We start from the raw sequence: 288,358 nt of genomic DNA, 5'->3' as shown, positions 1-288,358 counted from the left end.
CTGTGACAAAAACAAGCACACACACAATTTATGTACGACCTGTAATTCAAGCAGATGTTCTTATATAAGGCTTGCAGGGATTAAAGCCTTTCTGCACATAATTCCATTTGCTAACTACCTTCCGTCTGCACGGACCTTCCAGCCTATGACAGAATTTTGCTAAGCCACATTTCTTTAAAAGAAAAAAGGAACAGAGAAATAATCTTAAAAAATTATGCTGTTGAACACTAGGGTTTGGCAGCCTGACTGTCTTTAAACTCTAACCTGCTGTGTGATTCCACTGAAAGTTGCACTGGAATTATTATAACTGCACCAAACATAAATGACTTTGGCAGAGTTTTCTTTGGAAATCCATTCAAACCAACACTTGACCATTGTTGGCACAATGGTACTACAGAAAGAAATTGTACTCATGCTAAATTTAAAAATTCATATTAAAATAACATCCAGAGCCTCCCTCCTTGCTGCCCATACTAAAAGATTTGTCCAGATAAATAGAGATCCCAACAAAAAAGAGGTAAAACCCATTAAGTGGTCATCATTACAATACTATAATATGCCAATACCTCAATATATTGGCAATATTGCAAGTTGGGGGAAGAACATTCCAAAATTACTGGTTTTAACACTTGCCTGACAGACACACTGCCTCCAGAAAAAAAGAACTGGTCATAACATCTAAAACTTTCACTGAAAATTCTATTCATGTATCTAAAGAAAATAGTTGGCCAAATCCATTTTCTCAGACACATCAGTGTGATTGTGTCCTGACACCACTATAGTACCTCAACATTCCCACCAACTGACATCCAAGTATCTCTTCAGGTAAAACCTTTTTCTGTGACCACTTGTAGTGAGATACTGGAATTTCTATGAAGGAAATATAATATATGAAGATGATTTTTGTAGCAAGAAGTAACCGTTAAACACTTCAGATCTCTATCAGTCTTCCTCTTCCTTCTCAAAAACCAGAAAAAAACCACCAAGGTAATCTTTCTAGAAAAATGTCACAACTTTTCTACCTCATTTCCTTCTTACAAGTATGGAAGGAGAACCAGCCATGAACTAATTCTTCTCAGACCCTGTCATGCCTCTACAAATGTAATGCTTGAAGCAGTAGCACAAGTTATTAAATACTGTACTATCTCTTAAATAATGCTCTTAAATAAAGCTGTCTCTATATGGAGAGAGGCAGAAAGGAAAGGGAACAGGATTCAGTTCAAGAAGAGGAGCTGGAACTGAATTTTCACTGTTCTATATGTCATACTGTTAACTAGCTTAATACATTTAAAAAAATAAAAAGTAGGAAAGATTGGTCAAAATTTCTCTCTGGTATAGCAGGTGTAAATTGCGTTTTTGATGGATTTCACTAAAAGCTAAATGCTGCCCCACCACCATCTGCAGATAACTTTAAAAGTTTTAAAGACACAACTTCAAGGACATCTTTACCCACATGTACAGATAACAAACTGCCACAAACGAGTTCAGGAATATTTTGTATAATCATCTTTTACAGCCTCTCTGCTTCATGGAAGGATTTCAGAATGTGTTGCACAAACACTGTGGATCCTTGGCAGCACCCACCTCAGCACACTTCAATATTTCTCAGATTATCTTTGAAATAAAGAACATAAGTTGAGACCATGATCCTATAAATGTGACTGCTAAACATAGGCTCATTAAGGTTGTAAAAGACCTCTAAGATAATCGAGTCCAACTACTAATCCAGCACCACCATGTTCAACCCTAAACTATATCCCAAGTGCCACATCTACACGTCTTTTGAGCACTGTAAAGTGGTAGGATAAATTTCTGATCTCCGAAAAAAAAGATAAACATTAAATCTTTATCTAGAGATTTGCTTTCAATTATTCTCATATTAGAGCACTTCCAAAGAAATCTGGATAGCATCCAAATAGTTTGGGATCACTTATTTTCTTTGAAAAGGCTTTTAATATGATGTTGATCATAGACACTCCCATCTTCTTGTGCTTCAAATATGTGACAGCAATGAAACCTCTTTTTTTTTGTGCCAGCAGCTGCAGCACCTGCTCTTGTGTTCACTTTTCATATTTCGCTAGAGATTTGAGGCTTTGTATAACAGCTCATGGGCACATTAATTAATTGTAGTCTTCTTATTTATGCTTTCATCTTCAAGACACTGAGTATAAAATGGAGAATGCTATTGAATCCTATGCTTCAGGAGTATCAAGATGAGTACAGTCTGTATGGGAGGGCTTTTGTCACATATCACTCTGGAATGCCTTAGAAATTTTGCATATAAAGCATGAAAAAAAAAACCCAATTATTCTTCAGACAAAAAAGACAAAGCATACTTATAGTCTCTGGGTTATATCATGAATAATATACTAAACCACTAATTTTTTTTTCAGCATTTCTGAAACAAAAGATCCTTAAAAGTTGTGTTTAGCCAAAAAAACCCCAAAAAAACCATAGCACAATCAGGGCACAACAGTGGAAACTTCTGAGAATAAGACAGACATTCAGAGATCACCACTCAACTGTGAGACCTCCTTCAGTGACACAATGATCAGCTGTATGTGGTGTCAAAGGAAAACCCTGGTTAGGAACTTTCTTCATAACCTCAAAGGAAAAAACAATACTTAAGAGTAATTTAAAGATGAAAAAATGTAGTCTGAATACTTTTTATCTTATTCATATTTCTATTTTTTGTTTCTAATCTTTGCATGCTTTTGCAGAATTTTTTTCAGTGTGAAAGCTACAGCAAAAATGAGATAAAGGTGAAACTACGAGCCCATTTATTTTTGGTAACATAAGGCAGAAATTGCTTCCTTATTCACTTGCAGTCCGAAATCTACACTGACTCCAGTGTGCCTAGACAGAGTATCAGAAAATCTCATATGACATTTTTTGCATTATTTACAAAATTCTTTCATAATTATTTTGAAGTACTTGCTTAAAAAATCCTTACACTTTCACTGAAAGAAAATGAGTGGGGGAAAACAGATTTCTTCCTTTTTATATCATAGACTAATACCTTCTTCATACTACTTTTAAACACTTCATTGATGAAGAGTACATCACAAGAGATTAAAGCACAGGATAAAGACACAAACTGACATCTTGGAGGAGAGAACAGATGGTGACATGCCAACATTACTGGTAGGAACAAAAAATTCAGAAGTGTAAGAGGAAGCAACAATACAAGGCACAGCAACAGCACCAAATGAAACTTCTCTTCTGTACAGCTTTAAAGACTATTACTTGCCTGGATCAAGGACTTGTGCCACCAGTGGTCTTGATAAGAAACATATGGATGCATTTTACAACGGTGTGAGGATGCGATTCTGGTATTATTAGATCAGTCGACAGCATTGCCCCCAGGCAGTGGGCATATTGTGAGCATAATGGTATTAATTCTACTTCATTTGCTACAGCTTAGTTGTTTCCTTCACATCAAAATCCATATAATGAAAAGACAGAGGTCAGAAAGTTTTCCCGTGTACTGAAGTTCCACTGTAAGCCATTTGGATGCGTATCCTTAAATCATTCTGTCACAGAGGAAAAGTTATTAAAAAACAACACAGAATTGTACTGCACTGGTTGCAAAGTCTCAGTTGCTCCTCTCAGTGCTGATACCACTCTGGTTTGTGGATATTTGTGCAACTGTGCACATGAATGGAATGATGAGTAGGAAGAATCCAGTCACATATAGGGAGTATGAAAGATTGGTTTGGTGACAAAATCAAGTTTCATTCTAACAATCATATACATGAAAAACAGCTATTTTATCCATCTGTAGTTCTTATACAAAGGGATTCTGAGCTGTCTTCAAACTTTACCATTCTCAGCTACAGCTTTTTTTAACCTAAGGGATTTTTGGACTCAAAAATCTATAATGCCTCCTGTGTACAGAGTTTGCAAAGATTTCTAATGAGTGCAAACTCTTAAAACCCCTCTTCTTTTTTTAGATAAACATATTTGATCTTTCCAGTCATTATCATTTTAACTTGCAAAGTGACATTATGCCAAAAAGAAGGAATTCATAAATTAGTTCCAATTTAGAAAGTTTTCTTGTCATTGTATAAATGACAGATCTTTAAAAAGACGACTTAAAATGAAATGCAATAAAAAAAAATCACTTTTGTGGCAGGTTTTTCTTTTCTCTCTCTCTTTTTTTTTTTTTTTAAAAGACTGAAAGAATAAAACAATGTGCTATCAAAAAAGAAATGAGTGGTACAAAAACCTACAAATGTGCATGGACAGGAAACTCATTTAAATTCTCAGATTGTTTTAGGAAAGCTAAATTTAGTTGGGACAGTAAGAAAATAAAATGTAAGCAGGAAACACTTTGGAAAGTTAAATTCACTTTTCAACAGAAATGGATAAAGCACACCCAGCTTCTTATTTCAAACCTTCCTGGTGGCTGGAGCTATTGATGTTTGGGACGGAAATCTGCTCTGCTGAACTCAGAAGGTTGCTAATTATTCTACTGAGCCAACAAGTTACCCATGCATTTTGGTTTTATTCTCTTTAAGAACTGCAAAGTTTAGATGCAGATTTGGTTTTACTTCCAAATATCTTCAATCTTTGGGAGCACTTGACTTGAATTCTTTCATCAGAGTGCATTTCTGTAATAAAAAAGATGATATGTACAAAAAAGATCACGAGCGTAAGTGATACCAAGGTGAAAATAGAGTGGAAGATAAAGGAAGACTTTCATCAGTGAAGGGGAGAAAACAAATTTAGAGTGTTCTAGTGAGGTACCACTCCAGGCAGCGACCACAGACAACTCCTGGGGCTTCTGTGACCAAAATGATTCTGCAGTGGATTCATTCCTTCAGCTTGATCTCAGCTCAGGGTGGGGTTTACCAGGGGTCCCACATGCCTGCTCTGGGCTCATGGATGGCAAACTCATCAGAACACTTATCAATGCACTCAAATGGAGCCACTCAATCACACGGCCATTAACCTCTAGGAAATAACTTCCTGACATCTTGTCTCCTGCCAACTATCCAGAGTTACACACAACCCTTTAACTCCAAGATCTACCTGGCATGATAACATTTACTTCTATGTTTAGTAAGTATATGTTTGGTTCTGTAATGCTGATATTTTACTGCCCTGCTTTTTTCATTTCTAGGTGCCTTTTCTGAAAGTTTAGTAACTTCCAAACCTACACTTAAAATTAAAGTAATGGAGGTTCTGTTCAACATCTCAGATTTGACTATTTATTTCCATATTTCCATTACTATTTTTATCCTAATTTTTAAGCAAAAGAATTTTAGATGGGAGCAAGCTACTTTTTCTCACTCAGGAATTCATGGTACTGTCTTATGATTCCTACACCACCACACGCTGTGAAAGGCAAACAAACTAATTTTTGAGGCATTTTCACCTTTGGCAGCTCTGTAGCAGCTTCAGTTGAAAAGCAAGTCTTTAGACAACTTAATGAGAGCAACACGCAGGTTAAAAAGTACATTTGTCACAAGCCAATAGGTAGGAAAATACAATAAAATACTCTGTTCTTTGTATCACAAATAAATACATAATTTATAGAAAACAAGTTTCTTTAAGGAGTCAGTGCTACCATCATGTGCTACTACTTGATGTTCAGATCTACTGCCATAGTGTGGGTCTTTTTAACAGAATCTAAATTTAAAAAAAGAATGGGGAGACTGTCAAGCACCAGCCACTGTGAAAAGTCAGGAAAGACAGGAAACATTTACCAGCTTTTAAAAGAATCTTAATAAAACCTTCAAAACCTGTCTTATTAATACTGTGCATGAGATGGGACACCTCTAAGGAAATGCTAAGTGGACAAGTATCTCATGTTAAGGAAGTAACATACAACCACATATTACCTGTGGAGATATTCTAGAGTAAGCTCAACAAATAACCTAGAGCTAACCTGGTTTTAGAAGAGAGCAGTTTACATTCTGAATGTAAATGAGTCACAAGAAGAAAAAACATTCTCTTACTCCTTTACATCTCCTATATTAACTAGAAAAGCAAGGTCAGTTGAAAAAATTACAAAGAATTCCTTCCTTTACATAAGGAAATTCCTTTGACTATGCACACGTTTCCCTTTCAGTATTGGATGTACAGGGGAAGATCATCAGAACTGGACAGGAATACCATGACATTATGGGATCAGCTTCCAAAAATAATCAATTCAATTGTTTGTACTCTAACAGCTGCCTAAATATAAAGATTTCATAACCTTTCACAGGTTATAACTTCATTATTCCAAAGGAATACACTCAGAATGTGTCTGGCTCCTCCAGCAACCAACTTTATTTCATGGGGGAAATTTGGATCTGAGTCTATTCAGTAGAATTTCCAGATAGTGAAAGTGCAACTCATAGAAACTTCAACATGATTAGAACGATCTGTTATCCCCACATACAAGCTTTTCTGTTTTTCATTTTTACTTGTGTAGTATACCTCCTTTTACTACTTTAATGGCTACATTTAAGGCGGAAAGTGAAATGATTCTTAGGATAATGTTTTAGTGTCTGTTTCACAATGGTTTTTATTGAAGCTGTAAAGCACTTGCATGCACAGAGAAAAGAAGGTGCATTTTAGAAATAAAACTATTAAGTAACATTATCTTGCCATGGATCATTCCCACTGGGATAGAGGAACCATTTGAAAAGCATAACTGAATTAAATTAAAATATGATAAATTTTTATCTCCATCTTACCCACATTTTCAGCATTGCATGTTGATCAAGAAACTAAAAAAATCATGACTGTTTATGTTTAGAAGCTTTTGCCTGATCATATCTTGTAGAATAACTTCATATTTTCTCCCTACTACGTATAGGAAGGAACAGCTTGAATTTACATTCAAGAGCCTCCTCCTAGAAATGAGGATGGACATGCATTGTTTCCATATCTAATTACCAATATATGGCCCATCATAGCAACCAATATTACGTGTTGGAGACAGATGAAGATATGAAGATAGATGAAGACATGCCTTTGCATATCATGGCAAAGAGAAATGGTCTCCACGTAACAGAAAGGAACAGCTTCTGACACAAAGTTGCAGAAATATGTGTCCAAAGCAAAATTCACAGAAACAACATCATGATAGCTTTTCTGGGGGCCAAGCTCTAAGCACTGTATTTATATTCTTTTTTTAAAGCAGACACTGACAGGGACCATGGAGATATGCCTATTAATTATCTTGTAAAGCTTGTTTACTGATTCTTTCCAAAGAAGATAGAAGCTGTCTTCTTTAATTAATAAATATATTAAGTACAATATAAATACAAAGACGACATTACTAATAACAAATTAATAGTTAATTGAGAGTTAAATTAGTATGTATTTCCGAAATACAGGCCCCATATCCATTTTGCAGGTCACTGGATCCTATGAGTGATCTGCACACAGGAGATTAACAATGCCTTTTGAAGTATATTGGTTCTCCTATCACCCTTATGAGCACTGCCTCATATAGAAAAGTAATATTATAAACCAAGTACACAGTAGGGAAGCACCATTTCTGCTTTGCAGATGGCCAGCTGAGACATGAAGAAATTAAGTGATTTTTCCAATGTCAAACAAGAAACCTGCATCAGAATGGAGAAAATCTAGGCCTCTGAGTCTTGGCTGATTTCCTGAACAATCAAACTATTCTTCTGTTCTGGCATGAATAAACCTCTGGTTGCAGATTGGATTGGTGAAAGCATCAGTTCATCACGGGATGAAAGACAAAAAAGAGAAGAACTATCTGACACAGTACAATATAATCTGTACAGCAGTTTTCTTCTTCAAAATTATACCCCAAAATCTCATCTGAAGTTAAATAACACAGTAATTAAAAAAAAAAAAAAAAGCAGAAGAAAAATTAAGTATCTTAGACAAAGAGAAAAAGATGTTTCAACTGAGGCATGAAAATAAATGGAGATAATAATTATCACTTATGCAATGCTTTTCATCTTCAAAATGCTGTATAAATATTACTTAAAAAATCCTCACAACACCTCATGAGGTGGGAAAATATTAAGCATAATGTAATAAGTTACACTCTCATATGATCTAAACCAATTTCCATTCCAGAAAACCAAGTGAAAAAAAAAAAAAAAAGGTTGGAAGGCTAAAAGGTGTTTAAAGCACCTGAGCTGGCCACACTCTACAGAAAAAGCTACACTGCCATCTAAGAGGACTGTAGTTCTCACAGGCATCCATGAGCCAGCTTTAATTAATCCAGTACAGACTCAGCACAAGCACAGCAACCAGGGTTCAACAAAGCCTATCCCGGACTCCAGGCAGATACTGTAGGACAGTTAGCCTGGATCCCACTCAGTACCACGGGGTCACTCCCAGGATACGAGTTCCCTCATTAAAAGCTGACCTGAGTACCTTGTACAAGGGGCCGTCGTGGGGCCAGAACGGAGCACAGGCAGATCCAAAGCTGGACTGGGACTGTAGGGCTGGCTCCAAAGTTTTCTCCTTTAGCTCAAAGGCATCCAAGCAGGCACGCACAGAGAGGCTATTTCACACATGATGGAGCTGCAGTGGAGATGGAGCTTTTCCACCTGCAGAGCCTGCCAAAATAATGTAAAAGGGCAAAAGGGAAGGTGGTAAGTCTAATCAAAGACAATGTTTTGAGCTGAATAAAACACTTAACTGTATGGAAAATTCCATTAGGTTGATTAGATACTTGCCTTAGGGCCCTCTTAAAACACCTGTTAAAAAAAAAAAAAAAGATAGCTATTGCAACGTGGCTTAAAAATATTGGAAAAGCAGGAAATGGAGCTTATTAGAACTCAAATTAGATCCAAGATTTATGTGAAGAACATTTGGCCTCTTTAAAAGGCCTGGTTAATCCCTAGATGGCTTTTATTGTTTCTATTATTATTATTTATTTATACAGTGCCATAGGTATACATGGCACTTTACAGACAAATAAAAAAAAAACATGGGTCCTCCCCCAGAGAGTTTACAATACCTGATCCGGCAAAGAGTTAAGTACATGAGTAACTTCATTTGCAGGACTAACCTCTCTTGGAACCAATGAGATTTTTCAAAATATCAATTTATTGACATGATTATCTTTTCCAGGTCAGACTCTCTGGTCTCAGACATTCAGTTTTAAGCCACAGGTGTAGAACCCAGTTCACAGGAATAACTGCCTGACTCATGCTAACTTCTACTCAGCAAATCTTACAGTAGGATTTTGTTGCAGCTTATGTATGATAAAGATAAGCCAAGGCAATCAAGTGGGGAAGTTAAACAGTTTTTGTACTGCTAAGTTTGCTTCAGTGAAAGTCTTTTACTAGTGTTTGTAATATTTTCTCAATTGAGGCAGCAAAATTAGTGATTGAGAAACAGGTCCATGACATGGCTTAGCGCAAACCAGGGAAACTGCAAGTTGTTTGTGTCCCTTCTTACTGCACAGTGTGACAGGGCTGATTCGTCAGGGACAATGGCCAGAGCTATCCATCTGCACTCTGAATTACTGAATTTGAACATTACAGCACATGTACTGTGCTTCAGGTATAAACCTGAAGTAATATTTTATGGAAGTGCTCTTTATTATTTTACGTTGCAAAAGAAGCACTTCTGGTTCCCATTAAAGATCCCACAATACTGTTGTGTTTTCTTTGGAAGATGAGGGGATCCTATTCTCCCCCTTACTGTCCTGATGCCCCTATTTCTGTGAATGGAAAATTGGAGCTACCTCAAGCCACTTCTCTTTTGGAGGCTAGTAATGACTACTCCAAATGTGCAACCCTATTTGCCTGCATATAAACTTTTAATAATGTTCATTAAACTTTATTACAATTGTTCGTGCAGCCAGATCAGGCTTACAAATTAAAAACTGCAAAGACTTGTGGAGCTTTATTCACATAACCTGAAGGAAAAATTTCTCTTTCTGTACTCCACACACTTAAACTGAATCTGAAAAGTAAATATACTGCCATTTATTTTCTTATCCTCTCATACTAAGGTTAAAAACATACAGTCAGGGAAGAAATTATATGGCATAAAAAAGTAAACAATTCCCCAACCTTTTTGAAATTGCATCTTTTTAAAAATCATCATCATGTGGGAAAAACTTTCTCTTGCAACAGATTTGGAAAAGCCAATGAAAAAATGAGCTACTACTGCAGGCATATAATGATACACAAAAGTCCTGGCCAGAAAAGACGCTGAAGTCTGTAGAAGTTTTGCAATAAACTTTACGGGCAAAAGGATCAAATCAAATCTACGGAGCCCAATACAAGAGCCCAGTGAAGCCAGTAAGAATTTTCCCATTGATATGCTTTGAATCAGATGCAGTGACCATCAGAACTGCAGGATTACAGGTGAAGAAGCAGCCATAAAAGAGGTTTTAAAGAAAACAGAAATGAGTGTCATAAAGCCAAGGTCAAACTCCATCATCAAGTAAATGTGAAAAAATTATACCTCTTTTAGGTCTATGTACAGTATTTATGATTATTTATCTGTCTTGAAACAAAAGGTAAATTAATCCATTTATTTTAAAAAGTATGTTTTTATTACATTGAATAATTTCCTTTGAGAAAGAAAAATGTTTCCTAAGCCCATTAGCAGTTAAACCTGGGTTTTTTTGTTTATATCTGAGATGAGGCTGCATATCATTATTCATGAATAATCTAAATCCAAATGACTGCTTGTTTACTATTTGTTTTGTGTATTTTCTTATGTAAGCCAGAATGGCATGGAAGAAATATGCTGTATTGTTTTTTATTACATATCTTTGGAATGTGCCATACATCATCTTTAACTCTGCGTGACATTCAAAATAGCCTGAGGAAAACAAATAAATACACATATAAACAAGGATAAATATACTAATAGGAAAAGCCCATAGGTACGGACTTGCACATAGGTACACTAAGCATGTGTAATATAAACAATGCAAATTAAATCTGACCCCAAATTTTTGAGTAAGTATTAAAAAAAATTACTTAAAGTTTATCTGGCTTGGGTGATCAGCAAAGTCAGGGTAGTGACAGTCACAGCTTATTCTCTGACAGCAACTAGATGACAGAACCTCAGATCTTCCATTTCGATCTGTGCCTGCAGGAAGACCCCATCACAATTAGTTTACTCTTCTCTAAATACTAGCACCCTCCAGTGTGCACACCCAGTAACATACACCCCATCCTTGCTCAGAGAGATCCTACTGCAAGGGCTGGAACCCTCTGAGCCCGGACACCGATCAGGTGTGGAGGAGCAGAGGTTTTCACAGACACCCAGGACTGCACCCTGCCAGACTGCAGGGTTCAAGGAATGGTGGAACTCTGTATAAAGATCTGGCACTTCTGATAGTCAGAATAATTCAGATGAGAAATACTGTGGAAAATTTTGAGACTTGCCTGCAGATCCACCCTTTCCAACTCCTCCAGGTTTCCCATCCTTGCCTTAATTTCCTCCACCTGTAATTTCTCTTACACATTTTCAACTAGTTTTATCAGATCACCTTGAATCAATGTAACCTACTTGATTCTTTTCCTTTTGTCATACTTTTTTATCCTGGTGAGTCACAGATCCTGCAGCCTTTCATCACATGTGGGCAGGCAGCTCCCCTGAATTCCTTACTGTTAGCTGTGAGGAAAAAAGGACAAAAGCATTTCTGCCACCCCAGGTATAAAACATTGTAGGTGAATTTGGAGCATAGTAAGACTCAAAAGGTTATGTTCAATGTAACCAATTAACACGTATTCCTGAGTTTCTTATTACAACATAGTTTTGCTATTTGTTTTTATTTTGGATTTTCACTATGGAATGAGAGGAAAAAAAATTAATTTTCAGAATGCTAGACTATTTCTCCTCCAGTAGTTAATAATATTTTTTTCTTTTATCTTTAGTCAAAATTGCTTTCCTCTCTCAACAGTTGGATTGGTTTTTATTTATTTTTACTGTGTTTTTGCTTTTTAATATTTGTAGTTGTCACTGTTTTCTGCCAACATGTAATAATATATTTTTGTGGCATTTTAAGAAGTCAAATTTCACATGGTCTATTTTTCCAAACTCTAATTCTGCAAAAGTAGTTCTCATATTCATGTACAGGAAAGATGAAATAAATATAATAACTCTAGAGGGAGGGACTGGGTTGTAAAGTTTGACCTTATGAAAGAAGTAATTTGATGACCATTGGAAAATAGACTGTTGGAGGTCCATGGTATTTTAGAGCCTGTTACAGTGTCCCTCTGAATGCTGCTCAGAGATATAAAAGCTGTCTAACTTTCAACTAAAATTAAAGCTTATTCCTACTAAACTATTCAGAGCATCAGATTCTAAGGGAAGCTGAGACTTAACAAAATCCAGGTCACAGTCATTTTTGTGGAAGAGATCTACATACCTCTTTTCCATTTCAGAATTTCTCTTTCAATCTAAAGTTTAGTAAGAAATAAAAGATTTTATAGAAAATTTGTTTATAATGAAGAGAACATACTTGTCATCTAAATGTGCCATTTACATCACTACAGGGTTTGCCATGTGCTAAAACTAGTCACATCTTCCAGTGAGTACTGCAGAATTTCACAGGCATATGTGTGCCCAAATTCTACAAAGTAGCCACCTACTTTCACGATGCTGACTGAAATCTCATATGATTTTTTTTTTCCTAATTGATAGATTAGCTTGGATAAACAGTCTTGAGTAAAGGAGCTGCTTTGAAATCTGTATCTTTGGTATGTCATGTACTTCATCAGGACCAATGATGCAAGGTGTTTACCGCACTTTATAGCCAAACCTGGCCCTAGAGGTGAATCCAAGTGTTACACAGGTGTCTCTGAAGGCAAAACAGCTATATATAAATCAGTAAAATTACACCAAAAAATATAAGAAGAAAACATTCCCAAGGAACTTACTAATAGGTCTTTGCAAGTTGTCTTTTGTTTTCAGTTCCAAACTGCAGGAATGTTCAACTGAAAAATGTACCTATTTTCAATGAAGGCACTTTTCTGTGCTCCTGGGTGCTCTTCTCCAGTGGTTTAACTTCACTGCAGCAGAGAGGTTGGATGAGAGCAGTGACAGGTGACACCACATCTGTCTGAATTCACAAGGTTACAAACCAGCACATTAAGTACAGCTGAAGAGATCAACAAACAAAAACTATGCTTTCCCAACATAAATCACAAGAATTCCAGCCTTTGGAAAATTCTCCTTGAAAGCAAGACTGATTAATTTCACATTCTTGTTTTTTGTACAAGTTAATACCTTTTATAGGTCCTTAGCATGAACAATCTTTTAACATTTTAAGTTTTAATGTATTATATGTCTTTAATGAATAACTTCTAGGGTTTTTCCTTCCACCTTATTTTTCTCCCATTCACACCATACATACTTCTACATATTTACATTTATTATAAATGCTGTACCTAATGTGTCTACAAATTATAAAGGATTGTCTATATTAAAGATGCTCTATTATGTTTTATTTTATTTCACTGATAAATACTTTCATTCATTGACCATGCATCAATACTTTGAACCAACTTTTTTATAATTTTATTTTTTATATGTACAACAAAAACATGGGTTTTGTTTGTATGCATCGTGTTTAGAGCTGAGAAACAAGAGTCTGGAAAAATATCTCTCATCCTTGATTTGGTCACCAATTTCCTTTCTGATCTTGACTGTATAAAAAAATCTCAGGCTAAAACTTTGTCCTTGGGGTTTCTCAGTATGTGATTCTGATATGACATATGAAGGACTGAAGCTGACCTTCAGGGACCCTTAGTGTAGTGTTGTTACAATGGCAGAGTAGCTTGTCTCCTGCCACTCCAGAGAAACTGGAGAAGAAATTTATCCACAGTACATTAAAGAGCCACTGAGGATGGTTAAGAAGTATATTTCCTAGTGTTTGGGTTAAGGAGTGAGTTGGACAAGAGCCAGGGTTAAAAGAATTGCAATAACTCTGAATTGTAGGTCTCAACTGATTGTCCACAGCTTTGGCTTAGTCTAAAGCCACCCTGAATTTTGGCAAAACCTAGGTTCTGTCTCTTCAGTTAAATCTCATTAACAATTTCAGTGACCTGATTCTCTCAGAAACATCACCAAAGCAACATGCACAGGGAAGGAAATGTGATGTGAGGAAAGGCAAAGGACTTTTGACAGATGAGCTTCACAATCAAGCATATGCAAGTAATAAAGGGCACTCTTAAGACTTGTGTGACCCAGACTGATGAAAGTTGGTGAGTAAACCTCACTGGTATCTCTGAGAGAGGAAGCTGTAAGAAACCCCATGTTTGAGAATATTTATGTCACTGAGCTGAACATTTTGAAAGTAAACTGAAAAACTTGTCAATGTCTCAATTTCCAGCACTAAGAAAGAACTAAAGAACTGGACCTGCTCCTTAAAACTGTGTTCCTACTCCATTTATTTTCCCTCTGAAAGCTTGGGCTTCAGTTCCACTGTCTAGATAAACCAGATCAAGAACAGATGGGGTAACATGTAATTGCAACATCAGAGTGTGCAAACCTGTAGATTTCTCTGAAGAGAACCAAGTAAGCAACCACACTCAGTGTTAAAACTCAAAGCATCTTCTGATTGGGCACTCTGGCTCTTTGCAAGCCCCGCTGAGGCTGCAACATCAGAGGGGACAGATTTAAGTTTAACATTTATTGATTGATACTAAGTAATTTTTCTATTGCAAAAATAGGTGCAAGACTGCCAAGTCCTCCAGTCCATATTTTTCATTACACTTGTTGTTAAAAAGAGAAAACGGTACCAGGCCTTTGGCTGATACAAACAGGAATAGCATTTACATCTCCAGGAGAGAACTATTGGTTCACAGTATTGTGATGGTTCATAAAGTATTCTTACCAATTAAATGACCTGCAAGTGATCTTACTTTTTAATTTTTTTCTTTTTTTTTTTTACAATTTTAACGAATTTCATTTTCTTTCATTGCTTCTAGGCTCCTTTCCTGGTTCTTAGAATTCCAGTGGATTGTAACATAAGGGGAAAACTCCAGTACCTTTCCAGTGATACAGTAATATGTCTTGGGATACTTAAGAGTGATATGAAGAAAGGGTGAAACAGAAGTATTAGTCAATCTAGGTCTCAAGTTGTAGTTTCTATAGCTACTTTTCACAGTTCCACATCCAAGAATATAGAGAATAGGATTCTTACAACAGCATTCTAACACCTATTTGTGTAAAATTACTGACACAGTATTTCTGTGACAGACCTCTAGGAAAATATGAACAGATTTTTCATTATTTTTCATTTCTGAGAGGCAAACTGAGTAAGACAGAATAAAATACTTTTTTCCAAGAGTCACAGATTAAACTGGATCAAGAATAGGGGTTCTTCAGTCTGTTATCTCCTTTAGCTCAGATTGCTAAACCTTTTTTTCTGAAGCCACTCAGAGCTGTTCAGGTGTTGGGATCTGCTTATTCTGCTCAACTGCAGCGCTGCTATTTGTATGCAAAGTGGTAGAATTTAAATGTATGACTTTCACCACTGCTGTCCATATATTGATCTTTCAAGTAATTTTTGTTTTATATTAGATAACTGACGATAACAGTCATAAAAGTCAGTAACACCACATAAAGTTATCCTTCCTTGAGAAAAGACCTGCTCCACTAAGAGACACTGACAGACTCAACGGCACAATTTTGTTAAGGAGCCCTCTCAGTGTTAGCGTGCAAATGACACCAAGAAATAAGAATTCTTTAATACAGACCTTCTTCTGCTTTATTGGTCCCATTAATGCCCACTCAGCATTCTCAGAAGCAATTGCTCAGGGAGCTGATTGAGCACGATGGGAGGGGGAGAGGGGGCACATCATGGTCCTGGGGCACTCAGGGGACACCCCTTGTGCTGGATCCACATCCAGCACTTTCAGGGCCAAAACCAAATGTTTCAGAGGTTCGTTACTTCTACAAAGTAAAGATACACTAGATGGATCTGGGGCTACACTGAAAACACATTTTTTTATGAGAGTGGTGGTTGCTGCTGCCCAGACTGCTTCTGTGTAATTGGGAGGATAATCTTAGCCAAATGAGGAAGATATTTGCATTTTGCAAATGACTGGCAATAGTCTAAACAAGAGATTAAGATGACTATAATTTCTCTGCTCCTTCACTAGAAACAACTGTGTTTATATTTACCAGAAACCTTCTATGTTAGCATGTATTTCCAAGTGAAGCTGTTCTACAATACAGATCAAATATTTCAGTTTCCCCCCCAAAAAAAAATAATTTATGATGGAATATTTCTTTTACCATTTCTACATAATAACGGGGAGACTGATAGCTGTGAGGTTTTTTCTGTACAACGAAAAGATGTCAATATTTGTTTGCTGCAAAAGATCTGAAATTGGAGCTGACCTCAGTCTGGTGGCACGTGTACTCTGAAGGTTCATAAGGTATAAATCTCCTCAATCTGCAAAACTATGAGGTTTTCACCTGAACTACTGTTGTCCTGCTGTTCACAAGCTATAAATTAATAGACATTTACAAGGACTGTTTTTAAACTAAACACATCATTACTTAGGATAACTGCCATTAACATAATGAGAAAAAAATCCTAATTCAAATATAGAACTAACAGACACCAAGGAACAGAGATATGACAGGGAAAAATGGAACTTGTGGCTATTTGTAACACACAAACACTCCACCATCTTCCTATCAATAGGGTGATTAAACTTAATCAGTCATACAATTGTTGTCCTTATTTATTTTTTTGTGTTGTCAAAAGTTTTCAAAAATGTGAAAGCCACAATAATACTGAAAGTTCATATCTGTGAAATTAAAATAAAAAAATTAAGAAAAAGGAAAAAGAAAGGGAGGGAGGAAGGAAGGGAGGAAGGAAACGAGGAAGGAAGGAAGGAAGTTTAAAACCTAGATGTTTAGACAGCCCAGCAAGCCCCCTTGTGACCTTACTCTGATATTTAACAAAACATTAATCTTCTTGCCAGCAATTATAAAGAATACAGTGATGTAGCTGGGGCTCAGTGAGTGAGTAATAGTAATTCCATTGTTCTCTTTTATTTATGCCTTGGCTGTACCAGGCAGATGAGGTAAGTTGGGGCTTTTTATATGTTATTATTCTGAACTGGCAATACATAAAGGCTGATTACACAAATATCTGTCTGTTTCTGAAGCACTGTTTCACACCTCCTTCCAGCTCATGATCAAAGCGTTTCAACATTTTACTATGAAATCATGAATTCCTCCTTAGTTTGCATATGAATTATAGCCTTTTTTAAAAAAAAGCCCACACTGGTGTACAACAGTGACAGTGCCTTTTGAACCAAGGAACAAAACAAGGTGTTACACATTACTTCTGGAAGGCAATGACTTGCTGATTAATTCTGTTTGCTGGAGCACAGTCCAACCTCCCTAGTGAATACATAAGTCTTGAGACTAAAGAAAATTTTTTTTTCTCTGAACAGGCCAGTGATTTTTTTAACTTGTAAGGAGGAAAAAAAAAAAAAAAAAGCAGAGCCCTATTAAGAAGTTGAGAAAATGTTATCATGTAGCTCTAATTAAAACAAAACTAAAGGAGCTTCTGTCTACTTTTCGGAAATGCAGTAGTTATAATAAAAATTGAAAATAATTGTTCAGTTAATGACATCCCACTGTACAAACCTTGCATTCTGAAATTTCTAAGTGTATTCCACATATGTATATAAAGCACACTGAAAGGATGGCCAAGAAGGTGGTGAAGCAGAGCTCCCTAAGGCTATAAACAGGTGTCCTGCACCTACTTCCTAGGAGAACTGTTATGATATCTTTATGACTCACACTTACTGCATTTTAAGCATCAAAAACCTCATGATGTTCAGTCTTTCTACTTCAGAAAGAGAAGACGTCAATGTACCCACACCATTTTTTGCTTTCTAAGAAACTTACATTTCAAAGTCTCAGAATTGCAAATCAGGGATTAAGGTTTCCACTGACTTTTATAAGCACAGCATTCAGTTGTTGATGCTTGCACTGAGATGTATGACATATATACACAACTGAATGCTAACAGTTGTTCTTTTACAGACACCATGAACATACCATGTTTTTCTCACAGTAGTCTGAAAGAGTGTAATTTCTATTAAATTTATTTATATTCTAAGGATTTTTCAAGTTTGCTTTATAAAATGCAAATATGAACTGTGAACAAACTTATGAATAGAAATAACATTTTATTAGGGCTTGCTGTCAAGGATTTGGAACTATTAATTTTGTTGGAAGTCATGCCATTTGTGTCATTTTGGTAAAATCAAGATTTGGTCCACAATTATTGACCTCTTTTATTTGTAAGGACAACTTCTCCCTCTGTTCACTTCTCTGTATTGGCAGAGACAGATTCAGCTCATCTTTATAAATCTGATAATGTCACCAAATCAAAATTTAAGGTGGAAGGGTAAAGAGAAATTGCTTCTATGTTTCATTACCTGCCAAAAGAATGATCTAAACCCTGATTGCTGCAGTTCCACACATCTGTAGAGCAAAAGATCACGCAGCCAAGGCAACAGCCTATCTGAGAACACTCGGTTTGTTAAAAGATTTTTTAGATCATTAGTAGGTGGCTGAAGTAATTAAACTTAATATAGCATTTGTTTTCTGAACAGCTAAAGGCTTAGCTTGTTACCCTGAGTAGTATTTTCCTCTTGGAGTAAACCTATGGAGGTTATCCAAAAGCAGATTCAGCTCCATGGCACCTAATGTGACCTGGCTCTCTATCACTGCTGGGACTGCAGGGGTTGTGAACACTCATACATTGTCATTATATCTGCCATTTATTTCTCTTGCCAGCCAATTAAATAAATTTGAAATATTTTGTAAAACTAGCTAGCACTTCAGATGTTCTCTGTGAAATAACTCTGAATATGCATCTTTGACCTTACAGTCTAAAACTGGGTGGGTTTAGACTCTGCACATTAACATAACTGCATTTTTTATCCTAGCATATTTAAAAGCAGAACAGAACAGCATTGCAGTGTGTGAGATTAACACTTATGCTTTTATTGGTACAAATACATTATTAAAGAAATGAATGAATTAATACATAAAACCTGCTTGTGTAGACTTTATAGAAGTGCCAGACCAAAGAAGGAGAGATCCCTGTCTGAATGTCAAACTTCAGAAAATAATCCATCTGGTTCTATTCACAGACAGACAGGCCACATCTCAGAGTACCTTGCAAAATCAATGCTCTCCACGCATGAGACACAAACTCACAAAGGCAAGAATTCAGAGTTGAGCCTTAAGCCCTGTTCATAATTTGCTTCATTGTTCCAGCACATATGAGATATGTAAGACCCCCAGCAGCTTTGAGGCTCCTGTTCTGTTCCTGCACAATAGGGGTGAGTTAAGGATTGCATTGTGTCCATATCCCCTCAGTTCTGGTGTCTGTGTAAGCTTTAAAGAAGATATTTAATGTTATATGAATGAGGTTTTATGATAATGCTGAAAAAACAAAATAATATTTGGGAAAAGTAATAAAATCCTCTCTCAAAGTAAGATACATTAAAACTGGCTCAGTATATCATGCAACTCATTATGTGGGATTACACCATTCCTCTGAGCTATGAATTTACATAGTACTGGAAACCATAAGAGATAAGAAAAGGCACTTGTAGCCAATTCTGTAAGAAAGATATTTTTAATTTGACAAAATATACTTTTGCAGGGCAGATACATATATGCTCAGCCTACTCAATGACTACTTTAAAAACTAATTTTATGGAACAAAATTTATCAAAGCTAATGTTATATAATTTGGTTTTGCTCATTTTTTACACTATTATCTTAATAATTATTTTGTAGTCTCATGAATCCCAGACTTTATGAGATATATATTGCATGAGCCAGACTTTAATGGATTACATTTACAATTACTTTTAGAAACACTACTGTATCACCTGCACAGAACCCATTACCATGGAGTATTTAAGTAATATTAAATCCACACAGAAAAAATATCATAACTAGGTGCAATTTCAGAACAAGTTAAATTCAAAAGGCTTAGAAATCCTCATTCTTTACCTATTTTGTACTTAATAGCCTGCGAGTGTATAGAACACAAGAACCATCCTGTAAAATTTGTAAAAGCAATACTTCCAATTTTATCAATACAGAATTAGGCTGTAGGCTGCATAAAAATTTGGAGTGCATGTTGAGGTGCACAGAATGAAAAAGGCTACCCAGAAACACAATGGTATTGTATGATGCTGATTTAATTAACATATTTTACCTTTGTCATGTTGCTGGCCCATGTAGCCTCGTATTCTCTGCCCAGAAATATCTGATGGTTTTGCAGGTTAAGTAGTGATAAGATTGTTCACAGTTCTAGAGCTCTAGGTCAAGATGACTTCCATGTCACCTGAAACTGGAACACGTAGAGTATTTTAGTTAAGAAAGAGAAAAGAGCCACAGTCTCTGCACAATTGGTGGAATTTATGGAGCTCAAGTTATTTTCATTTCATGTTTCTGAATTATCAAGGCAAAAGCACTGTAATGAGCTGTTATTATCCAAAAGCAAAGTTGCAAGTAGTAACGGATTAAGAAAAATACTGAAGAAACATAAGGTGTTCTTCTGGGAGTAAAACAACCTTCAGCTTCCTTAGGATAGGTAGATGCCACTTTGTGAGGGCTCTAGCTGCACTAAAGTTGGCTGAACTTTTAAGGAGAGCAGCTGTACTGTTCTTTTGAATACTCCTTCTACCAGAACCCTGAGGGTACCCTTCTAATTCGGGAAAGTGGACAGGGAAAAACAAAGGAGGAGGATATAAACACCGGCCGATTAGCACGCACGCATCTTATCTTTAAATTTTCTGAGAAATGTTGCTGTTTCATTTCCTCCTGTCTCTCCAGCTGCACAATTACTAAACTTCTGCTAAAGTGAATGAGGAAAAAAATGTTATTTTTGGGGTCTAACTTGGCATTCAACACTTGAGCTTAGCTTGCCTCACACTTGTTGCTGCCATATGGAATTTAGAGGAACCTTTGAGTCTGGTTTCTTCTCTCTTTCATATTCTGATCCTACTATTTCCACTATCAACTGCATTTAATGCACATTTCCAAACTGTGCTTGCTGTTGCAGCAGTATGTTTAGGTCAACTTCAAATCAATTACTGCAACAGTCTCCTTGACAAACTTGCAACACCTCTGCTTTCTAAAATGAAAGCTTACGAGAAACAAGTAGCTCATGTGATTTTCTGTTTTTTCGCCAAATTTTCTCATTACTCTGATGTTTGCTACATTTCTTGAATTCACTCATGTATTTTACACAGATGCTCAGTTTACACAGCCAGTTTTCAATACAACTGAAAGATATGACCTATACTATGATTACAGACGCATTTGATGACTTTATAACTTCAGAACAAGTTGTTATGGTAAGACCAGTTCATAATCTCAGGCAGGGATGTACAAAACCAAAAGGTCAAAAGCTCTCTTTTGGCAATCACCTCAGAGGCATGTAGAAAATCAAACACACACACGTGCTTAACAAACATTTTTCACTATGAATTTGAGGTTCTGCTCTTGGGCACACTTGGACCATCATTCACAGAACCCACAACTAAAGCATTTTTCCCCCCACATCCCCACAGTTTGAAAAACTTACATTCTCCAAGCACAGCTGGTCATTCCTCCTTTTCCCAGCGGGTTTCATCTCCTTTGCCCAGCATATGAGGGATCTGGAACCCGTTTCTAAAGCAATTTTAAACTACTTTTCATACCTTCTGGATAATTTTGAAGGGAAAAATGAGAAGTAACTGAGTTACTCTACCTTAGCCTAACCAGCTTTGGGATTATGTCTCACAGAACTTTTAACAAATTAACAAGCAAGCTCCGTCCAGATAAATAAGCACTTAAAATTGGGTACCATATTGATGGTGGCAGAAGGCATTGTTTAAGCAATAGCTGATGTAGGCCCTGCTCATGAAACTCTAGGCTAGATCAAGATCTACAAAGGTACCGAGGTGCCCAATTCCTGTCCAGTTCAGTGAGACTCTCAAGCCCTGCAGTCTGTACCTTAGAAGTATTTGCACAAAGGAAATGAGATGAAACTTGGGGTCCCATGAAACTTCATGTCATCTCTAGTACAGAAATGGTTTGGCAAACACACAGAAAGAGATAAAGTGGCTGACATAGGCAGGGAGGTGAGCACTGACTTTGCAGCTCTGAAGTCAGACACATGTTGCACTGCTGAGAGGAACAACTGTTAAATACTTTAAAAAGCTAGACTCTAAATGCACACAGCAAATGACCGTGGGATTAAGCCATATACGATTTTTAAAGATATCTTTTGTCTCTGTAGCATCTGTTCTCATTATGAACTCATTTTCTTATCTATGCTTGGGTCCATTTCTTAAATCTGAATACAGGACAAATATTTCCACTGGTTTAATGGGAGTGAGTCTGAAAATAATAATTTCAATATGGTTAATTCATCAGGAATATAAAAAATACATTTGCACAATTTTAGCACTTCTCTTTCAATGTAAATTTAGATTACTTTGTAAATTATGCTTATATTTATCTATATAATCTCAGCATCTTTAACAAATTAACAATAAGGACTGTCAGTGAAAAGCAAGTTATAACCACTTGAAATAAATTAGGATGCTATTTATATCTGATACACATTCTTCCCAGTCATGATGGGACTGATGTAAGACCATCACTTCAGTCAGATATTCCTGTCTCTCAGACATTTCCTTGCTCTCTCTTGCCAAAATCTATTGTTAACCGTTCATGAAAGGTCTTCGTAGAGACTGATATGTTGCATGGGGTCCTTAGCACGTCTCTTTATTCATACTGAGATCATATCTCCTCATTTTCTAGCTCTTCTCCTCCAGGTTCTGTGCTGCAGTCCCTTCCTTTTTGAAGTTTCTATTTTCATAGATGACCATTACTTTCTTATATTTAATTCCTCCTAAGTGCTGTAATTTCCCAAATGTTTTTAATTCCATAAGCTGTTTCCTGTGATCTTCTCCAGACTACTTCTCAGCATGGTTTTCAGCTTTCTCTGGGGCTATATTTTTTTTTATCCACCTCTTCCTCTCCTCTCTCTTCCCTCAGCATACAACAGCACTGGCCTCCTTCAGCCATAGCTCATTTGTCTGTTTAGCATCTGTTTGTCATTCATACCCCTTGATGTTAGAACACTCATCTTTTTCATATTCTCATCTATAGCCCACAGTGAATACTTGCACAATGCTTTAGAGCCACCATAGAGCATTTAGTTCTATTTCTTCTAATAGGATATTTGCCTCCTTATCTTCAATGGTCTCATTTTTCCTCGGGAATTTTATAATATTGTCACCAGTACTTTAAATTTACTGTTTCCTGCAACTGATCTTTAATTAGAAAGCTGGAATAGGACAGTGTATTTGCAGAATCCTCACTTGTCCAGCCTCCAGATATAAGAATCTGCACCCAAATGCAGAGTTTTTCGAAATGCAGGTCTTCTATTACTTTTATTACAGGTGAGGGAGCCCACTGAAAATGTCCTGATTCATCCCAATACTCAAAATTCACAAAACCTACAATTAGTATGGTATAACTTAATGAAAAAAGTGCCCTTTGTAGAATTTACTTTGGGTACAACCATTGCTATTGGTATGTAGTGGTCATGCTCTTCTAAGCTTTCTCTCTTCTGTTTCTCTATGCAGCTGTGAACCAATACAAGCTAAACAGGGTAATATTTTTACACAGTGTTCTATCCTGAGGCTAAATGAGTTTTTTCCATTGCCCTGAAATTATTATAATCAGTATACATTCTTGAAAAAAACTCGAAGGCCATAATCATATATCAAGGCCCAGCTGTGACGTGTAGATATACCCATTTTTTATATAACATAAGAAAGCTTGCAAGCTATGCATCTGGGCAATACAGTGAATACAAAACAGATGAGGAAAGCCCAAGGTAACAGTGAGATGATAATGGCTGGTGTAATAAGCAGTGCTACTGCACCTCAACTGCTTGGCTATGATTAAACTAATTTAATAACTGCTACCATGCTAAGAAAAGGCATAAATAGCAGAATGGTGGTTTATTGTCTGCTCTATTCTGTAATTTACTCAGCACCAAAGTATTTATTAGAAACATATTTATTGTGTACTCACTTTTTTGGATGTGCCATATGTTCCTCTACATATGATGTAATAATTTGTTTGGGTTTTTTGTTTTGTTTTGGTTTTGTTTTTAAGTACTGTATAAAAGTACTAAAGTTGAAACTGGAAAAAGTCACTAGATATCAGTGTTGAAAGTGAGATCAATTTCATAGGAAGACATTCATGCCTCTAACGAAAAGTTTGCTCTAATGAAATGAAGGAGATCAAAGATGATAGAAAGCAAAGCTATGTAATGAAACAGTGATTTAAGAAGCCTGGGACATTCATTTTATTTTCATTGTAAGATAGGTTACTTGCCTTACTGTTCGGTATTGTTTATTCTGGTGTCTGTACATGGTTTTGATTATATTAATTAGATTATTGGCCAAATTCTACTGTTGTAAATCAAAATTGCTCTTCTGACTCCAGTGAATGACAGTGACTTATACCAGCTGATGATCTACCCTTCAATGCCTTACAATTACCGGATAAAGACTTTGCAAACCTTATACAAAGTTTGTTTGTTTGTGAAAATGTTACAATTTATTGCAGTTTTGCAAATGGGTAGAATTTCTTGCTGTAAATACTTTAATTGCTATTATAAAACAAAATGAAATTTAATTAAAGATGAAAAAAAGCACAGTGGAAATTTTTAAAAGGATAAAACCAGCGAGTAACACTCCCAGATTTGAATGTCATTTTAACAGTAATGTGAACCAACATCTGAAATGTGTTATATAATTTTAAACATATACTAAAAATTATTTTCTTCCAGCTTAGAGCAAGTGCAGACTCAATAGCTGTTCCAAAGCTTTTAGTTATTTCCCCCCTCAATCTCTAGACGTAAACAAACAAGAATGCTAATTAAAAATGTTACTTCAGGCAATAATCTTGTCAAAGTAGTTAAAGAGGGTTAGATTCAATCATCAGAAGGTAGAGTAACCTCTAGAGAAAGCATTCATCATGGAAACACGATGCATTTATTCAAGCGATTCTCCAACAGTTTGGATCCAGTGCCATGGATATAACTGAAAAATAAAACTTTTGCTCTTGATGAGGCAATCAAACGTGTGTTTGCCTCTTTTAATATATATAATGAGCTGTTCCAAAATGCATTTATGATATTAAATAACTGGGCAGGTTTTATCAGAGATTGTTGTACTCTTAATTCCTTAAATTTTCCTTGTTTCTCAGAGGCTGTTACCACTGGCACCATGTGCTGTTTCTCCACCATGGCTGCAGTTTTACTGGGGCTTATGAAGTGTTCAGTACAAAAGGGAAAAGGCAAACCTGATTTCTAAAAGGTTGTCAGACTAGTTTGTGCAGGCACAGACGACATGTGGGTTTTTTGAAACAAGGAATGTAAACTCAATAGTTTTACCTGGAAAGTGTTTTCAAATGTGGTCCGAAATGGCAAGAAGTTGAGTGCCTCCTGAGCGAAAGAAAGCTCCAGTGGAGATGGAGCACCCTCTCGTGCCAACACACTGACTCTATGGAGCTCTCCATGAAAATCAGTAAAATCCCTTGGGAAGCTGGCCACTCTATTCCAGTGGCACTCACTGGCCCTCCCTGTATGTATATAAGGTTCACCTCCAAAGCAGAGCCCACGTGTCACAGTCAGGAACACGCTGAGGATTTCTAGAGACAGTGCAGCTCAACATGCAAGTTCAAATGAATTTATGTTCTGTAATTTATGCCTCTCTTTTTAAGACATCATGTCCTCGTGCTTTTCCAAGAATAGATGTAAAACTTAGTCTTTTGGGCACTGATCCATTTTACACATTTCCTGATCTGCCCTTTTGTTACTGGAAAACTTATTCCAGGACGAAAACTCAGTTTGTGTAAGAAACAAAATCAATACAATTGAACATAGATGACAGTTGCATACTGTCTTATGCTCAAATGTTGACGTGTATCAATATTATTTAGAAGCAACCAAATACACTCCTTCTAGAGGACCAGATTTCTAATAGGTATATTTATGTAACACTTGCATTGAACTTAGAACAGCCTGCACTCTGTATAATGTTTCAAATAGGAGTGCTAAAATGGTGCATTTCTTTCCCATTGAACAAAGATTTTATGTTTCTGGCAATGGTTTTGTAAGATAATGTACTTGTTAGCCAAAAAAACCACTCAGAAAATAACCTTAATCCTACTTCGATGTACAAATGTAACAACAGAGCTCTTTAGGAATTGATACAACCCATCTTATTTTTATACATTATATTCTTTTTTTCCTAATGTCAAAGATGTTTATCTAAGTGAAGGGTTTCTCCATGGATTACATTTCCTTACTTTTTTCTAGGCTACCCTCAAGATGAATGAACTTTATCTTTTTCAGGAAGTTAAATTTTTTATTTAAAATGTGAGATCTTGTTGAGTCCCAGGGTTAAGTGCATGGTTTCAAAGCTGATATGCTTTCAACATATGGCTCTCTTATTTCTAGCTATATTTAACATTCTTTTATCTTGAAACATTTTACTCAATTTCTCAAACATTCTTTTATCTTGAAACATTTTACTCAATTTCTCAGAAATGCCATTTGTTTAAAAAAATTTTTTTTTTTTGAGAATCAGGTCTCCAGCAGGACTATCTCTTTCCTCTATTTATATGCAGGACACAATCCTGGCAACAATTTAACTCCAGCAAGTTGGACAAATTCCACCTGGACTAAGTGTCCCACAATCAAACTGGCTGTGTGTTCCAGAAGATGGTTCCCTATCAGATGACAGCTGAGAGTATGTTGCATTTCTCTTTGCATGAAGGGAAATATAATCAGTTATGCAGGAATTTTACCTAGGCAAGTGAGCCTAAATTATTCTGCTTTGTGCTTGGCCTTGCCCTCAGAGTGCTTTACACTGCCAGCCTTTACAGGTCAGACTGGGACTCCTACTGAATTTGGCAACAGTGCACTCCATTCTAGACTATACACATTTCATTAATAAACCACTCCCAGACATTGCCCTGTTCAATATTTCAGTTGAGGGACCAGGACCTATGAGATACAAAATCTAAATCAATAGAAAGTACTTCAGTGTTTCATAGTTACTCAGAAGAGAAATGCTAAAACATGTTTTTGGGAACCATGCTACTTCCAATATCATCAGGAAAGAACCAGTCCTGGATAAAGAGGAAGCATTTTGAGAGCTACAATAATGCAAACATGAACAAAGTTGACTTTGTGATGAGCAGCACCATTTCATTAATGAAATTGTTCTGTTAAGCAATTAGGATAAGGTTCCCCTCTAAGAAAAAGCAATACTTCTTGCAACACCTTGCACTAGGTGCATATTAATGGTATTATGTAGCAAGATAGGGCTGTTAAAATTATAAGAAAGAAACAATTCTTAAAGGTACTTACAATTAAGATGCTCTTTAAAAGACAGAATTGAGAGCCACATCTTTCTTATTCCTTGAGTCTCACATCTCACCCTTATACCTGCACAAGGAAAAAAGGGAATGGTTTAAGGTTGTAATGAAAAAGCAGGTATCCAATCTGGCCTGATCAGTTACATGGATTTGGCAGTATCCTCCCTGCTTGCAGATTCTGAGTGAATAGTCTAACCACCTTCTAGATACCTTCTGCATCAATTTCCTCAATTTCTCCTACTAATTTTTTAATATAGAATTTCTACAATTATGCAGAGATAATATAGAATTATTGCAGAAATATTTCTGCAATATTGTAGAAATACTTACTGCAGCCAAATGTGCTTTCACATAAGAGGGGATAATCCCAATATTTTGTATTCTAGTACAGAGGCCAATCACTGCAATCTGGATGCAATTATTTTTTTTCCAGAAAAGATCTATTTTTAAGGAACCTAAAAGCATTGTATGAACCTTTCTGTCTTTAACAAGATGATATTTTCTGACAGAAGACATATTTTTCTCAAATGTTTCTTAATACTGCACTACAAAACATAGATTTGTTGCAAAAAAAGGCAGCTAAAACAAATTATCTGTTAAAGTGCACTGTACAGCCCCTTCCTTCCTGTAATATTCCACTGAATTTAACAGAAATAATCTACTGGAGAACCACTACTCAGCGTGAATAATTGTGAGACTCTGTCTGCCATATATCTATCATGATCATCTAAGATATCTATATTCCACTATAGCCTTCTTACACAATAGTCAAGCTGTGGAAAACAGCACAGAACCTTACAACAGCTACAGATGAACAGCTAGGATTGATTTTCTAGTACCATTAGGCCTACTACATTCAAGTACCTTAAAAGTAAATAATAACAATAATAATTTTAAAAATTACAAATACAAGTCTAACAAAGGCTACAAGGGCATAAAAGACAATAATGACAAACTACTGTGATGACAGTTCAAAAGCTATCTAATTTATCTGTGAGATTTAAGCATGTGCTACTAATACTTTTATTAAATAATAAACCTATACACTGGAGATTTCTGATCATGACATATATTGGAATTTACATTAAGGAGAGATAGCTACTCAAAGACATTGCTATTTATGAATTATATCTCTTTTTATCTAATATATACTCCACCAGAATTATTTAAAGGAGTGCTGGTATTGAGAAATGAGTATTGATTAAAAGACAAAAACAATCCCCAAGAAAATTAAGCACCGAAATCAGACAAAAACATTAAATAAAAGAATGAGCAGTACCCGTAACTTGGAGTACCACTTCCTAAGAAGCACATACAGTAGCAAAATCTATTTTAATTGCATATGGGGACTTTGCCTGGATTATGCCCAGGCACATGACAAACCACTACCAAGTCCCCTGTTGGGAGTAAAGGACAAAAAGGGCTTTTACTTGGCTTGTTGCCACTTTTCTCAGGAACAATAAGTCAGTCACTAGTCACAAAACAAGAGTCCTCTGCATCAAGCCAGCCACCCCCCAGGGAGGCTTTGGCTGGCAGCAGTTCCAGGCAGCTCCATCTTCCCAGTGCCCAGCCCCTCTCCTCGGCACCAACTAAACTGGACTCCCCAGTCATCCCCTCTTTAACAGCTCTTCCTCACTGCTCTGGCTCTTTTTAAAAGTTATTGCATAGCAAAGAGAGGCCTTTTAAGACTTCAAGTAATGAAATATTCTCCTGATTATGGAGTAGTCATATTTTATATTTCCAAATGGTACAAGCTTTCGTTGCCCCTGGCAAGAGCAATATGTACAAGCCTATTGCATCGTGAATAGGCACAGAGTAATCAATGGTTAACTGACTAAATAAAGGACCAAAATTATCACTGGGGCCCCAGCAAGGATCACGATAAAGGATCTGGAAGACTTCTAATTCCTCAAAATCCTGGAAGGCTTACAGGTCCTATGAAAAGCATGTTTCATAGTTTTTATGAACACTCAACTAGTGCTTTTTTAACTAATACTTTCTCTAATAGTGCGTTTTTAGGCATCTTTACAGTCAAGGGAAGGATTTAAACAATTCAGTGTCTCTTGTCATCATAATACCATACATACTTAGCCTCCCTCCACCTTCTGAATTCTTAATTTGATGACACTATTGCTAAAAAAGACATTTTATTTCCCCAAGAATCACATAAAGGTTGAACTAATGCCTAATAAGGAGGGTTCATTAGGACATTATTCAATATTTTGTATGCTTGTGCTGGAACATGTTCTTCCATTTTCCAGGGCAAATCTAACTATTTTTTTACATTGGAATAGAGAATCTTATCTGTGGTTTGGTATTCTATATGAATGCTCTTCCATTAATTTTTTTGTAAGTTTTTCAACTAATCTCAGCACAACCATATTTGCTTTTCTTAGAGCACAGTGTCAGTTTTAGATCTTTCAAGATTTGTAAGAGTTCTCCAACAAATTTAGTAGCATCATCTTGGCAGAATATAAAAAAAAAAAAAAAGGAAAAATTATTACCCGACTTCTAGATACATAGGAAATAACATATCAAGACCATAAAACTTCTAATGCTTATAATTTACATATTTTTATAATAATATAGCACATTCTACATTTTTTTTATTCCCACTGCACAATGAGAAAAGAGCTGAATTGTACTACCTATACTTTCCCTTAGGATTATGACTGAAATGTTTATAATCAATTCACATTTTTAAAAGTGCCTTGAAGATGCGATGCACAATGCAGTAGCTAGCAGAATAAACACTGGTTTATATTTGTAATCCTACCTAGAACATCTTTCTTTTCATTGGTTTCAGGTCAGAAAAGATGCTACTTGCAGTATTTTCATAGCTACAAGAAAAAGATAATAAAAAAGGTGGAATTTCTCTGCTGTATTTAATAACATACACAACAATATAAGTAATGTTAGCTCCTTTAAACAACTTTAATCCTAACATTGTGTTTCTTGTTTCAAAGCATCAAGAACAATTTCAACATCAATAATAAAAAAATGTAAAAATAAAAGTTAAGGATAAAACCAGACATCCCCCCAATTACACAAACACTGACACCTCTGCCTGGTAAATTGTTTTTCACATAAATTCAGAGTAAATATTCTTTGGAAATGAATCAGTTCCAGGTCTTATGAAGAAATGTTAATCCAATGTATCTCAAATACGTGCATTTCATTGGTTTTGTAATAACATGTCCTGGCTCTGAAAACAACACTGTGCTCAAATAAATACCTGCAATTTTTTAGAGTTACTTTTTGAGAACTTTCTTAAAGTTTTGTCAGTTTCTCTGATTTTTTTATTTTCTTTAAATGGTGTCCAACCCCCAAGGCAACCTTAATAAAGTCAATGAAATTATACAGGTGGAAAGGACAAAAATGTGGTCTCTGGATTTCAAATAGTGACGACATTGGTCTCACCATTAAGCCTGACACAAGAACCTTTTAATTTAAATGTAATCTCCAAAAGACCAAATTACCAGCAACATGTTCTCATTAATTCCTGTAAGGGATGCTCAAGCTTTGACCCCTTATTGTTCTCCTTATCGAGAAGAGGCTGAGTCATAGTATTAATAAGCCATCACTCATTTAAGTGGTCATTCACTGCTGGGCGGGGAAAAGATAGGCTCATCCTTTTGAAGTGGGAATGGGCAAGCAAGGCTGCTGTAATAGGTTGTGATTATTTTCACTATGAATGCTCTCCCAGCTTTCAAAAATTAAAAGGAGCACTCATTTTCCTGCTTGAGTATTTCTCACACTGGCAAAAAAATGAACACTTTGAAATGTAAATGATTTAATCTTTGCAAACCCCTGCTTCAGAGGGAGGTACAGCTTCATTTACAAAATGAAGACATTTTAGGAAATGATTATCATTGTAAAACTGAGGTCAGCAGGGAGTCTGAGTTCAAACTCTTAGAATATCAGCAGTGTAACAAGTTTGATCTTCCTTACTGCATTGCTTGCATTTGCTTCTCTGGGTTCCAGCAGAGAGCCATTGTCAGTCGGAACTTGTTCCCACTCGTTTCCCTTGGTTAAATAAAATAGTTATGCTTATTATTTAGAGTTAGTCAGTCCAATAAAACTCAGGACAAGTCTAAAAATAAAGAAGGGAAGTTGAAACTTATTTTGATTGATGTATACACACTATGTGCATGTTCAGCTTAGAACATTTAAAGTTTGACAGTGTTGACGACAATTTTTTTTTTTTTTTTTAACGCTTAGTTCAGGCAACAGCACTGAGTAGAGTTACTATACTGTCCTATCAAGGTTTGGGAAGGAGACCACCCATAATGGTGAGAGAATATTTCATTTAAAATTTAAACATTAAGTCCTTAATCTCTCTTCTGTGACTTCCAAATAGAATGACAATTATTGTTGGTGGCAGTATAGGGTTTTATGGTATCAGTCAGGCTTATTATGAATGGGTGGAGATGATAAATTTGTATAACAAAGTCGAAATGATAACAGCTGCCATATGACAACAGCCATTATGGAGATCTTCCCTGCACTGATGGGCATTTCAGATGAAAATGATGGAAATCTATCAGAAACAAGGATGAATCTGTGTGAAACAGAACTCCAAAGTGAGATTGAGATATAAGCTCATCATCATTTAATCAGCGTTGTATACTTATTATCTGTCTGCTATCTTGTTAAAGGATAGGCAAGAATGAAGGGTTGCTTGTATTCAAGTTAGTATGATACAGTTTGAAGTAAGGTTAAAAGCTGGGTAGTCAAACCTGCAGGATGCTTGCCCAAACCAACCTTATGGAGGTTTATCTTTACTAATGGTGAAAAGCAAAATATTGGTACTGGTTTTTAATATTCCTCAATAAGAGGAGAAAAAATGTTTCTACAAACAAAATCGCACAATTTTTCAAAATGTCCAAAATGCTGAAAAACATGTTATAACATTTGAAAAAAGATAAAAGAGAAAGTCTAAACAACATCCATCACATAGCCAGTCTCATTGCTTACTGCTTTTTCTGGTTTGAGCAGGTGTTTTGTTTGTGTGCACTGGAGTGTGAGGCAGCTGTTCTCTCCGAGGTATGAAGGGCTCCATTATAAGTCCCACTCCGCTCCCCTTCCAAGGCAAGTCTGCAAGCTGGGCAATTGCCACAGTGGAGGAAAGTTCCACACCCTTGCCTTTGGGCAGGACTTCTTTTTCTTACTGGCACTATATACCTGACAAGTCCTGCAGGTGCAAAATGAAGGAGTGGGACCAGCAACAAATGTGAGAAAAAGTCATGCAGAGTAAATTGAGGTTTCAATGCACATGGTCAAGTGTGTCTTGCTGACTCCTGGAAACTTTACATGAGTTTTGGATGGCACTGGCCTGAAAGACAACTGTTTAGCAGAAAACTGACTTTTGGTCAATATTACTCCTTTAACTATTTAAAGGTGGATGGATATAAAGTTTTAGACTTGATGCTTGTAACAGAGGCCAGACTGCAAGAGGGTCTAGAGCTGGATGAACCTAAAGTTTAGAATATATATGCTTTGATGACCTGATATTGTAACAGGTAACTAAAACCTATTCCAAACTGTGAACACATTCAATTGTACAAAAGCATCAATATGCTGCATGTTGAGTAGTAAGATATTCCTCATCCCTCTTCCATCTCATACCCTTCAGGAGAGAGGCCAGAACAGGAGGGAGCAGGATTCAATGGAATCAACCTTCACTGAGCTAAAAGCCAAATCCAGAAAATTCACAATGACTCTGAGACCTGAATTTTTAAGCAAACTATAGCTTTAACCACAAGATAACTTATTTTATAACTATTATTTTTAACTCTGTTCTGTTGCTAACAATGCTTAATATTGTGTCTCCCAGTTATTTTTCTCAGTTGAGAAAGTTCAGATCAAAGGTAGGAGCATGAACTTTGCAATCACCTTTAAACTTGGGGCAATAGGTACCAGTGGTACTGTTTGGATTATGCTTCTTTAGCTCCACATTCTGGGCAAATAATGCAAATATTTTTACACAACATTTTGAGAAGTTGAAATTAGCTCTCTATGAAAACTTCTGAAATTATGAAATAGGCAGCTTAGCTACTTGCCTAGAACTCTTCAGGAATGATCTGCTTTGAACTTCTTAATAAATACTGCGCTTTGTCATTAATTCATTACCTCTGAAGTTCCCACAAACTGTTCCCAAGTAATTTTCTTAATATTCTCTTCAGTGACAGATATTTTAGACATTAAATCTATTTTTCATGTTAGCCTAATGATCAAGAAGGCTGATGTAATCCACTGAGGGAACATATATTCTGATTTTCATTCATGCTTTAGAGTATTGTCACAGTTCAGCACAAAGGAATAATCTGATTGTTTCTCATAAAGCAAGAACAAATCATGATTGAAGGATTTCTTCTATTTAAAGCTATGCTTTGCAAAGCCTATTGAACTTGTTAGAAGAGTCATCTCCGATGCGTACACTAACTACACAAAGCTGCTGCACAGTTGCCATTCAAGGGCTAATTTAGTACCAAAAGACCAATATTGCTGACTTGCAGATTACAAATATCACGAGATATTAATTTATTTATATTTAAATCAGGATAAAAGATGAAGAGAACTTTCAGTAGATCCATTTACAGTTAAAATGAGCGCAAGTTTGAATTACTTTTTTATGATCTGGTGCAGCTGGGATTTGAAAGAGTTGCCGCCAGAATGATGCAAGGCATTTGCCTTTGACAAAGTAATGCAAAATTTGAGTAAGTGGGTGAAAGAGCATTAGATTATATCACCTTGTAGGTCAGCTGGAAAATACAATATGTATTCTGATTATGAGAAAACAGAGTGAAAGGCAGAAAACAGGTGCTGAGTGATTGAGTTTGCGGGTGCCGTGGGGCCGATGGCAGCGCCGAGCCCGGGCTGCCCCCGCCACCTCCCTGGGCCCGGCTCTGAGACCAGCAGGGACTGCTCTCATGGGTTTGACCTCTGGGCAAAGATAACTCTTTCATACCCCCTGTTCCACTTTTCCACTTTGTATCCAAGTCCTCTGCTGTAAAATGTAAAACCAGCACATAGTGCATACTGCTTTGGAGGTCTGCCACTTGCATTCAGGCAACCATTTGTACTTTTGCAGGCGTAATCAATCTCCTGTTGCTATCAGCAGGGAGTGGGGCTTTGCTGCTTTATGGCTTAAAAGTAGTTTTGTGCAAATTCTACTTCCCTCCCCCCTCCCTTTAGCTCCACTACTCACAGGATTTCCAGGGACATGGGCTAGAGCTGAGAAAAGAAGCTTGTTTGATTTAAGCACAGAGGGGTTTTTTGTGTGTGTGTTTATATTTTCTCTGCATCTATTAAGGGGTGAGGGGGAGAGACTTCATTTATATGTTAATATTAGCCGGCACCCTGACTAAACTGACAGAACTATTTCATGGGAAGCTGACAAATTTTGTCAGCTAGGCTATCTTTCCACATCTCAATAGTGGCAATAATCTTGATTAGCAAAACAATTGGGGGCCAAAGAAGTCCTGCTGCTCCAAAGACCCTCTTCTCAGGTTACAGTTTGCTAATGTGATGAATCCAGAGAGTCCTTCAAGCTTGAAAAAATTCCCCAAAGCAGCTGAATTTAGGCAAATGAAGGGAACCATTTTGGAGGCTGGACAAAAGGGGTTAATTTGATCGACCATGTCTCCATAGTCTTATAACAATCATTTACTTAACAAGCATATAGAGAGTCATTCCATGGAAACTGGTGGAGTTAACAGAGGAAGTTCGAATAGAATATCTGTTTACCCCAGATGTGTGGGAATTTTAGCCAAAAAACAACACCACATAATTGCTGCCTGTGGTATTGATTCCTACACAGAAACAAGAGCAGAACTAAAGGGCTCTGAGCACGTTATGAAGGCCTCAGCTACGAAGCAGTACAAGCTTCCATTTTTATTAGCTTGTTGCATTGCTAATAAAACAATTAGAAATTAACCCTTTCAGGGAAACTAAATGAACTAAAAAGGCTTGTGCAGTCCCATTTTCAGCACAATTTAAGGCACCTATTCCTGTTTGCAAAAATATATTTTTTAACATTTTTGACACGCTGATATATCAACATGCCGGTTATTGCATTATCACATTATGAGCCATGTTCTGAATTATATTTATGCAGCTCAAATCTGCTGTGTTTATTCTAGTGCAATTAGGCTGCATTTGATTTAAAAATAGAACCAAATAGTTACTAGAATTGCAAGTATACAGAAATTTGCTTGGTCCAGGTCAGCATAAATATATAATCACAATATAACATAGCCATCTTGCTTTTGTGCCCTACCTCCCACTTATTTATGAATGTAATTAATTTATAAATCTGTCAAAAGTTTATCTTAAATAGCTATTAATCAGAGATAGTTTCTGTTTAACTCCCTGTTTGATGGTTGATGCAATTTGCAGACTTGTATTGAAAAGTTTACAATAAAAAGGATTAAATAAAACTTCATCTAAAGTATCACATAAAACTTTGTCTCTTTTCACACAGTTGTTCCCCCATCCCCGACATTTTTGGAGTAATTTCTTATTGTGTTACTGAAATAAAAATTATCATTTACATCATGTTCTGTAAGACAATGGGATTTGACCTGTACATACTGGTGAATATTAGTCTAAATATACATTTTGCCAGACATCAAATATAGGGTTCTTAAAAAATGCTGAACTGATCTGTCTTTAATGAGTTTCAGAACCAAAGTTATACATTATGCAATAATGAAAGACCGACTACTTTTCATGAAAAAATGAAAAAATTCTGGCATTTTCACTTCTCATTCTTTTGCACATCAGTGGTGCTATATAGACCATTTAGCAGGAATCCACTCTTTAAAAGATGCCAGTGATATTAGGAAGATTTTGATAAAGTCATCAAACTCTTTTTACAGTTCAAACTATTTTCTGGATAATTTAGAATCTATGATGAAAGCCTCCAACTGCATTAACTTTAACATGAGTGAGTTATTTTTTTTTTTCAATTTCCCTCAATTTGTGATAGGACACAAATGGGAACATGTTTTTAAAACTGATTACTTCAAGATAAATACACTGACAGGAAGATTTATCCAAACAGATTTGTCCACACTCTTTCACAGTGACAAGAGTCAGGAAAAAGAGTACACAGAATCTCCACCCATAAGAACCTCCAACACTTACACTTTCACAGATTAATGCTTCTTTATATCTAATGTCTAAGATAGATATCTGAACCATAGCATCAGAAGTTCCTCACTGCCCTTCAAGTCAGTGGAGTGCCTTTAAAGATCAGTAATACAGGCTACTGAGAAAAACTCTGATGGTAGGAGAAATTTTGCCTGAGCTAAAAGGTTTACCAGTAATGTGACACACTTGTAGCCAATGAAGCAGGCTTAAAGGAATGTGTGCCACCCTCTATTTGTTTGAAAACTCTGCACACAGCCTCAATTTTTTTCAGCATTCTGTGCTTCCAGATGTTCAAAACTGGATTAATTTTTTTAGGAAGCTGAGGCGCTCTGTTTTATACCATCTGTCCCACACTATCACAAGTGAAAAAGAAAAGGAAAGCACACTATGTGACTAACATCAAACTGTTGCATGGTCAATAAGGATCTCATATTTTTTATCATATAGATCTCTACCTCTACATAAATATCCATCTTACAACTCTTTCATTTAAGGCTGCTTTTAACAATGGCACAGGTTGCAGTGACAGTACCAGCAGAGAAGCTATGCAGCCCTCATGCCATGAGGCTGATAAGGAACTCAAATCTACCAATGATAAGTAAGATTTTTTTTTCTAAAACTTTCATTTTTTCAACCTTTCAGAACAGCAGACAGCATCTAAAACTGAAGTCTTAATCCAAACAAAAGTTTTCTTATGGCATCACGCTCAGTTTGTTTGCTTTTAGGTTAATGTGGTACAAACTTTCAAACAACTCCTAAGCCTGGAATCTCTTGTACAACTTGAGTGGATCAAATCTGTGATCCTGCCTGTGCACAGGTTAAGACTCTAGCAATGACTCTGAGGGAGGCTTGGAAGCTCTCACTGGAAGAAGAACTTCCTCCCACTATAGCCAGTGGCACAGACAGTCCAAGGAAAGGCAGAATGCTCTGGACTTTGTGACCAGGCTTGAGTGTCCTCTCTGAGGAACTTTGGAGGAGGCAAAGGTGGAGACAACCTGGAGATGGCACAGTGCCTTTGGGTTCATTTCCTCACCATTCCTTGTGATACAGGACATTTCCTTACAAATGTTGGATGATATTTACACAGCGATTTCAGATAATAACTGGTCATAGCTCATTTCAAACCATGATTGTTTAAGTGACAGTACAGATTCTCTGCTTGAATCACTGCTGTTGAGAGGACAGATAGCATTCCCATTAAGGCTTTGTTGGCTGTAAAAAGCTAGAACTAGCATAGGTACTAATACTGCTCTCTGCTAATATTTCCCCTTCTGACATGATTCCAAAAAGATCATAAGTGAAGAAGAAACTGACAATAAACCTGCTTTGCACAATTTTAAAGAAAATAGCTTTGGTCTCTTTCCAGTTATCGTCAGCAGGATGAACACAGAGGGTAACATTTAGTTATAGATTAATAATCCAAGTACAAATAGTTCTGAACAAATAAGAAAAACATAAACCCACAATATTAAGCAAACCACAGGACAAAGATCACTCTAAATTCTCAGAGCTATATTATTTTTAAGTGGGGAAACAAACCATACAGAAGTCATTGAACTCTGTGATGTCAATACCAAGGTGAACCAACGTGAATGATACATTCAACAAAGAGTTATGAAATGTAAAATCCAAGTAAAGTAGCTGGAGTTTACATGAACACCAGTGAACTTACGGAACCAGAAAATGGGTATTTTTTCAAATGTTCTTGAACTCCTTTAAGAGAGAATATAATACCGAGTTACACATCAAATAATCAAGAAGATTTCAGACGAAAGCAAATTAAGTATAAAATTCTGTCATTCTTGTGTTATTGTAATATGTTAGTGCCACTGAAATCAACTTCAGTGATGTAATCCTCAGTTTGCAACACTTTAGCTAAAAGAAATAACTGATTGTTCAGTTATCTATGAGTAAATGAAGAAGACGAGACAGAAGGATTTCTTTCACCAGGAAAACCGTAACATGTTTCTCTGGAGACATAAATGTTGAACTCTTGCACAAACTGCAACTCACCTTACACAGTCTGGTTTTGCACTGTGTTTTTCAACTGGTCATCCTGTAGCTCATGCATCATTACCACTGAAGAATTAATCTAAGTAAGTTAAATGTTGTACAGGCCAGAACTACCACGTAAAACCTGCTCCCCTGTTCTTCAGTGTTAGATAGGTATTCAGAGTCACATTTTTCCATGAATTTTGCATTAATACTTGGACAATAATTCTGCTATATCACTGGACTAGGGCATAAACAATTTTGTGTCACCCATTGACAACAGCAGAACAGTCATCGGTCTATCACTGTACTAAAACCATGTTGTCGGAAAAGGTTGTTAGATATCACACAATGAATGCTATCAAATTAGCTATTATCTATCCACCCCAGACAATCTTCAGACTGCGTTTCTCCTCTGAAAATTAAAAGATACAATATTGTGAATCTCAGGTCACTGGCACATGAAAGCATTCCCATTATATCAGGGTTTATTTATAAATTTGCTTCCTGCAAATTTACCTGCTCCTACTCCAACATGGATCTTTCCAAAATAATCCTTACTGCAGATCAGAAAAAACCCCAATACGTTAAGATGGATACAATCATATCATAGAACCAAATAATTTTGTTGCTCTGAATTTATACACAGATATTTTCATTACTGTTACAGTTTACTCCAGATCTTCCCTCAGATGTTACCTAATATTATTTTATGTAGGTGAAGTGTCACAGAAATGGCTATATCCCTAGTGAAATATAAACTCTGGACTTGCACAATTGTGCATCCTCTTTAACAAAAGCAACTTGGTCACATTTCCAGCTGGTTCTCTTTATGAATGTATTCATTTTTGCCTTATAAATACACTGAAAATTAAAAATATTCCACATAATTAAATTTTTAGTTCTGCTGCATAAGGCAACATTCATGATCATACATTACAGAGAATGAGAAAAAAAGATAAGTTTTCATGCTTTGAATTAACATAATTTATACCTGAAGATTTCCTCTACAGTCTGAGGTTTGGTAACACTTGTGTCATAACTGAAGCTTTCCCATGTCCTGTCAGCTTCAATTCCCTCTCTTATTGCTCAGTGTGTATTTTGCCAAATTTCTAATACTGGGTAACACATAAAGCAGTTTTATTTTCTAAACAGATGATTTCTTAAAATTTTTCATGAGATATGAATCAAACTTTGATCTTCAAGGTGAATCATTCATTAATCATAAACAAAACTGATTAAATCAGGGACACATCAGCACATATTGTAAAAATAAAAGCTTGCACAAGCCTTTTATTTAATATTAACTTCATTATGTTTTTATGTGAATTCTGGGAAGTTGGTTATCCCAGCTTAAAGTTAATATTTCCTTAGGAAAAAAAAATGTATCATGTGATTATTCTGCAAGTAGTTAGATGGCTTTATAGATGTTAATGGTTAAACTACTTCACAAATGACATTAAAATAGAGAGAAATGCAGAGAGCTTTTATTGATTCAGTTGTGTCTTTGAATTACTCTGGCATATAATACAGACCAAAAAAAGTTTATAATAGGAAGAATGAAGCAAATACATTCAGGGGAGCACAAGCTGCTTTATGGAGCTGCACATGACAAAGAAGAAAAAGAGATAACATATTTGCTCTCCTCTCAGGACAATCTGTGGGAAAGTCTAGTTCCTGCTTGTGATTAAAGCAATTCTATAAAGAACTTATCTTTCTTTTCTATTGTTTATTTTATTTTAATAAATTGATCAACCCATTGAAACAACACATAGATGCAACTGTTCAAGAGAGAGGAAAAGGAGTCATACCTTTGATAGTTATCACATTTTTCATTAATTACTGACTGGTTTTTGTTGGGTTTTGGTTTTGGTTTTTTTTGGGGGAGGAGGAAGGAGAAAAAAAAAAGAATTCATCAGTATGACGAATGGTAAAGTAAGAGTTTTTATTCTGAGAATGGCACCTATAGATAGTACCTATCTCCCTCATACCTATTTTAGATTCACTTTAAATTTAATAAGCCTCAAGTTCTTGCATTTGGAGCATTTCTCCGCCACCAGAACAAACATAAGGTCTAGCAAAGGCTATTGCAGCTTTGGGAGGAGTTACCTCATCTATCTGAAAAAGCAACAGCTGAAATCTGAATACATGAGCAGGAAAACTTCAACTGACAAAAGCCAGAATCCACCTCCAGGAACGTACAAAGTAGCAAAGTTGTCATTTGGATAGGAATGTTTTTCCTTTTCTTTTTTCTATGAAGGTGATGCAGTTTAAAAGTTTGGAAGGTGCCTACAGAAAACTGAACACCTGTATCTCTGTGAGCACCTACCCCATCCTGAAACATTGACAGAGATGGTTACTAAGGAAATATAGGTCACTGATTTTTTCTTCCCCCTCCCCCCTTCCCAAGGATATATATGTTATGCACACAATGCATACAACATTAGGTCCTTACCTGCCATGCATGCAATAAAAAGCCATGGGGAGGGTCTAACTCTGACAGAGACACTGCACCTGTAAGATCCACAGAGCCTGAAGGAAATGCTGTAAGGCTCAGGAGAAATAAAATAATCTTAGGAAGCACCCTGAGACACTCAGCATCACAGACTCCTGATCCAGGAAACCATACTCCAGGTTTAGAGTGAAACGGAAAAATATGGAATAAAGGGGAAAAACTTCCAGAGAATAAAGAAGAAAAGCCAGTGTAACCAGAAAATTGTTCACTGCTTTATGATCCAGGTATTAATATGCCAAGTTTCATGCAATTGTTAGTTACACTGTAAGGCTACATCCAGCAGTCACAAAATCTTCACCAGTAAGACAGTTCCTAAATTCAACAAAACCAGGGAGACTATTCAGTTTTACAAACCAGAATGGATGTTTGAAGGAAACATCACAGCTAAGTGTACAGGAAACAGTACAGCTGAAAATCCAAGCCAAGAAAGAAATCTGCAGCCACGGAAAAGTTTGGTTGCAGGAAAACACAAATCAGGTAAAACAAATATGCCCTTAATTTCAAGGGTCTTTAAGTATGAAATGGAGTGGAAAATGAATGAAGAATGAAATAGAATAGAAAAAACCAAATCAAAACCCCTCAATAGAGAGTGTTACTTTGTGTCAGGAAATTAATGCCCAAGTTTTCTACAACTTATCCAAACAACTGACATAAGTCCTGCAGGGCTGCTCCAGTGTCTTCCCCCTCTTATCCCCTCAACCTCCATCCATTAATAATGATCTACGTAATCCACGTGTCATGTGATATAGTCATCAAGAAGTGATGTACCTGCACATAACACATACAAAACAATATGAGAAGTTATTTTTAAAAAGGAGAGAGAACCTTAAACATTAATAAGTAGCAAATCTGTGAAATCAAAGCATTTTCCTCCTTTTTTTATAATAGCCTTTCATTCTTTTTATGATTTGTCTTTGAGAGCTCTTAAGCTCTTCCTGTGGATGACAGTTGATATTGTTCTTCCATCCTGCTGCAGACAGCATAAGGGAGGGAGGGAAAAGAAAAAAAACCCTATTGTACAGCTTTTCGTCTCTGAAACATGATTTTTATAATTAATATATACAACTGAGAAGAGAAAGGTACGTTATAATGAAGTGCAATTAAGAGGTGTTTGTTCCTGTCCCACACATAAGATGACTATAATTTCCATGGCTGTTTAGAAGTCAACCATTATCATTACATTTCACACATCTTTTCTACTTTTTTTTACACTCTGATTTTGTTTATTTTCAATTAAAAACTCCAAATAAACATGCATACAGAAAATCTGATATTCAAGTAACATCATCTTTTAATTATATTATGCAGTGATCATTAAACCTAATGCTTATGCTAACCTTTTTGGATTTAATTTCATGGGCATGAATGGATCTGTCAATTTTGCATTAGATTTAAATTCAGGCAAGGGAGAATAGAATGTGCATTTACCCAGTCTATATTGCATGTAACCACTGATGTATTATTAGAGGAGTAATTTAAGTGTTTTGGGAATTGTTTTTAGATTCCCCAAATCCATATCACAGCATAGATTTCTACTTTAATTTTGTGTTAATATTATCTCTAGTGACTACCCCTCTAATCTCACATACACCCACACAAAGAGGCGATCACTGCCTGGGAGACCTTAGAAAGTGAAGATACTAAAGGGACAAACCATGAAGAAGAAGATGTATTCTGACTGATGTGATGCTGACAGTTTTGTTAGCCTTAAAGGCAGATCTCCTGAGAGGGTTCCTTCACATTTGTGTCCTAGTTGAAGTTGGGATTAGTTTACTTAAAGCAACAGTAGATAGAAGCTAGGAGTTCTTGCTCCTCTAACCCAGCAAACACACCCACAGTGATTGGGGAAGATCAGAATTAAAGGTGAATCTGTGTTTTTGGCTGAACTGCCATTAATGACGTGGGGGATCTAAACAAATGCCATCATTCCAGTTTAAATTTGTAAAACCTTTATAAACTAAGCCCAGAAGGAGCTACCAAGGACCAGTTTCTGACAAAGGGATGCAGACAGACAAACTGAAAATTATGGCCTAATTAAAGCCCATTGAAACATATGGAAAGATTAACATTGAGTACAGTTGGCTTCCTACTTCCTCAATAGGAAGTAGATGTTACCTTATATTCAGATGACAAAGCATATTTCTGTTTAGGTACTTCTACTGCTGAGAATACCCTTTGACACTAAATTACTTGATATTTTTTCCCAGCTTTGCTCATGTGCTATTATTTTTGCAGAAAATTTAGAAAGACATACTTTGAACTCTCTATGTGTAGTTGTGCCATTTAAGGTAAATAACTTGATTGTTCATACAAAGAGTATGAACTCATTTACCAGAGAAAATGTTTTCTTTCAATTGTTTTCATATGTTTTTGTTTCTACAGAATACTTCCTGAGAAAAATAGTTCAGTTTTTAATTATAACAGACTACTTCCAATCTATGTAAGACATCACTGCAGTTATCACAGCAAATCACTACTGTTATTTGCTTTTTTCACAGCTAAAATTATAAAAATATCTAAAGATAAAAATTTAATTAAATTTTCCATTATGGAAAATTAGATATTGTCCTTTTACCACATCAGTTTACCAGCTTATCTTAATGTTTGTTCTATGTCCCACTCAAAATACACTGTTCCAACACACGATCAACCTTATTTGATTGACACAGAATTGATATAAACTATGAGATGGACTCCTATACCTTAAATTCTTCAGAAAACTTTATACACATTATTGTTCTTTTGCTGTCTATATAAAGTGCACTGATTCATAGCTGATATTTTTCTGACTTTAATACTGCTTTCTCCAAATTTAATATATATGGATGGAAAGGCTTTTTGACTAGTCTGAAATATTTTTTGAAGCTATGCAATAGAATATACTATCAGGTTGATATATTATTTTGCATTGTTTCCCCTTTATCTGCTGTTTTATATTAGAAGAAGTCATAAAAATCTGTATTGCAAAAAGCCAACAATTCAACCAGTTCTATTCCAGCAGTTAAAAAAACTTCAGTTTGCCAAAGCATGGATCATATCCCAGCTGCTCTCTGGTAAGATGTGTTAGAGTGACCATACAGATTTCTCACTTACATGATGAAAGACAGACTTGGTGGTATTTGTATTTTATGCATTGATTAGAAGCAAGGAGCCAGCCAGAGCCACATCTTTCAGCAGCTAGAGAAGATTAAAAGTTATATTTTAAATGTGAGAATACAGCACCAGTTGAAAAAGTTTCCAGTCTTGCTGATTTTATCCTTTGTGCTGCACAAAAGTAGTAAAAATAAGAAAAACCTTCCTATCTCAGTCTCCTTCCTAGACTTCCCAACCCCCTTGTTAACCCTTCCTTTCTTCTCCTTTCCCATTTTATTGGGAATCATCTATAAGGCATCCAGAGCTGCTGAAAGGAAAAAACTGAAACTGCATGAGATAACCAGCAGCTGCCCAGTGAAGCTGCATGCAGCCTGTACACAAAACTTCAATTACCAGCTGTACTGAGTTCAAAGGGATTATTTCTGGGAATAAATGTTCTGGTGTTCCAGTGTGGACACAATCCTTATCTAAATGAAGCAGCGAAAGGGGCTGTGCTCTTCCTCTCTCTTGCCCTTTTTGCTAAAGATCTCTTTGAACATTTGCATGCTGCTTACGGGATCATTTCCCTACTTCTCACCAATTCCTACTCACTTCTATAACAGTACGGTTCAGAGCTCTATTATACTACTAATCAGCCTTACAACATCTTACCACTTGTGCTATAATGACAGAAAATACTGAGAATTCCACATGCCAGAGCGATAAGGAGTGTAAATCATATACTTCCCATGAAATTCCAATGAAAATGAAGTGTTCCACTATTATAAGTCATATTGTTCTTTAGAAGAGATTTCACAAAGCATCTTCAATCCTCCTCCTTCCAAGGTATTCTTTAAATTCAGGCACAACCCACAGCTCAAGTTTGCTTTGCTCAGAAAGGCTCTAAATGCTCCCTGTAGCACAGCAGGAGGCTCCTTCAAGGCAGTTGAGATTGGTGGGTGGATTGAGAAGGCATGAGACCACAATTATACCTCATTTCAATGATATGTCTGGAGCTGTAGTGACTCCAGACAAAGAAGTTGAAGTGCATGGAAGCCGATATCTCTTCAAGACAGACCTAAAAATACCTGTCGGGGCTGCAGATTTCAAGCTATTACCAAGAGCAATTCAGAGTTTTCCTGCTGGGAGCCAAAGATGCTACTGAATCTTTTACAACAGGCTGTTTGGAGTGTCTGGTTGTGAGAGAGTGAAGCACAGATGTTTCTGAAGTGCACTGGCGGAAATTCATCAGTGCCAAGAGAAGATCTGAAAGTCTGGAACAGAATTCAGAAGCAGACAGGATCTGACCCATTCAGGATCCCCATCATGTACACTCAAAGTAGGAAACTCTGCCACTTCCACGAACCTAGGAAAGGTTTCTTACACTCACACAACAGCCTCCTGGGAGGAGAAAGCACATTCATGTCCTACTCACCATGAAAGGAATTTACTTTTATGTCCTAGGAGTCATTTGGCCTCTTCTGAAACTAAGCATCTTTGAGACAAGCTGAACAAATCAAGACAAAGAGAAACTTTATTAGATGTACATCACTTTTTTCTGATTTTGGTTAAAGCACTACAACAAAGCACTACAAAAGTAATGTTGTACAAAAAAATTGAGTTGAAACAGCAATCTAAACAACTACTGAGTGTCTGACACTGCTTCCTACTCCCATTTTTCCTAGTGGAAATGTCAAACACAAGACCTCGCAAAAACATGTGAGAAAGATTTCTTGAGAAATCACCTTTGGCTAAGCCCAAATGAACTCAGTTCCTCCTAACTGAGAGGAACCCTAGTTTCTTCTAGGAAAAGGAGTAAACCAGTGTTTGCTGATCCACCACGGCAAAAGACTGAGGGCTCAGTCCCAAAAATAGAAACAAAATCCTATCTGACTTCCCAATATTTATTTCTTGATCAAAATTTGAAACATGCTAAAACTCAGAAGTAACATCTCAGAACACAAGATATTAGGATGTAACCATGATAGGCAGACTTCACCATATAGATATGTCATGTAACAGACATGAGTTTATCGACTTGGCCCTGAAAGACTTGAATGGAGCACTGATTTGAGCTTCATAATTTACTAAAAACATGGAACAAGCAGAGGGATCTCTGTCACTGGATTATAGGAAGGTGATCAACACCCATCCAGGACTAGCTGACAGTGTCTCTGAGCAGCACTGGTGACATCAGTGGTTCCTTTCAGATACATGATTCTTCTCTCCCAGAGATGTGGAGATAATGTGGATATCTGAATTGATCAGTATAGATCTATTGTAATAGTTTTAAGGCAAAAAAATTTCTCTGTTAAGCTCTATCTTACCTGCAAAAGATTTTGACTAAATGACTAATTTAATCCATACATCCACATTTGAATTTACCTTGAATAAATATTAACATGTTAGGCTGGGATTTGATTTCCACAAACTCACTAAAGGTAAAAAGAATTTCTCTGAACTACCCTGACATTTAGAGAATTCTGTACGATTCCTAAATCATAATAAAAATATTTTCAATTTTCTCTTTGCATTGAGGATCGATATAGATCTAATTTTAAAACAAACTGTATCTCACAGATGTTGCCTTTATTTTCTGAAATGTATGTGATTTTTCTATAAGCCATCTTTGGCATGAAACCATGCAGCAACTCAGGGATTAACACATACACTGAGATGCATTTCACACAAATATCTGTCTCCCAACACACTTCTACAGCAACTGCAGAAACTTTCATGGCCAATAAGACAATCCTCGAGTGCAGAGACCACATGGACACAACTTGCTTTTGGAGTTATTCAATTTGAAGTTGCTTTACTCTGACAAAACCTCACACCAAACTTCCTCTCTTCCTTCGTTACTAATACCTGCACCCTTCAGGTTTCAAATTGTGAGATATTCCATAATCTTCACAACTTTCCTGTGAGGTAAATACCAATTTATTATCTCCCTCTGAAGAGGAAAAAAGCATTTACACCTTGGAAAAGCTGGATGCGAAGTTTTCCTTTGAAATCTGTAGCACAGACCTGTAACTTAGGTATTTGTGGTTTGAAAAATTTGTAACTTAAGTATTTTTACCATCTGTTTATTTACACTGGAAGCTTTTCAGTACTCATTAGGAGCACATCACTCATCGTACACTCTCATTTGCTCTGAAAATTAGGTGCTTTTTATTTATTTATAAAAGCTTTATTGCTGAGCTGCTTCCACTATTTTTTCCTAATCTGTACATGGAGAATTATAAGTTTGAAATGTTTCATTTTTTATTCAGTGATCTGTAAAGCAGACAAATACTGCACCCATTCAAGCAAATGAGGAAGTTTTTCATTTCAATGAATTATGGAGAATATGAAATTATGGGATAACTGGTTATGCTGAAATAAACATTTTTTACTAACCTAAGTGAAACAAGGATTTCTTGATGGCAAGGAAAAAACTGCTGAAAGCTTATAACCTTCCAGAATTTGACCCTGATAATGGGAACAGAGTAACTCTGCTGAAGTCAGGTTTCCAAAGTGAAAACCCATTTTCCACTGGCCCCTTAAGATGGTGATGGTAGAAACTTAACTCTGCAAATCCTTTTATGAGCAGCAAGACAAACATTAAGAAATACTCAGAAATAAGACAGATACAGACACCAGAAAAATACAAGTACAGATGTTGATGTCAGCTTTGACAGCTACACTGCTGACTGGCATATGTATGTTGACAGCTGAAGATGAAGGGCTAAAGTAGGAGGAGAAAAATATTCCAATTCAATTTAATTGATGCAAATGACTAAGACATAAGTAAACTATAACATGAGCTATGAAACAGGAATACCAGATGCATGCAAATTTAAGTACTTTGTGAATTTTTATACTGAATATATACCAGTAAGTGATCAAAGTCATCCTCCCTACCTGTAGGTATATTTTTAAAATCATTCTAAGGAAAAATACTGCATTTACAATGACAACAACGAAAGAACTAAGATCATACACTGAAGTAGTTAACTACATACTGGATCATTTCATTAAATGCTGATAGTCCAAAAACTTTGTAGCCTAGAAATTAACTGGGAAATATGCTCAAAGATAGCTATTTTGCTATTCTTCAGGGAGCAACACACAATTCCTAGATTTATCCCTCTGCTCCCCATTATTCCTTGTTCATAAAATGTTTCCCAATTCAACATTTTACAAATAGTAATGCAAGAGACAGATTTATTTTTCCTCTATGCACATTAGTTTCTCTTATTTAGATTTGCCCTGTGCTGTTTGATGACCCTTCTTGCTAAGTCAAGCGCTTGGAGATCTTGCAGAACTTTGGCAAAAATATTACAAGTTTTTGGAAGATTTTTCTGAAATCACTGCCAAACTTGTTCAGCAGTTATAATATGATGATAAATGACTCTATCATTTCAAGATGGATCTACACTGAAGCCTATTCAAAATAACTTACTTATACATTGTGATAACCAAAGTAAATAAAGATCAACCTGTTCAAAACAGTAGTTCTATTCCACCTTCAATTCAAAATACAGTTTGAAGCAAATAAAATTTAGATTCCTTTTACTGCAGCTGTCCTGCTTGACACTTAAAAAAAAAAAAAATCCAGAAAAAGGTTTAGTACTTGTGTGAATTTTTTTGATTACCAGGGTTAAAAAAAAGTTCCAGCAAACTAAAGAAACACCTGAAATGTCTCTTTGGCACATTAAATATCTCCTTTAGGGCATTTTAATTACTTGTAAAAAATAAAGGCTTCTGCAGGTTGAAAATAAAGGGCTAGATACATGAAAAGAGGGAGGGAGGCAAACTCATGAAGTTCAAGAACCCTGGACGGTCTGGAGAGGTGTGAGATGAAAGCTCAGAGCCTTTACTCTAGATGCCTTTATTCCAGCCTTTATTCTGGGCACAGAAGGAGTGCCCAGAAATGAGTAGAGACAAGGCCACCAATGCTGACCACTCTTAGCTCCCTTTTCCTGGGAATGCTGCAGCTGAGGCTGGCAGGGTGCTCCCTGACAGTCTCTTCCCAGAGTTCCCTCCCATGGCAAACCTGGACCATTCACATTGTCCATATAAATAACTGTGGGCAGGAAGACTCTGAGTTAAGCCAGGAGTTGACTCAAGCCACTGAGATAGTTTGCCTAGACCACAGTCCACACTCCTGAGAACTTAATGACAAAGTAACCTGCAACCAGACTGAACAGTCCTAGCTGGCCACGAGTTCCCTATTTCAAGGTGGTCTAAGGGATCCCTAAGCCTTGCAATTCACTTGGTAACAACAGTCCCACAGTCTGTTCTGTATTTCTCTGTTAAGAATCAGAAGACTCTGAGCTGAAAGTTGTTTATGCAAAGAGCTGGACCCCACTTACATTTGAATCCACGTGAACAGGAAGACTAAGGAATATTATTATTTAATTTTTTAAAATACTGGAGACACACACAGACACAAGATCAATCAGGCATGTAAATACCACTAGTCAGAGGGAATCCTGTTTCATGGGTGCTATTTTGAGGGTCGAGTATTCATGAATGAAACATATTTCATTCCTCAAATCTGTGTACAATTTACTATGAAATGTTGATTCATAATTCTTCTCAAGCTTTTAATGCAGGAATTATATGTATATTTTAAGATAACGATACAGGCCACTTCATAAACACTGTCTTTGATGCAAAAGATCAGACAACTGTTACTGGCTTTTATTAGCGGAGGAGGAAAGTGAGGCTTGGCGTCAGCAGACAGACTATTGTATGTACAATATCTGTGACTTAAGTTTACTCTGAGTTGGCTCCTTTGTAAATTCCCCAGGCTCTATGAAATCTAGAGTTGGAGCTGATAAAAACACTGAAAAAAATAAAAAGGCATCCAAAAAAGCATTTTATAAATGCAGCATATTTTATAAAAAGCAATTTCAAATCTCCTCCAGGTAGACACATAAAATCTTATGAATAAGTTCAAAGCATGGTTAGAAAACTTTTATGCACTTCCTTAAAATAAAAAAGAATGCATATGCATGCTTTGGAGAATCTTTGATAGAGGTATGTGCATGCACATAACAGACTCTGAGTCAAATAGTTTTTAGGTATGAATATGTAAACGTCAGTTTTTGCTGTTAATTAACTTTTATTTCTGCTCTGACAAACAGATGGTCCAGTAACAGAATAGACACCCTTACTAAACACTCTCTACTTGACTCATGGTGTGTTCATTTTCTGGGAAGTTCCATACCTAACAAGACAATACAGGGCACTGCCCTAGTAGCAAACTTGATGGAGCTACTCCTCTGTACCAAGGGACCAAACTGCCTGCATTTGTGGGTGGTGGCAGCCAAAGCAAAGGTCATGCCTGTGTGAGTTCTGACTCACCAGGCCTCCTAGAAAACAACTGTGCAGGAGATTTTTATATCTTAAATGTAAAGGTGAGTCCCTGTAGTGGAATCTCCAAGAAGCAGCAGTGACACTGTTGCTGTTCTCTCTCCTCCTCAGCTCAACCTGACCAGTGAAACACACATACCTCTGGAGGCACACAAGGAATAATCACCAGCTGTTGGTAACATCCAATATATTTTTGACATAATATATACACTTTAATTATTCCAATACTACTTATGACATTTAAATAGATTAATATTAGCTGATGAAAAAAATATTTCCTTTCATCCTACTCACCAGATATCAAGGACAGCTCTTTCATAAGCCTGATAAATTCACTGATTAATGGGAGGAAGGGGAAGCAGGCATTAACATGCTAATTTGCTCTTTCAGAACTAGATATTGTGTATTCCAATAAATTTATTTGGATTTTTTTAAATCAGTTATTGCAAACCTGTACATTACTGGCTTCATCCACCTAGTATCTACCGACCAGTATTTTCAACATCCATTTAATATATGTTGCTAAAGTTTCCAAGCTACTTTATAAATTACAAACTTTTGAATTTTATTTTGCTGGCTGTAGCCATTAAAATGTGTAACTAACATCAGGATATTGTGATTCAGCCACATGGCAGTGAAGGTGCTACTTGAGGCAGACTCCTCTCCTAACCACAAACTTGAACACTTAATAATAGCAGGAGTGGAATTTTAGCTACACCACCTGACTGAAAAGGAGGAAAACTGCATTATCTTCTATGCTTTATCCTAGAGCTCATGAATAATGTTCTACAAATCTGTAATTCCAGCCATAAATTCATAAGTTATTCTAGTCAGAAGCAGTGGTTTAACCATTTCTTACTACCCAATCCAATGCTTCTGTTACTGCTGTTTCTGACATTCACCTGGCAAATCGGATTTGGGTTATAAAGAATGTGGCAAAGATGAACATGTTAAAGACACCTTTGGTTCAAGAACCTTATTTAATAAAATATCCACTTTTGAGTATGGTATTAACCCAAATCTTTTTCTTACTCTAGGTTTATCATCTACCTACATAAAGCCTGGAACAGGATGAGGAACCAAGAGTGACTTAAGCTACCAGAACTGTCTCAAGAAAGGGTCAGATTATCCATTAAATCCACTTTTTATTAGAAAATGAAAATACTTTCAAAAAAAAAAAAAAATAGAAGCAAATGCAATCACCCAAAATCAATAACACGCTTTTATGAAAGTAAAAGTAATCATGTTGTTGGCTAGGACTGAATTGTTGACCTGCTGAAATCGGATTTCACTAGTCCAGAATTTAGTCAAAAGCCACAACTTCATTCTTTAATTATTCCATTTGCTGTGACTGGTCACCACATACCACACTCAAAAAAACACATTCAGAAAGGCATAAAGTAATATCCTGAGTAAAATAATCCATGACAGTAACATACAGAGCATTTAAAGAGACAGATGAGCAGATAAAGTGAGGTATGATGGGCCACTGTAATTTCATCAATCACAATTGCACCCTTTGGAACAGTGTTGGCCCATGGGAGCCTCTTGTAAAGACAGCAAAAGGGAAAGATGAGGAATCATTCATCAGTGCTTCTGACCCCTGGAGAAAAGCAAAAATATCAGAGGCTGGGAAGTAGCTGTTTAGCATCCCTTTATTTACCCACTTCATTTAGTAAATGTATTAAATTAAACTGCAGATGTTCTGCTGTCAGCACAGCAGGGTAGTGGCAGAGTATTAGCAGGCTGTTTTCTGATAGCAACATTTTATGTACTGTAAATAAACAAACACCATTTTGTTAATTAGTTAATGAATTATTTTTCAAAAATGCTCCACTAGGCTCTTTATAGCCCAAGCTACTGTAATTCCTATTTTTAGCAGAGATCTTGCAATCAAAGAGGGAAAGTGTTCAAGCTCTTGGAAGTTCTTGAACAAGTTCTTGAACAACTAATTATCACTATCCCAGCCACGTTTTAAGCTATATATTTCAGCAGCACTTCTAGAATCAAAATTGTAGTAACTCGACTGAAAAGGAAACCAGACTGAAAGGAAAAAACTCAACCATTCTTAAGAAAACTGTCAGCAATATCAAGTTTACATAATTAATTTAATTTTTGAAAATACTTTCAGTATTAATGATCTGAGAGAGATTTTCAGAGTATCAAGTGAGAATAACATACAGAAAGAAAAATTAATACCTAACAAATTTAAACACAAAGACTCACATCAACCATAAGAAATCACAGTGCAAGACTTATGGAAAGAGAGTCCATTCATAGTTGAGAGAAAAGAAAACACACAGAAAATCAAACCAAAAGTAAACCTAATATTTGATAGTTACATTTCATTGCATCATTATGCTCATTTGTTCCAACTTGCTGGCTCAGTAAAGTTTTTAATAGACAGATGGCTAATTTTATCATTTCAACCCAATTTCTTACTGGACCAACTCCAAGGATCCAGTGTTAGTGTAATGCCATGGATAAAGGTCAACAGAATAAGAGGAGAACATATGCTAATGTCAGCATTTCACGTAGTCTTCTTTAACAGAATATACAGTGCTAAGCTGAGGGATTTGCACTGGCTCAACACTAGCACCATATGGGTGGCCTGTTGAAAAGTAATGATGGCCTAAGCATAGAATCTTAATCAGGTACTGATGGCCAATGAATCAAATAGCACCACATAAGTAATCACTAAGTGATTAAAAAAATTACAGAAGATGTATTGCTGAAATTACTCGGCTAACTAGAGAAGTGATTTTGTCTTAGCTAAAGCCTGTCACATCATTACCTCTTAATCTTAACCCCAATCTTTTTTATCCTCATACAAATCTCTCTCAAATAAAAGGAACTCAACTTTTGGTTGTTATGAACATTCATGTGTGTAAGGAAAATGCACTCGCAATTTGATTACTCTATATTATTGATTGCTAAGAATTTATGAAAGATGCACATCAAGGGCTTTATTCCTCTCAGTAATGCTTTAGGGAAACTTCTTGCAAATTTCATAGGAAAGCCTTTACTTATTTTCAAAAACTTTGCATGAATTGAAGGAATTACTTGGTTTTATTAAGTAAGCAAGGTTTGACTCTGGAGTATATCCTAATAATTGTATCACACATTACTGCTGCACACACTAAAACTATCCTCGGTGCACGTGGCAGGTTGTACCACTTTACAGAGATCTGGGTGTGTGGATGTAGTGGGATACCTGTACACCCTTCACTTTCTTTAGGTAAAAAACACTGCCTGCTTCAGAGAGCCTTAACTCTAACTGGAACTTATCAGAGGCAAGGCCATAGGATGGAGACTTAAACAGACCGCATTTCTCCAACAAATAAATAAATAAATAAATAAATAAATAAATAAATAAATAAATAAATAATCTTTTAGTTGAAGAGTTTCAGGCAGTTTCTTCAATAGAGGGACTACAGAAATGCCTGAGAAATTGCAGCGTTATACCTGTAAGCCCAGTTTCAAAGATGAATTGACTTTCTCAACCCGTCTTCAATTCCACAATGTATCTCACAGGGAGCAGTTTCATGTCACAGCTAAAGCAATCTAAGCAATCTATTCTCAAAAGTAGCAGTCTCTCCCCTTCCCATCTTGTCAGCTAGGTATTTTCATTTTTTCCTTCTCCATTTGGTTCAGCAGAATATAGATAATTTTCTATTGCCTATGGGAAAAGTAGAATGGCTTTAAATTGGATCAGCAAGAAGACATGTTTATCTCTAAATTAAATGGAGGGTAGGAGGGAAGAGGTATGTAGAAATGCCTCCTTCACTCTCTGATTAGCATAGATGTTATGTGAAGCAAGACACTGCAACTTATCTGCTTAAATCTGCAGAAAGATGAGATGATTTCAAAGTTTTGAGCACACAGGTGTTTGGTGCATGTACAGCTGATTTAAATGCATTTAACTGGGGGCTTGGGGGGGTTGGGGTAGGATTTTCAAAAAGGAATTCAAACCAGAATGCTTTTTCTTCAAAAACTGCTGTAATCTTTTAAAAATAAGCCGTTACAGTTAAAAGAAGTAGTTTCAAATATTTGACCTTGATATCCTTAGTTCTGAAGAAGTAGGTACAATGCTAATATGAACACAAGACATGTTTTATAAATTCAGGTTTTGCATTAGAGTTGTATACTTCTATTCATGGGACACTCTTTACACTAAGAAACACTTCACCATGCAGATGGGCTACCCTCACAAAAGGAGAAAAGACATTTTAGAATGTCTTTCAAATCCTCTTTTATGAAAACTTGATCAATTCTAAACCCAAGTAGTCACTGCAAGGAACTTTGTTCCCTAAATTTCACTTCCTGAAAATGACTACCAACCCTTTCAGGCATGTCCACAGGAATTTCTTCAAAACAAAACGAGTAAGTGGAACAAAGCCCAAGATTCTATCTATAGAAACCAGCCTTCAATAATGCCAGGAAAATAACCTCAGAACTCAACTTTTGTAAATAAATGTTTCTATCATACCACTTTGATCCATAAAGTATCGCATTTATTTTTACCCAGTAGGTAATGAAAGCAGATTCTCTTACAGTAAATAGCTCTCTGATTTATATTTACAATTAATCTAGGAGTAGGAAAATGAGAGACTCATACTCCAAAGTAAAACTTGTGCATAAAGCTCAGGATCAATACAAATGAAAACCGGTTTTCAAGAGACAAAAGTGACTTACAACAGAAAAGTCTCAAGGTAACTCAAAGATTATTTGAAACTAGTCAAAGAATGAAATCCTTACAGGCTTTTTAATATTCAAACCTAAATAACTATAGTCTTTATTTTTGCTGGTATATGAAATGTTCTCACTAAATTTAAATATTGTCAAAAAACATTCAGACTAAAAACAAAACACAGCTTAAAGAAATGTCAGACATGTACAAAATTACTGTGAAAGAGAAAAAAGAAGAATGAAAACCCCCCAGAAATTAGGCCAGTTTTTAGGCTACAAGCCAACTGTTTGCTCTACTTTGCTTTATTTATTAGTTCTTAAGGTATTTAAAACTTCAGCATTAAAACTGGAGAATGATTTGCAAATGAATGCAGTTGCAGTTGTGAAAATATAACTCACAGCTGAATGTGGGTTATTCAGACAAATGGCTGCTTTGTTAGAGGAGGGGAAGTGAAGTTCTGTGTTAATTTATTACAAACTGCAGCATTTCAACCCTGATGTCCAGGCAACAATGTTTTTTATTTCAAGTAATTTATAAGTACTTCCCATAGCACTTAACAGTGATGTCTTTGGCTGTTTCACCATGGTACTAGAGTGTATATGTATTTACTGTGGGAATTTGTTTTTAATAAAACTGTTGTAAGGCATTTTTATTCCTTCTCTTTGTTACATTAGAAACATTCTCTGCATAAGTAATGTATTTTTTCCTCCTTTAAAGGCAGCAGATTATGGTCGGCACTGTATTTGGTTGTGTGAAATAATGACAGGCTAAGTGATTTCTTAACCAATACAAGTTATTTCATTTGTCATGTCTTTTTTAAAACTTTTTTCCCCACACTTTAATACTGGTGATGGTGCATGATGACTTCTTTAAGGTCCCTGTGTTGGTGTAATCATGTCAGTGCCCAGATTAGATCTGGTCAATGTGAAAAAACCCCGAATGTCTGAACTTACCAAAAGTAACTGTGGCGTCTTTGAAGAAGTGATGACAAACCTTCCATGTCAACAGCTAAAATTGCTTCAGCAGTTAATCTTTATGGTAAAAAAAGTAGAAGAATATTATTCTTTTACTTCTGAATTATTCTAATGTGTTATTTTGGGACCAGATCATAAACCCTGAGAGCAGCTTTTCATATTAAAGGGGCAAAACAGAACTTCTCTGTTTCCAATCTTACTACCCATCCCTATGAACAGCACATAGAAGGAGAATGGGGAAGAAAACTCTGCAGAGCTACCCATGGATATTCCCATGGATGCAACTGAGTGTCATGGAGTGCCATGGGAGAAGCACAAAATCCATGAGGCAAAGATCAAAACAGAGACTGCAAATGTGTGCACATTTGTGAGGCTGGTTCCCAGTGTAATACCAGAAGCTACAAGGATTGGGAAATCTGGTTTATAGATAATTAATTTATTATCTATAGAGAAGAAGGAAAATGGAAAGTAAAATACCAGATTGTGATTATTCCTGTAGGTTCTCAACTCTCTAGCTGAAGCTGAAGAGAACGGAGATCCCTTACAATCCAATGTTTCCTATGAAAGCTTCTCCGTGTTGAAGTGGATTACAAAGGAAATACCCCAACAACCTCTAAAAGATGTTAAAATTACATGATTTGCAGTGGCACCTAAGGGAGTTTATGAATTCCATGCATATCCACTGGATTTCTTCAAAACACAAAACCATTAGGGTATGTCAGGAATGACTGCAGATCCAAAAAGAGGCATTTGGATACTAATGGAACTCCTAGAAGAAGCACACCTTCTCAGCACACTCAGTGCTCAGTGACAGGACTCAGTGGGGAACAAAGCATCTGTTTCATGAAAAATTAAGACCTTAAATTATGCTGCTTTCCAACGAGAAAGAAAACTAATAACTTCTGTCATTTACCATGAAAAATCTGGCAGAAACTACAACATCTATTTGACTCAACAGCTGGGTGATCAGAGGTATTCATCAAAATTTTAGAAACTTCAGAAGTTCACATCCTAAATTAAAAACCAAACCAAACAACACTCCACCAGCCCTCCTTCTCCCCACCTCCCCCATCTTCCTTAGATTTCCCATGTCACCAGTGTGCCCTACCCAGTTTTCTAGGTGGTTTCTAAAATACGTAAAGATCTCCGCTGGAAAACCTTGAGCTATCTGAAATGATACCTGGCATTTATGCACCTCCATGCTTCTTTTCTCTCTCACTCTCAGATTTTTGTTTGCTTGCTATTAGTTTAACTTATTTTTTTTTTTTTTTGCACATGAGAGGTTTCTATGGATAATTCTTCCTGACAACCTCTAAGTAATTAAATTCAATAAATATTTTAGTAGTACAGATGCTGAATAAGTTTAAAAGTGGTAAAGAATAGTGTTTAAATAATTGTCCTTCAGCTATTGTCATACCTCCAGCCCCTTTGTGGAACCATTCTCTGATTTTCAAGCCTGTAGCATATGCTTAGAATGTTTTTTAGGAGTTGGTAAAGGAGACAGATAAAACCAGTAAAGAGAAAATAATCTACTTGTAGAGTGTGCTTTTGGCAGATAAATAAGCTTATGTTAAGTTACATCTTATACTCTACTTAGATTGCTTCAAGACAGTCCAGACATGCACACAAGAAATTATCCAAAAAAACTCTGAAGCATGCTAAGTAGGGCACACACAGTGTGGGATACGGCAGCATTAAAGCTGTCTCTGCATACTTCAGCTGCCTTGCATGCATGCATGCAGATACAATTTTAAATACTACCAGAGTTTTTGTCCTCCTTGTTGTTCAATGCAGCTTTTATTGCCACAACCTCTCTAACATCGTGGGGAAGGTTCCGGAACTATGAAATAGGTTATAACATCAGAAAGTCCTAATCTGTCTTTTGGGATCGCCAGTGCTCAGGTATGTGATTGTCCAGATTATTTCCAGACGTTTTGTCATACCATGTTGATCAGAAGCCCTTTTTTTTTTTTTTTAATCTGCATAATTAGATTGTCAGTTTTTCTCTCTGCAGGGTACCACAGATACGTGATACCTTATGTTACTCTCAAGGCACAACTCGTAACTGCTGGGAGCAGTGCACCAGCTATTACAGAGCTGAGACAGCTCAAAGACATTTTGTCATCCATACTTAAGTGAAGAAGGAAATCTGTAAAGCTTCTTAGAAGGTCAGGTTGCCTGAAGTATTAATAGTACATTTTACAGTCAGAGACACGAGGTGTTTTGGTATGCATGTACTCTATGGGGTACTGAACAATTAACCATGTCCACTATTATTCCTCTGATTTAGGCCATGATTTCAGAATGCAGAAAAATAGGGTTTACTTTCCAGAACATATAGGAAAGACCAAAATGGAGTTACTCAGGCTGCCACCTTGTCCAATGCAAGATTCTTACTGGCATTATTAGGAACACTTACACTGATACACTGAAGATAAATCAGTCACACAGCAGATACCACCATCACCATCAAACAAACTGCTGAAACACACCACTAAAGCACTTGGATGCATCTACTGAAACAAAAATAAAAAATTGAAAGTAGAAATAGTCCATTTCATGAAATTGATGCATAAGTAAAACGTGAATTTGCAAGGCAGTGCTTCTCTTCCTTCCTGTCATAGTTGACAGGTCTTAAAGTTGAGAAGTGCAGGACTAGAACTATGAGAAGCTAAATTTGTAACTCCCCCCTCATATAAATTGGACATTTGAGGTACACCATTTTTAAGGAATTTGGAGTTCCCAGTTTTGAATGTGCATTTAAATCACTGAGATTAAAGGAGACCCCTCAGAGACTCCATGAACAAACCAGCAGGATTCCTATTCGAAGACAAATAGAGCTCATTCTTGTTCTAATAGGCATGCTCACAATAACAGAGCACTGCATTAAAATTGTTACAGATAAATGACACTGGACTTACTATGAATGAATCAAGACGAACAACTAAATTTCTAAACCCTAAGTCTCCAAGATCCAGTGGTCCAAATCCAGGCTTATATCAGAACATTCACCTATAGAGCCAAAAAGTTCTAGAAGAGCAAGAAAAAGCAGAATCATGTACGCTTCAGTCTATATTTGCTGTGTAGATGACAGTCAAACAGTACTAGACAGAAAGGGTGAGAATGTGGAGGGAATGGTAAGTTTCCTCTCTCAAGACATCTGATGACTTCTCCTTGACATAGCTGCTGATATTTTTTAAAGCCTGGAAATATAAGAACTATGCATTTTTAACTGTGTCTCCAAGACAATTGGAACTGTACCTCTAAGACAGACTGTAAATAGGTTCATTCTTCCCTATTTTACAGGTAGACTATATTCTGGTCAGCCAAAAGAATTACAAGCCTTCTGCTTGTAATGTTGAGAGGGACTGACACCAAAGTTTTGCTCATTCTTTCATGTATGTTTTGTAGTCTCATACTGACTTAAAAAAAAAAAAAAAGAAAAGAAAAGTAATTCTGGTTTCCACAACAACTTATTTTCTACCTACTTATCCTGAAAATACAGTAATGGTAGAGTGACATTTCAGAGACTTGACAAATGCAACCATACAGACAAACGAAGGTAAACGACAGAAATAAAGCTCTTCTCTGACTCGCTGCTAGGGAAGCCATTTTGACATTATCTTTAAGCTACAACTTAAAAGCAGGATCTTTTAGACATTTAAATATTCCCCATTAGCTTAATCAGCAACACACAAAGCTTTGTTTTGACTCCTGCATCTTCACCTGTTTGGTTTCCAACACCTACCACTCTGGGAGCTGCGACAGAAAGACGTTCCCTACACGTTCTCCTAAGAACCAATTACATGCACTGCAAACTTTCTGCTCTGCTCTGTGTTGTACATCAGTTGCTTTAAGACCATTTAAAAGCCAACAAATGTACATACACAGATTTCTGTGGTCAGGACATCTGGACTTTCTCAACTGTTTCTAAAGCAGAAAAAAATGCCTATTAGTATAAAATTTGAAGAAAAATTGCCCACAGGAGGAATGGGCATTAGCCATGCTTCACTTCCCTCCTTTTTGTTGACATATGAAGCACTTTTTTTCTCTTCCTTTCTTTCCATTTCACAGTGGGTCTAAAGAGGTGAATCAGTGCACAGAGAAAAAGAGAGAAAGAGAGGGGAAAAAAGAAAAAAAACCCACAACCCTCTTTTTCCAGGGTGGGTATGAAATATGAAGGCCCAACAATTGTCTGAGCTCAGTGCATTGGAATAACATTGGTTAAATTATGGATAGTTTTGAATAGTGTCACTTTTTTTTTCTCTGCAGATGGTTGTTCACACAAGGAGTCTGGCCTGCATAATTGTATCACTAATAAGCAGTAAGGCAATTAGTTGTGTAAGTGTGCTATAATCATTCTAACAGAAGAGATGACGAAGAGACAAAAAAAGGAGGGGGGACAAAAAATGTCTTTTCTCAATTCATCAACTGACAGCCATAATTAGATATATATAATTGAAAATTCCACAGTAGGGGGGCCAGCTTATACAAATGAATTTTCTTTGCTTCTCTTATGCATTTTTTCCTTTTGCCTGAACATTCCCCCCAAGAAAAAGGCAGAAAATTTGTCATTCCAGGGGAGCGTATACTGTATGAACCGCAGGCTGCTCATTCAGAGCAATGATGTCAGAATAACATCTTTCCCCCCCACTAAGAAATAGACAGCTTTGAACTGAGCCTTTATTAGCTGTTTTCAGTCAGTAGCGAATTAAAAAAAAAAAAAAAAAAAAAAAGACCACAAAACCCACAAAACAACAAAACCAAAAAACCCACAACACAACAAAAAGAACCCCCAAACCAACCCAGCCTTGGATGATCTATATCAGTTTGCAGAACATGCAATGTAAAACTCCAAGAGGAGAGGTCACCTTTTTTTTTTTTTTCTATTGACATGAAGACGGCTTGTTTTTGGTGCTGGGGGAAGAGTTCTGAGTTATAATAGAGCATTACATCATCAAGTATTATGGGAAGAAGGGGATTTCTTTTGAGCGAAGCCTGATTATCAAAGGCTATAATTAAATTTGGGCTAAAAATGCCCAAGTGCTTATGAGTTTGTGGAAACTATGCACAGAGCAGCTTTCCACTGAATTAATCAGCTTGCAAGTTTTCATTATTCTGGAGCTTCTCTTTTTAAACTGTAAGCTCACAATCACAGCTTTTTTTTTTTTTTTATCAACAAACTCTTCTAAAATTTAATTGGACAAACCTTAACTGATTTTTTTTCCCCCTAAAAGAGGGAGAATGTTAAGGCTGGAGCTTGTTAATTAAGTTCTTTAAGTGCCCCCAGCTGTGCAATAAATTTTCAAAGCTCCACCACTGCATTTTTTTAAATGTTTGCTCCCATGTATTTTAGTTAAAATATTTTTTAAGGAAGAAAAAGAGCAAGCAACAATAACAGAAGACTTCAGAAAATTCCTACACATACTGATGATCCTGCATGATGAAAATTGAAATATTAGCAAACTGCAGCTGATTAGAATGTAGCTGCACATTACAGGAATGTTTTAAAGGACTACGATTAATTAATCTCTTCTAAAATAATTTAACACCTCTTTAAAAAAAAAAAAAAAAAAAGGAAAAAGGGGAAAATAGGAAGGCTCTGTGTTAGATGTGAATAAGATAAAGTATCCCATGTAGTTGTTCCACAACAAAATCCTGTTATCTAACATCAGGGAAATGTTTTCTGAAACATTATGCAGAAACTTCTACTAATTCAAGGACCATATGCTTGGCAGGATAAGTCAACATAGTTCTATTATCTTTAAAAATATCAGTGGCCAGGGTTCAAATCTGAAGGCCTCACAATGAGAGGATGAAGATGACATGAAAACCTGTTTCTTAACATCAGCTCACCTAAATACATATTTTCATAATTTATTAGCTAGCTACACATGCTTAATTTCTTAATGTTAGATGTTCCAAAATATTCAACACCAGATTCTTCTCTGGAAAAAAAAAAAAAAAAGTGATTGAAGAGATACTTGGAAGGGAAAATTTATTTAACATACTGATCACTATAGTCTGAATAGCTATAAGTAACAAACTTCTGGCACCTTGGGGCAGCTCAGAGAGTTTGTTTCTGAAGAACAGAAATAGTAAATGATCCAATGTGTAAAGAATCAGAATCTTCTTACCTATCACATACCAAATCACTAACGGTCTGATGGAAGACCATTGTGTTCTCCCAGATGAAAAGAGCTGACCCTGGAGAACTCCAGTACTGACTTTTATTCATTTCCATACCCAAATTCACTCTAAGTTGCACAAATGTTCATTGTTCTAGAAGTCTGACCCATCCTAGCTTTAGCCTTCAAAAGGCTGAAGTGTGCAAATGAACACAGAAACCTTTTGTACCAGAGACAAAACATGAGACAAGACTTTGCCAGCTCTATAAAAGCTAAATATGTCACCTAAAATACTTTCGCAATCGTCTTGTTCCTGCGTCCCTGACTGCTGATTTTAACAGAACCTGACATTTCCAGACTATCCGAGTAAAGTTTGAGACCTAGTGAGACGAGGTCACCTCAAGGAATGGAGGATGTTCCTTTCTGCTTCTCTATTCACGCAGTGGAATCAAAACTCTGCCAGGGGTTATCTGTCCTGGGGAGCACTCAAGGAGTGAACAGATTTGAGCTCATACATCCTCCCAACACCAAGATCCTGGCAGGGCGAGTTGTGCAGGTGGGGGGGTTTGCCTTCCCCTTTTAGGTTTGTAGTGTAAGGCCCAGACTAGGCCTAGCAGCTAGCCAAGGTAACAGCTTTTGTTTTGGTGTGCTTTTACAAAAAATTTCACATTACCACTATAGAGCCAAGGGCTGTGCCAAAAACTTGAAATGAAATCACTGAGCACTTGAAACCTCAATCAGTATTCTGGAGATCTGCTGGTGTTTACTGTTAGAAGCATCTTCGAATGCTTTAGGCTATTAGGAATTTTCTGACTGATCCCAACACACTCATGGATCCTACTGACTGTGTGAAAAGACTGACCACTGCAAGACTACATATCTCAACCTACAGAATCTACCACATTCCAGAAGAGAAAACGAATATTCAGTTAAAATCTTTACTTGTTTGTTCATTATTTCAAGCTCTTTCTTCAACTCGTAAGACAACACTTCTCATTAGCAAAAATACAATCGGACACACACAAAGGAACAAGAATTATTTTGGAAATGCCTTTTTGAAAACCAAAAAAATAACAACTACATTTTTCCTTTTGTTATAGCAGCTGCCTCAGGTGTTCTCTTTCTTGCAAACAATATAATTTATCAGATATTCTGAAAATCTATACTTAAGAAGTTAAATGAATGCGCATTCTACTGTATTATTTTTCTTAAAGAATTAACGGTTTTATTTTATCTTAAAAGATTCTTGGCTGCATTTCCATGGTGCACAATGACACATTTGGTTCTTTGTGTTTCTAACTAAGTAATGACATAGTTCCTCTAAACCATGAAAAAGGTTGCGTTTGACCAAACAAGAAAAGATGAACTTCTTGGAAATTCTATTGACTGGATCTTGAATCAGACCCAGAACACTGGGACGAATCCTTTCTCCCCTGCAGACCCCTGCTAAACCTGGCTATAGCTGCAGTGGCACTGCATTGTTTCCTCCTTATTCACTAGGTACAGTAGTATCAACACAAACTGTACTCAACTGCTGAAAGCTTGATTCTCAAACATATGGATATGTTGAAAATTAAATTGCAGGGTTTATTTGAATTTATAGACAGCTCGGTGAATGTATTTTTGAGATACAGTCTCCGTCAAGGAGATAGATGTCACCTGCCATGAGGAACATGATTGTATAATGTTAAAATGCCACATTCTCTTTGTAGGTAATTCTATTCAATTGCTTCCTGCAAAGACTTGGGTAATGAACACTTGAGCATCTGTGGTGTGGCTTCTTTTTTATTTTTCCCCCCTACTCCCCTCCTCCTCCTTCTCAGAATCTTTCTCTGGATTTTTATTTCTTTATTGAATATAAAACTGCCAAGATTCTTTTACCAAGTCCCCTTTTGCATTGTATTACTGTGGTGTTTCTACTCTTTTATTAAGATCCCTACCACTTCTATACAGGCAAAATGCTGCAGGACAGAGTAAAGAAGATCCATGTGAAATTACTGAACCTGTGAGGCAAATTATTCTCTAGAGTCAGTCAATACTGTGGGAATAGTTCAACACCCTTTCAGTTAAAGAGCTGCATTTTCTTGTTTGTTTAGATTCAAAGATTTCTTTTTTCTTTTAATCATTAGTCAATTGTAATTGTCACCCCACTGTATAACTTAAATCCAAATAATCTTTCTCATATCTATCTCATTTTCTGAAGAATGGCACCTGGTCTGAAATATTGGATTCTATCATACCAAACATAATAAAATGGTTTGCAGAAACACGCAGCCCTTCCCTCCACCCGTAAATTTTTGTGTTGCTTTTACACATTGTCTGATTATTTAGACTTTTAAAACACTTTGACAAATTTATTCCATTTGCATACAGTCTGTAATCCTCAACTAACTGTTATTTATTATTTGGAATTTTATTTCCTCAGATTAACAACTCACAAACAGAAGGCTAAGCTAAATTCTACTTGTCTTTGCTGTAAATTGAAAAGGTATTGTACTGAAAATACAACCAATACATACTTACTCATACCACAATCAAAAGTAAAGAATTACAGCAAACATTCAACCAAAAAAACCCCAAATAAATGCTAAAACAAAACAAGTCATCTGATATCCTTCACTTCTCCAACAGGCTCTCAGGCTGGATTAGAAAATGTTGATGAGAATAATTAAAAAGTACTGACAAACTAGAGTCTAAGATTACTTGATGTAGAGCTCAAAATAGAAAGAGGAAACTATTTGCAATGCATTCACAGGAGACCATTTTCTTTGCATGATTCTTTTACTTGCAGCAAGGTCTAAGAAAAGAAACCAAGGTCTTTTAAGAAGATCAAATACCACAAAACTTTGCTAAAAGACTGGAGTAAAGACAACTTCAAGAAGTTAGAGATTTGATTTTCTCATGGAAAAAACCATATATATAGGTTAATTCTTTTTAAGAGTGAGGTGTCTGCTTTCTGTGGCATTGCCTCAAAAGACAGATGATATTTTGCTTGATAAATTACGAAGGCTCATCTGGTTTCCAAATTACCTTTCTAAATTTCTGACAGTAAATACAGTACAGTATCACTGAAACACACTTCACTGTTAAAAACTGAATGTCTTTGCACCAATGCATGACTTAAAAAGCTAAACTAAACAAAACAAACATCTACAGGTAACAATTACACAATATAGTGCAGCAGTAAGTACATAATTACTACAGTGACACTAATTTTTTCTGTCAGTAACTTTAGAGAAAGGAGTATCAGATATTCTCTTTTTCTGTCAATGCAAACTGCTGCACTGACTGCTCTAAAGGAAACCTTTGGTTTTATCTTCATCTAGATGAATAACTTGTATTACTTCCATCTACTTACTTTTGCTACACAAAGGGAGTTTTTTGCTATGGAAAGAAGATTTGAATCTTGCTCATGACAAGGACAGAGGAAGAAATGAGGATGTAGGTATATTTCTGAGATACAATTAAAAAGCAACTTCTATTTTAAAACAGCACTAAAACAGATTTTCAAAATGCCAAGTATTTGATTTTTAGCAGTAAACAGCTGATCAATACTAAACTGCCCTTGTAACCTTAGGTTGACTCTCCTTTTATATATGAATTTCATGGGTGCATACTGTTTTTCCCCAAGCAATTAAGTGGAGGCAGCACAGTAAAGAGTAACTCTTCCTTCCCAGTTTTTGAAAGATTGTTTTGGTAATGCTGCATATCTTTTACACAGGTGTACAGGTTGAAAATCTTAAAAGTAGATTAAATATTTCCCTTCTTTTCATGATTTGCAGATTCTGAAATTACTGTCAATCTCTAACAATGCTCTCAGTTTTTGGATGGCAACAGAGCTGTGAAGTAACAGTGAAAGCTGAAGGGATCAAATCTCTTAGAGAACTGGTATAATAAATACAAAATCAAACCTCTTTCTCAACTCTACCCTCAACCCCCCCATTCCTCAAACATCTTACTAAAAGAAACAAACCCCAAAACAGTAGCAGGACTACACTGGCCAAATATCAGAGCTGAAAAGGGGAATCAACTAAATTGAGGAGAACAAACTTCTTAGAAAGGCATTTTAAGATGGGAAATACATTAAAAAGAAATAAAAATAGTTCACATGACATAAAATGCTTTCCAAGATTATGGCAAGATGAATCTGGACCCAAACATAACAATATTTCACAGTTTAGCATGTTTTTCATGATAACACATTAGCTGTGCCAGCATCCACCAAAAATGAGAAACTGTAATGAAGCAGAAGGTCAGTCAATGCCACCTTTGGAATAGGGAAAAAACAGGCTGAGGAAATGTGATACAGGTAAGTACATCAGGAAACCTTCTTCCACCCCACTGGTTAATTTTTACTAGCAAATCTCTTGAAAAGCAATGCACTGTATCAAGAGCCTTGATGTTTTTAAAACAAAGAATTTATGGGCACTAGAAGTGTAACCTACCTTCCTTTGTTCACTGAAATACATCATCATTTTGTGTCTTGTGGTAGCAAAAGTAATTTAGAGGATCCTGACAGACATAATATATATATCATTAAATCTGTCCATTAATACACTCGTGGTATTATAAACATAGCGGTTTGTGGATGACAGAAACTAAAACCAACTCATTTGTTTGTGTCAGTATTAAAATGTAATACATTTTCTTTCCTGATTCAGGCCAAGTGAAGAGAGCTTTCTGAGCAGAAAGTCATCTCTAAATAAGGCACAAGGAACTTGGAGGTTAAAATGTAAGCTTTGAACATTATTTCCAATTTGCCTCAGCTCTTACATGTATTGAGAACAAGAGTCTCAGCTCAGGTCCAAGATCAAGTTGCTCACAAACAAACAATACTCATTATCATAAATAACATTACTATTTGCAAGGGAGTTATAAATTCTAAACCCAAGGCTTTTAGGGGCCTAGACTGACATAATCAGACACTGGAATTATTAACATCTATTTCTTAAAGAGAAATCTAAGCTGATTTATCAGCACAGCAAGACTGAAATGAATACTGAGCTATGCAGAATTCATATAAACAATTCTTGAGACTGTCTACCTGGACAACTGAACACTGCACAAAGCCCACATTAGTACCCTTCTATTCACACATCAAACATCAGTGTCTGTTTATGTACAGATCAAGGACAAACGTAAAGTTACAGGAAAAAAGCACCCCTGCAGGACTTTACCCTAAGACAGACCAGCCCCACACAAATGGTTGGTTATAAGTAGGACAGGGTAAATGAAGCTACCACTGGTCTGAGATGCAATATTCAAAGTCTGTTATTCTTAATTCAATATTTTTAGAAAGTCATGACAGAATCTACAATACATAGCAACCATAGAAGAAAAAACTTGTCAGGAAAGGAGTCAAGCATACTACATTATTCTGAAGTTAATATAAACATATCTGGAAAAAGACTTCCATCACATCCTTGGGGAAAACACTGGTTAAATCTGTGTACTTCTTAAAACTTTCTGACTATAAAAAGAAAAAAATTACAAGAGTCACAAATGTGGTCAACCCAGCACAAACATTCACTTAGACCTCTACAGAGAACAATAATATATCGTACCTGGAAGGATCATCTAATTTCACAATTAATTAATGGGCATACATATATTGCCTTCAAAGAGGGAGCAGACTTTCCCATTTTTCCATCTCTATTTTAGGTCTCAATGTGTATGTCCAGGGAAGGGCAATGGAGCTGGGGAAGGGTCTGGGGCGCAGATCTCATGAGGAGCAGCTGAAGGAGCTGGGGATGTTTAGCTTGGAGAAAAGGAGGCTCAGGGGGCATCTTAGTGCTCTCTACAACTTCCAGGAAAGGAGGTTGTAGCCAGGTGGGGATCAGTCACTCCTACTGGGTAACAAGTGACAAGACAAGAGGAAACGTCCTCAAGTTGTGCCAGGGGAGGTTGAGATTGGATATTAGGAAAAATTTCTTCACTAAAAGGATGGTCAGGCATTGGAACAGGCTGCCCAAGGAAGTGGTGGAATCACCATTCCTGGAAGTGTTCAAAAGGCATGTGGATGTGGCACTTGAGGACATGGTGCAGTGGTGAACATGGTGATGTTGGGTTAATGGTTGGACTTGACAACCTTGGAGATCTTTTCCAACCTCAATTATTCTATGATTCAATTAATGTAATAGTCATAAATACTCTACAGGAAACTCACAGTGTGTAAAAACTTGGTCAAATATTTGCTTCCTATAGAATTCCTATTTGTGAGCATTTGTCATCTAACAGCAGAACAGGATAGAGAACAACAAGAAAAGCACTAGTTGTTAACAAATGTGTGAAGTTGGTAACTTCAGCATCTGAGACCTCTTATTTATTTAATGAAAGATCAATAAACAAGCTTAGAGATTGCCACAGCTCTCTCTATAGCAGGGAAAAGATATAGCCAAATTAACTAGTATCTTTTTAAAAAATAGAATGCTTCTAGGTTTGATTTCGTATAATTTAGAAAATGATGATTTATATTCTACTAAAGCAAAAAGTGGTCTTTTGAAAGATTCTAATGGTTGCACTGAATGTCACAATTATCAGTTATGATAATGAAAAACCTCTTTATAGCTTTCCACACAATGTTAGGACATACAATGTACCTCTAAGCCATCATTTTGAACATCAGTCCATGTTTAGGTACTTTATTTCATTAACATGACTTCAGTTATCAGCTTGTTTTCACTGAACACTCTTTACTTTTCTAGTGTCAAAAAATGAACATTAGGACTTCTGTCTAATTTTTAATATAAGAACAAAATCATGATATCAGAAACACTACATCAGAGCAGAAGTGCCTATGCCAGCAGATCTCTGAGAGCAAGTATAATTCTAACCATAATAAGTTCAATACAAGGAGTATCATTAAAAAAGAACAGAGGCACAGCATTGACCAATGCAGGTGTTATGCCTCTACCAAGGTTACTGGCAGAGCACAGTGATAAACCAGCCAAACCAGTCAATGTGACAGGATTTGTGCTAAGATCTCCTGCAGAGATCTGGAAGAACAGCTGATACCTAACACGAAGACAACTGCTGTGCTTTTCTTGCTTCTGCACATGCTCCAGCACTGGAATTTGCATGGCTGAGGAGATTAATTCAGACAGCAAGGAATTCCCCAGAAAACTGAGTAATAAATGCCCAACAGGCATTTTACTATTCAAATATTTTGTGCCACTGCAAAGGATGCTAATGAAGTTAGCAAGTTGGCAGTGTTCTCATTTAAGCTAGTAAAGTGAAATATCCACAGTATCTGGTGAGGTACCATGTACCATTTACTAGTGATAAAGGGACTTGAAAAATACGTGCTGATCATCAGCAACAGTTTGATGGACAAACAACAAAGTGACACAGGGTAGCTGGAAACTGCCCAGTTTTTTTGTTTCCCTGGATTAGTGTCACTAGCAGATCAGACTAGAGTACAACCAACACTGCCTATGACTGCTGTCTGAGTATCACACAAGCTGCTTTGAACAGCTCTGCAGAAAAACAATTGTTTCCTGGTTCCCATTTTTATTTTATGTGCACAAACACGTGTACTAAATGGCAGGGATGCTTCCTGGACTGCAAGAGCCAGGTCATGTTCTTTTTCTGCCTGGTTCAAAGCAGAGATTTTCATCTCAGATCCCCCTACCTCAAGTAGAGTGGGGAAATGAACATACCTTCTATATCCTAAGGAAATCCCTAAATTATTTCACACAAAAAAGCATCAGGCATTCTCTCTATTCATCTCTGCTTCATGAAACTAATTAGAACTAAATTATTTTACTGTAGTATGTTAAGCTGCAGTTTAAGTTTCCTTCCCTGTGGAGTTCTGAAATCTGTCTGCAAATCTCTTCTTATACTAATTTGATTCCTTTTTTTTTGTTTTGTTTAGTTTTACATTTAGAAAATTAAAATCAACTGTCAAAACTTCATCTGGATTAGCTGAGTTTCCAGAATTTTATTCAGGAGCTCCTGAAAGATATACTTGAATAATAGTATCTGTCTCCCCAAAGTATATGAAAAAACTCCCAAACAAATTTTAAGTACTCCTAATTAATATATTGCAACAGATATGCTCAATAAATAAAGACTTGATTCAGCTGTTGAGCATTAACAAGGTTTCTATTCATAATTGCCATCTCATACATATCTGGTTTTTAGAAAAGAAGATAAAAAAGGCATTTACTTCATATTTCCAAGACATTCACCATTGAACAACAGAGCTAGAAATCTGGGCTAGCAAGGAGAAGCATATTTAACCTTATTTCTATTCCCCTATTTCTATATCCCCTAGACCTCTGTTTCTAGAGACCAGTTCTCAGAAGTTGCAACTCAGCAAATATTTAATCAGGCAAAATGGACAGAGTGGACATGCACTGATCTGAGCTGGAAGTTTAGGACCAGCCAGCTTTGCTCCCAAGAAACATCCCAGTGCACATATCCTCTGACTGGTTAATAACAACAGAGCTGTAAAAGGCAAACCTCATATCCAGAATTATTGCACTTGTATGGTGCAATTATTGCACTGCATGACTCCCAGAGAATGAGGCTTGCCAAAACCAGAGTGGTTTATCTGGAAACAGGATTCACATTTCTATCAGCCTATAAACAAAGCATCAATGTGACTTAGGAACAAATGGATAGTGTGCAGTTTCTCTTTTTGAACTCAGATTCGGTTTCAAACTTTATTCTTTACTATGCTTATATATGTGTATGTATAAACACACACATATATAACACATATAAATACACAAATGTAGTCCATAATATTTATAGTCACACCAAGAAAAAGTAGACTCTTACACAGATTTCTGGAGTTATTTTGCCATTTTATCAGAAGAACGTGAGTGCAATTCTAAACTCACTGCAATGTTACACACTCCATCAGTCCTAATATTAGACATCTTAATCATTTTATTGCATCTAATTTACAAAGTAAAAAATCCTTTTTGCCACACTCTGCCCCCCCCCTCCTTCAAAAGGGGACTTTTTACCCTTTGTGATCAATTTCATGCCATTTACTTTAAACAGAGATATCAAATTGTTAAACATTTTAACCACAGTATGTCCTGGTAATTCAATCCTTTGGATTTGCTTGGGTGTCCCAAAGTGTTTAGAGTTCAAACAGCAGAGGGAAACTGCAGTGCTGGTCAGTCCCCTCTTAAATCTTCTTATGGATTTCATTTGCTGTGTGGCCTGAGAGAGGTCAAAAGGTTTTCTCACAGAAGTAGAATTTGAGAAATAATCACCTTATAGACCCACTAAATCAATCATAATTAATGCACTTGCCTAGTTCTGTCAGAGAATTGCTGCTAGAGGGCAAAATAAAGAGGCCCCTTCTAATACAATTTGAAAAGAGATCAGATCTGTCATTTCATCTAATAATTGAGCCAAATGAGAAAAGAGAAGGGTCAGAGTTCATCTGGTGACCTTATGTAAACCCAATAATACATAATTCATTTTCATTTTATGGAATTTATAAGATGCTGTAAACTGTCAGGATACAGACTCATCTGCTTCAGCTTCCAACAAAACCTTCCTGCTCATCACGCAACACACACTGAGCTGCCAAAACTTTTAAGTGGTATATTCTGGCAGAATAATCCAAAAGCCTTCAACAAGGACCGGTATTTAATTCATTCTTCCAAGCGTGTGAAGTTAATAACTGAATAAATCACTCGCTGCTCTTTCTGAATGATATAAAACCTGTAATTTATTTACTGAGTGTTACAAATACAGTTAAAACATGTTTTCATGCAAAATGGTTTCTTTTCTTTTTTATTATTGTTGTAAAAGATTTATCTTATTTTTGGTGAACATAGAACATAAATACATATGCCCTCAGAATAGAATACTTCATTCCATCTCAAGTCTCAACTGACCATATTCAGGAGAACTCTCTTCAGTTATTAACTATAAACCAAAAGTAATCTGAAGACCTATCAAGGAAATATTTCTCTAGTAGGCAGGTTGCTCTCAAAGCTGAATATTAGTTGAAAATATCAGTTAGACTTAGCCTTTTTAGTTCCTATGCTGAGCTACATTCTTTACTCAATCACACTGCCACAACCAAGTTAGAGCTCTATCTAAGTAATAAAGGTGAATTGATGGTTTATGAGTTATTCCTCAGTGCTTTGTCTCCTTTAATGTCAATGCAACCAACGTGTAGCAGAGCATCTGGGCATTCATGACAGAATTTCCTAAGGCAAGTCTGGGCTTCTGGGGAGAAGAAATTTTTTTTATTGAACCAGCCAACACATAAAGGGTAGGGGGAATCAGCAATGATGCTTTTGGCTAATTCTTAAGTTTGAAATAGAAGCAAAAAACTTGGAAAGAATATGACAGTTGAAAATAAGTATCTTTGTTAATCATACCAAAAAGTACTAAGATCCAGCACAATACTTAGCTTACTGATGTCCTTGATGAACCATCACAGCCAGGACAACAGTATCGTTATGAAAATTTATAGACTATTTCCCATACTTGATTTATTTAGAAATTAAGGGGGTTTATACTGGTTTTTATGCCCTTTGTGAAATACTCAGGATTGATGATAAGAAAAAGTGCTAAATAATTGGACCAAGATATAGGTACTCTGGACTAAATTGTTCACCACAAATCCTGCTGAACAGAAGCTTTGTGGAAGATACAGCACTGTCTGCTTGACGTTTCACTGGCTCAACACACTTAAGCATCAAACTTCTGCCCTACATTGAACTGCTTTGCATAGCTGAGATATAAAGTTACCAAAGGATAACAGATGATTCTCCTTGACATACTGCATTTCTGTGCTAATTGTTTCCTAGACCCAGTTAAAGGTTGGGTTAGAAAGTACTGAGCAGAATTCATGTCATGATCAGAAAAATCATGCAGTGCTCTGACAGGTTCTCAGCTTATTCAACCAGTGCAACTTAGAGCTGTCTTAAATTTTGACAAAGTCTGTTGTATTACCTGGCCAGTCCTTCCTCTCAGTTGTTTGTAAAAAAGATCTTTTTCTAAAAAAGATTTCTCCAGAGAGATCATTTCAACAATTAAGAGAGAAAAATAAAATTCCATATGAAATTACCATACTAAATGGGTAGTATATGAAACAGCTACTCAGCAGCACTGACAGCCAACACTGCACTGTCCTTCTATACTGTCATGAATGCATGAGTTTGAACAGCTTTACCAAGGATCATATTCTGTAATATTTATAGAGAAGAAAATGAAGGCACAGAAACAACAGGTTGTTTTACACCAACACTAAAACTGAAACCAAATCTTGGGTTCTTTGTGTCATGTACCTTACCAGTAATCTTTCCCTTGTAACTTTGACCTCATATAGCAAACCATCGAAGATACATTACTTGCTATTTAATGGCAAAAGTCAATTTGTATACATAAAACCTGAAAGACATAAGTATGTCACTCTCAAGTTACCCTTTATCTATTTACCCTTTTTTAGTTTGAAATGACAACATCCTTGTATTTGTCATATTGTTTAAATCTGACCTTTGATCCTAAGGGTCATCGCTCTCCCTGAGGTCATCTGCCCATCTGATTAACACATTCCATAATTTTGGAGGTGGCCAGTTTAGTGGTCTATCCCATTAATCATGGCACTAGAAGCAGCATGAAAAAACCACTAAGGTTATCAAATCCCCACAGGAGATTAGGAAGTTAGATAAGCACATGAAGTTTAACAAACAAAAAGTACATGGACAAACCAAAAGGCATTCAAGGCCTGAAACCTGACACAAGCAAAGCAGCATGAGAAAAACAAACATCAGAAACTTTTCCTACCTCTCATTTTTCTCTTACTAGATTTCATAAAGCTCTGATATTTCCTCTTGTAGGTGACAGGCGTTTTAGGTCAGAAGAGTGTGAAATTATCACAAATTTTAACACTATCCAAACTCAAACTATGGTACAGAACTATCAGCTCAGATGAGAGAAGTCACTAACATGTCACTGACAGAACAGCATCAAACAACCACCAATATAGCACAGTTATCAAGGAAATGATTATGAGTGTTGAAGCTCAGTCAACTTGTGAATTCATTTGTAAGAGGAAAAAATTGCATTTCTCATGATGAGCCTTTTTATATTATCTATTACAGAATAAATAAAAATAATATAAACAAAAATAAATTAGAAACAGCCTCATATAGTAGAATATTACCCTGAGAACAAATTTTTGGATCTGGCCACTTCGCTGTCTAGGAAAGTTGCTTCAACATTTTCAGCTCTTCCCCAGTCTTTCCTTCATGCATTTTAGACAACAAGAACTTGCTCACTTTATGTTCAGTTGCTATCAAAGTGGGATTCTGCTTGACATCTTGAACAAATACAGTAGCTGAGTTTGAAGTAGACTGTGGCAACTGTTTCACATGGTTTGCACTCTTTCTTTGCATTTCTAAATCTAACAAAAAAATTGAAATTTATTACTATGATGGAAACAAGGATTGAATAGTACATATTCCAAACAAAATAACTGTATTTCCATAGGAAAACTACTTTTTTTGAACTTCACAATATGGGCTAATCTTTGTATTTTACAAAGTGTAAAATGCTATAAAAGGAATCTTAATTTCTACTACAAATGTTTTTTGAAATTGACATTCTTCTAAAAACAGAATTGGAGGATTTATTTCTCATTAATAGTTTAATAAGTGCCTTCACAATTAATAGAAAGTAAAAGTAACCATGAATAAGTCACTTGTACAAAATTTCTATCTCAACATGCAATACATAAGAGCAGATCTGCTGTTCGTGACATTATGCTACATCCAGAATTTTCAACAAATAAAAGCCAGTCGATACATGCAGGAAAGGGAAACTCCTGCTTGCCCACAGCTGTATAAGAATCAATACAACTGGTTTTGGTAATAACTTAGTAGAGCTGAAGAAGCTGCAGCAGAGCCAACCATCCCCTGGCAGTTCAAACACAACCCTTTCCCTGCGCTATGAACAACATCAGGCAGGACAGCAAGGCCCAGAGTAATGACCCTGCAACCCAAAGGTAGCTAACAGACTAGGGGAGAAAAAACCCCCACCCAAATCTAAACAACAACAACAAAAAAATCTACCCCAATCCCCAAAACCTCAAAACCCAAAGCTGGAACTGTATTTACGCCTCTGCTGCTATTTAGCACAACTGTATTTCCCACCTCTTAATCCCTTGTGATTGAATGCTAATGAGCATAAGGTTTGCCTTAATAAAAAGGAGACTTACATGTGTGCCCTCAGTTTTGAACATAAAAACATTTACCGTCAGAAAAATACAACTGGTGTGTGAAAACAGGAATTTATCAGATCAGATGGAAGTTTGACAGGAATAATTTCCATCTACTTTCTTTATTATCTCAATTTACTGTTTTCAAAATGTGTTAGCACACTGGCCAGAGCTTGTATGAAACACATGCCCCATCTGTGGCTAAACATTTAATTGAAGTTTACAAAGAGGTTTAAGATCTGGGTCACCTGACAGACAAGAGATAGAAACCACTGTAGATATAAGCAACAGCAAATAGTTCCATTTCTCTTATAAGATTAGGAGGAGATTTAAGCTGCTTGAAAGCATGCTTGCAAACTTTATCTGACATGGGAGGAGGGGGCAGTTACAAGCAGGATTCTTTAGAGGATCCCAGTATTCTTCAGCCTGGTCTGAAATACCTTCTTTGCTCTGCCCCACATCTAACAAAGTCAGCTACGACTGCGTTCCAAAAGACACTTTCTTTTTGCAACTTGCAACTGAGTGTAAGAGCGAAACTAAAACCAGGCTACTCATAACTTCTCTGTCCACCTAATTGCAGATCACAGCAATAAATCACAGAATCACAGACTAGAAGGAAATAAGCAGAATCTGCTCTGTGCCTTAGGTGCAAGGCAACAAACACTATGAAGAGCCTTTATTTTCCTTCTCCCTGAGCAGGTAAGACAAAACCCAGTCCAGTCCTACTTGAACATCTGTGTGCACCGAAAATCTTTCACTGGACAGACATTTGTGGGATCAGACAAATGATCAGTGCAGACTTGACTGCCAGGATTTCAAGTAGCTCATTTTATTCCTGTTACACTTTCTGTCTCGTTTTCCAATAACTCATACAGAATTTCCAAGTTTTGTCCTCCAAATCCCAGTGAAAAGGCACAAATCACTTCTCACAGTCAGAGACACACAGATTTCTTTGAGTTGTTTTCTACATGAAATATAGAATCATTATAGTACCTTTAAGCACTTTGGTCATGTTTCAAAGTACAAAATCTACTGTACTAACAAATTTATAGTTTTCTGTGCTTTGGAGAAGTCCATTGTTATGACTGTTATAAATAAAATGCATGGATAAAAAAAATAAATCATGATTTGGACACTTCAGTAAATTAGTGCCCTCATTTCCTTGACTTTGGTGTAAAGACGTAGTTGGGATGAATAGGACACACCAGCTGAGAAAAGCAAACCAACCCTTGTTGAGTTAGTACTGAAGCAATTATGGAACTAGCCCTCAAGATACTAAATAGCACTTCCAATATGTGAGCCACAACTAAGGACAGGCAGCACAAAGTACTTCAATGGGCATGTGGGGTTTCAGGGGAGGAAGGCTGATGTGGGATGGGAAGGGCACTTAAACACTATGTGGAGAAAGAAGAAACACACAAACCCTTGGAGTGCAAATTTTAGGTGGTGGGGTATTTGCACTCACCTTCCCAAATTCCAGATTTCATACAAGAGGCAAAAGTTTCACATTAGGTGACAGAAGCTAATCAATAATTTAGGCAAATATTTGTCTTTTAAGACAGTGAGATTCAGACACTTAAGGCTTTATCTCTATCTCAATTTTTTCCTGATTTTTCAAGAAAAAGAGAAAATCAATTCTCCGTCTTCAAAAATATACTTTTAACAAAGTTTTCTTACTTCTTACTTCACCCTGAAGCTAAGAAGAACTTGAACTGGACTTTCCTAGTTTCGCATGTATGGAACACCCCTGTTTCCAACCTGTCAGAGCATGTCGTTACAAACAGTGAGAAGGCTGTGATATTCCTCAAAATTTATTTTTCCTGTTATTCTGCTCAACACTGTCAAAGAAGCTTCTGAGAAATGAGGCTGCTACACAGAGAGATGCAGTTCCTGAGTCCCACAGACAGTAAGGAATTTCAAAGCTCCATGTAAATGCTATAAAATACTTTCTTCGTATTTTGATTGATTTTGCATTAGCTGTAAAATACTGTCCTGCTACTCTTAAGCCTCTTTTATCAGTTCCCTTTTTACTGCTACTTAAATATTTTTACTGATTCTTTGTAAACCTAGAACATGACAGACTCCTTACTATTATCTGCTTAGATTTTAGTGAGACATTACTTTGTCTGGTTTAACTGATTTGGACTTCAAATCCTTTTAGAACAGTATCATCCTAAAGTCCACCCACAATCCCAACTCTAGATAAAATGCACAAGTTAACAATTAATACAAAATATGTGGTCATAAGTTGATTTGTCCTAACATTTTTCTTGATATGGAGGGAATAAAGTGAACTAAGTATGGCTTTTCCACAGGTGAAGTGAAGCTCTGCAGTGGAGGTGGTATGAATAAATGGATAAGTTAAGATTTGCACTTAGAATAATTGGAGAATATTGGTTCAGATTATTTTTGTTTTCCTGTGTTTTAAATATATATTTTTTAAAATACTATCCTCCATATAATATCCAAACACACCACCACCATTGCTCTCTACTTCCATGGTAGCCACGTCTACCTCATCCCTGAGTACCTGGCAGTTTTTAGGGTGTTTATATCTTTACAACTGTGAGACAATGAAGTGACACAGTCATTTTGTTGGTGCGGAAAAGGGAGAATAAACGCTGAAATCATTCAGAGAATCCAGCTAATAAAATTTAGGGTCTCCAGTTCCTAGGTCCACGCTGCCTGCCTAGGAAGGGAATCCAGAACCATGGAGATATTATGGCACTGTACAAGGAGAAGATCTGTTTTTAAAACTCACACTGTAGAAGTCTCAGCCCAACTTTTTTGGATGCATTTCTGTTCAACAAGCACTACATCCTTACATTCACTCCTGAAATCTATTGATTTTCTTCCAAGATCTGAGCACATATTCCTCCCCTTGACCCCGATTTGTATTTGCTCTGAAAGCATAGTTATAGCAGCAGAGTTTGTGGAAAAAAAGAAACAGAATTGAAGCTTCAAATACCTACATCCTGAGCCAAACTATCACTTGTATTAATTCTCATCTCTGTATTCTCAGACCTATAGCTAAATTAAAGAGATTACCCCACTAATTTCCACATTACTCTTAAATTTGTCTTCGTAAAAATACAGTTGACAAATTTATTTTTCTCTTTCATACATTGGGTAGGCTGACTGAACTTTCTGTTCTTGTTCAAAGGAGGGGATAAGGCAATTTAAACAAAAACATCATGTCAGAAGTTTAGAATGATACTTCTGTGATCTCTTAAAACAACTGGCACTTGTTCTATCTTTCCCATGCTGAAGAGATGCTCATATTTAACAAAGCAAATGGAGAATTATGATTGTTATCTAAAGTAGGGGCACAATTAAGGAAAATGAGATTCGTTTATGGAACAACACTGGCTTGTTTTTTTTTTCTTAGTTACTAATCATGAGTTTAATTTTTAATGGAAAAGCATTGCTAGTACAATTAGCACTCAATTTACATGAGCATCCATAGACCCAATTAATTAAATTTTATTGATGCCTAGCTGCTCTTTAAAATGCTTTCCAAATGCCTTCAAATTGATTTTAAATGGTTGACAGTGAAAGTCAGTATGTTCCTGGTAGTAACCCTACTGATTTTTACATATGGACCTTCCATACTGTAAGTACTCACTGCTTTCAACTTGCTTTCAACTTTGTATCTGAGAATGTGTTCAGTGCTGTGTAACATAGTATTTGGAAAAAACGTTATGCAACAAAATGCAAAATACCAAAATTAGAGTGTGTTTTTAAAAATAATTGTCTTCTGGTATTCATGAACAGAACATGCCAGTAATGTCTGAAAATTGCTCGAGAAGAACATAAAACAGCATTTGACAGTCTGATTAGTGACGGGGGGTTTGCCTCAGACACAATATTGCTAAATAATCCAGGAAAAAAGTTATTGAATCAGCTACAGCTAGTCAAAGTTTTCATTTGGGAACACTTTCAGCATGTGATGCTGACTTTTTCATCTCCCTTTCTTAAACAATGTGGTATGTATGGTTGTTTTAATCACACTACAACAAATGTGCTCGTGTCATTGCCATGTTATACCAGTTAAGGATTTAACAAATTTATCCTCATGACAAGCCTTCCAGAAAGAAAATAGCTATTGTTTCTGTTTTACACTTGGGGAACTGAACCACAGAAATCAAGAAAGTGATTTCGGATCTTTTGAGCACAGTAGGAACTTGCAGCTGATTTCAGCACTTTCCTCAAGTCACAGAGTAGGTCCCAACAGTCATTGCTTAAATCTAAGACCTTACTTCTACTCTTTTTAAAATGAACTGTATCAACTTTCTGTGTATACTTTAGCTCATTTTTGATATTTTATGATTATTTCAGTTAATGTGCCCTTCATTCTCTGGGTGGTGGAAAGTTTCTGCTTTATTTTCTAGCTAGGAGGGCTGTGTATTTCTGTCATGGATCATTATGACATGACCCAATAGCTGTAAAACCTTCTCTTCTAGCTCCGTGGGAGGTTGATTTTCATGACATCCTTTATCCTCTGAGTAAGCACCTGCTTAGCCTGATTGTTACCTTGATGTTTCTTATCGAGATCATATCTAATGTGAAGTGCTCCCTCAGCTACAATATGAAAAAATAACTGTCTACTCATCTCATAAATATGTTTTTAGCAATTACACTTGTTAGAAATGTTTTTAACACATACTGAGTTTCATTGGATTATGAATTAGTCTGAAAGTATAGCTTTTAGTCATACCTCATAATTAGCCTTAATTTATATGGTTTATGTATTTTTAAAAAGATGGAAAATTATATGAATGTGCATTCATATATATTATAAATTTAATATTGCCAAGAGACAATTCAAATGTTATAAAATTAAATTCATAGTTTAATGAATTTTTTTTTCTAAATTGAGTATAACATTAAGGTTTTTAACAAATAGTATCTAGAGGATTATACACTATGATTTTTCATTCACTTAACATTGTGATTTAAACAATATTAACCATCATATCATTTCATGTTAACAGAAAGACAATCAAGATGAAATCTTAATTACTAAAGAACTGTCAAGAGACATTAACAATTTAATACTGAATTTTATAAAAGTAATGATTGTCCTATTACATATGCTGTAATTTCCCTTTCCTGACTGCTCTAATAGTTTCCTCACTCATTAAACACTTATTTTCTCACTACCTGCCAGCAGTTTCATAGGTGGCCTCATTTAGAAAAACTGAAAGAATATGAAAGAAGATAATATGAAGGAAAAATTACAGTTGAAAAGAATTACAAATGTAAAATATAAATCCAGGTTACTTTGTGAAATAGAGTACACATACATAGTACAGCTGCATTTGAGAAATGTTTAAAGGAAGGTAATGAATAAAGAAAAAAGTGATTTTTGCATACATATAAAAGGCAAATCATAATTAGAAACTTTCAGATTGAGCCAACATTATACAGCTATTAATCTAGGTAATGCTTTTGTTCCAAGAAATAGGTTAACATTTGTGTGTCCACTTGATCTGTTCCTTGAGACAAAAAAAATCCAACACTGACTCCCCACAACAATGGGCATATAAAATCTAGAAAAGATGCAATGAAGTACATCTTTTCATATCAAAAACTGGTATCGAGATAATATCCATCAGTTAGACAATTAACTGGTTTCCAGGTTTGTTTCACAAGCTACTGAAAGGCTGAAATAACTCCCCCAGTGTCACGCACCTAAGTTGTTCCACAATGTAACATATGAAGTCTGAATCCTTTCATTAGCAGCTATTTAGTACTAGAAAGTGTTAATTGTTTAAAAGAAGATATTAATTTCAGCTTTAATTTCTCAATAGTTTCCTTAAGAACACGTTTTTATTTTTCCCCCAAGTGAAAATCTGAACATTCTTGCCTTCTCAGACCAAACAAAATTTTAATCAAAGAAGATTTCTCAGCATGCCCTGAAGTCTGGTCAGATGCAAAGTGCTTCCAAACCAGTGAGGACTACCCAGGATAATCACCAACATTTGGAGGCACACCTTTGAATAATTACCCTACTCGACTCAGAACGGAGACATGAATGTATTTACCCTGCAAATCCAGCGAGTGATGGAGCAGAGAATGCACATCCATGAGACTGAAAGGTTTCAGTTCATCCCAACAAAATTAGTAGCATTTTTTTAAGCTTCTGTTTCATGAAACAGTCAAACCCCCCATGGTAATGTAAGTTTTAATTTTAATATTTTTTAAAAAGAAAACTGATCGAAAAATATTCATTGATTCCTAATTAGGAAAAAAAAAAAAGGAAGTTTATTCATTGTTTGGGGTTTCTTTTAGCAGTAAATATAAAAAAGGGAAAAATGTTCAGAATTTATATTCCTAAAAGTGTCACATTTACAGATAAAGAAGGTAGGAAATTTCTACAATTTTTTCCCAGACTTTAACAAAATAAAAGGACTGATAGCATTATGACATCCTAGAAATCCATGTACAGGTTTGATTAAAATTCTGTGAGTCTACTCAAGGAAAAATTATCTGTAAAATTAAATTTTGGGTTGTCTTTATTTGCCATCAGTTTTACTTCACCTTAGTCTAATATTTCTTAAGGTCACTGGATTAAAAATCTCTAAACATTAGCAATGTTCTGCTCAGAATCAATCACCTTAAATATCTTTTTTTGTGTGCTACTGGTCAGGTAACTTCTCTTAGAAATGCATTTGCTAAGGTTGAGTTTATTTCTTAACCACTCTTACAGTGCAGGAGGTAAACTGTAAATCAGTGTGCTCACAGCTGACACTGGCCAAATAAACCATGGATGTGTGAATTGTACAGGCATGTCACACACAGGACCAAATTCTGGATACCTGGGAAAGCTGAATTTGAAGATTTCATTTCCACAAGAGATTACAGTAGAGACTGGGTAACAGAAAATGTATCAGAGATGCTGAAGAAGCCCCAGACACAACGCTGTAAGTCTGCCCAAGAGTAACCTAAAGCTGAAAGACCTGCTTGGAATTCATATGGTGTAAGCTGAGAATGTAAGATCTGGGTCATCAGATAATCATCAAGGTAGAATCTAACTGGCTTTTAGGGTTTAGGAAAGATTTTCCCTTTTTCCATATGGAGATTATGCCACTGTCATGATGTAAGAGGGCTTGTGCATTTCATTCACCTACTTCTGAAGCCTCTGGTCAGACAGAAGATAATGGATCAGAAATACACCGAGTTTAATTTAGCACACTGGATAAGCGCTCTAAAAGTTCTGCAGACTTGTCAACAAACACCCTCCACAGATGCTATATTCTGTTATCTTTAATCTGCACAGACCTTTTATATTGACATTTTAAGTAAGTACCAATGTCAGCAGAAACGAGAACAGATTCAAGGGCTTTAATCAAGCTGGAGCCACTCATCGGTTGCAGACCACGTCAGTTGGTTTCTGCTTTAAGCAGAGCTGCCAGTACACAGTTAATCTCCATTTCTCAGCTACTTCCAGGGCTCGTGGTGCCCACCTCGCCTCCTCCTAACTGCTGATCGAATCTGAATTAAGTATTTAGCTGTAGTCCAACAAGTGTATCTGAAAAGGTGGCATACTTTTTTTAAGCAAGCCACAGGCTCCTTACACAAACAGTTGCAGAACACAGTTAAAGCTCTTCAAACAACTACTGAGTGCTCAAGTCTTATACAGCAGTCTGGTGAAAATCCCAGCCTGAGATGGTCTGATGGTTTAAGCAGACAGGATCAGTTTTGATAGCATTATGATTACATGATGTTGGCCAGCACATAGGGTAATGTGGAACTGCCTAGGTGTTGTCAATCACTCTCAATTCCCTAATTCTTTTTAAACATGAATTTCTGACACTTAACTTCAATCCCAAAACCATAAGAGTCCATACAATGAATTTGTGAAGTGTTTCAGCATTTAGCACTACACTGTAAACAACCTGCTACACAGCATGTTCGATATGAATTAAAACATTTTTGTCATGGATTTTGTTGTTTAGAAAAAATTACCTTTAAATTGGAATTTATGGGTATTTCAGTTCCAAGTCAACAGAGCAATATTAACATTCTCACAGGGGTGTGTGAGTAAAAGTAATCACTAATAACACTGAGAGAATATCAGTAACTGTCATTCAGGAAAGTTCTTGCCCTTCCCCCTTGCATCCAGATTTAAATACATCATCCTCTTTAGAGCAGGATTTAAAACCCATCAATACATCTTTCACCTTAAGACAGGCCTGTGCTGCATGGTAGAATTGTATCTTCCACTCCTTAATATTGCAGCAGTTTCACAACTCTTGGTGATTGGCAACAAGAAAGTTTAAGGATGTTCTCTCATTTCACTGTGCAAGAATTGAATTAACACAGCATAATAACCTCTCTGTGCAAACTTGTCTTTCTCAAATAATCACAAGAAATATACTCAAAGTGTTCACAAGATCCTTGTCTGATTTTATACCCTTCCCTTCATTTTGAAACATCTTGCTTTATTCAAGATGTATGATCCTTTTCACCTTCAAATTGGGGAAATATGGTAGGAAAACTAGAACAATGTAGTTTTGCAAACAGCAGCATTTCATCTGATAATGAGCTGAAATAGAAACAACCCACTGCATAGTAAATTCAGTCTTTACTGAGAAAATCTGGGTTTAGGTTTTTAGACTCCATTATTATCCGTCTGTTGCACTCAGTTATCATTAACTTAGTGTTTGTCAGGATCCATTAAGGCCAATTAGCATGTCAACAAGTGCAGATAATACAGTTAAATATCCATCTAAAGCCCTTTCATACATGGTATTATTGAGCACGTGCTGAAGCCAGCAGCAGAGACAGGCATGTGTACCGTGTGTACCTCCACAGAGGTACATGCTTTATTAATACTGACCTGGAAGTGACATTTATACACGACAGCATTTGAAATTTGGATTATCAATCACTGGAGTAATTCTGAGCTTATGTGGAGACTTATGAAGACAAACGACACAATATAAAACCTTGGATGACAAGAAATGAGTGCTTCAGTATACTTTAGACCATAATATTGAAGGATGTAAGCCAGCTGAAGCACAGTGAATTAATTAATAACTTTTTTTTAGAGAGGCCAATATGGATGGGAAGAAGCGAGGGAGTACCTCTAGAAACTGAGGTTATAAAAAAGACCTCAAACCAACAACAACCAACCAAAAGACCTCCCCAACCACCAAAACACTCCCCCAAGCCCCCCACTTTACAAGACTGGGAAATTTCAAGTCACAGAGAAATGCATAAAACACTAATTTCAACAATATCTTTGCAATCCAGTTGGGTGAACCACTAAACTCATCCACAAACATGCAACAATACATTTACAGTACCAGTACAAACTTAACCAAGATGACAGCTGTTTCTTTTGGATGACTTCCAGGTAAATGAATTAAATCTTTGCTTAGTAGGAATGCATTCTATTTAAATTTTCTTTAAACACCTCATATCAATCACGTACCTCCAGTTTTCTTATTTAGGAGCAATTCAGGATATCAACTAAATCTTGAGTATTTGAATGGATCACTACAATTCTAGTTGTGCTTTTTATCTTTTTTTCATTTATAAAGAAACTTGTTTCAGCAGTTTCAAAAATTATAATCCTAAATTTCCTTGGATCCCTTTGAAAAGTATCACCTCTTCCTTTCCAAAATAAAGACTGAAACTTGTTATATCAAATATTCTCCAGTAACAGCTTTCTAATTAAACAATAAAATATTGTTTTCCAATTAAACAATAAAATATTCTATTAAAGAAATACAGATATCGTTTTAAAGAAATACACTAATTCAGTCACAACTTCCAATGTTTTTTGTGAAGTAAAAGCAAATACTCACAAATATCCCTGGTCTCACAGAATCCTACTTGGTCTAATATTCTTAAATTGCTGATAAGTACAAGACCAACCAAGAATCCAGAAATAAAAGAAGAAAAGGAAGTAAAAAGAAAAAAAGGAAAATAAACCCAACTAAAACTTTGTAATATATATTTAACCTTTATCTTCATATTTTTAAGTGCTATTGCAGCAAATCAAGATTATAAGAGAAATTATACAGGCTAATCAAAATGATAAGAAACATCTCTCCAACTTCTCAATGAAATGAAAATTTCACTTTTGTATAAGTACACAACTGTCTCATGGTCAGCGTAATGTATTGAAGACCATCACTACAACACAAATCCCTTGCATGGTTCAGTCTAACCTAACACCCATCACATTTTCCTGAGGACAGTTTCTCTCTGGCTGCCTCCAAAACACAGTATGACAGCTTGGAGCTGGTTCCCTGCAACAGTCTCTGTCCCTGTTTGCACGAGCTAAACTGTCCCAGGCTGGATATTTCAGCTCCTGAGGCAGTGAGCCCTCACAGGAGGTTATGGGTCTTCAGATAAACTTAAATATGCATAGCTGGTAAGAGGGAAGGCCTTGAAGATTAAAGAAATCTCTGAAGGGATTGAATTTTGTTTCAGTCCTGTTTTTCTCTTCATCTTATTCATACAATTCCCAGCTTGGACTACAATTACAAGCGGAAGAAAGAGAAAAGGTAAAAAAATCCCCTTGGTTGCTTTCCCTGAATGTGCTGGACCTCCAATGGTTAATACTTCATAGACCAAGTTTCTACAGACCATGTGGAGGATGACATACATCAGTTGCACATCTCAAAACTATTCCAAAGTTCTGAACAATTTTCATATTTGCTTTTATTTTTTTCAAGGGCAATTTCTAACTGACTCAAATAAACCACCCATACAGATTTTATTTCTATGTAGAAATAAAATATGCCAAGACCAGGAAGAAAACATTCAAGTATGCATGCAAATATTTAGAATTTTTAGTATATGGGCTGAAAACTTGTCAGAATGATAAAATCTGGTATTTATACCCAAACATGGATCCAATTTTATCTATGATACAGAAAACACACAGACTACAAATCTGTCATTTTCCAGATCAAGACTTGAGAACAAGTGCTACAGAAAGTTATAAGACTATGCCTAAAGTAGGAAACTAAGTTTTAATTCAGCCTAAATTTATCTCACAAAAAAGAAAGTCACTTATGACATAAAAGAAACTGCAAGACTTACAAGGGGAAAAATTATTTAGAGCCTCCCAAGAAGTATCACTACAAAAGCAATAACCCCGGGTCACACCTGTGGTACAGCACTCACTTTTTTTTTTCCTTAAAAGCATTTGTCTCCCTTTTTATTTATTTCTTTTTTTTTAATGGGGACTTCAGAAGCAGTTGTTAAACTAAAAACATCCCTTTAGGTTTGAGATGAAACTAAAAATCAAAATCTTCCTCACTGTAGGGCAATATTACATTTCCCCCCTTGTAGACTTATTTCATAAAAATGTCAGCTATTAAGTTAACATTATTTAAAGGGCTTTAGTTTGTAGTTACTGAATGCAACCTAAGCTATATCCATAAAGGTCTGACATTGATCCCTGGCTGTATAAAACATGATACAGAGAGGCACTAAATAAATAATCTGTATACTGCTTCCAAAGCATCTCTATTTATCACTGCATTAATGATAAGGATCTGATTTAAAGTGAACCCCAGCAAGGGTCAAATCGGAGCACAAGCTGTAATATGATCTGCAAGAGTGCTGATAACCTGAAACAATATGAAGAAATCCTGTCAGATAAATAAAACAAACCAGTTGTCCATTAAACAGCTCAGAAAGAGGCCAACAAGCCAAATATGGACTGAAGCATACTTTTTTGTTGTTGTTGTTTTAATTTATTTTATTTTAAAGTAGCACAGAAAAGCTTCACCTGAAGATCAAGTCAGTCTAAGGCTAAGGAAACAACACTGAGGGGAATAGCAAAGACTGGTCTTCAAAAAAAAATGTACAGCCAGTCATGAGAAAGTTTAGATGTGCCCTTCCAACTCTCAGAGACCTCAAGAAATACCACCAAACAATCAGAGGCAATTGTTTTCAACGCATCACCAAATGTCTGACATGAACATTGCAGATTATAAAAGAAAACTATTTTTTAGTTTTTAAAATATATGAATGTTAAATATATTAATTCTTTAAAATTGTATAATGTAAAAAAATCTATCTCATAACTTACTGAAGAAAAATCTCATTAATTCTTTTTCAAAAAACCAAAAGCATTCACAGCCTCATGGAAAAAACAGAGAAAATTTGTATTTGATCAATGTCTGTCATAAATACATGAAAAGAATAGACAATGCAAGTTTGAAGCTGCACACCGACATGGAATGTCTGCCCAGGGTTCTCATATCATGAGGGTTTGTGCAGTTTGCTTTCTATTGTCATTTGGGTTATCAGCCAAAGCAATGACAAGCTCAGGACTGAAACTCAGGAAACTCCCATTCCACGTCCATTCTGCTATCCCAAAACTTTGTTAGACTTAAGAATGTGAAACTAAACAGAGCTATTTTGATCTTTTTGCTCGTTTATGTTTTTTGTTGTTTGCATTTCAGTAAATAAGCAACATTCACCACTTCAGGCATGGTTTGAACAAACAAGTACTCTTTGGCCTGAGGACCACACAGAAGATATGTCAGGAAAGGAAACCAAAGCACTGCTAATTTATCCAGACCTCGTGCCCACCTTAAAATTTAGAAAGGTTCCCGACTGGTGTTTAACAGCCTTCCCTGACATTAGAACTACTTTTTATAGCTTATTTAAATGATGATTAGTTTAAGTAAGTAATCTATTTTTGATATATATATGCAAGGCAAAGTGTTAAAAATTACCAAGAGACAACTCTTACTTGCACTGCATGGTCTCAGAAAAGTTGAGACTGCAACTTAAAAGAAGAAAGAACAGTAGCTACGGTAGAAGAAACAGAAGAAAAAAAATTGCATTATGGGCTCTGCATAAGGCTTTATTCTACTGGACACAAGATACTGTGTTTAGGTAGGTGCAGAAAACATTTTCAAACTTTCTGTCTCATCCATTTTGCTTTGAGTGAGGTTTGTTTTCCCTTCAATTCTATACAACTCTACACCAATAAACGAAATAAATATATTCTAACTTTTCTGAAAGATCATGGAGAGAGGCCACAAATACAGATATGTATTTGCTAAGCAAAAGTGAACACCCCTGTGAACTTTTGCCCCTCTACCTACCTCCACCAGTAAGAATGAAAACAATAATTAGTAGAATCAGGAAAGAAACAAGGTACCTACATAAAATAAAATATATAAATATTAGAAGTTATAAAAGGTAAGTAGTGGAGAAAGAATTAGGAAAACAGGAAGGTTGTGAGCACTGAAAACCATTTAGAAATGAAAGTACAACAGAGTGATAGAGAATTCAGAAGAGGTCAGAGTACAATGAAGACAAGATGTATGTAATAAGTGCTTGGAAAACAGAAATGTGTTTACATCTGTGCTTTCCTCTAACTGCTGAGTATGTTTTTTTGGTTGGTTTTTTGTTTTGTTTTGTTTTTGGTGTTTTTTTGGTTTGTTGGTTTGGTGGTTTTTTTGTGGGTTTTTTTTTTTGAGTATTTTTTACATGCTTGTCCAGATATTTGAGCACAGTGTGATGGTCAGCTATGAAGAAATGTTCATAATTCAGTTATGAATTTCAGTTATGAAAAGCAGTTTCTGAAAAGCTGAATGAAGAAATCCCACTCTGGCTCCCAAGATTTATGTTGCTCAGCTTCAGCTCTCATACACAGAAAATTACATTTCATCAGGACAGCAGGGGTAGAAACAGCATCTTTAGGCTGTATTACCATGACCCAGACAATCACCACTGAGAAAAACATGTAGATGCATTATTTAATCATGTGGTTTGGCACTTAAGCTTCAAGTAGTTTCAGAATATTTATAATAACTAAATAAATTAATTTAGGACATACATATGGGAGAACACAGTTACTAAGCAATCAGAATGTACTAATAAATGCATAGCCAACTACAACTCTAATTAGATCCTCTACCCAGAAGCACAGGTGTGAGCACCAGAGTTCTGCTATACTACCCAGACTTCTTGGTAAATACAAAAAAGTCAGTCACAGAAAGGTGAAAAAAATATTCAAATGAATATAAGAAGGACACATGCAAGCTAGCCTCACAATTCTGATCTCTGCCACAATTATTAAAATACAGTTTCAATTCACCTTGAATTCTAATTAATTTTCCAAAAAGTCCCTCTAGGTTTTTCAACCAGGAGGTGTGGGCCAGGTATACTGCCCAATTAAAATCCATAACAATGGAATCCAATTACTATGGAACTGGTGGGAACTGGGTTTTCTCAAGTCTGTGTGTCTAACAGAATCTCCTCCTTTTATAACAATGTACATTATAAATGTAAAAGAGTAGTTCCCAAAACAATTCATCTGACAGTCAAATGCTATCTGACAGCTTCTTAGCAACAAGTTTTCTGGTGAGAGAGGAGTTAAGTTTGGCCCTGCTGTTTCATTATTCAGGTGCCAAACAATTCACTCCATTCAAAAGAGATAAAAAAAATGGGGGATTGTATTATTGGAGCAGACAATTCTGTGTTTGCACCATAAAACATACCAGGAAATTTTACATTCGGGTTCTGCCCAGATTTACGCCCTCAGAAATGTGATTTCGGAAAAACACAGTGTGTGAATGTTTCAGGCACATATAACTTTTATGAAACCTGTATTCTGCCGCCTGGACCTGTGCAAGACAGCTCCCGTGTGTGACTGGGGCAAAGACAAACTGAAGCTTTTTCTCCAAGGTCACTATTAATTACCCTTCTGTTCTGCCCACTCCCCATTTATCTTAAGTAAAACCATGTTAACAAGATGATTATATACCTATTTAAAGGAATAAAATTATTTATTGTCTGAAACTCCATTAGAACTGCCTGCTCAGGACTCTGACAAGCTCTGCAGGTCCACACATTAAGTTGTGAGCAACAGCTTCGCAAACATCTGGCTTTCCAAGCTTTGTCCAATTACATCTCTTACAGGACTGTGTGCAGTTCATTTTATTTCTATGAAACAGACATTATTTCATTAAAATATCCACTTTAAAGTAAACTTAATGAGAAAACAGTTTTCATTTTAAAAACCTTAGAGAGTATTAGAAATAGAGCATTGTTAAATACAATGACAAAAATAATTATTTGTACATTATTCACGATCTTTGGGGCATGAGGGTTTTTTGCTTTTTAAAAGACTCTGCTCTAGTCAATTGTATAGTTGTAATTTTGCAAATTGCTTTTAATACGTATTTAGGTAGAACACACCGAAAATTCTTGATGGCTTAGGAAGCCAAAATATTGCACATTAAAGGCCAATTATGGGATCACTCCTGAACTACTAAATATTATTACAAAATCTGAAACAACCAAGGGTACGATATGTTAGTGCTTAGCATATGAGGAATATCTTCACTAAATTAAAAGATTTATCTATGATTTGAAAATTGGGAGCCTGCTGGAGGGTAATATACAATTATAGAGGCAATTATACTAATATAATACACTTGAGATCCTCTCTGTCTCCATGCCTTGGTACTGCCCTGTGTGCACATGCTGGGAGCTGCAGCCCCAGGAACATGAGGTGTCTGACACACCCCAGCAAAGCACTGCCAGGAGAGGGCCAGGCAGAGCCTTCTCCCTGCTCTGACACTGTCTTTTATTCAATATCTGCTCTCCCTGGCAAGCATGTCTGGGAGAATCTAAGGAGGGCAACCTCCAAAACTTCACTCATTTCTTGGAGTTCTTGTAGATAAAGATAGGCTCCTTTTTCTCCACCAGCCGACCTTCCATCCACACAAGGGATCCTAAAGAATACCACGTCATGTGTTCTTTATTGCACTAATATAGCCCTGGTTTTCCCTACCGATTATCACACTCCTTCAAAAACACACCTATGATCTATGTCTATGATCTTTATGTAACCAGATCTACAGCATGCAGCAAAACCTCTGTCTGCAGATGGATTTTAGGAGTATGCCACACTTCAGAGCACTTCACCAATCTCCTAGCCCACTGAGAGAGGTGCTATGCATTGCCTAATATTTCTATAAACATTCATTTATTACTTTACAATTACTATTAGATGTCAGGCTATAAAAAAACTTAGAAGATATATTGAAGGCACACAAAAACATTGGACCAAACAAAATTTTCTCAATAACAGAAGAAAAAATATTTGATATTAGATTCTGTATTTTAAGTCAAGCAAAACATTTAACTTTGAGATACTTATAGAGAAAACAAGGGACATGACAAGCTGCATCCACAACAACGAAGAAAGTTATCATCTTTCCTCATTTCTCTTTCCCTTCTCCTTTGGACAACACATGCCTAAATCCCTCACTTCCTGGGAATGCCCTAATTATCTGCTTGCAGTGTGTAGCTCCACCTCTTGCAGACTTTGGTGCCTGCTCCAGTAAATGTTTATTTTGATTAAGTAGAAGAGGGTCCCAGATCTCCAGCCTAAGGCAACCCCTTGGAGGCAAAAGGTGCAGGTTCAACAAAAGCAATGAGAATTTTCAATTCTTTTAGGAAACTGCAACACACACACACTAATAGGAAATAAGAATTATGGAAGATTAATTTTGGACACTCAAATCTATGTTTTTTCAGTTTCTGTAACATTCAAACAAGTTCCAACAGCTCTGTCACTAAGCCAGTTGAACTCTGCATCTCTCAAAAAGGCTGCATACCATTCTTGTTTTACTGTTGCAATACTTGTGGTAAAAAGGAATTTAAATCATTAACCACGTAAAATAAATGTTGAAAAATTTTATCAAAGAGAACAGAGACTTGTTTTCTACACAGCCACAAATATGACCTGCTGACATTTACCAAAAAGCTACTTTGTATTTTCCGTACTGACAAGAAATCCCATGTGTTCATACCATGTCACACTACAAAAGTAAGTCAGCCACGGATTAACTTCCATATGTTCTTTTAATTGATTTAACAAATATAGATAAGATAAAGATACTTATAGGGTATTGTAAAGAGCACAGACTAAGACCTGGTCACCTTCTGCGCCTTCCCAAGACAGACCTTTGTGGGCATTTCTTGTGAAAGGAGCCAACTTTACAGCACATATGCAGGAATTTAAGAAAGATGATACACAGGAGAGAGGATTTTCAGTCTTAGTTCTTTAATAAAATTAGTACCACAAACTTAAAACTTTCAAAATACTTGCATAATTGCTTTCTTTACAATTTAAAATAATACTAACGGTATGTTTCCAAGACTAATTGCTATGATTTCACTTCTATGGGGATTCATAATCCATTTTAATCTCTCACAGAACACAACCTTTAAAGCAGAAATCAGCTTTCTAGACACCCTAGAGAACTAGAAACCTTTAAAAGAATATTTTACTGTCCTTTTGCAGACACGATCGCTCCCAGCCTGACTAGTTTTCGGATTCAGTCTCAGAATGGATGCAGGGGCTTGTTTCTCCTTGGTCACACCACATTACATGCTGAGACAGTGACGATCTGTGGGAATTTAGTAACCCGTTCAGAATTCTACATTTTATAAGAGAGAAAATGTCAGATGTGGTCAGCCTCCTACCCTTTTATGGCTGACTTTTATTATTCATTCCTGCCTCTTACTGCCTACACCTCCTGAGCAAATGTTCAAAATTCTATTCAAATTGCAGAAGCCTACTTCCTCTGCAGAGAATAATAGATTCAAAGGAGGACAAGTGTTGTTTATTAGCAATTATCATGAAAGTCCTTCCTGTAATTAACCTCAGCTTCATGGACACTACTATTTGCACTTCAGCTATCTCATAAACAGTGGCTACATTTCCATTATTGTTAGGGAAGATGAGTCATTGCAGAAGAATGCTTATCTCAAGTCAGTTTTAACTAGCTTTTGTCTGCATGAGATATTAGTCACTGGTACCTACGAGATCACAAGAAAGTCTGGATTTGGGCTTCTTTTTAAAAAGCCTCTTTCCTCTTCCCCTTCATATATTCAGAATTTGTCAGTAACAGCATTAGGGCTGGGAAGTACATAAAATGCTCTTTTGAATTAAATGTACACTTTGCCTGTATGATCACTGAATCATAACCAAGAAGAATTCCAGATTCAGCCCAGCTAATGGGAGGTCTAAGACACTGAAAAACTCAACATTTGCTCTGTAGGCCATAAAGAGACAATGGTGAAGGATTTGTTTTAACATTTTTCAAGCTCTCAAAGAGGGCTGACCTACAAATCAGTGATGTATGCCTTCGGCCTGAGGAACAAAACTCTCAAACAACCCCCCACTTTATTCACAACACACAATCAAATATGAGAATACCACAGCAATGCACGTTCCTAGATTTTTGTTTTGTGCCACCCTTTTCATTTATAATTGAACTGTCTCGACAGTAGGAGATGTTAATAAAAACCCTTATCACACACAGAACCTAAATGTATATCTCAGATCCTTGAAACTAAAAAGGCTAAAATTCCAATCCCTTCTCATGACCTAAAGATACATGCAGGCAGAAGTTCTGTAACTCAGAACTACTTGCAGGTATTCACCACATGACCTGGGCCCTTCTGAAGGGTATTCAAGAACATCTTTAAATGTTTTACATAAATAGAAGGAGTACACAGTAAAGTTAAAGCTTTACTAGTAATACAGTATTAAACAGCATAGTTGTAATTCTTGCAATCCGACTGTATCCAAAATTAAAATCTGATTCAAAGGGCATAGCATTTACCTTCACTGCTTATTTAGCTACCAGGCTACCAAGCAGAACTCCTCGAAAAATAAAAACATTAATTAAGACTACCTGGCACTCGAAATTCTTCCCATACTCACTGCTTTGTATAATTTCATTTCACATTCTCAAGTGCTAATTCCAGAGAGCTACATCAAAGCCTGCCGAAATTTATGTAAACTCTGAGGTCAGAGATGAGAATATTCCTTTACTTTAGATGCAAGTTTACTGGGCATTTGACATTTTACTGTTATTTTCCTCTTGTGGGAGATGCTGGGTAACAGCAAGTCAGAAGAGTAGACCTGGAGCACTGCATGCAAAAGCATCTACATTTGTACATCCATTTCACTGCAATGGTAAGTTTTAGAAAAATAACCCAACATTTTTTTCTTCTTCTTTAAGCATTTTTTAATGCTGTTGATACAGATGATGTTTGACTCAAATAAGATTGAATGCCATTCTCTTGACGAGATATTTTTCAGTGTATACAGTGAACCAACTGCAGACATAAATTGTGTACAAGCTTGTTTTTTTCTTTCCCAGTGGGAGTGGCAACTGAAATCTGGACCTTTGCCACGTTGGTTGTGCAATTCAGATCACAGTACTTACAGAGACGGGATGGTCAGTGCACCAGCATACTAATGCATCTCACTGCTAGACTGGCCATTGTTAGTGTTTTATAAATTAAAGTAAAACCACAGTTTAATGTCAGACCATTCCACGTAATTCTAGAACTGAAACATAACTTCTGGTCCCACCACCTATTTCTAAGTGATAGTTTTGTAAACTCACTGTTGAAGTTTTCAGCTGCCCTAGCAGTGGCACTGAAGTTTTCAAATATATTAGAAAGAAAACAAACATTTCCTATCCTTTTTTTCTTTTCTTTCTTTTTTTTTCCTGAAGGCCATGGATATACAACTCTAGGGTTTTTAGTTGGGCATAAGAATTATCTAACAGTTTGTACAATCAGTTTTTGGTTCAGACAAATGAGAACTTTGCTAATAACATAACAACAAGCCTAAATAAATCACCATTGAACTTACATGATTTGCCACATCGAATGTGATTTTTAAAATGTGTTCTACTCTTTCAGCAGTAACGCACTGACATATTAAACAATGTTAACAATAAAAAATAAATCACAAACAATTGGACTATAGAACATTACTTTTCGGTCTTACATAAAAGTTAAAAAACCCTACTTATTAAATTTGTATTTGAAGTTTAAAAAGCATTTCATATTCATGAATCTTTAAGCATATGAATATTTTTCATGAAGAAAAGGGAAAAATCACATGACAAGGTATCGACATTTGGAAAAGCTGCTATGATAAGCTCTACATTTTCAGAGAAAAGGGAAACACTTAAAAGCTGTTACTAGTTTTGAAATAATGTCTCTTTTTGCATGGGAACTGGGAGTAGGAATAATTTTTTCAGCTTTAAGGTACTGACAGGGATTATATTGAATAAGCTCTGTTAGCTTTCCCTTCTGTGCAGCCTTTAAAGCATACTTAATTATAACGAAATGGTACTTTGCTCTGTCAACAAGTTGTGAAGTCACTTGCTCAACCTTTTTCCTTTCATTCCCTCTGCTATTCCTCTTCTCTGGACCTGTTTAATTTTTGCGTTTCCTGATTTTTATCTCAGGAAAACAAAAGGCAGCTGCACTAAGTTACATGAAACAGCAAAGTGACACTGCTAGTTAGTGATTTGCAGGTTCTAAACAGTGAGTTGTGTGAAATGAAAAGGGGAGTGTCATGTTGCAAAAACTCTTTTCTCTCCCCTTTCTACAGCTGTATTTCTAATCAGCAGAAGATACATCTTGCTTGGAGTCAACCCCCTTTCTCTCTGCACATTCTTAACCTTCTATCTTATGCATGGATCACTGGTTAGCTTAGAAATGCACAGACACAAAAGGGAGAGCTGACATGTGAGGTTTGATGGCAATAATGGCTGTTTATAAGCCTAATCCATCACATTTAGTGGACACCTCCATTTTTGTTCCTCTGAAAAGGTATAAATAATAAAATGGTATAGCTTCGGCTCAGAGGTGCCTTGGTAAATATTTTAACTATTTACAAGATCACATCAATAACAAAAGAAGCATCTGTACCATCCATACAGAGGCCTCTGAATCATTAGAATAGTACCCAGATGGTTCTTACAATTCATCAACAATAAAATGTCTTCATGACAGAGCTTTTGTGACATCACTGATATTTTTATATGCCACTGTTCAATACTCCAAACTCTCATTCTTTTCCCCAATAACATCTTAGTAAATATTCTGTCTTTCTCAGGGAAAAGGAAAAAAAACACCAAAAACTTAAAATAAGGTCCCCCCCCCCCCATAAGGTATATCCAGCTGCAACCTTCTCTCCTAATAATCAAGGATCCAGATTACTAATATCTGGAATACATCAAGGTTAGCACTGAGTCAAATCCCGTGATAAACTGAGGCTGCTCCTGGCTACTTGGGCAGTAGCAGTTGACAGTTTTTCTTTGATTTTACTTTGCTTGTATCAATATCACATCCAAACAGCATGTTAGGGACAGTAACAAAAGATAGGAAAGGAAATTCAGCAGCTACAAAATTAATTTGATGAGTTTCCTAGGTGAGATCTAACAAATCAGCTCTGGGGACAAAGTGATGTTTATTCTATTTCTATTTCTTCATAAAATAAAATACTTGGAAATGGTAACACATAGGTATACAGAGAGATCTTGTTTTTATCTAGGTAGAGGCTTTGGGTACCTAGGGTTTAGGTGCCTGAATGCCCACTTGTTAAATAAACAATATGCTTAAAATGTTTCATGCTGAGTCATTAGTCTCACTGAGTGATTGTAGCAATTGGTAACAATTTTTAATAAAGTCAGTCTCCAATATTTGGTTGGTTGTCATCTTATTCATATTATAAATCAGTCTTAAATAGTCTTGCATAAAGAATCTCCTCAATTCCATAATATTCCTTAAAACATTGAAGCATAATATTGCTTAAAACATTGAAGTTTCAGTCACTAAAGTTCAAAATGTCTCCTAAACGTTACTTCAAATGGCTTAAACTGTTATTTTACAGTGTCAATACACCAGTACTAAGTCTTTTGTCACTAATTGATCAGAACCTTGATAAAATAATTGAATTTCACCAACATAAAATGTACATAAAAACAAACCTTAAAAAATGAGGACTTGTTCTAAAGAATATGATTATATCTATTTTTTTATATCCCTGCACACACACACACACTTTCTCAGAAAGATGGGAAAATATGTAACAGAAGAATGCTAACAAAAAGTAAGAAAAATACATATTTTTCATATTAGAAATGCCCTTAGATAAAGTTTGAACCACTTCTCCTTCCCAAAGATAAGAAAAATGGTATAGAAGTAAAGCAATTCAGAAGCATTCCTGAATATCAATGCTACCCCAATTCCAAAATTTGGTCAATAAAATTAACAGCCATCCTTTGAATGGAATATCACACCTCTAAATGAGTTCAAGCTGGTGCTGTTATTGTCCAGTGGAATGTGAGATTTACATTTCACAGCTCCTCACCAAAGTAATGAATGAATCTGATCTCATAAACAAACAATTCCAGTTTCATGTTATTTCAATGGCCCTCCAACAATGTGTGCCCCCACAAAGAAAAATATTTATCATGTTTGTGCTCAGCTCCAATTGTAAATGGGACCGTAATAAAACAACACCATAAAAACCATTTTCACAGCTGAGTTTGCAATTTAATAAACAGATGCAAACAACAGTCTTTGGAGATCAACAGTTAAAAATAAATTAAGTAAAAGACTCCCCACATCACAATGGGAACAACTGGAATGGCCTCCAGCAATATGTAGTAGAGTCACAAGGTATGTGTCCTTGGACTTTCCACAGACATCAACCTTTGAAGTATGTTATCAAGACACCAATGCAAATCAGTCAGATGATTTTAAGGAAAGGTCAAAAGCAACTTTCTTTCTTTGCATGGTCCTAAATACTAAATAATTTCTCTGCAAGCACCAAATATTTTCATACTTGCTCTGTGCTGGCCTATATAACATTTACCCATCTATTCTGTTCCTTACTCTCCATTCCTTTAGAAAAAAACCATCAACTTTTTTTTTTTTGCAGTGGAAATGTTATTGTTCATTTTAAAAACTCTTAAACAATAACATTTGAATGCTATGTTGGATTTCACGCAGAGTTTTCAAAAGTTCACACAGCTAGCACAGTTCTTGGGGTTTTCACTGAAGTCAGTGGGAGCTTTAACCTCAACATATGTGAGAAGAGTTAAACTGAGTTCTTGAGAGTCAAAATTTCAAATAATACACTGTCCAAGGATATTTGTGCACAGTACTTCATTGCAAATGTATTTTATCGAGTCGTTAAAGACATGTATTAGATTATCGTGACTGGCCAGAGATTTCAAAAGAGCTCAGTAATTCACCAACTAAACCTTCTCAGTAAATATGAATCCTGGTATTCCCTAGAGCACAGTGATACCACATTAGATCAAGAGCAGTACAGTGGAAGGGATGTAGACAGACAAGAGCCTAGATCTGCAGTGAAATCTTGACAACATGCTCTTTCTGGATTGCAATCAGACTGCACCATTGCCAATTTTCCCCTTGTATCTGAATATAAGTAATTAATTCCATGAAATTATAGAAATAAAAAGTGGTGGGATTCAGTTATGTGTTCAGAAGGACTACTGCTTAAGGTTACTAAAGGTAATAGATTACCAGAACTAGTCTTTAAACTAATATATATAATATATATTTCATATATATATATAAAATCCATCTTCACTTCCTTCTATGACTGGCACAGTCTTCATTGCTAGTAGCCCAAAATTAGGTTTCGATTTTAATATTGCTTAGGCAAGTAAAGTATTTAAACTTAAAAGTCTTCTCACTTTATAGGATCCAGTGTGTGACACATCCAGCTTAGTATTTATTCCAGTATTCGGAATCCAATGCACTAATAAGAAAACAAAGTGATAAAAAAAATATGCTTCCCACCCTCTAAAAGAAGCCTCCCAATAAAAGCAAGTTTTAATGAGAAACTGTATTTCAAAACTCTGACCTGGCCAATGGCCCACACAAGGACTCTGCCTGACAACAGACTCTAAATATAGTACCAGGAAAGAAGAAACTAGCCCATGCTAAAACACACTGTTTGTCCTTGGCAGATTCCTCTGAATTAATTAAGAATTAATTTGGCCTTTTGAACCGTCATGAGAATCTCCTGATATACGTACAATTATATTTTGGTGAAAGTAGTGTAATAGCTAAAATGAGGACTGATCAGAGGTTCAAGGGAAACGTCTTCATCTGCAAAAGTTCTAAAGGTTTGAGGGGGCTCCTGCTCTTTGGGATAGAACACACTGAGGATCCCAGCAAATTTGTCACAGTAACCTTTGCTGGAAGACTACAAGGGCAGAAAACACAGGGACACATGAAGCATTTTCAAACTGCCTCAGGTCACAACTTTTGTCTACACCACTGCTGATCGGGAAAGATGGATTTTCAAAGTCAAATGGTGAATCCGTCTCCCACTGACCTAGATGAAACTGCTCTGATTATCAAACCAATGACACGATAATAAAACTAATTCTTAGTTTGAGGATTCTGCACATGTATTTTAGGTCTACATGTAAATTATATTCTTAGAGAGCTCTTAAAACTATAGCTGGCTTGGAATATAGTAAAATTTTGCACACAGCCTTGCTAAGTGAACATGCACATTCATTTTAGAGGAAGTATCTATGAAATATGTGCTACTCAAGGAGAGTATGATTTAAAAGTTACGAAAAGGTGTCACAGAAAATGAGCTAACTGATGCTCCTCTGAAGTGCCAGTTAGCACAACTTTATCAAGAGACTAACAATTTATAAAGTGCAATTTTACAAAATGATCTACAAATGTGAACTCCAATGCCTTTGTAATCAAGAATCACTCCAGAAATTAATGATCACTGTTATGGTAGTGTAATTTATAGAGCTCTAAGTCCATCAGATGGTATTCTGAACACTGAAAGAAGTGTCTGCTCCTCCCAAAACAAAGTTAGTTCATATTCCTTTATAATTAAAAAAACAACTGAACACAAAACTGCAATGCTTGTAAGCATCCCTTCTATGCAGTCAGGTAGTCAGCTGAGCACACTCCATTTTTAGCAGTTTTTTCAGTATACAGAGAAAAAGCCAGGTAGCAAATTGCTTCTCAGGTGATTGTGCAGGCTCTGATCCAAAGTCCACTTACATAAACAGGAACATTTCCACTCACTTTAACAGGCTTTGGCTCATGCTCCAAGAAATGCACGTTTCGCTTTCATTCCAGGTTAGCACAGCTCCACTTAATTATTAAACATTGGAGAACTAGCTGGACATTTCTGCATAATAAAATTTCCAGTAACTGATAAGAAAACACCAATACATTTTTTCTCAAGTGAAATTATTGCTCATGGCAGATATGACATCAACATCTTGAAATTCTACATTTTGAGGCTGGAAACCTTTACTCAGGCTTGCTGCAGTTGATGACTGAATTTCTCTTTAAAACAATGACAGCATGAGAAGGGGACTTCACCACAACTGAGCTCTTCAGAGTTTGCATTTGTTTGAACTTGCACTGTGCCAGTGTATTATTGTCAAAATCGGAGATTTTATCAGACAAATCCAATGTAAGTTGATGGGTGTTGTATCTCAAATCCACAACGGATGTGAATCTGATACAAGTTGAGTCTTTACTGAGAGATATGAACATTTACAGATCTGGAAGCTCTCACTTCAGTCACCACCACAGTAATCAATATCTAGATCAGACAGACTGCAAATGGAAAACACTGCACAAATGTTTCTAGTTTAATATGATTTTTTAGCTTCCATCCACTTTTACAGTCATAATTTTAATGTTTTATATCTAATATTTCCAACGGTTGTTTGTAAAATGTCCCACTCTTATTCTAAATTTAATTTGTCCCTCACAAGCTCTTGCAGGCATATTAAAACTTAAGTGGAAAGCAAGACATAACAAAGATGTCATCAACTACCCACCAGTTCCTTAGTTTTGAGGTCATTCTATGCAGGACCAATATGTAGCAGAAAAGAAAATTAAGCAGACTGCAGAATACTACCTGATAATGGTTCTGGAAGATTGACACCCTGCCCTCTTCCTTCCTCTACCCTGTTTGTTTAATGTGCTTTGATGACATATTGAAGACACCTTTTTACTTCCACTGAATTCTCTTCACATTGTGGTGTTTCTGTTTGTTATATCAGCTTGCTACTAAGGGTTTGCCAGAAAGCTAACACAAAACACAGGTATCACGTTAAAAGAATTTGTCCTAAATATTTAACAGTTTCTAGGTATTGTTACACCAGCTAAAGCCTTTTTCTTGCAAGAGATTGCTGTTGGAGACAGAATCACAGCCTAGGGCAATATCAGCACATCCCTTCCAGGATCAAGCAAAAAGACTCATCAAACTGCAAAATGGACAGATGTGTTGTGTTCCAAGACAACAGCAATTCCCAAAACACTTCCAAAACCAGAATGAACAGATGAGTGATTTACAGCTTTTAACATATGCACAAGACCTGATTCTCATCTCAGTTGGTATGAAATGTCTAAAGCTTTTAATGACACAGAGTTTGATCACAGGAGAGCTTCAGTCTTCATTCATGCAGTGCAAACCCAGTGCTAATTTTGGAAATGGTAGGGTTGATCCAATAAAAATTCACTGTATTGACATCACTATAAAACTGAGGTCGTAATTTGACCCCTTCACTGCAATAAGGGTGGTAAATCCCTTACCAAAAAGCCCTATTAAAATAAACCTTAGAATAGAGAAATATTCATAGCAATAGAATGAAATAACGCAACTGTCTCAATAAGGATTTTACCACTATGTCTTCAATTAGCAATATAATAGCCTCACTTGCTATAATTCACATTAGACACTAAACATAAGGCTAAAGCAAAAGTAAAAGATCAGATTTCTTAGGGTTCATAGTCTTTTTCAACTTCATCCCTTCATCAAGTGACTATCAGGCATATTTCATGTTCCAGTTTATGCCTCAGTTTCCCTACTAGTAATCTGAGAGGAATAACAAATTCTTTCTTAGAAATAGTTCTAAGCCTCTTTATCATCTACATAAATTAAATCTGTATTGTTATTAGTTATCCACAACAAATTATTACTTTGCCTATTGCCAACAGTTTTCAAAATTATACAGCACATAATCCACATGTTTCATAAGTTTAGTTTACCAATTTTAGTAAAAAACCTCTCTTAAGTTAAACGCTGCTATCCATTTTATTGCTTAGCTTGTACTTTGCTTATTGCTGTGTGTCTGCCAAATTCATCTAATCAACACAACAATCTAACTACAATCAAAGACAGTGGGAGTATTTATAAATCCAGTCTGCTGCAGCAAATATGAAAGAATACAGACATTACAATATTCAGTAATAACAACCCAGAGGGAATCAGAGTATCTGTTGTTTTCAATTTTTTTTTTCTATTCCTTCCATAATTCCATTTGTAGTTTTCTTATAGGTAAACAGCCATGTTACCTCTAAAGGCATACTGCATATAAAAATTTAAGCTAAACTATCGAAGTAAAAAACCTAGAAGGTCTGTATTTTCAACACATTATGCCAACAGAGCTAACCCTTATACAAGAGAAGGCATGTACTTTCTGCCCATGGTAAGGAAAGACCACATATTGTGGCTTTTTTCCTATCCAGATACGCTGCACACATCATTTGCACTTGACAGTGGATCAGCTGGATGCTGGAAGCAGATTTATTGCAGGGATGCAGCTCGTGGGCAGGAGATGGGGCAGCAGCCTGACTCCTGCCCAGCTGTAGGCAACACTCTGGCAGTGGAAGGCAGGGGAATGCCAGCTGTTACACCACTTGTCACAGCTTTTCTTTTTATCATGGCCTTTCACACAAAGGGGCACGGATTAACTGTGGACACAGCTACTCATCTCTCGAGCCTGGGAGGCCTCCAAGCAAATTTATCTTTGATCTTAAAGAACACGGGAATGTGGAGAAGATGCTGCCACCAGAAATGATTATGGGACATTGATGCCCACGACAGATGAACTGCCCATATCCACAGTCTTGACTGCTTTCATCACGACAGCTGAAGATGACCAACAAAACATGAAACATTAGTGTATTCTCCTTTTTACCCCCTCCATAAACATATGAGTTGATCCTATATTTAAGAGATATTTAAGAGATACTCTGCAATTCCTGCTTGACAAGTGAGCTGCTAATTTCTCAACAGTTTCTCTGTCACCATCCCCACTGTACTTCAAGCCCTTCCTAAGCATTCATGCATTTATTTTTAGGGTTGTTTCAAAAGCATAGGTATTACTATACCTCTTTTAAAGATAGGAAGTAAGGTCAAAAGTTTTCAGTAATCCCATGTACCCACTTTGGAAACCCTAAGACTTAACTCCTTCAAATGGCTAAGCAGCACAAAGCACCTCGTGACCCACAGCCTCAAAGCAACAATGGCACTGAGCATTCCATCGCACTAACACTACAGGTAAGATACTTACACTAAAAAATAAATGACCATAAATTGATTCTTCTATCATCATAGTATAATTCTATGTCACTGATGGCTATGTCTACAGCATGAATACTAGCTATGCCATAAAAGAACTTGAGAGCACCACCTCATCTAGTTGAAAATAACTAACTTCAGACTGGATGTACAACCAGATGTTTAAACTTAAGTCAGTCCCCAAATCCACATCTAATTTACTTCAACTGGCAAGCCACTGGGCTCTCATGAGAGAAAAAAGTAAATATATAAAAGCTCAGGGAACAATCCACTAATTTTGTTTTGAATATGGTCTTGGACATGATCTGACAGGATTAAATGGCCATGGTCATGTAGCCTCTATGGTTGATGCAGAAATATATCCTAATTCTCCAGGGCAACTTAAACCCATTTGCTTCCTACAGATGATGCATCTACTTTCCAGCCTTCTTAACCACTCTACTCTAGCCTGCTGCTTTTTATTCCCACTTTGCTGTCAACTATTTTGTGGTCTGGTTGCAGTCTCTGTCTCATCTGCATTAAGCAGAAGTGACTCTTGTGACTACACAGGTGTGAGATAAAAAACCATCTCAATGCTCAAGAAAAGCAAGGGATCAGATCCAGGATAGTTACAAATATATTTTCACTGTATTCAGGAACAAATATATTTTCAGTTGTGTTCAGGAACATTTTACATTTCTAAGGTGCTGCAGTTTTAATATGTTGGGCCAGCTTCAGCCAGTGTAAATTAAGCAGATTTTGCCTTCAAGGGATGATACTGGATAATTCTGGCTCATAACACAAAGCAATGGTGACTTACCCGATTTCTGTTCTCTCAGTAACACTTCACAAATATTACGTTTTGGTCCTTTCCTAACAAATTATTGGACTGCCACTACAGTTTTGAAAAAGATCTTCTGGTACCATCTCATTTAAATGTTGTGGGGCTTCCTGTTAATTTACACAGAAGAATTCACATTTCTCAGCCAGCTTGAGTTACTTTCAAGTGGATCTGTCAGAGGACATCATTTTGCCAGAGCAACTAAAGTTTTAAGGGAAAAAGCGACTTGCTTATTTGTTTTTTTTCAGACCAGTTGAATGCTTTAGATTGAAAAACACCTCTAGGTTTCATGGATTCATAGAAAGAACTAACCTAACCATACTTTAGAGTCAATTGTCAAGTATTACCATGGTGTAAAAAGAATAACTGTCTTGATTTGTATGACCAGCAGAGCACACCCTAAAAGTTGTGTTAACCAGTACCTACTTGAACCACTATTTTTCTGTCAATTTTCTGTCATTTTAAGGTTTGTGTTGGTAAGACTTGCAGTACCTGAATTTTGCAAGAAATTAATGAAACAATGAAAAAATGCAAGGAGAAAGTACGATTCCTTGAAATAGAAACGGTTACAAGAGGGGAAGAAATTCAATTCAGAAAATGAACTTTCTAGAAACAACTGAATCCACAGTCAAGGCAAAGATCTGATAAATATTGAGTAAATAAGTTCAAGTTCATAATACCTGAAGAACAGTTCAACTTCAACCATATCATTGTCAGGAAAAACAAATACAAACTTGCCCCAAAGCAAAAACAACATTAGAGAAATCAGGAAGAGGACAGATAGACAGACAGTAAGTTAAGGACATAAAACTCTTTGTACCAAAACCAATTAACCCTAACCTAAGGCAAACCTTTTTCTTCTAGCCCTTCATTTAAAGGTTTTACAATTTATAGCCTGTGTTTCTCAGGGGAGGTCTTGCTTTGCTCTGATTTCACATTTCACAGTAGCACATGTGTAATCCTGCTGCAGCACAGAGCACATGATCCAGCTGATATGAGGAAATCCATTTTCCACAAGTTGGAAACACACTGGAAGTGAGATGTAACCAGAATTCAGTTCAACTACAACAGGCCATATGAGAATGTTTGCAGAAATGACAGATTGAGAGTGATAACCATCAGAAGTCTGTCAGGATGGGACTCCATCCTGCATCTGATAGCCTTGGAGGGGAAAAAACCAAACAAAACCAACTCACTACGTTTGAAAGACAGCGGAATTTTTTAAGTGGATGTATAATTGTCATTAATACCAAGACTGGAAAATGCAATATGATAACCATTTCATTTACTAACTGCCTCCAAGTACCCAGAGAAATATATGCTTTAAAGTCCCCACAGAGTAAGTTACCCATTTCATAAAGAAACCCCCCAGCTTGCATAAACACGACTGTTTAATGACCTTTTAAATTTGGTATGATCTCAAATCAAAAGCAAAATACAAGAACATCTAATCTGACCTCAGGATAGAGCTGCTCCAACAAAAGAGTTCAGAAGAGGATGTACTTCACTATGCATCTGCAGATGCAGGCAGAGAGGAAAATAAATCTGGTCTACAATAATTGTTTTTAAAAACACAAAACCTAATTCATGCCATGGAATTCATTAAGTCACATTAATAATTCCTCAGAAATGCTTACTAAATTCTACAGTACTTGGAGAAAAAAAGAAATTTCCTTTTTTTCTTTTTTTTTTTACCATACAAAAGTTCATGTAATATTTAGTATTACGTGTTTCTATAGGTTCATAACAAATAAATGCTGATGTAGATGATACACATCTTTAAAGGTACACTTACTTTACGTTTGTATTCTTAAAAACAATTAGATGCAGTTTCCATATGAAAATTTATATAAGAATTAAATTTACAACTTGCACAATTTTAAAATATGTCTATGTCATCCATACTCATCTTATGGATCATGTCTTTGATGAGCTTTATCTTGGGAGGAAGCTTTTCTAAAGTTTCCACCAGCTTTCTATTAATTCTATAGTTATTTTTACAGCAAAGGGTTTTGATAGGGAAAGAATTTATCTTGTCATGAATCCAGAAACATACATAAATTTATGTGTGTGTGTATATATATATTCATATATATACACATACACACACGAACAAGGAGCAGCAATATCAGGAAAAAAAAATAAACTGCCTTTTAGAACAGCTTGATCCAGGTAACTTTACTTGTATCCCAAAGCTACACCTGTAAGCAGGTGGAAGTACAATTTTCAAGGCTATATATTCTTCTCTTACATCAAAACCATAGAAACCCCTGTGCTAAACAACTTTTGATTTGCCATTGTGAAAACAGCTTCTAAAATTATCCTATTTCTTGGAAAGGAATACTAGTCCCATGATGGACTGGAGTCAAACAAACAGGGATACTGGTTCAAAGACAAAGATTTTTTTTTTTTATTATTTTATTACGCCTATGAAGTGCAGCTGTGCTTCTTATACATTGATACATGCTTACTTTTGAGTATAAACTGTACATCTTAAAAGGGGCTAAAAACTCAGAAAAGAAACAATATATTTTTCCAGTGATCATCTAATTGTCTCTTGAGTTTGAAATCCAGCTCATTTAAGGCAATAAAATGAAAAGCTAGTTTATAAACTGTTTCATGGTATAAATGACCAGCCCACCAGCAAGCCTAAGCTGTGATAAAAAAAAAAAAAAAAAGAAAAAAGCTTGTTCTAGCATCAGATAATTCACGATTATGTATTCTGTTTTAAGATTTTAACAAGAACTTGAGCAAGAAGATGGCTTTTCTTCTCCCTCATTCTCCAGTGGAAGACATGGGTCATAAAAATCCCTTATTACATCTCAGTTTTAAGCATTAGTGGTTTTTCTGTATATCTAAATGAAGAAAAAAAAAAAAGGCACCAAAACTCTTTAAATCTTTTGACATGGTTCATTATGTATGATTCACAAATGTTTTTGCTGGCACTTCACTGAGAAGTGTGTCAGGTTAATAATTAGATCACAATCGATTTCAGGAACATTTGTGAACAATAAACATGGATCTAGCAAGCTTCTCAGGATCCCAAAGATCCCTGTTATGGGATGCTTGTGTGTCAACTTTTACTTGAAATCTCAACCTATGAGCAGTACAATGTAAATTATTCCCTTCTGGAAGCAGCGATCTGTGCAAACTGATGCTGCTGAACAGAAAATAGGCTCAAAGCACTTGTGTTTATTTGATCTTGTGCCTTAGAGAGCATTAAAAAAATTATTTTCATAAATTTATGTTTGTAAATAATCTAGCATTTTCTAGTGATCTGTTTCCCAACATAAGCAATTTTAATTACTGGAACATCACACAGGTTAAAGAACTGCTTATCATGTAAAGAATCCATACCAATAATAAATTTTTGTTGAAAGAGTAGACAGTATTAAGATTACATTTAATATGTACGAGGACACTGTTTGTCATCTAGAGCCTATAAAGACATCCCTCTTTTTATGGTAATATCCCCATCATACACTTTTTAATATAGAACAGAAACCATCACCCTCTCACTTTCCATGCTTAAATAACTTCATTTTCTGTCTCCCTCCCTTGTTCGTGAGGGATTATGTATGATTACATCATGTTCATGTGTCTATGTTCCCACAACGTACTCTGGGCCCAGATAACTCTTCTATGCACTTTTGCAGAAAACAAACTTGGAAGGTCTCTACAAGTTTATGCAATCTGTCCTCCTGCCTAAATAAGGGTCAGTTATGCTCTGAGCCGCTGACTTCAAAAAACCTCCAATGATGATGTAACAGCATTTTGGGAGCATGTTCATGCTAATATTTGGGCCTCAATAAGCCTAGTTTAGAAGTTGTTTTTAAACTTAAGATAAATATCTTGTCTTAATTTCAGAGATGAATGTCTGGAAGTGTTCCCATTTAATGGACTCATCTTCAGTTTGTTCAGTGAGTTACCTGATTTTAAGTATTTTTGGAAAATAAAGGGAGCAACATCTACTGGACATGAATTCTGAAAAATGAGGTTACTCTTCTTCCTCTCACCAGCCTCTTAGAAGGAACTGGGTAAGACAGGTGTTACCTAAAGCAAACAACTGATCAAATCTTAATGGATTTCAGGTAGGATCCCCAATATTTGTGCTCTGTAAAAGGGAAGACAGACCATGACAGATGGTTTGCTTGCCTGTCTACAAACACCACTAGAACTGTCTAAACAACCTACGAAGATCTAGATTCTAGTCCCAAACTAAAATTATACGTGACAATGTTATATCCCAGGGATTCTGGGACTTCCCAAACTATTACTACATCAGAGGAGACAGAAAATTAATCTCTGCCAAAACCTCATAAGAGAGTGAGCTCAAAAGGGCTTTTTGAGGTCAATTGTTTCAAAACAGAGGAAGAACCTATTTTACACAGGCCTGCAGAGCTGGATACTCCACAGTATCCAACCTCTCTGGGTAATTCATTCCAGTACTTGACTGCATTTGTTCCATACCTGGCTGCTACACAGATTATTTGCTGCTGTTGTGCTGTGCTGAAACCCAGCACAGATCAGGACTGAGCTCAGCTCTGCCATTTCGTATTTCTGATTTAAAACTTGTGTTTATGTACTTCACCCATTAACTGGAAGCTATGCTGTAGCTGGAACTATAAATAACCAGTATACTAGAAATGGGAAGAAATCAAGTTGTAAAAAGGGCACAGAAGCAGTGCCGAAATAAAGTAAGTTGGCAGAAAATAATATAGCAAATCTCATTAACACATTGTGGAACAACCTTGTAAGTTAACAAAGACAGATATTTAAAGCATGTTTAATTGACATGCAGTTTTTCAGTATATACCAAGGAAAAATTTATAGTATAAAAGTACTGACAACTGGAAGTTATCTACAGAATTTTATAAGAAAGTACTTGCAGATGGAAATGTAAATTACATTTCAGACAAAACAGTCAGTGCAATAAAAGTGGTTTTTAATAAAACATGAGTGCAGTTGGGTTTTGCCAGTTAGTTTCAGAAAAAAATAATTATTCTTTTTCTAGCTAATATGTATCACTGAACAACTGCACTTTACTACTGTACATTCTAATTATTTTGTTTAGTTATATTTTGTTTTAAAAATGTTTTATTAATTAGATTCTTTTGAAATCAAGACATATGTTTCTTTCAGCTACACATTATGACCTAAAAGTATAAAGACTTTGCAGAATTGCTCTTACATATCATTGGAGGGAAGCTTAAAACAAATTAGAGAGCTCACTTCTTAAAACATCCAAAATATCACTAATGACTAAACAACAGCAAAAGCATCAGTTGTCAAATAATATTTAATTAAATTTATTTTAGAAAACAAAACTAACTTGAATCTTGACAGGAAGAGGTGTCAGGGGGAGGACTCATTCAGATAAACCAAACAATTCCAACTTCTACAGACAAACCCTGAACAGATGTCATGTATACATCCTATCTCTGTGGCTGGAAATGTGAACAAGGTACAAGAAAATACTATGGAGAGCCTACAGTATACTCTTACTAATATATCACAGAAAAAAATCATGCATTCACATACTTCAAGTCTGTAAATAGCACGAAGGCACTGGAATTATTTGAGCATTTAATGTAGATGCATTCTTAGTAAAAAGATTAAAAAGGTCACTCATTCTCTGTCATGATTAGCAATGTAATACCAATTCTCAGAGGAAACAGTTTCTCAGCCTACAAGAAGTCAGCTTGAAGAAATAAATGTGATTCTGAATTTGAGAAAGACTAAAAACCTGGCAAATAAATTGCTAATGGATATGTCCAATATTTGACTACTTCAGTTCAAAGGTAGTTTAGGAAAGTTGAGGAATTCTGAATACTGGGGTTTTTTTGATACACTGACATCAAAGAGTGAATTAAAAGTAAAGCACAGTTCTCCCAGAAAGAGGAGCACTAGATACAGCAGTCAAGCAGATCAAATGTCATCCTTAAGTATTTTTAAGGGTACAAGCTGATAACAAAAAATCTTCTCTATGTCTGACTGGCTGTGTTCAAGCAAAAATTGGACTGCACCAAAACTTGCTTTGGATTGATTAAAAGTGATGCTGGAAATAACAAGTAAAGGTAAGGTAGGATCAAGTTGAAAAGGATGGCTCACCTATGAAAAATCCCATTGCAGATTTGTCTACTAGCACAAGAAATTAAGATCATGCACTGAATTCTTCTTGAGTGATGACAATAATAAGATAAATATCAGTACACCTCTAAGAAGTGACTGTCACCAAACTTTGAAGGCAATAATACATATTTTTATTCAATATAAAAAATGCAAGCTGTCTGTTCTTAATCATCATGACTGATCCACCAAAGCTGAGTGTAGATCTTGTAGATCTTCCTAGATAGGAAATGTATAATATTATACATCAAATACAAAGGATATGATGATGCCCGTAGGAACAGTGTTAAAGAGAAAAGAATTCTGAACTTGAAACTTTGGAAATTTTAATGAGTCTCATTTTTGTCTGTTCCTTTGAAAGTCTTTCTTGCCTGGTGTGTTCACCCCATTTTGAGGCAGAATGCCCTTATCTTTGAGAATCAGCTTGCAGCCAATGAGTAAAGTTGAAATTTGCTGAAAAACTTTGATGGCTGAATACAAATCTGTTACTGCATCTGCTGCTTCACACTTTGGTTTACTTTGTTTTATATCAAAACACTTAAGTGATACCTGTTTATCTGAGAAAACATTCCAAACTTCCATTATTAACAGCCATACTGCAACGAACGAAACTTCCACAAGTCCAGACTTGCAGGATCTGAATCTTTAGGTTAATGAAGTTTCACTGCAGGGAATTAAACAATGAAAGCCACAAAACAAACAGGAAGGTTACAAGCAGAACACTACATTATGAAATAATATTCTGATGCAATACTGTAGATTTTGTTTTACAATCGGAAATAAACAAAAGAAAAAAATGGTCATGGGACCAACTTATTCATGGTCTTTAATCACACAGTTTGCTGAATTAAAATTGTTCAGGATTGTCAGAAGACAATCTAAAGACACACTAAAGTCTCTCCAGCTCTCAAAGAAGATGGGGAGTTTAGCTTTGATTTTATTATGATAGCGAAAAAGATTATTCTATTTAAAATTAAAGATTTTGTTTTGTTTAAATCTGTCCAGCACTTTCCAGGCACACTCACTACACAAGGAAAAGTTAAACATGGTTCAACAAGAATGGGAAAAAAAACGCAGAAAGATGGCCCTCTTGCTCACTATCTTGCCCACAAATTTGGGATGGTTCCCAGTGTGTACTGGCAAAGCCATCAATCACAGCCCCATTACAGCTACTATGATTGAGATGCAGGGAGGGCTCATCACACCCTTCCCTCAGTCATTGCACTGCCTGTGCCATCACCGTGGGCATGACAGGACTGCTCTTCACTGGGTATAGTGGGAGGTAAATTGTTTTCATCATTAAGTTACAGCAACATAGGAAGTAAAGCTCTGCAAAGCAGCTTTGACTTAGAGGAGAATTAAGACATTAGTGTAAATCTGTTCCTATGACTTATATTTACGTAAATGTATGTTTTTGTTTAAGCTATGTAAAGAAGATTTATTCATACACACAACAAAATCCTGTAGCTTGTTCTGTGAAAGTTCCTGTCTATTTTTTTTTATGCCAAGACTACTTTTATATTTGCACACACAGGGAACAAGTGTGCACACATTATATGCTAGAAGCAAGTAAAGAGTGTTCTGAAAAACAGAAATCTTGCCAGCTAACTAATAATAAAGTTATAATCTCTTTTAACATGCTATTTTTAAATAAAAGTAGATGTCCAAGTATAGCTCTTCATTAAAAACCCAGTTTCCACCTACAATATAGTGATGTCCTCGGTTATATAGCCACAACCAGGTCCTTAGCTGTGAAATACAAATGGAAACACTAATACAGATGTTATAAACTAATCCAGGTAGGTTTTGGATTAAGGCTCAAATAGACTTCGACATACAAAATACATGAAAAATTATTTTACAATGCTATAATGTTGTAATTACAAACAAAAACCAAGACAAACCAACCCTAAGCATCTGCTAAAACAGGGTCTGGTCTCTTATATAGGAATGTTTGATTAGCCTTTTCTCCTGACTGAATTTATAATCCTAATACTTTTGGAGGTTTAAGGCATTAATAGAACAATTTGTTATTGTTATTTCTGTTTTGCTCCTTGAGCAGAGCATAATATCTGTATTGATACAAATTCGAGCAATATGAGACGCATGGGGTGTTTTTACCAATGAAGTAATTTTCATCAATAGGCCATGCTGGCATAATACTATATGACTGAAAAAGAGGTGGAAGTTTGTGTATAAGCCCTTTATTAGTAAATAACTTTAAACTATACTTAATTAAGAAAGAAATATTTACCTAATAGCATTTTAAGAAGTTTTTCTTTTTCTGTCAATAGACCAAATTTCTTGATTTTTAAAGTATATTTATTTTAAAAAATAGCCATATGCCTATCACTGGTATTCCTGATCTATGCCATATTTTCAAGAAGCTATTGTTTTCCAATGAAGGAAAAACAACAATTTATTAACACTGTTTCATGAAAATACAGGCAGGCTGCCTTTTTAAGGGAACAAAATTATTAACATGAAATCATAATAAATGACTATTTGAACTCATTGTGAATAAACCCACATTTAATTACTTGAGTATCTTGACACAAGACACAAGCTATTTAAAAAGTTGTGCTTATTTCCAACTGACTGTGACTCTGAAAATCGCTCCTACAACAAGTAAGGTTGAAGTGAAAGCATTCTACAATCAAGAGTTCTAAAATACATTGTTTGCTGTGTTTTATTTGCTCTACAAAAGGATGTAATCTTAAGAACACAGTTTGCTTAAAAGTGAAAATCTTATAGTAAAATCTCATTTCCCTGTGTGACTTGCAATTTTATTTTTTCTTTTTTGATCTAAAATGTAAACTGGTTTCAGGTTAGAAAACATCACATAACTCCTGACTTCTCTTTCTTTCTATTCAACAGATTAATCTCACTTTGACATATATCTTATCCAGTGAGCCTAAGTAGCTTCTAAAAATAATGGAAAATTAACTATATCAAAAGTAAACAAATTTCAGAATTTGAAATCCATTCAAATTACATTTCCAGAACATACATGCATTAAAAGAGAGATAATTAAAGGAAGTATTAGAAGTGAAACTGTTTATGCAGGTTTCTGTTTGCCACCAAGACTCCAGACTTTTTAGTTTTCCTAACTTTCTCATCAACAGTTCATGTTGTGAACCTGCCCCCTGGAAAAAAGAGGGGAATTTCTGTGAAGCCCATTATACTCTCCCATTTCCTCTCCTCTGGCAGGCTATCATGTGGCACTGTTCAAGTTTAGCACCACTTCCGTATGTTTTTGTACAGTGCACAAAGCAGTGTCTCCACGACTGTTTATTCTCATGAAAGAAGAAGGGTAAAAGTACCAGCTGAGAGTTTCACCTTAGCAGTTTTCACCACTTGTCAAACATTTCAGCCTTCTACCTCCTCAGCACGGGCATTTCCCAGCCTCACTGCAAACCACAACACTGGGACGGTTTTTCTGCATTGCTTTCTGCTTAAGGCAGTTCAGACATCAGGTTGGGCACTTGCAAAATTGAAGAACAGCTGTGTTTGCACTCACACCTCAAGAAGATATCAAAGACTCAATGACATTTGCCAGAGGCAGTTTTTGGGGTTAGTTTTCAGAATCACCCGTCTATCACAAACTACATGCTAATAATGAGCTTTGACGACCAACCTGCTCTAAGTTCTTAAAATGGTTTCCCACAGCGAAGAATCAGAAAGGCAGGTGCAGTGTAAAAATTTGCCATAAATCCATTTGAGTGAACATTAGGTTTTATATTGGCCAATATGCCCTCCAAATCTGTGCCTGGGAAATTCTACCATCCTACCCGTCAGGTCAAGAGAGAGTTTTCCCAACATCTCAATCTGTCCTGAGCTTACATCTGCCTGAAGGCAGAAAGCAACATCTTCTCTGTCTCTGAGGTTTGGTCCCTGGCACTTAGTTCTCACATGATTCAGAACCCCTCCCCTGAAATGGAAAGTTTTAGGTCAATTGATCAGTTTTCAGGTGATTTAGAATACTGTACTAAAAACCAGGTTAGTCCAGGTATGGTTTTCTAATTTGAGAGGTGAATGCACTGATAAATTTTCATCAGGAAAGGGGATGTTCTTCAATTGCTCAAACAAAATCATTAATTTTTCAAGAGAAAATAAAATCAAACTTAGAAGTAAAAAGCAGAGGTGTGTGGGAAGTAGGAAAGCACCTGGTTTTCTGCCTTGTTAGATGTTTGCTGTGGAAACAATCTGCTCAACTTTAACGAGAGTTGACATCACCAAGAAAATTCCCCACCATCATTTCACAACTAGCTTTTCTTTGCTGATTTTTTTTGTTTGTTTGTTTTAAATACTGAGTTAAAATTTTTATGCTTCTAAGCAATTATAAAGGAAGTAGGAATATCCTCAAAGTGGGAATACTGAGAAACTGTAATTGGGCTATGGAGACACCCTATTATCTATGCTGCCTTTTTTTTTTTTTTTTTTAATTTCTGAATGGCAAGTTTCAGCACTGTTGAATGCCAGCCAAAAATTCAAGGTGGTATAAAACATTTAAAAAACATTACTTTTTAACAATGCTGAGAAACTGAATGGCACCATTTTAATAGCCCTATGTCATAAAGACTATTTTTATTTAGGAAAATCTATTTTAATTTAAATATCATACGCCCATGAGCTATAACAAACAATATTTTTTTTCCATATGCTTGGAATTATTGCAAAGAAAACTTTCTTCTCCTCCCCCTCCTTTAGAAGTCTGAATATACATGTGTGTTTACGAGTGTGTGTCTGTTTACAGTGATGGAAGGAAACCACTAAACTCCATTAGTTAATGTAATGGCAAAATACCAAAGAGGAGGTCTTCCCTTGGGGTTGGTTTTTTATCCCATATCTTTCACTAGTCCATTTTCCACATAATCCCCTTCTTGCAGCAGTCCTCCACAGCAAGCTGCTAGTGGTAACTGCCCTCTACCCAGATGATGTGGAAAGTTGCTATAATTCCTTTCATGTGCTCTTTTCCTGAATAATGCACTGTATAGTTTGAAGGAAAGTTCCCTTTACCAGGTGCTAAGAAATGGAAATGTGTGTGTGCATTTGTGAGCACTTACCTACTGGGTACTGGAAGGAGAATTACAGGCTCCCTTCTAAGTCTTAGAGCAGCATCACTAAGAATGAGTTTTGAAGACTAGATTTCTTCTGCATCTTTTCCAGTGCAGAACACCAATGAAACAAATGTATCTGTAGGGTTCCTCTTAGGTTTCTGAAAATTTCATTGTATTATTTATGGAAGGCTGCAAACAGCTATCAATAATGAATTTGGCATTTAACTTATTTTCTTTTAATATAGCATTTAGAAGTTTGAGGGCTGATTTAATAGTTACTTCAGGTACTCAATAATCACAACTCTACAGATCTGATATTTATGCAATGGCAAACATTGCTCACATTGGACTGTCCTGTGAGATGTGAAGGATCACAGTGGAAGAACTAGGATTTTAAAAAAATTAAGGCTCTTTCATAACCACTAAACAAAAAGCAAATCTGTTATATGCTCACCAACACTTTACTTGAAGAAAAGAGAAAGTCGTCCTATACACCTAAGATGGAATTTCTTCTTTGAAGGGGTTTTACAAATAAATTAGTCTGGTCCTTGAACCAGTAAGAATAATATATGCAACTAAACTCATCACACAATTTAGAGAAGTCTGAGAGAACACTGCGTAATTTACATTAAAGCAAACTAAATGTTTAATAAACCAGTAACAAACCCCAATATAGTTAGTCATCTGTTGTTTCAGAGAATTCCACTAAAAATCACTTCTATTTCTGTGTTCAGAGTCAGGATATAGTCTAAACCAAGATCTTTATACTAGCAAAATTACCTTTTCAGTACAAAACACTAGAACTATGCACCTGCAGTGCAAAGATTTCCTCTCCAACACATTCCTGGTACAACTGTCATGGGCAGGGGACAAGCCCTTGGTGTGCCACAGTGCTGGGGTGTACCAGCTGTATGGCTGTGGCAGCAGAGGAACCCCAAATTCCCAGCAGTAGCTGAGGCTCACAGCCCAAGCAGACCATTATCATCTAACACACCAAACTCAGCACAACTTGGTACAATCCTTGTCTGGTAAAAGGATATCTTCCTAATCTCTCTGTATCCGGTCTGGTACTGTTTACATGAAACTCTTCAGAATTATTATTAAACATAAACTAAAGCTGCTCTTCTAAACCAAACATCTTTGGACTTCAGTCAGTCCCCCTCAAACAAATAAGCTGTTTTGAAAATTATTTCCAGGGCGATGCCTGTTGCCATAGAGATGACATTAAGTGAAAAGGACAAAAAATATAGAGGGTGATAAACTGCATGGTTGGATGACACACTTGACTTCCAAGTCTGTGTTCAAATGAGGCATACACGCCAAGATTTTTTATGAAAGACAAAATTAAAATGTATCACTATCAAGCTGTAACTGACAAGGTATTGTGTGGTGGCTGTTAACATAATGCTCCATATATTTATTGTTTGTCATTTTTCTGGCCCTGATAAAGGTCTTTTAGAGTTGTAAATCATACCATTAAATCTGCCACTAGAAACAGAGGCTGTTTCAAGAATGAAAAGAAAAGACGGAACTGAATCACTACTTACAGGTTTCTGCTTCATGACAGACCTTAACTATCACATCAGAGATGACATTTATTCTTTGAATTTGGCACATTTTCAAATGCCACACTGTTGGCTTATGACCTAACTTTAGAAAAAATTCTCTTGAAGAGTGGCTGTTTACCATGGTGATGTATTGTACAGACATAATATACAGTGAAGTAAATACAGCTTAGGACAATAGGAAGTTATTCACAGGTCTAAACATATTGATTCACTCACAACAAACATTTATATTTACAAAATTAGCCTTCACTCCACATTCTGTTTATGAAGGGCCTACAATATTACTGTGATGATCTTCATTGGTATTAGCTGCAATAAAATGCAGTGGGTTCCTGCACGTATACTTTGATCAACACCTTCCAAGCACAGGCTTAGAGACACCTAAAACTGACAACTGACAGAAATAATACAAAATTAGACAAGTCTTGATAAAGACCTGATGGGAAAATGTTATGTATGGTACACAGTGGAGAACACCTTCTTAATGCTCTCAATTTGGAAACTGTTTTACTAATCTAGATCACAACAAAAATCATAATCCATATCCCCTAGGCACAACATCCTGTCTCCATACTGGCCTGTACCAAATGACAGAAGTAAAACAAAGAAAAAATACCACCACCAATAGCAAACTGCCTAAAACAAGAAGAGTACAACATTATCTTGAAGATGAAAGATAAACACTGTACAGAGTCTTAGAACCTGTCAGGGTAACTTTTAAACCACACATCAGAAATTGGGACTAAGCAAAGAGACTGTCTACAGCATCAGCCCATTAAATGGCAGTTTTAGTCTATACAGGACTTCAGTTAAATTAACAACTGAAATGTTATTGGACTTGACACAACTGTATTTGGTAGAAGGTACACCAGAAGAAGGTAGGCCTGCAGAATACCCAGAGAAGGTTAAAGTCCCTGCTATAAGCAATGGCATTGAAAAGATGGCTACATTTAGAGCCAGCCAACCAAAGGAGACAATTCGACAGACAGGAGACAGTTAAGAGTCCTCTTGCACATCAGACAAATGTTATTCATCTTATACCCACACAAAACAGTGCCTCTTACAAATGCACATATTTGCAAAATTCTTACTGAGATTCCAGTTTTTTCACTCTGTCCCATTAAAGTCTTTGCATCCATTTCCGAGAGAAAAGTACACGATATAAATACAGTGCTCAGAACAAGACCACAGAGGAGCGGAAGTCAAAGACGAAGCGTAGTGTGAAACAAAATATATAATCAATTCACGCAATTCTGTAGTTTATTCTGAGAGCTCCACAGAAAGTTACTACTAAGATCCCAGTTTTAATCTTGCTGAAAACAAAATTGGTAATTAACACAATGTCAGTTAGGCACAACTCAAGGGATTCCTTTGATATTGTACATTCTGCCAAAATGCTGTAGGGGCGATAACAAGAATAGCTGCAGGCATAATGGGACGGGCAGCTGTGTGCTTAGAAATCAGGAACTTTTTGAACATCTGACTATAACTAGGTACCCTTTATGGCCTACTTTTATTAATGAAACTTTATAAATTTTTTATTGGATTTGTCAGTTCAAATTAAACAAATAAACAGTCTATTGCAGCATGAACCCACCTGATTTTATCTCACTTGTGAATCAATGACCTTCCATGAATAAGCAGAAGGTTAAGAAGGTGCAGATTACATAACTTAGAGTAGCTCAGGTTCATTTGTTCGCACACAAAATTGACTGTTCATATTTCATTCAAAATTCTCTATAGAGAAAACAATTTTCTTCCCAGTACAATATTCAATAGTTTTCAATGGATTGCTGAAACACAATCACTCGATCACCTGCATCTCTTTTACTTTCCCAGGCTATTAGAAAAGATCTTTTTTCTGCTAGTCCTTCAAATTCTTCTGGAATATAATCCTAGAGTCAGCTTAAGTGTAATTAATACTAATGTTTTATTTTAAACACAAGCAACAAGGTGAAAACATGGCTATTAAACCATTTCTTCTGCTGTCTGTATGTATGAGATATTTTTCCGAGAATTTTTTTCCTAGTTTAGGAAAGAAAAGGCATTACCTTTTACTTCAAAACTAAAATATATCTGAAAGCTGTGCATAGCAAAGCATGGAGGGAAATGTTACTAAAAATACACCTAAAATCTCTGAGAAAATCTAATTTACATGGAAGATTATACAATTTGTGCCTAAAGAAAGGTACACTGTAACAACTCTATCTCAGCAGTGATACATTAAGTACCATGATGGTTTTGAAATGCCCTTATCTAACCATTTATTCGAATGCTTACTCTAGAAAACAGCAAGTGCTTCACAGTATTTTATCACTAAAACTGAAGAAAGGGACTGACTAGTCAAAAGTAAAATCTCTTATAAACACAAAGCCTAAAGAGAAAAATCTGCAGCTTTTAGCAAATGGGGTTTCCCTCACTCACTTCTCAGGGTTGACATTGGTGCTACACTCTGCCACCTTCGTACATTTGAAGATATGACATTGCTTAAAGATACACTGAGTCATTTTATTGTGAGTCACATGCACACTTACTTCAATAAGATGATAATCAGTAATCAATGTTAAAAAGGAAAAACCTAAAATTCTCACTGAAATCAAATAGTCCTGACCTAGATGTGTCATCTAACTGACTATTTCATCAACAAAATATCTTCCTAGATAGAAGACATTAGCAAGACAGAGAATCTACGTATTTATTTAGTGCTTTAAGAAAAATGTTAGTGTGAATGAAATTCAGTTTTCAAAAAATCTTGGCCAGACATCTTACATACATTCCGACTTCCACTTAAACTCTCATCTTGAAATAAATTACTGCAAATGAAATTTATTTTAACTAAACTTTTAAACAACATATAAAAGTAATCATAATTAAAATTGTAAATAAGCTTCCTTTGCTGTAGATCTCAAAGGGGCCAGTAATTCTCAAACAGCTTCTGAAATCTCACCTCTTTTGTAGTCTAATTGGTTACATCAGTAAACTGCTGGGGGAGTGCTTTAAAAGGATGCAGAACAGGAATAGAAATACAGCTTTATGGGAAGTGAGGTGTGAGGCCATTAAATGCATTCACTACATCAGAATGTTTTTAATCCTACTGACCAATTAAGTAAAAGGCATCTTGGAGCAAGTAAATATAATGTTAGAGCAAGTAAATATAACAGCCCTGTTGCTGGTTGCAATAACAGACATGGTCAGTGTGATAAAGTGTATACATTAATTGTTAATTAACTTGATGAAAATATTTCTGTAGTGACAAATTCTTGAATGTTTCTCCAAGTCACATTAAAATAAAGAAGAATGAGCAGACCAGTCTAAAACTGAGTAATTTGAATAATAATTTTAAAATCCCAGTCAAGCCAAATTAGTAGATTTATTTCAAGGAAAACTACATTGTTGACTTTACTACCTATTTATGACCAACATGATTCTCTACTTCAGATACCACATGACCCTCTTTCTACTAAAACCATAAACTACACTAACTTAGACTCTATATTTAAAACTCAGAAATTCCAGACCTCGCCTACAACTGATGCCATGCACCCTGTCTATCAAAAGCATTGTAACCACATTTAACTTGGTTGAAATACCTACCTTGTTTATGCCTACTTTAAAGAGTGTTTCTTGCCACTAATTACACTTCCTATAGTATTTCTAAGTTCCTAATTTAACTATGTGAATTAATTAGATCTCAGCTCTACTCCCAAATTCCTTTAATACCACTTCCTCTCCCTTCAGTTGCTCCACATGGATGGAGAAAGAATATATACTTTCCTTTGTAAAGCAGTCTGAGATCCATTAAAAGAAAATACTACATAAGAGCTGCTTATATTGAGAAATAAAATTCAGCTTTAGTGATTAAATAAAATACTTCATAAGTAAGGTTAAGACATTTGTGGTAGCTCTAGAAATCAGAAACAGCGCAACAGCACATTTGGGATATGTAAACATCAAATTCAGAGTATAAATGAAGCATAACAAGCTTCCAAAGATGCTCATGGAATAGAGACTAGGCCTAGTTTACATAATATCAACTGCCTAGCTAGTTTGTTTTTAAGATGAGACTTAACTCAGGATTTTTATTAAACAAACAGCAAGGGATTCCCTTCAGAGATTAACTATGAAATGATTTGGTTTCCATTGTTCAATTATCTAAACATGGTTACTGTGCTATTGATTGTCATGAGACATATTTAGATAAACCTGAGATGGATCAATGTCAAACACCAAGTGTGACAACTCCAGATTTCGTGATGCTAATCTGACACAATCAAAAAAATTTAAACTTTTAACCTCACAACCCCAGTAGTCATAGCGTTCTAGCTCTGCTATTCTAGTTATTTGTATAACAGAATAAATATTTATTGTCCCATGTATATGTGGAACATATACTGGTGACTTACAGCCTTAAACTAGAAATGGATCACAGATGCTCTTCCAGTTTGCAGTTATTAATACAGGTCATCTTAATAATGAAAAACATTCATTTGAATTCATACGTGAGCTGCAAGTATATGGCTTCTAGGGTTTGGGCACATAAACAAAACATTTCTCCAAAACTGAATGACTTGTCCCTGATTAATTCATGTTGAACATTAATGTTGCCGGGGTATAAGGAATATATTAAACTCTTTATCTGCAAGACATGGAGTAATGGAGAAATGTAGGAAAACATGAGAGAAAAACAGAACGAAAAGAAAGCTAATTAATTGCTTTCCATTATCATATTTGTTTGTGTTTTCACTGCTTACATTATAGTTTATTAAAGGTTTGTTACTTTTGAGCTACTTCTAGCTTGTGCTTTGAGGGACAATATAACAATTAGCCCAAACTAGCCCAAAAGAATAGCCTAAAGCAGCAGAACAACAGACTGCTATAGCAGCCTTCCTCTTTTTAGTATTTTTATAAACACTGATGGTTGTAGAATATTGAGCAGATGCCACCTCTGGTTTTAGTCAGTATAAACCCAGCTTGAAATAGGATATGCACTAGGCCAAAATAAGTAACTTTTTTTACAGTTTAAATGACACACAGCTGTCTTAATTCTCATATAAGTGAATTCTAACAACAAAATCATGATTTGAACTGATGATCAGGAATGACAAGTATAATGAAGTACAATGTCTTCATTTAATAATGGCTTCACGTAAGATCTAGTATACATTTAAAAATATGAAAAATTTTAAGTTATGAAAATATTCCCATGAACATCTAATAGAACTATTTCCTTCATAAAAACCATTCAGAATTTGTAGTATAGATGGAACCATAAACAAACTACCTGACTTAATTAACTTTTTCACTTGTAAAAAATCAAATTACTGCAAATTTAAAATTTACAACAATTAAAGGAGTGTTTATTATTTTCCTGTCCAGTTTCCTTTCCAAAAAGACCGGTTTGGTCTGAAAATTTTAAATTATCTGTAGTACAGAAATTTACATTGTCTCAGACCATTAATAATGGTCCTGTAGGTGATCTACAATAAGTTCCCAAATAACTCTCAGGAACCTGAAAGCCAAGGAACATGCTTCTCAATTTTATAAAAATTGAAAATGTTAGGGTATTTTGAAAAAATATACCTGTAGCCAAATGTGAGCCAAAGGGCAGGCAAACTCCTATAAATACCTCTCTCCTTGTAATTCAAGAACTAGATAACATGACAAAAGGGATGTCAACAGACAGAGAATATTTTTTCTATGTTTGCATCACAGCATTACATCAACTCTTCAGACATTCATGATAGCAGTGAAAAATCATAAACATATACTGGTCTAAGCCAGGCAGGTATTTAAAAGAAAATACTCACAAAGCACATATTGTGAGGTACAAGTTAAAAAAAAAAAAAAAAAAAAAAAAAAGGAGGATACCTAGAAACCAAAATTGAGAATATTCTGTGTATGAGAACTTTGAAAGCAACATTCTCTTGGTTTATGATACCTTTGACTCCTTAAAACTAGCGGAATGGAAGCAATTTGCCATGACTTACAGAATTATAGGTAGAAACCTACATGTATTACTCATCTGTAAAAACTGGTTTCTTTGCTGTTGGCATTACATGCATACAAAAAGAACACATGTATATAAGTATGTACATACATCTGAGGATGGATGCATTTACTTGAACTAGAAGACTATATATTATATATGTATATTTTAATTTGTCTTAGTTCACACTGCTTGATGTAGAATGAAATGCTATGGTCAGAACACTGTTATTTTAATTTTTAAATTTTATTTATTATTTGGATAGATCTCACCATATTTGAATCCTACAAGAGAAAGTATTATGGTCATGCCTGAAGACAGTACAAATTTAGGAGCCTTTAAAGCTAATGATTGAAGAATTGTAATTCTGTTTTTCAGAACATGTTGCAATACTTTGTGAAGTTTTGTGGGATTAAACAGCAAAATGTAATAAAAACTGCAGAAATGTTTTTAAAGTGAAATCACAAACTGTACTCGCTGCCTGCTTAGTTATGCTTAGATTCAGCTACATATCTCTTGCCATGAATAGGAACAGTTTTCTTCAGAAGAGAGGAAAAATTATATATTTGACAGAAATGTACTGGACCACCACTAGCTTTTGAACTGGAAAGGTCTTTGAGTACCAGGACCATTAAAGAGTAATGTTAAAGCCTGCTGGAGACTGGAACTTGCAGGTCCACGCTCTGTCTCATATCAAACACAGATAAGTGGTCCCCTGTAATTTTTATGACTACGGTGTCAAAAGTCTTCCATTCAAATCGCAATAAATATTGTAATGAAGTCTGGAAGCAAAGCCATTTGTACTTGCTTGGGGCTGAGAATTAAGATGGCCTGTTTCCAGTTAGACAGTCATTAGAAAGATCTAACGTCCATGCTAAATGGTTTCCTGTTCTGAGTACTTAAAACTAGTTTTAGTAAAATTGACTTCCTGAGCATTTTATTATATCTTCACCAATGTATGAATTTGAATTTTACACCTTTTTTTTTTCCCCTCTTTTTATCATGGGTTCTCCACAGACTGTTCCCACAGTAAGCATGCTTACTTCAAATGAATTAAGAATCACATCCTACAGGTCTCTATACTCATATTTGCTGTCTGTCTACAAACAAAAGCTATCACAAATGATAGAATGTAAAAGGTTTTAGCAACACAGATGAGCTTGTCTGGAAGTCTAGAGGAAAACAAAGGTTGAATGAGTCTGGTCATGAAAGTAGAATTTTAACTATGCTTGGATCAAATATAAGTAAATGGGCACTAATACACAAAAGTATTTGCCTGCTTGGAAATGCTACATTTCTTTTTTTAAAGTCTGTCCTGGAAGTTTCTTTAAGCATCCTGTATAAAACTGAAACACCTAATACATTCTGTACTGAAACAAGATTTTCTTCATCTAAAAGGAACTTCCAGCTGAAGGAAATATCTGCTTAAAAATATCAATAGCTTTTATAATATTGCTTCATGAATACAAATTCTTAAATAAAATAATCAAGTAGAAAGTTGATATTGGGTTTATACGTCAGCAACAGGCATCTTTGCTTGCTGTTATAAATCAAGGGCAATCAATGCTATAGTATTGTCATTAATAAAATATGAGTCAATAGGTACAAACTTTTAATATAAGCCTAATTATGAGTGTCTCTTTGCATGAAACTAAAAATATTGAAAATGTTGACACTGGAGATGTGCCCTTGAACCAAAAGCCAAGTATAAGTCAATAATCTATTATGATTTTCATTTTGCAGAAGTAGTGCCATTATTTCAAAAGGTCTCAAAAATCAATTTAGCATTTAGTATATCTGTGTAATAATGACATCCTAATTAAAAATCCCAATCTGAATAGCACAAAGGATAATGTTTAATCTCTAATCAATGAGCACTGAGAGAAGAAGCTATAGGTGCAATAACCTTTCTTAATGAGGTTTACTGTTTTTTCACAGATTACATATTCCTTAATATTTCTGATAACCGCTCTTACACTCTGGGAAGGTGTACAGGCATTCTCCAGCTAAAATCCGTAAATATGACTACAAATTATTTAGAGAAAAATAACAAAGTAGAAAAAGATATTTTTTGCTCTTTATGGATTAAGTTGCTCTAGTACACAGGGAACTTGACTGGTATTTTTCTAACACACAGGAACTCCACATTGACAATCCATCTCAAACTCAACGGGATTGCTTATACAGCCCTACAAACTATTTCTAGGATGAAATAGTTTCGGACAAAAACAGAGATTTTTTTTCCTTTTATCGGTAAGGGTGGCATTACATTTGAGATTATTTTGCAATTTGAAGAAATAATAATTTAATTTCCCAATTACCCTTATTAATTTGAGACTGCAGAGTCTGAATAGCCATCAAAAAGAAGTCTGCAAAACACATCTCACATAGCAATGAATACATTTCTTTACAAGTGCTCATCAGTGCACTGGATAGCTGCTCAATTACCTGTGTGTCAAATGATTATCTGAGAGCTCAATTTCGTCCCCATTACCCTTCCCCCAGCCCATATTTCATTTATATATGCTACTGAAGTGTTAACACATCTTTGAACCTGCTATTTCCTCAGTTAATTTCCCACTAAGAGGTTCTGGAGTAACAGATGTCATAATTATTCAATTATTATCCTCATTTTACATTCATTCTTCCAAGGTATTGTATAAGAAGGGCTCACTGGACATTAATTTCAGTGCAATCTTATACCACTGCAGCCTGCTACAGCCTTCCTCATGGGTGAGTAAACCCAGTCTAACATATCTAAGTATTGCAGAGGTCTGTCCATTTTTTCTCTTATGAATTACCAGATTGGTTTAAACACGGCAAGTTAAAATATATGGCAACATTTTCTACTTTGTGGCTTTCTGTTACTTTCTGCCCCTAATCAAGCATTATAATTTAAAAACACACAATAATTAAAAAAGCCAAGAACAAAACTCTCCAAAATTGCATTGCACTCTGGTTTGATTGTTTTTAACAAACTTTGTTCCTGGCTTTCTCTGGAGCCCGTAGCACTACCATACAAGCTGTAAGATCATTCACAATAACCTCTCCACGCAACTAAAATGGAAAAAAAATTGTTCCCAACAGTTTAAAATTACTTTAAAAACAGATCTGTGCTACTGAACACCTCAGTAAAATGGCAACACAGCAATAGGGCTCACAGAGCCCTACAGCTGAGAATAAAGGCTCTCAAATCATATCCCCATTAAGTACTACAGCACAACTCTACACTCAGATTGCATGGAGATACATATGGAGATAGAAGAAGAAAAAAAAATGAGGTAACCACTTGGCATAAGACCATTTCTTTATCAAACACTAAGATGTAATGTTTATAAGACCTCTGAGAACTTCGGGAGAAAAATGAAAACATGCCAAATGCAACATGCAAAATGTACCTCCATAGTAGTCCCTTTAATCAAAACAAACAAACAACTCACTTTGTAACAATGCACGTTTTAAATTCATGTAGCACTGATCTGCATATTTAATTTTCTGCTTTAAATGTATACTAGATTTCTGACCCTATCCTCAAGGCCATTGAAAATCTTAGACATTTTAGGATTTTCTTTAACACAAAAGCCATGTGTAGTACGCAACAGGAACAAGGGATTTTCCACAGAGAAGGAAAGCAATGTTAGCACCCAGACTACATATGCAAATGGATGCCAAAAAGACCAAAAGCTACTAGTTGAGGTTTGAAATAGATCTTCTTCCTCCTTTCTTCTCTCTACCAGTCTGGGACACTAAAACTGCTCAATATGTGCATACAAATGCATTGTGTCTTGTACTTGTTTTCTAAAATAGCATTTAACTTCTATATGCAAGAAGCTTTTATACATGAGAAATTACTATTTTTATATGCTATACCCTCAGGGTTTAGTACAGTATAATCTATACTTACGTGCTTTCTCATGTAATGTGCTTGTAGCCAAAATGTGAGAGCTGCTATGAGAAAATTAAATAGAATAAGAGCTGCCATGTGCTCCACAATTAAAGGAAACACTAAGTAGCAGCAATGGGAATTAAACAGGACACTGTGTTATGCCAAATACCAAATGTGAAACCAAAATATCTGCCAAGTCTCCCCTATTTGTTACAATTTTTCCATATTTAGGTAAATTTATGTAATTATGTACCCTGCAGTGGTAATGGGACTGTGCTTTAGTCCTTTTGCAGCATATGCTCTTGGCACAAGCATCCTTTTTGAGGGGGAAAAAACCTAACTTGGCCAAGATTACATATGTTGATTTTATATTGGCATCCTGACTGTGCCTAACAGCTGGTCTTTAACGTAATGAAACTGTGTTGGATTATTTCAGTTAAACAACTCTGCAGACTCTTTAAGCATATGTATTTCTTATAGCTCCCTATGTCTTGGAATCTGCTTTGATCAGAGCACCAACAGTTGCACTGTTTTTCTTAACATTTAAAATGTATCTGTCAGCCAAATAATAAGTATACTTAAGACTTAGTTTCTTCTTGTACCCTGTGACCCCAGTTTTAAACGACAGCAACTACATCCACAAATCTCTCATGGCTTTTCCATATATCTGATTAAAATAAGGTGTGAAATGAGCCTGTTCATGCCTGGTATTTTTTCCACAATCTCTAAGGTGTTCAACAGTTGTACAGTCAGAAAGATGTTCAATTTTTTTTCCTTTTTTTTTTTGTGAGTGTGGGAAAGACACCGTGGAAAAAGTACCACTTGTTTTGTGGGGGTTTTTTACAGCTGCACATAGGATCGATTTTGTACTGTACCATGTATTTGAAATATTTTCCATGCAGAGGGAATACAGATGCAGTAATCCAGCCAAATTACAAAGATAAGTCAGGCCACCTGCAGCCACAGAAAACTACTTTTGCAACGAGTCTCCCAGTCCAGGACAATTGCTGATATGCCCAATTGCTGAAATAAGCTCAACACTTCTGAGCATTTTCAGAAGTCCCTTGAAGGCAGTAGCTGCTATTGAAACCGAAAACAGATTCTAAGCTACTGTCTCATAATCACAACAGCTACATCCTGCAGACACATGTACAAATGGAGAAACAAGTAGAACAGTCATGAGAGAGTTTGAATATACTAAGGTCACACAAACTGTAGCATCCTCATGAAGAATTTTTAATAGAGCAATTCAAAGGTTTAGTATACAGTTTGCCATCTATAAACAGAAAAATTCTATTAAGTTCTAAGTGCATAAAAATGATGCTCAAGAACACAGTGATATCTGTATCTCAGTCTAAAACAGGAGTTATTGGACTACCAATAGAAGTTAGTGCTAGATCCCTTTTAAAGAGAAATCTCCCTTTTCAAAAGGTTCTGATGTTCCAGTTACTGATCAATATTGATCAATCCACTTATCTGTAAACTCAGTATAAAATTTCAAGTCCTTTAAAAGAATGGGATAGACTGAGATTTATCAGTGCTCCAGTAAAACAGATTGAGAAGTTCACTCACATTTCTCAAGGGAGTTGCCCATTACTGTAGAGGTGTCCCTCTATTACATACATACAGAAGTCTAAAACTTCTAAGAAAGAAAACCTTTTCATAAGGTTTGATCTCCTGCGTAATTCAGACCAACTAATCTCATCATATAGGATTTTTAGTAGGAGTCCCTTTTATTACTTGAAAGACTAATTTTCCTGATAGACCCTGACAAAAGTTTGTTTTACCTCTAATACAGTCAGACAACATTATAATAAATCTCACATTCTAGACTTCTGAATAAATCATGGAAAAAGAGCAGTTTAACAATACCATACAAATATTTATTCTCCTCAAAACAGTAAGATTAAAGTGCATTAACCATCACTACTCCTTAAAAGGAAAACTGAGCTGGTCTAAAGGCTGGGCTTGTCTAGATGCACCTCCCCACCACACAGAGCTTTACATGATTTGGAGTGTTAAGTCAGAAGTCAGCCTTTAAATTATGTGAGGCAATCCCCACTTGCAAATGCCTAGTGTTCTTCACTTGTGTTCTTCAAAGGACAATGACATTCGTAGGAATTCTCTCAGGTTTCTCTTTATAAACACTCCAGCTGTTTTATAACTCACTGGGCAGTTTTAGAGCATTCTACAATAGTTACAATAGCAGTGGGTGATCACTGGGAGGGAACAGACAGCACTTACCAGCAGTTTGCTACTAAACTTCCAGATTTAATAGATGAATCAAATCTTCAATTCCTCCATCAAATTCAAAAAATCTCCAGATCAGAGATTACAAAATATATGAAATGACAGTCTCAGTGACTTGAGATATTGACCTAAGCACCATCAGCTCATTTACATTATTTACATTCTCCTTAAACATCTGAAATAGCAAAAGTTAAAGAAAAATAAAGAAACAAATCTATGAATCACTCAAGATGTAACCTTAACAAATACAGCTTCTTTCATTTGATGAGTAAGGAAGAGAATAAGTACAGGAGTACTTTGGTTTGTTTCAAAGCAGAATAAACTTTTTTAGAAGTCTTTTGTCAATGCTTTTACAGACAAATTTGGTGTGCACTTAAGAGTACTGGAATAATAAAATAAGACTGATGAAATAAGGCAACACAAGTTTTGAAAAAATTATCAGAACTACAGGAGGCTTTTAACTACCTCTGGCATTAGCAAATGACACACAGTATTTTTTTTTTTTTTTAAATAGGAAACAGGGTATATGTTCTTATATTTATCTATTTTGAAAAATATGTATTTGTGACTGTGCATGTATATTTATGTGCAGAACACATTGTAAATGAGCAAAGTCTGTACCTTCCTAAACAGAAATTATTATAGCTGTGTCTGCTAATATGCAACATGGTTTGAAATTAATTTGTCTGTATCTAAAGGTATATATTACCTCATATTAAAGATAAGCATTGTATATCTTTTCACAAAGATTGATAATTTCATCTTACTCTGTAGATTCCTTTGCTTTCAAATTCCCCATAGGACACTTTTATGAAAGCTTCTTCTATTATTAACTTTCAGTGGAAATATTTTTAATCTGGGTTCCATTAGCAGCAACTATTCATTTAAAGTAATTTAGCACATCTACCTATACACTGTATTCAAAGAATTTATCTAACAGGTTTTTAATTGTGCCAGAAATTTAGGAGGATGAGTGAGGGGAGTTTGTGAAGGAAAAATTCTCACAGAACATTTTAGTAAAACTAGGAATCATTTAGGAAAAGGGATGACTTTGTAGTTTGTAACATAATCCTAGAGTACTTGAGTAATTTGTAACATAATCCCGAAGCACTAATCTTTTTCATGTAAGAAATTAAAATCAGGACTATTTCAGTTACTTTATCTTTTCTGCAGAAACAAAAATATTGGATTGCTGTTCTTAATTTAGTTCAAGAGTCTTCTATGCACAGCCAGAAAAAAAAAAAATCCAGATATTACCACTGGCCTTAAAATTTGATCCAACTTTTTAGTAGCAATTACTATTCCCATGACACCTAACCAAGTTTAACAATTCATAGTAGCAAGCAAGTTACAGATGCTTCTCGTCATGACAATATTAAAAACAGAAGAAAAGATCATGGAATTTATTCATTAAGAAAATAGGTTGGCAATGAATTGAAGTGATTCAAAACTGGTTTTGGAGCTTTGATTTGAACACGAAGAACACATGGCAATTACACACCTATTCAAACAACTTTCTCTTCTGTATCCATTCAGAATACCAAGGCTGGAGACAGAGAACTAAAACACTTAACTTGTGTCCTTAAGCTGGGTAACAAAACCACCACATATTTTCATTGGTGAACAGTTGGTTGTCTGAAAAAGGACTACTCAAGGTGAAAAGTAACAGCATATCACAACCCAGTCATATCCAGCAAACTAGGTAAATCCAGTAAAATAGCCACATTTAGATGAATTTAAAAAATATGTGAATATCCCCTCATATTTTGTAAAATAATTGGAAACTAATGCAGAAAAATAAGACTTTGAATGACTGTGCTGCTTAAGCCATCACTACAAAGTCTTCTGCTGTTCCTAATTCACTACAAAAAACATTTAAATCTGCAGAAGTTTAGATTAACCATGTATCTTCTCTCCCCTGGAATTCAGAAATTCCAAGTTATTGTAGAATTTCTGTTAAATGTAATCAGTATATCTGAAGATTTCCCCTCCCCCAGCCAACAGTCTTGTAAAGACCAATATCCTAATTGTTCACATTACAGAGGAAAAGCACTAATTTTGGTATGTGTCCTGATCTTTCATACATGCAAAAGAAATAAATTTAACCAAACAAAAACAAACAAAAACCAAAACAAAAAAAAACAAAACAAAAAAACAACCAAAAAAAACCCCCCCACACACACAAAAAAACAAACCACCCCAAAACCAAAACAACCGACCTCAGCCTTCATTTAAGTCCTTTAACTTCACAAAGCTCAGTGACTTTCTTCATAGGCTTTAACTGCATGCTACTCCTTTTTCCAAAATTTAGGTTAATGTAACTCTATTTGCAAATACAAACACAACCAAAGTGACTGGTAAGTTTTGAAAATCTGAACTGTGTCATTTCATCAGCTCACAGTTCTTTTTCAACTGCATCTATATTTAAACCCAATAACTCTTTGACAGTTTGTCCTAATACATTCTAGAGCACACCTAAAACTTAGGCAAGAATGTTCAAACAAACAATTTACAGTTTCTGTGTTTTAAGAGTTTTATAGGAGTCAGAAAACATGCAGGTACATTTTAAAGTGTCCATAAGATCCCTAACATCATATTTTCTTCTTTATTGTAAGTAGTGACAAATCAGCTTAATACAGGCCTGCTGTACCTACTGCAGTGCTTAGAGGGGCTGCACCAGAAGCACAACACAGTCAGATCTCGTGAGTCTGTTAAATACCCAAATGCTTGAATAACAAGGTAGAGCCCTATTCCACCACTCTTACTAATGAGGTAAATTCTTTTGTTATTGATTTTAATTAGTTCACTTGTGGAAAAAAGTCCTACATAGCATGATTAAGGGCAGCAATATAGCCCTGGGTAAGGACCAGAACTACTTTAAATTGTCAGTATCATAAAATCTAATTTTACATACATATACAAATGCATCTTTTACTAGGGGATTTTTTTGTTTTAATTTCAATGGTCTGGTTGAAAGTTTAAAAGCCTGCACTGAATACATTATATTGAATCCTAGTGTAAATAAAATGATGCTTAATATGAACAAAGGACAGACAACTGAAATACTAATTGGAGACTGGAACATGGTGACAAAGAAATTCATAAAAGTATTTACAACTGAGAGGTTTATATGATTGCCTGTAGCTGGGAGGATTTCAGTGATACATACAACAGGAATTACCCACACTCATATAAAATTAGACCATTTCACTGATGCACTTAAATGAATGCCTAATATTGCAATTCTTCTGATTGATACCCATTACATATATAAATATATGTATTATCCAAGCTGCATTTAATAGAGTATGATAGCACTAGCTGCATAAATTACTGAAAGGACATGTCACCAGACATGTCTATACCAAGCACTGGTATAGTTCATACCACCTAATGTAGATTTACACTTATCCAGTAACTGTTATTTTGTTTGATAAATAAGTACTTTTTTATGACTAAAACAATTCTGAGTTTTTAGTTCTCAAATGAGTTATTTCTACAAGGATCTCATCATTTAACCTTGTAGGTGCACTTCAAAAGCTTTAAGAATCTTACATTTGATTTCTGGGAAGTATTTTCTCGTTAACATCTAACATATGTACCCTGTAGGCATGATTCACACAAGACTCTGGAATTCTAAGGAAATGATGATCAGTCACAGAAACGTGTAAAGATTCAAGAACTCTGGCAATTTTCACTTCAAATGTTGTCAGCGAGTTACTATTATAAAAGTACTTTTCTCACCGTATCACTGAAAAAATGCTGTGTACTGTGTAGGTATGAGAAAAGCGACACATTTAATGAACTCCACCACCTGAAGGTAAATTTCCTCGAAGCTGACAACTGAATCTGTTACATTCAGAGAAATGCTAATTATAGCTAAGAGATGCTCGGTATGTCCTCAATAAAGTTTATACCTTGCTGGAGAAAGCAGGGTGGGAAGGGAACAACCAGTGAACCAGCAGACAAAACGTGCTTAAAATGTTCTTGGCCCTAATTAATCACAGAAACCATGCCCCAACCAATAGTCTAAGTGTCAACAATATCTTTTTGCTTAATACCATCCTTGGAAAGGCCAATTCACACTTCCAATAATAATGCATATATTTAAGTAATTGATTGGTTGCTTTTCAAAAAATAGAAAACTATCCCTTGAATCACTAAAGAGCCGGTAAAAATTAAAACTAATGAGCTCATTTCAATAAAAATTTATGAGACTGGTTTCATGCTGACAAAGTGGGTCCTGCAGGCAGTACCCCTCCACCTGCTTGCCAGAGAAAGAAAAATCCTTTATTTCAAAATATTTTTAAATCTTTTAATGAGGTATTAAAGTATAGCTACAACTCTATAGGTAATTTGAAAGGATTATGTGTGTCTTTGAGATCACCAATAAATCTTTTGTATTACAAAAGAATTTTCTGAAGAAAACAAAAGTAATATTTGTCAGCAGTAATTACGACAGATGGAAAATTCTCTTGAGGATATATTAACCACATGCAAAATGAGTGGTGTCACAATATCAATGGAGCTCTCTCAAATGCAAAAAAGAAACAAAGAATCCAACTCACAGGGACCAAAGTAAGAATATTTGCTAATTTTGCCCATGACTGGACAAAGGCAGTCTTAGGAGAGAGAACTGCAGCAGCCTGAGCTCTGATAAAGGAGTGTCATATTCACAAACATTATGCACTGTTACATGCAAAATATTTGATTTTTAATCAAATACTATAATCAGCATTTATCTTAGAATATAAGAAACTAAATAAGGCAATAAACCAGCCATAAACAAAGGGGTAACTTTAAATGTCTGCTCCTGGAAGCATCCACCAGCATCCAATTATTAATTCTAACTTACCAAAAGTAAAAATGCCTGTTTACATATTGCAAAGGTTTGTATTATGTATAAAAATCTCAAAGATGCACATTCCTATTTAGATGTTTGTAACAGAATTTAATTACTTTGAAATTGTCCATGCAAGACACTGAAAATTTAAAAAAATACTACGTAGACTTGGATTCAGGTTTACATTGTGCAAATTATTGTACAAAAAGTGACCTTGACCCAGCAAACCTATTTCTGCATGAAAGCTCCAGCAAAAGAAAAATATAAATCTATGTTTTGACAATATAGTATGATGAACAGCCAGCATATAATAGGAATCAGATATACTTAAAAACTAAACTGTGTACATCAAGATACCATTAAACTGTTATTAATCAGTTTAAGTAGGTAGAAAAAGAGGTCAGGTGTGGACTTCCCCATAATGATGACCCACAGGGGGACAAGACAACGTCTATTCTCCTGGATAAACTCCAGACAATGAGAGGTGGGCAGAGAGGAAGAGGTGTCTGCAAGGCTGAAAGATGGTACAAGCCCTAGAGGAGGAACTTGGGGGTAGCTTTCAGTAGCCAGTTGTACTGAAAAAGTAGTTTTTAGTGTGGCTCTGATCCATACTGCTATTTTTTGTATGTCAGCACTAAGGAATTTCCTCCAGTAATCAAAAACAAAAATATAGCAACTAAACATTTTTGGAAGGCATCAAAAGAACCCTTCAGTACCTCAACACAAATACTTTATTACAGTGGTGTTTCTCAAGATGGTTTTATACTTCCACCACCACTGGTGCAGATACCAATGCTAAACTGGCCAAGAGATGTCTCACTAAGGTAGGTTTTGTGTGAGAAGGCTAAATTATTTATACAGCTTTTGAAAAAAACAAAACAAAAACTGAAAGCATTTCAGCCAGTCTCTAAAACTATTCCCTGTCACACACACTCTTTACATATGAAAATATTTATGTACAATACAGTCAAAAATTTTTACAGTAACAAAAGATTAGTCAAATAATTTTCAGAAGTTGTTAACTTGAAATAGGAGCAATATGAGAATAACTGTGACTGTGAAGGAACCATTCAGAGAGTTATGGTGTTCCTGACTACACTATTATGAAGAAATTTATTTTAAAAAAAAAAAGGGGGGGGGGGTGGTTAAGGTGCCTGATAAATAAGACATCTCCATTTCCAAGAACTGCTTTAGATACGAATATAAAATATGAATATAAAAGGAAAATATGCTAATGTTTAGGAAGCTGAAGAATATCAAATGTCTTTTAAAACTTGCACTGTAAATCTCAGAAGGGCATGGAAAAATAACTGCTATTTTAAAAGGTATTAAAATAAAAATCAGAAGCATAATGTAAAACTGCAGTAGGGTGGATATCATTTATAGTCAAGTCCTTTTAGAAGTAATATATGTATTAAAAATGTGTCTGATGTGAAACTTTGGAGTTTTAGAGATCTTCACACTACAACCATGCAACCAATAAAACCAGAAGCTACTCTCAAACTAACTTAAGGATGTTACATTTTTCATTACTTTCCCTGTAATCTTTTTTTCTAGTTTTGACTTCTTTTAAACACAGAAACAGGCTTTCAAAGTTCAGAATGTTGCAAACTGATAAATGGTACTCCTGTTTGCTTATATGCTCACAGAAGGAACTGCAGTAAAAAGGTGGATGAAACCAACTGAGAGGTAATATGGAATTGAGATTTTTTTTTAATCTCTGAAAACCTGACTAGAGATTAAACTTCTTATTCTTCTGTGAAATAAAATATGTATTTGAACAGATTTAAACACAATATATACTGAAATGTGTATTCACGTACATATGAGATATTCAGAAAAAGCAGAGAAACGTCATTTCAAGTAAAATAAAATTTGATCTACCCCACTACCAAATCCATTTTTTAGTCAAGTGGGACTTCGAGTATTACATTGTTTTTCTTCTTTGTACTGTTGTTGACACTCTCAGAACCATCTTCAAAGCACCGTACTCTTTTGTGTGGTGTAAAACCAGTATGCTTCCAATTTTGCCATCAATCATCTTTAATAGCATATGCTATTAATGTAATTCTGTTATTGAAGATTCCTAAATCTATTCAGTGGTTTGCACAAGACAATTACTTTTTTTTGTTATATGCATGCAGGCAATCAGATAGTGTCTTTTTAAATTAGAGCAATTAAACTTGGTCATTATAAATGGTAGATTATTAAAAAAATCATGAAGTGTCAATATGACATTCTTTGATTTAAAATAAAATGATAATAGAATGGAGAGATGCATTTTAATTATTTCATTTCAAAAGTGTTCTTGAAAAATCTGCTCTAAGAAAGCTTGATGATATTGGCAAATGTTTTTCTTAGCTTTTAGAGTGCTATGGACAGTTTTAAAGACATTTCCTAGCAACCTGAAAAACATTTCTCAACACAAAAAAGTCCTCTATACATTATCTAGAAAAATAATTAGGATGTATGGTCACTTTCCCATTTTCACCAAATTGAAAAATGATTAGCACTAGTACAGTAACATCTGCGTAGTCAACATTAGAAAAATTACTGCATCTTTGTATACCAACTATAATTCAACAAATTTTGCATATTTTTGCCATAAGAAGTTCAACAGATACATTATTTTGACAGAGCACTTCTTTCATCTAACTTTGCAATATCAAACTCACTCGTTCACGGAGGCACTTAAGCATATGTGTAGTGCATACCCAGTCCTACTGGTACCAAAATTAATTTAAAATCGAAGTTAATAAGTTCCTATGCATTAATCGATGGCATACTGTACTTTCAGCCTTACTGTAACTGTAATTGATGAGGGTTAAAAAAACTTCTTGAGTGTTCCTGCTTCACGACTTACTTGGCAGAACTACGAGGAATCTGAATAGGCATAGCTGGATCACCTCATGTTTGGTAAGTTTGAAGTATGAGCACAAAGTATGAACTATGAAATTTGATAGCTTTTTACACCCAGATATTTAAAAATTACAGTGAAACGTCTACCAATTTTCACACTGCACAAATATCCTCCACAGTACCAAAAACCTATCAAAATTGGTTAAATAGGGTCCAGAATGCTAAGTATAGCACTTAACTCCCACTTTAGGCACTAAGTTAGAGTTTAGGGGAAGTTATTAGTGCAGTGCTTTCTTTTTCACCATTGCTTCTTAGAGCCTTCTAGAGTGCAGTAAGCTAAGCAAAAAAGAACTGGTTTTAACCTACACCTAAATTCAACATGCAGACATTAAGCCTGGTAAAACTGGAGTGCAAGATCCTTTTATTTGCATATTTAGCTTCAGTAAGGAATATTGTCTGTAAGAAGTCTACCTTATATACTTCAATAAAACAGCATCAACAGATTTAGTGTAGAGCCATTGGACAAACCTCCACAAGTTCCCTACCAAATAAAGATTTATACTTAGAAATACAGTAAGAAAACCCATAAAACCCTCAAAGAAGATAAATAGTCAGGTATGATGTTTACCATGCACTGAATATGAATAAGACAGCTCTGAGCTCTAAAAGAAGTGTTATATCTGATTTCTAAGAACTTTAGTTGAGCGACAAAGACTGCCTTACATGTCCCCTTTTGGACTTCACTATGGCTGATAAGCACAACCTGCTGGGTGTTCAGATAAGCATTTTCCTTCTCTCATCCTTTTTTCAATCCTTTCCATCCCAGCCCACAGTCAGTCATCAAGATTAGAAGAATCCCCCTTGCAGTATCTATGTTCTACTGATGATGCTTAAACCATAACACTGCAATCAAGGCAAGAGATAAAGGTATCATTATGAAAACACTCTTAGTGGTAAATATTGCCTTTACTTCATTTGCATTGTACCCTTTTTATTTTTTCAGATATCAACAGAGACCTTGGTCTAGAGCTACTACAGAATTTTTCTTTTATCTCAGGTCGGCATAATTATTTTGAATTGGTTTTTTGAATAAAGCAGGTTCAGTGAAAGGACTGACAAAGAAATCTACTCTGAGAAAATGGCAAATTTCAAAACCGCTTTCAATGTTAAAAGGAGAGTATTTGAAGATTCTCAACCATGTGGAGTACACAGTGTAGTTTTACCTGGCACAAATTATATAGATAACCCACAGTATAAGAAATAAATCTATGTGGGATATCAAAAAAGGTGTGGAATATTCCCTTCCATCCAAGCACCTCTGTACACTTTGAGGTCATTAATTCTCTAGATGTAGTTGTGAATACATTCTGGTACATTTTGGTAAGTAATGTTTAATCCATTTTATAGATGGATGATGTCAACTATACCTGACCTTATTAGCAGCAAGCCTGATACATACTTGCATCTACCTGTCATCATAGATCTCCAGCCCTATTTCCAGAACAAAATTTGTCAGAGAGAAATATTCAGTACAATTAGCTTTTTTCTGCATTGTTTAATTTGAGATATTAAGGAAGTGAAACAAAACAAAAAAGGAATCTATCATCTATATTAATGGATGTTTCAGATCAATTTAACCTGAACTAATATATTTTCTTAATGACAAATCAATGTCAAAAATAATGAAAGAACTTAAGATTCTGTGTGCTTTCCTAAAGTCTTTGCTGTTAAACAGGGTTGTACAGCCTGCCAGTCTTGCATTATTAATTGGCTGTGAATATTATTAGACCCTGTTGTGGTTTACAGTACTGAATAGATAGAAGCCAATTATTTCTTCTGCATTCTTTCAAGAGCTATGCATTTGAAAAGCAAAAAAAAAAAGTCTCTGTATCAACTAAATAAAATGAAGAACTTCAAACAAATCCAGAAATGAACTGCAAATGAATATACTACCAGTTTAATTTTCTGTTATTGGTTCAATTTTACAGGTATGTCTACATTTTCTCCAGATGGTTTTTCCCCTGAGCCCAGGACCAGATGCTAAGGTCAAGAATCTATCTAAATTCACATTTATTACAGCTTATTTTACAGCCATTTTATAACAAAGAAAACTTAAAACTAAATAAAAACTTTGCAAGAAGGATTACAGCAGAATCTATAGGCAAGAACTCACATGCCCTTAGCACTGTGCAAACAAGCAAGGAGAAGTTCCCCTTCCTAAGATGACTTTTTAAACCTCAGGATGACAGGTAGATACTGTGGATAAGAGTACAAAAGTTAACAGGATGATCCTTAATATTTATCTCAAAATATGATTTTCAGAGTTGGTTCCATTGCCTTATTTAGTGGGCCAAGAACATCAATATTTACTTACTCCCCAGTGTAGCCAGATGATGTGAGTCTTCCCTAGTGTCTGTATCTACCACTTAGTTTCCAGCTGAGGAATGCACTTTTGACTGTTCCTCATTATCATAATAGAAGAAAAAGCTCCTCGTCTCCATTTTTTTTTTCCTACTGGTAGGGAGAAAGTCAGACAACTTATCAGCTAATACCTGGATATTTTTGTGAGAAAAACGAAGTATGAACACAGCAAGAACAAAAGAGATGAAGTCAGGGATGGACGACAACTCTGAGAAACCACTGGCAGAACTGAAAAACTTAGAGGGTCCTCCAAAGGAAAATCAAGTAATTTCTGTTAAACACAGCAGTTATTGGTATGTGAGTACAGTTAAATGGAAGTGCAGGCAAACACACTATTAAGGTTATGAGCTAGAAAAATGATACTTAGAGAAGTGTTTTAATGACTTGAAAAAGGGAAAGTTGTGATTTACCACGCGCAGAGAGGAGAAGGTTGGGCAGTCAACGTTTATTGTTATTAGAATCCAAAGGAAGAATTTACATGCATGTGCACTTGTATACACCTGTATTTATAAAAAGGTATTTGGGGGAATAAACCTTAAAACAAAAGCAAAAAAGAGTATATATTGATGTAATCTGGCAAGTTCCTATTCAATACGGAAAAATTATCAGATGGAAAAATGGAAAAATTGATGAGAGGGTATAAACAGCAGTAGGGTTGAAAGCATGAAGACTGAAAGATTAAGAAAAATAAAAAGAATACATTACACTGATAATATAGATAGAAACCCACTGAAGTTTTCAAAAACACGTGAATTGCTAAAGTTCATTTTCCAGATAGGTGAGGTTTGACCATTTAAAAATGATGTAGTTTTCTGCATATTAAGCACTTTATTTTAATTCAGATTTAAATAATTTAAGATAAACCACCCAGAAGTATAGGAAACTTAAAAAATTAAAAACTAATAGAGGTTGACCACAGTGATGTTCCTATCCTATTCTATCATCAGACTGAATAGATTTATGGTCTGTTATAAAGACTGAGAATTCTATCTGGATAAATAAGGCTACGAGTAGAACATGGATGACTGTTTACAGGAATTTCCAAAACTTTCAAGTGTGTTTATGTTTACAGAACAGCCTGTATAAAAAATGGATCCTTAAGACAGAACATAAAACTGTAGAATTATGTTGAATGCCAAAACATGACTGTAACTTGCAAACCCAGTATCTTTTTGCATTCTGGGTAAAGATGAAAACACTACTTTTTTACTGGGGGTCAGGGCAGGACAGCAGAGATCAGTTTGTCCACCCACAAGGGGCTGTGCTGGGGTTAGTGAGCTAATTTACCTTGTGACCTCAGCGAGATCTTTGAACTCAGTTCTTCGAAGGTGAAGAACTAGGGTATTAAGCTTGATTCATTTACAAGTTCCCTACCAATATAACAAATGATTTTAATAAGATCTACAACTCTACTGGGAAAACTGTGTAAGGAAGGCCCAAGTGCTTCTTTAATGTTTAAAACTTGATTAAATATTTACAGTAGTATAAGACTGAAAAAAAAATCAGAAAGCTCCTCCTTGTCTTGACTGCATCAAATCATGTTTATGGTAGCTCATGGAAAGTAATGATTTTTACCATTATAGAAACAAATATAAAAGCTAAATTCAGACATACAAAATTTTGTAATCTTTATCATGTTTGTTCATGATTCCACCTATTTATCAAGGCAAAAATAGCACTAGATGCATTTATGCTTACTAAACCCACTATTTTAATTTTAAAGACTGAGACATTTGAGAAATAATACATATTTTTTTCCCCATTCCCTTACATATCTTCTGGATTATGAAAGCTTATTTTGGGCATCTACCTATCAATTAAGAATTTTCAATTTTCTTTTACATTTTCTAATTTCTTTTACTGTCCAGAGTAATGAATGTGAGCCCCTTAGACACTAAGTTTGTTTTTCTCAGCTGCCTCCTTATAAATAGTTCATACAGCACATCCATAGTTTTCAAATTACTTCAGGTTCTAAATGAACATTCAGGTGCTCACTCCTTAATAACAAGAGCTTTTGGAAGAATATTTTTCCATACGAGTCTACAGACCTGAGAACAGAATTTTGACACTAGAAGAGTTCCTATAATGCAAAATGTAGACTGAACAATTCCAATTACCAGTTAAGAAGTGACTTTGAATGAGGTCAATATGTTTGAATGAGTCTGGAAGCTCAATATAGAAGACAAGTGAGAGGAGAGAGACTGACAGGAAGTTACTTGACCAAAGTCATACCATAATCCAGTGTAATTCTCTGCAAATGAGGCATCTATTCAAACACCTTAACAAGTGTTAGATATGCAGCAAAACAGCTGAAGCTACAAAAACTCAAAAAAACCCATTTCTCACAGGAATGGATTAGTGTGCTAAAATAAATACCATGGCCAGCTCTTTGCAAATGAAGTCACAGGACATGTAACAAAAGAATTTCGGGTGAAATCACTGTCCTTAGAGGAAAACAATTTGATTCTGTTTCTGACAACAATGTCTTGTATCCCTGGGCAGTTAGGTCTGAAAAATGGCTGTCTGTAGGTTTTTTTAAGAAGCAAATTGTTACCTTGAAGTAATTTGGAAATCTGCACATTCACAAGTAGCAAATACAGCTGCATATGCCCAAAAGCCTACCTCACTATTGACTCACTAAGCAAGGACCCTAAAAATCCTAAGAAAACAGATATCCCACATCATCCAAGTCAGTCCTTGAGAATAAGGCAGAGAAACTGCTGTTTCTTTCACCCTCCAAATCAAGGTTTTCCTGTCGCCAACCAAAAGTACATGGAAGTCAGTGTGCTTCCATAAAATACATATCAGCCAGTCAAACTAGTTCTTCCAGCCAGTGTTCATTAATAAGGATACAAGAGAGGAAAATACAATTTATTTCTCAATTGTATGCTTTACAAAGGCAGAAGCAACCAATGGGATGGACTAACAGAAGTAAACCACCAAGACTATGAAATCAAGGCTCCTAATTTAAGGCAAGTTGTCATTTTGTGTTTCAAGTTGCTAACTTCCTTGTGACTCAAGCTTCCCAGATATACAGTTTGGCAAAAAAACCCTTTTCAATGAAAAAAAGATGCTCTTTCAAAAACATGAGCTCTCAAGGAGAAATACACCCTTTCTATTTTACTATGCAAATAATCCTATGTGTCCTTTTAAAGAAATAATTACACTGTTTTGGTTTAGCTTTAGAATTTGGGTTCAGGTAGGAATTCCTGTAGAGAGTCATATCATTGCTAGCCACCTTTTATTCATTCATTCTTATAAATACCAAGAACACATACATAGGTAGTGCAAAGCAGGCAAACTGCTTTTCATGGATTACACTCCTTCGCTGTAGTTTCCAGCTTTATGTACTTGGATACAAACTACCATCTGTACCATGTATGTTAATAGCTGGGTGACAGCATTCACACACAGAGGCAACCACCCTCCATCTGCTGTGCAGTCAGGCCACACATAACTCAGTCCCACCTTTAGACAAAACAACTGCTGTTTACCCACACTGACAATGGAATTAAATGATTGATGTCACTGGCAGCTCCCATCTAACATTCAACCAAATGTGCACTTAGCATTTAGGTATCACCTGTTTCAGGCATAAAACAAAATGGGCTTTTTTCACAATAATTCTTTGCAGGAAAAAAAGCCTGACACTTCACCAAGAGCTTAGCACAGAAGCGACTTCAAGTAAACACCAGAGAAAAGTTCCCCTCTAACCCTCACCCCCTTATTTGACACACTACTCTTGGCTGTGTGTTTAGTAGGTATATTACCTTTTCAGAGAAATCTACCTTGTGCAATAACAAAATTAAAGTATTCAGAGAATTACCTAAAAAAGACTTAAATTTTTCAGGGTATGAGAAACACCACCTGTAAATAATGCAGATTCCAATATTAAAATAAAACTATTTTTCAATAGTTATAAGAGATCTGATATTGATATACACGTACTAGCACTCAACTTCTGGAATCAAATAAAATCCCTCTAAGGTTTCAATGCATTCTTGGAAAGCAATCAAAGGCCTCTTTTTCCATAAGTTTGTTATTTATAGAAAAGCATTTGATTGTTGCATTGAAGCGTGCACTCTATGTGTAAAAAGGTGTTTATGGGTTTTAGTACAGTATAGTTAATACCCAAGCAATACCTAGCCCTTTTATAATAAAGAACCCTTACTGAGAGGATATATATTGTACTTTTCATCAAGTGTACAGCATACAATTACATTTGCTGGTGGTCTATAATGTAAACCCCAGTTGACTCAGTTTATAACTTATGGATTTGTTGTTCCACACACAACAATTAAGAACAGTTATATTTTTGTACTTTTGAGTAAGATTTGAGAAAAATATTCACATTCATATTTTCTTTCAAAGCAAATGATGAAAGCTTTCAGAATACTTTAAAATCAAAACTGCACTGCTTGGGATTTAATATATTCTTTCTGCTAGTTATGGTTTAATAATTACACGTTTCCCCCACAGACAAAGAAAATAAAAGGTGCAAAGAACACACAAAACAGACCTTCTTACACACACAAGGTACAGTTACATTCAGCATAAACATGGTAAACACAGACCTAGCAAAACTTCTACCCACAGAATAATTTTAAGCACTCATTGAGCTGCACGGTTGACAATACTTCAAAACACAGGAGAAAGAAAAGCCACATAAGAAGATTCAAACCTTTCCCATCACAGTGAAATTCTAAGAATGCATTATGTGCTCCCAAACATCCCAAATCTGAAATTTAATATAAATTCACAGTGTTCCATACATGAATACAAACAGCTATCCAATTAGGTCACATTTAAAGGTTAATATTACATTTAAGGTTAGAAGGCAAAGTAAAACTCAGGCTTACAGCCTGACATATTTCAGCACCAATGGATTGTCTAAATGTAGGTATATTTGTTGGGTTTGGCTGTTTTTATTAATTTGTTTTGTTCTGTCTGTTGTGTTTTTCTTTTCAGATTATAGTAGAAGAGAGAAGAGAATGTTACTTAAGATCACAAAACTTGCAGTCCTGACAAGCTCTCTTTTGATATCATCTGGAATTTTGTAAGGGTACAGGCTGAGGGACAAGTTCTTAGAAGTGGCAAGCCTTCTTAAAGCACACATAAGCATAACTAGATACCTGAGCTGGGCACCAATGTCACAAGAAGGATTAAATTCCAATATGAACTATATATTGAATAAATTGTTATGGCAAAGTTTACTTTTAAAAATTAGGTACCTTTCACTTCACAGATTTCCATTGTGTCCATCATACTGTAGCCACAATTGAGTGAGATATGTAAGCACAGTAAATGTGTCAGATGGAAGGTCCTTGTCCAACCTCCCAGAGTAGGCAACTCAATGGCAGAGATCACGTCAGTGCTATCCCAATGCTGAAATGCTTCTGACTGACACAGTAAACTACAAGAGATGCCTACTGTGTGCCTGAACAATCAATGAAATTTTGGTCAAAAAGAGTGCCATCTACATACCCATAAAATGCAGTTCCTGTGTCATTGCTTTATAGTTAAGATTTAGTAACAGTTACATAAATACTTTCCTTAAATCAAGATTTGCAGAGAACCTTTCAGTAACAGTAAAATAGCTCAGAAAAGGAACTTACAAGGAACTTTTCCCTCACTATCCTCCTTCTGAAAGGAATTTTGGTGCATTCAAAAGTTAATTCACTGAACCAGTCTGAGATCAGGAAAAACAGAAGTTCCGTGAACTCGGATTCTTTAGACTGTATGGACAAAATTCTTATTTACCACTCTTTGATCATCATCTAAGTAACAAAATAGTATCTGTACATACATATTTTTCAGAATACTGGAAGAAGGGTGATAATTATATGTAGAGATAAACTTTCCTTGATGTAAATGAAACCAAACTTCACACGTGTAACGTACACTAAGTGCACATCTAGGTGGACAGAGAGCTAGATTAAATGGAAATGCAAGTATAAACAACCTCACACAATCCAATAGTTAAGTGAAAGAGAAATGCAGATTTAACTTCCAATTACAAGAGAGAACTGTGAAGTACATTATAAAGTCAAGTGTTTGCACAGAAATATATTTTGCTAGAAAGTAAAGTGGTAGCTCATTTGCATATTTCTTTTTGTTTTCACACAAAAGAGTCAAACTGCTAAAATTAAGATAGTAAATTGTTTGAAAACCTCATTTTTAGGCAAAATAAATCAGGCTCTAACAGTCATTTATATGTTCCAAATTTTTGCATAGCCACATCTTTCTGAAAGATCAGACTAGCTTGTTATTGTAGACTACACAAATCTGATGATGATCTCAAATAGATTCTGACTGGTCTGGTCACAAACTTGTTCAGTACTTCATTAGCATTAAACACACAAACGGTTTAGTACATTTAAGTGTCTTACTAGGTCAGAGCCAGTATTTTCTGGCCCCCTTATCCCCAAGAAGGAAAATTTCTCTCATATTCACAGAACTTAACAGATGACCTTCTGGAAAGTAGCAGTCATTTAAAATGTTCTACCACGGTAAAACTAAAAAATGGGGAAATTCAAGATTCAGTGATTTAAATTTTTTCCCTAAGCAAAAATAGAGTAAACTATGGTGTGACTTTGCACACTGGTATTTTCAAATCAGGAGAGCATCTACTCCATGTGTTAACATGAATTGCAGTAGAGTGGCATAGACACCTTATGTGTCACTGCTGATGTCAAAGTTGGCTTAGAACCATTAAATACCTTAATAGCTCTCCAACACTGTGAGTAACAGCATTACACAGGTGGAACTTTCCATAAATATATAGGTGAATGTTACATTTCTGACTGGATAGATTATTTGTTTGAATCTGATTTCATAATGTCTACTCCTTTCCCTTTATCTCTGACAGCAGCCTCAGATTAGTAAACTCCAACATTTTATGGGCTGTTAAGAACACTGTGCATTCAATGAGTCAAGGCTGAAAAGAATAGTAAGGTGAACAGGTACACTTGGAGTCTGCACCAAATTAGTTTTGTCAGCTGGCCACCTCCCTTCACATGTTCCTGCTCACCAGTGAGGGATATGGCCTTTCAAAATGATACACTACTGATAATTTCAAGACAAATTTCAGCTAAGAATCCAATCAGATCAAGCATAGTTGGGTTTAAGGAGAAGCTCCTACAATCCAGGTAATACAAAATACACTCAAATACATATTTGCAACTTGACCAAAGTTATCTTCTAGCATTAATTCAATCATAAACCAATCTGTTTACACAGACGATTAGTGATTGTGCTGTATTATATGCAAATTCAACTTTGTTTATGGTGGTTAACAGATTATCAAAAAACGCTTGCTAGTAGTTAAATATTGTTCTTGTAGAATGAAGTGAAATCTGATAGAGTATGCACAATCCAACATGCTGATATTGTACACAACTTCAGCCATGTGTTTGTACAGGAGAATATATTAAACCCCATCTGTTTTAACAGTTTTTAATGTTATAAATTAGGAAAACATCAAAAATGTCAGGAGACGGCAAACACTTATTTGTTGTCTTTCAGCTCTATATTTATTAGACAAGTTTGTTATCAAACTATTCCTCCAAACATGAAAAGAACAGCAGGCCTTCTGGAAAACCAGATGGCTGCTGTGGTTTTGAAACATGTTCTGGAAGGGTTATATAGTTTACATTTTTTTATTTTTCATAAAGGATTGTGTGGGATGTGGCATGGTTCTCAGACACAGAACTCCCGCAAAAAAACCCAAGGGGTATGTGGGTGGGAGAGTGAGGGACTACTTGAGGACACAAAAAGAAAGTAAAATTATCCATGTCACTGAATCTAGGAGACCTTCTTGTAAGAAAAAGAGAAACATTTTGACTACAAAGGAAAGAAGTTACCACTGTAAAGAGAAAAAATGCTTTCAGACTGCACAGTCTTAGGCATTTCACTGCCTTTCTCTGAAACAGAAGGGGGCCCTAGACACTGAAATTAAATGGGGGAACAGAAAGAAAAGCAAAACATCACAAGAAATATGTTTGATGGGATGAATTACATGCATGTCAAGAGGAAAAAAGAAAAAGGTCAGTCTATCAAACTGAGAACATAATCATATTCCAAAAGGAAAAATGTTTAATAACATTTGGCTAGTTGTTAAATCAATACACAGTAGGAGGAAAACCCAAATATAAAAAGGACTCAAAGTCCCATTACAGGAAGGATTAGAAAATGCAAGAAAAAGAATCCATGGCTACCTCTGGTATTTTGTATTTTTGTTGTTAGGAATGACATTTTCTATCATGGTCTTTTGTTTGGGAGCAGGAAAAAAAAAATTACGGTATTTCATTCCAAGGACACTGTTTTCACAGAATAAAAAAGAGGCAATTGAGAACTTGGACAGCCTCTCGGATTAGGATGGCAAATCTTCCTGACCCAGCCAGGGGGCCATGCAAGCCCAGTGCCAGAATTCTTTAATAACCACAGCCAAGCACATCTCCCTGGTTTTCCCTCACCTGGGGATTCTGGTTATACATGAATGTCCCTTTCCTAAAAAATATCCCCCACCTTTTGCCAGTCCTGTGCTGTACCCCTGCTCACACAGTCTGCTTCTAAGCTGCCAAACCCACTTGACACTGATGTGGCACTGGAAGTTGCTGAGATTCCAAACCAGGCCTTTGGGCAGCAGAGAGGGTGGGAGAAGAAAAGATAGTGAACATGTACAGAAACAGCCATGGTTCTGATGGAATAGAAGGAAAACATTGTTCCCACATGGACACTGCCTAGAGGGGTTGTGTAGTCTCTATCCTTGAAAGTTTAAGGTTCACAGGACAAAGCCTGGAGTAAACTGGTCTGATCCTGTAGCTGATTCCTTTAAGCAGAAAGTTACAACAGAGAGCCTGGAGATCACTTCCAACCTCATTAATCCTGTGATTGCTCAGAAACCGTGAGAGTTCCCCACAACACTCACTTCCTAACCCAGTCTATTTTTGTGACTGATCAAGTCAGCGGATGGCCTACTGGACAGTTAACAGACATGTAGATCAAACTATTTAATTAAAATAAGCTGAAACCTGGTAATTTTTTTTTTTTAATCACAGCATAACTATTTGGTAGATATTTTGATAATATATTTATCCAAAGAGGTTCAAGTCAGTCAGGCTGATGCAACAAGGAGTTGATCTGAGGTGAGCAATGTTTAGTATCTTTTAAATCCAATTCTGTAACAGAGACTTTTACTCTAGAAAAGCAAACTTTGAGCTTGGCTTCCAGCATCTCTAAAGCACAAATCCTTTACTTCCTCAAAAGGTTCGTTCTAATTTTATTGTATATAAAGCCAATGAAAAAAATACTTTTACCTTTTTCTCTCCATCACAGAACGTGGATATATCTCAATATTCCAAATCTGCCAGAGTTTTCCGTACAACACTAGTTCCAAAATTTCTTTTAAAATAAGAATTAAGATTTTATATTAATTTTATCACAAGAAATAAACTCCCATCAGAGTTTTTTAGCAAGTCTCAGTGAATTCCTTCAATGTTTATATGACTTTGTTTCATTATAGTGTCAAATAAAAAACTTAAAAAGCTATTTTAAATCCTTAAAAAATTTATAACGTTCTCACATTTTTCTTAGCAGAATCTACCTCTCCCCCTTCTCTCATTAAACCATTTCAATATGCTGTATAAACATTTTGTCTCACCGAAAAACAGGGCTGCTATTCCATTGTACTAGAAAGAAATACATCATTCCAGTAAGGCTGTTGCACATCACACACCTTAATTATAACTCATTATGACAGAGATGTGCAGCACACAGGTAAACCACACCCCCATGGCCAGTCTGGGCCACCTGAGAACACGCCCAGCAACAGCAAAGTGCTCCATGCCTGGATTTGCCAGCCATTTGAACACAGAAAACCACAATAAGCTGTTCTCACACTCCTGGAGTTCTGATGTTAAACTGCATGAACAATGATTTTACTGTGCTGACTAAATTCACTTGTTTGATGCTCAGTGTAGAACACAGAAATACGAGTCACATGTAAACTTAATTCACATTACTCACAAATAAGAATCAAAGTAACCAAACTAATCTGGTATCTGCCATATACATGTGGGAGGTGTGAAATTTAAATGGTTTCCTGTCTTTCAGGTGAATTCCAGTTTTTTTAAGAAAATGTGACAGCCACAGGAATAATATTTTAGGTAAACATGTTTCTTTGCAGAAACTGCTAAAGAAACTAATCAAATAACAAACCACAATTAATACTACATATATTAAATTAATTATATATTATTTGAGAATCCCACTTTAAGACTTAGCAAAAAGCATATTTGTTATTCTTTGCCACAAATCTTTTTTCAAGGCACATCATATAAAATCTTACATTTTGAATGAACACTGTACAAATTTCAGTCTATACATCTCCATATTTTAATTAAACAAAAATTAACGTGCATGGAGAATAGTCACAGCTACCATACACGTATAAGACAGATTGAAACACTTGTATCGTAAATTGTATATTTTCACTAACAATTTTTAATACAAGAAACTAATTTAAACCTAAAACATTATTTTAAAATTTGCTTTTCTCTTATCTCTTCTCCTTATTTTGTAAAGATTTTTTTTAAAAAAAATATTTTTCTCCAAGCTATAATTAAGTAACTCTTGAATTACAATGTTATATTTTAGTTTTCATCACTCATCACACTCAACCACAAACACTGGTTCATTTTCTTCACTCAAAACATATCTTTTATTGATACTGTGTCTTGCGATAATGATGCAGGTGAATTTTATCATTCCCTTCACCCTACTAGTAATGAACAAATTCACTGCTTATTACTTTGGACTTGATCTCTAGCAAAACACTACTGGAACAAACAATTTGATTTGTCAACACCTTTACAAGGACTCCTCAATCAATGTCACAAATCCAAATTTAAGCAGCAAAATACATTTGACTGCAAGACCCCAGACTGATTAGAGCTTCGAGTTCAGTGAATTGCACCAGACAGGACAGCAATCAGATTATTAACTCCACTTGAAAATACTCTGTGCTGCCTGGGATTAGCATGCATATTTTGATATAGATCGATAAGCAATCTCCTTTCTATAAGAAATGCCTGCAACATTCATTTGGCTGATCAAAGGTACATATCAGCTTGTTGTGACAGCTAGCTATTGTTTCTCTCTTTCTTTACAGGAGAGTCTCTATTAAAAAAAAATCCCTGGTTCCCTTTCACCTAATAGTGGAAGTCAACAGAGAGTCACAAAATTCCATCTCCTCAATACCAAAACACAATTAGTACAGAAAGGACTTCTGCCTTTTTTTGAGGTAACTTCACTTTCACTTTTTCATTCTTTCTGTTCTCCCTTCCTCCCCCATTCTGAAATGATGAACATTCTCTTCAAGCTTTTCAAACATTTTCATGGTATTATTCTCTACTTCATCCACAATTTAATTAGAACTTTTTTTTAATGTGGACAATGTTTTACACATCAACGACATATTCACGGCTTTGGATTAAAAATAAAGCAACTCTTTGATTGCTAAAGTGTTCACACAACAGAATCTATTTCCAGTTAACTCATCAGAGAAAGAAGGCAAGATATTTTCTGCCTAATGTAATATGAACTCTTAACTGAGCTCTGGATTTTATTGCATCTGCAGAAGAACTGAAAAAAACCAAAATTTATCTGCCAAATTTTTTCAAGATAAAAGCACCGGCATTTCATTCCTCCTCTAATTACATATGAAATAACCACTATCTCATCTGAGCTTTTTATCTTTTTAATAAAAAAGACATACTTAAAAAAAGACAAGCGCAGCTTGTGAAGCAGACAGTCAAAAGTGAGACACACAAAAGTGACAGACACCATGCCTCGAGAATGAGGCCATCAGAGAGTCAGTGTGCATTTTGATGTTCTGAGAGATACTCTGAGATCAACATGAGAAGAGAAATCTAAAATTAAAGCCTTCTTTTTTTTTTCTCAGCTGCACTGTTTCTTGCAGGAAAAAAATCCAACCCAGGGTTAAGTTGTAGTCCTGAAGTCCAGAAGCTTTGGAGACAAGATTCTCCATTCATACCCACGGTTCAAAGACAGATTGAAGAACAAAGCAGCTTTCACTGCTGGATTTTTAAATTTGGTCAAGTACATATAATTTCTCTGCATTTATCAGCATAAATTTTAGTCACCTACAAAGTTCCCAGTACTCTCTCTCAGAATAGTGCTTTTTTTCTACTATAGGCCTTTTCCCATCAGAAGCTGGACATTCTTTTCTAATGTTCTATAAATAGTTCCTTCATCACTGAATACTTACAGAAAGTGCTCAGAAAATCACGTTAACTCAAATAAGCCCAGGTTTCCCAATACCACAGAGACATGAATTCATACAGAGCAATTTAAGCCATGTATGTGTACCTAATGCATATTATATTAACTAAGACAAGAGAATTTATCATATTTTAATCCTTGTTAGATTTTTCCCCAGCAATTTTCAAACATTTATAATTTCTGCTATCATAGAACTGCAACAGAAACTGCTAAGAATAATATGTCATCTCCTATTATTATTTCTAATTAATGAATGTATTCAAACTGGACAATCTGGAGGCTAGAAAATACAGTTGTCACATTCCAGGCAATCTTTCAGCTAAAGACAAACAAAAAAAGTGTATTTTAGATGGAAGAAATTTCATCAATTAAAATTCAATATAAAAAAAATCCCAGTTGAACCTTTAAAAGAAATCATATAATAAAATGCAGTAGTTAGGAAAAGATAACTAGTTCTTCATTTCAGCTCCAAAACAAAAACTGCATATGGTAATGTATAGCAAAGCATTGGTTTTGTTGTTGTTGACTGTTTTGTTTGTATTTTAAGTTGGAAAGCCTCTTTTGAATGTTATGAAGGGGGGGTAAGTGAAAAGAGAAAAGGAAATGAATGCTATAAATACCCACCTATAAGTCCTACTTATTTCCCAAGGTGAATTTTCTTTTTTAAAAAAACTTTTTCCAAATAATCCTTTTGGTTGTACAAGATCAACATCCATCTCCCTTTTCATCTTGTATCACTTTATCAAAGAAAAACTTGTATACTGATATTACTTGAAAAATCTAGATACCTCTTTATGACATGAAAGATTAAATTTAAAATGATTATCCAGATTATTGAAACACTAAGAGGATCAATGGATTTAATAATAATCTTAATGCAGAATATTAAAATATATAAGGATACACATAAGAACAATTGCTTATTCTGGCTGAAACTGGTGGGAAGAACAGGTAGTGCTTTATTACTTTTGCAAACCCAGGAAGTTAAAGTTGATACCCAAGTTGTTTTCCTTTACTGGCTCTTCAGCATCCAGCAATCTACATCTATTTAATGGCAGATAGCAACTTCATATTTGATTAAGAGATCTTACACGGAAAACAAAGGATTTCAAGATACAGGTTCTAAATCTTTAAGCCTCTTAACATGTTCATGACTTCTTTCACGTAGTATATCAAACTCAGTATGTCATACACTGACCTTCATAGCACAATGCAACCAACATATCCATTTTCTATAACTTATATTACATACAGCATAAATCAGTCTTCTCACTCCTTTCTCAACATCTCAGCCTGACTGTTAATACACTTTGAAATCATTCCATACAGGTAGAACAGCTCTTTTTGCTAAAGAAACTCACTGTTGGCTGCCTTCCCAAAAGCAAGCAGAATTTTCTGACAAGGAACATACATTTGTGTTCACAAACAGGAAGAGATGAAGCCAACATCCCTCCCAGTTCATCAGTCATTTTCATCAGTCAGTTCCCTCAATCACAACGACATAATTTGAGTAGTAGTTTAATTCCAGTTGGCATACCTAGAACCACAGCAGGGTATGCAAAAGGGCATTTAAAGCTACCCTCTAACTCAAGAAGCAAAAATACAAACAACAAATGGTAATTTGCACCTTCAAGTTCTTTACTCAAACTGTATATTACTCTACTAAATCCAAAATCAAATCATTGATATTTTTCAACTTTGACAAAAGAGGAGGTTGTTCCATAGCACATTCATTCTGAAGGAAATTAATCTTCATTAATCACCATGGCTGTATCATTGACACAGTGCCTACATTAATTCAATCAGACACTTTATTTCTCTATTCCACACACTAGTAATGCACTTGCTTCAAATCGAGAAATTATTTGTGCTAGCTATTATTTTGGATCAAGTCTGTTTGACTACATCATGGGAAATATGAGGAGACCCAAGACCTTAGCTAGGGGAAGAAAGAAAAAAAAAAAAAAAGATGCATTTGAAAATAGCATTAAAGTATCATAGCTGTTGTGGTCTTGTTCTTAAGATATGTTTAGAAGCAGGACATGAGACAGGACCTAACAGTATGTTACTTCTAGTTTGGATTGAGTTCTTTTAGGATTATCTAGGTTCCATGCTATTACACCTGAAGAAAACCAGTTTCATGCATCCAGTGGAGCATCTTCAACTGGGGCTATTTTTGATCTTTCACCTGTAACAGCTCTAATCATGCCATTCCATCTTCAAAAATCAATGTCTTCATCTGTGATATTTTCTCCTACTTCTCAGTAGGAGAAACTCCTAGTAGTATCAAAACATTCAATTGTATTGAGGATGGTCTGCAGAACTGCCACCCCCTGTGCCCAGAAATAATAGATCTCTACTGTAAACAGCTGTGTATCTCTATCCAACAGTTACAGTTGTATACTCTGGCTCCATCTAACTAACTTTGAGGGTAAATGACAGAATCACAAAATGGTTGAGTTGGGAAAGGACCTCTGAAGGACACATGGTCCAATTCCCCTGGCTCAAGCAGGACCAGACAGAGTTGGTTGCCCAGGGTCATGTCTGATCTGCTCTTGAATATCTCCAGCAGTTGTGCCATTCTGGAAAGCTATAGAAACAACATGCTAAAATTACAATTGTGACACAAAATCCCCCAATACAAGTGTAAGTGGAATTTAATTTGTTGTATTAGGTATGGCCATTACCAACATATTATACAGCATCATACATGCAAGGTCTGAAACTGCATAAATTAAAGCTTTTTTCTCTCTTAGTTTTGTCTAAATCTAATGTGGTCAAACAGTTGGAAATAATGACAGGTTTAATGTTACTTATATCACATAACTGCTTTAACATTTATTCATCTGCAGAAAAAAATAAAGGAGCTTGAAAACTTTATGAACCAGGTTATGCACCTTCATAAAAAGCCTATTACACACATTTTGTAAGACTACACCCTCCTTCTGCTCCCTCCCAGTTTAGACTATACTCCACTTCACCTGGTATCCACCTTGAAAAGAAGTAATTTAAGCAGATGCAACTGGTAGGATGTGTTACACCACTGAAAAGGGAAAACAGTCCTCCATTTACAGCTCTTCATTAAACTTACATTTCAGCTTGCAGGTTAAGTGGAGGCTTGTGCTAAAACACTGTCATATCCCATTTATTTGTAAAGACAGAGAAAAAACCACATTTAAGAATATTTAAACACCAGTGCTTCCAGCAATCATTTTACAATCTTTAAAATAGGAACATCATCTTAACTGTTGACTTTTTCACCATACAGATGTCAATGTTTTTAACTACGTTTTTAACTATGTTAAAAATCAGATTTCTTTTACCAATACAGAATTGCTGCCTTTCAGTATTCCTTCACCTATCTAATGCATGATGCAGAAAGCAAGCAACACTAAATTGAACACAAATGTGTGATCAGACAGAGTTTTGCCCTTAAGCACCTCTTAAAAATAGAAGCAACTACTTTTTCAGGCAGAAGATAAGCCATTACGTAGAAGTAGAGCAAAAAAAAAAAAAAATTCCCACAACCCCACAGCTAACTCTCCTTCTCACACAGTCAGTGCAATAAGAATTCTCCAGAGGCTTCTCGGCTCAGCTCAAAGTCTGTCCTGTAATAAATGCATGAACACAGATACACACAACACATCAGAGCTGCTCTGACACTGATCTGGGCTCGATCTTTTGACTTATTCAAGAGTAAACCAAAATGAGTTAGAAGGAATGAAATACAAGTTCCTGAGTGGTAAACTGGTCTCCATAATCTTTTAAATACAAATATTGATAGCATTATTCCCCTGATGAGACAGAGGCATTCAACAATTTCATTGATAATTTCTTCAAGCTAAAGATTTTGGATATAAAGGACAGGACAATATTGTTTTAAATAAAGGTATATTTAGACTTAATCCAAAGAAGCTGGATATACTAAAAGGAAAACAAGATAACAAGATTAAATAATAGTGATAATGGGGCATACAAATAATGGGAGATGGTACATTTGCATTTAAGAGACCAGAGAACGTAGTGTCTATTTTTTATACTCAGGCCAATATAAATGTTCAAGCAATTCCCACTGGTCATAAAAGAAAAACAAACAAACAAACAAAAAAACCAGCAGAAGAGGGAAAGAGAGACTGACTTCCAGATGATCACTGCTGAAGTGCAGTATGTGAGAGAAAAAAGAAATTTAATCTGCTCAGGATGCTTACTCCGTATCATAGCGTGTCTTCAAAAAAAGATTTAATTACTTAAGCTTGGATATATTTGTCAGTATATGGCAAGTTACTATATTGGGATTAATGCTCTGAAGCATCTTCCTTTGTCACCTGAGATTTTCCCTGAATGTGTCTCATGTATAACTAAATACCATGTTTAGTAATGGGGCTTATGTAAGAGTCCTTCTGCTTCTGTTTCCACAGAGCTTATGCTAAAAACAAGTGACTGATTTAAGTGACATTGGTAGGCCCTGTGAGTGTAATTCGCCTTATTATCTTATCAGTGGTCAAGTCACGGAAGTGAGAATCTTCTCTAAGGATTACATCTGAAAAGGATCATGATTAAAAAGACAGTATCTCATAATCTATCTCAAATTGTTTACTGTATTCACACTATTTATATCTAACATATATTTAAAAGCCACACCCTTGGCATGCAGGTATGTACTTTTGACTGCATGCTTATATATACAGTATTACAGAATTCAGATCAAGTTGCCCTCAAGAATATAACAAAAAGTAAAACAGTGAACTCAAAAGGCTAAAGACAAAAAAAAAATACTTTTTTGAGCATCAAAGAAAAGAAAAAAAAAATCAAAATAATCCAGAATGGAATGAAGCACAGTATCTAGGGACAGGAAGAAGTAGGAATGCATTCTTCCTCATATCAAAGAATTTCATCAAGGAAGAAAAGTTAAGGGTTGGTCATACACAGCCCTCCTGTTGCTCTGAAAAACTCTTAGTTCAGAGCAGCGTTGAAGAACTGTCTCAGGAATGCACACATAAATGTCTGTATTTCACTAACACTTGAAAATCTGTATTATCTACGACCTATTTTAACTATAGGAGCTATCGGTTTAGTTCAGTCTTTTTGGAATCTACTTTTTAATCTAGATCCCTACAAGTAGCACACCACAGTCCTGCAGAGCCCTAGCAATTTCTTTAGGGACTCTGCCTGGGCCCAGGGCACCAACAATTCAAATCACATGCACAGAAACTACCTGAGGAATTACATTAATATATAAACTAAATTTCTTATTTATAGTATATTCTGAATTGCACACCAACACAAGTTACCTGCAAACTACAGTGCGGTAAATTCCATTTCTTAAACTCTCGACAAAATTACAACCAGCCTTGGTGCCATACATGCCCACAACAAAAACAGATGTTTATAAAAAAAAAAAAATCGAGTTATAAGCCAAGCAAGAGCTAAAGTCTTTATGAAATGCTCTACATCTTTGTTGTATTTAATCACATAATCAACCCTGGTACTAATCGGAACCAACCTTGAGATTATGTGATCCTTCTATCTCTGTTATCCAGACAAGGATAACAGTTGCACCAACTCCTGCACCAAAATATACTGCATTATTCAGCTACTGACTCCTTTTTTGGACAGTTCTTTTCCTCTTCATTTCAGAGGCAAAGTTAGTGTTGTCCTATCACAGGACCATCTATGTACAGGGACACCATTGCACACACTTCACACACTTCTCAAAACTGTGGTTGACACTTTACTCAGACGTAAGTAAAAACAAACAAATAAACAAAACCCCAACAAAACAAGACACAATGACAGTGGAGACATGACTATGCAGCTTATGCTCCAGACTATGCAGGGACAAGGAATCATTCTGAGGGAATTCACATCTGATAACATCAAAGTCATCTTCCCATTCGATGCTGAACTCCCAGGTAAAGAGCTTATTTCTTAGCTTTGGACAGGCAAGCAGATTTGGATTTTGCTGACAGCAAGAGCAAATGGCACATTGGTTCTGAAGTGTCCTTTGGTCACCTAACTGCCACTTCATCTAGCTATGTGGTACTAAAACTTATCCTGGTATGCAAACCTTCATCGGAGAAATAAAATATTCATAAACTAAAACCAAAATACCTTCCAACACCATCCAGTTTGTAAAATAACTCACTGTAAAGAACAAATCTAACATAGTAAACTGGTCAGTGGCTTTCCAACTTTAAAGGGCTAACAGACAGCCAGTTGTTTGCCATGCTGTTAAAGTACTCTGATAAACTCCTTATGGCAGGTAAGAATTCGAATGTTATTTAATAACTGCCAAATTAATCATTTGTGAGCAAATCTTATTTTAACTGGAACGTTTTATTCCATAATGTAAGTATTCCAACTGCACTGCAGATTAGAGTTACAAATTATAACTAGATATTTTAGAATAAATTAAGAAATATATTGTGCTCTTCAAACAATGGTGGACATTTTTATTGAAGAAGATGAGCACTATTTCCTGGTGACAACAAGTTTCTACCTCAAACAGCTCACAGCTCATCTCAAGATGGTGTAGTACAACTCACAATTTACAGAAACCAGTCTTCAAATACAGAAGAACACAAACTGTACTAGGTAGGCTGAGGAAGTGTTTTAAAAGCAAAACAACAACCCCCATCCCCGTGTGCAGTCTCCAGAATCCTTTGTCTCCAGAAAGCTTTAATCAGGATTACATTTTTGCATTCAATATATACCTATGTCTTATCTCCTATAAGGTTGTTAGCGTCCAAGACCCTGACGCTGTTTTACTACTAAAATATCTCACCAATGAGCACCCACCAGCTTCCTATAATCAGTTCACTTTAACCTAAGCATATTAAAGAATCAATATTAAGAGGGGTAAAGAAGTGTCATCCTGCAACATTGTCTCTGGCTGCAAGTCAGGTGAATTCAGTGTTTAACTCTGCTAGCTTATAATGGAAAAAACCAGATTACTAGCAGAGAGAAAGGGCAAAGAACTGTTAAAAGGTAAAAACATTTATCTGTATGTTAAGGTCTTAGAGGTGGGAGTGCTCAATTACAGTACTACTCCAGTAAATGTGCATACTTTTAAATATAAACCTGATTCACAGGCACAACCCACTTAATTGCTTCTTTCATAAATTCTAAACAAACCATACATCATAAGAAAACATCAAAAAAGGTTTTGCATAACAGCACTAAAATGGAATGTTATGTTGTAGTGACTCACTTGCGAAAGGCAAAGCCTCCCACTGCTTGTAACTACAGCCAGAGTCATCATCTATTTTGCAGGCAGATTAAATTTGTGAGAGCACAAGCAAAACATGAATTTGTGAAAAGTTATTCAGTGCTTCTTTCTACTCCTGTTGTTTGACAAAAATCTTGGTGAACATTAGGAATGGGCCACACAGTTTCTTAAGATTTGAACCTAAAGGCTTATTTTCCCTCATCTAATTTCTGTAGCAAACTGAAAATCACAGAAGGTAGCTAACATATGAAGATTATCTCTTTCTTACACTTGCAGTGTGAAAATTAGGTGTAAGTTACACTGAATCCAAGCACAGGAGAAAAGAAATAAAATTTTGAGAATCAGAAGTGTCATAAAGAGCAATGACAAGGTATGCTGAAGGACAGATACTTAAGAAACGCTAGAGTTGCTTCTGTGACATAGTAGACTAGAGAGATCACTGTGACAAAATTTACTAAAGCTACAGTTCATATTAAACTACAGTTTGAGGCCAGGCCTCAGAACTGAAGAATATTTACCCATCTGCGGTTCATACAAAGGGGGAACGCTTAAGCTAAGAAACACTTTTCTAGTTTTCTGTACAAGACAAGTACTTTTACTTTCTGTAAAAGCCCTGAGTCTATATAAGCTAAAAGTCACAGGTTTTTCTGTGTTTCCTTGCAAACAAATCAGCTATTTCATAGAAACTGTCGCCCACAAAATGACTCTTCACTTCTTCAACAGTTACCAACAGAAAACAAAGAGGACTGTCCCTTGGAAAGCACAAAATGATACATTTCTTTAGCTCCAGCAGTCTTCAAAATCAACTTTATTCCATCACCTCCCCTTGATGGAGTGTTTTTTCCCTTTGCCAATATATCTATCAGCCTTTTGAGTTTTTGTAAATGTAAGCATCCACAGCCACACCACAGTAATGAAGTCCACAGTTGCATTTTGCATTATCTAAAAGTTTGAGGCTCTCACTAATTTTTAATTGTGCAGAGAAACAGCAAAGCTTCATTTAGCTGAGACATCAAGTAGTTTATGATTGGTAAGACCCTGAACATTTCTGGGGCATTAAGACCCATCTTGCTATTTGACAATAAAACTTAACATAATCTACAACAATTAGAGCAGTAACAAATCCCATTTTAAAATAATATTAATAAAATGGAATGAAAATGAAAATATTCTAGACAGTTTAGAACATTAACAAAGCTTACTATTGCTTGTCTGCCGATTCCAGGAGCAAACTTGATACCTACTTCTGATTAGAGTACGGAGCATGACAACATCATATGTTTTGATATGAATGACATGGCTCTCAGTAAGTAAGGTAAGTGGGATGTCTGTGTATCCTAAATAAATGGAATACTGCTTTGAAATGCTGTAAAGTTTTCTAGTACAGCAGTGATGTAACAGACTTCTGCAAGGATAACACAGTCTTGAAACAAGAGGCAAAAGTAGAGCAAAGCTAAAAGTATGATTTTTCATAATGAAGGAAAATAAATTTCCATGCTAGTTCACATGTGCATTTAAAAAAAACCAAAAGTAGTTATAATAGTTTCCTAAAACTATTATACAATCTAATGAGTTTTAACTATGTGAACCAATCATGCTGATATTATTTAAGCAAATGAGTTTAAAGTTGACATTTAGACAGCTCCATTTCACATGTATAATTCATATATGTAGGTTAAAAAAAAGCATTGCTGTTCAGCAAAAGAGGGATTTCATTCACCATAAAGTGCTCCATTTAAACCCAGTGTTTATATGTGACAGACCTGAAAAGCATATCTTTGAAGAAAAACAGCAATTGAATTTGCAGACATGGCACTATCTAATCCTGGTTTTGCAGAGCTGCTGACCTAATACTCCACCTGAATTAATGAGGACTGTGCCTGTGTAAATCAAGCCTGTGTTGTCCTCTCTAGTACAACACAGCAATTTCAGCTTCAAGGAACAAAACTAACAACTGGATGTTCCTAAGAGGCAAGCCTTGATCACATCCTGCCAATGTGATCTTACTGTGATCCCTGAGTAGGAATTAAGTTGCTAAGAGATATCTATTAGACATTGCTTTCACTCTTGAGTTTATTTGAATAAAACCACATTTTACGTCCACTGTTTCTAGTCAGTCTTATTTCTTGCCAGTAGACCTCTTAACTAAAATTATGCCCCCGATTATAACAACCTTTAAAATCAACAGCATTCAAGCTAATACAGCTGTAGAAAGCTCCCTTACTAAATCTTATGAAAAATTAATATGGATGAGGAGGGAAAGAGACAAAAGAAACATTCCACGAAATATCTTAAAAGGGTGGATTTCACTATAAGCTTTCCCAAAGCATGGAGTTTAGAACAACTCAACTTCATTTCAAGACTAAATTGGAGGAAGATTTCCTCTCAACCTACAATTCAAGACAATCTCAGAAAACATCTAGAAAGTGTTTGTCACCTTTCTGTGCTTTGTAGGAAACTGTAATCAAGATTATTTAATATATTCTGTGTTACACAAAAAGTACCACACAATTCAACTTGGTTGCTTCTCATGGACTTCTGAAAAATATTTTGAGGTGTTCAGAAATATAATCCTTGCTGCTCTCTATCATCACATCATCTCATTTTCAATGTTATTTCTATGTTACCTTACAGGGTTGCAGCATCCAATGTCTTGTCCATAAATAGCCATGCTCAGTGCAAATATCTATAATTCTGTATGTAGGCAAACAACAAAGGAGGTTTTAAGACTGGGTAGAGTTTTAATTTTTTTCTTTTAGTCTTATACAAGCTAGTGACTGTAAAGGATCAACCTGATCAGCTTCTGACACTTGTCATTATTTCTTCATCACTTATAGATATAATCTTAATTTAGCTCTTCTTACCAATTCCACAGTGCAGGAATTTGTTTTGCCTGAGTGCAAGAATCCACAGATCATATACAAAAATATCAAATTATCTCTAAGGGAATAACTAGTGCTTTAAAAAGCTTTCTAAAAAGTAAGCCATATGATTTTAAACAGCAAAAAACCTTAAACACACCCTGTAGGACTGCACAGATTTGGGGCGGGGTTAGGGGAGAGTTAATGCTCAATTGCTGTAGTGCACTCTACACACAAACAGTAATAAAAATCTATCACTTAATCATTTACATGTTGTGTAAAACAGCAGTCTCCTTTTAGTTAAGAGCTGCTTTATGTCGTTTTCATCGATACAAATGTTGCCCAAGTGATTGTGTGGGAGAATACAAGAACAGACTGTAATAAAATTAAAAATAACTTTCCAAGGAAATAGTATTTGGAAGGATTAATTACAGAAGTTCAAACAGGAGGCCATATGCTTTCCCCTCTCTTTACTATTGAGCATACAGTATGCCTGTAATAAAACAGGAAGGGGAAAAAAGCTAGTCAAAGCAAACTGTTTCAAGAACCAGGTAATGATTCAAGATATCTTTACAATTTTGTGTGCCTGAATATAGTTTATCTAGTCATTTGACATCTATGCTAAATTGTTTATCAGCTGTGTTCATTTGTGGAATAAAATAGTTAGCCCTTGCCACTACTCCCATATAGCAGGTATTTCTTGAGTGTTAAATACATGAAAGAAGTTGGTAGTGTAGGTATATTTCTTCCTTACATCAAATTTTCTACCCCAAATGTAAGATATACTTTCCAAGAACACAAAGACCATCAAAGATCCCAGCTGCAAACAGTCCATACATAAGCACTCGATTAAAATTTGCAAGAATAGGGCTTTTCTTATGCTTTCCATTAAGTAGTACATTGTAAAAAAAAAAAAAAAAAAAGTGATTTTGTAAAACTTTCCCTGAACTTCATATAATACGCTAAAATAAAAAAGTATGTGTTAAAATGTTTTTCTGATTCAGAGTCCAAAGGCTTAACTTCAGAAAATGGGTTACTTTTCCATTTGCATGAGAAAAATCTTTCCTTAATTTCATCAGTTTTAATATTTTCAAAACTGTAACACTCATTTTGTAAACAAGAGTTCATGGAAATTAAACAGAAATTGCTAGTAAAAAAATCAGAGCAGACACATAAATAAACAGAGAGACTTTTATCCTAACTAAATCATGTGCAATGAGATCAAGAAGTCACAGTTCTTTGGACAATAAGTATTGTGGATGTTACTGTCTTTTTATTCAACTAAATCTATAGGGTTTTCTATGTGATAACTTCCCTGTATGTTTCTGATTAATTCCTTAAAAAGTAGGTCAATACATAAAAATTCAATTTAAAGATACGATGAAAAACTCAGTGACATAAGTTAACATTGTTAGATATCACAGTGGTGTATGGCCCCAGAATATAATGCTGGAAGAAGAGGAAAGTGTTTGTTCTCATATCATGACCTCCACGAAAAACAAAATAATTAAAAAAAACCCAAACCAAACCCACAAAAACAAAACAAAACAAACGAAAACTTACTTTTTTACTTGCAGAAATTAATGCAGAGAAGTCTCATTAAACCACAAGAAACCATGTGGGGAAAGTGTTTGAAATGCCTTATGCTCCACAAGAAATCATAGTTTTCTTAGAAAATAATCTACCAAGAAATGTCAAATTGTTCTAGGTAAAAAAAAAAGAAAATGAAATAACTGATAAATAATATGTTTTTCAAGTATATTTGAATATAGGGCCAGAAAAAACTCCTAGAGCATTATTAATACTTACTAGATGATAGAAAAAAGTAATTGGAAATGCTTTTCTTGTTCTCTCCATATCAGTGTGTTTGAACCTCCATTTTATGTAATAATATAATGATGCACCAAAAGTTTTTTACAAATGTAAATCCATCACATCTAAAGTGAAAAATCCACTAAGAGTAAAGCTGGTTTCTATATTGTTTAAATGTAATGCACTACTCCATCTAAATCATAAGGGAATAAGGCACTTAAAATAGGGTGTCACATTTCAAGGTAATAAATAGCAGATTGATTCAACCTCCCAGTTGATCCTGCAGTTTACTTACATACAAGATGGAAAATAAAGTACTAAAACCACTGTGATTTACTTCTCAGAAATAAGATGCTCTATATTAGTGTAAATGAATGCAAAAGTCCTGCATTGACAATTTATTACGTTCTTAGGCCAACCCAGATTAGATCAGATTGCAGTCTTTCTGAGCACACTGAATATACCTCACTGTAGATTCCATGACCACTATCAGCTATATATTAAAAAAACCAAAAACCAAACAACTCCAAACAAAACCAAAACAACCCCCATAACACTAAGCCAAGTTTCTCCAGTGCTTCCTTTTTCAAAGTATTTTTGTCTCCTCACTTGTCAATACTTAGGGAAAGCCAACTAAGCCAAGAGAAAATCGATTACTTAAGAAAGTTTATGTATGGGATTTTTCCTAGAAAGTCTTACCTAAAATAGAGGAATCTGGAGGAACTCTCAGTATCAGTTAAACTCTAAAGTCAGTGGAACATTCTCTCCACTACTGTTTAGGATAAACGGAATTGAGACACAAAGTGACATTTAATAATAACAATCCAAAGTAGAGGGTCCAAATTATGTATTTCAGTGAACTGTCTCAATTTCTTCCATTTAGTCCCAGGCATTTAGAATGTTTCCACATTTGAATTTTATGATTTTTATTAAGCAAAAATTGCATAGATAGTCTTAAATTTATTGCACTTAGATCTTAATTGGCCTACTAAATATTTTCATTGATTCATATTTTTTTAATACTTAGACTTTGCAGTGATATCTCTGACCTATTTCCTAATTTTAGACCCGTTACCTAACACTGAAGATCAAACACCCATTTCCACTTTACCATGAATATAAAAATTGCATCCAAAGACACTATACTGTCAACAATGCTTCCCCAGATAGAGATCACCTTTAAAGATAAGGAAGAATCAGTTGTTTTCAGGTAACCTACATGCCTATATTTTCCCAGTGCATAGACATGCAAATAAATGCTTAGAGAGAATCTGCCTTACACAAACTTTTTCCTGTTCCAAATTTCACAAGACCCACCTTGTAAATTTGTTTGTTAAATACAGTGCTTTCTGCCACCAAAACAGTTCCTGAGTGTCTGGACGAATAATGCTCGTGCACATTGTCAAGAAAAGGTAATGTTACAGTACAGTACTAGAATCAGCAATATTTTAATACAGTTATAGTTAAAAAGTGGATTTCTATGACTTTTTCCAAAGTGTCTGATGCCTGCCAGTGTGCAACTTGAAATGAAAGGCCCTTGTTTTCAAAACCCAAACTAGCAGAATTTTTTTACAAAACTAAGGACCTTGAACAAGAAGTAGGGAGTAATTCAGTACTAAATATTTTAAAGGTTTGTCATTTGCACTTCAATGTGTATCTTTGCACCAGGTGCATAATAGCTTTAACACAGTAAAAGAAGGAACTATACATATCTCTTATGCCATAAAACACTAATCAGTGTAAACTTCAAAGCTTTTGCTAGAGAGTGTAAACTTCTAAGAAAGATTAGATAACTACTGAGCAGGTGTAATCCAGGAACAAAAATAGATGGAAACTCAATAAAGGAATCCAAAGCTGTTGCTAAAAAAAAAACAAACCTCTCCTTATTAAAGAGGAATGACCATAGCAAAAAGAAAATAACATGTCATTACCACATACTATAAGGATAGCCATGCATTTTGAAGATATTTCTTCAAAATATGAGTTCATCATCTGCACAGACTCTGATACTGTCCTCTCTTACAGTCACGTTCAACATAGTTCATAAAAAAATCAAAGTTATTGATATGTACATTAAAGGGCACAACACACAGTTCTAACTTGCTCAATATTTGACAAATTTCTTTAAAAAATTACTGTTTTATACAAAGCATTCAACACTGAAACTCCAGTGCTGCAATGTTCCCTGAAGCCAAAAATTTCATAAGCTTCTCAAACACATTTAAGTAATAGTCACATACTGAAGCACTCACAGGCACCCTGAGGAATTAAGGAACTAACTTAATGGGATTAAGTTCACACTTAAGGATTTCAAATCATACTGTTCACTTCTTACTTTCCATTGTGAGCTGGAACTAACCCTGAAGAGACAATCCTAAGATAAATATACACAGAAACTGCTATTCTTGCCTAATGACAATGCATTTCATACACATCCAAACTAAAGAATAGAAAAACTTTGTATTTCATTTTATAGTTTTCCAACAAAATGTTTGATTGTTTTCACATGGGGACAAGATGGTCAAGTGGTAATAAAGTGATAGCTTAGCATGGAGAAATAAAAGCATGAGCTCACTGCCAGCAGTCTCACCTAGATCTGTAGAACTAATCAGAATTAGAAGAGGGTTGTTTGCTAAAAGCCAACTGAAATTATGACTTTTTTTTTTCAAGTGTAGATCTTAATTTTTCTGTTTTCCTGAAATACCACATCTCTTTCCATTACATGTAAGTACATACTTCTATTTTGCATGTTTGATTTGGGTTTTTTCATTGTGGTTTTGTTTTGTTTGTTTTTTTTCCCCTGCTCTTCCAGAATCTTAGAAAGTTTGGCTCCATCAATCAGTCAGACCAATTAGATTGACTGTTTTGTCACTTACCAAATTCTATATTACAAAACCATTGGGTATTTATAAATGGAGTGTCTCTTTCTTTCAGAATAAATGGCCTGTTTTCCTGAGGAATGGAGTTGCTCTATCCTCATTACTGCCATTAACCTGTGAATTTAAATCAGCTGGCATAAAAATAAAAGATGCAGAAAGCAGCTTTGATTAGAAACCAGCTTTCATTACCTTTCTAAAACAAAAGTATAGAGACTTTAGATAAAAACTGTGAGGAAGCCAGAATCTATGTAATCTATTAAACTGAACTTTTAATTCTGTACAAAATGGGTTCATTTGCAGAAGGCAGAGCAGAAGTATATTCTACAATGAAATTCCAGTAGAACTTTTAGAGCAGTGTCCTGCCTCTCAGAACTGCTGCTGTTTACTGCACAGGAGATAGATTTTAGCTAATTTTGATCTGTGCAGAGAAGACCACAGCCATCCAAAATACAGCCATTGCATTTCAGATGGAGATTTCTTCAGATGCTGTTTGCAATATCCCCCACCTGACAAATTGCTTAGTGCAGCACCCTCAAACTGCTTTTCAGTATAAGGCTCTGAATAAAGTTGCACTACGGGGTTCCTACAACAAAAAAGAATCTCATGTAAAATCCTGGGCATGCTCTCATTCACTGGAGAATTTATAGTGGTTAGTAGGCAGTAACCTTGCTCAAGTAGCTCTTCTTCTGGTGCATATAAACTAATTTAATACATTCACATCAACAACTTACATACCACATCCTTATCACACCACTGCCACTTCATCTTTTCTATTGGAATACTGTCACATTTCACTCTCAGAGAGTTCTTGGCATTAAACTGGAGAGAACCCCAACCATTATAAAATGAAAGTGCCTCATCTTTCAGTTCAAAATGCTAAACTACATGTGCAACAACTTAGTGGGAATTATAGATATTTTCTGTATGTTGCTCAGATAAAGTTATAATCCCAATCTTTGCTTATTCAATCCAGTGACAACGTAGCATTTGTGAACAGATAATTGTATTTCTGGAGTCATCTACTCATAGCTTACCTAACATTTTAAATAAAACAGATACACATCTAACTAAAAAACTATTGAGTCAAACATTTTCAAAAGATGTCATCACAGTTTGGCACAAAAATCTTACAATATTTTTTTTCTGTGCAGATTCATTTATTTATTATTAGGATGACATGAAGTATACCACAACAAAGAAAATTACACCACTATGTATCCAACATACCTGCTATGCAACAAGCATCTGTATTACATCTGAATTCCAAAGTAAACTGAAAATCAAGTAAACTTTTATTATTCCCTGTAAAATGACATAAAGCAGTTTTTGCTTTTCATTCAGTTTAGAATTACAGATAGACAGATTTAGATAATTTTTTACCTTCAGGTTTATCTACCATTGTAACATTCACACTTAAACCTGGTTCATTTGGAAGTGAGTTCCCAGTATGAAGCCTGCAATTATACACTGCAAGGTCCACAAAAACACTGGTCCATGAATGCAGAAGAGGAAATAAGGGAAGCAAGAGTGTCCAGTCTGTGGTTTTCCAGAAAGAGCCTTTCTTGGGGTCACTCTGAGTGGGTTCAGGCAGCCATTCCAGAGGCCTGTGGCTGCCAAGGGATGGCAGGGGAGCTGCCCAGACTCTAAACTGGCAAATGGGAATTATGTAAAAGTACATTACACCAAAATTTGAGCAACCTGCCATTTTGGACTGGTACCATCACTAATGGGCACAAAGGCACGGAATGTATCAAAGAAATTGGTATAGTGGTCAGGGGAAGAGAATTATTCCTGTGGAAGAAATTTCTCTGGTTCAAAGAGAGCAAGCACAGGTCACAGGAGTACTGTCTAAATCTACATCACTCGTTTTCCTGATTGTGGACAAAGAAACCTGCAGGATTACAATCAAATCACTAATTCAGAAATGTTATTAATTCCAAATCATATCCATGTTGTCTTGTTTCAGTTTTATATTTCTAGTACACAGAAATAAAAAAAAGGGAATGTGAAATGTGTTGCAGACAGTACTTGATATTCTTCTTCCCTGGGGCCACCAGAGTGATGAAACAATAGTTCTCACCTTCAAAATGCCAACAAATCCCACCAAAGACACCGTGTAAAGCAACAGGCACAATGCAAATTGAGTAAGTAAGGACACAATACAAAAAGACAACTTTGCATTAAGGTGGCAACCTATCTAAATTACAAATGTAGGAAACCCTCATTTCTGCATTAAAATAATAAGTGGTATAATAATCACTTTGTCTCCTTCTTTCTAAAGGAATAAGCCATTACCATGCTGTCTATAAAACTGTCACTCGGTGATGCTGCTTATCTACTGCTACTGAATAGCAAAACTCATCTAACTTTCATTTATTTTGAGTTGTGGAAAAAAGCAAACTAATGAACTCTGAATAATTAGGATATTTATAATACAAAATTAATGTGTCTATATATGGCCTAAGATTCTTATCTGATATGGCTAATAAGACATACAAATAATCTAGTCATTTTTAAGAATGGGGTGCTTATTTCTTTTCATTGTTAGATGTAACTTCCTTTTTTATACCAAATATTTCATATTCTATTAATATGCTATGAATTAGTTTTACTGATCTGTTACTCTAATTTAGCAGTGTAAAACAAAACAAAACAAAAAACCATAAATACCTAAACCACAAAACTTTATTTAACGTACTATGCACAAAATAACCCCAGCTACTGCTTGTTTTGTGGAATAGGTATACAAAAGAAAATCAAATAGAATTCATCTAGACAGAAAGTGATGCATGAGGCTATTAACTTCTGAGACATGTCAATAAAAACAGTAAAGCAAGACACTTTGAGTCTAGCTCTCCTCCAATCGAACAACTAGTTTAACTAGGTAAGAAAAGCTGCTTATATGCTAGGTAGATTATTGAGATTAGGAGAATATGTGCATTAGTTAGATATTTTTATTAAAGCAGAGTGTGTATATATATATACATCAGAAAAGCTCAAATAGAAAGTATGACTTCAAAGTCATACATTTTTATATGAAAGCTTTTAGTTTCAAGCAAGTAACAAACAACAAACGTGTTTTTTAAACAGCATATAGACTTGTTCTTACAAAAGACACCTGAATGATGAATCATAAACCCCACTGTAAATTGGCTGAGGCTATTCCAACATACCTACCAATTCTAAATCCATATTCAACAGATAATAAGAGACTAGTTTTGATCAATAGTTCTCCTACAGTAGAAGGGCCTACAAGTATAAAAGAAATATGTTGTTTAAACAAAACTATAACCAAAACAGCACCTCACACTGTAAGGTTCCACAAGTAATTGCTACAGATTATTGTTGGTAACAGAGCTGCTCCTTCCTGAATAAGTTTGCAAGTACTCTGTGGGTTTTCTTTATTTTACCTTACTAATTAGCACAGTTGAAACTGAAATTTCCCCTAATAACTAAGTTAGTAGCTGATAGCAAAAAGACTTGCCCTTCCTATGCGCTGACCAGGTCACACAAAGAAGAGGAAGGTGAGTAGCCATATTAAAATGCTTTCACTTTCCCCAAATCCCTCAGGGAAGGTCCTTACCACTGTGCCAATGAATTTCTTATGGCTGCCTCCATCATAAATACTCTGATTAAAATGTAAATTCAACCAACCTATCAGCTTCCCATTAAGAGGACTCTTTAAAAACACCATTAATCAGCTGAGAGATATGTAGTGAAATACCACTTATCAATTCTAACTGCTTATGACAGTTAACAAAGCTTTATATTTGCCCCAAACATGTGCTGATCTATCAATTATGCCAGGGTTCACTCTCACGCTAATTGTACATTTTCTTCTCTAATGCATTTTTGCTGTTATCTCATAGGCTAATGAAAGCTGGGAAATCAATACATATAAATTATACATGCAAAGAAGGACTGCTGTGAACATAAAGTTTCTAATTAATTGCACTTGATTAATTTATATCCTTTAATTATCTTGCTAAGCCACAAACAACATAAATATCCTTGCAATCTGGTTATTGCTATGTCAGTCATAAAAAAAAAAGCAGACACAGTAAATCTATGAAATCTAGCAAACTCCATTGCCAAAAAACATGGTATGGCATAACACATAAATAAAACTGGACTTACTCAGGACACCTATGAATAATTTTACTGTGACAAATTACCACTAAATATGTTGTATAGTTATTTGATTAAGGTTATAATGATGTTATACCTTTACATGTAGCATACAGGGTAAGCAAAATACAGGCTTATCATGCAGGATTATGGAGGCTCTTAGTTGTATTTATAAAACAAATTTGCAATAGACATGTAAGTGATATAGATATCTGATTGGTTAAGGTCAGGGACCAAATTATCAATATTCTAAATTAGGCATTACTGCTTTTCTGCACTTAAGATTACATGGCAATTTGTTAGCAGAGTTATCTACAAGCTGGAAATGTACACAGTCAGGGTCTAATAATGATAGACCCACCTCTAAGCAGAGTTAAATAAGAGCTACCATATTGTCTTTTGTAAGAAGCAATTGGTCAAATATAAATTCTTCCCTTACATGAGTAGCTGTAACTGTAGATACTTGTGGGTTTTTGTTTTTTTTTTCCTTTCAAATTTTACCCACTTTGGTAAACCAACCATATGTCACTGTTCTGAAATCTAATCCTATCAATCCACCAGACTTGCTCTTTGTTCTACACAACAGCATATTACTGAATATCTGTATGTACAACTTTCATAAACGTGTAAAAAGAAACTGTATCTGTCTACAGGGAGACTCAGACAGAGACCATCTGTCAGTGACTAAAGCTATTCTTTAAAAAAGAAAACATTCATCTGGGATTTGCCCTTTACAGAGTAAACCCACTTAACCTCCCAATAAGATTAACTGTTATTTGTTTCCATTAAACAAAAATGACCATGCTAATATGCATTTAATAGTACTAACAATGAGAGAAACATGAACTTCAACAATTTTTGAATTCTTCAAAATCATAGACCAGTTTATTTAGTGACAGTTATTTTATTATTCATAAATAATTTTCATTTTTCATTACCAGCTTTCTTCCCTGAAGTTGACACTAAAAATATATATATATTTTTTTTAAATGAAGGTAAATATTGAAACTATGACAGCAGGCTCTTAAGTCTGCCACATATTATAGATAGCAATGACTGTCTATAAATTAAGTCTGAATAATGCATATAAAAACCCAATACCTTTGGAGCACTGATGATTTTCACCTGTGCCCTCAACATCTAGTCATTTACAAAGAAAGGTATTTAACTAGATTGATTATATGAGGCTGTCTGAGCAGGGCTAGTGCAATGCAATGGAGACTGTACTCTGTGCTTCTCTCTGCAGCAGCACAAGCCACTGAACCAGCCTGAAGCTTCATGGGAAAATACCTGGATGTCTCTCCCTGAGCTGCCAAAACACGGCTGTGGTGCCACGTAAGACTCCTTGTTCTGTGGAAAATACCCCAGGAGAAACCTTTAAGCGTAGGCAACCCCTTTGCTCCCAATATCGCCTTGAGCTTATTTTGTCAGACCAAGTCAGCAAGATGTACAATATTATAAAACATGAATTAAACAAGTATCTTAAAACATGAATTACTGAAGTGCAAAATCCCTCCATAAAATGAATTCCCATGTCTCTGCCTTCCTGTTTTGCTTATAACTCTACCTCTAAAGTAACCTAGGTGAGAAGCACAGAAGGTGTCCTCCACTCCTTAGGAGAAGCTTAAGGAGAGGTCAATCAAGTGTGTTTCTACTGTAAGCATAATTCAAATCTTACTGGAACCAGCAGGAATATATTTACCAGGTTCAGTTAGCTTTGCATCCAGCTTTCTTCATTAATGGTAGTGGCACTATACAATCAATAAACATTAAGACAAAGCAATCATACAATAATTTGCTCAGTAAGAAACTGGCATACGCTATAAATAAGAATAATTAAATTGATGAGAGGAATCATTATTATAATTCAGCACAGCTAAAGAAATTCTTCCTAAAACAGAATCCAGCTTCCTCTCCCCAAACACAAAGTATACTAAGAACCAGAAGCAGAGGAAAACTCTTCAGGCATGTAAATCTCTAATTATTTTTAAAATGATGCATTACTTGAATATACTGTATCTAAGACCCAAAATCAGAGGAAAAAAAGATCTTTTTAACCAATATCTTTTTAACAGATATTTTTAACCCCAATTTAGAAGATATCAAGTTTAGATGAGGATGCATCATCAGTCATTTCAACACTGCTAAAATCTCCTTTCTATCGCACAGGTGGTAAGGCCACAACTTTTCAAATAGTGAAATCAATCCTTTGACATCATTTGTGTTGGCTGCTGTTTCTTCCCTGCTAAGGTAAGGGAGCAGACTCAGACTGGCACCACACAGTGTTTGTGTACTGTCCAGAAAGCTATAGCTGGACAATGAACTCGGTGTTTTCATTACTTTACAGAAAAAACAGTGAAGAGTGAAATTGAGAAAGGCGTGAATTAACAAGGATCACGTTTAGCTGCCGATAAAGTTGTGACATAAGACTTGCCACATGTCAGACAGTTACAGCACAGAACACTCAATGGTCACTAATAATGAACTGAAGGCACCAGGAAAAGCCTTTATCCACCCAAAAAACACCAATTCGTTGAAGCAAAAACTTCCAAGTATGTGACTTCCACTAGAGTTCACTGGATTTGACACTTGAGATATAAAGCACCTAGACAGAAGCAGAATACTGAGGTTTGACTGCAATTACCTTATCTTTCCTATTTTTAGTGACAGGACCAGATTATTTTAAGTGCATTTTACAGAAAACCCTTCTTTACTGAAATATAAAGACTGTAATAAAGACAATACAATGTTTTGAAACTGTTTTAAATCCTTCACTCAGCTTTGCTTCTACAGATTTAACATGTAGGGGTTCTAATCTTACTGCTACTAATTAGAGCTTTAGTGTAATTGTGCCAACAGGGTGCTTGGCATAATAATTACTATCGAGAGATTCTGGTGGAGCAGTAACGTGCCCACATAATACAGATATGTCTAATATTATACAGCAGTCACCTTTATATGTTGACTCTTAAGTTGGATTTTAACCAAGTAAGGGGTTATTTTGCCTTTATTATAAAGCTTAAAAGGCATATACATATGTATGATTTAGGTATTCATTTTTCCCTCTTTGATTCTTTTGAATACTAATTAGGTGGAAGAAAACTAGAAGGCACATTTGATTTCACATCCTTCATAATTTAGTCTAGTTTGGCATGGGAAAATGAACAAAAATGCTTATGTTGGCAGGTCATACTTTTAATGTAATATTAGACTTTCTTAGGATAATGTCCTCATCTGCAAAGTTTACCATAATATACAATAAACGGAACTAAAAAGAGAGGATGAGTAAGACTTAAAAATCTGCATTTAGAAAGCGCCTGTGCTGCATTCCATTACAGTCTTACTGGTTTTGAAACAAATCTTTATGTAACTACTTGAATAAATCTATTCAGTGAAATACAGAAGGCAAACCTAAGGGACAATGCAGGAACACTAACGAAGATATAGAAGAGCATTTTTGAACAGAAGAGCATTTTTGATCACTTAGTAGCATTTACTATCTTACTGTCTAACAAGTTTCAGACAATGAAACTTTGTTAATGATTTAAATCTATAGTGAAAGAACACTTACCAGCATTGAGATGTTTTGTTTGGTTTGTGTTTTTTACCTCTAGAAATATCAGCTTCAGCCATATAAAGATTAAAAAAAAAAAAATCTTAATTATGGATATTATTATGGATAGAAGAAGGACTTCAAAAGCAATTCAAACACACAAACCCCGTACAACATGATAAAATAAAAAGCAATAGGCCTTTTCAGTCTAACTGTAGCATCTTTTTTTTTTAAAGAAAAGCAAACTCTTTAAAATAGAAAACATACAGCATGGAGCCTGAACCAGAGCTTCATCTAGAACAGACAAGCTTGTTTTTACTGCCCCTTAGTGCTTCCCTTTTAAAGTGACAGGAAACCAATTTCTGATTACAAATCAATGGGTTAGCACACTATCATCAGAGAGTAAATTTAGTTGTTGATATTAGACCACAGAAGAGGATATCAGAAAAGAACAGTTGTTGCCATTTTGATGAGCACAAAACCCAGTAAACGCTGTTGCTTTTCTACAACTCCACATTTTCAAGGAACAATTCTTACAGAGTAAGTCACATGTGGTGTATTTACCATCTGTGGATCACAGTCAGAAAAAAACCATGAAAAATATATCATATACACAAAGTGCATAAGTTTAAGTCTCAAAACCAAGAGCCACTGAAATGTGCTGTATTAATTAATATAATGGAAACAAAAAGTATGTATGCCCCTGTCACATGGAATACCGTTTGATGAAGTCTCTTTTTTCTTTAAGCTTTTAAGATAATCTTAGAGAAATCATCAAACTATAAAAAGAAATCAATAAAACAGAAAAGGTTCCCATCACCCCTAAAAAAATCCATAACTTTTGCATTTTAATAGAGACACTACAAGACTATACCAGTCATTTTCTTTCTGATGTGTTCCTTTGATTTCACTCTTATCTCACAGGACTCTTGACTTTCCTGAGAAAGGGATTATTGAATTGTATGTCTCCCTCAGATGCTCTTGATCATTCAAGTAGTCTGTACTTAAGAACGTTACAGAGTCTGCTCAGCTGCTGACTCCTTGGGAACTCATCAGGGACTGTCATCTTAATATTAATTGGGTTTTGTGCAGGAATCCGAGTCCCACAATGAGAGGGTTTTAAGAGAGAAGATTATGCCCAAAGCCAGATATAAAGACAAACATATTTAGCACAACAATTATGATAATTGCAGAAACACTCTGAGAAATAAGTAAATCTGATTAAGGGCACTTCTCCATGATCAAATATTAATCTGATGTCTTCACTCTAACCTGGTTTGAGCATAAGAGGCTTCTTATGGTTTTATGTATTAACAGATTTGTAGAAGCTGAACTCATAGTACCTAATAATATGGTACATCCCAGTCAATACAGTAAAAGGATCTTTACGGAATGTAATCCACTTAAATTAAAAATAGACACAGATTGAATCATAAAGCTAAATTAAAATTGACATACAGTCAATCAATAAAACATTTTATATCAAGTCTTGTACAAACTATTGCAACATTTTTCAGTCTCGTAGCACAAAAACTTGGGAATATTTGTTTTTATCGAATAAAGACTGCTTCATTTCAGAACAAAATCATCATAAACACCACTCAAAAAAGACTTAAAAGTTTCCAGATTGACATAATATTCAGCAAATTAAATACAACTATATTTGTAAATGTGAAATTTATGTATCTTTAAAAATATGTGGATTAGCTGTAGAAATTTGAAGGATATGATTAAATCATTTCATCTTTAAAATCACTATGATATATAAGAACTGTGGTGCAATACTGCATATTTTCATGATGAGCAATAAGACAGTGGCAGCAAAATAAGTTTTTATGACACTGACTTCTCTATGTATGTAAGCTGACACATACTTGCATACAAATATATTTAAATACAGACCCCTGCCTATATTAGAAATCTATACAAAATCATGTTTAATATTCTGTACACACTATATTTAATACTATCATGACAAGTGTTTTCAGTCTGCTACGCACACAGCCATTTTGAATAAATCTCAAATTAATATATACAGTATACATACTTGTTAATATAAATTTGCAGAGGTAGAAGCAATGCCAGAGAACATGTACACTACATTTGCATAATCATTTCAGTTAACTCAGATGAAAGCTTCCATGTATAGCTAAGTTTTCAAAATTGAACATAAAGCATATGAGAACTATTACAGTAATATATTCAGAGAAGCCTACCAAAAAAAAAAAAAAAAAAGGAGAATATATCAAAAATTGTAATACAAAAATAAATTATGTCAACGTGAGAAAGCAACACACACACATAGATGCCCTATCTATCCATCTTTATTTGTAAGTATTAACCACATATAGGCCTTATGTGAAAGGTAAATCTTGCCAGCATGGCTTACCTCCCATAGTAATTAGGCTTGTGTTTCTGCTTTATTAACTCTGATACAACAGTGCCCTGCCCTCTGTCACCAAGGGTACTAATAGATGATAATCACGTAGATTTGGAAACCATACAAATTAAATGATGAAGTGAGATGAAGTGTAGTAAAGCAACGAGTTCAAGGACAAGCAATTTAGTCATTTCAATATTCATTTTCAGGATTTTAAACAGAAATATCTGAAGAAATTGGACCACAATTTTTCACAAAAAATAATAATCTATATTTACAAGCAAATTTATACATATTCCTGAAATATTAGTATTTTAGAGCTCATGCTAAAAAGTTTGTCTTACGTAAGGGATAATTAGCTTACTTTTCCCTAGAAGAAACACTAGAAATATATCTCTTATTTATAAATGTAATGAAATTTTAAAAAGACATAACGTTCCTCATGAACAATTTTGATTTTGTGTGGAGAGCAAGTATATTTTCGTAGTCCAGCAATAGCAGGCCTATATTAGTATACTGGAAATACATTTTGCTCTGTATTACTGTCATCTTGAAGATCTGATACCGATTCTTAGCTCTTAACTACAATTTTTTCATCTGTTAGTCTCAGAGCAATAATATTCAAACCCATTCTTAATTTTTTAAAATCATTAATTATACAGAAATTATACAGAAACATAACTTAGCCGACAAAAGTAATTTAACTATGAATAGTTCTCAGCATTTTCTTCTTTTTGAAGTTTTAAAACTGTTAAAACCTGTGATGAATATCAAAATTTTACAGTAATTTCAAAGAGGTTTCAAATTCTGAAGTATCTCTTTAAATAATAGATATTCTTAAAAAAAAGAATTACCAGCTTTGTAAGAGACAATTAAAGCCCTGATGTGATGACACTAAGTCTGAATGTTGTCACTGTGCTTAACTGCCTTTTCAAATTCATACTCATCTTTTGTAATTTATCAATATTACATTTTTCTTATCACATTTATTCTTTTCAATATAGAAGACATTTAGTTTCAATGTCTTAAATGTTTCAACATAAATCTGAGGCTCATACATTTATAGAAGGTAGAAATATATTTAATTATGTTTTTCAAAAGTCAAATATATTTCCATATAAGCAAACATTTAAAAAATATTAGTAAAAAATATCAGTTAAATAGTCTGTTGTTTTTCTTTTTTAGTAACAGGTGAATAATTAAATGTATTATCCAGTTCTCAACAAAAACCCAGGTTCTTGGGAAAGCAGTATGCTTTCCCAAGTTATTCAAATCAGCCACATTTTCCTAGTAGTTTTCTAAGCTAAGTTATTTATCTCACTAATATTAATACTTTTGAATTCTGTTAGATGTGAGTTTCTATAATCAGGATGCTCAACAGAAACACGATTCTGCCTGGGCCTATACCATGCACTTTGAAAGCAAATACTCTGCATTCCTTTTCAAACTAAGCAAATGCAATACATTTTTAAGCATCACTTATAACCAAAAATATTAAAAACTACCTGCATCTTGCTCATGCATACTGACATAAAAATATTATGTCATTCTTTAAAGTGATGAGATAAAAAGCAATGTAATTTCTGAGCCGAAATTGAATTCTGCATGAAAAAACTATATTATATCAAAACTTTTAACGGCATAGGTCTGCTCTCTACTGATCTTGCAATCTACAAAGGATGCATTTTACTACAGTGCCACAAAATGTATATAAACCACATAATATAATTCCATCTCATATTTAAAAGGTTCAAATGCTACGATGTTTAAAAAGTGCCCCAAAAATTATTGTTTACACAGTTGAAGAGGGAAGGTTTAATAGACAAAAAAAGTACAGATATTTTGCTAATTATCATCCAACTAACTACTTTCTGTTGCGAGGAATTGTCTTCTAGGGTTAGCATGTTTACAGCCATTCAGTTCTAGATGCAGATTATGGCAATTAGATATTTATCCTCCTTAATGTACACTGTTTTTATTTATGTTGAACTTGAATCCATTATCAGAAACAAAGCTGCATACATATATCCCCAACCAATTGCTGGAGATGCACACAGACTACTGCTTGTTTACTTTGGGTAGACTAATCTTATGGCATGCATTAAAAATGTTGTACTTGTCACTGACTAATACAACAAATTGAAACCTTGGAACAATCTTATTTACAATTCAAGTGCTCCATATTTGACTCTTGCATCAGAATTTTCACTTAACCCTTTTGTTAAATAACTGAATCTTAGAGCAATGTACAGCTACACTGCAATTTGAAACTAAATACAAGACGATTTCTTTTGTTAGGAGTAGTTTTTAATCTAAAAGATGCATCCAGGCTGCATTACCTTTATGGTTTTAGGCCCTCAGTATGCATTATATAATTGAATATTTCAACTGGTTTGTACTATTCACACAGCAAGGGTTATTGTTGGAAAAAAAAAACAACAATAAACCCAACAAAACAAAAAAAACTTTCCCTCATCTGTATTCCATAAATAAAAGGTTAGCTGCTGTTTTTACTTACAGTTTCCAGAATATTTTCTCTTCTAAAACATTTTAACTCTTAATATGAAAGTTTTATTAGTTATTCTGTCAGAAAATTCAAACCTTTACTAAGTGACATGAACAGTTACAGTTGGTTTAAGTGTGGTTGGGTACCCCTGATTCCATCAGGAAAGAAACAAAACAATATATGGCATATGTTAACATCTGAAGACTGAAAACATACCCACTAAAATAGTCCCCCAGACTTAAAGGAAATCACTACTTAATTCCACAAACATTTGTTTCAGCTCAGGAATTGCACTAGAAACTTTAAGTAGTTTTTCTGGTTCAGAAATTACTGTAGTCGATACGTGGAGCCATAAGATGCTGCACAGCACCATCTGCTGGTTCCAACAATGGGCTGGGCACACAACGCGTCCAATTCCCCGTGTTAGCAGAGACCTGAAAACATGACATTCCACTCACCTCAGTTCCACGGGACTGGCAGAATTCTGCAAAGATTCACTGTACAAACTGAAAGAGAACAAGAGAGAGACACACACAGGGAGAGTCAGATGTGTACTTAAAGACATCTGAAAATCATACAGAGATGAAATCTGAGCAGGAGGGCCTTATTCAAAAGAAAAAAAAAAAAAAAAGAATGCTGGATTTCCTTTGTACCAGTACAGGGAAGTGCTCATTTTAAATTATTTCATGGACATTATTTTTCTTGCTTCAATCTAGATAGTTTCTCTTTTAGAAGAAAATTTTAGGAAGTTGTCTGATGCAGAAAGATTTTTTTTTCTTAAGCAAGAATGTCATAACAGTGTCTGTCCTAGATTAATTCTTACTTAATAAATGCTAAATTCAGAAACAGATTTTTTATTTCGGGTTATAAGGAATAAAGAGGTTAAAAAGAGTATAAACATAACTGATGAAGAGTGTACTTTTATTTGTTCAGGCTTCAAATATGCAAGCAGATGAAAAGTGATATTTTGAATGCTCTCTTTACAAGATTATGAGAGACAAAACAGCCTTATGAAATGACTTTTGAGCAAGCTTATTGTTTAAATTTATTGTTTTAAGCTTTTATTGTTATTGAAAAGGAAAATACAACCAACTGCAATTGCAATCAACTGCAATGGTTTGCCAAATCAACACAAAAAATAGCATTTCCCCCCAAAAAGGGACTATCCAGGCCTCTCAAATGTTAACTTTTTATGCAGTTTACCTATGAGCAGTAGCCATAGATGTGATTTAAAAGTTAAAGACAAACTGTGCAGCATTAGCAGAGCTGCTTGTATAAGCCCCACCCTCACACTGTAAGAGTACAAGCGACAGGACTGGGTCTGACAGTCCTTCCCAGGTGACACCACTTAAACGGTGGTGGCAGAATTCCATAGATGGGAAACCCAGATTCTGCTCACACCTCAGGCTGCTCCCTGTAAATTAATTTGTTTACTTGATGCCTGTTTCACGAGGTGCGTAGAGGCCTTTGCTGGTCCATGTGCATACCAAAAATATCACACGTTTAGTACCCACTGTGGGGTCCTGGCCACAGTGTGCTCTGTGACAGCTTGATGATAAACAGCTGCCCTGCTCAGGGAACATGCACAGCATGCTGGGCAACATGAGCAAGAAACAGGTAAGCAATGTTAGGGGAACTCATATTTCAGCATAATAGGACAGGTTACTTTGAAAATCCTCTTTCTGAGTTGTCCAAGTTAAGAGTGTGGTTAGAGTTCAGTTCAACCTCTGGTAAAAGAAGCCAAATCTTAGCAGTTTCAGCAAGAGCTAGCTCACAACTTCAGGGCAACCCTCAAGAGTCAGAAGAATCCTTCTCTTTCTAGCCCATCACACCCCCCCCCCCCATCCCGCCAACAACTCATAGTCAAATGGCTTTGTTACATCTACAATTGACTCCAATTAGTATATTCAGTACTTTATATGTAAGCTAGTGGAATATTCAAGGGTAAAAAATAAATTAATTTGGAGTGGTCTATTTTCCCAATCAGTAAACTAGGAATGAAACCAGCATGTCCTCCTTTTCCTGTAGCCAGCATGAGATTGTACCGTGCTCTGCAAATCCAAACAACACATCACTGCACGTCCATACCACAGAATGGAAGATGTGGAGACACACAATAATCCTGGTTGGCAGTGGTAGGAAAAGATCAAAGTGGCCAAGTAACAGATAAGAAAAAGTCTTGAGCAGGTTTATCAGATTTCTTTGGCAGCACTACCATGTGCCAGAACCTCAAAAATAAAACATGCATTCGGTTTAGAATAATCTCTATCCTATAAGTATTTTTATAAAGCTTTATTTGGTATTGTTCATCCCACAATATGCTTCTACTTCAAATTATAACAGAGAGCTGTTCCTATATTTCAGTGACTCAGTAGCTGGTATGCACTAAGCATAATTTTATTTGTCACTGCAGTGATACACAATCACCTCAGCGTGCTGTCACATGAAAGTTTCTTGCACTACTTTTAAGACAATAGTAGTTGTTAAACAACAACCAAGATACAAATAAATAAACATCAACATCAACAACAACAAAAAAGATGAGAAAAAGGGATCCAAAGTGGTGTCTCCAGCTGCACTATATTAACTTCTTGGCACAGCCTAAAGCTGAACTCTTGTGTCAGCATCTTTATCGAATCGACACATAGCACAAATATTAATTCCCTCATAACTTTGTAAAGGAATAAGTTTATTATCTCAGAAATACTACAAAATAATGATTCATCAGTACCAAGAGATTTCCATCTATTTCAAGCCTTGCTTACAAACAGTTGATTTTTGTTCTATCAGAAAGACTAAATTCTTGCTAATTCCCAGTATTCTTACAGATGTTTTAAACTATGTAAAACATATTGGCCTAAAACTGTAAGTAGACACTCCTACATATCTACCACAAATATATTAAATATCAATGTGCCAAGAACCCAGTAACCCAGATGTAATCTCTAGGATCACAGATAATACAGAGTTGGACATTTTCTCCTGAATTAAATAAAGGCATAATGTAGACTTTACAGACTCTACTTTCAATCACTTTTAACAATTTTTTCAATTTTTTTAAATTTTAACATCTGAAAATAATGTGAAAACTCTTAAAATAATTAACCAGAAAAGACATTAGTTTTCACAAATTTCAAGGGAATTTGGATTAGCCATTTGTTTTATAGACTCTGTGGGACAGGAAACACTTCTTCCATATTTTTGCCAAGTGCCCCTAACAAACAGAGTACTTAAAAAAAAATAATCTCAGTGGCAGCCAAGACAAGGCTTGTCACAAACTGCATTTTAATTAAATACTATCCAAATACTAAATCAGTAAGAAATCCCAGTTATTTAACAGCTTCACTGAGAACTGATACATACACTATGAAAGGAAAAAACCCTCAACAAGATATCACTTTTAAGGAATTGAGTATTATTTAATTGCATGGACATGAGATACACATGCTTTAAACTAATGTGGAAGTAGTTATCCATAACATGGCATTAATCAAAGATTAACATTCTCCAATAGAAACATTTCCAAGCTACTGCCCAGGGCCACAAGAAACTAAAGTTAAAACTGGAGATGGCAAAAACAATTCAAAACTCCATTTCAAGCGTATTACTGTGCAGTTTGATTATCCAAGGACTACTAAATATTTGAAGCCACTGCATCCTAATTTGGAATGAATTTGCATCAGCAGTTGCTTATGAACAACTGCAAATATAAATGTCTATGACAAATAAACACAAAACGATCTTTGTTGTTTCAAAATAGTGACATGTAATTTTTCCACCAATACAGTACTATAAATACTGACTTCTGCAACCAATTAAAGAATTTGCAAGAACGACCTCAAGTAATATATGTATATTGTGCCTGCAGCTTTGGAAGTTTTGAGAATGACTTAATTTTCATATGCTAAATTCATAAAAACATTATAAATACAAACTCAGAGTCAACACACAGTGTTGTTATAGGACAAAAACAGGGTAGAAAAAGAAAACCCAGAATTCAAAGCCCACAGGTAGCTCCACCACAGCGTGTTTTACAGCAATGACAGCAGCTCCCAAAGCACTCAGCACTGGTCACAGAAGTCGGGGGCTACAATGGACTTCATGACCACGGCATCACAGGATGGTTTGAGTTGAAAGGGACCTGAAAGATCCAAACCTCTGCTGTGGACAGGGACATCTTCCACTAGACATGTCTCCACTCAGAGCCTTGATCTTGGTTAGCACCACAGCACTACCCTATTTTACAGTATTATTAACACTGTGATATCTGTTGCTATACTTGCTATTTCTGTTCTATGCCCTTGAGTTTACAGAAACTTTGGTTGTTTGTAGAAAGCTGCCATGAGAGGCTACTGAGCCAGTAAAATTTGCTAAAATGATCCTGAAAGGATAAAGCCATGAGATTCATTACATTCCTAACTCCTTAAAAAAATTAAACAAACAAACCCACCCCAAAACCCACCCACAAAACCAAACTCCTTCAAGCTGAAAAATAAAATTACACCCTTCAAAGTGGAAAATAAATTTACACGGAGAGCTAGAGCAATTTTCACAACTTTCTATGAGCATATATTACAAATTGAAAAAACTGGCAAAGAAAGGAATGAGGATTGTGCTGGGAGCCCTACTACACCTTAATGGTGTGTATCTAATTGGTAGAAAATCCTATTTTTCAATATCTTAGTCTAGTATATTGATTTTTTGTATAACTACTGCCACAGTTCTGTAAAGGTTATACATGAGCACTTGTTTAAGCGTGTTAGCAGCCTACCAAAATCTATGCAAACAATCATAAGCAGGCATAAACTACAATATCTTATTAGGCATTCTAATGACATTTTTAGGATAAATGTATTATAATGTTTAGCCACTTGATGGAATGGTATCTTAAAGCAGTCATTCCTTATCTACTTTAAGCTTTCACCTAATTTAGGATCATTACTGGTAGAGCTCTGAGAAAACTATTTCATAAAAATAAGAGACATAACAGTTCCATTCAAGTTAGTGGCTCCAATGACACTAAGCAGGTGCCTTTTCAAAATATAGTCTTCAAAGTAAATTTTGACAGTGTGCAAGAAAAATGCTTTGGTACAAATACAGAAAGAATATATGGTTTTGAATATTTTTCTATTTTTAGAACAGCACAATAAAATAATTTTAGTACTAATAGTTCTCAAATAAATATTGAGTATATTCATCTATGAAGACATAAATGTGCTGACTTACATCCAGCTTCTGAGATTTACAGAATTCAGGCAGATAAATCATTAGGAACGTTCATCTAACTGGGAAATCGCTCTTTCTCTGAGCAGGAAGCTGCACTAGGTAACTTTCTCAGAAATAACCTAATGGTACCAGCACAGGATTCAAGACAGTGAACTACTTTCTGACAACATTAATGAACAATTTACTCTCCAAAACAGTCGCTTGTTTGTGAAGAACCAGTTTTGAACATACAGGACAGAGAGATAAAGAGAGAGAGAGAGAAAGGTTGGACAACATATTTTCATCCTTTTTCCACCACAGCATGCACGCTTGACAGCATTACTCATAGTCAACTTTTGTAATCTAGCTGGTCCATTTCTGTGCTTTTCCCACTGCTTTTCCCACAGTGATAGAAGTTTTTTCTTCTGCGTAAATGTATCTCCAAAACCAAACCAACCAGATTCTGAAAGAGCAAAACTAATAAATCCTGCTTTCCTGCAGAGTTTTGCCCCAAGGTTGATGGTTCGTGTGGCTTCCCCAATTTCTAATAAAGGCCGACATTACTTTATACCCTTCCCTCTCAGGGGGAAAAGAACTTTCCCTTCTACCCACTGCTTATTTTTCTAGGACTCGCAGAACTGAAATACCTGTCAGATTTCTAGCCCTCCACCACATTTACTCGTGAATGACAAAATCAAAAAGCTTTTAGCAAGAGGTGCACAGACACCCTCAGACACAGTCAACATGACCGCCCCAAGAAATCAGCTCTCTGCCAACATCCCAGAAAACATTAGGGAGCCACGTAACTTAGAAGTTCTGTATGCATTGTCTAGTAATTTTGAGTTCAGAGTAGTAACTACTGCTGGTCAGTATCAGTTCATACAGATGTCTAGAAAACTAAATCGACCTCAAAGAAAATTCTCATCATGAAACAGAAGAAAGTCTTAGTTTAAAGATTTTAGGAAATGTCAAGAAAACAGTCTCCTAATTTAATAATCTAGCCCAGAAAACAGAAGACAGAATTATTCAATATAGTATCTTTCTTCAGAAAAGAAATGGTATTTCAAATTCAAAATTAAACATCAATCCTACTTGATTTGCTTCCCCTCCTTGAATTCCTACATCTTCCCCTTCTCCCATTTAATAACAGTGTATTTTATAGATTAAAAGCTAAGTGTCTGTTACTAAACCCTTCCTTTTTTGATTTAGAATGAATCACAAATTTGAATACTAAACATAAAATATAGCTAGAAGAACATTGTGATACCCCGGAATCTGAACTTTACCTAAGCATAATTGTGATACAGGTTACATGAAAGGGAGAATTCTCAGTAATGACATTACTATTTGGTGCTTAGGTATTGCCAAGGTATTAATTTGAATTAATCCAGTTTGGAACTTCCTTCACAAAGAAGCTTAAAAAGAATTAGAAAGTTTCAAAGACCTAATTTGGTTCAGTGAATTTGGTTCCAAAATTGAAGGAACTACCTAGAAAAAGACTTTAAAAAAAATCTAAGCCCACAAACCCAGTAAGGATAAAGCTTAAAAAGCCTTGAAAATCAGGATCAAACAGAACTGCTTAACTGTTATTCACACAAACACAGTCTTCACACTGTGTTGGGTTTTGTTGTTCGAGGGACTTCTTTTTGTTTGATTGTTTAACTAGTATATTGCTGCAGGTACTAAATCTTGGTTTACATTTAAACTGGTGTTTCTATACTGTGGACCTGGTGCTACTTTAAACATACCAATTTGACTTGGCAATGAAAACCCACTAGAAATTAAGTACATGACTTACTGCTTTGCTAACTTCTTAGTAATTCTTCACCTTCAGAGCATCTTTCCAGTGTGTTCACAAATGGTCTCAAATTTGTAAAAGAAATAATTTGAAAAATTACTCAAAAAGTAGCTAGGTAAAAATTCTCAGCTCTGAAATCTCATTTTTATCTCAACTGTTTGCACACATTTATCCAATCAAGCAAAATGTCATGCATCATACCAGGCTTATCTCAAACTAAGAAAATTGTCAGAGGTTTATTAAATCAATCAGGGAGAAAAAAATTGTCTAAGTGCTGTCATTTGCTGTGGAGGTACAAAACTTGAGTGGCTCCCATCAAAGTGTGGAAAATTTGACTGTTCGTGGTGTTTGCACCATTCACTTCCAGAGATCTTGGGTAAGAAGAGGGTTGGGTCCAAGAAGCAAAAGTCTGAACTCTCCTGAAAACACCATATATGTAGTGCAGGACATTATTATAGGAAACCCAACCATTTTGACCAGTAGAAAATTCAAGACTCACATTTATAAGGATACCATGTTGCTGAGGTCAACCTTCTTCCCCACTCCCAGCATAGGCAGCAAGGCAAGAGTAGACCAGTTTCAAGAATTTTCAGAATGTCGATGCTGCTGCACATTGCAGTGTCTAACAGAGTAAGCCAGCAAAACAGAAGGAATCACTTCCACCTGAAAGGAATCCCTTAGAAAAATGGGAACATCAAACTATGGACAAGAGTCAGCCCACAGCAGGTTTTAGACTTTGTGAGAAGTGACCCTCAAATTTTATCTAGACTCAGGCTGAGGAAGGTTGCATTTCCAAACTTCATGGGTATTTGAGGAGATTTGGGGTGTTTGTTTGGGTTTAGTTAAAACATCTTAGATGTGTGTGTGTGCTCAAACAGTGGAATAAAGATGCACCCTGTCCCTTTCACTAGGTTGTTCAAACCAGCTACTGAGAAGAAAAAATTGACTTCAGAAAATTACCTTCTAAACACAGAAGTTCCACAAGCAACTCACTCAGCTTTGGGTCTATGCTTTCAGATTTATGCTATTTTTGTCAGCTTGTATCCCTGTCAATGCCACTCTTACTACCCAAAAGTCTACTGCTTCTCACAGAATCACAGGATAGGTGATGTTGGAAGGGAACACAGTGGAATCATCTGGTCCCACCTCCCTGCTCAAGCAGGGTCATCCCAGAGCTTATGGCACTGGGTTGTGTCCACACAGTTCTGGAATACCTCCAGTGAGGATAACTCCACTGAGGGAGACTCTCTGGGCAATCTGTTCCAGTACATGGTCACTCACACAGTAAAGTTCCTCCTCATTTATCTTTTCTGTACCCAAAAGGTGCCTGAAGTGTAGTGACTACCCAGAACTGAAATACACCACGCAGAGGCAGAACACGGAAGCAACGTGCTTTTCAAGATGTTATCCTTCTTACAATAATGTTGTCATAAGCCAGTGAAACAATCTTTAATTCCTATGACACCAACACTCTCTGACTTCTGTTAATACTCAGTACGTTGGATGCTGAAAATAGTGTATTGCACATGCCAGCAGCAGTGAACACGCTGATTCCAAGGGTTGTGCTCACGAGGTTGTAGCTCTACTGAATAGATTCCCGCAGTTCTAATTTTATGTGCTTTTCAAAGGCAGTCACAAAATGAATATCAAAGCACATAAGTAATCCACATTGGGAAATCTGTCAGAAATTGTTGGGAAAATAAAGTGAATCAATAGCACGTCAAGAGACTCAAATGGAAAAAAATATTGAATATTCATTTTCTTGGTTTCAGAGGAGCAGGGATTTAGTAGAACTGGAGAAGCTTGTAGGATTTTCGACTTTCTTGAAAACATTCAAATAATTTTTGTGATGTGCTTTGAATTCAAAATGTAATTAGTTCCTCTCAAGTTACATTTTGTATCTTCATGTTGTTTATGGACATGTATTCAGCATAATTAGGAGAAGTAGTTTGAATGGCACAACTTTTAAGTACATTGTTGCAAGGAAAAAAAAAGTATTCCTGCTTGCTCATTACCATGCAGAAGCACAGGGAAAGCAACTATACGTTTGAAAGTAGTGCTACAAATGTTGCTCAGTAGAAGCAAATATAAAAAAATACCTGAGTTAATTTCAGTGCTTTAATGAGATTTACAGCATATAAAATATATATTTTTTTAATGTGGTTTACATTCCAGGAAATCTGATCTGCTTACACAACCAACTCTTAATGGAGGGTTGTGTCTGTGCAGTTTGTTACTTAGGCTGCAAACTTGCTTCATCCCTTTGCCAAACAGCTGGAAATATAGTTTTACACAGGGCAGATTATGCAATTTTGATACAGGAATAAACAGAAGAACACTTCTATTTTGTCTTCTATCGCTATTTTTTGTAAGAAAGAGATCAGGTCTTAGAGAGACCTGAGAGAAGAAATAGGTCCTACAAAGTGAACTGGGGGTGGGGGGAAGAGGGGACAATGTAACACCCAAATAATTTCCCTACTGCTTATTTATTTTTGCTTTCATGCAAATATTTACAGGCAGTAACCCATTTATAGAGTAAGTAATGAAATCTCCCCATTAAAGTCAAAGCTTTGCCAAACAGCTAACCCTTAGTTACTATCTTCACCTGTCCTTTTTTCTCTGAAGAATCTAAAGAATAAGTCAGTAATTACTTCTAAAAAAAGTGACCTTATTTTCAAAATTTACACAAAAAATTAAAGAAAACATAGTAATTGTAAACATAGCTTCTTAATCTACAAGTTTTTACCCCCTTCAGAAAATGTTTAAAGGATATACAACCTAATTTTAAAAATTGTCATCCATAAAACAGGTTTCCATCCTGACATTGCCATATAGTTTTTTTGAATTCTCTAACTAGAAGCCCACTTTCACAATTATAAGCAAAAATGATGTAACTATCATGTAACAAAGCCTAACTAGTTTTGGTAAGGCAGGGAAATTCTACATTTACTTCACAAATGCCAAAAACCCACTCTCACCATTCTTAAGTAACAGCAGAAATAATAAAAACAGAAAAAGCACAATTTAATTCATTTTTTTAGATCTGTTCCTTCCTTTGCCTTAGAAGATTAACTTTCAAAGCAGCTGTGAAATCACTAATGTAACTCTTTTCAAGTCAAAGAGAAAAGAAACCTGTAAATAGCAAACATTTGCTTTTTAGAGTTTAACAAGAAGAAAAAAAAAAACAAAACCAAAACCAAACAGTTTCTTTTAAAAAGGTTAAAAATTATTGCCTAACATTAGATAATTTCATTGGGTTGAGGGTGTGGAATATATTTTTAATTTAATAGTTAATTTAATGGTTCAAGAGGAAAAGAGGTTGTTTCCAAAAATACCAAAATGCGCAGTAGAACACATGTACAGTTACTCAGGGAAGATAAACAAAGTCAAATTATAGCATGGTTTGAGTTAGAAGGGACTATAAAACTCATCCAGTTCCACCCTCTGCCATGGGCAAGGACACTTTCCATTATCCCAAGTTGTTCACAACTCCATCCAGCCTGTCCTTGAACACTTGCAGGGATGTGGCACCTACAACTTCTCTGGGCAACCTGTGCCAGGGCCTCACCACCCTCCCAGGGAAGAACTTATTCCTAATATCTAATCTAAACCTACTCTCTTTTAGTTTGAATCCATTCCCCCTTGTCCTGTCACTACATGCTCTTGTAAAAAGCCCCTGTCCATCTTCCCTGTGGGCTCCCTTCAGGTACTGGGAGGCTGCAATTAGGTCACCCTGAAGCCTCCTCTTTTCCAGGCTGAACAATCTCTCAGCCTTTCCTCCTAGGAGAGATGCTCAAGAATCTTGCAGTGGGGGAGTTATTTAGGAAAAATGATGTATTTTCACATTCAGGCCATACAAAGAAGATGGCAGCAACGAAAATGCAGCTAATACAAGGCAGCAGTGACAATGCAGCTATTACAAGGCAACAAGATTGCCTTCACTAAGATGGAGCTGCAGCTACAGTTATTGCCAGTGAGAGAGATTTTCTAAGAAGAATTGCTTTCTCTTAATAAAAAAAAAAAAGGTAGTAAGCTATAAGTAATTAGGAAAACAAATTCTGCCACCATTATTTTCATGCAGTGTTCTGCATTATTATTATTAGACAGAATACTGAACAATCACTTCATCACCACTGGATATTTATTTTAGAAAGCATTCAGCACCTTCAGGCACTAAAAATTCAGTCACTAAAAGGTCATTCCCTTCCACTTGACAATCCTGAAAGTCTGCTACTGTGCCTTTACTGCCCATACATTCATATCTGTATTTCAACTGTGCACACTTTAGATCTTGCATATAGACACCCTCTAATACATTAACTCTTAGGGGAAAGATTTTTCCACTATTGATCCAATTTCTAGCCATCACACTTTTCAAGATCATGCTACTTGGAAAATTGAAAGTCTGAGTCACTCAGGACTACTTTAATCATATCTCATCTGGGAAAGCTTTGCAACCTTAGCAGGAAACACTGATTTACTAAGTTAATTTTCCCTCTTATTGTAAGAAACTCAACCTTCATGATCTTAGATTTCCTGAAGTTAATACAAGGAGGAAAACCGACAAGATTGTGAAGAAACCAGTATAACTGGTAAAACGGTGATGCCCAATCTGAATGCAGTGACCTTTATATGAGCTTTACAAGAGACTGTATGAAAACCAGAATGTACTGAAGCAAATGAAATTCTAAAACAAAATAATTACTTATTTACAGATCTGCTTGATACAGACAAGTAAAAAGAATACTGCTGTAAAAAAGTCAAATTCACATCTGTGGAAACTGCAGTTTAATGTTTCACAATTCTTCTAACACTCACATAGCTCATTAAAAAAAAATAGTCTTTGTGACCAGCTCCTAAGCAATCTTAACTCTCTAAAGCTCATAATAAATAAAAAGTGAAAACTTTTTTTTATTTTGTTTGTCTTTTAGAGTGTGCAGGGAGGGATTTTTTAATGTAGATTCTTCTTTGTATAAATGGTATAACTTCAAGACCTATAGAGTCTCAGCTGGATAATGTAATAAGCAAAACTGTACTATCTGATCTTGTATCCTATTTCACTACACCTACTACAAGACATGCAATATATGTAAAGAAAACCTTTTTCTTTGACAAAAAAAAAAAAAAAGATATTTCCAGGAGACTCATATCACTAAAAAAATCAAAGGAACTCCAAAAAGTACACCAAAGATAACATTTAGAGTTATTTACTGGACATGAACACAAAATAGGAATTATTCAATTCTCAATAATACTACCAAGGTATAGTCATTGACAAAAAAAAAGCATTCAAAATCCACAAAGTAGTGAAATAGTTGGTCATGTTAAATATCTTGTGCATTAAATGCACCTGCAGGAACAAAGATCTTTATTTACTCAACAACATCATCCGTATATCTAGATCATATCAAGCATTACAGGTATTTCAGAATTCTGTCTAAAACAATCAAGTTACCACAGTTGTAAACATCATCCCTTTTCACCTGAAACACTGTTCAAACACAGGGTGACATGGTGCCAATAAGTCTGGTGAATAACATGTATTTGGTAATACAGCAAACAGCAACAGCTCTACCTTGTATAAGTTTCCTACCCTGTATGAAAATACAAGTTTCTGCTCTTGAAAAATCATTTTAAAAAACAACAAGGAAACAAAAGTACAGTTCATCTTCATTCCTCTTCCTAATGTCTCTCTAATACTAAAAAGCTAGCTCCATAAAGCTGGGTCTCTTAGACCCATGTGCAGTTCTTGCTTCTTCCTAGAAATTTTAGTTCCTGCTTTCTCCACAAGCAGAGTGGGACAGGAAGTGCAACAGTAGCTTCCATCAGCTGGCAAGGAGCAAAGCACTTCATGATCACATTTCACACAGATCCGTTCTTATTTCAAATCCAGAAAGTAAATTGGCATGTACACGTGATTAATTCCAGCAAAGATTGCTGAATTTGAAGTACTTACTATGCAAACATAAAAACAGTTCCAGCAAGTCACAATGACTCATTTAGTGAGATGGATATGATTCTATAAGTTTAATTTTAAAGAAAATATGTTACTAAAATAACAAAAGAGCCCCCTCTAAAAGAAAAAAATTAATCGCCTTGAGAAACTACAGGAATTCTAGAAAACATGCATATTGAGTACTGTCTTCCCAGATCTTTTATATACACATAAATCTTAATTTTTTGAGGTTCGATAAGAAAGAGTGAACTGGATGCTACACTAAAGGTAGGGAATTAGCAGGAACCTTTCTCCCCCACACAAAGAATTTGCTTTGCTTTTGTAATATGGTTTTTAGAGTTGTCAGCCACCAACATTCACAGCTCCTGCTAAAGGCAACAGGAGCTATAAATACTGAGACTTCCAAGAAACTGGATCCTTATGCACATCACGCTGGTTGACCTTAGAGGGCATTTTGCCTCAAGAGACACAACTGAGACTAAATTCATCTAGCATTCCCATTTTGTATTCAGTTGTAGACAGTAAATCTGGCTGCAGCTCTTTGCATAACACAATTCGCCCTTGCCATCGTGCTCAACTAAGAAATGCTGCCCATCCACTGAGGTCACACCCAGCCTTCACCAAAGCCTACAACAGGAAGTACTTCTCACTTCTTTTTCCCCTCAGTGTCATGTTTCACAAAGGTTGAGAAGAAAATGAAAAAACAACAACAAAAACACACCCCCCCCCAAACAAACAAAAATGAAAAGACAGAGTAGCTTTACATAGTTTTCTGCTGTAACCAACCTGTAAAAACCACAACCAATTCTTTTTTATGCTTCTTTCCGTGGTGATAGCTTGGAACTGGCATCCAAGATGTATCCAGTAAATAAAAGTGTGTAGACAGCAGATGAATTATATATAAAGCTTAGCTGCACAGTTTACATCAAAACTCTTCTAAAGACAGAATTTTTTCTGGAAGAATTTGAGGTTGTAAAAACAGATTGGGTTTTAATATAGGGTTATCTCTAACGTGTGTTTGGCCTGAGGGAGAAGCATCAAGAGCAAGTTCTCAATTTTTATAGTCTCTAAAAACAATATAATTTGCAAATGCATCTTAAGTAGTAGCTACTTTATGCTACTACCACTTCATTAGGAACATTTAAAAAGGTATTTAAAAATTCATATTCACGTGCAATGTAATTGCCATTTAAGTCAGGAATTTACTTTTAATAAACACATTCTTGAACTGGTAACAGTAAAAGCATCATTCAAACATCATTTCCTGTACTAAATTTTACCCATATTAACAGACTTAGAAAAGCATCAACCACAAACATGTTGGTGATGGAAATTTCCTAACGCAAGCAGTCTTTATAGATTTCTGCTATTTCAGTGCAGGTCTCCAAGGACCATTTGAATCCATATTAATTTCCTTTCTGGCAGTTATGCGGCCATGTATGAACTGCACTATTTCACTTTTAATCTGTCAGTAATTTAGTAATGTGTAAACTAATTATGCACAGATATTAATGTAATCAGTTTGGGGAGCTATAAAATCAATGCATTTTTACAGACTGTGTTAAAGAGAATTGCACTACTATAGTCATATGTCTGTTCCTGATAATGTTATGGAATTAAAATAATTGCCATCCATGCATCAATACACAGTCCCACAACCCACCTACCAACACAATACTTTAACTTTCTATAAAGGACAGGTCAAATTTTTCAGTAACATTAAAATTTAATTTGCCTGAAAATAATATGTGGCTTCCTATTAAGAAATACACATTTGATGACATCTCAGGTTTCCTACAGTGAACTAGAAATGAACTGGCTAGCAACATTTCATCCATAATTCAACCCAAATACTCGGCTTTGCTCCAATGGAAAATGGACAGGAAAGACTGTAACTACAACTCAACACTGGGGCACATAAGTTAATCAAGAATCACATTTGAAGCATCATGTAACAAGTCATTAAAATTATCAAGCATCACTGTATCCAGGCACACAAGGAGAACACTGTCAATGTACAACAGCTGAGGTGTGCTGCCAGACCCAGCTTTGCTCTCAAATACCCAGCTGCAGCTCATAACACAGTTATGCCTCTTCCTCATCTCCACTTCTTTCATGATCAAAGGCCCCTTTAACTTTTCCACACTTCTCTACATGCTAATTCCTCTGTTTGCTGTTATTCAGGTCACCCAAAACACAGATTTTACTGGTGAAATTTAATAACATCTTCTACTGACTGTACTTACTATCATATGCACATGCATCAGCCCAAGCAGGACAGCAAGAAAACAGTTCTGAAGTTACCTCAACAGTTAAAAATCGCATTTATTTTCTCAGATAATGATTTCCAAGGTAAAAGGAACTTAATTATCTTTGAGAAGCGCATCATTCTTCTCAGATTTATTTGAAAATATCAATGAATTCAAAGTTTTGCCACACTGAGAGTACTACTCACAACATGACTACGGCATGTTCCCTTACAAAGGTTCAATTAAATTGTGTGTCAAAGTTTCACGATACAATTAATTCCGTCAGACTTGATCTGCTGCCAAAAGGCCTGGCCTTTTTCCCCTCTCCCTGCCTGCTCATAACTGGCTTCTGCCTGCACACCCCTGCAGCCTCTCCTGCCACTTGCAGTCTCACAGGCAGCAAGAATACACACACTGCAGGCTATTGGATAAGTAACATCAGTATGCAGAGATAAACACAGCTTGCTTACAAGTAAATTAGCACTTGCTGCTGGTAAAATTAGGGTTTTACACACGGAAAAGATACTAAGGCCTCAAACTTTTCATGCTACCCTAGTATTAATTTATAATTATAAATTCATTTATTCACGTACATTAACAGTACTTTTAAAAGAAACAGCAAATTAAACCTGTAAAGCATGTCTATCTGTTCTTGTGCCCTGTTTCGGAAAAGAAGCTTCATAGAATTAATTTTGGCAGGGCTTGAAACGGAGCTGGCAGTACTAAAGCACTAGTAACTGGCTTGTGAAAACATGTGAGTACAGACCCCAAAAAAGCCATTCACATAGTCACCCCACTTTTCTCTTTTAGGAACAGAGACACTTTTTGGCAGGGATGTAAACAGCAGGGCACACCTCGTATGCCTCACACAAAGTTTATGTACCCAACAAAATGCAAAACGAGGCATCTCAAACAGCAACAAACCAGGTATTTTCACCGGGTCCTTGTCAAACATCAAGGTCTGCTGCTTCCCAGTGAGCTCCCCCATTGAATTCACACACAGCCACCCCAGCACGGTGCCTGCAGCTCCCCTACAGTGGGATAGGGCCCAGGGTGGCCCCTCAGGGCTCCCCATATGGGGAGTATAAAATACATGGGGTAGAAAGTACCAAGCCCGCTGCACAGCCACTGTGGCACAAAGGAGCAAAGGGCAAGCCCTGGTTGCCACAGCTCTGCCCAAGGCCAGCAGCCTTCCAAAGGCTTCCCCCACAGCCTCGCCTGCCTGCTGAGCTTCCCTGCTGGAAGCACCAAGCCCAGCCCAGGTAGCTGCACCACCAGGACTGAGGAGACCACCTCACTACCACAGCATTGCCCCCAGCTTTTGCACCACAGAGGGGCAATGCCAGCAGAGAGCTCTCCCACACGTCACCCCCACAGCAGCGGTGTCCGAGTTTCTCAAAATAGGAACCTCAGTGGGAAGAAAACCAGCTCAGCCCCGTACCCACCTCAGAAGAGACACAACTGCTGCATTCCTTCCCCTGGCTCCAGCCACACAGCCACTACCACGCAGGAAGCTCATCACCCTGCAGAGCTACAGCTGGAGAGGGCACGAGGAGCCCGCCCAGGAGCCCAATGGCAGGTGGAGCTGCCTTTCTCCTCTGCACCTGGTAGATCAGGTGAGAAGCGTCTCACTAATGGATTTGAAGCTCTTCAGAAAAACACAGTGGTTGAGAAGCATCGTGATGGGCTGTGACCACAGAACAGACTCACTAATGCTATCAGGAAAACAGGCTGTAAAAAATGTCCCCAAAATGACCACCAGCTTCACCACCTGTGATTAAGTGTCACAAACATTCAGTTTGTCTGCAAATTACTGTATGTCCTGTAGAAACACAAAATCCAAACATTTAAGGCCTGTGAGGGAAGGGAGGTCTATGAAAAGGAGGGGAGGGTCCGTCAGGATCCTCAGAGTTGTGCCAATGCCATGAGCGTGTGGGGCTGCAGTGCCTTTGCAGTGCCAGCTGCCATGGGTCACCCCACTACAGGAGTGCGAGGCAGGGATGGGCCTCCCAGGCAGGTGCAGGGCATGGCTGGACAAGGATGAGGTTTCTATGGATGGGAAAGAGTCTCCACAGAGATGCCTGCAACCCCCAAGAGCACTAATGCTGCAGGGTGGGAAAGCAGGATGGAGAAAAGGCAGGATTCTACAAGGCCCTGGTGGGCAGAGTGGAGATTTGTTTTCAATCTCTTTAATCTTTTTGAATCATTAGAGAGTTACATGCTCAAGTTTATTTTTCTTGGATGCTAATACAAGCTGGCTTCATAGCTGGAGCACTTGTGTGCTCATCTTCAAGGAAATGGAGAGCAGTGCACTCCACAGTCTCCACAGCATTTTGTCATACCAACTATTAACACACATGGGAGCAGTTTTAACCTCAAATAATACAATTTGTGGGGATAAAGTCAATAAAAACTCATTTAACGATCAGTCTAGGTGAGACCTAAACCAGACTGTGTCATTTATTCATAGTAACTACTGCATATAGATTCAATTAATTTCTAATTATGTTTCAAAGTTTAAAAATATGCACATACAAAAGCTATTCATTGCTGGAATAATTCTTTCAGCTCTTAGCTAAATTTCAGTAACACTCAACTTCATAGCAGACAGAAAAGCAGCTCTAGCTGATAAAATGAGTCAGGTGAGTTTCCCTCAGCCACTATAACATACATTTTATTCTTTGTAGAACAGGTTTATCTAAAGATAGTACTTTTCCATACAGCTGAAGCCAAAAACGGAAACAGAAAGATTTGGCAAAGTCTCATGCTGGCAACCTTTATTTGCAAAAGGTTCAGTGGATTGTAACAAAGAAAGAAATTATCATGGCATGCAGAAACATGTACACTGAGGAGAAAAAGGTTTCTAGTTGAGCCTAAATTTGTACCTGCCTTCATGCCAGGTTAGTCCACCTTGAACTTACACATCAGTAAATGGATGAAAGCAAATATTTAAATTTAGTATTAAAAGGATCAACTTACTTCAACTCCCTGTCTCTCTTCTGAATTTAGACTGTTGTGTCAGCTTCTATACTGTCAAACGGTGTTACCCACCACCCTTTATTTATGTAGATGGAAAAAGCTTTAACAAACTAGCACACATACTTTAAAATTTTTCCTCAAAATTATTCTGAAAGGTAAATTCTCTTCCTGTACCAGGTACTAGCTCTTAAAATATGCTGAGTGGTAAGAACTGCTGTAGTTTAAATATAGTTTGTTTATAGTGCTTGCAGAGCAATGCGTGTACAGACAAGCTAATTAGGCAGGGGGTTTGTCCCTTTATTTTTATAATTCCAGTTTTAGGAGCAGAGCATTTGATTTATTACATGAAGGTATTTTTATAGCCTCAAGTACTACTGCTCCTTAGGACACAGGGAACATCACAGCCCATTTAATTTACACAGGAGATGTTAGTACTATTTAATGGCATGTAAACATTTTATAAGGTAAGCTCAAATAACAGGAGATTTTTTTTTTTTAATATACTTCAGCAAAAAGGTTCACAAATGGATTTTCATTCTACTTTATTGGTCCAATCTCTGTTATTGCATCAGAAGTGAATCGAGTTTTAAAAGGTGTTAAGAGTTTTCAATATATTTTGTGACACTGAACAGAATCACAAAGTATACATAAAACAACCAATGCGTGAATTAATTCCAGAACTAGTGTAACTGCACACCCTCAAATCATATGTAATTGTCTGTGACTTTGAGCAATAATTGCAGTGGACTATAGATAATATTTTTATTCTATTTCTTCTTTAACATTACAATTTTTCACACTCCTGGATAGAGTAATTTCAAAGATACTTTATCATCATTATTACTATACCTTTTGCACAATAGGATTTTTAAGTAGTGCTAATTTCTTAGGCCAATTTATAAAGTTGAAAACAACAGAGTTTAAAGCAAAAGTACAAAAATTAATTTCTTTATACTGCACACATTCCCACACATATTTTTACACCATGGTTACTGCAATAATATTATTTTCATCCAAACTAAAATTATGTGCTCACATTTTATAAATATCAAGATATTATTTTTCTGCAATGTTTACAGCAGAAAAAGAAAATGTAAAGATCAGAACTATTGCTTGTTTTCAAAGGATTTTTTTTATTATTTTTTTTTTTTTTACAGCTTTACAGAAAGGGATGAAGTGGGTTGCAGTAGAAAGAACTAAGAGATGAATCTGGGCAATTTGGCTATCACTTCATTCAAAATATTTTCATTTGGGGGGGAAAGGTAAAACAATAGAAAATAATTTATACATCTACTAGTGTGTCTGTATTTTCTCATCTCCTATGTACTGTATGGGTAAGTAAGATGAAAACTGCAGCCTATTTTCTGGTGTTTGTTATGAAAAGCATGGAAAATCTGTAAATCCCTTGCATAGCAAATCAGAAGTTGAATAACTCTCAAGAAGAAAAAATAAAGAGTTCTGCCTCAGTCCCATACTGTGCTTTTTTATAAGGCAGAAGAAAGATATTATTTCTTGGAAGTTTAAGAAAAAGAACTGAAAGTTCTTGGGAAGGATATGCTTTCAGTTGTTCTGTCGTGCTGTAACATGAGCAAACAATCTGACTTGGGGAAAACGGTCAATAAAGAAAAATATTATTATCTCATACTGACAGAAGGCAAAATGAAATAATAGCGTCAACACCAGTTTGGTTTAAACAACATGCCTAAAAACCTACTGAAGTGAAAGTGCTGTAAATACAAGTGTTGAATATTAACTTTATGAGGTGCTTAACTGCACTGGATTGTAATGAATTATCTAGTTCTAGTGATGCTTTGACACATTTCAAATGAGAACCATAAGGAGTTAACTTATAGTCTTTAGTCCCTTCCAATATGTTCAGTGACAATATAAGATCCCATTCATTTCCCAAGACAAAGCTATTTTCAATAACATTTAATCATAAAATATATGAGCACTTCTCCACCCAAAAATGTTTCTGTTAGGAAAAAATACTGGTACAACAGAACACTTCCACATACAATAGTCATCTCATTTGTGAAGTGATTCATTATAAAAATCACACTAAGATGTACCTGTTCTGCTCTTGGGTTCTACTTTTCTCAGCAATTAGTACATAGTCTCCTCATTTTGTTTCTTCCACCTGTAAACTTTGCATGTCAGGGATATGTGGATTGGTAAAGCAGAATTTTTCTAGCTGTCTTGTTTTCCCTGAATAATCAGTGCCTTTATATGACAATTTAAAGGGAACACACTACACAATTCCAAAGTCTGCATGTACTTCTCTTGATAACTAAGGAATGAACTTACAACGAAATATTCTTTAAAAAGTGGAGGCTTTTAAATTTACAGTAATATCCTACTCTTAGATTTTCCAGTATGGATCATTTTTATATAGGAATAATCTGGGCTTTCTTGTTCACCTTTATGAATTCATATCTAAATAACATCCTCCCTCCTGTCATCGTGTGTGATCTTGCTAAAATACAACTTGTTCTATCATACAAAACTTCCCTATCGTACTCTCAGTGAAGAATTAAGCTGTAACGATGATCAAAAAGTCTCCAGATGGGAAAAACCCCTTTCTTAAATTTCTTGGTTGCTCTTCATCATGAAATGAGCACCTTCCTGAGTGGTCCAGCAAGCTCAGCAGCAGGACTGATGTGGCAGTGGAAGGCTGGGAACAGCCATGCCCCGTGCACGACACAGCGCAGTGATCAGCCTCCCCTGGCAGCTGGTGGTGACAGGCCATGAGACTTACTCCATTCTTCAGCCTGGCAACACCTCAGCAGCTGTGCTTCAGCTGGGCTAAAGTAGCCTCTGTGACTCTTTAAAGATGTGGATACAGGCTCTGCATTCACGGGCACAAAGATCTGGCCTAAGTATACGACTCCAGAGGCCGTATTCTGTTATCCCTGCTCATACAGAGTCATTCCTCACTCTACAAGTAATCCTGCTGAAATCAAAACTGAGAGGTTTTCAATGGGATTTAAGTGAGACTATTCTTATGTTTAAGTGCTTCACTGGATGAATGCCTTAATTTTCCTATTCAGGATCCTATCCAACATACATTGTAATCAGGAGAAGAGAGTTCTATTGTCTTCAGTGAGCTTTGGATCAACTTTTATTATTTTATGGTCTTTATCCAGATTATTTTCTCATTGTTTAAAACTAGATGCTTTTTTTATACATATACAATGAGAAGATCTTTACAGTTGAACATAAAGGTGAATGCCTGTTCTGCCAAAATTTTATTGCAAGCCTGGAATTTTATCTTACTCATTCCTTTATAAAAGTTTTGAAACCATATAAACCTGGATGATGGCCAACAAACCCACAAAGACCACTCATACATTATAAACATAATTTTGGATCTCAGACGTGATTTAAAATAATTATACCTTCTAGAAAGATTTGAAATTAAGACATCTATTAATTTTCTTTTTTCTAGTTTGACATTATTATTCAAATTCTTAATTATTCTAGATTCCTTCAAAATTTTGAGCTGTCCCAAATTGTTGCTGAAGTAGCTAAGTAACTTTGCTTCAGTAACTGTGATTGATATTTTAGCTGTCCCAAAAAGAACAAGCAGAGTTATTCTACAATGAGGTAACTATGTATTGTTTACTCCAAACTGATTATTTCAAAACCTAGATACACACAAATATAAATGTTATTCATAGAGTGTTTACTTCACACATGCCATTTTTCATTCATTGATTTCAAAGCACATAAAATAATTAGGTCCCACTATTCCATTTTACAAGTAGCAACTTCATATGAAGTTCCCAAAAGTTTACCAAAAAATCAGTGGAAAAAAGTGGGAATAGAACCTGAATCCCAACTGCCTGGCTTCTAGGCAACACTGCTTCCTCCAGTTCTGTATACATACATACATGCATGTGAGATGTCTGTCTGGGAAAGAAAACACCTCAAAATAGCCAGTAGCTGTGCCACGGCAGTGCTTGCTGGTGCTCTTGTTTTGATAATGTCTGTGCTGCACAGACACATTGCCAAGGGCTTGCAGCGTAAAACACGTTTCATTACCAGCAGTTATGAGAGCATATCAGTTTATGGGGATGATTGTGCAGGTGGTGGTGAGTGTTATAAATATTTATGCTACTGCAAAGGAAAACTCCCTCCTGAAGGCGTTGGAAAGAGGGGCTCTGTTTTAAAAAAACGTTGAAATCCTTCCTCACCTTTTTTACCTGACTTTAAATCATTGAACAGACTTTCAGTGTCTATACACCTTGTGGGATTTTTACCAGCAGCAAAAATTGAGCTTTCAGTGTTTCCACAGCATTCACTGAAAGCACGACTATGTAAACCCAATGGAAATGACTGATCACCTTATTTCCATAATCCCGTGACAAATCATCACTGGCATGAGATGTAAAAAATGCAAGTAATAGTTAAAAAACAATTGTTAAGAAAATTGCTTCCATGGACTAATGCTACTCCCTGATGCTTGTCCACATCACTACTGATGTTTGCACAGGAGATTTCACTTGCATCTTAAATGCACTTCCTGAATTGAGCTGAGCTTTCTTTGATGTAACTTGTTCCTTTGAATCATTTGAGCTTTTAGAACTGCATGCCATCCTCTGAGTCCAGTGGTTGCAGAGTAAGCTGTAACATATACAATTTCATAAAGATGCAGATAACTTTTCGGACACTTTTTAGAATCATCAGGTTTTTTAACCAACCCAGAATCACACTCCTGGGTGAAGCTTACATTGGCCTTCAATTAATTTTAAATGGCAGCATGAAGTACGCTTAGACATTTTTGTTATTTTCTAGTTTATTCTCAAACCCTGCAGCAACAATGTAGGGCAATCTCGTAACTGAAGTCGACAGGAAAAAAATCAGGAAATGTTTGCAATTTTGGTTCACTATAATTCATTTTAAGAACACAAATTCCCTTTCTTTGTACACATAAATGTCATGTGAAGGGCACATAAAAGTTTAGTCAAAAGGGTCCTATTAAAAGCAACAGTGACATTAAGCATGAGCAATGAATAAAATGTATAATTTCAGAATCATAAAAACACATGGTTTCATTAGACTGGCGTGTGGTGGTTCTCTCCTGTGTCTCAGAAGAGTTGGTATTGATCTGACTATGAAGCTGTGACAATAAAACTGTACTCTATTGACTGCAGCTGCAGGGACTCCAAATATTATTTATTGAGGCAAGCAGAACAGCAAAGCAAAAGCACTGCCCCAGTAATAAGTGGTAATTGCTGGGAAGTGAGGCATTGCACTCCCTATTGACCCTTGCATCCTGAAATTTCGATGGATTATATTTAACTCCATTAGGATTGGCATTATCAAATTACATAAACCACGTTATAGAACAACCAGCCTCAGTTTAGATCATTGATTTTCGATTATACTGATCTTCTGTATGATTCAGAAGTAGCTATTATTACCAGTGATATGATATCAGTGTTGATCAGTAGGGGTGAAGTGCTGTTTTATTACAATGAGATAAATAGCACTGCAAAAAAAAAAAAAAAACAAACTTATTTCCTCTAACACACTGTAGGATGCAATTATTCCTGTAAATAAAAATGTTTGTAGATTGGTAGCACAAAATTTACATATATTTCTAAAAGCTCTGATACTTCCTCACTTTTGTGTGAAACATATTAGACCTTCTCTGTTAATTTCTCTCTGTATGGATCAAGGTATTACCAGATACAATGGCAAGTTTTCTGGCATCAGAAAGGTGCTGCCTTTTTAAGATAAAATATAACTGAATTGAGTATCTGAATAATGCCTACTTAAACAGTTACCACTGAGGTGCCTTAAAATGAACTTCACTCATCTAAATTTGTTCTCAAGGAACTTGAACTAGCAAGGGTCTATCATGTTCTTCTCATCTTCTACCAAAGTGGCTTGTCATGGAACTGAACTGTTTACTGAGCTCTAAGGCTCAGGCAATTCCAATGGATCCCTTACAAGCCTAATTCAAAGAAGATCCAATTTGTTATAGCACTTAGCTGAAGTTTTCAGAAAGCCATGAATTTAGCTTCAGGGATTGCTAGCTCACTGGTAGCTGGAGTGGGGTGATGGCCATTGCATACAGTAATTTTGTTCTCAAGGTTACAGTGACTATAATGTGTATTGTAAAAGGTATTGTCTTTTCCCTTCCAGTTATTTTTTCAAAGATGATACATTCATTTTATTTATGTGTTTAAACTGTCCATTGCTAGGACTAGAAGAAGTAGTTCAAAGTCTGAAAGGAAAAGTCTGAAAGAAAAAGATAATGAAGGGTTTAAGAGGCAGAGACAAGTAACTCATTTTATAAAGTATTTATAAAACTGGTGATTAAAAATATCTCTAAAAAACTCACCCATTCATTTCCATTAGAATTCAATCTGAAGATTGGTTTCCAATACTAATTATTCCAGTTTGTAATCCTCTTCCTTTTTCATGACATCAAATAAATGTGGCAACAAAATTTACTGGTATTTTGAAACACTCAAAAGGTTCTGTTCAGTTGGAAAATTCATCCTCAATGTACATCTATAACTTATGGTGTGTAAAATTTTCTCATAAATTAATGTCTGAAAACTGAAGACATATAAGAACAGAATAAATTGATTCAGAAAGATTATTTTCAAAATCCTTAAATTCTTGTATTTTAGCAAACAAATCTTAAGAAGCATAAAAATAGATGGACTGAATGACACAACAATGGAAAAAAGTTCTTTGAATGTCAACAGGAGATCACTATAGAGCTGTCACTGACTGAAATGAGCTGGATGACAAATGGTCCAAAAAGGCAGGAAGATGAAATTCTCATAAAATTTCAATACATTTTCATTGCAAAGACATTAAGATTTCATCTATCTGTACTTTTGATTTGAGCTATAAATGTAAAACCAGGGTAAGTAAAAGTATAGACTTTTTTTGTTTGGTTTTAGTCATTTCACTTCACAGTACCAAGTTCTTTACTGCTAAATTCTCTTTCCTTCTTAGCACCAACATTATCGTTAGGTCATAGGCTCATCCCTGTTAAATATAACTCTTGGTAAAGTATATTTCTCTAATTCATTAAACTTTATGTTGAATTTCGCAAACAATTTAGTAATCATGGTTTGCAATACGTGGTGAACAGCTGAGCAAAATGTCAGGAAAACCACAGTGTATAGAATTTCTGTTTGGTCATAAATGTCTCTCCCTGAGTAGCAAATGCCTGTAGCTGACTCTTTAATGCTATGCTGTAGTTAAATAATAGGTTATAAACAGTCAGAATAATGACTTTAGTATTATAACAACTCCAGACCTCCTTGACATAACTAATGATTAGCATTGAATATCATGAATATGCCATGTTCTGGCCTGTTGATTTTTTTCAGTCTTGGCATTTCAGAACTTTGATGTACTAAAATAAGGTTATTATTAAGATCCTGAAGAACTGTAATATTAGCAAGTGAGTACATTTGTAACTTATAATGGGGAAGATATTTGATACTGAATCTCTTCCTAAAAACTATGGGTTCTTCAATTGTTAGAATCCTATCCATCAAAAATAGAAATTAATTATGAGATTAACAAACATAAAGTTATGTAAGACATGTCTGATGTATTGACTGACATGGAAAAAGGTGGCATATTTAGTCATTCAGGTATTGTACAAAAATCTAGATTCCGCTTTTGTTTTGCCTTGACACAAAATGGTTTTAACAAGAAAGTCCAAAGTGATGGAGAGAGGACAACTCTTATGAAATAGAATGTATATATACATATATGTATGCATATATACATGCTTACATAAATCACATAAATATATGTATCTGATGGTGATTTACATTGTTTTCTCCAGAATTCTACAGCATTAAAATATTTTGCTTTTCTGCTTCAAGATCTGCTTGGTTTTGTCCTTTGAAAGTAAATGAAATTTGAAATTTGAAATATAAACCTTGTCTCAGGGACAAAATTATTGCATAAACTAACAAACATCTACTTTTTAGTTCTTGGATATTGATTTCAATAACCATTCAGTATTCCAGCACCATTTATTCTTTTCAAAGAGAAGGCTGACATGCTGGTTAAGCTACAAGGCTGGTATTCAATTTCTTGCTCCCCCATAGGCCTCTTTTGTGATTTTGCCAGTTCACATAGGCACTCTAGTACTTTAATTTCCCCTCACTATAACAGAGACAGTAGTACCTTCTTATATCACAGTTATGTCTTGGGAAATGTTAGGACTGTGAGATATGAAAACAGAGGTTACATAAAATCTTTCACAGAGCATGACAGTTGTATTTTTAAAGGCTACTTTGCTCATAAGAAGACTCTTTTTTGGGATCATACGGAACAATTGTATTTATTCAGTGTGTTCCCCTTTTATGTGATGAACTGTGCCCTCAAAGGTAGACACAAATGAACACTGAGTACGATAGCATAAGGCACGGAATTTTAGAGAATGCTATGACAGCAGGAAAAATAAGATGAAGTAAATGACTTCACTTTTTTTTCATTATTCAGAAAAACATTTGGCATTTCTTGATACATTTGCTACAAGCACGTTGCTCCTTCATTATTACTCACTACTGGATTTTTTTTCTTCTAATACTATGAAAAAGATTAGGAGTAGAAACTGCTATTGGAAAAGACACCTAAAGAAAATCCTACCTACTTTTAAGGTGATTTGACAAGTGAAGATTGCAATGCTACCTCTACATGACAGGGTCAGCTCTGAGGATGAAATTCCCCTTTCCATGCAGCAGAATTTTTCTTACATATCCTTTGAGCTCTGCTTACACTCTTCCCAGTTTACAGCGTGAAGTGGGAACTATGGAAGAACAAATTGTCCATCATTTAAGCATATTGATCCAAATCAGTCTTGTACAATTAGTAGCTCAGTCAGAAGCAGCATCATTTCGAGAGATGTCTATTCCATCTTAGGGAACACAGATATAAAGGAAGTGCCGCATGCCCGTACACACTGACTTCCACAGTAATCTTGTCTTTCATGTCACCTACAACCACGCAATAATTGGCAATTGTGGCAGAAGTTATTTCACAAGTCATATCTCAAATCATGTTTCCCAGGTATGCTGTTCTCCTAATTATTATTTTTCTTTTAAAGCAGCAAATAAATGCAGTTTTATTTACTTTCATGAACTTTGTCACTGGTAAAAAGCCATCATATCAGGTTTATTTTTTTGTAGTATGATTGCTCAGATCCAGGAGCTAAATTACATATTTGTAATGAGAGCTGAAAAAAATCCAGAGAACTCCTAAACATTTTAGAAAACACTACTGCCTTGTTTCTATGGTGCTTAAATAGCTACCTATTAAAAGGAAGAAATTTGATTTTGAAAGAAGTTACTACTACTTGGTAACAGACTACAAAATGGAAAACTGTTTTCATTCCATGGCTAGATTAAAATCTAACAAAATGTAACTATCTCATAAAGAGATGCTTATTATTTTATATCTTAAAATTTTTCCAAGTGATGTCACATTTATTCACTTGCATATATTTCACTAGTATCCAGATTGTTCTTCCTTTAAAAGCCTTCTCTAAAGCAAAATGTTAGCTGATATCTTATTTTTCAGATATCATTTAGCACCACTGAGTAAAAAAGATGAACGTTTACTTTGCAACCACACTTCAGTAATATAAGTGTCTGGCTGCCCACGTGAGAACCAATTTGATATAAGTTTTCCACACTACTGTAGGGTATAGCAAGAAAGACTGAGGGAGACACCACATACTATGGGCAAATATTAGGAAATACAGTGATAGAATGATACTGTGGAATATAATTTTTAAGCAGATATTTTCTGAGTATGATGGCTGGCAAATTGTGTGAAGGGATGGTAGTGTGAGGATGGGAGATGTGGAGAGGAGGTTTATCATGAATATAGAGTTTGATTTGGGTTTTCGTGAAGGTTCAGGAAAAGCTATTGGTTCTATGTCCTATATTTTCACTTCCTGCAGGAATAATACAGCCATCCTGCTGGGTTGCACAGACAAGGGAATGGACATTATATAAAGGGATATACTGATGTACAGAAAGGAGGAATTAATTACTTGAATTCCTAATGTTTCTTGCCTAATAGCTGGGTTACATCCACTTCATGTCCACCTCAGGTGTGTAATCATCTTTACCCTACATGGCCTAGGGACACACAGTTTCTCTGCTGAGCAAGAAACATTTTAAGAGTTCCTGTATTTCTCTGAGGGAGTTTAATTCATTGTGTGCAGATTTTTTTAATAAAAGAACTCTTTCCCAGAGCTGCTCCCAAATGGCATGACAAAGCATTTCTGACGTGGGTTTATGTACTCTCCAAGATTATCCAGAGAGATGGCATGCAACATCCCAGTCTGAAAGCAATGAGGCCGGTTCTAATTTTCTGTCTGGGGGTGGAAGGTTATTTAAATAGCAGACATGAGTGTGGTGGGGTTGTTTGGTTTCTGGTATCCTTCCTATGGGGTGCTCTTCAGAATTATCTGGTGTCATCGAAGTGCTTGACAGGCCTGTACAAGCAAATATAATGACATTATTTGTGCTGTGGTAGTTTGGAACAGGAGGGTGCGGTTTGCAGTGCTCGGATACAGTAGCAAGGGATTGCACTGCCAGTTCAGTGGCTGCCTGACATGCAAAGTGACTGACTACTAGGGAGTTCATCTCAAGGGAGAAGCGAGGGAAGCAGGCAAGGGGAAATTTTCTCTTTGGAGATGTGAGAAACGAACAGGAAAAATGTGCTATCCTCCTATCATCCTACACCGGTTCTGGAATACTCGATCCTGCTGTTTTCTGTGTTGATACTCTACTAAGCATAAAAGAAATGCCATTCAATTCAGCCTTCATTAGGTAACATGGGAATCTACACTATCATACTATGTCATGAAATTGTTGGACTCAATGTGGATATGTAAAAAGCTGCTGGCATTATAGATAACATCAGCTGGCTCTAGATAAAGCAGCCTGCCCCAAGGGGAGGGGGCTGGGAGGGTGGGAAGGGGAGTGGAATAACTGCTTTGAGTATCTTCAGTGAAATCTTTGCCAAATCACATCATTTTGTTTATCTCAGAATAAAGATTTCTGTGATAGAATTAGTCCTCCATGATAGTTTGGGGGGGGGTATTATATGCAGAAATATTTTAAAAATCCTTGTTTTCTGTTCTGCTATACAAATTCTGCTCCCAAAATCACAAACACTGCACATAAAGCACGCAACATGATCTACGTGTCCTGAGCCACAGAGAGAACCTCTTAATTTAAACTTATTTGCCCTATTCAAGTGATTCAGCATGTAATTAAAGTCTATCGCATTATAAAAATTAGCTACAGATCATCATTTGTTACCAGTGTGACTCACAGAGGCTAAGCCTGCTTAATATTCTGGTTGGCAGCAAAATGTTCGAGGGCAGAATCCAGATCAATACACACAATTTTTTTTCAATCTTCCCTGTGGTAGTAGTGTTGTACATTTTGGCATCTCTGTCTTGCCAACTGTAATGAAAGAAATTGTCATTCAAAATAAGACCAATTAAAAACTGATGTCCTTAAAAAAATAGCACTGCAGCCTTTTTTTTTTTCCTTTTGGATCCACCATGTTCAGCAGACCACCATGGCATGAATTGCCATTAATATGTCATTTCCCTTTCCTGTTATCACAATATAAAAGACCTTAGCTCTGACCTTTCTATCAAAACATCCTTTGTTTAGAATGAAAGCTATTCACTGTTAGACCCTTATCTATAGAGCTTAGCCAGCGGATCAAATCCAAAGAGCAGAATTCGTTTACTTTGTATTAAATGAGCTCAGTTAAGAAGTTTCAATTTTGGCAGAAAGGTGCATTAATCACAAGGAAAAGAACAGATCTCACTTTTCACAGCTTCTGGTTTACTTTCAATACAGTTACACAGTAAGGCTTTTGTTCCTTAAAAGTAGCACTGTATTTAAATACAGTAAATATAACAAAATTACCTTCTTAAAATTACACTAGAGTTCCTACAGTACAGGATGTCCATAATGACCTCAGTGTTGCATGACTAACTTTACAGCTTCAAAAAGGTTCTAAATTAGTTTGGACAGATGGGTTTTATCCAGAGGAAATCAATGAGTTTTTGTGAGTCTGACTTAATTTTTATGCAGCCAGTACTTTGAGATGAAATTAAAATATGTATAAAAAACATATTAAAGTTTCCCTTGGGTTCATAGTTGTTTGTACATTTACAAGGTGTTAAAGAGATGATTTAAAAACTAACTATATGAGGGATCAATGCGAGTATACTATGATTTATGGTCTTTCATGACATTTTTGACACTTCTGGCCTAATGTCTTATGTGTTTTGAACCACTAATTATCTTTTAATTCATAAGGGTTTGGTGAGATTTTATAAGTGTAATATAATATATAGAGCTGTATCACATGGAAAGTTTTAGAAAAAAACACACTTTACAAGTTGTAAATAAAGATGTGCTGCACCAGTTAAAAATCCACTTGATTGCAGTACCTCCAAACGGGGAGGGGTTCCCCATCTGCCAACAAAATTGGCAGATTTTTAACTTGCTGTTCAGTACTGAGGGTCAAAATCTGTGCAGGAAAGCAAAAGGCAGGTTTTTACAGATTTAGTGCTTTCACTGTGTAAGATCATATCCAACCCAAAGATTTAGCTGCCTGATCAGCTATGATCTCATCATCTCCAGGGCTATAACAGCAGCAAAAACTGCAGAAGTACTTGAGGTTAAATGATGAATAACATGGAAATTTTTGCATTATTCATCAAAAGTGATCATTTCAAAAGTCAATGTCATATTCCTAGAAATAAAACAAAAAGAAAGAAAAACAACAAACAAATTAGAAAAGTACCAATAAAACATAAACACAAAAAGCACCAACAAAACATTGATAAACTAAATTTTTTATGCATTCCAAAAATGGACAGAAGTTGGGCTGTTCTTCTGAAAACTCTTAAGAATTGGATATTTCATACTCTTCTCTTGAACTGCCACAGCTTAATCCTCGAGTGGACTCAGAGCAAGCTGAAAGGTTCCCATAACACGATTTTCAAATAGTCCCTAAATTATCCAAGGCTAAAAATCTCATCAGTGTTCCATTCTGGTTTAGATGCTTTGTAATATCACCGGTGGTTACAACATAGTCTAGGGACTTAATGAATCCTCTTTTAAAATACCTCTGCCTTTTTTCACTTTCTCATTATTATTTACCTCAACAGAGCTAAGAAACACACTAATTTACAACACTACCTAAAGTAAAAAAAAAAAAAAAGTTGAAAACTTTATTCCCTAATTCAGGGCATTCATTAGCAGTGAACAGCTGGAAGCTTATCAATGGTTCCCCTAACGTGTTTTCAGAGATGCAAAGATAGTTCAGTGTGTTTTCTCATTTTTCTGGGGAAGGGAGTGTAAAATAACGTGAAATACATTGCCCAGTTCTGTTTTCAGACATACCTACTAAAACCAGGAGAAAGTACAGAGCATTTAGATAATTAGAGATATCCAGTGAGAGTAACTTCAATTATCAAGAACCTAAGCAAAAGTATTCTTTCTCTTCTATACTTCGCCTAGTTTTGTGGTAATTACCAGAGATGACAATTGGTGTGATCACTATGATGTATCTTATGGGAGCATCCTCTTTTCCACAATACATCATACAATGGATACTATCCAAAAATACCAGTAATGTTTAGTGTTCAGTGAAGTAAAATCTATCTTACAGCCTCCTCACTATTCTAGATCTGCAAGATCTCTACTTACAGTAGAGATTAAAAGCGAGAAAAACAATCCTCTAGTAACATCTTCAAAAAAATTGTTGGCTTTCAAGAGATTGCAAATGAGGGAGGTAATTTTGTACTTTCCTCTCTAAAGGTCATTCTTTGCCATTGATCAAATCTTAACATGCAGAACTTCCTCAAGCTATTCTGGCAAAGCTAACACTTACATGACACTTAGCATGATGTAAACATGAAAACCAAGACTTTAGATATTGCACACTGACAGACCCTAAAAATATCCAGGAAACTGAAGACTGGATAGAGTTTCTGAAAACAGACATGGAATTTGCAGCAAGCCAAAACATCCCCTGTCAGCCTCAAGAATGAGAAGAGAGAAACTCATGATTCTGGTAGACTCTTCTAAATGTTGTGACCTTAAATTAACCTACTCCAAGGTTAAATAGTGGACATACAGTCAAAAGAGCCACTGTCCCTATAAAAAGCAGGTATTACTCTAATAACCTGAGTCTCAGTTCTGCATGATACAGGACACTGAGATTAGAAGAATTCTTTCTAAATGTATAGGTTTCAGAAAAATCCTCCTGAAATATGTAATTTTTCCTCTTCAGTAATTTAAGACAAACTGAAAGCACAGGAAAAATGTCCTGTAGCAGGAAAAAGGAAGATATACAGGAACAAGAGATAAAGCAATGCTCTAAACGACGAGAGCTCATTCTTCTGGGTGCCTATATCTAACTCATTGTTAAGGTCTGTCTTTTATCCATTTTGGGGTCTGAGATCATGAATTCATCCCTGGTCAGGGACACAAAGGAAAAAAAAATCCAGACCCTTTTACCAAATATGAAGAAGACAGCACTGGTGTTAGAGCATGGGCAAGCAGCAGAGAGCTTCAGAAAACTGAGATGTTCCACCAACATCTGAACACCCTTTCCCCTTTTCTCAGCATTTTGCTCCGAGGACAAAGATCATCTTACTATTAAATCGTCCAAGTCCTGCAACTCAGTGAGCTGGATTAGATTCTTGCTTCTTTTTCCTAACAAAAATCTCTTCATGGAATCCATGAAGTTATCAAGTATTGAACTCGGTGCACTTTCAGTTCCACATCACAGCTTCTGCTCAGCTTGATCTCTTCGTGATTTCAATGTTTGTGGGTTTTTGTACAGCTGATGATAAATACTTCCTGTAATTCTCCTTCCCACATATAGAATCTGCATACAGCAGTACCTTTTCCAATCTCAAATAACTACATGGTCAACTTCTATCTGAATGGATGCTAGTTGAGGAAATCTAAAGGAAAAACTACCATTGGTTTTATAAAAAGTCTAATATTCTATAAGCAATTACAGCGGAAAAATCTTTCCCTGCTTGTATTAAATAGCAGAACTGAACAGAGAGTCTTGAAAAATCTGTATATTAACATACTGGTATTGGGTATTTTTAACAACATATACAGAAGAAAGTTTAATATCTTTAAATGAATAACATACTTGCATATGTAATCTGGCTACCTTCTGGTGAATTGAATAATGCTACTGTGTATCAAAAAATATGTAGAGGATGGATTAGAATTTTTCTATTCCCTAAGGATAATGTAAGCAACATAACATTCTGGAAAACATTGCAATTAGATTCTAAATTACTTTACAGTCCTTAAGCACATGAATCAAGCTGAGAAATAATCTCCCCAAAACTCATTAATCAAATCAAGTATATAACATTCCTTAACTAATGCTACCCATTCCATGAAATGTGTATACAGAAGGCTTTCTTTTTTATTTCTCTCATAACTGTTTACATGCACATTGAAGAAATATGCCCAGCAGTGCTTGCAGGAGCTCCAGTAAAAAAGTACCATGAAAACAAACCTCTAATAAAAGACTCATTATTAGTAGGGTTTGTGAAGGAGATCATAGAAGCAAAGGTATACAAAACTTTCTGGGTACGACTTCATAAGGAGTTACAAGAAAAAAGTCTGGGTGCAATCCACATAGTACATTTCACTCAACCTGAGTTTCTTTGAGTTTCAGATTTTAAAAGAAAATAAAAACTGAAAGTGAAACTCAGCTTGAGAGCATGAGGTTTTATCTTGTTTTACATCAAAACTTAACAAAACTGTGAATTTTTCTTGCTTTCAGCATGAAACTATAAATCACCTCAGGTTTTCTCAAACATTTAATTAACCTTAAGGTCAGTTCCTCAGGGTTAAATGCTGTTGTCACTGGAGAAAATGGGATTTTTGCCATTGACTTCAGTACAATCAAGCTTTGGCCCGTAGTGAATTATTTCAGTGAAGCCAGTTAGTATAAACTTGGGAATACGGTAAGATAAAACTGAATAATTACTTATTAGAATTAAATACAAACCAGGATGTATTATTTAGAATTAATTATTCATATATCTCTATTGATTAGATTTTCTAGTTAGTGAAAAAATCTAAAACTAACAATTTTTTTTCCAGATTCCTTAACATTTTAAAAATACTCCATCAGAAAGATTCACAGACTAGGCCAATTATCCAAATGTCTTTGATTGATACCAGACACAGTGGTAGGAAAAAGCATTGCAGTAATTATTCAAATTTTTGGTTGCATTCAAGATAGAAATTTTAAAGAAATGGTTTTGAAGTGGAGAGAAAGTATAATTTAGGATTTGGGTATTTCAATCACTAGTGCTAGCTTTTACTGTAGAGATGTACTTGAAAAGGTAGGCACTGGAAAGATTTTAGAAATTATTTTAGATCCTACTCAAAGTCCTAGTATGAGTCTAACTGTACCTTAGGTGCTTTGAAAGTATCAATCTTAGTTCCTAATAAAACCCATAAAATAAATGTTGTAAATGAATCAGGTAGGTACCAACAGACAGATATGGAAGTGATTAACACAATCCAGAGGTTTAATAGAATTCTTTATAGTGATCACTAAGGGAATCTCAATTGAGCCTGGAGGCTCTGCTTCAACAAAGTATTTAGGCTCCCAACTTCCCATTGATTTCCCATTTAAATTAATGGCAAGTTTGGGCCTAAAGACTTCATTAAACTTGGGACTAAGTGATTAGGCTTTGGTGATATTTTCAGCACACCACGTTCTTGATCACTGACAAAATTCTTGGAATACAATTCTTTGTATTAGGGATTTCAACTAATCTATTGGTGAATGCAAAACCACTTGTCAGCCTTGTTCAATCTCTACATGTGTGGGGATGCTCTAGAATATCAAAGAATACCAGCTATCGATGCCTCTCTCTGCAGTTACCCACATTCCTTCCTCCATCTGTATTTTCCAGGTCTGTCTTACAGGCGACTGTGCTGTAAATCAACATACTGATGAAGTGTATGGGGTTCTACAATACGACAAAAAATTATGGAAGAAGTCCAAATGTAGTCCCTGCATGTTGAAATTGAATCCTGAACTAAAGTTATCAAAAGCCTATGTGCAAAGGACCCTGGGAGGGGACCCCAAGGCTGTCCCAACATTCTTCCTGAGTCTCTGAGAGGAGTAGGAAGGTTTCACTGGATTGACAGTGCAGCTTGCTCTGTGGACATGGCCATACTAAACAATATATAGGGAGCTGGACGTCCTTCCCTCCAAGTTTCATACAACCTCCTGGAAAAATTATCTACTGGAAAAATTATCTACTGGAAAAAGAACATACATTGTCCAGAAATACTCATAAATATTTCATTTGGGGATATTTAATGATATTTTCCATATACATAGTTAAAATTATCAATGAATATACTAATTCTCCTAAATCAGTTTTCATATTCATGTCTACTTCTTTATTTATGTGCATAGTATTTTCCAAATACAAATGCACTGTATTTGTACTGTACATTGAATTTACCTGCTAAATACATATACTCTGAAAAAAATAGTATATGCATACGAAACAAGAGAGAAACTTCTTCCAGCAAAAACTGCAGTTTCAATTTCTAGGCTATCTTATATAAACACCTAGGAAACTGTGGGAGAACCAATAAAGTCTCATGTTGTTTAGGTTCAAGACACTACAAATTTTGTGAGAGCTTAATTTCATTGTTGTTTTTAAACTGGCAGTTAAGAGAATTTTGATATTTAACCTCATGTGGAAGTGAATTTTGCATTCTACCTCTAGTTAGGAACCTACATCAGGATTTGTATGATAATAAAAAAATAAATGAAAAACCAACAACCTCTGTGGCATAATTTTTGCTACTTGGATTCCCAATCTCGACAAGTATTAGAAGCCATTGGGAAAATGAATGACTAGATTTTTCTGTGGAAGTAGAAGGCAGAGGAACTGTTAAATATTTACACTTAGTCTGGCATATTTTGGTAATAGTGTTTCACCCCATCAGAAGGAGACAGATTACTTATTACAATACCAAAACTAAATATGATCATATCTTTTGGGTTCTTTCTCCAAAAAGCTGAGGTTCTGAAATACAGAGATGATAAAAGTATCATACATAATTATCATAGTTTTAAGATATGTTTTCCTAAATTAAAGCCCTGTGCTAAATTAGAGCTTTGTTAAATTGCCTTCTGTAAGTATGTCATGTATTCACATTCACATCTTACTTTGTCCTGAAAAGTAAGTTCAGGCATGTATTTCTTTTTTTCTACCACATTTTTATGTAGAATCGATAGTTTTCTTCTTCCACCACAGGTAACTGTAGTCACTGTGTGATTTAGAAGCATGATACAGTTTAAAATTATCTGCTGATCTAAATTTGGTGGGCAAACAAATATGTACAGAATTATAGAAGCTGGCATCTACTGACATTCAGCTCTTAAAAATATATAAATAATTATTTAGTTTTTGTAATGAGGACTGTAGGGAAAAGCCAACCAAAAGTACTTTAAAATGATTAATCCATGCTCCATTTCATTTTAAAAGCACTTGGGGATGAGTGCTTGATGTTTTTGTATTTCAATGGGCAGAATCTCTTTCACTCTAGAGTAAATATGCTAACAGAGCTCACTCTTGAGACAAACATATCTGATTTTTCCAATCCTGCATTCTTATTGTGTTATAATTCAATGTGATAGCTATGATTTTTGACATTATGGGATCTGGTTCAGATCATAAAGGGTATACAAATCAACCAATATAGATTAGATGCTGTGGTGGTCCATAACTGTTAAATGGGGTCATGGTTTCTAACGAGCTAATAGACTCTTATGTACTAAATTATTCCATGGAATTCAGTACCATCTATTTGTCATAAGATTGACATGAATAATCTTAGGCAATTAATTTGAAAATTCTTCCCTCTTCTTGCTTCTGGTTTGGATGAATTGTTACTAAGACAGATTACTTAGCCAGTCTTCAGTGCTAACAGTACTAATATTTTTAATTAGCAGTGGACTCTGCATGGTAAGTTAGTATTCTAAGTGGGAAAGAAAAGAAAATACTAGGATTTTGCTTTCCTTAACTGGTTAGAAATAACAAGTGTTCATATTGTATCACAAAAACTTGTTTCTACTCAACAATGACTTCCCACATAATCAGTCTGTTCTTTTGAGGCAGTCATGTGAAAGCAATTTGACATCCTAATACACACAGAGAATTAGGGTTCTGAGTAACAAAGAGTATCTTCAATGTCAGCGGACTTTTTATATGAAGCTGGGAGAACAGAGTTTTGTTCTGACACATTCAAAATCAGCAATAGACTTATTTTCAAGAAATGAAGCCATTATAAACTGCTATATTATTATTATTAACAATCCAATTTCATAACTCTTATTTGGAAAAAAATGTTGCAATATCTTCAAATGTGTTGGGAGGCAAAGTCATTGACCCCTGAAAGGTTCTTGTTCCCTCTTCCTTACACCAAGTAGTGAGTGTAGTTACACAGTACTGTGCAGTGGTTTGCAAGAGAGACCCTTAGAAAAAGCATGGCATATATAGGCAGGTAAAGATAAATAGCCACAGAGACTTGAATTGAAAAGTCTAAAGGCTTTTCTACATGGAAATCCAAGTAATTCTGACAGATTTGTTATAAAGGCAGATAATCTTCTGTATCACATCAATAGCCTGATTTCTCATGCCTAACCTGAGATTTGGTAGGTGAATGTTGAAGCCCAGCAATGCTGTCAGGGAAGGGTGAACATTACAAATGTACTTGTTTGCTTTTAATGAGGACAAAATGAGATGTTTCTAAGGCGAACTGCATGTGGTGCACATGGGCAATAACACTGAAGAAAGTCCATCCCTACATGTTGCTAACAGTTAGCAAGGAAATTGCCAAACACTGTCATTTGATAAAAGAGAGGCTAATACTCAAATGGAGGCCAGGGTAGAAATATGGCCCCCTGTCAACACTCAGTTGAGAAGTTTCAAGGATTCTCCTACAGAACTCATTCATCAGTCTCTGTGTCCTAATCAAGGCGGCAGAACATTTACATTTGCATTACCTCAGTAATTTGTTACTTCTTAAGAAATCAGAATAAAAAGTAGTTTTCTTTTTTTCTTTTTTTTAATGAATATGATGACAAAAATGGGTAGACCAGTAAATAAATAAAATGGATGACATCCTGATAAGTATTGTGTAACTAGTGATTGTTGGGTAAGTTTATAAATGCTTTAGGAGAAGTTTATAAATGCTTTACTCTGCTGGGTGCTTGACTTTCATAAATAACACACAACACTTCAGAATGGCTATTGTTACCATCAAGAAGGCCCATACAGAAAATTAATGTCATAATGAAAATAAAATAATAAAAAAAACCAACCAGAAAATAAATGAGAAAAATCAGAGAAGAAGTGATAAAATATGCTGAGGAGACAGAGCAAGGAGAGAGAAGAGACCAGCTATTGTTATATACAGTGATAAACACACTCACTGCTGTGTTACTCTGCCATTCCATCACCAGGCTTAGAAAGTATGCATGAAACACTTAGAATTCATTTGGAAAATTTATAAGGTTCATCAGGATCTCTTGATCAAATCACAGATTTGTGTACATTGTTATCTGGCACAGAAAATCAATTAAAACATGAAAGAGTTAACTGGTCATAGAACACTTGGGAGGTCTATAATGTCCCTGATAAGACTGTACAACACCTATTAATAGTGATGGAAATTAGAAGCGTGCCTTGACAAGAAAAACAGACTTCTCTATGCTTGTATGTTTGAAAACTCTATGGAGATGCCAGACATGTCATGCTGACAGCTAAAAGCTCGGCATTATCACATCAGATCTCCTCTGAATGACCTCAGTACCAGGATAAATATTGCCTGCTAGTAATACTGAGAAAAATATTTACAGACTTTTGTTGGAGAAATGTTTTCCTGTTTAGAAAAAAACACTCAAAAATGAATGTTGCCATGACCTGGAAAGAAGGCAGGGGAAGCAGGGACTGCTGGTTATAATTAGCTGCTGCAGTTGCTTGTTGCTCTGAAGCAGTAACTGAGATCAGCATCGAGTGGAAGAAAAAGAGCAACTTGGGAGAAACACTAGAAAAAGTTCACTTTTGAGCTACCATTTTTGTAAATAAAGAATCATGCTAGATGGAAGATTCTAGGGGTTTTTTGTGGCTAAATGATTTTGGGGGTTGCTATTACTAAATTGTTTTTTTTCTTGTTGTGAGTCACTGTTGGGTTCAGGAATGACCCAGAAAGAAAATATCTCTTCGAAGTGTTGCATACCCAGTCTCTAAATAAAAGATAGAATACAGTGAGGGCAAACATGGTACCCACGAGATTTGGGTTAAACTAGTAAAACTGTTATAGCTTTGTAATTCAAACACACTTTATGATGAAAGTACACAACCTTATTTTTGTTTTGGTTTTAGTTATGGAAAAATAACTCGTTGGATAGGTTTTCCCAGTCCCACAAATCTCTTGTTAAAATATTGATATAAATGTTGTGCCTCTCCCACTCTCTCTCCCCTCATTCATACACAGTACAAAGGTCAACATGCAGAAGACATGTGGAGTTATTTCAGCTGCTCTGCACTACCTGACATGCTCCACTAAGCATATCCACAATTTGGCCAATGCAGTAGAATTTGCAAGAATGGGGAGGACTCTGCCCCTAACCACCCCCAACACGGATTTCTAAAGTTATTCTTTCTTAAGCTGTAAAACTCAAATGCCCAAGCTAAATAAACTTCTTTTGAGTTCATCATCCTAATACTTAGGAAAGTTTAAAACTGTTCCAAGACGCAGAGGCATTTCATCCTTGGTTCCAGCACTCACCTTACTAACATACACATTAGAAAAAAATGAGGCTTTAATTTGCAAACAGAGCAGTGCTCTACATTTGTAATGTTTGCTTTGGTGGATGAGGGGAGAAGACTGACAGCAAATGTGCTGGGTTTTGAAGCCTCTTTTGGACTTTGATTGGATTGATTCACTTGAAGCTCATAAGTTTGCCAAAAAAACCCTTAGCTGTCCTGCACATGATTCCCTACTATTTTTTAATATAAATGTACTATTTTAAATCCATCTCTTGTGTCCTAAACCAGATTTTGTCTTAAGCAGCTGTTCCTAAATTGTAAAATCTCACCCTTGTGTCTGGTTTCACATCTGGCAACACCCAGCTAACAGTTACAACTTACTTAGAGTAATTAAATAAGGTTTTAAGAAGGCAAAAATGTATATAAAGAATAAATTATTAAAACAGTATTTTGTTTTCCAACCAAATTTGCAGAAACTTTATTAGTAGCTGGGCTGTCTAGTTATTTCTAAAGGTGTTGATCAAAATAAGAACATGCTGAGGAAACTAAAGGCAAGCTTGTAAATGGGTGGGGACTGGGCAACGTTAAGCTACCATAATTACTAGTCAGCAGTGTGTCTCCACTTTGATGTCAACTATATGCTTTCTTTTGTCTCAGAGAGGAAGAAACTTCAAAAGCTTTAATTTCAAGACACTAAAGTGCCTTGCTAATATATGTACAGACTTTAACTGCAAAGGGAAATTTTTAATGTTGAAGATATAAATGTAAGTGGGTCAGGACTAAATATTCATTTTGTGTGTTATTTGTGTACCACATCCACAAAAGATACAAATATACTATTTATATGAGTACCATATAAGGTATAGCTTATGAAAAGAATAATGATGGAATTTTTTGTCTGATAATTTTAAATATTTGTGTCTATAATTTTTTATATATCTGATACTTTCAATATGACAGAAATTTAAAGGAATTGTAAGTATGAACAATTCTACTGATTTATAAAGCTACATATATAAAGGAGATGGCCATGATGCCCTGTCATTCCTAGTCAGAAACCATAAATACTTTTGAAGAAATATAGATATCAAATTACTTTGGCAAACTACTTATTTTTAATTAAAGAATAAATATCTGACAATGAAAATCCACTAAGAATATATGACTGATATTAATGCAATTCCCTCCAATAACTGTATTAGGCTATGGGTCTATCCTCAAATAATAAATAAAATATATTATTGATACATATCTTAGTGCTTTCTTTTAGATCTTGAAATAGAGGAGGAAGAGACAGGAAAGAGTACGAGTTGAAACCATTTGTTCCCACAGCCATACAAAGAGTCTATTTTGGTTCAACTGAACATTCACTGCACAAACAGACAACTGCAGAGAAAAAGGTGTGCTTCATTCATTATGAGTTGAAGAAATATTTCATTTTCAGAAAGTTGTTACAAAACCTAGAGGAACTTCTGGGGTAACATCCAGCAAAAGGTGACCTAGCAGAGGATGGCACTCTGGAAACACAAGGAGGCAGGAAACACCCTCTGCCTGACAGCATTAAAATGCAAATTTCCCACTTCCCAGAAGAGAAACCTAAAAAGGAGACTATATGTCATTCCCAAGCGGGAATAAAGTAATTAAATATTTACTGAGACTCCCCTGAGTGGCTGTTTTTTTAAGTCTGACCAAAACTGAATACAGATAAATGATCTGGATGCTGATCCCTCTGCCAAATAGAATTCAGTCTACTTTATCTACTGTTCATACTGTGGAGGTTTTTCTGTCTACATTTATTAATGCAGCAAAAAGCAATGTCAGCTGACGTATTTCACGTAACACTACAGAGTGCCCTTGATTCTCATCTGTGCATAGTTAAAAAAGCAGTGAAATGGGTCCTATCCGGGCATCCCATTAGTAAGATGACTATTTTTCTTTAAGGACAGTTCACAAAGTGCTGATAAATCCTAATCCTGGCCATTTCATGAAAGGCTTGTGTAGTATCTAACACGTCAAACTGAAACATACTTTTCAGAACCCCTTCTTTTTACAAATAGTATCTTCTCAACTGTTGTGGTCAGTTACCCACTATTCTATGAAAATATGGCTGTTTTAATTTTCTGCTGAAGACATCTCCTGAAGAAACATTTTCTAAGATATGAAGGCTATTATCTCTTGTGAAGCAGATTTGCTTTTACTTTCAGAGGTTTTCCTCATGTGAAAACTCATGTCACTCTAAGGCAAATAGCAGAAACAGCAAAATTGTTTCTCAGTAGAAAACTGTCTTTTGACAGGACCTAAATTTCTCATGCATTTTTACCAAGTACTTTTGTGCCCCAGAATTATGTTAGACTCTCTGACTGCATTTACAAAAAGGATTCAGGATCAGCTGTTCATGCAATAATAGAACTGAGTACGCATTACAGAGAAATAGAATTTTAAACCCATTCAGCAGTGGCTATGACTGGCCCAGATACACCCAGGTCTACACATATCTGAAAAGGCTGCACAGCAGCTACACAGTAAGGATGCTTAATTTTTGTCAAAATGAAAATAAACCAAAAGGAAAGCTTCAGGCTGACTGGTTTTGCTTTATATGTTGTTATGGAAGTCTGAACTGCCTTCTCAGTTAGTTATTTGTGAAAGTTAAGAGCTTTGGTTGAGATTTTTAGGTCTGAGAAAGCACTTCAAGTCCTCCAAGACAAAATACTTATTGATCCCAACCATGTAACTGCAGAACAAACAGAAGTTTTGCCTGAAGGAGTGAGCTGGGACTGCAAGGCTGGAACATAATACCAGAAGTTTAATACGGAGGTTTAGGTTGCAAATATTTACCAGGATTTCTTCTTTTAATGACAAATTTTAAATAGATGACAACAGGAAAGTCTCCCATTGCAGGAACTAAACAGATTGCCACTTTTCAGAAGTCCTTTAATTGTGGCTTACTTTTGAGCCAGCTGTTGTGTTTGTGCTATAAATTGGAAGAAAACAACTCTGGGGTGGACATTTAATTCTGTCTCTCTCGATAGCAAACATTAACCACTGGCCTGCTATCGGACCACCTGCAATGTGTTAGTCATTACAGAGGTCACTGTTACTGAACATTTTAAACTGTGAATAGCTTGAGTTTAAATTAGGTGTAAAAAAAGTCATTTCCTTTCAGTGATAAACTAAAACACCTGCAGCTCAGCTCAAGTTTACCATGAGAGATATAAACTCTCACTCTGAAGTTGGACTGTTCAATGACATACAAAACCACAGTTTTATAAGATAAGATCTTTCTAACCTAAATTATTACTGTGTTGCCAGATTAGGTGATTACATGCACAACTATTTGCCTAGACTGCAAGTTACTCTTGGAATAAATGACATCTTCTGTTCTGGATACATTACATGACTTTTCTCCTGATGTCATCTAATTGCCCTTCTTCAAAAAACAAACAAAAAAACAAACCAAAACAAAACCCCAAACAAACAAAACCAAAAAATTACAAAATCCCACCCAATACAAAACCAAACAATAAAAACATCAAAAAGAAAACAAACAAACAAACAAAAAAAACCCAAACCCACATTTGTTCTGTCTGTTCCTTGTTTACGTTGCTCCTTCTGCTATAAAACTAGAAACCTTGTATTTTAAATCCAAAGGTGACCATACTGCAGCTTTAACTGCTAAAGGCACTTGTAAATTTTAGAAATATATTTAAAAGCCTCATCTCTGTTTTATTTTACATAACATTTTCCTGGAGAACAAACACAGGCAGAGATCTGGAATGTTTATTAAAAAACACAGCCTCATCAAAGTTCTGTTTTTAAGGATTTTCATATAAATTCAGCTGAGGAATCTAAAATTAGCTGGACTATAATGGCCAGGTGTTCACACCAGAATTCACACTCACCCGAGGTGTGCATGTCTGGATCCATCTTTTCCCTGGATAGAACAGGTGCTTGAAGGTGACTGTCTTTGGAAGAGAATTTCTGAACCAACGTATCTTTATACAGAATTTCTTCTCTCTCTCTACTTCTGTCCAAATATTGTCTTCTAGTTAAGCAAAAGAGCTAGAGAATTAGCTAGATCTTGGGCAAAATACAGAATAATGAAAATCGGTTCAGTCTTCAAACTTCTTTTAAAGCCATTTTCATTTTTCCTAATTATAAAATATTCTGCTTCAGTGGAACTCATACTGGTGAAAGAAAGAAAGAAGTAAATAGTTAACCATTCATATTCTGACTTGTTTCTGATTACATCAAGTTTAGTTTTCTGGGCCATCTTCATGGAGAATTATATTATTAGATGCATTAGGTTCTGTGAGCCTTGTTCAGAAGAGATGTACAACAGCGGTGATGGAGATCAGGCAAATATTAAATTTATACAATTGTACATTGACATAGGTGATACCAGACTACTCTCCATCTACTCTTGGACAGATCCTATGAACTTCTAAATTTGACCATGTGATATTTTTAAAAATAAAGACAACCCCCCCCCCCCAAAAAAAAATATTTTGATTAAAAGGTCCCAAGACTAAGGACTGTGAAATATCCTGACTGAAAATCTGACTCTTCAGAGTCTGTATTCTGCACTTAATCCACAAGATGTTTAAGCCTCAGTTTTACTCTCAAAAACTTATCTGTACAATTCCAAACTCTTTGATTACATGATACATGAAAACAACAGAGGCTGGTGGTGTACCTCATTTATTGTCACTTATGACTCTTTTCACACATTCAAACACTGGATTAAGTTTAATCTCAGCCTGACATACTAATTTTCTACTTTAGCTGACTCATCTGTGGGTCCATTCTCTCAAAACTTGCCTAGATTGCAATTTACAACATTTGCTTTCAGCAAATGTTACTGTATAGAATAAAGTAAGTTTGAAATGCAAGGTTTATTTCAGCTGAGCTCCCAGCATGCCTTCTGGAAGTGCATATCCCCTCTCCCAAGATGTTGGGGGGAGGGGAAATCTTGAAAAAGTTAGGAAATACTGTTAAGTATATAAAGAGTGGAAAAGAACCAGGTTTGGGAAATTTTCAGGAAGCATATCCTGGTCCTAGTATTGCCCCACCTACCACTGCTGCCTTAGTAAGTGTCATTTATGAAGAAAAGCAAATGAGCACTACAGAGGTTAATTTTAAATATCAGATATAAATCACCAAGGGATGCATTTTCCTTTTTTTGCCTCCTCAGTAGTTAACTTGACTTTGGCAAATTTTAACAGCTGAGTGTTTAACCACTAAATTTTCATGTGTGTATATGATGTAATTAAGACTTTTTGCCTTCCATATTCCAACCTGTTATTATCAGTCATTTCTCTAAGGACAAGACCTGACTCCCAAGTGGCTTCTTTCAGTACACCATAAAACAGAGCCCTGGTGTGCAAACAGAAATGAGTGCTCTAATGTGGGAACCACCTAACCTTTTCCCAGTGTCACATCAAACAGAACATTATGTGGTCATTGACAGCTTTCCTGTGCTGAAGCCAGCCTATGTAGATAATAAAATGCTGAAATGCATTAATAATATTCCCAGGCAATGACTGTCAAACGAATGACCACACATTTGGCAGATAACAGTCCAGGAAATGTTGCACAAGGCAGCTGCTTTTGGGAAGTCACGTTTGTAGAGCACAGAAGGAACATTTAACTTATTTGAATATTTCAAGGGAACTCCTGATTCTCTAGATAGGTATTAATAATTTAATAATATATTTATGTATAAGAAATATAATACCTCTGTTTTTGTAAATGTAACAAGTTTTCCAAGGTGAGGAATAGCTTCCTCTTTCTGGAGAAAATTTGATAAAAAAAAAACAAACACAGAGAACATATAATGCACTAAGGAAGAACACAGTGCTCAGAATGCTCAAAGAAACAGTCTCTGTATCTCTGACTCACAATCTGCTTTTGGCTTGCTTCCCAAGAACAAGAAAGGCTTATTGGAAAACCATAGACTGATCATCAAATATTTAGTACCTGCAAATGCATAAAGAGAGAGTAATCCCAGAAGACAGTCTGGCTTTCAATCCTCCATTCTTATCTTTGAAATGTCGTTTTCTTTATCTTTGAAATACCATTTCTTTTTTTCCATTTACCTTCAGAATAAAATCTCCCAATCCACTGCAAGAAAGCAAACTGCTCTTCTGTTGCTGAAATTGCTTCCACAGTTATAATCCTCTTACATAAAACTTTTGCAGTAATTTTAAATCTTACATACAAAGCATCCCACCACCTTCTGTCAATACTGCCCAGAATCTAACGCACTGTTTACTTCCACACTTTCAATTTTTTGAATGAAATGGACACAACACACAAAACTGTGACGCTGCAAGGAAGCTCATGAATCATCCTGCACCAAGACTTTCCTTGAGGGCCTTCAGTGGAAATGTGTTCTACAGTTTGTGTTATTTCACAGTGCTCTCCTTCTTTTTTGCTGTATTAGGCCTTGGGAGAACTGTGGAATGAGAACATCTCTGTGCTGCTCTCCAAGCCACAGAAGATACTGAACCTCAGCTAGGGCAGATTTTTATTCCAGAGGCTGGAAACTGGGCCAGTCTCCTTATTTATCAAACTGACCTGTGTACCTGCATCACGTGCCAACATAATCTCATCCTTACTCAGTCTCATCCACTTAACTCAGGATCACTGTTGGAGTAAAGCAAAGGTCGTTGGGGGAAAGTCTGATGAACAACAAGCTGATAGTTGGCAATGATCAACTGCAAATATTTTTGCCTGTTATGGACTGGAGCCTTTAAACTGCAGCTTGCAACACCAACAGGAATAAACGTATACATTAAACTCAATCTTATAAACATGTGCAAGAGCTCAACATTTATCTCAATACATCATGAACACTGTAAAAATATTATCCAGATTAATCTGTTGCTAATTCCAGAAAAAAATCAAAAGCATCAAACTGAAACCAGTACAGATGTAACTCCTAAATATGTTCTCCAAATCAGAGAATCATTTGCTTCCAGTTTCATTCTGTGATCTTTGCAGAGCTCATAACACTGCAGTGGAGATTTAAAGACACTAAAATAGAGAAAGGAAGGATAGCAGCTACAAAATAAGGCTCTATATTCCTTAAAAAAATAGACCTTTGTATTACCTGTGACACAAGAACAACCTGAATTCAAAATAAAATTAATATATACAAAATATTTTACAGATATTAGAGGAATGTTAATCTACAGCTATAGTAAATCCTTAAATACTGAGAGAGTGCTTTTGGAAACTAAAATTGTTCTCAAATACAAAAAAGTTGTAAAAAACCCACAAAAAAAACCCAAAAATAAACAAAAAAATCAGCATCATGTTGTGTGTTCTATTCAGAACAGAGTGTTTCCCTGACCATGGAAATGGTTACTGTAATTGTACTTTGAGTAAGAATGAGCCTCTGCAGGAGCTGACCCAGGAAGGTCTGCAGAATACTTGAGGGCAGCAACAGTGTAAACTTATGTTGTTGTAAACATGGCCCTTAATCCATCAAAAGAAAAACATATGGATTCCATCTTTATTTATTTCTACAACAAGTCAGAGTCATCATGACATCTTTAAATACTTTGAATATTAGTGTGCTAACTCATGAACTAAAAAGGCAAAACTTGACTCCATTAGAAGAAAAAGTCAGGCTCTTTTTTTTGTCTTATTGCTCAACAAAAAGCAGAGTTTTCTAAACATTGCATTAAAATTAATAAAATTGTTTTGAAAAGTCCTATATTTCAATATTATTGCAGCTGCAGTAATTAAGCATTTGGACACAACTTTGAGTCATGAAAATCCATCAACTTACTTAGATTTAATTTACTAAAGCTGTTATAGATATGCAAACAGTTTTAAAGTTTGGTTAATGGAAAAAAAGCCACTTGGTTAAAACATACGCATGAAGCAGTGATGCACATATACAACAAAGAGGAAAAAAAACCCTCAATGTATGATACTGAATAGCTTTTATCCAATAAATATATTATAAGATTACTGAAGGTAAGAATAAAGATAGATTTTAATACAGACACTTGAATATAAAGGAAAATATATGAGTGAATTGGCCATTTACCAACAGTATTATTCCTCCAGTGGAATGTGCTATAGCATATATTTTTGACCAGTTACTGTTAGCAGTTTCCCTGCTATTTTAGAGCAATTGAAGCAAAGATGTTAGAGGTCTGCCTTGGCCAAGCTTCTTCTCCCTCCTCCCTACACCAGTACCCATATTGCTGGCACTGCACAATGAGTTGTTTCTGGCAACTGAAATAGATAAAATATAAGTCTATCAATCAACAATAACAAAAAACCAAAATTAAACCCACAAACGAACAATTTAGTTTTGTCTGTCTCAACCCCCCAAGCCCTATTACTTTCTTTAAAGGCAGCACACATATAATGATAGGAGAAGAGTAGGATGGTGAACTACATTGTCTTAAACATCTGTAGAATTATACCTTAGAGGCTGGCTCATAAATTAACCCATGTACTCATGGCAGGACATCTTAGGTAGAAGTAACATCAGTATCTTCCTGATGGCCCTAGAACTGAGGTCTGTACCCATCAGCAAATATGAGGGAGAAGGCAGAGAATTCTGATGTGTGTTAGGCAATGGAGATGGACAAGTATACATTTTGTGGGTTCATTTGCTCATATATTCAAGGCAAAGAAAAATGTACAGTCCAATTTGAAGAGAGAAACCTGAGAAACAATAAGATAAAGATTCTTAATGCTGTTTCTTAATAAGACACTGAACATCAATTTGCAGTAAGAATTATGTAAATAAAATAAAATAAAAAAAATCAAAAACACAAAACCCAAAAATCCCACAATTTTACACTGCCTTGCAGAAACTTCCAGCATGGGGCAGTGAGGTAATGGCCACTGCCAACATGAGAGGAAGACAATCACATCTGGCACTGTGTCCAGCATAGGCCACCTCACTGTAGGAGAGAAGGGGAGAAAAGAAGGGAATTTAGAGAGGAACAACAAAATGAGGTTAGAGAAAGGAAAGAGATTTATGAGGAAAGATTTAAAAGAGGTAACAGACTGGCCAAATAATGACTAGGTAAGGGATATGAGGCATGGTAGCAGTCTATAAATATTTCAAGATATAAGCACACAAATAAGACAAAAGTATTATCTAATGATGTTCATGGGGTATAACTAGGAGTTAGAAGATTAACGTAGAAAGGGAAAAATGTAGGTTAAATATCAGGAAAACTTCTTGAAAGTAAAATACCTTAAACTGGTGGAAGAAAGGCAATGATGTGGAGATCCTCTCTAGAATTCAGCAAATTTTGTAACAGAATAAAACAATGCACTAGGTGCACCATGGAGAAAATGTCTGAATTTATGTGGAGAAGAGAACATAAAATTTCGTTAACCTCAGTTAAAACCTAGGATACCAAGAACAGTGAGTTAACTAGACAGGAGATATGAAAATTAGCAAATATAAGAAGCAGCACTACAGAAAGAGCTATTACATTCTGCCATTTCAGCTTCAATTATAAGATAGTATTTACCTTTCCATACATGTCTGGCTACTCAAAATCAATTTGATAAAGCTGCTCTAATTTGTGTTTGTTAATTAATGATGGGTGTGTGTATACGGTTGTGCACGTGTAATTACAGATTGGACACCAAAAACTAGAAAGACTTGCAAAGAGAAAATTCTGAGAATATTTGCCAGAGTGTGCTTTCTTAGGGTCTGGTCCAACCCAAACGGGACTCTGTGGCCGTTGGCCATGTGAAGCTCAGTAAACTTCCTGCACAAGGAATTCCAAGCAAACTCGACTCTGCGCTCCAGATGAAACCTGCTCTGTGACGCAGGACAACCTGGCTGCTTAACGTGCCTTTATTGGAATATCACAAGGGAATTCATTTAGCCAGTTGTATAATAAGAGCCACAGAGAGTTTTGAAAGAGGCAAATCTAGCATGAGCTGAAAAAAGTCACCAGGTTCTTTAGAAAGGTCACATGTTGTTTTATTTGTTGTTCAGGCTCTGATGGCTTCACTGGAAATCCTTCTGTGTAGCTTGAAAATTCTTTTAAACATATTTCTGTGTGAAATATTTGGAGGAGCTGTTGTTTTCCAGCTTAGTAACACAAAAGAAAAGTTGATGTCAGAAGAAAGTATAAAAAAAGCTGTTGTCAGAAGAAAGTCTAAGAAGCTGCAGAACTAGACACATAATTCCTTAGAGGAACTAGAGTGCAGTCTCATAAGTATGTGTACAGGGTATGAGCACATACGTACACAAATGCACGACAAAGAGATCACAGATTATATTTAATATGTTATTATGTGCTGTCATAAGCGTGAATAGGTTTTTGTTGTTTTATAAGAGATGTAAGCAGTCATTCTGAGAATGAGAACAATTTAATACAACAGTGAACTCATTAATATAATATCTTATTATTTATATGAATGTCTTGTGTGTTCATATAGTAAAGATGTTTTTGCTTAAATTATAATAGTATAATTTAGGTTATAATGCAAACGTGGTATAACATTGCAGACTTTACCAGAATCACATTCATAGATATTGTGTATTTTTGTACAAATAAGACTATTTAACACAAGCCTTAGAACTCTCTTACTAACTTCTAGAATTAATTGCTCTCCACAAGTGAGTTGAAGTTGAAATACAGCATGATACACATCTAAACTAAATATTTTACCAGTTCTGTGATAATGACTATGGTTAAAATGCAGTTAATAATTTGCCATACCCTCCGGCTTACAATTTGATCTCCCATATGTTTCAGGTTGTCTCTAATATAGGACAAAGCATATAACCCTTCCTCAACCTCCTGATGGAAGGCCGTAGCATCAGTGAATGAATGTTTTCTACCACAGTACATGTGTGAAAGCCACGTTTCTCTGTCTCATAAAACCACAGCCAGCAGTGTTGCACGTGTATGTGATGGGCGTTACCTGCTGCTGGAGTGATGAAAGCTGTAGACACCTGAAACCCGAGGAGGATCAAAACAGGAGAGTCTGCGAGAACTTCACCTAATACCAACAACATATCAAGTGCACTGAAGATAAAAATTGTGAATATAAATAACATTTTGTTAAAAAAACAATGTACTTGTCTGCATCACCATTTTAATAGTATTTCTTCTTTACTCTCTTTTTATGTTACTGAATTGAAATATTAGTACTTCATAGTCTCTTTCGTTCCACAATTATTGCACTTCAATTATGCTCCTGCATATGTCAGGTACACTGCAGACTAATTTAATCTTCATTACACATTGCCATATTGCAATTATACATGCTATCAGAGTGTTAACACATATTTAAACCTGTTATTCCTTTGTCACTGATTTACAAAGAGGTACCTGAAAAGAAGCAGATGTCATAATTACGTGCTTATTCAGCTCATTTTATACCAAGTCTCAACGTAAATTGCAGATGAGCAAGGCATGTCCTGAAATTAATGTAGTGATAGTACACTAATGCTGTGATTCATTATGGTTTGTCAATGTGCTCCACTTCTGGAATGTGTGATAAAATTATATTAATACTGCATGGTAATGAGATTAATGAATTTGTACATGGGGAAGAATAATGGTTCCCTTTGTTAGACTATTGAAAAAAATAACATATAGGTAATTAAAAAGAATTAGTCAAACTCCATACAACCCCATTTATATTAAATTAATTTGTCTGGCTTCATTTCTAATAATTGATCACTCTCTGTAAATTATAAAGCAATCTTCAACCATATGAACTACTACTATAGGAGGAGAGTTTCCAGAGTATTATGAACCATCAAGGTGGTCCCTGTGGGTTCATATTAATTAAGGTTTAACAGTTTGGAAAATTGTAGCAATATTTTATGATTCATGTAATTAAACTCTGTAACAAAACGTCACAACCACTAGTTATATCTGTGCCTATGATTTATATCTTACCCTTATTTCAAAGGAAGCAGAAGTAATGAAATATTCTTAAACACACAATCAAAGGAAAAATGTACTTGTTGTTTTTAGTGTTTCTAACTAATCACATTAGCATTTCATTGCCTCTACTTCAGGCACTAATGGCCACCATCAGACAGTGCAAATTAGATTAATTTAATATTCAACATCATAAGCTTTTTCAATAAAGCCTTGATTCTGATCTCTGACTCATTTTTCTCCTCTGTAATTCCACTTATTTCAATTGAATTTTCTCCTCTTTTCTGTATCAAGAGTGCAGAATCTAACCCCTTCCTTTTTTGGTTCCCTATCACAGCTAATACTTGCTAGCAAAAGCTACTTTTGGCTATTGGAAGTCACAGATCTTCTAAACAAAACAGAACTGCAGCTAGTCAGGACATTGCAGAGTCTCACTGCATCATACTGAAACACTTCCATGAAAATGGGTTCTCTTGCAGAAAATGTCCTTGACTAATCTGTCATATTCAGTCATTTAGACAACTAATGTTCTTGCTTTTCTTTACCTGTTGATGAAGTTTCTCACTTCTAAATTTTTGTTATTAGCACTGAAGAGGAGCTTCTAAAGTGAAATTTTTTTTGCCAAAAAAGGCAAATTTTTTAACTGAAGAATTTGCAAGAAATTTCTCAAGTCTAAAATGTCTCTTTTAGAAGACTTGTAAAATTATTGGCACTCTCAAAACAAAAATCATCTTCTTCATTTAATAATATCCTATCATACACTGGTTCTTAGAAACCCAGAAACTACAGGATCCAGGGAACATCTGTCCTGCTGTGTGTCACTTGCAATTGATGGCACATCTTGCACTGTGTGGCCCTGGGATTGATAGTAGATGACAGATCAATCAAGCAGGGAGATGTCTAAATTATAGACATTTATTATAGACATTTGTCTATGATAAAGATAGTTCTAACAAATCAAGTACTAGATTTGAGAGTAATACAAATGCAGAGATCACATATAAAACCCCCCATTTTTCAAGGTTATACTTATTTCTATACCCAAATTTAAGCTAGAAAGCAAAACTTGGCTTTAAATAACTGTGTGATTATTGGGGTTTTTTTTCCAAAATTCTAAAAAAACCCAACAAAAAAACCCTTTTTTTCAGACTGAGGGTTATGCCACAGCTTGTGAGCTGTGGCTTGTGTAGAGAATGCACATGGCTTACATTGTGTGCAATGTACTATGCTGTGCCTTGTGGATTAATAGGATTCTCCTGCTTCTACAACAGTACAAAACTCAGTTTTCTAGTAGAAATAGTATCTGTCCTCAGTGATCTTTGTTCTCAGATATCACAGTAATGGGCATGAAATAAGTACCAGAGAAGAATCCTGGTTAGTGCAAATGAGCAACAAATGTAAGGCTTGACGTGAGACCACAGAAGTCCATTTAATTGACTGAGCAGGCTTCAGACTCGACTCTGATTGTAAAAGAGCACATTGCACCAACCAGTCTTTGAGATTACCTGGATGAAAGAGGGCAGCACATGTGTTAGTGACATTGGGTCCATTCTGTAAGGTGACGGAAATCCCGCAATCCCTCTAGGTACATTCAGACCCCATATGGGGAGGGGGTTGTCCACAGAAATGGTGTGTCATTCTCTGCTATCTTTGCCAAAAGCCTGTTTGCCATCAGGAAAATCAAAGTGGCTGCTTCTCTAAACCTCTAAATTACCATTTTTAAAAGATACAGCATACTCATTCCATCTTTGAATACCTTAGCTTAATAGTTTTTCATACCTATTCTATCACTGAAAAGCTTATTTCCAATTCAGGTGTAAGCACTCCTAAAATCTGTTTTAGCCAAGTAAATAGAAATATGCACCATAATTACAGGGGAAAAAATTACTCTCATCTGTTGGTATTCACATTCCAGCTTTACTTTTTGTGAGTTGGTTGGTTTTCCCCTCTGCATTATTATGCTGTCTTTTTCCTGGGAGTAAAATTTAGCCTAGGGCTCATAGGTGCAGAAGATAACAATTCTATCCTAATCTAGTTATGACAGATTTAATATTAATGGGACTAAGAGGAAAATCAGTTTCCTGACAAATGATGATAAAGTGAAATCTTTAAGCAATAATAAAAATCAACATGCCATATCACGTCACCAGTCATTCAAAAGTGACAAGCAGAAACAATCTGCTGAGACAACATCCAACCACAAGCATAATCACATTTATGATTTAATTCCCATTTAACATCAATCACATCAAATTAATAACCACTCTCAAAGAAAATTAAATCCTAAGTGTATTTTTCCTTTAAAGTGTTATGATCAGAGAAGAAAGTCCTAATTAAATCTTAAACCAACTACATGTTTTATACATATGACACCTGTAACTTGGCCAGCATTGTGAATTGGCCCCATGTGGATTTTCATCATAAAAGGAACTGACAATCCCTTCTAGCAGCTGCCATAAGTTTGATTAACATGTAGCATATCCTTTTGTGAAAGTTCTTGTAAAGATTTTCCATTACTTTAATGACTGTGCAGCCATTTTGTTCTAGGAAAATACCAGACTGTGATTACTAGTGCTTGTCGTGTAACTCAGAGACAAAGCTGAAAGCCAATGTTTATTCTGCTCTCCCTGTGTGTAGAGGGTTTGTCAACAAAAGATGTCCTGCTCATACCTTATTTCATCTTCCCATAAGTGGCTTATTCAAATGACAAGGGCACTGGAAAAGTAGTTTATTTGAGTTGCTGTCGTGGTTTAACCCCAGCCAGTCACCAAGTCCCACACATTGTGTTATGTGGCCAATTCTGTGATTAGTGTATCCTATAGCAGGATTTAAACTTTTAAACTTTATGCAACTCTCAAGCACTTAAATGGCCAAATACCATCTGCTGCTCATCTTCACCTGTAAAAGTGAGTCTGGACACCTAAGGACATAATTTGATGCCCAAACTAACCCTCTCTGGAGCAGCAGACTCTTCTGGGAGCATCCAAGTACAAACCAGCCCCAGGATTCTGCCTGTCCTGTGTTGGGTATGTCTCATGTTTCTCAGCTAACAGAGGTTTGGTTATGTGACAGAACAACTTGCCATCACTGCTTCAGATGACTGTGCCTTATAGAGACAGGAGACACTAATTTAAATATACTGTGATTGAAAGTGCAGAAGTTCTGGAAAAACAGAAGAAGGCGTATTAAATATTGAAGATGCTCTTGGTCTTCATGCCAGCCCTTGTTATTTGTTTTGAACAATATTCAAACAATTTAAAAAATCTTAATGTAAAACACAGGCTGGTGCTCCTGTACATCCTACATGCCATGGCAAAATAGCTCTTTATTTATAGACAAAATAGCAGATATGGGAGATCTACTCCCCTATGTTAATTCTTTCCTTCCCATTCAAGAAAGCAGTCACTTGGAGAAAGAATGTATTTGGCAGAGAATGAATCAAGTGCAGTAGATAACATGTACTCTGCTATATTCTTTTTATAAGGTTCAGCAAGGGAATGTAGTTTGTTTCAGGGTCACAGATTCTGACCTAAGTCAAGCAAAAGTCAGTCATGATAAACCATATAATATACAACATATCCTTAAAACTATTCTTTAAAAATCACAGTCCTATGATGGCATCCAATTTCTTACTGTCTTTTTAAACTATAACATGTTACAGGATCTTATAACATGCAAGTCTGTTATTAAAGATTCTGCTGAAATATTCAGGGCTAAATCAAGATGTGAAGACACCTTTTTTTGAGACAGAAAATTGGCAAACACTCTCTACTATGCCTTACAGCAAGAAAAACAATCTTGCTGCAGCTGTTGTGTTCATCATAAAATTGATGCTATAAAAATGTTATCTGAATACAAATGAAATTACTTTTATTTAAACCTCCCATATTGAGAGGTACATTTCCTCACATGATTATGAGATCTCCAAGGCTTGCTGTGGATATCTGGCATAAAGTGGTTATTTCATTCTCACTTAAAAGTTTCCTGAAATGTCAAGCCCAGATTTGAAAGCACCTTATCACTAAAGATGAGATTGTGAGCCCCTTCAGTACAGCAGTCAGCAGCTACTCACTTGTGTAGTTCCACTGTCTACACAGGAATTGGAGGTGAATGGCTACACACCAGGGTAAGTCTCGACCTATCCCTCACTGACTTCACAGCAGCTAGTCCCAGAAAGAAAACTTCTCAGCACAAAAAAAAAATTAAAAAGGAGTTTCACACTCTACTCATAACCACAGTTGTATAACATATCTTTTTCATTTGAACTAATGGCTAATAATTTGAAATAATAAGATGTTCCTATGCATAATACAACCTCCTATGAAAGGATAATTTCTTATTTGGCAGAAAAGAGGTTCTGTCACAGAACTAATTCTCCCTGCTTTTCAATTTCTCGGAAAGTGCAATCCTCTTCTTAGGGAAATTCAGGATCATAAGTGTGTAAACGAGCTTCAGCACAGCATCCACAAATGGATCCAAGCAGTACTTACGCACATATCTCAGACAATTCTGAAAGGCATTTCAGCATCTCACTTCTATTTTCCTACTCAATTTCCACTTAATTTCATTAGGTTTCTCAAATACTTTTGAGGAGCTGTACCTTAGTACTTGAGGTTATGGTCCTAAATATCAACCACAGAGACTAAAATTTTGCATTTCATTTTAGAAGTTTGTTGTCCACAAACCTCTGCCCAACCCATACAATAAGCAACACCTCTGCACTAGCACTTGACTCCACTCATTTCACTTTGGCAAGATGGCATCTACACCAGGTCAGTATTGGAGTGATTTCTCAGGTCTCTTGAGCGAAGTGTACTCTGCATTCACAGCTCGGGGTAAACAACCCTACTCTGGGTCCAGTGCAGCATATTAATTTGTTCTGTTGGTAGCTTTATTATGTCAGACTATAAGCTTTTCACCTTCTAAATTATTTTATCAGTCTTTGATCTACATATACATTTTGTCTAATTGTATTTAAATAAAATACATATGAGTAACCACGTGAAGAAGGATGATCCATCTGCATCCTACACATGGTGTAATGGCCAAAAAAATTCACATTAATTAATGTTCTTCTTGTACCTTTCCACTTTTCAATTGCTGCTTTTCTCTTCTTTATGAACTAAAGCTCATTTATTATTGGGCCTAGCTGGCAGCAAGGAGTGTTAACCAGAGACTCAGAAGGGGTGGATCGACACTTCCTCCCGGAGTTAAATGCAGGAAACCAGTCACATAAGCAGGAGGTTTGAGAGTATTAGCAGTTGGTTTTAGGGGAAATTAATCTTGTTCCAGAGAGTAAACCTATATGGCAAAAGCTGGATCAAAATAAAGCACTGTACTAACGCTGCAAGCTGGACAACTTGTACTACTAGAGCAACTTCCTCAGGGCTGTCTTGAGTTTCCCACAGATACATACTTTAGGCAACCCATACCTAAATAATCCATTAGCTTTCTTTTCAGCTCCTTTCTCCCTTTATTCTTTTCATAAATACCAGTGTTCTAATCTGAAATGCACAGATACGCCACAATCTGTTTTATCAAAAATTTGCTTAACCTGACAAAATGTATAAAACACACCCAAGGTTTTGGACCACTTTATGGTGTTCTTCTTGACTAACCAAGAACATGCTTTATAAAGAACTCTTCCCATTTATTTTCTTTTATTTTCATCAGAAATCAGAACTGTACAGATCATTTAATCAGATTTAAATTAATGTTACACAGGCAGGCATTTTCAAATTTTCAAAAATTACCCAAAGAAGGGTAACTTACTGGGTAAAGCTAGTAACTTGCCTGCAAAACATTTCACTGGATGTCCCTATGCTCACTGCACACAAGAAGCTTTGGGGTTCACCTGCATTCTGAGAATTGCTGTTAAAGATTTATATATAATTCCTGCTGGACTTCTGCCTCTGGCCATTTTTTTTCATCAAGTAAAACCTGAGTTGGAGGCTGTTATCTGTGCCCTGGCCCATTGCATCTTGCTCCTACCTTTTAATGTTTAGTAGGGTGTCACTGATACTTGCCATATGCTCTGGTCTTACGTGGGTAGTCAATATGTTAGCTGTGTCTTTAGCAAGCATCTGAAAAAGTAGTAGAACAGATTTTGAATGAGTATTTGGTAGTTAGGTGCTCAGCCCATATTGACTGTTAGCAATTTCCCTTCTAAAATTATGTTTAGAAAAAAAGTTTAAAAAAAAAGACATTGAAAAATCCTGTCCCAAAAGAATGACCTTGCTTTAAAGACATATGGAGACAAGACAAACCATAGTCAACTTTTAATCCTGCCTTTCATAAATAAATCAAAAGGAAAATTATTGCAATAAAATTTAGAAAATTATTCTTCTTTAAACACAAGCCTAATTACAAATGAACATCAGCTATAGGCTATCAACTAATGCTGTTTATTACATTGATTATAACAGGGAATCCCTAGGGTTAGTTGATGAAATAAAGATTTAATTTGAGGGTAAAGCACAACAACAAAAATGTAGCTAATTGTAAACAACAGTATTACAAGTCCAGCTGAGTCCATCAATATGAAAACAGAAGTTAACCTCATCCTCCCACTACTGTAAACATATTAGATGCTATTTATTGTGATTACATGTGTGTGGCCTGTTATAGCCTAAATAGGAACATTTTCATGACTGAAAGACATAAACATCAGATAACTAACATCATTTTTCCCATTTGAGAGATATAACCCTAAATATTAATTGTAATAATAAGGTTGGGAAATCACACACACCGAAATTATTGCAATAATATCCACTGCTAGTAAAATACTTGAGTTCCAAGAAGATTAAAAGTACAGGTGGGATTCAGCACGATTTTATATGCTGTTCTGACACATGTCATAAACAGATTTTATACAGAAAAGAATACAGATTTTCCACCAAAGTAGTATGAGTCACAGTAATGGAAACTAAGATAAAAAGAAAACAACAACAAACAAACAAAAACAACAAACAAAACCAAACAAAAACAGAAGCCAAATCAACAACAAACCGAACAACAAACAAAAAGACCCTTATGTGGTGGAAAACGTGGCTTGTGAAGAACAGAGTGGAGCAGGGACACCCTTCAGGGTGGTCGACAATGTGCAGTCACTGCAGGTAGGGAGGCCACGTCACTCTCCTGTTGTGCCATGGGGGCTCAGCACTCCCAGCAGCTCCTGTGGGGCCAGTCTGAGCTCAACAGACCAAATTCACCCCATACCACCCCAAGCAAACACAGCCATGTCCCCAGCACAGCCAGGCTGTCCGTGAGAACAGCTGCTTTGTATGACCTGGAGCCAAACTCAGGACCCCAGCATGTCCTGCCTGGAGCTCCTGGCCAGAGCAGGCTCCTTTCATGGCTCAGCATTGCACTGTAGATAGTAACCTCTTCTGGCACTTATTGCAGACCCCAGCAGGGCTCCAGTTTGTTTTGGTACTATGGGCTACACAATCTGAATATTGTCACAGACACCCATTCCTAAATTTAACAGAAAAGTGGCTCTAGGGGTTCTCTGTTCTGTGCCTGTACTGAACCCTTGCTTTGCCAGCACTTGACACCCACAAAGCTGATGTGTTATTTTTGGGGTAATGCCAGGCACCTCTAAGGGGATATTTTTGGTAGTTTCATGACATTGCAAATGACTGTGGTTAGACATGACTTGGAAAAAGGCAAGACTCAGCTAACTGCCAGGGATACCCGTTTACCTTATCCCTTTCCTTTCAAAGGTGTTACCAGAGACAACCACTGACATGAAACGATCAGCACTTTGGAAGTCTGTTTCAAGAGGGAAATCGTGAAGGAACATCATCTGATTTGCAACCTGAAACCATGGCAGATTTGCATAGCAGGAATAGAGTCTGTGTCTGGGTTACAGCCTCCCCGTTTGAATCTACATTTTCACAAAGGCAGTCCTTTCATGTTTTGAAATTCATCTGGAAAAAACTTGGATTTCTTAGGCAGTTTGCTCCACACTGCTTTTTCCCATGCTGTTCCTCGTTTCCAAGCTGTCTCTACTACTATTATTTTAAACTTTTCTCAGTATTGCTTTTACTCTAATATTTTAATACCGCACGCATTTCATATCAGCCATCCTTAAGGGACCTTTTATCCTGCACTGTTTTTCTTGAAATTGTTATCATTACTGTAAGCATTGCTTTGAATAATCAGATGGTGGCCTGTAGACACTGGAAGAAGAAAGGTCAGATACTGTATATGACATATGATTTGCACATCCTTGAAAGGGAAATGAGTCATCTACATAATACAAACTATAACTCAGTTGCATATGACTGAGATGCTAAAGATAAGATATGTTTATAAATGAATAAACTTCCTGATTATAGTGATATAGTAGGGTAAAATTTAAATAAAATTAGGGCTTTCATTCTGTGTAGCAACCATTCACTTCAAAATAATACTGAAGTACTGATACACCATGTCCATGTGATTCATAGCACAACCTATTTATTCTTCGCAGACCCTTTTTAAGCAGAAAAGAATCAGTGGCTTGTTGCTAACAGCTGAACCACTCAGAAACACAAAATGCACTTTTGTAGTATGGATAAGAGCACTCTGCTTCCAAGTATTAATACTTGGATGTCATAAGAGCTCAGCATTCCTGCTTTGGCACAGGCACCATAAAACATGACAACCTGTTTTTTTAAAGAGTCATTAAAAGAAAAGGAATAGAAAATAAGGTTTATCAAACCAAGATCAAGAATATATCTATTTGTCATTTCCATCCCTTCCCACATCATCCAGTAGTGTGAGCAGATCCTCCAAGAAAAAACTACTCTCCTACCCAACCAGATAAGGAACTAAGTGCAGAAGCTCATCTTCTCAACTCTTTAAAGCAGTGATCAGATACTTTCATTGTCCCTCTATTCCATCTATCAACCCTGCTGGAAGAAAACATAGTGGAGAGGCAGAACATGTCTGGGGTGGGCAGTCTGTGAAAAGGTTGAAATGGTGGGGTCAGCTCTCATGGACCTCCCAGCACTGGCAGCACATGTGAACCCTGATGGCTCATTCTACAACTGCTGCTGGGGAGCACCTGCCACAGACAGCAGCATCTCCTCTGGACCGTGGCTTTATTCAGAGGGGCCAAGCCTTACAGCAGACAGCCCAATTCAGCAGCTACCGAGGAGCTTCAAAATAGAGAGAAATATTAAGAACATCACAGCTTCCCTTTCTTCTTTGCAGTGCATTTGGTGATCACTTTGGCTCACTTCCACGCTGCACAGCAGTGGAGAGTATTTGATCTTTGGCTAGGATACCTCACCGCCTTCCCCAGATGAAAAGTTCAACTCAGTTAGGTGATTAGGAGTCCAGTTTGAAAGCACAGCAGGATAAAGAGCTCAGATTAAAATCAGAAATACTCCAAACATCACAGCTCTGAGAGGGCTGAAGTTGAAATTAAACATTGGAGTCAGCACAATGCAAGAAATTCACAACCAACTGGTGTATATCTTGCATAATAAAAGTTTAACCACATGTGTTCTTAATATACAGGGTAGAGACCCAAATATGACCTGGATAAATACACTGTAATATGAACCAAAACCTTTGTTGCGTACCTTCAGCTCCATAATCTACAGAGCTGAATCTCTGGACTGCAGAGAGCTGAGCCTCAACAACAAATATCTCAATTTATCTGTCTAGTTGTTTACAAACAACTGATAATTATTTATGCTATCACTGCAGCTGTAATGTATTTTATCAGTTGCTGCATTTTTTTTCACTTTGTATGGTCTTTCAACTGTCATAAACCAGTACAACAATCTGTCAACATGAAATAATTAATAATTATTATGTGAGTGACTGATTTACTTTGGAGAACATGAAAGGCCATGAAACCTGGAGTTTCCTGGTCTACATAGTGTGCACAAAGGAAATGAGCATAAGCAATCACTGTCAGCTGTTCTTGTAAGTAAGAATTGAATCATTTATCTGTCTGCATGTATACATTATCATCATCTCCCACTCTGAGGTAAGCCCTAATAGCACTTTATGGTACAAAAATAGGTTGTTCCAAATATTTCATAAAAAAATACTACCCATTTATTTTGAGAAGGATAACTGAACATGTGCATTTTTAGCATAAAGAGGGAACTTTAAAAATTTTATAATTTGGCTCTAGGACACATTTAGTTTTTGTCTGCACTAATTAAATTCAGCTGAACTCCAGATCTCATTAAAATTGATACTGCACAGTATAGTAATAATAATTTATTTAAATGCTTATTTCCTTCTTTTGTTTTCCACTTATTTTCTTTTTGTTCAGTATTAAACACTTTCCAATACCTTCAGCTATGGGGGCGGATGTATTTTCCATCAGAATGCTGAATTTCCAAAACTTCATTTCTAGACACAAAACAATTTGAATCAATCATATGATAGTGTCTTGCTCTAATTAAATTTACAGAGAACCTTCTTTTGATCTGAATGGAGATAGAGCACACACTCAAGGCTTTCACAACTTAGTGTTTGTCACTACCTCAGCAGAAATCTAAAAATCAAGGTAAAGCCTGGAGGTTTTTTTGAGTAGTCACACAATTCAAAATAAAATTTCTGATTTACTTTCCATGTGAGAAAGATAACACAGTAGCAGGGTGTAAAGCAGTGCATTAAAAACATCTACAGACGGTTATTAATGTAACATATTAATACGTATGTATGAATAATCAATTGTTTTGAATAGAGGCTAAGTAACTTACTGCAAAATTAAAAGGCAATTTTCCTTTTTTTCCTTAGTTAAATAAATGAGATTTAAATATAACTAATTATAAATAAAGAATAATTATACGTTAAATACAATATAATGAAGTATAAGAAAAGCTAACTGTGGTATAATTATGTATAAATATGTGGAATTTGCTTATAATAAAATTATGCTTTCAAAAAAGTTAACTTTGATCAGGATGTTTTTATCTTGTGAAGTTGAGGCCTTTTGTTCAATGAAGCATCTTTGAGTGCATCACACCCATGATAAGCTTTCTATGATGTGGGAACCTGTGAAATGCCTGTGGGCTGTAAGAAGCAGGAGGTCCCTTCTAAAATTGCATCCAATGCTCCCAAGTGACAGCAAGGCCATTTCCTGGATCCTTTGCATACCTCAGAAGCCCAAAGGCTTCTGACTCACCCCAAGCAGCCTAAACACTGAGATCAACACACAGGGAGTGGGACCATCTGAGACCACAAGTGGGAGAGTCTGGAGGAAATGCCCTTCAGAACATCAAATTCAAGTGGACTCAACATAAATTTTTCTCTCAGGGTTCAGAGTTAAATTCAAGCGTGGACAAACCTTTCAATTCTTTCTCAAATTGATTCATCCACAACCTGCCTGTTTGTTCTACAGGTACTGCTCGAAGGGGTAAAAATGTATGAAAAACCCTATGGATTGCAAAAGGCAGACAGAAGATACTTGACACCAAGTATTCCTTTGCCCCAGTCGTCCCTCCTGGCTGGCAGGCTGATATCCAGCATGACCCACTCCTGCTCCTCCCTGCTTGCACTGGCCATGCCCCCTCTGCTGCTGATGCTCCTGCCTGTGACAGGAGGGATGGAGCTGAGCCAAGCCCTGCCCTGCTCCATCCTCCCTGCACGGGCAGAGCTGCACACCAGACCTGAGACAACACTGGGCTCCCTGAAGAGCTCTAAACCTTTTACCATGTTCCTCTCTTTCTCCACTCCTTCTACTATATTTGGCTTTTAAAAACTATCATTTAAAATTTAATTTATGGGTGTTAAATCAGGAAAAGTAACTTCAAACTCTTGCCATCGCTGGGGAAGAAAGGGAGAGTATACCCAAGCAGGCTTTCTCCCAGACTGCTTTCTGGTACTTATTCCAACAGAATGCTAATAATTATGTTAAAAAGCTAATTTAAGAAATCCAATTTTTGGAAAATGGGTTTTCAAAGGGCACATTTAGCAACTAGAGAAAGTTCGATCTGATTTCCCCATTAGAAGAGGAAGGAAAATCCAATTTTAATCTATTTTTGTTCTCTTAAAAAGATGATATATAGAAGTTACTTTGAAGATCATCCTTTCAAAGCAGAACCTACTATAAGCATGTGCTAACTTGCAAAGTGCAATTAAACTGTTCCGATAATTCTGCCTGAAAAAATTAGCAGGAATATTGAGAAGGCAAGTTGTTTTCAAAATGTCCATGGCAGAAATGCTTCTGTGTTAAGCTGGTATTGATTCTGAAACAATCTTACACATGATAAATGAGAGCACATTTAGGAGAGGATTCAGTCATAAGAGCTCACAAATCAATCAGCTTGTCAACAGGCAGACCAAATTCAATTTTTATTCTTAGTAAACTCTTATTTGGTGGTAGGCCATTGTTTACTTTGAAATTGCTTTACAAAGGAATGGGGGAGGAGCAGAAACATGGGAAAGACAATCTTTCATCAACATATTAGAAGTTGGTATTTCATTTAGGGCTGGGACAGGGAAAATCTGATTGTCTCCTGGGTAATGCAAACCTTTTATCTCCTTAAGGATGATCATAAACATTTGGTCACGTAATGCCCTTTGTCTGCAGCAGCATTTCATGATAATTCTCATACAGTGAGACATGGCAGCATTAATTTGTAACAGAGCACGGTGCAATTGGCATGTCATATTCTAAAGCAATAACCTGACGTACACAAGAGCTGCTGCATCTCTTGCCAAGCCATGCTATGTTTCTGACAAGCAGTTTGCATTGTGTTCTGATGGCTCAAAATGAAAATTGAAGTGAAATGACACGGTAAAGAAAAAACACTAAAAAATCCCACAAATCTATTTCCCAAAATTCCCAGTCCTGCTGTCCCTGAGAAAACCATCAACAGTAAACCTGGATGGAACTTGAAAGGTTATTGGAACACCTCCCATTTAACATAATTTAATTACACAACCTATTAGGGACTTCACATTGATATCACTACTTCATTTCTGAAATGTTATTATTTCAATCCAGAGTCTAACCTGACAGCTACAGGCAAAATCCATGATGCTGTAGAGGGATATCCTCTATATGAGGCTGCTCAGTCACATCCTTCTTGCCATCCTACAGATGATTGATTTTGCAGAAGAAAGCAGCCTAAACAAAAAGTGGGAGTAAGTCAGTTTCTGGGCCTTGCATGGAAGACTCTCCCATTAGGAATCCAAGTCGAGTCTTATTAAATCAAGTTATCCCAGAAAGCTATACTATGGGAACAAATCCAGATATTCTGAGTCAGGAGTGATGCAAAGATGATTTTTCAGATTTCTCTTTCAGGATTAGTTTTGGAGAGCAGAAATCAGAATGAACTATTCTCATTGCTTTCTATCTTCATTACAACTGAAATGAGAAGTTGGAGGTTTTGGAGACAAAGGCTTTTTAAACACGAGACAGACTTCATTGGTGTTTTCTTCTCTAAGCACAAGTCTGTTTTCTGTCATGATTCTTCCCTTCATTACCTCCTTTGTCTTTAGATACCTATAAGAACGTGACAGTCTAAACAGTACCACAGCTGGATTTTACCTCAACCTGGTGGTTGATAAACTAGAAATACACCATGCCCATGTATTTCTGAAAAGTACACATCTATTTGATTTTTTTTTCATCCAGTCAATATTAGTTATGTTCCCATAAACAGTATTTCTGAAGATGCTTATGGAAGAGGACTTTGTGCAGATTTAGCACACAGTGCCAGACAGATGTCACACAGAATTGACATTTGGAACACAGATTTATCCAATAAGCAACCTGTTCCACAGTAAATTAATTGGTTTTGTCACAGACACCTACCAGGAACACAAACTTGCTGGGATGAGTTTCAGTTTTTATTCAGTGGGGAGCCAGACTTGGGAACATCCAGTTGATTTGTTTTGGTTCCTTAATCTTATTTGTTTCTGCCATTGTACTATAACCAAATAAAAGACTAAAATAAAACCCCAAATATGAACATCTCTAAATATTGCAGTCAGAATTTGTAACAGGATGTGAATTTCATGGCTGAGCTTTTAAAGTTGCATCCAGCTGACCCAGAACTGCAACTCCAAACATTCAAAACTAAATAGTTTCCAAAATCCTAGTCACAGTTGGAAACCTAGGGATAGTAATATATAGGCCTAAACATATGTCTTGTATGAAAGACGTCAAGACTGTGGAGAATATAGAGGATAACTTAGACAGCCTGAGCTCACTAAAGAAGGAGATAGGGACAAGTAAAAGCAATTTAGATTATATATTTTTAGTCTGTGAGGGTCCCATACTTCAATAATTGCCATGATGTCTTATACCCGAAGGTGAGTGAATCTTAAAAGACTCTCTCAGCAGCCTGGGAAAACATGTCTTACAGACACTTTGAAGATAACAACTATAAGATCATTAAACATCTTCCAACAAGTTCAACTCCTCCTTCTTTCTGCTGTCTCTTAAAACAATCAAACTTACAGGAAACCCCTAACAAACAAAAGCATTTGGAGGAAATATTGTGTTCTGCTTCTTGTGGTGTAAAGGAAGAAGACGAGAGTATCTCGTTTCACTGTTGTGTTTTAATGAGAAAAACTACCCCTTTGCTTTTTATCCTTCAGACTCAGAGCACATGAGAGGCACACTGGAACCCAATAATACTTCCTTGAATGACCAGTAAAAACCTGTTAGTTCCATTCATTTTAAAATAATAAAAATTACCAGACTCCCATGTCGAACTGAGCAATCTGTTAAATGCAGGCACTGGTAATGACATTACTTGAACAGTAATTAATTCTTACATGACTTGGAAGTATGTATTCAACTAATATCAGACACGAAGGTATTTGTTGAAATTTACTGGATTTTAAATACAGGTAATTTGTTTTCATTTCCTTCTTTATCATAGATATATAGCTTTTCCATTTTTGCTATATAAAATTGGAGTATCATATTCTCTGTTGAAAGCAATATTAAATTACTTTTAGGAAACAAAGAATATTATATATGCTTTTTTTCTGATCTGTTTTTAACCAGAATAAAGCTGCACATCTGGTATACTTTAGTTTTGGGATATGGAATATCTCTGTCTTTCCCAAACATTGTCTACTGTAAACTAAACTGAACAACTTTCGGAAGTGTTCCTTTTTCACTGAAATTTGAACCCTATGGAGAATGCTTGGCATATGGATTAAAAATGGATGTGAAAAACCAGTCATGATTGGAACAAAGGGATTTGTTTTAGACCACAGGAATGGATAAAAACTTGAAGGTGCAATCCATCCCAGCTTCAGATATTAGGATATATAATTTAGAAATCAGGACTGAATCTAAGTCAAAGGTGATATATGAAGACAGCATACTTATAAACAATGGCATTCATGAAGAAGTACATAGGGTTGGGTTTTTTTATGGATTCTAAGTGCATTTTCATAGTGGACTCAAATTTACAGTCCCAGGATACACATTTCAAGTGAAACTGAACTTGTACTGTTTGTTTCTTCACTGAGTCACAATTACAGAAGAGACAAGCAAAAAGGTGGTCATTGCCATTGTGTTTCTGCATACACAGTAAATTCAAAGTTTATGTGTTCAAATGGAAGTAACACTGGCTTAGGGTTATGCTGATTCCTGATGCAAACTGAAGAACCACCCTATGCTGCACAATTACAATATAACTCTCAGGGGTTTATTACAGAGTAACAGAGCACTTTCTGCATAAAATTCATCAGCAAGAGTAAAATCCCACAGGACTAAATTTAAACCAACACTGCTCACTTTTATCTAAGTTTTGTGTTTGAAGAATGGAAAATAGCCCAGCCAGCTGTTCAGCTGCATTTTTTTATCTGTAGCTCTCACTGACTGAAGGAGAATCTGATTACACAATACAGAGATCTTTGTTTGTATGAAATAACAAAAAAAACTAGAAACATCTTCAACCTGCCCTGTGGAACCAGAAAGCCAAGGTAAAGTAGCACAGGCGTGAAAACAGCATTGGTATTGAGAATCCAAAGCCCCACATCCAAACACTGAATGAACCTCAAAACCCCTATGCTAAATCGAATTGTTCATCTGCTCTCTCTGAACCAACACTGAGAGGAACAGAAATAGGGAAAAGCATTTTTGTTTCCTTCATGGATCTTTTAAACTATGGCAGAAGCAATGGAGGTCAAGCGTGGCCTCATTTTATGGACTGCTGTTCAATGATAGGCTCAACAAAGTGGAAAAATATGCACTGATTAGAGAGCTGGAGAGAACAAGCTTTTAACTTCTATTGGACAGCATCTTCCCTTCCTCCCCACTCATTTTATGATGCATGCCTTCAATTGCAAACTACTATAAAAAGCTTCCTGAAATTCTTGGCACTGCCACAGATCTGATTCCACAGTGGCTTCCAGTGATTAACAGAATGCTAGAAAGTGCAAGACAAACAAAGATCAGGTGAATGGGGAACAGAAACTAGAGTATCATAAAAAGTGCACATAAAGTACATTCCGCCAACAGAGCCAATACTTATAAAAAGAGTGTAGTTTTTGAAAGCTGATCCCTCTCATTCTGAGCAGAAACCAGATGAATTTGTAAAGATTGTATTTTCTGTGTCCATGAATATATTTTTTAAAAAATCAGAACTCTAGCTTAACTAGCAGAGAGAGCAACAAGCACTTTAAAATTCACTTGTTTCACTAAAATCTCAGTCTGTGTCTGAATTCTTTCATTGACCAATAGTAAACATGATCATCTGCAAATAAATTATTAAAATGCTAACTATAAGGTTGTACATTATAAATCCTGACTATATTATAATTTTTGTTCCTCCGAGCAGCTCCTTAAAATGCATATTTAACTAATTTATCCTACACTTTGTGCCCCTGTGGCCCTGGAAGGTGAAGCAACATCGCTCATAAGAAATATTAACACTGGCTGTTTATCAAGGCATCTGTGAAATACAAAAGCAATAAAAGTGCTAGTGTGCACACTCATTTACTATTGAAATATCACAAAAATTATTCAGTGTCAGAAATCTAATTTTGTATGATATTTCTATATATTTTAGCACTTAATTTTTTCAGTATTACTGAATTAATATGCTTTGAATACCCCTGTAGCTACAGTGGAAAAATGGACCAACACACTTATTTAGTGCTGCTACCCAAATCCATTAGACAAATTTTCTTTACAGCAAAGCATTGATGAATGAAATGTCCCATGTTAATGTAAGAATAATCAATTTAGAATGCTTATGACAATTAACAAAGCTGGAGATAAGCCTTGAAAGCACCATGCTTTGTCAGTCCTGATTTGGATTAAACTTGCACTAATAGGATCATTTTTCTTCCAAAAGGTACTCTTTTTAGGCAGACCTATCAATTAATATGAATTATGCATGTATAAAAGAACTAATGTCATTAATTAGACAAATTAATTTTTATGATGCAGTGAATAGACTAACACCAGATTATATGAGATATCATTCTCCCAATTCATACGTATTTGGAATAAATGAATAGTTTACATTTGCATGGTTATTACAGAATCAATCATTATTAATCAGTGACACCATACTGGACAGTTTAATACAATCTGTTTTAACTTTCTCACAGTGACCAGGTATATTCAGTTCACACTTTCGAGGACAAAGTTCTACTCGGACTCACATCCTTTCACTGGGAATAACTCCATACATATCCCAGAGAAATACAAGCACATTGTGTTATGTGCTATGTATTTCAGGGTATTTGTGATGATAAAGAGGGGGAAATTCAATAAATATAATCTAAGTCTTCTGGCATCAATTTTAGCTGTAGAATTGAAAACATTCAAAAATTTAGAGAGGCTTGTGTTAATGCTGGTCCACACTTTGATCCTGAAACACTGTTTTATTTCAGCCACTAGTAATTTACCACTCATTGCTTCCTTTTGCCTTTAAGCCTAACGCATATATGTTTCAAAGTGTCTGAAAACCTTTATAAACTAAAGTAGTATATTTTAAAAATCAGGCTCTTGGAATCCCCAAAAGTGTTTGAATTTTAAAAGTTTGAGTATTTATATGGTAGATATAATTCTGCAAATATTGTTTTAAATCATTGCCTAATAGTATCTCCAACATGGAAAAGATAATATAATGATTTCCATTCAAATGTGTTAGGAACTATTAAACACTTATTAAAGTTATTTTAAAACTTTGCTTGCTTTGCATTTAATGAAGTGAATGAAGGATGGAAAAACCTACACACTTTACGCACATTCAATTCTTAAAAATTACTTCTTGCCACATACCACCTTTTATCCACTATTTATACATCAGCTGTAGCCAAATATAGGGAAAAAATTATTCCCTACTACCTTACTTGGCTTTCAGAGAAATAGGATAGCAAACCCTCAGAGAGGAAAGTATTTAAATGACCAGCCCTGCTCTGATAAAGCTCTAGTCTTGGGGAACATGTCCTCTTGGTGAACTACTGGGAGGCAGGAAAATCAGCAACTGCAGGCCCAGCCCCCAAAGACTAATAAACCCCCCAGCCCTATCAGGGATAGCTTTTCCCAAAGAAAATTAAAGGGTCACAGTCCAAGGAAAGAGCTGCTCCGTGTCACGTGACAAACCTCTTGTATTTCCAGTCTAAATTTATTCCTGGTCAGTTTATAGTAGCTCACAGCTCCACATCCACAATGCTGGCTCTGTGTTTCTCATCAGTCCCTGTTTTGTCAGGCTAACCAAGCCAAATTCAGTGAGCCCAGTCCCACGAAAAAAAAACAACTCCCTGCCCTCCTACAAATACCTGCAGCCCTTGCCTGGACCTGCTCTGTGTCTCTGTTGGTGATGGCTGAGCAGATCTGGAGGCAGGACACTCTCAGGTGATACCAATCCCTCAGAAATAACATCCCCACTGCCTGGAAAGGAATAAGAATCTTTCCTGTATTGATTGAGCACCATCTAGGATATTGCCACACTATGGCATTTGCAGTGTCTTAGAAACATGTTACTCTGGCTTCGCTTTATTCAAAGCTCTCGGTTTGGATTTATCCTTGGATTTTCTAATTTGAAATGAGAGGCTATGTAGGATCTACACAGGAAAATGCAGGGTCAGCTGAAACACTGAACTGTGAACTTCGAGTTTTTTATTTTTAATTCAGTCTGTCACCTTAGCACACAGAAAGCCAAAACTAGTTTTGGAGACCATGCAAAGTCCTTATTAAAACTTTCATTTAATGATGTGCCTTGAGGAGGGTTTAGTAACTTCCAATAAAAATTAGAATAGTAGAGTAGAATGCTGAAATGTCAGTAAGAAGGGCCAGACATCAAAGAGTCAGACAGTACAACATTTTTACATGGAAGTAAATAATCATGTGGAACTGAAAAAAAATATATTTTTTTAAATCGATACTCCATAATGGGTTTGTATCCATTAACGTATAATCAAGGTTTTTTCCAAAGTCAGAAATGAACAGGAAAGTAAAGCAATTCTCATTAAGCAGCAAAAACATAAACAAAATACAATTTTCTCCTTAGCAAACAACCAGTAAATTGTATAACAGCTTTCTTATTGGATCAAACTTCAAACCTAAAGGTATGTTCTAGTATATGATTAATTATAATTAATAGATGGGAAGCATGGACAGGTCCAAGCAGATGTTGAAAACAACAGGGATTCACAGAACACCACAATGTGGTATAAAAATCTGAGTTTATATGGTACAGCTGGCTGTATATAATGCCTTTTTAATTTATAAGACTGTAGCATCTGGTCCTCTAATGTCTTGCTAGGAAATTTCAGAAAGTCATGGGAATATTTTTTGTTCCATTTTCTTTTAGGTGGAAAGGAACTAATAGAGACAGAAGAAATGTATTGGAAAGAGCAGAGCTAACAGAATGAATCAAAAGAAATAAGCACTTATATTTTAAGTTAAAACAATAAAAACTGAAATGTTAGGGTTTTCCTTTCACCTAGTACTGGCTGCACAAATATCTTTGTAAGATTCTAAAAAGAGTGGTATACAAAAAAAAATCTGGGTGCATATTCCTGTGATGTACTGTGGAATACCATACAGATATTCAGTACTCATCCTTTTTACCTCACATGGTGAGCACTTCTGAAGTCACAGTAGGAAACACCAATGCCAGTGTTGCATTACTGCACCTTCACCAACTGACCCAAAAAGAATAAACCAGTTTCAACTCACAAAGAGATCATGAGAGCTCACACAACAGATATGTTATTCATGCAATATCTGAGCATGTGAAGAGAGCCAACATGAAAGCTTCACTGCTCAGTGTTCCCTATTAAGCAGAATTTTCTTCCAAACCTGTACAGATTTTATCTAGTTTTCACTGACATGGAAAACAAACAGGTATAATATAATATAATATAATATAATAATATAATATAATATAAACAATATGTTAAATTATTGGTTTGACATTATGAAAAATCCCTGACCCTTGTGGCCTCTCTTGTGACCCCTCTAAATAATTATGCTTCTATTTAGCAAATTTTTCTCTAACTAATTATTTGTTCAGTAGATTCAGAATTTGCATTTCTCCAAAACTTGGCCATGGTTTCATATTAAATCTCTGCTGCTAATAAGCAGTATTTTGTAGCTACAATTCTGTAATCCAGCTAGACCTGGATTGATATGAGTGTTCTTAAAGGGAACAGCTGGAAGGAAAGCAGCTGGAGGCTTTCTTTTGCCATGTACATGTACTTTACATGCATTTGCCCAGGATCTCTCAAAGTCACTATATGCATCGTTCTCTTCATAGGAGAACTTCATGTCTTCAATCATTTGATATATTAATGCTCTTACATTCCCAGCATTTGCCACTGGCATTACGATAGACAGTGATTCTGTTTCCCCCAGCACAGAACTTTGCCGATGGCTGAACACTTTTATTTTTGTCCTTCATATCATTTCTGCAGCATGTACGCTGGGTGTGATGGATGTCTTCTTGGTCACTTTGCCTCCTGAGTGCCTTTTAGCTCCCATCAGTGCTTAAAACTAATGGCTGTTATTATTTTGGTCTTTTCTTCTGGACAGTTCTGCTGCCCTTCCTCTTCAGTAGAGGATCTCAAGGATTTCTTTATAGAGTTCTCAACAAAATTGTCTCTGTGGAGTTTTTCTAAGTTTATTTTCATAAAATCATTCTAGATTTCACCAAGTCCCTGCATCTTTCCACTAATGAGAAAATGAAAAAGACAATGAATGAAGGTGGGTGTGGGTAGGTGGTGTTTTGCTGTTTCTTTTTGAAACAGTTTACATAGAATTCTTGCTGCTCTTACACATACAAAATACGCTTTCTTGGAAGCCAGCATTCAGCCAAAGTCTATCTGGGCTGTTATGTTTTCTCCTTGAGAATCTCATTAGACTGGTCATTTCTAATCTACATTTTTAATTTATTTTCTGATGAAACAACAGAAGAATAAATATTTCGAAAACTAACTAACACTTGTTTTAAGAAAGCATTCACAGGGATGTTGAATTTACAGTTAGTGTTTGTGCCACTTGCAGAAAGGAAATACTAGGTATTTCTTCCAAACTCACCTACTTTGTGAATTCTGCTCCTCTCTGCAAATTCAGTCATGGCTGTGCTAACGAAAGTAGAAGAGGAAAGTAAAGAAACAGAAGTGTCATGTAACTATTCCACACAGGCAGTCCAGATAGTCATACAGGTCGTGTTTGATTTTTTGAAAAAAAATCTACAAATTAGGAAATTATGTTTCTAATATAAAGACAACTCAAAGAGGCAAATCCAAAGAGTGGCTACATTCCAGGTCTGTTTGTGATGCATCAAGCCTTTGTATTAATTTCATATAAAGTGTTCCATCTATATTACATTTCATGTATATATATTTATAAGACTTGTGTGACTTTCAAGCTGAGACTATTTTTGAAAGACCATATTCTATTTTAAAATATAGGGACATTGTCCAAAAATGGAATCTCTTTCAAAATTTATTAGATGAAGCAAAACAGCACTTTCACTGAAACTGCACATCCAAAATTGCATACTACATGACATGTTCAAGATTATGAACCTACTTAAACTTCCTCTACACATGCACACAAATAAACCATCATCTATTTAAGGAAACGTTCCAAGAATTGGGAACGAGCTCCTTGGGGTATTTACATGAATAAGAGTTTTGTCGTTGCCTTTAGTAGAGCCAGATATCAAAATTTTGGCTCATTCATCTGAGAACAGAACTGCCCCCATTAGCAACCTTCTGACAATATTTACACATCTTGTCTGCTCTTGAGGGTGAGGTGAACCTGAAAGTGAGAGCACTAATCACATTAAATCAATCTAACTGAACGTGATCAGCACCCACTGGTGAACTAAAATTAATCTGCTGACATTTTTATTCTATAAATGCTTTAGGGACAATTGGGAGACTAGTTCTGAGTCACTAAAAGGTTTATTTTCAGAAAACTTAAGCACTGTATCTTACAAGACTTAACAGGAAAACTCCAGCTTTAAATAATGCCAATTGCTTTCTTACAAACTTCTACACAGTATTGCTGTCAGTAATAGACTCCTGATAAATAATGAATGAGTCACATAGGTTCCAAAATGAAAGAAAGTTATAAATAGAAGTTGGCACAAGATACTGGTATACATCTTCCCTGCATCTTTGCTCATGATGCCAAGTCTAAAGTTACTATAAACGTGTAACCATATCATCCGATAGTGCAGATACTTCATATCTTTTCATGTTGACTCATACCTTTCAAGTACAGAAATGAATTTATATAAGTACATATAAATCTCATGTTACTTTTGCTACTGAGAATATTTCTACTGCACATTTTTCAGTGTATTTAATTGCTACATTATAAAAAAAAACCCCAGAAAATACAATATAATACAACACGATGACCTTTAAAATGCTTTTATTTATGTTCTAGTCAAATTATTACTAACTGAAAGAAAACTAACAAAACATGGTGTGCTGAACATTTTACCTCATTTTATATTTTAGTATAATCTGGTACAAGTAAAACTTTTAAGGGTCCCTGTCCTTTGACAGTTTCAAGTGAACTTTAAAAAGCAATCTATAAGCTTCATAAATAATGTCCATGTGGCTTTTAAGTAATTTATATAGTCTTTTCAATGGAAATAAGCAAGACACTTAATCACTGAACATGCATTTAGTTTATTTTAAGGGTTAGCCTTCTCATTATACAACATTTGCTAGGGCTTATAAAATAAAATGCTAATCCATTTATAATAAAAAGAGTAACCTTTAAAATAAAAAACATATTTATAGTAGTTTTGATGAAGAATAATGGCACAACTGATTGTTTGCTATAAACATATATAATAAAACTAAAATCTCACAAATCAGAGTTATTCTCTTTAAAGAACTACCTTTACCATTGCACCATTCATATGTTTTGGATAGAAAGTATTCAGGGGATAAATATTTAGAACAGTTCATTCTCCTTTCATAGGCAGAGCCCCCACCCCAAACAATTCAATTCCCTTTGGAATCACAGGTAAAGAGAGGACTCCAAATCTTTTGCCTAAACAAACCTCAGGCTTCCTCCACACCAGCTTCTGGAAATTGTGTTTTTCACCTCTTATATGCAAAATGGGAATAGATTTCATACCATTACACTGCATAGTATTTTTCCCCACTGGATTTTTTTCCCTACACTGGATTTGCCCAAACTCCTCAGAAATAAGATTCTGCTCTCTTTGATACAGAATCTCATAATCTAATTTTAGAGACTACTTTTCTCAAGTAAATTACACTACTCTCATATAAAATTTACACAAAATCAGAAGTTGCACTTACCATTTCATTATCCTAATTCCCAGTAACTGACTAGAGAGATGCCAAGTTGCTCCTTCATAATTTAAAAATGTCTGTGTTACCTTTTTAAGAAAGGTAACTTCACTAAATACAAGATTACTCCAGTCTTTTCAGGCAAATACAGTAAAGAGGGAAATGACTTTGAACTCTCAACAGGCAGCTCCTGCTTTGCTCTAAGGACAGTGGAAAAGTGAGGTAGAAAGACTTGGCCTATTATGATACATCCCCCACCTGTAAGCACAGCCCTATGCACTCAGTAGAAAAAACTCAGATTTAGAAGCACACAATGATATAATTTCATATTTAGACAGACAGTTGCCTGTCACAACCTTCAGGTTTTTAAGTAATTTCATTTAATATTACTTAAAATCTTATTTCTATACCATGTTGTCACCTTCTACGGCAAGACAAAGGCCCTCAACGTCACATAAGCTCCTGCGCTTAGCAAGGAAAAAGTTACTAAAAGGAGTAAAAAAGAACCCCAAGCACATATTACTTTGATTTAATGACTTACTGGTGAGCAGACAGGGGAATATTTAACAAAGATCCCTTTGAGAATTTTAAGCTAGAACTGCACACATGAAAACTTAATAAATATCAGATCTGGATAAAAGCTTTTAGATGTGATCTTGTCCTTCAAGTGTTTCAAAGCACAGAGCACCTTACCACTCACTAATTGCATCAAGAGTTAGGTGTCATGTAAGAGCTGATCAACATGTAAAGTGAATTAGGACTTACACCTGCATCACTACAACATCACTACAACAAATGGAAATTTGGTGGTGAAACGGTTCCAGAGGTTTCTGGAAACCAACACTTCTCTTTATCTGTGCCTCCTTTTCTTGGCATGACTAGAATATCAAAAGTATGTAGAACTGATACCCAAAAGCATGAGCCTGGTGTATTATTTGGGGAGAACTATGATAGAGGAAGGTAAAAATCAATAATTCTAGGCAAATAAATACTAAGGCCTTTGTTCTTGTGATATCTACCTGTTGGTTTTAGAAGAACAAATTATTCTTTTCTTTCATAAATGTCCTCAAAAAGACCCTTTTTTTCACTAAGTGATGAAAATAAGAAATTTGCAAAAACATCAGAACCCCTCTACGAGAAATGCTTCATGTGGTGCTCAAAGGGGAGAGGCTGCCTGGGCTGTAGGTGTGCACAAACACCGTGGGTTTGGGTCTCTGCCCACAGCACCCTGCACTCACAGATGGGTTGTATTGAACAAGATACAGCTGGTCTTGCTCTGTCTTACTCAAACTGCTCTACTGCTTTGAGCAAGAACACACTGAGTGGTGTTTGGAGTATCCTTTTTTCAAAACAGTACCTGGGAAACACCTTTTATTAAAGCATTCAGCAACATTATTGCGTTGAGTAAGAAAGCAATATGTAGTCATGATGGAAATTAATGCTCTATTCTCCTTTGCCTTCCATGAACACACATCACTGCAGGATGTTGGTATAACCTGCTCAGTTCCCTTCTGTGCTGCTGAAGGTGTGTCTTTGTTCATAGTGAGGATACTTTTTTTTTTCTCTTTCACAATTCAAGTGGAATTTTCACACTTGCATTTTACAGCACTGGGTTTAGTCAGGTTGTTTAGTTTAGTAAAAATATCTTTCTGCTTCCTTTATTCCCTGAACACTGAGAATGGCGTTTTACAATTTCTCTGTGTACTGTCTTAGGAAATTAGAGATTTGTTACACCATGAATCTGAGACCAGTAAAAAGGCACAAAAAGTTCACTGTTTCCCAATTAAAATGAGTTTGTTTCAAGTCAATATTTCTTCAGTTGCAGATTTACTGTATGCTACCTGCTAGTATTTACATAATATACAGTAATTGCTAAGAGACATGTTGAAAATATACCATTAGTATTATTTACTCCAGGAATCCAAGTGGAGAAACCAAAACATATCATGAATTTTTAATATTTTTCATAAAACAATGACCTTCTTTTTGCTTCAGTTTCAAATATGGTAAAGAGAAGGTCATCAAGCTGAAATACTTCTTGTATACAGTAAGAGCCTGATCCAGCAGTCTTTGCAAAAGTAAAAGTCCCATTGACTTATGTTAAATGTAGCACTTTTCTTACAAGAGAACTGCAAATTCAAGCACTAATTAGGTCCCTGGATAGAGTCTAAAAAGCACTGGTAAGTGAGCCTAGAAAGCACTGATACTATGCAATCCAAACACCATAAATATGGTAGTAACAAAGCTGAATACAGCAAACTTCACAGCCCCATCCTGCGAATCCCTATTAATATAAATGGCCTTACTCATGCTCTCTTATAAATAAGGCAACAGTTAAAGAGATTGCAGATTAGGTCTTTATTCTGAACAAACTTAGTCTTTTCAATTTCCCTAAATTTAACATTTGGGTGCATTCTTCTCAATTTAATTTTAAAAGGATCTGAAAATAGCTCCTCCACAAATTATATATGATTTATGTGTAGCAGTCTGCTGCTTCCTCCCACAAACAAATATACCTACATATGCTGTCATATTTATTTTTTCCCCACAGACTGGGTGCTTTGCTTGCTTCTTGTCCTTTACTTGTAGTTAGTGTTTGATAATACATTATTTACTATAGCTGTATTTTAATCCCACTCAAAATAGATGACACATTTACAAATATTATTTCTAATACCATTTCTGCTCACTGCATACCATTTTTGCATTCTTATTTACAACTAAATCTCACAAATATAAGCATGCCAAGCATGCTTATGTAAGCAGCATTTTACACTCTCTTATTTCTTACCCCAAAACATCACAAAAAGAATCAGAAATCTTAACTGCACTTGGGTATCAAATGCTTTTCTTACAGGGGAGAAAAAAGCACTATCACACCTGAGGCCCTCAAAAAGGATTGAGAAATTGAATATACAGTCACTTCCTCAGTGGACTCTCTACAAGTTTTCAGCTATCACAGATGCACAAAAGGTACTCTGTCTTATATGTGAACAAATTTCCTTTTCAGCACACTATTCATATCTACTTGCTTAGTGAACACCACATTAAAAAGGACTTAATCTAAAATGATTGTTTGACATTTTAAAACCTGAAGATGCTATTTTCCAGAATATTGATACAAGGTTCCCATTTCCAAAAGGTCTTATGAGCCTCTAATAAATAGAGCTGTCCCCAGCTCTTCAAAGGTGAAAACAGTGCAAAAAAAAAAATTACAGAGTAATTCTCATTTTGTTAACTTATGCAATTAAAAGCATACAGGCCATGCTAAAATATTTAGAATATGGTTAGCACCTTTTCGCCTATGCTGTGTATTATTTTAATACTGGAAGACTAAAGTTGTGTTAATAAAATCCTGATGGGCTTTTTTGTCAGCATTTCATAACTACTCCACAAGATGTGAATACCTGAGCATCTGAGGAAAGGTGTGAGTGCTGCATCCAGCAGAGGCACTGCTTCATCACCAGTTACAAATATTTAGCACACAATGCAGTTAGTTACTAACCACAATAATATTTTTCACAATGTTTTGGTAAATCAAGTTGCTGCTTTTATCATATATTTAACTTGCATACTTATGGTAATTATACTGGAATGTTTTCAAATGGTACAAATAAAAAGGGAAAATCCCATGAGGTGTTTCACATGCTGGGGTAGTGACCATTTTTGATGTGCTAAGCTAAATTATAGTAGCAAGTCGACACAATATGCAGGACAAGATATTTTTTTTCTTCTCTATCTTTTCTTAATTTTTTTTTTGATAGGTACACACATTGGTTTGAGGGAAAATATATTTATCTCTTTTTCCTCAGTCTGAATAAGAAACTGAGGATGGCATGAATGCAGTCCAATCAATACTCAGGGTACAAAGGCATTATTGTGTTTTAGTGGTGGAAATACATGAAGGCATATGGAGAAATTATTATTTTTCTTTTACCCAGACAGATGACTTCTGTCATTCAGTTTCAGTGCACAAATAGAATACCACCCATTTCCAGCCTTCCTGTAAAACATCAGCTTCCAGATGATACAGTAGCTGGTCTTATTATCATTGTCAATAGTTCCATTTGGCAGTAGACAGCTAATTCTTTTCATGTGCTAATGATTAATCAGACAAGCCTATTTACTAATGTATCAGAATGCATTAGAAATATAGGTAATGAGGGACAGAATATCAATTTATTTATAAATGAACTGCACTTACATTGGATACGTATTGACTCAAGTCAAAGAATGAAGCAGAAAATGTAATATACATGTAAACCATTACAATGAATTAAAAGAGAATTTTAAAATGTCTTGAAACATGATTCTATTGACTCCTCTGCAAGCCAAAAGGGATGTCACATTTGGTTTTCTAATCCAGACACCACAAAACGCCCCTCACAGCCCCAGTACCTGTAGCTGCACTTCTTAGCAAATGTTCTAATGCAGCAGTACAAACAGTGCATTTGCATTTCAGAACTCTAAGCCCCAGCACCAGGTTTAGGAAGGTAGATGAATAGGTGTACATCACCAGTAATAAAGATATCAAAATGAGACACACGGTCCAGCAGAATATCCCGTCCCCCAGCAAATTGACAATGCTTTGAGAATCATCCTCGGAATGCCGAAATCCGAGTTTCTTGAATTTTTCAGTAGGAAGTACAGAATAGACATCCCGGTATGAAACTTATGCAACAAATACCAACTTAGAGCAGTTGATGAGAAGTTTAGTGTAACTGAGGCCTGTTTCTGGACAGGCTTCAATGCAGAGCACACTCCTGTTTCCTTGTCTGTATTCTAGCAGAATTACACTGGTATTAGAAACTGCTATCTACTAACTGCCAGTTTAAGAAAACAAATTTTATTTACTCTGATTATGCTGTAGTAACTCACTATTTACATCAACTTATCATATTTCCCAGAGGACAAGTTAAACAGGTATGTCTTTGAGGTCTGGCACAGTTAGTACACAATACTACCCATTCTTAGCTCCGCACAAAATATTTCTGCTTAATTTACTGCATCTATTACCACTTCTTTCCCTTTGCTCATAAATGTTGTGTCTCTCAACACTGATATTTCTCAGTGAGAACAGGCAGGCAAAGTAGGGAGGAGTCCAACATGGGGCCAGTTTAAAATATTGTAAGTTTGAGGCAGAATCCAAATATTCAAATGCAGTTTCCAGACAAAGCCATCTTATTTTTCAGAGGTAAATATTAGAAATCCAGGGGTTAAGAACCCTTTTGCTATTGCATATTTGAAAACCACAAACGGTTTAACAACCCCAGCAGTGTATCTGCAGGGTTGTGGCATTTGAATATTGCTACATTCAGTGCTATGCACACAGAAACAGTGGTTTGTATAAGCAGTTACACAATTTAATCATACACACACAAATGCATTTGCTCTGGCTGTGTCTGCATCTGGACCTTCCAGTTGAGAATTTAGAGCTACAGCAAGATTATCTGAAAGGCCAACATTCAAAAGCTCTATTACAATCCTTCATTACCTATATATAAACTATATGTTTCAACCTTTTAATGCTTTATCCAGTGAACACAACAACTCAAAGTGAAAAAGAAATTTGGCCAAAATTAGTATGTAGAGTAAAGGTAGGGAAACACATCTTTGGAAAACAAAAGCGGAGCAACAGAATCATATGAATTACAGCATTTAAAAAAAAAAAAAAAAAAAAAAAAAAAAAAAAAAAAAAAAAAAAAAAAAAAAAACGACCACAACCAGAAAACTGGCTTTGTCACCACCCAAAAGTGAAAGAAAGATAGATGCTAGAAACTTTCACATGAAAATTCTTGAAAATTTTCAATTAATTAACAAATTAAGAAATTTAATTTGATTTTCTGTGCAAACAGGTACCCAGGGATAGGGGTTCAAGTGTAAGGCTGAGTCACAGTGCCCTACACTGTGACTGACAGCGTGAGAATTTTTCCTGTTGGGAGCAAAGTAAAACATGCCCCTACAGTGTGTTCCCATGAGGTATTCTGGAATAACTCCACACCATGAGCGGTATATTGGGTTAAACAGCCCAATTTAAACTTATAGAACCAATTCCTTTTTAGTTCTGCTTTTGTTGCTGAGCAGGTATAAAGATCTTTAATGCTTAGATCCACTTATAACGCTACTAAAAATGCGCTGTGAAATATCAGCATGGCAGACTGAATGTGAATGGCCTGAGAATGTATGAAAATACAGGCACAGGGATAATGAGAACACTGGTATCTTACTAATTCTACATAACTTTTTTTTTTTTTTCCAGGCAGTTTCACACTTAAAACTGCCTTTATATAAATGTATGTGGACCAAAAGCACAACTGAAAACAGAACTCAAGACTACTTGAAAGGATATTTGACATGATAGCACAGCAATTAGAGACAACAGAATTAATACCAGCTCTGTTCATGCACACAGATAAACATGAAAGCTGCTCAACTTCATTCCCAATAAATAATTTGCTGGATGCTCTCAAGAGAGCTCTATGGAGGATAAGCTGACCTTTGTTAAAAATATAACAATTTTCATAGTACTGCTTTAATCATGGGTAAAATTTTCAGAATTTGACAACCCTTTATAGTCCCCCGATAAAAGCTCTTCTTCAAGAATGTCTAATGCTGCTTCTTACTTGGTGTTCAATAGAAACCAGTCTATAACACAATGCACTCCCTTATGTGATGTTTAGATATGAGATTGATCTCAAAGGACACCCTGGAGTTCTGAAAGTAGGATTATTGGATTTTGTGGCTTTCTCAGATGTCAGAGATCTTTAAACAGTGTCTTGCAAAGTTGCTACATCCCAACTGTCTGTGAACAGCTTATGAACTCATCAGAGAAGATAGTCTCCATGTTAATTAGACTTTAAGGGGGAGATGCAGCTTCCCATCCCATCAAATTAAATACAAGGACTTTCACATGCTACAAAATTATTTACTTCATCAGAAGACTTTAAAAAAGATAGGCTATTGACATAAGACAGGTTCAGAGTTCAGAGCAATTGAAATACAAAAGGCACTATTAATGCAGTCAGCACAGACTTAAAAACTACCTTTCAGTTCCACTCTTACTCTGAAAATACACTGGGCACTTGCTGAAGTAAAAGAAAACTATTAATATCTTTAAATGGCTGTATAAAGCCTTTTCTAGTTATGTGAGTCTGGGTGGACAGGAACTGACAATATCTACACCACTTCTGCCATTTGCTGTATCAAACACTGTTAAAAACATGCATTCTTTGAATTAATTTCTGTTTGTGCTTAAAAAAAAAAAAAAAAGCAAGGGGGATGGTAAGCTTAATTGAAAACAAACCTTTTACTCCTGGAGCCAAGATAGGTAGACAAAGTTATTTCCATTTTATGATGGATGCGAGAATTTGATGGTTTGTTACATTCCAGCAAAAACCAAAAACATTTCAGCATTGCCTGGGAAAAGCATTTAGAGTTCTCTGCCAAGTTTATGATGAGCTAGGACCTTCAAAGCACTCAATGAATGTAGAAAGACCAGGAATACAAGAGGTCTAAGTTGCACATCTGGCACCACCCACCACACCCAAGGAATTAAACATCCCATTCAGGTGCTGTGGGGTCTGGTGCTGGCTCTCTTTTTTTCAGTCAGACAGGTCTCCAAGTTGTCAGAAATTGAATTGTGAAAGGAAAGTTCCATCTTTATGGACTTAAACCCACTTCCCTCCCTGTTTTTCTGGTGCTTCAGGACCAGTCTGCAAGGAACCAGTCCTGGCAAAAACCAAGAATGTGATTTCTGAGGTCAAAGCTTTGAAAACTGAGGCCAGAAGTGAACTGAGAGCATTTGGGTTTAAACATCTTCCTATCAGTGAGGGTTAGCAGTGTGAAAAGCCATGCAATAGGATTTGGTCTTGAAAACCTTACTTTTTACTGATCTTTATTAAGGCAGTTGTGAAGCCTCTTTTAAGGACCTTCTCATACTTCTACTTATAGCACACAGACAGAGATGTTATGACATTCACACCATTTGAACCTCTGTTCTGCGCTGGGAGAGACAGTGACAGAATTTGCCCTCCAGAATTTACAAAACATCTTACAATTTATTACTTAGACAAAACACCCATTTTAAGATTATTTGATTAATAATCTGAACCAAGCATCTCACCAAAAGCTCTTTAAACAGATGGGAAATCCATTCTTTTGTCTTCAATAAGTTTTTAGCTAAGTTACAGATTCACAACTTGCATTGTTCTTTACAAAGCATGTGTAACAATATGCACATTCATTTATTGCCCCTCCCTGTCCAAAAGATATACAATTTCTGAGGGACAATCTTTCAAAACACAAACGTTGCTGCTGAAAAATGAAATAGAATATACATAACTGTTAGTTATTTTACCATAGTAATGTAAATCCTTGTTCAAAGCTATTATAATAATTTCATAGAAATAATTACCTACTGAGCTAATAACTCTAGTTTTATGGACCTCATATGTAAACTAGAAAACTAATGTTTTTCACATAGTTATCTGCTGTATATAAAGATGCAAATTGAAAGCCTACTTCACACTACTGGTAGAAATAAAATTATTTTTTTTTTAAATTGATGACTAACAAAGTAAAAATTTTCTTAGTGATTTCACAAATATTCTTATGGATAGCTTAGTATCCAGGATGCAAAATATGTTTAATTTACTTTAGAATTTCTGGCTGCTCTTTTCTATTTTACAGTTTACTTTTATCATTGCTCCACTGGAAAAATCATTTTAAAGTCAGTTTTCTACAAAGATGTTGCAGGATGCTGCTTAGTCATAGAATTCAGACAGTTCCTGGCACTACAAAGCTGTTCTGATCCCATCCCCACCCCAAAAAGGAAGAACACAAATACTGAGCTTTCATAGCAACAAAAAAGTAAGAAAGGATTGTTCATTAATATCACTATAAATATGGAACCTGAGATAGTCTCAAATTTAAGACATCTTCATTTAAAATAAAAACTTTTTCATCACAATCATTTTATATGCTTTAGACAAATCTTGTAGGTTGGTGTTTTTTCAACACATTAACAACATCCACGTAACTTAGTCACTTTTTCTTCTCTGTAGATCTACTTGAACAAGTGGCCAGAAGCAGACAAACACACAGAAACTCTCAGGTTAGCAGAAAGGAAGCAGAAACAACACAGAATAAAGTCCCAAGGACTGGGAGCCTCATTTCACAAGAATTTTAAAACTCTTACGACAATTACGCACATGGACACAGAGTTTCCTGCTTTAGCCTGGACTTTGTGACCAACAGTCAAGGGAAAGTCTGGCCTCTCCAAGGAAATATTCAGTAGCAGTGGGGTGATAGAGAGAGAATTTCCTACACATCCATGCCAAGGATAACAACATTGCCAGAGGAGGCAGGCTCAAGACAGATACCAACGTATCCTGTTACAAACATATCGATAAATTCCACTTCAATGAGGAAACAAGTAACTTTGCTTGAATCATGGGATCCTGAGTAGAGCTCTATCTTTCCTTATCCAAAGACAATTCTCATATCCCTGGTGTGATAAATCATGTTGCAATAAAGAGCAATATTATCACTTTAACACAGAGGAACAGGTGTGATGCCAGTAAAAACCACGGTTTCGCCACTGGAGAAGTGGCTTGCAAACATAACCCTCAAAATTCAGGGTGAGGAAATCATAACACAGTGAGGTAGGCACAAAACCACACAACTGAAAGAAAGGAAGAAAAAAGGAAAGGACAGTCCTTGTAGGACCCAGGGAAGAGAACCAAGGAGCAAAGTATTTTGCTTGTTAGGCTGAAGATAATAAAACTCCATTTCAGAGAGGTTAGAATGGCCTCCAGTAAATAATATAGAGTAAGACACAGGAGGCAGAACCTACAGAGCAGTCTCCTCAGATAGCACTACTGTTAATGCCAAATGGTCTCAAGAAGCAAAAGCAAAATGAGTAAAATACATGCAATTGCAAGAATGACAGAATATAGCTCATATATATCAAGATAACCTATGTTTCCTTTCTGGAACTGCCAAAGCTCACCCATGACAGTCCTCTGCTGGAACTTGAGGGAGAGAAAGCACCTTTAAATTCCTTATTATAACAGGTAGTCATAAAGCAGATAAATCCCTTTTTCTCAACTCCTCTTTGCTACTTTGTGTTCAAGCATCTCTTTCTGGTCTTTTCAAAGGTTTTTTTGGTTTTATTTTTTCCTGTTAACTTCTGTCTTTTGCAGTATTCTACCAGCCTGTACGGATCAGACAGCGTTGGCAAGAGGCTATTAAAACATATGTAATCAATTTTATTATTTTTTAGCACTTGCTAAAGGCTTTGTTTAATGAGAGCGCTAATGATATTGGAAATGCAAGGAGTAGTGATAGAAACTACAAGAAAGGCAGAGTGTTCAAAGTTTGGAGTGCATTTGCCTCGGAGCATCCCCTGGTTAACTGGCTGGTGCGATTGATGAATGCGCCAGGCTTCCAATTGCAGTCAGGGCAAAAGGAAAGTTGTTAACTAGTGTTCATATGTCAGCTTCGATGGCCAGAATACCGTACCACAAAACCAAAATGCAATTCAGCACGACTGGCAACCATCCATCAAACAGGTCGGAAATTGAATGAACTTACAACAAAATTATCCCTGGTCGAAGGAGAGCAGCATTCCTATGGGCTGCGGTAAGACACGGCAACAGAGCACTTGCTCACAGCACATGGTAACTGTGGCCCTCAATTCCAGTTTCTACCACTCCCAGAGCTTTCATAAACACTTAACATTTCATAAAAGTTGCAGTTTTACACATGATTTCTAAGCTACAAAAAACCATACAGGGCGCGTTGCCCCTCCTGCTCTAACGTGCTTTATAAACGCTGGCTAGAGCAGCTGACCCAGATGTACTCAGAACTTATTTCTTCAAAATTTAAAATATGCTCTGCTCCATTAAGGATTCAACCATAAACCAGGGAACTGGAATATTTTGTGCCTGGTGCTATACTGCTACACCTAATTTCTTCTCTATTTCACACTAAGCAGAGATGTTTCTTAGAAGCTTTAGAAAAAGGCATCAAAGAAAGTGAAGAAAAAAATGTCAAGAACTTGTAAATAAACAGCTGGCTTGCAACATATGTATTTTCTTCTATATTTTTCAGGTGCCACAATCTACAATCCATATCTGCCAGCCTTGTAGCATGCAGCATAATTTAACTGTAATTGATAACGTAAGGGCAGATGGAGAGAAGTGTCAGCTCCTGCTCACATCCTCTGGGGATGCTACAGAAATCAAAGCAGATGGTCCAATTGCTTCTTATTTATGTGTTGCTGCTAGCTCCTCTGCTTGCAGGATAATGGATCATTATTGCCTGCTGTGCACAAACACCAATATGCTTTTAAATCTGGTTCTCAAACCTTATGAAAAAGCACTATATTTCATATTAATTTGTGAGGCTGCACTTACCAGGGTTCGCTGATTTTAATTTATAACTTTCAAAAGAAAAAGGTTCAGCCACAGATTATTTTTTCATAAAATAAGCAATCAACTGAGATTTCTAGTAGAACGTAGTCTAGTTAACTGATCATATATGCTTAGAGAATACAGAGCCGTTAATTATTATTGGAATTATACAGTAAAATGTGATTTTATTTATTGATCAGTCTTTGGCAATGAAGGCAAATATCCTTAAAAAGGTAAGTTCAAATATATATTGGATAAGATACAGTGCTGTCACTTGAATCCTTTGTTTACCCAAAGACATTCATGAATTCTTTCATAGACACTAGTTAGGAGTCCATGGAGCTCAGACAGGCTACAGAACTTCCTGCACATCCACTACATTATACCGAGCTCCAGTGAGTAAAATCCCCACTGCTGTACCCTTGGCAGGACAAAAATTCCAGGGAAATTAGTCCCTACACCTTCTGGAATTCACTGCAGTAAGTTTCCGTGATGTTAAACCCTAACATTTCACAGTGCGACCACTATTTGTTTGCTTTGGCTACTACAGCAAATGAAAAAGTTAAGTCACTGTTTTGTACAATGAGATAAGCCAGGCAGCTGCAGTGCTCTGTTCCCAGGACCATGGGAACTACCTTCAAAGATACTCATGTACTTTCTCTTTTAGCTGAGACAATACATCACCACAAAGATTTTGCCAATACTTACTCCAAAACTTCATCTACTAATACAGAGTTTATTCAATTCTTGGAAGTCTGGTACAAAAGGGAAAACTATAAAGAGAGTTTACTGTCACAAAATAATTAGATTAACATCTCCAGTGCCTAAAGGTCTATAGAACACAGCAGATATTTTAATAAATTCTGAAAAACTGTCAGTCCTTTGAAAGGACCAGGTGTCGGTCAGTGCAGCCAGTGAGTAAATCACTGAATGGATACAGTAAGGCTCTTTCCAAGTATGGGGCCTAAGAAGGAACAAATTAAGTTTAGGTTAATCCACCATTTATCCTACCCTCAAGGTGAATCAGTGAATGATTAACAGAAGAAAATGTTTAGTGTTTTATGCAGTGTTCAATTAATCCATTCATCTGCTAAGGTGCTTAGATACTCTGAGGGCTGGAGTTGATATTGAACCCTTGTTTTATTTACTACCCTACCAGTTTAACCAGATGTTGTTGTGATTAGACTTCACATATCAATTTTTAAGCAACAAGTATGGATTTTGATCATTTTCTCTGTCTAGAACCTAAACACATCAGGCAGTACTACTGTCCAGCATCAGGGTACCTCAATCAACTATTTGAATTTTTGCATTTTGTATCTCACGTGAATTTTGGTTTGGTGTCTTGGTTTTATTGTTAACAAGTTTTTATTTAGTCACATTGATATTGAACTTCTCAAAGAGAAAAGTGGCTGAATTACATTCAAACACTCATCACAATAAAAAGCACCTCTCAATATTGTTCAAATATACTGCAGTTTATGCCAGATGCATAATTATGTAGTAACAGTCCTAAAGAAGTGTAATTATGTTTGCTGGAATACTGTTGACATTCTAATGAACTTTCTCTGGAGGACTTAACTAGGATAATTTCACAACAGGTGACATCTTGAAACTCTATTATATATATCCTGGCCTTCCAGCCCCAGGAAGTCAGAACTTTTCAGCCACATACATGCAGTTCCAGACACTCTTGTCTCCAACTCGTCACTGAATGTTCTAACAGGTTATGGTTTGATCCCAGTACTGCCATCAGTGCAGCACATTACCTTTAAATACATACTGCTGCATCTTCTGACTGGTGGCCAGACCGTAGAACCTCAGAGGAGAGCAAGAGAAGCCCCTTCACCCTGCTCAACATCACAACTTGAATTACTCCTGAACGCCTCTATTTCTGCAGCTAAAAGCTCAGCTTGGCTGTACTGACTGCTGGGCACTGGGACAGATTTCTAGACTCTATTTTGGCACAGTATAATCTGCTGTAACAAGTCCCTGGAGCTCCTGCAGTGGGCAGAGGGTTTACCCAGGGGCAGTATTTAGCACAAGGAGCAGGGATCACCTAGACCTTCAAAGCACCACTTAAGTGTGAGTTAAGGGGTGACTAAGTTGTTCTGACCCCTGGCACATGCTGATTTTCGGTCAGTGCTAATGTTCATTACACTGCTGGAGGGGTACAATGCACTTAAATTTGTTGAACAAAGATACAGCTCCAAACTTCAGCTTCTACACAGTGTGCAATGCAACTCCACATTAGAAGAGACTTTTACACTGCATATGTTTGGAACCTTACATAGTCACTTAGCTTATTTTCAGCTCTTGGGTTTTTTGGTGTATCTTAAAGAAACCTCAGCTAGAAGATGACCTTTAAAGTCTCTATTATCTTCAACTATTACACTGTCAATTTTTAAAATAATTCAAAAAAGCTTTTATCCTTGAGTTTCACCAAAAAAAAGGGATGTGCTCTCTCTGATACCAATTTGAGTCAGAAACACTTCATAGTCCGCAGAGGAGTCATTTGTAAATTATTCATTTGCAGAGTAGAGTTAGTCCCAAAGAGATTAAATCCTAACAGAGAAGTCTGAAAACTTTTTTCTCCCCTCTCTTCCCCCCCCTCCCCTTTGTAAACCTCATTAACTGCCAGTACATTTCAATTCCTGATTTGGAACAGTAATTCACTGGAAAAATGAAATTAAAATCAATGCTTGACACACAAGGAACAAAAGAGAAGTTCTCTAAACACAGTAAACTGCCGAGTCAGAATTATGTGAAAGGGTCTGAATGTATTTGCCTCTTGTCTGTAATCTCAGAAATACTCAGACATCAAAACTAAACAGTTTGATTTAGTAACCATGGTTTTAGCTTTTTATATGGTCTTGGAATTGCCAGATAGTACTTGGAATTTGTTATGCTTTGCAGAGGAAAATGTGGCTAACATTTCAGCTTTAAGCTAAAGGTAAGATTCTTTGAACTAAAGTTACAACTATGACAAGACTATTGTGCTTCAATACCATTTGATCTATATGGGTGATAAAAATACATTACCACTGTGAGGGTAAGTGTATGCTGAGGGTGCAGTACCACCGTAGCTGAGAATGCAGGATGACTCCAAGGTAATAGAAAATTGCTTTTTGTTAATCATGAAAAGAAAAAAATAAATTACGGTTATAGAAGCTGTAGGAAAACTGGCAACTTTGACTTGCTTCAGGCAGGAACACCAAATAGCCAAGAAGGAATTACAGAAGGTCAAGCTAGCAACCACCAAAAGGCAGGTCCTTCAGAGCAAAGAGGAGCACCCCAGGGTGGGGGATATGCCAGTTCTGCTGCACACACACAGCATTAACACCGTGGACAGAGCCCAGGCTCAAGAGAAAAGCTTCAGCCCTTCAGTGTCAGAGGGGAAAGAGAGGAAAGTTGTTTGGAGGCCTAAAACTGAGATTTAAGGTGAACCTACAACAAAACATGGTCAAAAGGGCTTGGGAAAAGCCTTCCCTTACTGAAGGCCAAACCTCATACTCTCTTACATGGTCTTTGCATGAATGAGGGGAGTCTGACAGGCTCCAGCTGCGTGATATAGGAGAGCTTTTCATAATGGAAGAAAATTATAACTGTGCATATGTAAGTAATTCTTCAGAATTAATAGAACTAACAGTGTGTGCATAGTTACTCATATGATTAAATTTTCAAGATATTGAGAACAATTATTTCATGGTGGATAAATATAAAAGCCCATTAGATTCTCTAAAACTGTTATTTTGAATACTTTAGAAATCAACAAAATGTTCCCTTTTATAACAAAGAAACATTTGTTTAATATGTTCAAGCAAATGGATTTTCTCTGTCAGTTATTAGACTCTTTCTTCAGTTCTTTCTGGTTAACAGAAATTTTGATTGTCAATCAAAGCTCAAATCTCTGTACTTACTTTCCAAACAGTCACCTAGAATTTCTTCCCCTAGTCACGTTCTTGCCATAAAATAAATTAATGACACACTCAATCACTCAGAACATGAAGGAATGTTCCTTAATAACAGTTTTTGTATTAACCAGCTAAATTTAAAATATAATTGAACATGTATCTAATTAGAATAGTCACATACAGGTATACAGTAGGTGCTAAAGTAATTTTTCATAACTGAGACTTTCTGTACCCTGGAACATGCCAATAACTTGAGTTACATGCAGCACTGCAACCAGACTCCTGGTGAGAAACAGAACAAGACAACACCTTTGAAGCCGTACCAATTCTGAAAAGGAATCTCCTTTTTTCATCAAATATCTGCTGCTATCCAGATCTACCCACCTGTTGCACTCCTGAGGTCTCCCAGTCAAGGAGGAAAGTTTCTCTGTGGTATCCTAGAGGCAGAAGACCAAATTGTTTGATGGGGAGATGTGGTTCTGATTTTCATTCAATAGTCTATAAAACCTGCCTCTGACCATAGCATGGTCACCAAACAACCCAAAACAATTTGAAGGGCAGTTTTGCTCAACAACTGCAACAATTCAATAGATTTGATTCAATACTTCTCTGGGGTGCAAGAGTAGACCAACAGGCAGCAAAGCCATGAGTTGAGCACCTCTGGGCCTGGTCCTGCCCAAATGGACATGCAACATCTCAGGATGAAGCCCTCTGTTGCTGTGTAGCTGCATAATGGTTTTTTTTCTCTCTTTTCTGAAGAACCTTCTTTTTCTGAACCTGTTTCCAAATAGTTGTTCCTGTGCTATCATATCCTGTGCTATGTTTTAGATGACCTCCTACTACTTAGCTTCATGATGAGTTTCCATATGAGAAGATAATCTGTGAGTTGTTGAACACATTTTTAAAGTCAGCTGTGTATGAGGAGAGCTCCATATTTACCCTGCAGTGCCTGTTAGCATTAACAAAAAGTTTGAGTTTTTTTCACTTGCCCTACCTGCAGTGCCACTGGGACTCCAGTGACAGGAGCTGCACCATGGCAACAGATTTTGCAAGAACTTCATTTTCTTTCTATGTGGAATAGCTTGTGCTATACAACTGCATAAGAATTAGTGCTCAATATATAAATAACTTTAACAACTTAAAAACCTTGCTGAAATAACCACAGTTCTCGCTGGTTTGGCAGCTAATGCATGGTCTGAGGTACTTTTTGTTCTGTTTTTCCTTCATTTACAGACCTAGTGCTAAAGCTGTTAAACTTTAGGTCACCTAAACCTCACTGGCAATTCATATACACTCTGGGAATTTTTGTCCTCTGACACAAAATGCTACAGTTTAGCACTACTAAGCACCTACCAAAACAATATCTGACAAAGATTTTCTCCTTAATAAAAAGAGGGAAATAGAGTAACATTTTAAAATGACTGTGTCATGATTATTCATAAACACTTTCTTTTTAAACCTACAGAGCAGACATTAGTATTTTTATGCTGATCAGACTACTTTTGAAAATCCCACACCTTTCAAGTTTCTTTCTTAGTTACTGTGTAAAATGTTTTGAGAAACTCGAGTTCAGCTTGTGCTAGAATTAACACAGTGGTTCTGACTAACCATTACGTTCTTGAATACGAGGCAGTTTGTGGCAGGCTGTAATTCTGGCTGTAATCAGTAGAGATTTTCTCATGACTTTTAAACAGGTAGGTGTGACATCAATTGATCTTTGCCTGTAGAAGAACTAGAGAAAAAATAATGTAAGATGCTCACAGTCAATCAAACCTATTCTAATGAGAGCTGCTTTGAAGGCACAAAGGTCTCTTCCAATACAAGAACAACCTGCTCCCTGTTCTTAAAATAGGAACTCCATTTTACACAGCAAACATTCTCTACCACCTACATGCTGGGTCTGCACTTGTAACTTGCCAATGACAGTGCAATGCTGAAATAAGCTGCAGTGCAACAGCTTGAATCTCTGGATTCACAACTTGCAGGAACACAGGGAACCAGCCTTCTAAAAGGGCTTGAAATATGATTTGCTACTCATTCGGGCAATACAATGAAACACAGGAAAAGTCAAATAGAGTATAATTTAAAATTTTAGTTAGATGAAATAAATTACGTCACCACGCCTTTCTTCTCAACGCTCATGTTGAGAATTTCCAGAACCCTTATGAACTGCAAGAGTTATGGATGAGTCCTTATATCACATGAAAGGCAGAAACTGAATTTAACCTCTGATTCACACCACCATATCTATGGATTCTTTTCCTTCAGTAATAATGTAAGTTCTTCCTCCTTCTAAAAAGGATTTTTCACCATCTGAAGGTCGTGTGTATATGAGAAGAGTACACTAGACCAGGTAAGCATGAGAATCTGAGCCAATGCATATAAATTACAACATGGATGTCATGTTATATTAAAAGAATTTTGTTATCTTCATACTCTGAAAATAGTTTCTTCCTCTTTCAATTACAGAGGAACAATCAGTTTCTTAATAGGTAAAAACACTTTGAAGTTAAAGCTCAAGATAAACCATACAGCAGATTTAGTGCAGTGAGTTTGATTGAATATATGCTTTAGTCTCTCTGAGAAAGCAAACCCAGAAAATTATAACATGAAAGCAGACCAAAGTCTGTGCTTAGTCCATGCCTGGAACATTTTTAAAGCTAGCAGATTTGCTTTATTCTTCCATATATTTATGTAACTTTCCTGAAATGACTGTTATTACTATTGGTGCTTCTGGTAGTTTATTCTAAATGTTGACCATCATTCTCTGCATACACGAAATAGTACATATTTAAATTCTTTAATATTTATGATGTGTCTTACTGTGAACTCAGACTACAATCTTACTTGGAGTTAGAAATACAGCAAGGTTTTTACAACTTACAAGATGCATTACTCCCTTAGACTCTTACATCCTACAATATTTTGCCAGTGACAACACAATGTTAATTGATGACAATAAAGCATCAGGATGCACAAAGGATGTTAGGAAGTGCAGTTCTGTAAGGGCTAATAATTTGTTTCCAAGTCTTTAAGAATAAGATATTAAATCTACATTCACCTGTTAAATAAACAGCTTGAGTTTAGAAAATCTTTCCCATCTGCATTGATGCAAGCTGGCTGTACAGCGGGAGAAGAGGCAGATGCAGGACTCGGGAACAGCATTCAGGAGTGGGCCTCAAAATGCACAGGGAGAAATGGCCAATACCAATAACCATATCTGGCTCTGTAGGATATAAAGTAGTCTATGAAACCAGTAACCAGACAGGTCACTGTGGCTAATCTACTCAGAAATTTCTGCAGAAAGGTGAGAGCCAAGAAGGTGGCCAAGCTGCTACCCTCTAAACATTGCTAGAAAGAAGAACTTTTTTTTAGGTTAAATCAAAATGTTGAGAGGAAATCTGTAAAGTCAGCTCTGATCACAAATAGCTTCTTATCCCAGTATCTGTCTGAACTCCACAATTCATTGCATTTGGTCATACAATGACAAGCATATTTTAAGTGGAACTAGAGTTACCAAATCCTTGTCTCCTGCATACTCCCATAAATAGGCCCACTGAATTCACATAAAACCAACAGCAATGAAGCATGCAAATGACAAAGGATCAAGATTTTGTTTTCAGTCTTTTAAAAATTAAAACAAAATGTCAGTGGTCTGATGTTTAGATTCTTTTTTTTTAAAAAAAAAAAAAAGTCCTTAAAAAATTCTGTAATTCTTCAGCAAAATTTATTTGGCTAATGCCTAGACTTTGAACATGTACATTACTTGTACTAATTAGGTGAGTTTATGAAAGAATTCTTTGTTTTACACATTGGATAATACGATTCTGAGCTGTATTTACTCTTGTTACCACTGGGTTGGATGAGTGACGTACTTCTTGCAGCTGTAAAAGGTTTTCTTTATACCAGCTTTGCAATGAATTTACAGTGAATGCTGAAATCTGTTATTACTTTTGTATTTATGATAGGCTGAATAATAAACTTACTGATTTAATTTAATGGGAGCCTTTTCCTACCCATGACTTTACTCAGAATGTTTAATTTGCAACCTGAAAGGATATCTTTGCACGTCAGAGAGGTGCATCTAAAGATACTGTTATCACAGTATGTCATACAGTTCCCTGGTACAGCTTGCTAAAGATGATGGCTGAGATTAAATACAAACCCACTTGGCAAAGGGCAGATGGCAAACAATTGCATCTGACCTTTGTCAAAGAATGCTCATTCACAACTGCCTCTCATCACATCCTCCTACATCTTTCCTGGGGGACCAAAGAAAAGCATTGGCATGTTCTGTGCAACACGGACTGCGAACTGCTGCCCTGCCTACTAACACGGTGTGATCGCTGCTGTCAGCCCAGGCCCTGACAGCTACTATTCCCTGACAAAACTTGTAATAATAACCACATGCCACACTTCTAACTTTTACCTAAGCTCTTTGCTCCAGAGCCTTTTCAACATGATTTGTAGTAGCAGCACACAAGTGCTAATAAAGTACAAGTCGGAAAAATGGCACTTCATTTAACTGCATAAGATTTATAACAATATTTTCTATTTGACTCAAAGTTGGACTCAGATCTGAGCAGTTAGTCAGAGGAACTGGGTGGTTACCTCTAAGATTTTGAGATTAGTTATTTCTTACTTATATTCAGCAACCAGTGAATACCTTTAAACCTCAGCACACAGCTCATGGTTGTCCAATTTATCAACAAACATATCAGACTATAAAGTCAAGTAACTGAAACAACCTCTTAATATGAACCTTTATTAATTATTTTTTTTATCAATTTTTTTTCTTGCCATAAGTAAATACACTGCAAGCAGCGCTAGTTCATGAGGATGCAAATATCAGTGTACCAGATAACAGTACATGAATAGTACAAGTGTGTTAAGAGCACACGTGGCTGTACTGTCATCTGCATCACTGCCAGTTTGCTTGGTTGAGGTGAAGCAATTAAGTGCAATTATTTCCTCTTTTTAAGCACTTTTAAAAAACCTGAGTGAGCCTGGTTTGAATGTAAATAGTTTTTTTTTCTTCTTTTCAGTGTATCACTAGAGAAATGTAATTTTGAAATATATTAGAACCGAAGTTGAAATGCAGAAACCACAATCACACACTACACAAGAGAAAAGGACAATTCTTTTTTCTTTTCCTTCAACCCAGTATACGAAACAGTGGTGTCCTGAGACCAAGAGAGATTTTGAAAGAAACTGCTTGAAAGAAAAACTTCTTTTACACAAAATAAACAATCCAAAGGAATCATGTGCAATATATAAACTGACAGAACACACAGAAAGCACCATGCCATTTAATCAGGAAAATTAGTTGGAAGATCAGGTAGCTCATGCCCACGTAGCCTTCCTGGGGCTGCTTTGTGGAAAATCCATAGCCTGTCTAACCTGTAGATGTGACACTGAAGCCAGGCAATTCCCTAGGTGCCTTTAGCAGCCACAGCACATTACACACCATGTTTGCAGGAAGGGTGCCACAAAGATGGTGAAGTGCCTTGAGGGGAAGCTGTAAGAGGGCACTTGGTCTGTTCAGCTGAAGAGGAGACTGAGGGGAGACCTCATTGCAGTTACAACTTCCTCAGCAGGGGCAGAGGAGGGGCAGGCACTGAGCTCTGCTCTGTGGGGACCAGTGACAGGACCTGAGGGAACAGCCTGAAGTTGTGTCAGGGCAGGTTTAGGTTGGATATCAGCAAAAAGTTCTTCCCCCAGAGGGTGGCTGGGCACTGAACAGGCTCCCCAGGGAAGTGGTCGCAGCACCAAGGCTGACAGAGTTCAAGAAGCGTTTGGACAATACTCTCAGGCACATGATGTGACCCTTGGGAATGGTCCTGTGCAGGGCCTGGAGTTGGACTCAATGGTCCTTGTGTGTCCCTTCCAACTCAGCATATTCTGTGATTCTGTGACTCCTGGATGACGTCAGTTCACCTTGCCACGTCCTGCCAGATGAGACTGTCATAGTACCTAAGTAAAGACCCTGTCCTACATACTTGTAAAGTAAGCTCATGTAAAGGACATTCCTTCTGACTTCATCCATTTAACTGAGCAAAGATGCCTTCTCAGGACCAACTCCTAAAAGTAAGTCATTGTAAAGAATACAAGATATGTGATAAAACAGCATAGGGGCTCTTCTTTCTGTTATCACGGACTCCAGCAACCAGAGACTGACAGCTGAATAATTTGTGTGGAATTAGTACCTTTCTCATCACATCATCAAAGCTGCTGCCAGTCTCATCTCAGACTCCCGAGTCTTTGTCTCTCATAAAGAGTGTGCTTGATAGCAGCTTGTTACCTCCCCCTGAACTCACTCCTTGTTTAGTCTTCTTTTCCAGGATTTGGCCTCATGGCTTTTTACTGACTCCAGGTAAACCACAGCTTGCCAATCTGGAATTTCTTCTCTTCCCTGCGTGTTTTATAGCACCACTTCTCCCACGAGGTAAATAAGAACTATTCTCAGATGAATGGACAGTGCCTATCCATGGCTATATCGAGAGAAGCGCATACTGAACCATATAATGTTGGACTTGGAGAAATTATAAGCTTTTAAAATTTAATGTGAGAATCAATTGTCTATACAATGTCATACAGAAGCAGAGCAGTCCATCCAAAAGGTAGTGTGCATCTTATAGCCTGTTGGATTTCAAAAGCTAGGGTTAATTTTAAGAGTTACTGGGACTCCTCACATGCTAAAGTACTTTGCTGAACTGTGACAAGATGAAAGGAGGTGAAATTAATGAGAAGCTTGAGGGTGTATATTTGTTTGAGTCAGAGGAGCTTTATCATTGACCTTAATGGTGCCAGGCCTGTATACCTAAAATTAAACAGTGAGTTAGGTATTTGCATACATTATAGGCTAATAAGCCAGTTTAGAAGTATAATTGTACAAAGGAAGCATACACAGTACCATAGCACCACCAGACTAATTGGTACATCTTTAGCAGATTAGGATGGTTTCCTTTATCATTTTACATCTGTTTCTGCTTCAGCAGAGATCTGTATGCCTTACACTAGTCTGATAAGCTTAATTTTAGGTATATTGTTTTCAGCTGTACCAACAGCTGAACTGACAACCAGTAAACTGAAGGCATGGATTTTTGTTTGGTTTTTTTTTTTCTTTTTCTTTCATTTTATTCATTCCTTTAATTTGCTTATTTATACCTATTTTATAGCTTTGTTCAAATTTGTATCTGTGGCAAGTTTACAGCACACCCTGCTTAACTCGGTAAAGCCAGACTGTTCTCTCATACATAGTAAAGCTTTCCACATTATGCATGTTGTGTTTTATTTCACTGTTTGGAGGACCTTTTATGAAATCAACAGCTAGACGGAAGGAAATCATTTGCATACTTGGCTCCATACACCTGGAATTCCTTAATTTTAGGGATTAACAAAATGAGTCTAATAAAAAGCATAGGGCCTTGTTAATCAGCTCTGTAAACTCCCTTCATTAGCTGTTACTTGCTGCCAACATGAGTGCACATTTCAGGAAATTTACATTGTGCAGGTCAGTTATTACTATTTTATGAACTGATTTCTAATTTTATGTGACACAGTTTGTGTTTTTAGTGTTCCTGAAAGCTAAATAACATTTTTTTTTTTAAGTCTTGGATAGTGTGTGCCCTTGTGCAGCCTCATTCGTGACACTTTCCATACATTAGGACCATAATAACATCAGTTTACTGAAACTGACAATACAATATAGTGTCATTAATATAAACACGTGCTTTGTATTGGAGTTGATGTGAAAAACTTTCCTTCAGACTATAAAGTACGGGTTATAAACACCTGTAGTTTTCTCATCGTTTGTTCATTTTTTCAAACCAAAGCAGGAAAATATTTCTTAACTTATTATGAAAGCCAGTAATCATAATCACTTTCTCTTACCATATCCGACTGGAGTGAGTACAGCTCATGTTTTCATTGCAGTTACTGCTTGTTCACACATTGAAGACCTGATCTCAGTCCTACAGAAGCATTTGGAGACATTTTCCCCAACTGATTTCAATTGGTTTCCATCAGGCCCTTAATTTCAAGGAATATTTGGGAATCTGCTATTTAGGTCACTAATAAAACAATGGTGTCTTAAGTATATTGGTGCTATGCTTGCAGTGATAAAATTTCTCCTTCCCTCTTCTCAATTCTTTCTTCCACAAAAATAAGATTTTTTGGGGTTTTATCACTTGAATTCAATGCCTACCCTTCAAGGTTGGAAATCTCCTGTTCCAGTTACGTAGGAGATATAAAGCACGAGTTTTTAGATACATTAACTTCTTCCTGCCTACTGGATTATATTTTGGACTTTGAACATCCACTATCCCGACAGGCTGACTTAACAAATTTGACTTGACTTCATGTTAATGCTCTTTCATTTTAGAGTAAAGCAAGTTTAACCAGTGAAGGAAAACTGCCCCATCTCCATAGAGCAAGCAAGCACGTCCCAAGACCTAGAGTGCCTCATCCTGAGGATCCAGCACATTACAAAGAAATTAATTGTGGTGACTGAACTAAAGGAAAATGTGATTTGTAACTAGGATGTACTCATCTCCTGATCAACCTCCTACCATCCTGCCAATATTTTAACGTTTTATCACATCAAGCACACAAAAAGTAGCTGAAATAACTTCAAATGGAATAGAAATATCTGTGATTACTAAACATTGCCAAAATGCAAAAAAAAAAAAAAAAAAAAAAACCCCTCAACCTTTAAAGGCTTAAAATCTTACCAGTGGTAAGATTCTGATGGATGTGCTGAGAGTAAACCAAGACACTTCAAATAAATTATTCATTGTGAAGTATTCAATTCACTCCAACACTGTTACCTCACAGAGGTGTCCTGACAATTAATATATATAAAATAATGCAAGAGATGGGACGTATGATTAAAATACTAAATATAATTGTTATATTCAAAAACAGTTTTTCATGCATATGTAAAAAAACCCAGGCAGACAATTTTTCAGAAATTGAGGGTCTCTGACAGTTTGGAGAACTGTCAGAGTACATTGACAGACCTTTGTTTTCTGGAAAAATAAGCATCAGTTCTTGTGGATTTTTTATAATATCGATAGTGTCCAAACAGGACTGAAAAAAGAAGCCTGCACTCCTCCTCATGTGTCCTTGTTTTAAGCTGGTGGTCATATTAACAACCAGGAGAAGAATTAAACTCTGCTTCATAGTCTTTCCTTCACATATTCTCACTTTTCTCCTCTAGAGAACTGTAGAGATATCCAAACTCTCTAGAGGTCAAGAGAGGATATAAAATTGGACAGGCTATTTTCAACTGTTTATCACCTTAACTGTGACTGGAGAAAATAGCATGAAACAAGACCAGGATCCAAACCCTCCTTCCCCTTCACAGAGACTCTGATCACATGCTATCCACCCATTTCCATTTTTTCAAATATTTTGTTCCAAATGACAAGGCTTATAACAATATTGGGAAAGGCTGGGGCATTTTCAAAAGCATCTTTAGACACTCCCTTACTTTACACATCTATGAACCAGACTTATCACAAAATAATACTTCATACTTCCCTTCTGGGTACATTTTCTATATCTTCATGAATCTCAACTTCACCCTTAGCTTCCCCTGAGGACAAGTCCAACAATAAAGGATAAGGAAAAGAGTTAAGAAAGTAAGGAAGGAAAACAGTTCCCAAGTTGATAGTCATAGCCCTGGGGTATGGGTTGAAGCAGAGGGAGCAGATAGCACAGTGCTGCTCGTCAGCCTGCTGCTGCTGCAGCTTTGTCTGGTGTCATTGGGTTGCTGTCCAGCTACAAAAAAATGCTGCCTAAAGAAGAGCATATTGCCAGTGCTGGCTGCCAACCTTAGAGCTAGTGATAATCCAAACAGCACAAAGTGCCCATTATCAGTTCCTTCTCTGAACAGCCCATTAAAAACAGCTGTGCAGATAAAAGAACTGGAGAACTTTGTAGCAAAAATTAAGCAGAGAGAGAATGTGGTGATTGGAGCCAGCCACTGCCATTTAATTTCTGTGAAAGAAAGAGGAGGGGGTGGGTGGGGGGAGAAGAAAAAAAGAATAAGACTCCAAGTTATGAATGGGAAAGGAAAGTTGTATGCCTGCCTAAAGCACAGAAAACCATTGTGGAAGAGGATTTCCGAAGACAGAAGGTCTTCATTAAGATTTAGGGCCAATCCTAGAGAGTCTCACTGCTCCGAGCAGGCAACACAGATGCCAACACCTGAATGACAGCCCACAAATGCAGATACTATCATCTCCACACTCACATTCCCACAGAGGCACCCACGCTCAGCATTCCCCAGAGTGAAAGTCTCTGTTCTGTTGCAGTGGAGTCACTGGGGAACGAACTAAAATCCCTTCTGCAGCCGGAAAACGATTCACAGAAAGTTACATAAAACTTCGGGTACTCTGTTTATCAAGCTGCGTCTCCAAAGCAACACGAGGAAATATTGGCAACTACGTGCTTTGGAGCCCCTGGATTGTTTTATGTCTCAGCCCAGCCATAAACAAACACAGTTTGCTCCATGCGAGCCTCAGTTTCGCAGACAATAGAGCTCCCCCTCCTCCCTTACTGAAAGTGCATTCAAATAATTTCAAAATAATTTACGAGGGTTGCTCTGCGAGACCGTGTCCTCTAGCACAGCCTGTCGGAGAGACACAGAGGCATCGTGGGCTCGCCCAGGCAGCCTCTCCTGTCTTTTACTCAAAGTCTAAGTCATCACTTTCCTTGGAAGTTTTTTTGCCTGGACACAGCAAAGAGGAAGGTAGCTGTCACTAGGGACTGAGCTCCTCAAATAGGTACAGTATGGTGGGAAAGAGGGGCTGCTGCTGGAGAAAACTTAATTTTAAAGATATACTGATGGCATAAAGAGTCTCTGAACTCATTTTAAATAAAACGGCCATTCTGGACTCTGTACCAATGAGCACAAGTACTCGTTGGTATAAGTAATAGAAGTAAAGGAATATTTTTTGTATTATTATTATAATTATTATTATTATGATTTCTCAAAATTATTTTTTAGTCTTTTTCTTTTTCCTGAAGTATAGGCAATCCTTTCAAAATGAAAAAGATATTTTTTGTTCTATCAATAAAATTTGTATTAAAAGATTTTTTTTTCACAGTTGTGACTACTCTCATTTCAAATGCCTAGAGTTGCTCACAATTTTCTAGTTGTGTATGACCAACCTGTTTTACTTCAGTTTTATATGCAATTATATGAAGAAAAGGTCTATGCAAAGTCTGCTGAACTTTTCAATTATTGTTGCAGTACCACTTAACATTAGTGGTTAGAAAGTTAGAAATCACTTTATCATCTACTTCAGACTTCTGCAAAGATTTTTCACACTAATAATACATTGGAATTTGCCCAAATGCTTTGAAAAACCTATCCAGTTCTTCATGATGTGGCTGAACTGGAGGAGAGCTGGAATGAGGCGGCTCACAGAAGACCTTATCCATATTTTTTGCAGAACAGCAAGTTACTGCATCCCTCACTGTGTTTAGAACCGAATGTAAAGCTCCTCTTTGATTTAGTTTTCCAACAAAAACAAAGAGAAATGAAGAGAATTTCAGGGAAAAAGAAGGAAGAAGTGAATAATAATAAATAATCAAATCCATCTGTTTCAGAGGGGAGACAGGGGAGAAGGAATCTAGACCACAGTCCTTACAACTAACATAAGTTGGTGTGTAGGTATTTTGACTGTTAAGGTGCCCTGGTGATGTGTGGTAATTGTATACATAGACACTGAAGCATTTTTTTCATCTCACATCAGCCTTCTCCATTTTAACCAGATCTAAAACATGCACCATCAGGAACTATTGCTTTCTCCATTTTTCAAAGAGCTAATAGATACTAATCATTGACCTCAGACTTGTCATACATCACTAGAAGGATGTTCTCCATAAACAACATGCTGGAGGTCATGTCAATGTCCACTTCCACCTCCTTTGATTTCTGCCCATCTGCAGCTTGCAGGCCAAATAAATCTCGTTAAACAGCATGTGCACAACTCTCTTAAACATTCCAGAGAACAAAGACAAAAGAAACAGTAATGGCCACTGTTATATAAAGCTGCAGCAGTAGCAAAAAAGTCTACGGGTAGCTTGAGTTTCATAAGCACTGAAAACATAATCTATCACCAGGCCGTGTGCACACTGCATGTGACTACAGCTGGGGCACAGTCAGGCAGTTTCTGATTTGATTTGTGGCTCAGTGCTGCAGGATGGTTTCTTCCCTCCACTTTTGCCTTTTCACACCCCCTTTCCCACTCTCAGCAGCCCCTCCTGTCTCTTGCACTGGTCTTAGTGGCCTTATGAACAGATTCTACTGATAAAACTTTCTAAACTAAACTGTTTGAAAATAATTATTATCTTTAAGCCTAGGCAAACAAGTCAGCTCAGCAAAGGTAGCAGAGTGAATAGAAGCAAAACAGGGAACTGTAATACTGGGAAAAGGGAGACGGATGTAGAAGCTGGACCACTCTGTTTGACAGCAACCACCTGTGCTGTCTGCACATGTAGCTATCGTTTCATTACAGCCTGTTCACATAGTTGATTTTTATGCCTGAAAAAGGTAGAGCAGGGACAGACACATACTTCTTAAGAAACTGAGAAGCTCACAGGATCCACCAGAATCCACAGCAGTCTCAAAATCCTTCTTCTTTTAATAAGTTTAGGATTAGAATAAGCAGAGGAAAGAGGAAACATGCCATGGTGTCAGTGAATATACACCGGCTCATTAGGGACATGCTTGAACCAAATGGAGGTAAAGAAAAAGAGCCCCAGTAGCTTTGGTTTTCAGTTTCAAAACTGTAGATCTATTTTGTTTAGTTACTTCAATTCCTAGTATTTTGCAATATTCTACTACCAAAATTTGCATCCCTCTAAAACTGTTCTGCTTTGTTTTATCTTGAGTTAATGGCAATGGAAAATTGCCACACATGTTCCAATGATAAATTAACATTCATATTGCAAATATGTATCCAACTTCTTGCTATTTTGCCTTCTTACCCCTTCTCTTTATTAAAGTAGCCCTTCCGATTTTGCAATCTTCTCCCTAAGAAGATAATTATAAAGCCTGATCAAGTTACTAGTTAACCTTTTCTTCAATAAGCAGGATAGACTTAATTTCTCATATAACACTGGTGTTCCAGATCTTGATTCATCCCTTTGACTCTTCTCTCAAGTGTCTCCAATTTTACTATGTTCTTCTCAGAAATTTTTGAAGTATCTTTTTGTCAGCTTTCAAGCAGTGAACTTCAGCTCATGCTCAGCTGCTGCAGACACTCCTTTCTTGCCTTCAGTTTGTATAAAAATACAACTACTACATCCTCAGATCATCTTTTAAAAAGTTTTAAAAGTCCTCCTTCATATAAATTGCAATAGCTCTTCATTTGCATTAATTTTTAAAAATCTTGGAGTTCAGCCATCCCATCACAACATTTAGGAGATTTAAACTGAAAGCTATCAGTCTGCTTTAATGCCCTTTGATGAATTTCTGAGAACCTATAGGCTGTTTCCCAAATTAAACTACCCAGGTTAAGTGGCAGTGCCTGCTTTAGGGAACAGTCATCCTTTGGAATTGCAGCTGGACAGACTTTGCTCACAAGTTTTAATTCTGTCAATGCTACAAATTACTAAGGCTGTTTACTTTCAGATGTAAACTTGATTGAAAACACTGGGGTTTAATTTCTTTTGCCTCACTTTTGATGACTTATGGAGACACCATCTAATAAAATGGAATATAATTAATGGTTTACAGCTCTAAACTACACTGCATTCGTGTGAGATGTCGTAGGGAATCTGAACTGAACGCAAGAGTTATATTCAGAAAAGGTTCCATCTGGCAAGAGTTGCATCTGTCTCTGCTCGTTGTAAAGGACTGGAAGCAGTAACGTTTGTATACAAAATTATTTCCCATCCATGGCTATGGTAGCAAAAAAAAAGGATGCAGAACACTATGAAACAGAAAGAAAATGGAAATATACTTGTGGATTTAAAAAAAAAAAAACCAAACCAAAAACCAAACAAAAAACCAACAAAACACACAACAACAAACAAACTTGTTTACTTTCTATGGAAGAATAAAAGTTATTTTCCTTGTAAAGCTACGACCATATGCCAGGCCTTTAGGGCACAATGTGAGTAAAGGCTAACGCCTTCTGGTTTTGCTCTACTCCAACTTTATTCTGAAATATGCAGTCAAGACCTCCCTCCCATTGTTCTCCTTCTGTTGCATGCAACTTCCACTTCTCAGTTTTGTATGAGCAAAAGAATTATTTAAATATATATACCACCAGTTCTGGATAGCCCTTTCAAACAGTGCTCTGTTCTTCCGCATGAGAGAAAAACATTACAAGGTGCTTTCTATGAACTACACAGCCCATTAATTAATTGATTTATTCCTGTCCTCATGAACAGCAGTCATGATGAGACATTTTAACATGGTTTTCACTACTCAGATTTAAACAAACCAAGCCACAGCTGCGGTGCCCTCCAGAGCCCCCAGAACAGCCACCATCCAAGAGTCTGATGCTCAAGGCTCAACCACCAAGCCATCGTTCAGCAGCAGCAGAAGCAGCCTGGTCTAAATTTCAACTTTCAACCAGCTGAACTTTGACAAAGGAAGTATGACGAAAACTTTGAAGAAGCGTGACAAAACCCATTCTCTGTATTTTTTCCTAGCCATTTGCAAACAGAGCCAGCTGTCAGCGAGAGGCCAAGGCAGAGCCTTGTGCCAAAGCCCAGGATCTGTCAGATCCCGTCAATGCTGCCTGGAGCTCTGGATGAGGGAGGCAGCTGCACTCTGCCAAGGGCAGAGCTCCACACTGGCATTTACATTTCAGTCCCTCCTAGTTCAGGGAGCACCAACAGGTTCCCAGTGCTCTAGGTCAATACTACACAAACGTGGAATTTGTAAATATATTCTTCAAAGCTAACTTTGGGAATATTTGAGCTGACATCCTCTTACTGCGTCAGTATTAGTGAGGACAGAAAATGGCCCCAAATAAACTCTCAAAGGAGACTTTGCCACACTGTTAATGCTCTGCCATTAATCCTGATGTTGAGGTCCACAATCGGCCTTCTGTTTGGTAATGGTTGTCTTTGAAGGTTACTCTTAGTCTTTGAAAATGCTAATTGTCAAGCCAACATTTACAGAGGAAGTTGTAAAATGAGAGGTTATTATCTACTGCTCTTGCTCTGATGATAGAAAGAGGCCTCACAGGATAGTTTTCTATTAAAAGCTTGATACATCTTTGTGGATGGTGGCAACTACAAACAGATTAAAGAGCTAGTCTGAAAAAGAGCATGCAATGGACAAGCACAGAAGAGGCTCTGCAGCCTGCACTCCATCTAGCTGGGAAGATGTGCACTCTCGATTTCAAATGATGGAGAATCAGCATTTGAAAACACCACTTTATATTGCCTAGTGGTTAATTTATCTTAATGAGAGGTTTGTATATTATTTTTTATTCAAGTTTCTTTAACACACAAACTTCTTTGGGCACTGTCACTTGGCTAAAGGATGTCTCTATCATTTGTTTCCTTTTCCCTTTCATTATTAAATTGTACACTTTTAGCACTCTAGAGGGAATTTAAATACATTGAATTCCTTAAATCTCACTGTAGATTTGTTTATCTTGAATTAATTTTTATGGCCTTTTCTGAGTTTTTTTCTTTTTTCCAAAGGACAAAATAAAACTAAAATTAAAAAAAAAAAAAGTTGTATTAATACTTTGTATATAGGTAACAGTATTTCTTTCTTATAGCCCAAGAACTGGTTTTGCTTTCATGCTCTTCCGGATTTTCACATCAGATCTTTTCCAAGACGCTTTAAATAACCCAGCAAGTACCTATTTTCATTGTGTGATTTCTTCAGTTAGGAAGGTGTAATTGTGGCACTGAATCTTGCAGGGCTGCTGTGCACAGAGAACAAACAGCAGTTGTCACAGCAGCTACAGCCAAGGCAGCTCTGGCTCTTGTAAAAAGCCTGGTTTGTTCAGGAATACAGTTTGTGCTTACTGCTAATAATTTCCTTATCATTTACTGTCATTAAGATACACAGTGTATTTAATACATATAATACAATACCTGGTTAGCTGTGATCAACTGCAGCAGCACAGAAACTCTACACTCAGCACATGAAGGGGAATTAACCCATGCCAAGGTTGAATTTAGGTAAGGAGACTCAAAGTATGTGTGGTAAAAATGCAATCCTTACTTGAGCAAGCAGAAACCCAGAATCTGCAAATATATGGCTCCAAGGCTCAGTTTTATCTATACATGTCTCAGGACATGGCACTGTGACTGTAGATGTGGTTGTAACCAGTATCCATGAAAAGCCACAACAGCATAGGTGAACACAGCCCAAAGAAAGAAAATGTCCCTATTTTAGCTTGAAGAGCAAACTAAAAAGCAAAGGTGTTGAGGACAGAGATGTGTGGGCGGGTAGAAGGAAAACCAGGAAGATTTTAGTGGGAATTTAGCAGAAAAGGAGACAGTCAATTTTCTCTAGAACTTCCTCTCCAGTTTGGACAACTGACAGTAAAGTGTGCAGCAAAGCAGCCACTCTGTGGCTGACAGCGTGAATTCTTATTTTGTCCTTTCATATCAAAGGTGGAACTTAAATCACAATTACGTGATTTATCGGGTGTACAGAGGAGAGAGTGAGGCCTAGTGTCACTAGCTTTCATTTACATAAGGTGCTAATTCAAAAAAATCACAAGTTTTCAGCACATTTCCCTCTCTGGAATGTTTTTAGTGCCTCAGTCAAGCTGTAATAGCGGCGAGTTTAGGTGTCTATGTCCACTCCTGGTTTTCCACCATCCCTACAGCATGGGTCCCATTTGTTTAGCTGTGTTTTGATCTCCTAATTCACACCCCAGTGTGCAATGTCCCCGCCACTGAAAAATTCCTGCCCTCTTCTCTCTGGCTCCTAGGAGGTGCCAAAGCAAACAGTTAAGAGATCACACCACAGACTTCTGTTAATGTTCCAGGAAAAGAGATCCAGCAGTTCCTGCAGGCCCTTAGGAAGGTGATGGTTGCAAACATAAGGATGCTAAAAGGATTAGCAGGGTGTGTTTGTACCACCTTCCTGAAGACAAGGGACTAAGAGAAGTTACAGAAAGGACTACAGAGTGAAAACCAGTGAATTTATGTACTAAAATGAAATTTTAGATCAACACCAATTGCATTTGGGAAGCATTTTTATATCTATATGCATTTAATTCTTAGCAGTAGCTTTAACCTACATTAAGGATATACATCAAGGATGTACTTTAAGGATTAAAGATTTATCCACAAACAAAAAATGCAGCAAAATTCCCATTGAGTTCAGTGGTCTGAGACCCATAACAAGGTTTTTAGACAACACAGAGGAAAATGCATGAAAGCTCCTAAATGTCTGTGTTCTACATGCTGAGTTCTCTTTGCATTGCAGGTCCTAATTAAGGGTGTAGGATACTAAATATATACAGAAATCACATTCTCAAAGTGAAGAAATACTTAATCATTTAAGTGCACGATTTCTTAACAGATTCCTCAATTTCACCTCTTTGAATTTTACGCTGAATTTTGTCAGTTTATAAATTTACACTAGAGCATGCCAAAAGGAGGCAAAAAAAAAGAAAACAAGAAAAAATAATCTAAGACCTTAAAGGCATTTTACCACAGAGACACTGAAAAATAAAGACCATTAGCAAAAAAGTATAATTAAATTAAAATGCCAGCTTTCCAAAGAAGCTCAGCAAACGGGAAATATATCAAACTGTGATAATACAAATGGGCTATTTCTCAAGGTGTGAGAAAGTCAATGGAATAAACTCTGATAATTTGCTGACTTTTTACGTACAAGGCAGAGTAATGAATTAAAAGTAAATTGCACAATAGCAAACACAGCAATATATTTTGCACCACAGTTACTCTTCATATTAACATCAGTATTTTAGGTATTATGCTGTAAGCAAATATTAAATATAAAAAAATGGAGGGGATGAAACTAAGGTAATGTGGTCTGAGGCCAGAAAAAAAATCCTGGACTTTCTCATAATTACATAATTTTTAATTTTGTTGTCTCCACTTTCCCAGCAATCTCTTCAGCTCGGTTATTTTGAACACGCTTTAATTCCTATTCCCACACTGGTGAC

Source organism: Myiozetetes cayanensis, unplaced genomic scaffold (assembly GCF_022539395.1).
Source record: "Myiozetetes cayanensis isolate MyiCay16 unplaced genomic scaffold, myiCay2020 scf16, whole genome shotgun sequence".
In the NCBI taxonomy this organism is placed as follows: domain Eukaryota; kingdom Metazoa; phylum Chordata; class Aves; order Passeriformes; family Tyrannidae; genus Myiozetetes; species Myiozetetes cayanensis.
This window is presented reverse-complemented; position numbering follows the sequence as displayed.